A 288,358-nucleotide genomic window follows, 5' to 3' on the forward strand; every position below is an offset into this window, starting at 1 on the left:
ATCTGAGTTGTGATTCCATTTAGTTCCATGCAAAGTGAATCTCTATAAAGCGGATATCTCGAAACAGAATTTTGAGTTCCTGATTTTTCTAACGAGCCCGTAGCAGTATGCTCACAAAACCTGTGCTACACTGCAAATGCTAAGGAACAGCGTTATTTTCCGTTATACCTATAGATAGACGATAGACATCCTTGAAAGAAATTAAACATATTTCTAGTATACCCTGTGAAGTTTCTTTATAATGGAAAATGTGAAACTGATATCGCCGAATATGGCAAAAAAAGATAAGCAAAGGGAGAAAAAATATGATCCTTACAGCAATTGCAAACAGTTATAAGAAAAGTGCTCGTTCTGCTGGAAATAAGGACAGATACGAGCTTGACAGTATGAAGTACGTGACCTCCTCGGACACTTGTACATTCGGCATATGTTGTGCATGCTGACCACCAAATTGTTGAGTGATTTTGTCAAATTCATCCTTCAAGCCAATTTTGGGTCCCTGCATAGTTCGAGGAGGGTTATGTCTTCCGAATGGTGGAAGCCGAGGGCGTATCATCGCACCTCAAAAGGATAAATTTCAGCCTAGTGGGGAAAAAACAGAAATCTTCCACTCCTGGTCAGATAGAAACAGACCTTGATATTGGTACTGGTATTCGTGAATTTGCGAGAACCAATGTTGGCTTATATGCATGGAAGTCTGTAAAATGCATTTCGCTACGACCACATCATCGTCGGAAAAGATTACGTCGGTGTAAAATCAGCTAAATATTCTTTAGGAACAGCAACACTGGATCAGAGCGAATTTCTCTGACGAATCACTCTTCCGAATCTACAGTGATTCTGGACATCAGCTGCTGTGGAAACAGTAGGGAACTCGTTACCATCAGCAGGATGTCGTGGGAATAGATCGCTATGGCCAAAGAGTAATGGTGTGTTCTAATATCTGCACAATGACAGAACTCCGCTTCATATCTTTGATGGAGCTATTGTAAAATCCCACCGGTATTGCACCGACATTCTCTTGGGTCATATCCTCATGTCCTCTGGGTCGTTCCGAGATGCAGTTGGTCGAGACTTTCTGTTTATGGATGACAATGCCCGTCCGCCTAGGAAAAATTAATTAATTAATTAGCATTTAATTAATCCGCCTACAAATTAAGTGTCCGAAATTAAGATATTGAACCCATGTCATGCCCTGCATACTCGCCGGACCTATATTCCATTGAGCACCCCTGGGATGCACTCGGCAGACATATTGTCCAAAGACACAACACTCCTCGAACACAATACAGAAACTCGAAATTTTCTTAAAGGACAAATGGGACAAAATCCCCGAAGGATTTGGTGGACAGCATGTGCACAACAGATGTCAAATGTGCATCAGTTACCGATTCGTTGGGGGGTTCCGTGGGGGGGGGGGTGCATTTGGGGGTGTAGCAGTAGTAGGTAGGACCTCCAAAAAATGGCTCGGGGATCCATGATGTTCTTAAGTCAGCCACCTCGTTGGGCAATTTGCCTGTTGTGGCGTTGCATTTGTGTCCGAGGTGGTCACACTTCACACTGAAGAACTCATATCTGTCCTTATTGCGAGAAGAGCGAGCGCTTTCCCTAACTGTTCACTACTTCTTTTAAGGAGCATCTTGTTTTTCCTTTGCTTATCTTTTTTCGCCTTGTGGCGATATTCGTCACATTTTGCATCACAAAAATACTTCAGGATGTCTATTAATCATGAGCCAAGTTTCATTTTTATGAAGAATGTCTACCGTTAGGTATAACGAAAAATAACACAGTTCCTTAGCATTTGTCAATCTGTATAAATACGTAAATTACAAATAAAATCACGTAATACAAAATACATTAATTAAATACGTGAATTTTAACTAATTTTGAATGAAGTTGAATATGGTCTCGTCCCTGTTTGAGGCAATTGTTGAAATTGCCGTTGGGCTTTGTTCGATTCAAAATGAAAAAGGAGATACTCCATCTCACATAGATATCTTAAATGTTTTTAAATTTCAAAATGCACCAGTAAAATTTTTACACACTTTCTCAAATTATACGTTTGTATCACACGTCAAAAGCCAACTCCCCGACGGGCTCCATTCACTCAAATTAATTAAAAATCCCATTACTTTTCAGGGACTTTTCAAAACTGTCTTCCTAAGCGGATGTCTTTAACGACAGTCCATTGTATTCGGAACAACACTGCAATTTTAGTTCTTTTTTTAATCATTCTTAATATGATTCCGTAAAGGACTCAGAATAGAGAGAACAACACACACAATCATAGACTAGGCAAAGAGACCTCACACGCATCTGCATTAATTCTTTTTAGTGTGTTTTTTGCCCCCCATACTCTCTTGTACGGCCTGTAGCGTACGCGCGGGGCTCGTAAATGGAAGAAAGAGATGATATTTAATTGAAAGTGGCTGATGATCCATTCCGACTTCGCTTTTTTAGTTCAGCAAGAAGTGGAAGGAAGCGGGAAATGGAGAAAGAGAGAAGGGGGGTCCGTAATGGCAGAACAATGTAAATCACTCCTGAGCCACTATCCTATTAATCACGCCAAGTTCCTCGGCTGTATTGTCTACTAATTGCAAACTCATTGCTGCATGCTATAGAAACCATTTATCACCGCCATTATTCAGTCGTGTTTAATGAATTCGTATTCCCTACTATTCATTTCTCTCGCTCCTTGTTTTCTCTCCATCTTCTCTCTCTCTTCTGGATTTGGATTCTTGTGTGTGTGGAAGGTACACCGGCGAGTTTTGAACGTGAGTTTGTGTGTGTGTGCGCGCGCGCGTACGCACTTTCGTACGCAATCTACGACGTTTCGTGCGTTCGTACTTGCCGAAGAAAATTCATCGGCCGATTATGCTCGAAGGCTAATCATCGACTTAGATTTCGTTCTAATGGTTTCTTGGAAAATAGTCTGCGAAGGAATGATTCGTTTGGAGATAAAAGGCCACGGAACACATTTATATTCCTCAGTATTTACGACTGCTTTCCTGACAGCTCCAGAATTAATTGGGGTTCCCTATTTTGCATTGCATTAAGGAACTTTACCAGAGGCTGGACGAGAGAGAGATGCGGTAGTGATGGCGAAAAGTGGGGGAATGAAATCTCTCTTTCTCTCTGTAAAGGAAAAGCGTTGGAATGTTACCACCACCAAGTTCTTTTGTTACACAGTTCTGATTACGAGTTTCAAATAACTTTGGGGATTTTCAGCGGAGAATTTCCGCCTCACCCTGAACTTTATCCACTTTCTTGTGATTACCGGCTAAGTAAATAGGATACTGACGAGGCTTGTACTTCATTGAGGTTGTAGAAGCAGCATTGGGAACCCCCCCCCCCCTCCTGCTTTTGTGTGATGGAACCTTTTCCCTAAGCGATTCCAATTACTCTTGCTTCTCTCACTCTTTCTCTCGGTGTGAGAAATTTATCGCAATAGGTGCTGACATGGAAGGAAGGTTTCATCACCTCCTGTCCATAAAAGATTTCAGCTCTTACCCGAAACACCACCTACTTGAGTATTTTTCCTAATAAGGTTCTCTCATGGACACAGAGCTCAACCTCGCCCCACCCCCGTCCCCTACTCTCAGTAGATTAAATCCGCCTGATTGGCTATGAAAAGGTGCAAGAGATCGATCTAAAGGAGACTGCTAACAACAAAAGATTGATAGGGATTTATTTCATGGAGTCTCTCTTTCCTCTCTGCAAGTGAATCTCTTATCTTCTTATCTAATTAATAGTTGATGATGTTATATATACCGATGCCATCTCGCTTGAGTAATACTTTCCTTATCATTTTATTGAGCCTGATAATATCACATTATCAAATCAATATCACATGCACACGATTTTACTGCTTTGGTTTTACTTGAACCATCAATAATTTTTTTTTCAGAAAGTTGCTAATTTCAATTATACTTACATATAATTCAATTTAACCATTTCACGTGCAAGCTTTTGGAAACAAATTTAGATTTTTTTTCTATTTGCAAATCGGCGAGATGAAAATGGGGACCTTGTCCCCAATTATTCGATCATTACACTTCACTCATAGTTAGAAAAATTGATGGCAGATGGCAATACTACATATAACAAACGAGCATTATACAGAAACAGACTTGACGTTAGGTTGATAACACATACATGCACCGCATAACCCAGCTCTTATTAGACCACTTGCTAAAATGTCTTCATTGAGACAGAGCGGCGTGCCATGATCTGGTTATACAAAAATTTCTCTCTAATTCATCACTTCGATTGTTCTTTTATTCTGCAAGACATGTTAAAGATTTGAAGTTCATTCATACAATATGTACATGAATCGAACAAATACACATTTACAACCCGAAACGTAATATTGCATCGTATCTCGAAACAAAGAGAATATCGAAAAAAAATATGTTATATTTTAATACTTCTTAACCAAAAACGATTATAAAGAGCAATTAAACAGAGGATAGAAAACCCCTCAATAAAGTTACCGAAAACCTATATTCAAGCGATTAAATTGAAAGATTTCGGAACCGAATAATATAACTAATAGCTCTTTCCTTTACTTTTTAACCTTCTCGGAATAAATAAAAATGCTAATGCGATGTGTTTCGATGCGACTGGTAAGCACGTAATTAGTTGCAACATCGGCAAGAAAAAAAAAAAAGACCTTCGCTATTAATCAATAGATTTTTATCCTTGATAAGTCAGTCCCCAGTCCATACTGCGACAGCAATCATAGAGGTTGCATACTTGTAAATGGGCTCGAGAAGATTCGCATCTTATTACGTTCAAAATCACTCTTGACACGGAAAAAAAAAACAATTATAATAAGAAAAATAAACTCCTAATATAATGTGTAGCTATTCAGCTGCAGTAAAATAATCAGCTCTCTATAAATAGGCGATATAAATACGTACGTGCAGCTGGGTCGGTTTGTTCTGTCGGACTTAATCTTATCAGGAGCGACGTGCCCATCTTATTTTGCTCGCAAGGTCGTTATGTTAATAGTTAAGTAGGCAAACAAAGAGGAATTCAGACTGAGATAGTAACTAACTCACAAAAAAAAGAAGAAATGCTAGTATTTATGAACTTTACTCGCTTGTGTTGAGTGCTCCCAGCTTTATTTTTCAGTACGAGTGCAAAATTCGAGTAATTTCCATTCTATGAAAATAATCGTAAGAATGGAGATTATCACGTCGGATTAGCATATTCTGGCCTCGACGGATAAGGAAATATGATGATAAAAAATGCAGAAGAAAGTTGAGAAGGAGAGAGGGAAAGTTTCTGTATTTATTTATTTTTTAATGATTTCATGAAGGGCGATGATTATGATGTGATGCCCTTCCTGATGTCTGAATGATGCCAAAAAGGAGATTTAATCACCACTTTTTTCATCACTTCATCATTTTCATGGCCGAATCGTTTTGATTGGAAACTTTTGTTTCGTGATTTGATATGCAGTAATGGACATTAATAATCAGACGACGTTATCGGAGTATTGGCGATTGGAAATACCTACGACCGGTTGACTCGCCACTTTCAGTGCTTGTCTCTCGACATTAATGTTTCATGCGGTGGAAATATTCATTAGCGTTTCTTTTTTTTTAAGGTAAATGTGATGTCCAATCGGTAATAGCTGTTAGGTCATCCTTACATGGGTACGATCCTGCCTAGATACCAGAATATTCGATAGCCAGGAAACCCAATACGCGTATTTCTATGGCGTCACTCAGATGACGGTATTAGAATATTGTGGCGACTTTCTAGTTACTACCTAACTTAGCATGATGGAATCTAGTATAGCACTACAATGAACGCCAGGGTCTCTGCCACCGGACTTATCCCGTTGCCGAGATCTCTTCCAGCCCAGCTTCGTGGCAGAGTCTGGAACAAAGTGAGTGTGTACACCTAACAGTCTGAGTGTGTAGCTAGTGTTGTGTATGATATTTCAGTGCTGCCATCTATACTTCAAATTGTGAGTGAAGTGTAATGATTGAATATTTGTAACGTTGTAGGCCTGTTGCTCTCTGTGGCGAGACTTTTTAACGGGGAGATCGGCTCGCATTCGCGCCTTGAAGTTGGGAACCACAGAAAACCAACTTCAGCCGACCACCACTGTGGGGTTCGAACCCGGATCCTCGCATCGCGAGTCCGTCACTATAACCACTCGACCACCACAGCGGCTCTAGTACAGCACTGTATCGCGATTAGGGAAACTTTCGATTGCCAATGTTGCGGAACGTCATCTTGTAAAGGAAAAAAAAGTCATGAAATTTACTTTTTTATACGCTCTTATAACTATTCAAAGTTCAGGGTGGGTTGGCATAAACAAAAAACTTGCGAAATAAGTTACATACACGGTAACGGGGTATGGCATTTTACTATTAAATCGTTGATCTTAGAGGCATATTTCCATTTACAAAAAGAATCCAAATAACGCGTAGTACTCAAATATGTCATTACTGCTAATCTTAATTATCATTAAGATAAAAAAAAATTATCACAAAAAAATGAGTAACTTTGCCTGGTTTTAATTTACACAAAAATTGCCACGTTTTTAAGACAAATAAATCACACTGGTCGAATGGTCGACGCGTTTCGGCTCTTCAATGGAGAGCCGTCATCAGGACCTCGTGGTCAGAACATCACTCTTCATTCGTGTGAGTTCTGACCACGAGGTCCTGATGACGGCTCTCCATTGAAGAGCCGAAACGCGTCGACCATTCGACCAGTGTGATTTATTTGTCTTAAAAACGTGGCAATTTTTTTTGTGTAAAATAAAAAAAAATTGACTTTTTACACGGACACCCTATGCCCAAAAATCCAATCAAAAGGTTCTGCCCTTTCTTTCGTGATTCCAACAAAAAAAAATCCACGTTGCTAGATGAATTTTTCGTTGAGATATTCAAATTCGGAAAACGGAGGAAAGTTGGGAGGAAATAGCATTGAATGCAAGGAAAAACGGGTTATCCCGCATTTAATGCTGTTTGGCTCAAAAATGCATTAGTAACACCTAACATGATGATGGAAAATATTCTATAATAGCATTTATTATTCCTATAGAGAACAGCGGTTCTCAGCCTTTTTGACTCGTGGAACCCTTTCTGTTACTATATAGTTTCCATGCCGGAGTCCGGTGGGGTTTTTTTTTCTCCATTTATTCATAAAAGTTTGATTGAGAATAAAAGTGACTGATTTATTTTTATTATTTAAAAATATTTATAATTATTTTCCTTTTTTCAATTTTTTTTTAGTGGCTACGGAGCCCCTGGGTATTGCCCACGGAGCACCGGTTGAGAATTGCTGCTACAGAGTAAGTTTAGCACCTCGACCAATGCTATCCGGATTTTTTTGCTCCTTTCGATTTCGATATCATTCAAAAATTTTACTTTTCTTGATTTTGATATTATCATGATTTTGACTTCTTTGGATTTCGGAGGTATCAGGTTTGCCTGGATATTATTATTATATAGGATTACAGCTTCTCTTGATTTCGATATTATCTGAATTTTGGCTCCTTAAGATTTTTATATATGATGAATTTATGGATTTCAATATTATCAGAATTTTGACCACTCTGGATTTCAATGTTATCAGAAATTTGACCACTCTGGATTTCAATATTATCAGAAATTTAATCACTGCGGATTTCAATATTATCAGAAGTTTAACCACACTGGATTACAATATTATCAGAAATTTTACCACTCTGGATTATAATATTATCAGAAATTTTACCACTGTGGATTTCAATATTATCAGAAGTTTGACCACTCTGGATTACAATATTATCAGAAATTTAACCACTCTGGATTACAATGTCATCAGAAATTTAACCACTCTGCATTACAATATTATCAAGAACTAAGCTTGTCTAGATTGCCATGTGTTGGGATTTCACTGGTGTGGATTTCTACGATATTGGGGTTTTTTGCCTGTATATATCTGTATATATCTGTAATGTTTGAATTTTAGTATTGTCGGGGCTCGTCGAGATTCCCGCTGTCAGAGTTATGACTCGATCCGTATGAAAAATATCAAATTCATACCAAACATAAACAAACACGTCTCCAATCCTTGTTATATTTTCTTTCTTATATAAAAATAAGAATTATTTTATAGATAAATATTATTTACCTAAAAATGGATCTTTTCCCATGCTAGACCTATATTTCAGAATGATAAGAGATGATTTATTTTTTTCCAATTCAAATAATTAAATAAATATTAAATTCAGTTCTTATTTAAAAATTCTTACAAGAAAGATTTAGATTCGTTTTATTCATTCAAGTTCTACGCTCACGTTATTAAATCCTATTTAATCCCGTATTTTTGTTTCGATAATATTTTCAAGTATTATATACATCTCCAGCTTATATTTCATTATTATTTAATAGAATTATATTTGAATAAATTTACACAAAGATTATAGATCAATATTTCGGAAAAAACAATCTATCTTACGATAACCTATTTCCCTAATTATTTCATTTTTTCCAGTGAGAAGTAATAGCTTTTGAATATTTATCAAATTATTATATTTTCTTTACTTAATGTAAGAAATAAGTAATGAGAAATTGGAGAAAAATATTCAGAAAATTCAATTTTGGAATTTTCTCCCATTATTTATATTAATTTAGTGAGTTCATTCAATTTCTTTTTCTCAAGAACAGTTTTAGGAAACATTATTTTCTAGAATATTTTAAAAATTTCTTTTAAATTTGATAAAAATCGATTCGAAAGTACATTTCGGTACGAAATTATTATTTTTTTTTATAAAATATGTTTGTTGCTGAATATTTTTTCTATACAGTAAATGTTTGTGTGATTCGGGGAATAAAAGATCAAAGCGGAAAGCAAGAGAGAAATTTTTAAATAAACGTTACGTGAATTCACATATTGAAATGTTTTTTGAGCCAAAAAAAACTAATTTCAATAAATTTTGTCTTGAATATTTGAAAAAAAATAAATAATAATATCATTTTGTATTCCCCTGTGCAAATTTTATGAGATTGAATTTTATATCAACTTTCTGTAATTTTTTATTTTTTATTAATTTTTTTTATAATTTTTAGTTATTTTACGACTAATACGTAATTAATTTATAACTTTTTTTTAGTTTCAAGTTAATTATTTGCTTTTCATTATTATGAACATATATGAATCAAACAAAATATCTGAAAGAAAAACTGTGAATTATTAAAAAAACAAATATAAAATAGTCGACGCATGAGATATAGAAAATTAATTTATAAAATAATAAATCAAAAATTATAAAAAAATATATATAAAAACTACAAAAAGTTAATTAAATCTATTTATAAAACATTAAGTTATTCTTTTATCATTAATTTTTAATATATGTTTTACAATTCATATTTTTCTCCTAATTTTGTAATATTTCATTCATAGAATCTCTTTTTAAATATTTCTAACCGAAAATTGAACAAAATGACTATAATTATACATTTATAGCATTTCTTTGTGTTTATATATAAAAAATACATTTTTAGTATATACTTTTATTGTCTTCCAGAAACAATTTCAACTGAGTTAATTATGGTAATTAATATAAGAAAATAAAAGTATACACACGAACAAAAACAGAAATACTGTCAAAAATGAATGCGATGATTTTATGCAAATTTTATCTGTAATAATAATAATTTGTTGTATTTATTTTTCATAAAAAAATCGCTTTACTTGTTAATTTGAAAGTACGTATTTAATAAATTCTTTTGAAAAATGTACCTATATTCAGGAAAATAATTTAAGAGGGAAAATGATAAAAACTCAATAAACATTATTTCAGAAATTATGTAATACTTAATATTAAACTTTTTCAAATTAATAGACTTTCCTTCCGGTCCAGGGCATTGAATACTTAATGAGAGCGAAATTAACTCGAACGTGAGTAACACGATTAATTTTTCTTTTCCCATCAGTACTTGCGGAAAAGGTACTTTCACTCATTATACTCACGTGAATTAATAATAATGTCGACACAAACACACAAAAGCGAATTCATTATAATTCCGTGGAAGCAAATAAAAAAAATCACGTGACTCTTTTTGGTGGAATTATTTGTCTTTTACGATCCGCTGCCCACAGAATTAAGTATGGCCTCTCGAAATTATATCGAATACCATTGTACGAATATTCTTCCTTAATGTTCTTATTTTCTTAAAAACAGGACTAGAGAGTATTATGGTGACACAGTATTGTGTGTGTGTAAAGTATGCTATTTTTTGTATTCACGGCTGGCTGGTAGTGATGGTGGTACATCTAATCTTATATAAGTGCGTGTGTGTGTGTGTTCTCTTTCACAACAGAGTTCTCGTACTTAATTAGTAATAGGTACTGAAGCATGTGAGCCTAACCGTGCTCTCATGCGCTGCTATGCGTGCTTCCTCTGGTTCACCTTTTTTTTTACTGTAATTCCTTTCGGAAAAAAAATATAAGGATTTAAAGTCAGGATAGGTGTGGACATTCCACGATGTGCAATAAATCTAACGTGACTTATTGTGATGTGATGCGTATGAGAACATTCTTTCTTTCTTTAAAAAAACTCTCATTGAAATCTTTTTGGTCATTTAGGAATCGCTTAAGTACCTCCAAAAAATGAAGTACGTTCTTCTCAGTTAGGAACAGGAACTCCGCTTCCGTAAGATGGATATTTTATCTGAAATATTTACTTCTCTGTTTTTTAAAAAAAAGTGGTATTTTTTCGTATTTTCCCGACTTGTCTTTAGTGGAAGATGGTTTGATTTCATAATGGCTTCCCAGTTCTCAACTCTCTTGGTAAAATAAATGAAGCGAGAGCGAACGTCGAGAGGAAATGTTTTTGGTGTCGTAACTGGGATTGTTGGTCCATAGTTCATTGATTCAGTCAAAAAAATTTGGGCCTTGAAGTTGAATGGGACTTTGGATGTTCGAATATATTGATTGACCCGTGTTCTTGTCCTGCATGGATCTAAATACACTAAACTTCTTCTGGTATTTTGGAAATACCTTTAAACCAGAGGTTTGTCAACTTTTTGTGTTCTACAGACTTTTTATGGCAATTAAATGTCCACAAATCTCTGTAAAATAATATTCAGTATATCACAATGTGAAAACATTGAGTTTTTCATCCAATCTCACGGATCCTCTCTAAAGGCTTTGCGAACCCCTGGTTGAAAAAAAAGACTAGCTTCAAGCAGAAATTTTTAAAGTTTTGGACGAAGCGACTTCTCCTTAATCTGAAAATCATTCACTCTCAGCTGCTCAAGTAGTCCGAACCATCATTTATGTTTCTTAATTTTTGTTTTTAAATTCTGTTGAAGATCAGCAAGAATTCGACTACTGGGTGAACTGCTGAAAAGAATCACTAATTTCTCGGTGCATTTGATTTCTGATATTCTTGGAAAAGAATTGCGAGTGCCAAAGTTTTTGGCCTGAAATGAGATTAGCTCCTAGAATGAGATTAGAACGCTTTTGTAGATTTTCTATTCAAAAATGAGAAGATGAGATAGGTACTTCACGCACCCCTAATCATCAGACTTTTCTTCAATTGCAGTCTTGGTTTTTTTTGTTTCCAAAGATGAAACTTCAAATGAAGTAATCGAGATATTGCTCTGTTCTGGATGTATAAAATGAATAGACCGCATTCTAATGCATTGTAACCAAAAATGAATTCCCCATTGCATTAACCCAACGCTCCAAAACGTGTATGGCCAGAAGAATGCCCAGTTTTGAACACTGATGGTATGCTTTCAAGTATATATGTTACTGCTAAAGCTAGCCGTTAGTGTACACATTACCTAGCTAATCTGCAGATTAACTGATTTCTGCACTTCAGCTGTAACATACATATATTTTTCGAATAACTCCAGTGCGGGAACATTTGTACAGACGGTGAATTTTTCTAGCGAACAACGATTCATCACGAATAAAAATAATATTTTCAAAAACTGCTACATTTTATGAAACGTTTCCCTTTCTTTAAAAAGTCTTAAGCCACACATGCACACTTCCTATAACGGAGCAGTGGTATCCCAGAACTCTTCCGCCAAAATGACAGGGAGGATAGTTGACATCAAGACAATCAATTTTTGCAATGGAACACAGGGTCACCAAGTCTGTCCCACTTATTTTCAGAGAAAAGTGCATTATCCCACTTCAGAAATCGCCAAAATATTGCAGCCCGGCATATACAGAAATTAAGATTGACAGGTAAATTTCACACATTATACGGGTTTTCTTCTTCATTCCCAGGGTTACTTGCGACTTTTCTCCTACAATTTTTTGGCAACCTTGGCTTAAATTCCACGTTAATATGCGGTAAAAAAAAGTCATTTGCGACCCTTAGTAAAACTAAATTTTGCTTGGTCGTCAACCCTTTCATTTTAGCACTAAAGAGTTCTGGGACACGTTATCTTAAAAGCAGGATTTATATAACTAGGATTTTTGCCGCCCCCACAACTTTAAAATTCGATAATTTTATATCTTTTCTTTGTTCCCACGCGAAATTGCGGCCCCTAAATTTAGGCACCGCACCCGGTGCAGTTGCACCTTCCATGCCTCTCTCTAGTTTCGGCCCTGTCTTAAAGTACAATTTTCATACTCGAATTGTCATTCCCGATGATCGATCTCCTTTTTATTGCGTGTTTATTGAGAGACAAAATTAAGATAAAGATCTCTATGTGCGTGTAGTTTCCTGTGGAAAGAAGGAACGACGTTATCTATGGTTGAAAAAAAAAAAAAAAGGAAAGAGAGATTTGATGTGTTTTTGTTATAAGTTGGTGAAAACGGCCATCTGTAATATGTGTTTACGATAAAAAATAACAAACAAGCGGCCATTTACTTAATAAAATTGCTGACTTGTTGATTTCTTCAAATCGACGCGGAAGAAAACAAATTTCTATATTATTATTATCATCGCCATTTCTGTTTTTTTTTTACTTTCATTTCTTATCGCTTATCAGCACTTGATGATTAGCATTGGAATATCTCGTAAGAGATGAAGACATTTTGTGCTGTTGTTTTTTTTTTCAAGAAGCTGTTGTTGTGTTTTTCTTGATCGATCAGATACGTTTAAACACAAGTGTATAGTTACACTATACACATGTATAGTTGTGTTTAAACGTATCTGATCGATCAAGACGTATAGTTGGTTATTTTGTAAATGAATAATTATGCTAATCGCGTTGATTTTTTGTGGCAAAATTCTCTGATATTATGACGTTTAGTTCCGTGTTGTTTTTTTGGCGAAATGTAATTTTCCGATGACAATAATGGATGACGTTTTATAAATGAGTGTTCTAGGTGGCCTAGACCAGTGCTCCTTAACGTTTTTTAGCCTATGGACTCCTATACATCATGTTTTCTTCTAGTGGCCCCCCGTCTTATTAACCTCCCAATCGCCACTTTCATCCAGGAGCAAGACCCCTTTCTACTTATTGAATGGAATTTAGTCAAAACTAAATTTTTGTAATGAACATAAATTTTATAAATAAAAATTTATCTGGACCTGAGGGTGAGGCACGAATCCAGACAGGGACTTCTCAACTTCTTCGGAAAAAGCCCTCCGGAAAACTGATGCTCTGGCGTTGCACACATACTTAACTGGCAATAGCAGTTTGTTCTCGTGCCTACTTACTCGAGAATATCATTGTACGTGATCTCATCATGTAGGCCCTCTATGGGCGCGAGGGCCCCCGGATCATGCCTGGATGGGCCCCATGTTTAGATGGTCCAAGATGGTCCTAGTTTTAATGGACAGCATTGCTGGATTCTGATAGTAGTCACATTTTTTTCTCTATCATATACTTCACTTCAAAGCTTTATTTCTTCACAACTCTCTGTGGCCGAGTAACTACCTCTCATGGCTTCTCATTCATCCGATTTTCACCCGTGACCTCCTAGAATACCCAGGGCCACAACGGGGTCATATGGCCCCAGGTTGGGAACCACTGGCCTAGGCAACCAAGGGCAATGCAGTACCTATAGCAATGGAGGAAACTACCTTCATTGAGCTCTAAAAAAATAAAAAAACACCCTTGTGAATGAGAAAGATGAAAACCTACGATTATAACTCAAGATAAAATACGAAAAAAGTGCACCAAACAGCTGCTTCGAGGCTAATATAGCCCGATCTTTAGTGGTAGAAAGTTTGTTATGGCACAGACTACTCGATAGAGCACACGTGGTTGATCTGAGGTCGACGCGCGATAGTGTCGGTAGTAGTACCACTGAAGTATTAGTCTCAAAACCGCTGTTTGGTGCCTTTTTTTCGTATTTTGAGTTATAATCGTTAGTTTTCATATTGCTGTGAAGGAAGTTCTATCCAAGTATTCACTATAAAACACTATAAAATTCGATACAGACCAGGAAGACCAGCGAGTGACGTGAAAGACATTTGTCCGAATTCCGGCCACCAATACAAAATTTGTTGTCATAAGTTTTAGGCTGGTAAAAGTGTTGCTTGTGTGTATTTCTTTGAGCAGACACCTGTGCTGATCAACTCTGTCCATTACAACTAGCCCCTCATTCAGCACCTAGTCCCAGCCTCCGTTGTATTCAGTTCTAGAGAATAGGTGTTTAACAATTTGGATCATCAACCTTATTTGTGTCACTAGCACCATTTAACCAGGGGTCCCCGGACTCCATGTGGAGAGGGGGTCCGTGAGCATGAGTGAGGGAACAATTAACTCATTATTTTTATAGCACATACTATTTTTTTCTGAAAAGAGATGTTAGGCCTTCGTTTCTTGTTACATGGTTCCGCGGTCTTCATTTCATCGATACGAGGGGTCCATGGAACAAAAAAAGTCAAGAAACTCCGATTCATGCTTATGACGATTCTGACGTATCTCGAGTTAGATTAGCGCTCCTCTAATGCAGCGATTCTCAACCGTTTTTGAGCCCTTTTCAGTGTTTTATTTTTATCAAACTTACTGATTTTATTTTCCTCGAGTAGTCACGGAGCTCCAAGGGCTCTGTGAAGCAAAGGTTGAGAACCGCTGTTCCAATGCAATTCGAATAAGGTGGTTTAGATAGAATGTTGATGAAATGATGAAAAGATGATGTTGCCTCATATGAGCACACGGAATCAGGCACATACATTGAGTCCCTCTTCCGTGAGCACCAGGTATTCGAGAGCAAGATGGTCTTCAAGCAAAGAGCTCCAAATTGCTATATACGTAAAGGAACTCAAGGAATTATCTCTATCTCTCTGAACGTATAGCCAATTCGCTTAATACGAATGAAATACAATTACTGATTGGTTAATTAATCCAAACCTCGGTTATTACGATATTATTTCGTTGTTTCTTTGACCTCGTCTCACTAAAGTTGGACTGCAACTTAATTTTTAACACTCGAAAAAATAAGTCTATATAAAAAATTGATTTTCTGCCTGTGTGTGTATGTTTTCTATACAAATCTACAATTTTATATCTGTCGCATTCAAATTTTTCATGTATCCCAAATGGGACCCGACTTGAACGATAGGCTACTATAAAAGTTTGTCAGAGCTGGCCAAATGTCCGAAATGTGCGGAAAAACTGTCTGGCAACAATGGTTTCTCTTCCTCAACAATCACTTTCGGAATATTTTCTTTCTTTACCGTTGTTTCCTACCAATGCGTTTGAGACAGGCATTTGCCTTTACAATGGTTTGCCATTTCTTTATAATCCTGTCAGTATATGTATAATATATATGTACATGCCTTTATAATGGTTTTTGTCACTTTTTTTCAATCTTCCCAGCAATTAGAGAAAACCCGAGCAGCACCGGGTATTATAGGTAGTCGATAATATATCGGACGATTTTATTTATATGTGATGTACTCCTGTTCACGTGAATGGTGAGTAATGTAGTCAATATACATTGCAGGGCCTATTTTACTTTAATGTATTAAAATGTTTTTTAATTCTTTTGTAGGAGAGAGAAAGTTTTCGTCTAGACTAGATTGGTCCTCTGGTCGAAATTTTTTTTAACCGATGATGTAAGATGCGCCTTTTTTCAAGCATTTTTAACCAATCAGATATCATTGGTATTAAAACAAACATACAGCCCTTATTACAAAATTAACAAATATTTAATTTAACCTATACGTTACACAGAATCCATCAAAACGACAAACCCCAATCAGAATCGAGATTTTAATGGAAATAATGTATTTTTTTAAAGAATAATCTTCTATTTACGTTGTGTGAATACAACACCAACTACTCTAATTAATAATACATCTTTTCATTGAATAATTATACTTCGAGATAATACCTTTCCTGGCATGTAACTAAAACAAAAGTATTATAATTGGTTATGTGGAACCAAAAATTGTTTCGTATCCACGAGGAAATCAAAGAATTTTCCAGGAAACAAACGTTGACTTCTCCTCCATCTTGCGGATACGTTAATTGAAAGCGAATCTTTTAATCACTTTTACACGCTCTGAAGCATGTTCACATTCTTCCAAGAGAAATCTTTTCTCGCTATTCTACGAAAAGGATTAATTATTTTAGCGCTGGCTGCGTCCCATCTTACAGATTTTAAAATGTTCAAGTAAAATACAAACAGAACCAACATTTACCTTGTTTATCGAGAATGCCAGAATCGGTATTATTTCGCCAAACTTTTACAGAAATGACGTGTCTTTTATCAAATGATAGCGTTATTTGTGTGTGTTCAAGAACTGTTTCGTATTTGCTTTTGTTTCACGAACCCGCATTTCACTGGATGCGTTTTCACGCTTCATTTTACGGAACATTTTTTTACGGAAATATACCAATTTGTGTGGCTAAGAATGTGTATTAACTTTTCCAAAGAATCATTTTGAAATCTGTGTTGGAGATAAGGTTTATATTTTCTGAATTGTTTTGGTATGTGAGACATAAAAAATGTAGGTAAGTGAAAACGTTCAATTCATTTTCACAAATCCAAATCAAATTATGTCTTTCGAAGTCATTTATTGTTGTTTAAGGTGTGGATGTCTCATGCTTGCATTTCGATTTCTGCTGAAAATTTGTAGCAAAAATCTTCATATCATTTCTCGCGAGCACCGCTCTGCTCATTGTGGCATCATGAACGTTCAATACGTGCTGGATACCCATGTTTAAGAGTGCGGTGGAATTTATAGATGCCTCCTTTCCCAATTAAATAATTTAAAAATTGACATTTAAGCAGATTCCAATCTGAGTATATATGTATGTTAGAGTTGTTAAACATATACTTTTATATAGAATTAAAGACGGTGCTCTCGACTTGAAAAAAAATGAATAACCACCTATTTATTAACGTGCTTGGCACATGTATTAGACCATTGCAAGAAACAGGAGCTGTAGTCTGTTTGCACACCGTACTCACACACATTACTGAATCGTAAATGAAATGCCCGGATTTATACCTACGAACGCTAGCTTATGTCATGTTTCTTTTCTTTTTTCAAATATTTTTCAAAAAAAAAACCGCGAAAATGTCATTCCGTTATTTTTCGAAATGTTCCAATCCTATTTATAAGAAAAAAGTTTTGAATGTTAACATTTCTTGCCTAGGTCAATTTCAAAAACTGAAGGTCAACATGGTAGATACGTAAACAGCTCTCCTTAATAAGCGCCATATCTCAACCCGAAGCTACCTGTTTTTTGTAGACCTCCAAACTGACCAATCCGACACTAAGCTCCCATGGTAGTGATTACTCTTATCCTTGTGTTAATTTTCCCTTTAATGCTGTTCTATTTTTCCGTCTCATTAGAGGTTTTTTGTTTTTTCAAATAAACGAAAATGTCTTGCTGTTAGGTTCCAAAACTTCCCAATTTAAAAGAAAAAATGTCCAGGTTTGTTCATGTCCTTCATGTCTAGCCGATGAAGGCCAACGAAAGAAACTCGAATCAATTTGGCCAGAGCTCCCAGAAATACCGTTTATAGACTTCACCTGGAGCTCCCAGGAATACCCTGTATAGACTTATTTTTAACTGGATCTCCTAGGAATACCTTCTATACAACATATTGAACCGAGATCTAAAGGATCTCAAATCCTTGAGATCTAAGAAATACCCTCATTAAACTTCGGCGTACGCCGATTTTAATCTGTTTGATTTAAATCGCGTGATTAAAATCACTTGCTTTTTTCAAAAAAAAAAGTCACTGATTTAAATCACAAAATTTAAATTTTGTTTTTTTCATTACATAACTTCAATGTCATTGAAGTAAAGGTAACCTGGTATGGTGTGCATGTAATGTGGTAAAGTTCGTGATTAATAAAGTATAGAAGATCAACGTTTGAGGGGGGATACAGCCTTAAACTTAATCCCTAGATACAGTGCAAAAAGAAAGTTGTTCTATTTATAGACTTTGTGCATAGAAAAAAAATTCAGAAATGCAAAAACGCAGCATAATACAAGTCACAAACACATCCACCGATTGTGTAAGAAACAATCTTGTCAATAGAATTTGTTTGTATTTAGTTGATGCTGAATGACCCTTTGGTTGTACATCAAGTGAATTGAGATACCTTCACCATATGTGTGATATCGAGTTGCCACCAGGCATTCACTTTAACTGAGGGGCTGCATGAGTTTTTCTCTACAAGAAAAATGCTATTGCATGAAGTTAATTCAGGCTTAACGATTTTTTTGCTTGTAGTTCGTTTGAGGTTTATTCATTAATGCTGAATTACATTTGAGAGATTAGGAGGAAAAGCAGGTGATATGAAAATATGCATTCTTAATGATTAATAAGATTTGTTTTTTGATTAATAAGATTTGTTTTTTGATCAATAAGATTTGTTTTTTGATTAATAAGATTTGTTTTTTGATTAATAAGATTTGTTTTTTGATTAATAAGATTTGTTTTTTGATTAATAAGATTTGTTTTTTGATTAATAAGATTTGTTTTTTGATTAATAAGATTTGTTTTTTGATTAATAAGCAGTCAGTTGAATTTAATCAAAAAAAAATCCAATTTTAACCTCTGTAGACTTTACCTGGTTGCTACAAGAAATGCCTTCAATAGGCTTATTTTTACTTAAAGCTCACACAGAAAAGCCCGGTGTCACGGCAGTTCAGCGAGAGACAATTCAGCGCAGTGTGTGTTTTGTAAATAAAAATTTCCTTCCCACTTTTTCCAGAATTAGGACTGGATATACTTCAAAATGCTTTGAAATCATTTTTAAAATAATGTGTGGTTAGAATTATTTTTTGACACAAATATGTTGTCGTCATGCGAAATGTATTTTCATGTCATAGAAAGTAGTTACACTTGCAGCTGAAAATTGCGCTATTCCTCGTAGAAATTCATCTGATGTTCGATTCTCGTAATTTTGAACTGTTCCAAAAATTATTTTTTCAGTGTTCATAGCTCTTTTTACGACGCTTAGTATTTCCTTGACCGAAAAAGCACTGTTCTAATTTATTTTCTGTTAGTTTCTCCTCTTTCTGCAGAGCCGTTATGAATTTCCAAACATTGGGATGATGATGGACTTCGAATAGTGCTGCTGAATGAATTATGCCAGCCCTCAATATTATTACCGGTTTTTGCTAAGCCAACAATAGTGTCGTCAAATAATTCCACAATTCTATAGCAAATTTGAGATTTCTTCGTGTTGGCCTTCCAACTAGGTGTCTTCGAAATAATTTACAATATCATGTAAATCTTCGTTGCCTCTGTAGTACCCGCTATCTAACAAATCAGTAAGTATCACAGTCCTAAGTCTGGAAAAAGTGGAAAGGGAATTTTTATTCACAAAACAATCACTGCCCTGAATTGTCTCACGCTGAACTGTCGTATATCCGAAAAGCTCTTCAGTCTTTACCAGGTAAAAATATATATTGTCTATAGATTTATCTGTACCTCGAGCTCCAGGAAATATACTCTCTCATTCGACTTATATATCTTTACCTAGAACTCCAGGAAATACCCTCTATAGACCTATCTTTACCTACACGCGTACTCCCCTTAGGGGTCATTCAAGTATTACGTCAGCATCGAGGGGGGAGGGGTTTCGGATTTGCTGACTTTTGATGACAAGGGGGGGGAGGGGGGTTTGAAAGTTGCTTACGTCATCAACCATCCTTTTTGAAGATATGAAATATTCTAAGCTGCTGACGAAATTTCGCTGACAAGAGGAAGGGGTCAAAAATGACTAAAAATCTGCTTACGTAATACTTGAATGGTCCCTTATCTTCACATAATTCCGGGATAACACGACCTGCTAACAAAGCCGATTTATATAGATCCACTATCAAAGACGTCAGTAAAAAACAAAATTTCACGACTTTTTCCATATTTCCCACGCGCATAATAAACGAAATTATTCTTCCCACATAATCACAGTGATAATAAATCAACACAAAGCAAACGACACAATATAATGCACGTACATGTATATATATATTTTTTTTGTAATTTCTTTATTTTTCGCTTTCGTAATTTTTGTTTCCACAGAGCTTTTTATAGAGAAGAGTGGTCAATTGTGCTTCTGAGCGGCTGTTGTTTTTATATAATAACATTCGTGGAGTATTTCTTCTTTTTTTTTTTTTTTACTTCTTCATCATCATATTCTCGTGAAAGTAATAATAAAAAAAAAAACAAGGAAAAAAACAGGAAAAAAAAAAAAACCAACGAAGTCTCTCCAAATTCCTCACACGCAAAAAACGCACGCACACGCAAGTAAAATATATATGTACATCGGCTTATATAATAGTACGGCACACGTGGGCTACGTGTGCATCTCGAAACGGAAAAAATTTAAAAAAAAAAAATTGCGACACATTTTCAATTTCAATTTTTTTTTTTTTTCTTTCCAGGGAGACACAGCTTCGTTTTTCCGGGACGAAAAATAAAGTTACAGGGAGAGGAAAAACCGTTTCCAGGCAATGGGTATAAGAGGAAAAAACTGCACGCGCAGCCCAGTATGTCGTAAAATGTATTTTTTTTAATCTTTTCATGCTTTTAATTTTTTTTTTTTTTTCGAACGACAAACATTTAGATTAAGACTTGAGAACTCTAGCATTTTTTTTTCCAAATTTTTTTTTTAACAAATAGACATTCATTAAAAGGCAGAAGATACATAGAAACACATAGTCATTGGCCGGTAGGCAGCACCGCTATGTCACAGAAGTCGGACCCTGTTGATCTGGAAATAGACAAGAAAAGAAGTGCGTTAGACGATATTGAAATCGATCAAAGATGCAAAAAAAAAATCATGTTAAAATGCTAAATGTAATGTTAAAATCATGTATTTTATGTGTTCAGGTAATTTTATCAGTTTAAATTTTAAATCATATAAAATGAAAACTATTGCTTCAGAAATTTAATATGTATGTGCAGGCATACCAACATTGGCTTATAACTCATCAGTAATGATGAATGTTCAGCTTTGCTATTGGGGGGGGGGGTGGTACTTCTTTGGACAACATAATCATAGTACAATAAAAATAATCACTCAAATATTATTATTTTTTTTAATTTTAATTCAAACTTCATTAAATACAGCACCTCAGTGGATGCCTCAGGCAACGTGAACCCCCACCTCCCGAAGCAACGTTCCAAGGTCGCTGAGTCCCTTAATAATTCACGAATATTCAATGCAATCCCAACCTGCATACGCCCTTGTGGGCCGTATATACGGACGTCTAGCAACCCTAGACCGCCATCCCCGTTTTCTTCGTATCAGAGCTTCCTTTCTGAGCACGAAACATCCTTTCCGACACACATTCCGCGAGCTCGACCATGCACTATGAAAATGAAGCCGGGTTCAGAACCGCCCATCACCTCCTAGAGATGGAACGCCTCCGCACTCTGCCTGTGACGTCAGTAAGTAGTCTATTTTCCCTCAGAATACTCAGGGAAAAAAAATTCCCTGAACGTGCCAGTATCAATGTTGTGAAAAAAAGAAATGATCGAGCACAGAATTGGCGATTTCTATGCCCCACATCCAATCACTATGCGGCTTTTGTGAGGCAATCAGGAAGATTCGACGCCAAAATAAGAAGAAACGAAATACGATGCTGAGTGGCAAACTTGCTGGGTAGTCTGAATGACGTTTATGCAAATACTGCAGAGGCCTTCTATCTCTAGAAGGTGATGAACCGCCGCGTTGAACGACTTCAAAAACCTGTTTTTGGCCCACAGCGTTAGGCGGTTCCGACAAAAACCAGGTTTTTGCGCGTTTGGGCATCGAGTCGAGCCAACATCTTCTATAGCAGAAAGCCTCCGCGCGTAGCTCGTGACGTCCTGAAGACGTCCATTTCACCTACAGTCATTGCATATACTGCAAAAAAGATAAAAAAAGAATTTCGCAAAATTCGGTCTGCTATTTCCCAATGGCTACAGGTGAAATAGGCTACTTCAGTGACGTGAAAGATTCGGGCGAAGGCTTTCTGCTATAGAAGGTGTTGGTAGGGCGGCGGGTTTAGACGCGGCTTTACAAATTGCCTTCCACGCACAGACAAAACAGATCGGCTCCGAGTTTGTCTGCTTTCGAACTCTCTCACATGCGTATACGAATTCATCGTTACGGTAAAGATCGATGAGATTTTATTAAAAAAAAATATATATATAGCAGTAAAAATAAGTAAAACATCACAAGAAACCTCAAAGACCCAATTTTTTTAAACCGATTTCCGTAGTATTGAGAGTGGCTCCCGTAGCTCCGTAGTTCATTGCTGCCGTCCGCAGAAACTATGGACAATCCGTAGCAGTTGGCAACTCTGTATACGTTGCGATAAATGCGTTATTATAACAGATAGACAGTTATTATGCATACTTACCAAGCATTTCTGTAGTTTTGATAAATTTTCCTAAATTAATCACTTTTTACCGCAGATTATGTATGCATAGTACCCAAGCATCACGTCGTTGGTAAACATGATAAAATCGTACTATATAATACACTGTGCATGATAATTCATACATGTATTGTATAATTATATCGGGGTACAATCGTGAAACTTGCTAGTGCATGGAGGTCCAACTATATTCATCACATAATAGATTCATTCGTAATTTTGTTTATATCTATCAAATTCATCAATTACACTACAGTATTACGCATAATCGCAGATAAAGAAGATAAATTTCAAGTATTTATCGGTTACCAACGACACTACTTGGTTATTATGCATAATCGCTGGTAAAAGTGATAATTTTCTCAGTGTTTATCAAATTTACCTACGACTCTTGGGTACTAGGCATATTCGCCGGTAAAAGTGGTAAATTTATCAAACTTTCCAACACGATTCGTAAGTACGCATAATAACAGGTTGTTAATAACAGGTTTATCACATTTACTGTAACACACGTAAACGAAAGGAATACACAGGGTGAAAACATGGCCTCGTTTCAGCACAGAAAACTCGTTACGTCGTAGTTATGCAAATATATATACAATTGGGAAAAGTATCCAAATAACTTGCCTATTCCAGATGTCTTATTTTACTGAGGCCTTAATATTTACAAGGATGCAAAATTTCATTCTTAAACGGTCCCCCCATCCCCTAACTCTCGATCAAAAAATATTGTTGACTTGTCTTTTCCTAAGCCAACAAAATGAATTCCATGTTTCTGAGTGCGATATTAACCGAGATACTTTTGGATTGAAAAATCGCTGAAAATGAGGGAAAGCATATATTAAGGGATAAAGCTGAGAAAACGGTGAGAATTCTTCAGAGTTGTAGTCTACCTAAATTTTTCTCGATTCCGAGATGTCCCTTTAACTTTCATTGAGCAATACCTTGGCGAATATTGCAATTAGAAATATGGAACTTTTTTTTTTTTTGTTGGGCTCAGTAGACGCAAGGCAACAACAACTTTCTAATTAAAAATCTTAGCACATACAGGGTGTCGGAGAAAAGCTATGAAAGAACAGCAAAAACTAACCGACAACGCTCCTTTCCCTCATTTATGATGTTCTTTCCCAACTTTTCGCCAATATTTGAATTCGAAAAATATATCGGCAAATATTGCACTTAGAAACTTGGAAATGTTTGATTGGCCTCAGGTGTAGACGAGACTTTCTAACTGAGAGAGTTCTCAAGTTAGAGGACTCGGGGATCGTAAAAAATTTAGATTTTTTTATTTTGTTACACACTGTATTTTAACTCTTAAAACTGGTACAGAGTAATTTTTAAACGCCTCTTCGAGCAGTTTTTGAATTGAAATCTTACCCCCCGCCCCTACGATGATTGATGAGATAGAGGCCGCATTAGCACTTACAGGACACCCTGTGTATAGCTTGAGACATTTTAATTAAACGGTGAAAAATGGTCCGAACGGGGGCATGGGCAAAACAAGGTTAAGAAACACTACTTTAGAAAATTTTCTTTCTAAATGGGGTTCAATAATGGTTCCTCTAGGGGCCACAGCCAAAACTCAAGTGAAAAGGGAGCCCTAACAGGTGCCTAAGGGTCACGAAGAGCTGTGAGGGGAAAAAAAAAAGACTGAAGAAGTAAAGAATGAAATATGTTGGGAAAAGGTGCGCCTACTTCAATATGCAGCAGAGTTGCATAGATTCTGTACCATCTCAAAGAAGAGGCGATGTCCATCTGGGCAGGACTCTGCGAGTCCCATGCCCATAAGATGCCCTCATGTTGGGTAAAAACATCTGGTACTTTTTGATCTTTGCAAATAAGTACGTAAATGTGTAAGCTCTTACTTCCAGCTAAGTATACAGCCGCAAAACATCACTTTACCCGGGGGGGGGGGAGGGTGATGTTGAGACTGCCTTGCATAGAACCCTTACAATTAGAAGGAAGCTCACGGAAATCTAGCTCAGCCCAGGGCAGGCTCTAATTCTACGTGATATGCCGGGAGAGGCAATGTATTTCATAGTTTCATTGAATCATCCGTATTTCACAGGGCACGTTTATTTCTTCGATATAATTTGACTCTTGGGAAATAAATTATCACCCCCATAATAATCCGAAATTGCCCCCCCCCCCCGCTTGGGGGGTCCAGATATCAATCTTATCAATCTTTTACAAAAAATTTTATTTGCTATCAATTTACTTTCGAATAAAAACTCAATTCCTATTGAGTAGAATGTTTCACTCCTGGATGCGGGACAGCTAGATAACACAAGGGAGCCATGGGAAGAAAGTAATTTTGTCATTTTTTTTGTTTCTGTCTTTATATATATTTCCTTTTTAAAACTAACGATTCAATTCTAGATCTCGCGTCAAAAATTTTGGATATTTAAAAAAAATCCCAAATTCTTTGCAAATCCAACAAAAATGCTCTAACGATTGAGAGAACTCCTAAAAACTGTCTCTCAACGTCATTCGTCTATTTTAAAATTCTAAATATCACAAAAGTCGGAAGTCTGGCGACACAAAATAAACCTCCATTTCCGTTTAGGCAAAAAGGGATAAAATCAAGTGGAAAATTCCTTTTCGGAACAAATCCGAGCGAGAGGCGATCCCAACGTCTATACTCGTTCGCATATATATATATATATATATACACACCAAAAAGGAAAAGATAGTAAAAAAAAATTCCATTTCCTATCCCACACCAATCCATCCCATAGGAGTAACTCTCACCAACAACCCATAGCACTGATTCAAAATTCGAAGAGGAAGGAATACGATGGGGTTTGAATCCACTTATTCCCAAGAGAAGAGCTTCCAAGTTGAAATTTTCGGGAGCTTTTCGAGACTAGGCCGATACTTGAATAGGAAAGAAATCCCACTAAAAGTAACATTTCCTCCGGTACCTGTCCCATGCGGACAGAAACTCTCGAACCTCTCCCACTCTGTATATACAGACATTCATTGAAAAGATCCGTTCCATGGTTTCCATAGAAAACTTCCCGGAGCTTGAAAATTTACTATAGGGGGTGCTCTGAATATGTATATCCACATAAAATGTTGCAATTCCGCGAATAGCGTATATGTGTTTCTCCTACCGAAACTACTATATACAGAGGGCCCTCTTGGGCGTCGTGAAAATTTCCTAAACCAAAACCGTGGAGTTGTTACAGTTTCACATATACATATGCGCAACGCGTATACGGGTCTTGTAAACGGAGTATTTTGAAACAGTCTTCAATGCTTCCTTCAGTCTTCTCCCTCCCTTTTTTCCGCGATATTCAAACTTAATATTGGCCCTTTGGGAGCCCTTGCAATAACTATTACGCACTGAATTTCTGGCTGGAACTTTATACCTGGAATATTTTAATACCATACTCCTCTTATACGTCGAAAGCAAATGGGTGCACGGCGCATTATTGTGGAATTTCATTGTAGCTATGAAACCAGGAAAATAATTTCTATTTTTCTGATAATTTTAGGCCCGCAGATAACAGAACTATGCAAGGACTGGGCAAATCTCCAAAAATTTACAATTCACATGCCCGGTCGGGTAAGCATGAGCAACATAAAAATTACAGATGCCCGAATAAATATTATCACTGGGATTATTCACTGGAAAAATATCGAAATTGAATTTTTTTAAGTAGCCATTGAAAGAATATACGAACATTGAAAAGGAATGTGGTCACGAATTTAAAAAAAATTAAAGAAAATCGGACCGCAAATTCCAATTTTCCACACTGTTTGAAAAAAGACGTACAAGGTTTTAGCAATAAATTTGGAATCTGTATTTGACGAATTCGCGATAAATCTAGTAACCTCGTCCTCATCTAACCACAGTTTTTTTTTTTGAGTCTCTTTTCACCCTATTAGGCCCTCCTCACACGGGGAAACTAAAATCGAGCTCGAGTTGCTGCAACTTGAGAGTTGAGTTGACTAGAACGAGTCGAGTTGCTCGTTCTCCCTCACACGGCGCTACTGAAAAAATATTCAAAGCCCGGGAAACTGAGTAAAAACAGCACAGTCTATAGTTTTCCTTCTTATCTTCCGGTACTATCTTGTTAGACGAATATTTCTATTATTCGTGAACTTGCTACACAGAATTTCAGTTCACAGGTAAATACAAAATTTCATTATTTAAATTGATATCATTAACCAAACCATTATCATTATCAATAACCAAATGAATTTCCCAATTAGGGTCTCAGAAAAAAAATGCATGGCTGGGTGCCCCATGATGCTCTTAAGACGGCCTTGGATAAGAACCTCCAGAAAATTTCAAAACACTGTTTACTTTTACTTGTACCTAAACAAGCACGTGTTCCATAGGGATGGTCCCTGGTTTTCCCCCTTGCTTGGAATGTCTAATCTATATAGGTCACGTACACGCACATCTGTGTGTGGGAGTATTTGGGGAAAATCATTCCCTGAAACATAAACAACAATTCATGTGTTGTTTATCTCTAGTTTTGTGCCTTTAGTTTATTTTTTGCCTCTCGGAACCAGCTTTCGTCATTTCATTTCATGAAACTACTTAAAATTCTGCGTGACAATATTTTAACTAATAAACAATAAAAATATGTATTAATAAAATATGTAATCCGACATATATAGGTACTGAAAGGCATATTTATAGAGGAAAAACACGATTTTTTTTCCAAATGAAACGAAATTATACTAAAAAATTATCTAATTTTTACCATTTTATTGTCATTTCAAAATGATATCAATTTAAATAATGAAATTTTGTATTTACCTGTGAACTGAAATTCTGTGTAGCAAGTTCACGAATAATAGAAATATTCGTCTAACAAGATAGTACCGGAAGATAAGAAGGAAAACTATAGACTGTGCTGTTTTTACTCAGTTTCCCGGGCTTTGAATATTTTTTCAGTAGCGCCGTGTGAGGGAGAACGAGCAACTCGACTCGTTCTAGTCAACTCAACTCTCAAGTTGAAGCAACTCGAGCTCGATTTTAGTTTCCCCGTGTGAGGAGGGCCTAACCCTACGTGTTTACTTTCACTCTTACATGTATAGAAAAGATATATGTGTGGGAAAAAATCATTACCAGTAATACAGAAAGAGAAAGTAGCGTCAAAATTGATAGGGTTACTGTAAAGCCTCGCGATGGTGGAGAGAGAGGAAAGAAAACGCAGGGAGCTTGTTTGAATTTATTCCACTAGTGTTTAGACACAATATCACGTCTGTGATCGTTAATTGGTTAATATTCATCTCGCGTGTAGAATCACAGCTGATTTACTGTACGAGATCGGACTTGGCGCGGGGCTAGGATAGGGTACCCTCAAACCAGAATATTTATCATTGTTATGCAGCAAGTCTTCGGCTGAGAGGAAATGTTCTGCGGTAAAAATCCCTATAATAGTGTTTCCAGCACTTTCTCTTAAAATTGTTCCCGATCGTTCTGCAGTAGCACTAATTTTTCAACGACGTGCATTACAGAATTCGGCATATTCTGCTTTGGGGATCATGTAACTGAGAAACCGGGAAAAATCCTGATAAAAATTAGTACACAACGCAAATTCACCGATAAAAACCGGGACATTGAAAAAAAAAATGTCAGAGAGCATTATAGTGTCGGATTGTAAGGCAAATGGATAAAATTGTCTATTGGCACTAAAAGCTTTGGTCTTGTATGGTTTAGTTCAGAGGGACAGTTCTTCACCACCTTTTTCTTATTGCAAACCGCTGAAATAAAGTGAAAATTTTCGCGAACCCGCAGAAATGGAAAGAAATGGTCAAGAAAACTCCATTCCCGGTGGAAATTCTTACATCGCCTGGGCACGTCGGGCAATAGTGCCCAGGAGAGCCCTTCACCAATTCGAGCTGCGATTTTTCGGCAGGCTAAAAATCGCATTACCAACATTAGGTGGGTAAAATAGCCTCTCCCACACACTATATACACATCCTCGTTGTAAGTGCCTGTATCTGCTTATGTTTGAGCGCACAAAACCAAATTTGGAACCATCTTTTCGGGTGCAATCAAATGATTTTCACGTGTCGTGATAAATCGATGAGAGACCGATTGCGGAATAGGTATTAGAACAACCAGTATATGCTCTCTCGAGGACACTTTTGTCCCCCGTTCTTCCAACGGCATATGTCACGGTAATGTACTTGGTCACGAAATACCCTCACATAATCAGTCTAGCCAATCACAACTCTCAACAAAGAACAGATACGCATAAATATACGAATTATGAACCTGGTTGCAGACCAAAAAACGTAAGATACATCAATACCGAAGTGTGTCTCATAGCAGAATCAAAAGCATCCGTGGACTCCATTCTGGGGATCGGAGGACCATGGTGGGATGGTTCAAACACTGCAGAAAGTCCACTGACCATCTTCTCCATTTTGAGCAAGCTCGTAAATCATCTATCAAAAAAGTCTCTATTGATAAATGCACGAATATTGGGTCAATGTCCCTGAATAGGCTTTATATAATATACACACATTATAGTACAGTCTCTCAATATCAGGTTTTCAATTTCTATCCCTCGTAATACAGATTAGCTTCATCTATATGTACGAAGTAGGAAAAAAAAAGGATTGACGTGACCAAAATATTGAGCAGTTCTCTATCAAGAAGATGAAAAAAAAAGTCAAGCTCAATGTTAACCTACCATTACACAATGGGACTATAACTCATGGTTTTTTTCTCTAGCCTAAATGAACTCTTTCAAAATTTTTTTCGTAGTGATGAATTATATCACCTGGGGTTTTCGATAATAATCAAAAGGACTAACCTTTAAAAAGGGATAAGCGATAAACTAAAAAAATCTCTTCTTTTCACTCCATTGAATTGGCAACAGAAACTTCTGATTAGGCTTCAAAGGACGGGCGCCATTTAAAATTAAATGACCGGGGGAGGGGGGGGGGGCAAAAATGGGACCGAGGAGGTAGAAAAAAAATAACATCAGTTCAAAAATATCGGAAACTATAACAAACAAAAGCCTTAAAAAATAGCATGTAGCAACGAAAAATGGCTGTGCTTTAGACGAAATACTACGCAATAATTCGCCGCCGCCGGTGATTACTTGGTTCAGAGCTTGTCATGAATAAGAGAGAGGTAGTTTTTATATTTCCACTTTTATTGCTTCCTCACTCAGATTTAACCGAAGTTTTTGCTTTATAACGCTCACTTGTCATTATCCTTCTAAATCGATCGATTTCCCCCCCCCCCATGCATTATAACACTGGATTTGAAGTAGCAAACGTGATGGTCGATGCAAATTTAGCTAGTTAGTTTGGAGCCGGAGCCTGATATGCCTAGCACTGCTCTATATTCGTGTTTGGTGAAAGCTCGGATTTGCATATCGGGAATCTGGATTGTCCAAAAAATGTAACAAAAAACAGACTGTAGATAGACACTTTCTCCTCCCACCTATGGTCAATGTCAATTCTTTTGCTAATTCGGCCCGAAAACGACTCTGTGGCACGGTATGTCGTAGCAATATTTGAAAGGTTTTTGTCTGTCACTGAATCAGACTACCTAGAGGAGTTTGCGAAATGTATGGAATATATTAGACGCATTCAATTTATCCAAGGATGATGTCAGCTGTCCATAAGAAGGCTTACAACAGCTGGCTGATACGAAGATGAATTCAGGAAAGAAAGAAAATTCAACTACTCTTGCGGGAAACTGAACCCACGTCCTCTCACTTGTCGGGTCAAGACGACAAGTGAGAGGACCTAGGCCACTAGACGACAAAAGTAACAAACGTCAATCTTTCCTTAGATCTTGTATGTGCTGAACGGGATCGTACATGGACGGTCGGAGTGGTGGTCAGTATTGCGAACTCTGGCTTGAGTTAGGTTCGACCGTCCATGTACAGTCCCGTTTAGGGCACACGAGTTCGAAGTTCGTTGGCTTTATAGTGTAGTGGTCTTGGGCACTCACCCGGCAAGTGAGAGGACGTGGGCTGGATTCTCCACCAAGGCAATTGAATTTTCTTTCTTTCGTGAATTCATCTTCGTATCAGCCAGCTGTTATATACCTTCGTACATTCAATTCACAGAAGTATAATTCCAATTGGTAGAGTTGGAAATAGAACTGAAACTTTAACTGATTAAGAGTTTGAAGTTTAAGGTAGATGATTACTTTTGATAGCAGACTACTTTAATTTTGAGCAGATTCAAATATGAAAATTACTGGCATCGTAACGGGAGCTGCAACTCCAAAATCTTGAGCAAATGAAGAGTAGTATGAGCAGTTGAGACAGCTTCGACTACAGAACTGGGTCAAACGATGAATGGTAAACTGCGTCGGATGAAGAGTAGTAAGGGCAGAGACGGAAAGCTCCTATTACTAAATTACATCAAAAGAAAAATAATATTAGTAGATGGACAGCTCCTACTACAAAAATGCGTCGGCTGAAGAGTAGTATGAGCAGATGGACTGTTCCTATTACAGTACTGCATTAAACGAAGAGTAGTAAAACGCGTCGGACGATGAGTAGTAAAGAGCAAATGGATAGCTCCTACTATAAAACTACATCAAAACAAAAGTAGTATAAGCAGATGGACAGCCCCAAATACAAAAATGTGTCGGACGGAGAATACTACGAGCAGATGGACAGTTCCTAGTATAGAACTGCTTCAAAATAATAGTAGTGCGTATGAGCAGCTTCAACCACGAAAACCTCAAAAATTGAGAAACAAATTGACATTTTCAACCTCAGCGAAGGGGCATAAACAGGACAACAACCAAAACACCAACAAGGAAAATATACCATGTAAATTCTCAATTTAAAAAAAAAAAGTAAAGACGGAATACAGCAAAATCAACCAGACTCAACATTCAAAACACGAAACATCGCAGATTCACAGAAACAAAAGGAAAAAAAAATCGCTCATATTTATGATTTTGGAGAACATCAATAAGTACAAACAACCGTCTTATCTTCCCCCATAAATCCTCTTATAACTCAAAAGAACGTGATTTTTATACGGTAATAGCTTCCAGGAACTAAATATCGAACATCGGGAAGGATTTAGGAAGTGAAATCTAGTGTTTAACATGGTAAAAAAAAAAAGAAACACGTAACTATACCCAGTTCACTGTTTAGTCATCCAAAAAAGATTCAGCGCGACATTCAAGCGAGGACACACACAATGTTACTCACTACCAACCCTCTGGCAGAAACATTAATACATGCAATGCATCCTCTATTATCTAGGAGCGTCAAGCGCAAAGCAAGATAGAAAATAATAATAGTAATAATATGTAGAAATTGTTTGCCTTAAAGGCTAGTGTTAAAGAATCTTAATATTGAATTTTCGACGGAATCGAGACCTTAACAGAATGTCTCTTCTGTACAGTCTTAGTTTTTTTTTTTTTCTTGTAGAAGAACAAAAGAACTGATTAATTCAAGTCTCGTATATTCCGAAAGATACCAATTCCCAGATATATTATTCAAATACATTTAGGAATAGCAATTCAAAAGACAATGAAATAACAGATAATGAAGTTACGGATAAGTGATTTTTTCCCAAAAAAAAAGTCCTAAAATTAAAATGTTTTCTTCTTCTAACCAAGAATTTCTTGCGTGACTGCGATGTGACAGATCTTGGTCATACTTTCTCATGTTGTATTTATTTATTATTTTTTTAAAGTTCTGATAAGAATGCAAAAAAAAAAAAAAAAAAAAAAAACGTCACTCTAACAAAATATAACATAAAGTGGAAGATTTCACTTCCTGGAGGGGATTAGAACGGACCAGAAAGGTCATAAAAACTATCTGTAATGACAGGCGATTATGAATAACTACCCATTTATGACATTTCCCGTAACATACAGGCTGTCTCATAAATTTTTGAATAGTTTAAAAGTTCATAAAAATTGAAGGAACTGGTATTTTTGAATGCGGTTTGAAAAGTTATTCTCAAGAAGGAGTTTTTTGTTTGGTAGAGGAAACAAAATAGTTGGAATTTCTGTCCATAGAGGGTGGTGCATAAAAAGCAAATGACTGGAAATATGCAAATCGGAGTCCTAAAAAATGCAGGGTGTACGATTAACAGCTCATTTCCTGAATTTTCCCTTGAGTGGCGCTTACATAAGGTTTTCATTGTGATGTTGCCATTGGTGGGAAAAGTACTATTGGTGAAGTTGTTCTTCTCACCCCTCCCCCCTTCCCCAGTTTTGAATCGCCGACCGGCTGCAGCTTAACGAACGATTAGGACACAAGAGATTCAAAAAAAGATTCTGTGAAAGAATTCTGCGATTTACTTTTTGTGCAGCGGCGTCTATCCACAAAGATTTGGACTAATCTTTTCCCCTGTACCGTATGTCTTGAGACAGCATATAGGTGTGTGACTGTGCCACCTCACAGTTTCTTCAGATCCCAGTTTCTCTTCAGAATCGTATATATGAGTGTACCTGTCGTAGGATTCTCGTATTCCTGCTTGACGTGATCTGATTTATCTTGAGACGGCCATAGGTTCGGATTTTGTGAGTTGGTGAATTAGACTAATTTGTTTTGAGACGCCCATATATGTAGATACTGTGAGTCGGCATAATATTTGGTTTAATTTGTCTTGTATCAGTCATAAATGTAGACTTGAAGAGTTGGCTCAAGATTTGGGGAGCTGAGAAAAAAAATTGAATTTTTCCCTGCTTAGTCGGATATTGTACACTGGAACATATGCGGAGATAGATTTGAAAGTCTAGAGGGGGTGGGGGCATGATGATTATGTCAATTCATTTATAAACATATCATCAACAACAACAACCATTTTCGATCTACTGCTGGATGAAGGTCTCCTCTAAATATTTCCATTTTACTCTGTCTGATGCTTCAGCCATTTAGTTGACTCCAGCCACTTTTCTGATCTCGTCGATCCATCTTGTGTGGGGAACGCCTTCTCGGGCGTACGTTTAACACCACGGCGTACCAATCCAGAACACTTGTGGTCCATCTGCTGTCCTCTCTTCTTGCAATATGTTCATCTCATTTCAATTTTAAACGTTTAATTCTTTCCATGATATCATATACCTTTGTGCGGTTTCTTATCCAAGTGATTCGTTTTCTGTCTTTTCTTATGATGGCTAACATACATCTTTCCATGTTCCTTTGTGTTGTCTGTAGCCTTTGTATCATCTCGCTTGTCAGTGTCCATTTTTCAGTTCCATAAGTCAGTGCTGGTAGCACACACTGGTTAAACACTTCTCTTTTCAGACATAATGGCATGTGACTTTTCAGAATTACACAGTTTTTGCCAAAAGTGCTCCATCCAATCCTGATCCTTCTGTTTATTTCATTAATGATTCCGTTGTCCATGGTAATTTCTTGTCCCAGGTATACATAGCTTTCTACTTCTTCTATCTCTGTGTTGTTGAGCAAGATTGTCTTCTTCAACGCAAAGGAGTTGAACATAACTTTAGTCTTTTGCAGATTCATTTTCAACCCCCCTTCCCCAAATATTTGCCTTTGCCAGTTCTTGTATCATTTCTTCTAGTTCGTCTGGATTACTGCTGATAATAACAATGTCGTCGGCAAAAGCAACTGGTTGAAAAATTCCCCATTTATTTTAAACAATTCTCATCTCAATCAAGTTTCCTGAATAGTTCCTTCTAAAACAGCGATAAAAAGTTTTGGTGGGATAGAATCACCCTGTCGGACACCTTTCCCAAGTTTAATCTTTGTTTTTCCTTTATCCAAATGAATTTATACATTACTCATATGCATTAGATCAGTCGACTCCTCCTTTGACGATGGGAGGCGGGCGTGTCTCCGCCCATGCGCTGGAATCGTTGGTATTGGATTAAGCTGGGCCAACTGTACAAGTTCAAAAGCCAAATAGCAGAAAAAGAATCACAAAAATTACTATTGGCACATTCGTTTCATTTGGGAAAAGGTTGTCCAAGACCTAGATAACCATTCTCGAATCTTCCAAAATGGGAAATAATTCAAAACTACTCATGATGCGTTTTCAAAATACGTCACACAAAAAAAGCCCATACCCACAAAAATACCACAGAATCCCATTCAATAGGACCCGAAAAAAAATCTCGTTCAAAGACCTAACAAATCAAAGTAAATCCATAAAAAAAAATACCATTTTCCCCCACGCTCACCGGCTAAGCAAAACAGTTGTATAAGGCCTATAGGGGAGGGGAACAAATAATAAAATAGAAGAAACTGGCTTCTGACCAACCAAGAAATAAAGGTAAAAGGAAAAAAATACAATAACTATAGAGGTCAAGGATTAATATCCAAGTCGACGCCATATGGTCGGAGGCCTAAGAAAAAACACGATCCAAAAAAAATAAATAAAAACGAGGGCACGAGAAGCCACTACTATAATACAAGATGGCTTTTCCATTTTATGATAATACTAGGCCTAGTAAACAAAAAGCCCAAAAAATAAAATAAAAAGAGTACATAAATAGGAAATACAATAACACAATCTTTTCACACACATTGAATCCATAGTCTCTTAACGACTTCTCGAGAAGTTGTAATTCAAACAATGAACCTGCGAAAAACTCATTCCGCGGGCCAAAATAAAAAAGAAGGGCCAATGGTTATTATGATCTAAGAGAGAAGAAGAGCCTCACACAGGCCCTCTTCTACAAGTAGTTATCAGAGAAAGCGTGTGTGTGTGTTGGAGCCCTTATTTTTATTGCCCTTTCTCAGTCTAGTTGGGATCGAGGAGCTCGGAGATGATAGTAGGGCAACACGCACCATTCTGGTAGGAAACTATTATTATTAGCCACTACTACCAGAGTATTACCAGTAGTGATAGTCGTAACTTAACGTTAGGGTTAACGTCCAACCGACCGTGACAGATAAGATCAGAGTGAAATTGTTCTTTTTGAGATATCCTCTTTCTTTCCACTACTCCTTGGCATCTACCAATTTTGGTGGATTCGGTCACACAATATACGAATTAATCAAGAATTAGGAGTCCACGGATAATAGACATTTATCTTGGCCAGTATTCCTCCCTCCTTACCCCCCCCCCCCCCACTACAAATAATAATCAATGACGTTGCGATTGCCTTCAATGATAAAACGGGGAACAACCGAATAAACCAACTTCGAATCATACACTCGTAATCCTCTGGTCGGAATTGGATATCGAGGATATGCGTGTGAGCACGTGTTTTATTCAGTAAAATGACAGGGACAAGACGGAATCGACAACGTCGTGTGTGACTGTCATTGGTCTGGCCACACACTTGTTCTCCAACACGCAGTGGCCATGGAATGAATAAACGCAATGATTAACGACAACATGGCGTACGTGGATATTACAGGTAGTACACTCCATGCTTGTATGCCACATGTCCGTGGTACGCGTACTCCTCGGGCAGTATTTCCCCAAAGTGTGCGGCTTCTGGGGATGTCGCCAACATTTGTCAGGAGCGTTGCGGAGAGCTGGAGATATTGATTTGTGTTCCTATTAGAGCTCCGACGACGTAGATGTTTTATTAGTGAAAATATCAACTAAATACTCTGGGGAATCACGGGTGAAAAAAGGTTTGACAAACACCGTCCAAGGGTTACGACAGAAAAAATATAATAAAGTAACAAAAAATTAGAAACTATTAGTCATTTCAAGTGGTAAGTGCATTCCTCTTACGTTATTCTTACGTATTTCTAATTCCTCTTACGTTATTCTAAGGGAACGTGAACTTCCATTAGAATAACTTTCCTCGAATCACAAGGGATTACAACTCCTACACTTTTTCTAAGAGTTCACAAGCCTCCTACGCAATGAATACGCAAATCTCCTTTGCATTTTTTAGTGGGTACGCAAGCCTGGAATGCAGTTTCCCAAAAAAAAAATTTTCTACCACTCCTTCTTCAGAAATTTTTTGTTCTCTTCGCCCCAACTTGAGTCAACTCACAGAATCCTATGTTTTATACCCATAATTTTTATATACCCTCCCTTGGACAGAAACTATTTTCATGTGCCAGTCCTAAAGCTAGTACACTCATATCTATGATGATCTCAAAATGATCATGCAAATGCTGCTGCATTATCCATGGCTGTCTGAAGACAAAACTAGACCTATGGATACAACGGATGACAAACTCGTATCCATGGCTGTTTGAGGATGATACAGGGATTCTACAGCTGCTGCACTCAATATGGCTGACCGAAATTCGTACTCATGAATGCTCGAAGCCAAAGAGGAATCTATGGATAGCAAGAGAAAAATTCCAGATTCAACTGGATTTTAGGAGTTTCCCGGGATCTACATATCTTTTCAGGAAAAATTACGCAATCATTCATAGTATAAAATTTCACTTCGTTTGAATTGATTCTTTTTCTGTGTAGATCGAGTCCACGAAACGTAACGGTCAAATGTAATCCGACTTATAGTCGGAAGAAACGTCGAGCCTCGATATGTTTAGTATTTGCAACGTGTATTTCGGTTACGGTTCTTGAAGATAACGTTAATCATCCGATACACTAATTATAAACTATTTAACGTCATATTAATGAGAGAATTGTATGTGTGGCATTAGAACTATTTTTCCGCTTCATGCGTGGGCTAACCCATTCATGTTTCTCGGGATTGCAAATACCTCTCTCCACTGTTATTCAACCTAATAGCTCATAATTAGATCTGATAATGAATTTTTCTATTTGTAATTCGATGCTCTTCCACCAACGCAAAAAAAAAAAATAATAATTAAATGATGAATAATGTAAATGGGGTTGTGTGTGAATCTGCTCTAAGTATTTATGACATGCTTTCAAACTCGGAACTCTGGCCTATCGTAAATATAAGTATAATGTCCTCTAACGACAAAAATTTAAACCATTTTTCTGAGAAAAAATAATTATATATTTTTTTTTTGTTCGACAGAAAAAGAAACAGCATTTGTGCAACTTTTGATATTTATGAATTTTTATAATAAAAAATGGGTGCTTAATTTATATAACGGTCAGGGACAGCTCATCCAACGCGGGTGGGTGCGAACATTTTTGGTAAGCCCCCTTCGATAAGATTTAGTGGGTCCTTATCATTTATAAATTTATTTATTTTTTTAAATTTAAATTATGAACAAATTTAAAAGATTAAATTCTCTCTGGGCCTTCACTTTAGAACTCCACCAAACGCCTTCATCTAAAATAATGTTGGAAAATGATTACCAAAAAATATAAAAAGTGGTTACCGGGGCATTGTTAAAAGATGGTCATCCAGGGCATTGTTAAAATATAATTATCAGGGGCATTGTTAAAAGATGGTTATCAGGGGCATTGTTAAAAAATGATCTACCAAGAGCATTGTTAAAAAATAATGTCAAACACATTGATAAAAAAATAATATTGTTGAAAATGATTATCAGGGGTATTTTTTGTTGAGGAATGATAACTACCAAAAGCAAGTATAAGTATAAAGCATTATACTTTACTTATATTTACCAAGATGCACGATATAACGAGGGGTTACTGTACTTTTTTATAAACCGTAATCGCAATGAAAAATTGTTATTTATACAATATTTTTAAAAAAAATATCAAACTTTTGTAATTTTTCAACATTGTGATACTCATGTCAGCGTATATCGTGGATTAAAGCTTGGATGAAACAATCACCCGCACCTGAATCCTGATTACACCACTGCACGCATCCACCATGATGTTGAATCGCGTCACAACTTCTTTCGGATCAGCAGCGACACGTGTTTCACGCTTGTTTGGTGAGAACACTATCAGCTTATTTTCCAAGCAGCAGTGGCTGAAACTGATCATCAAAAAGCGACGTAACAATCACAGCGCAAACAAGGCTCGATATCATGATTCCCCCCGTTTTTAATATCCCATCGCGTGAAAATAAACACAACCTTGATACAAATTATGAGTCTATCCGTACAGGAAGTGAAACACAGCGCTAAGCGGATAAATTGTGCACCTCATAATCTCTTCGCCAGTGACCTTGTGACGCAAGCAGCGCAAATCGCGACCGTGACTTCCACTGCGCCAACTAATCCATCATCCAAATCGACCTCTAAGTGAAGATCACTGTAATTCGATACAGCTTGGTACGAAAATAACGTATCATCGGTAAATACCATCGCGGGAAGGGAGGAAAAAAAAACACGTTTCGAATCATTATCAAAATGCGAAAAACATCAAGACTGACACACACACCTGCTTGATCCTGATCCCCCCCTTTAATAAGTCACACACGTTTCAGAAATATACCGAAACAGATACTGGTTGGGAATCGATATTGCTAAATACAGTGTGTCGTTGTTAGTGATTTAACGAGCCCACGGAAGAAATTCGTAAAAGTAGGACAAACGGGAGGGTACCCCCTGCCCAAGACAATATAATCATAGCCTTATGGGACAAAAAAAAATTATATATACACACACACACAAATACAACGCCACAACAGGTGAAATGCCCAACGAGGTGGCTGAGAAAAAGATGCCCATAACAAATATGGATGCCATATACAGGGTGGTCAAAAAGTCCGTAGAAACTTTAAAAATGAATGAAAACCGAAATAAAACACGGTTTGCAGCGTTAGCATCGCTAGGTCAAGGTAGGGTGACCATACGTCCCGTATTTCCCGGGACAGTCCCGGTTTTCTTCCTTTTTCTGGCCGTCCCGGTTTTTCCCGTTTTTTACATCACACCTATTTGGATTTTTATTCTTTATTGAAGTCAAATATCGAAATTATTTTTAAACTCATACGTTATATTATGATAATTACAACTATAGTAAGAACATTAATCTCCCACATTTGTCTTGTTGAACGTTTTATTTCGTATAATTCATTTTAATCCACTGCAGTTTGAAGTTATGCTTCGTTTCCCCCCATTGCGATTTTTCAACAACATTTGGCAACTTTGTGCACTTTTGGCGTTGTTCTTGGCAATAATTGGCGATGTCCCGTATTTTCCCGTATTAGGAATCCAAATTTCCCGTATTTCTCTCGAGGAAATATGATCAGCCTAGGTCAAGGGAATTTTTTTAAGACAGGAAAAAAAACACTAAAAAACAGCTGATAGGTGGCGTTGGTACGAGCGACTTCGGTGGAAATATGCAAATGAAACGGTTATAAGAACTTGCGTTCCTAATTCACAAGCAGTTGACCGATGTAAACCGTGTATGTGGAGTATGTGGACCTTCTGAACTCTGCCGTTGCTGGATTTGTGACTCGGCTGCAATGTTATCCCCTGTGGTGGTGGTCATGTGGAACATATATTGCTGTAATAAATTGTGGCCCACATACTCCCCAAATAACCTAAAAACAACGATACAACTTCTGCTTCGGCAGAATAATTAATTGCAATCTACAACATTTGTATCATTTGGAAATATATCGACAATTCCTCTCTTCATTTAACAGAAGTTACACGAATTTTGTTGGCAATGCAAAAAAGTAGGCGTCGGAGACGGGGTTGAAGTGGGTCTTCGAGCACTCTCAGTATTTTGTAAAATACTCAATACTGTTGTATTCAATATTTGGTAGGTTTGAGCACACCCCAGAATCAATTCAGAAATCAAAATTTCATATATAAAGATCAAGTAGAGTATTCACAGGTCTAAAACACTTCCGATGCCTCTGGTCGAAAGTGCATTTAACCCGGTGCTCGACTCCAACCTGTTGTAGATTTTAATTTCTGAATTTTTTCTGGGACGCTCGACGCCTCTGACATTTACTATACTCTATCCATTAATACCAAATTGCTGCTCGCGAGATGTTGATGGTGCTCTCTGGGGTAGGATGTATATATATATATATTTTTCATTAAGAAAATAAATGCTTTCTCTGGGGAACCCCCGTATGACGAATCATAATCGCCGAGCCGGGGTAAGTTACTCATACTCTAATCCATGGCTGTCTAAAGAAAAAAATGGGATCCGGATAATACACTCACATCTATAGCTACCTCAGACAAAAAAGCTGATTAAAATCTAAATCCGATGAATTCATCTCCTTAGCTCTCTCTCTCAAAAGACGATCCATGGATTGCACAATCATATCCATGTGTATCATATCCACTAAGGACATACCAGAACCACCGGATACTAAAAAGATGGCACTTACTACACTCACATTCCAGCTGTCTAAAGAGGAATCAGACTAGGCTGATTCTACAGACAGACATTAACTACATTAACCACCACGGCTGTCCAAAGGTAAAGGAGATTTCTAAATCCTATGGGATTTTTCAAGCCACATCATCATCTACGAGAACGAAGAACATAATCATACCATGCTTTCACTAACCAGGACGCCAATTGTGCAAATGCATTTACTGCTTCAATTTAGTGCAATCTAATATGCAAGAAGGGAGTCTGTATACACCCAAAACCCATCACACTAAACTAATCATTCCGCCATCACCTCATAATTACTGAAGAGGTAAAAATCACTAAAATCTAAGTTGGAAATTCTCTGTTAACCCAATGATGAGAAAAGAAAAAACAAAACTACACAATCACATTCCCCTATTCATGCGCAAAAGCTTTTCTTTTTAACCCTTTCAAAGTCCAGAATATAACGAATGGCTACTTCTTTTCTCTCCGGAGGAAAACTCTGCAACGCACCAGCGCTTCACATAAACGGCTACTACCGAATGGCATCCACAATAGGCCATGGGATATCGAAACCACGCGTGCACTCAGTCACACACACACACACACACACGCTTGTGTGAATACTACCCGTAGATAATAACGCCAATCACCAATGTCACGGTGACACTCATGATGCCATACCATACATCAGGGGGAAAAAAGAATCATGGAACCGGCTTCTCGGCTGTACAATTAAACAAAACCGGATGGCTGTAAAGGGTTAAAACCTTAGTCACATTAACTCTTAAAACACTAGAACATAGTTTCCCAAACTTTTAGTCCCATCGCCCCCCTTCATCATAAAATTTTTCTTCTCATCAACCCTCCCACAACCCAAGGATCCTAAACTAAACTCAGATCTTCTACCACCCCCCGGGCCCTTCCATCTCCCCCAGGGGGCGATACTGTTCACTCTGGGAAACACTAGACTAGAATATACTTTAAAATATACTTAAGAATATACTATAAAAAGAATGGTCATGAATAGTCACTCGAGAAATTCCATCAAAGAATCCCCATGCTCCATTAAACCCATAAATTAGTATAAGATCGATTAAGTAATTAGCAGTTCTTGATGTGTATCTGAGTTCCCTCACACACTCTCCTCATCATACCTTTGCGGGAATCCCGGACAAAAAAAAAAGGAATAATTCCAGGACCGAAGGCGGAGAGGGGAGTATGGGAATGATATCCCCCACCCCCCTCCAAAACAACATGAAGTCAGCCTGACTGGCGCCAGGTCAACCAACCATGGCTAAAAAATAGTCGCCATCGCCACGACAGATGCGCAACAAGGAAATGGACATCAGTAATTCCAAAAAAGAAAAAAAAGAGGCAACTAGGAAGATAATAAGACATAAATATAATGTAACATATATATGTCTCATTCTCCCAGTAAACGAGAAGGTCATTCTGCAAACAAGTGGCTGAAACGGTGAAATGACCATAACCCTGGTTTTTCCCATCTATTATATATATCCACTTGTTTCCATTTATAGCCGAAATTTTTCTTCAAGAATGTATCCATTTGAAGATCATTTCTAGAAAAGTTGTTTTTCATCGATCTCATTTCAATGGAATAATTACGATGCAAGACATATAGTAAGACTCGGATCAATTCCACAAGATAAATTGGTGGTAGCGCTTTCTATCGGTCACATTTTTACTTTTGGCTATCTAAGAAAAAAATTGGACAAATTTGGATTCAGATACCTAATGCATATACGCAAGTAAAATATTGAAGTTCTAATTTTATTTTTTTACGGACTTGGATGTGCTTTCTATATCTCATTATTTATAACTGAGTTTTTAGGTATTAAATTATTCATATATGTATCTCTACATATTCTTGCCGCAAGGCATCTACAACCGTGGAAAAAGCAATCCCTCCTAGCCGTTGGTATTCTTATTTGGAAGCGATGCGCGCGTAGGTTAACTCGCCTGTCTATGATCTCAAAGAAAGGCTCTCTCGATGGTAGATAAACAATTTGGTGGACTAGTTTGTGGCACATCTTCAGATCTGCAGTGATTCTACGCCATTAATATTGTAGATCAATATCTATTATAGAATATTTGCAATCGACGAGATTTATTTTTGAAAGTAAGAGTAATCTGATGGGGTAGAAGATGTTTTAACCCCCTGAAAACTGTTAACAGTATATTGATATTGTTTTGTATTAGCGAGATATTTTATATATAAAGGGCAATATATAATTTTAAAAAATATTCACTGGTGGTTGTTTTTAAGCAACCATTTTGCCATTGACTGATCAATATCTCTACCTAAGTAGAGAAACCAAGACGAAGAAGACGAGAGCTTAGTGCTCGGTACTTTTCATCAACTTGCAACGGCATGTTTACTATATTCATCCAGCTCATACGCAGCAGCATCGAACAGGGAAGTTATGGGGTCTTAAAGACTCGGTACGCCTGAGAACATGTATCTACCTCAGTCAGTTACGCCGACTAATAAACCTCTGAGTTTGTCTTGAAGACAAGGTACCTTTGGTTCATGAGCTTGTGTATGCCCTTCTGAAAAAATTATGTAAGGAATCAGTCCTTCACACTTTAGTTAACCTCCGTTGTTTTAGATGCTTTTTGAGCGGAGAGACGGTGGGAACAAAAAAAAAAAGGCGGGGAAGGGGGAGCCACCACAAATAACAGGTAGATTAGGGCACTGCTATGTCTGTGGACAGAAGCTTCATATTCAAGGAACTCAATCAGTAACGGTCTTTTGTCACGTTCTTTGATGACGAAGAATCGCTGTTGATTCAGCTATCAATAAGCTGAAGCTGCGAAAATGCGATGGAAAGCCAGCCTAATCTTACTCTATTTTTGTAGAGAATTGAATTCTTCTCTCCTTGAGCTGCACAAAATACTAAGCTAACCTAAGCGTCATGTTCGAGCAAAAGTGCAACGTCAGTATTACAGGTATAGAAAATCGCTGTTCCCTATCCTGTTTTTTTTATCAACGATTTCCAAGACATCACTTGGCATAGCAAACTTGTTATTTGTTCAAAGACGGACACGATGGATCCGCTCTCATTGTCTAAAGCCGGGTTTTCCTAGGAGCAGGTTACCTACAGCGTGAAAACGCTGATTGGTTATAAAACGTGAATTTCAGGTTTTTAACCAATCAGCGATTTCACGCTGCATGCACCGTAGAAAACCTTTTCCTAGAAAACCCGGCATTATACCCTCTCCTAATTTCAGGCGACTTGATGACTAGGCGAACCCATCATCCTTCACCTCAGAGCGGTAAAACCAATTTTTTCTTCAAAGTTACGTCTAACCGTTGTAAAAAAAAACGCGACACGAGGAACACCCATTGGCTGTAGCGATCATTCCGACATCACACTTCACAAAAAAATGGCGGATAAGTCAGCCTGCGTTTCCAGTTGCCCTATCATAACGCGTAAAGCCACGAAGATGTGATTCACACATAACATCTTCCACATCGCACGGTGCAAAACACTCAACATAAACTGAGCTTTCGAAACAATAATCACAACACAAAATCCCTCACTAATTACTTCAGTGGGGCCTTGACGCAAGACGCACTTCTAAGTAGAGCTTTCAATACGGAAACTCCACGACTAACTTACGGTTCGAGTTGAAATCGGTCTTAAAATCGAGAGCCGAGTACAGAATAACAGCTGGCCACAGACTTGAACATTAATCCGACTAATACTCGAGAGATAAAGTGCATTATTGAGAAAATCGTAAATATTGAAGAAGACTTCGCCATCAACGACGAATGCTCGAGGAGACACGTGCGACGGTAGATACACTCAATAATTAACTTCAAGATGAAACACAGCTATATCAATTAAAATTCGGAGTTTCGTTTCAGATTAAATAAAGCATCGAAACAGAATAAGAGAAACATACGAACTTGAAAATATGTACTCAATTTGAAATGAATAGAGACACACAGCCGGGGAAATCATCAAACACCCCTCCCCCCCTCCTAAAGCAATCGGAGAAGTTAATTAGAAACAGAGGTAGAAACATTTTTTTCAGGGGTGTGGGGGGAGAGAGAGATATATGAGAGGAAAATGAGAACTCCAGCTCATTAAGGTAATTATACACAATTACCTCGAAATATTCCGGATATTCGGCAAAATAGCTTAAAACTCAATCGTTAAGACTATTTACTCTGAAATTAGGATTTTCAAGTTTTTGGACACACATTGTCACGGAAGACCGAGAGAAGCTTTAGAAAATATGTTGCCTATTAAAATTGTATCTCTATGTGAAAGCCGCTTCTTCGACAATTAGCTAGAAGTATTGTATTGAAAGCAGCGGGGGATAAAGAACTATGCATTACCGAACGGGTAATTGGGGTTTCGAAACTTATAAATCGCGACAGAGAAATTAACCCCTTTTCCGTGCCTGTTTGTTTCCCAAACGGCTATATGTTTGTTTCAGTTCAACATGTTTACAAGGACAATTAGACGGGATAAATCTCAAAGATCATACTTTCAGTTGGGATTCGAACCCAAACCTGTGGAACAAGAGGTTTATGGCTTTTCTCTAGCAAAAGTCTATCGATTTGGTCTCGACGCGTCAAGAAGAAAATAGTAAAGATTGTATAGGTGTATATGTTTGAGAATCGAGCATACCATTATATTGAATTCTGGAGTCATGTTGAAAAATTTCTGGCTGTTGGTTGACTTATACAGGGTGCATATGGCATTTCACTGGTGAACCGTTGATCCTAGAGGCGTACTTCCAATTAGAAAAAGGTATTCAAATAACGTGTAGTACACGTTAAATGGAGAGTTAAATGGCGAGAACGTCTCACATAGAGAGCAACAGGCCTACAAATGGTATGAATATTCAATCAATCAATAGTCAATGAGTGCAATATTCACTTCACTTCTGAAATATAGATGGCAGCACTGAAAAATCACACACAAAACTATATGAGCACTCAGACTGTTAGGTACACACATTCGCACTTCCGGCACAACTCATACGGTAGTAAATTTCCCATGGCGATACACCAGAGTTGTTCTCGGTTTGAAAGAAAAAAAATATTCAGATATATGTCATTTCATTCATATTCAAAGGGGTTGTATAGCTTTTAAAATAAAAAATTAACTCTTTATAGTTAATTTTTTTATTTTAATAGTCCCTACGCTCCCATAAATCCAATTAGAAAGTTGTTGCCCTGTCTGTCTTGATGTCAACAAAATAAATAATAAATAAATAAATAAATTCCACGTTCCTGACTCCAATATTCACTGAGATATTCGAATTAGAAAAACGGAGGTAAGTTGGGATGCTGTTTTTCTGCATCTAACTGAAAGTATGCCTCTAGGATAAACGGATCGCCAGTAAAATGGCATATACCCTGTTAGGGGCCATTCAAGTATTACTTAAGCAGATTTTTAGCCATTTTTACCCCCCCCCCCCCTGTCAGCAAAATTTCGTCAGCAGCTTGAAATATTTCATATCTTCAAAAAGGGTGGTTGATGACGTAAGCAACCTTCAAACCCCCCCCCCGTCATCAAAAGTCAGCAAATCCGAAATCCCCTTCCCCCCCTCGATGCTGACGTAATACTTGAATGACCCCCCCCCCCCCCCCACCTATGCACACTGTATAATAGTATGTTACCTTGGATGGAGCAGGCGAGTCTGGTGCCCAGTGATGAAGTACACCAATTTTCCCGACTTTTGCTGTTGAGTTGATATGTATACTAAAAATTATTCTTTGAAAATTTTTCATACATCAGACAGATTAGGTATTACTAGGTTAGGTAAAGTAACTTTGACTTGTCGAACCGGAATCTAGAAATAGTGTTTCGTGTTTCAAATGGGAGAGGGGGGTAGAATTGACTGAACAGGACGCAAAGTGGGGGACATCGAATTCGACGTCCGATCGCTGGATCAACACATCACGGGATAAATTAAACTACCTACTTGGCACTATTATATATAACCAAGGACTGTTTTATATTAGGAGGCCCCGCTCTGTCTAGAAAGAATGTGCTGCGATTGTCTAACTAAAGATGCCTATTTAAATTATCTATATGGACCAACCATCAATGGAGGAACAAGTGCACTCTGAACCCTGTCTATAAAGGAGAGGAAAAAAAATGCGTATCTTAAGCTCTTGGATCAATCTTTACAGATAAACAATGACTAACAATTATGCACACTTTTTCCTCTTTTAACTCTTTCCCTACTGTATCCGGCTCATCCGGCCCGTCATGCAGACTACCAGATCCGGCCGAGCCGGCCCAAGTGGGGGGGATAAGCAGTTTTCGCGCTTTTATTCCATGGGCGGGACACAGTGACAGAATGTTGATGGCCGCTGCGCGGGGTGCTTGTCGGCGAAAGAGTATTATTTTACAACTACACTTACTTATGAAAGAATGGCTATTGACAGTGACAGTACCTCAGATGAGCTTTGAGAAAGATGTGTGGTTACCATTTTTTGAAATTTCGCCAACAGAAGATTTACATTTTCAATAAAACTAGTAAAAGCTCTGTCAGCTAGCTATACGTTTGATTAATAATCGAAGAATTTCTTTCGCAGTACAATAGAAAAAAAATTAATTTAATACATCAAAAAATCTTAATTGTTTTTTTTTGTTATTATTAACCATTATTATGTAATGCAAAGAAGAGCAACAGAAGAAAGAGTTCAAAGAAATTTATATCAATCGAGGCTTCCTTCGGCCCTATGCACTCCAATAACTTGCAAACTGAACACAACCTTACATATAAGGTGTTATTATACACAACCTTATATATTATGAGAAATCTGCATTTAATCATTGGGTCTAATATCTTGATGAGAAATAACACAATATAGTGTACGCATTTCTCTTTTGGTATAATAAAATAAAATTTCATTTTCTGTAATTGTTGCGGGGTCATTAAAAATGGTAATTTGAGTTTTTGTTTCATCGCGTTACGTATTCTAGATGTTGTTATAATTTCACGAGGCATCAAAACTTTTTTTTTGATATTACAGTCTTGTGATTATGTTTCATATCTTAGTTGCTAGTGCCCTAGAATTGACAGAATTTTATTCTTATCGGAAATTTTTTTTTTTATGAAACACTAGATATATGCCTATATTTAGATGTACTACAATGAAACCTCGCTACAACGACACTCGATAACGATAAATCCCTCTACAACGATTTTTTTTCCATGTCTTGTTTACAAATGTCTATACTCTAATGTTAAATCGCTGCCTCTGGATATAACGATAATCCCTCTACAATATTTTTTCTTTGTTCGCAGAATATCGTTATATCAAGGTTACACTGTTTATAGATCCCATTAGATTCTGAAGGAATGAATGCCGAAGAAAGAGAACAAAAATATTATTGAATTTGCGCATAACTGTTGTTATTGATTTTAAATTATTTCTATAACTACTGCAGTAAGAGCTCTCTGTAACCTTTTTTTCGCAGTTTGTGTTTTTTTTAGAAAAAATACGCACACCAATAAAATAAGTTCCCTCAAAAAAAGTAAAACGTGAAAGGAAAAAAAACGTTATTTTTACGGATTTAGTGCAAAACGCTGGCTCCAACAACCAGCTGAGCTTAGAATTAGCGGTAAGGCCACGGTAATAGAGAAAGAGAGATACGATAAACACCACTCCTTGTCTTTTTTCCACATTTTCAGCCTCTGATCCGCTTGACAGGCAGGTTTGAAGAATTCACTTTTTAAAAAAAGGGACAATAGGCGCAAGAGAACATGAATAAGAGCTTTTGTAAACGCGATTTCCAAGAAAAATTGGCTTGCCACGTACTAGTTCAATACATTGACGCTTACAATAGCTATGTTTTGGTAGAGACTCTCTCACTCTCTTATATGGGTTTACCCCTTGTTTTGTGTCCATGTGTTTGGACTTCTTTCGGTTTTTATAGCTCTCATTCCGTTTGTGTCAAAAACAAGGCGTAGAAAATATTCACACGTGGGAGGACTAAAAATTCATCCCCTCCCTCCGACAGAAAAAAAGTTGTCTTCTAGGAGCCAAATTTTTTTCTTATTATGAGGACTTGAAATATTCGTAAAACGAATACTTCGTTGCCACTGAGTTTGTTGTGTGGAGGCTGGACTTGGTTAGTTCATAGACGACAAAAATCCAATGGCCCGACTTGGTGGCAGCAAAAACAATCACCTGATCTCCTGTCATTTAATTCTGTGAGTACTGATAAGTCAGGTAATGTAAAGGTAAACGTACAGGCCTTATAAACACATTGGTATCTTAGCAAGGCCGCACCGAGAGTTGGTTAGGACTTGAGCTTCTGCTCCCCTTCCAAAATGTGAGAAAATGACTAAAATAAAGGGGGGGGGAATGGTCAAATCTACTCTTCAACCACTTTGGTCCCCCTCCCCGAAGTGTAAGTGGTCCCCTTCCGAACATAATTTCTTTCTAGCTCTCTAACGCGGAATTCGTTGAATGAATTTTTTGGCAAAAAATATTTTTTTCACGATTTTTGGGCTAACATATAACAGATACGGATCAGTCCAGCTAATGCTTTTTTGAAAGGGAACGCTAAAAATCGAGGCACTTGTTTCAACATGAACAAGACATGAATTAGGGAGAGGCAAAGTGCAGTTGCTGGGGGAAGGAGGCGAGCACACAGATTTCTAATTTATAATGCAAAATTTTTTTGTGAAACTGGTAAAATAGCGATGGGCGGCAAACTCAAGTTTCCTCCCTCACAAAAAGTTCTAGTGTGTAGAGGAAGGTGTTCTCATGGTAATGTGACGTGGAACAATAGGCGTGCACTTTTATTTGACCCATGAGGCTACGTGTAATACTATTGATTTTGATGAGCGAGAATGAAATTCGTAGTACACATAGATACTTCTAGCTAGGTAGGAACCCCCGCCCCCTGAATATTACTTCGCTCTGGCTCATGTTGCATTTCTAAAGGCCATGCATTTAGCTGAATGAATAAATGACACAGAGCCATGTACACGCCGATATTATACCGATCCCGAGATCTCTTCCAGTCCAGCTTCACAGTCTGGAATCTAGGCTGCATTGCAGGCCATTTTATAAGAAATTTAAACTGGTGGGTCACTTCAGTCCCGTCTTAACGCATGGGCCCACCCGGGCACCCCCAAGAGGAGAGGGGCCTCGCGAAAATGAGAAGTGGTTGAAATTTTCGGGAATTATCCAGATAGAGCCTCAAAAACATCACTTGGCCCGGGGGCCCATGATGCTCTTAAGACGGCCCTGAGTCACTTTGAAGTAAGGGGACACGACTCAGCGTGGCGGGAGTCATAACCGTTCGTAGAAAAAACAATGGGAATTTTTTTTCTTTTTAGTAGTGGGCCGAAAAATAAAATTCTTGTGGGATTGCCGTGGACCAGGATGAAGAAACTGGATGAACCGCGAAACATCCAGGCTCTGTCGTAAGAAGCAACGTAAGAACTTCGGCACCCGGGCATCTAAGGCAAAACCAAAATTTATTCAAACGACAAGTATTACATAAAGTGCACATTGATTAATATTACATAAATCGAAGACTCAAGTGAAAATAAAGTGCAACGGCCACTCCTGGACCAAGATGTATCAGCTACCCTAAATGGTATGCCATTGTGGGGTATACCGGTCGATGATGAATCAGTTGTAGTAATCACAAGTGATATCTACCGAGTTTCGGTGGCAAATTATGATGTGAACCAGCAAAAATGAGACGTTTGAATTTATTATAGTAACGAGAGGCTAGTATATCAGCGGCACTAGCTGTAACTCTGGGGGGGGGGGGAGAAATGGCAGCTGCCCAGAAGGCAAATTTTCGACTGCAAAAAACACGAACCCAGGATAGAATCGATGATTTGTTAACAAAGTTATATTCATGCCCCCCCCCCCAACAGCAGCAAGGTCCCTAGGATGGGATCTTTTGTGGGCCCCAGCCCAGATTTTTCATGGGCTCGGGGCCCTGTATAAATAATTTATAGTGTGAAAAAGTTTTTAAGAATTATTCCGGACTGTAGCCCTGCCAACCCCACCCTTGTGAAGAGCCATGGTCAATTTTGAAAGAAGAAAGACTTCAGATAAGGTCAACTGATAGGCTTCAACATGATTTGAACGATTTCCTACAGCGATTAGGGAGGTCTTTTTCTGGAAACACAATTATTACAAATCCTTTCAAAGTGAGGATTTTTTTTAAATTGATTGTTAGATGGGGGGCAGAAGACTGCTGCTCTTTGGGAACGTACACATGCCTCTTTAGTCCAAGTAGGATAAACATAATACACAATATATTTTACTTGCGAGAAAAACATCTTGTGACTCTCTCGAATAAGTTCTAAGTAGTTCTGAAAAAAGGCTAGGTTTTTCTAGATAATCTGCAGATCTTTATAAGTACAGTACTCTGTTAGGGAATGTAAAGGTGTTGAATAGAAAATCTCCCTTTATTTCTCCTGCATTTTTCCAGACACTTTTTCTGGCTGCCAACCTATCTGGTATTGAGTTTCATTGTGATAAACACATTGTATATGATTGGTTTTAGGGATTATTTTTTTAAGCTTTACCTTTCTTTCCTTTTCCCTCGTCTTGTATTGAGCATACGGTACACATTCTGTTTGTTTCAAAACACGAATAGGCCGTAAATTATTTTGTCTCTCACATTTATAAAATTTTTTCGATTGACAATTTTATTTCGATTTCTGTTGTTCCAAAATGCTGAGACCTAGTCGAGGGACGTTGGTTGATGAGGACATCAGACGAATTCTTTTCGAAGATGACGAAGAATCAAATCTTTCGGATGACAGTTCCGAAAACTCAGAGTTGGAGTTGTCAGCCATATCTGATCATCGCAATGATGATTCCTTCGTTTTGAACGTTTCAAGAGATGATCGCGATGATAAATCGACTAATGAACTACAGAACGTAGCTACAACTACTACTTGGTCATGTAGCATAGCCAATGAGGCGATCAAGGTGAAAGAATATGAGGGAAGCCCAGGCCCACAACATGATTTGGAATGTGGAACTAGAGTTCTTGATTTTTTCAAACTCATATTTTCGAATGAAATGTGTGAGACTGTTCGAAGGAATACTAATTCTTATGCAGCATCAAGAGAAAAGTCGGAACATTGGAATCCCATCGATTCGATTGAAGAGATATGGTCTTTCATCTCTATTATGCTGATAATGGGATTGATGAAGCTTCCCGAAATAGCAGATTATTGGTCTGAAAATCCTATTTTGGGAAACACCAAAGTGAAGTCCATAATGACAAGGAATCGGTTTCAGCAGTTGCTCCGCTATTTTCATTTGTCAAACGTTGGAGATGAAATCGATGGAGATAAGATGAGTAAATTGGAACCCTTCACTTCAGATTTGAAAAAAAATTTCATGAAGAACTTTTCGCCATATCGAGACTTGGCTATTGATGAAGCTATGGTAAAATTTAAAGGGAGATTGGGCATAATACAGTATATGCCTTTGAAACCTGCGAAACGGGGCATCAAAATGTGGATGCTTTGCTCTTCGTACCTGGGTTACGTTCATGACTTTGAAATGTACTGCGGCAAAAACGACAAAACTGTTCGATCCGGAAAAGGTCTAGGCTATGATGTTGTAATGAAATTAGTTAAAAAACTCAACACCATCCATCATGTGTTTTATTTTGACCGTTTTTTTTCCAGTGTCACCTTGATGCGAGACCTTCTTTCTCTTGATCATTATGCTTGTGGAACAGCTTTGGCTAATCGGAAATGCATGCCCCCACAACTTAAAGCATTAATATTGAAAGAAAAGGGGGAAATCCAAGTTCATCAATGTCAAGAGGTAAAAAATCTCTTGTGTAGTACGTGGTTGGACAAAAAACAAATATCGGTTCTTTCAACACACACCAAGAGCGAGATTCTCCAGGTGAAGAGAAGGCAAGGCGCGAAAGTGATAGACGTCAGTTGCCCGGCATCCATTGCTCGCTACAATAAATACATGGGAGGAGTAGATCTTGCGGATCAGAAAAGAAAATATTACAGCGTCGAGCGCAAGTCTATGAAATGGTGGCTGTACATGTTCAGGTTCATGCTTGATCTGGCCATAAACAATGCCTTCATCATATACACGGTCACGAACTACCCAATGACGAAATATCCCAAAACCTTGAAAGCTTTCAGACTAGAACTCATAAATGAACTTTCTCAAAATTTCTGTAGCCGAAAACGAACTTTCCACTCTTTGACCCCAGCTCACTCACATATACGAGTGAAAATTGATGGAAGAAAGAGAACATGCTTGAAATGTAGAACAAAGAAGATACGCACTCCATCTGGAAGAGCAGTGGAAAGCTCATGGGAGTGCGAAATCTGTCATATTTGTTTGTGTCAAAGTTGTTTCAAAGATTGAAGAAAGAAAAAAAAACACATACAAGTAAGTTTTTTCCACTTATTTCTGAAATGCAAATATACAACACACGCGGATATATATACTGTATATCATGGCTTGACAAATCCAAGGCGCCGGGTCGCCATGGCGATTAGAAAATTAGTATTGATGCCTAAAATTTTGTAAATGTATATTGCTGATTTAGAATCTAAGGATGACAAACAATTTTCTGATTTCATTACATTGGTTTTTTTTTTAACCAAGGGAGCCGCGGATAAGCGTTGATTAGAGAAAGGGGGTGTCGCGAGTGAAAAAAGTTTGAGAACCCCCTATTGAGAGTATGCATCATTATACCTGCTTATAATACATTCATTGAAACGGTTTCGTAAGTTATATTCCTAATGAAGTTGAACGTTACATCATTCATGTTTTTATTATAATAAAGCTGGTTTTTTCAGTGTGAAAAATGTTTACCTAAAATACCTTAGGGGCTATGCAAGAAAACCTTCGACTTGGTGCACCCCCCGTCCTGGCCCTAAGGATATGCAGGTATTGTTGAATAGACGTCGCCATCCCGCTCAGTACTCAATATGCAGTTATTTTTCGTTAAATATTTTTTTCATTTATTTGGGAAAATTTGATATCTGAACAAAATGTTTTGGCTTCTGCATCGTCACTGCATACGTTCTTTCTATATTTGTTTTATCCTTTTTTCTGCTTATAAAAAATGCGTACTATATGTATCGCAATTACTGTAATACGACCTATATATGTTACGGTAAATGTGATAAATCCGATTATTAGCGTAATCACCGACAATTTTGGTAAGTTTGATATATTTTGCGAATTTATCACATTTACCTGTGATGTATAACCCCCAGCTCTTATTGTTGAACATGATGAACCGTAAATCAATTATTTAAATTTTTCGGACATTATTCATGAACTTTAGTCTAGAACGATTGATTCGATTGGTAATATTGGTTATGTTTGCTTATGTTGATAAAAATGAAGAAAGCCAACTATAACACAAGACCGGCAAGAGAAATTTATTTTTCTGTTTTCTTCACACATTCATTTTAGCTTTATTTTTAATGATAAAATTTGTGTGCTGTATGCATCACGTACTGGAAAAAGTGGTTAAATGAAAACGATATATTCATGTGATTTATTCCATATATTTATCAAAAACTTACTAACGCCATTCCGAAATCACGCATTATTACCGGTAAAAGTGATGAATGCAATGAAACTTTTCGAAGTTACCAAGAAAATTAGTGATTATGCATAAGAACCGGCAATCATGGATAATTACCGATCCATCTCATTTACCGTAACGTATATATTATTAGTGCAGCATGTATTGTATGTCATTCATTTTCGTGACACGGTTAATAATATATTTATAGATTTCTGTAATTCTTTTCAAGCTTGCGCTTGTAAAGTATGTAAAACGGCTTTCTTTAGACATCGCATAGAGTAATAGACGATGAATTTTATTTACTACATGACAAAAAAAAAAAAAAATAAACGTTTGCATAAAATTTTAGTCTTAGTCAGTGGTACATGCCTAGAGTGTGGCTAGAAAGAAGTTATTTTTCAGTAAAATTTTTCCTATGGTGATGCTAATAAAAATTGTGTACCCGGACGGAGATTTTTACTAAACAATCGTTACGATAATGATCTGAGATGAAATGAACAGATTGAGATTGAAAAAGATTTGAACACACATATCCGAACGCATCGCAAAAAAAGAAGAAAAAAGTGAAAAGTTGTGATGAAAACAAAAGACTATCCCAATTTCTTTCTTCATAATTCCTGGATGACAGAAAATATAAAAATTACCGAAAAATAAATTTGGCATAGTTGGCGATGGCAAACAGGATAAGTAGCCAAAACTTTGCATCACAGATAACTAACTATGTAAAGAAAGACAACATCTTCTTTCCCAAAAATACTCCGCCACGCTGTTTGGTCAAAGAGAAGGGAGGTGTCGTATCCTTTGCTTCCTAACAATAATCTGGTTATTGTCGAAAAGGATCTACAATGCAGTGGAAGAATTGGAGAAAAAAATTAGGGGGGTAAGGAATCTGCCTCGAAGAAGCTCTCCAAGATTACAGGGTACACAGATTTTCACCCCTCTGGTAGGCAAAGAGTTAAAAATAGGTCTGACATACGCACTAAGACCTACTTGGAAGAAAAAAAATTTCGTATGACACACTCGGATATACAAGTAAAGAAGAAAAATTGTTTACCACAAGCATGAACACCCACCGAAATTTCCCGTGAATTCGCGGATGTTCATCCGCTAAATTTAAGAAAGAATACCATCATATATATTCAGCAAACACGTGTAATCCTCGCTTGGAAATTTCATCCATCAATAATTAAATCTTCATGAAATTAGTTTTAAAAAACACTGATTTTTATAATACTTATGCATATTTCATCTTTCAGGGCAAGAAAAGGAAAGCTGCGGCGGCATATAATTCTTACTACGAATTTTCCATGTTTTTTTAGTCTAATTCTTGGATTACACAAAAAAATACGGTAGTTCCAAATGAGAAAGGTGCATGCCATAAGCTACATAGGGTATTCTTCCGAGAAAATAAATCATTAATAGCACACATGGCTTTTCAAAATCTTCATTAAGCCATTCACGACTTTAGAGATAAAAAGAATGTACTCAAAATTCTTAGAATATGACTAAGCACATAGACTTACAGAATTCTATAAAAGATCACACAAACCTTCTAATCTAAAATTACCGTTTTCAATACCGACAAATGCCAATTCATCAGTATTTCATCAAACCAGCCACGTGCCACCAGAAGAAGAAGAAAAAAATCAATAAAATTCTGATTACTAATCGCCATTCCGCGATGACGGAAATAAATCGACAGATGTAGTCTACGCAGGTAATCTCACATATGACTCTTCAGATTTAAACGACGATGAATTATCGTCATAAAAGCGCAAATTTATCCGGAATATCCATCTGAATGTACATTTTTAAGCGAATACGGGGGGGGGGGCGGAACTAACAAACAGATTTGAATCTAGAGATTAAAAAAAAATTTGGCCACCTGTGGCGACTTTACTAACTAAAAAAAAAATAAATGTCCCGTATTTTCGCACACACAACACTATTCAACATAGTACAACGGCCATTTAACCAAATGTGTATTTATCCATTTGCTGAGGTGGAAAACAAATTCCAGGTTCTCTCGCTCATGACGCAGAGGCCATTCACACGCAAGCGGTAACTGACAACCGTATATAAATATGTCTATAGAGGGAAAAAAAATATATTTCTATATTCTACCATTATTAAGAGAGAATAAAAAAAAAAAGATACCCCTCCATATCTAGGGATAATGATAATAATAAAAAATATATATTTTCTTAGCACAAATCTAAAAATCCTGTCATTTTCCAGCTGCTAGCTGCCTACGCCACTGCCACTGCGGCATGAGGTCAATACCGCCTGTATGCGAGACGACTCAAAAGGAATTGGTTTTGTGCATGTGTATAATCTGAATAGACTTCTCCACGTGTATGCGTGTTTAAGTCAATACTAAAAAAAGCCAGCTTTAAGCGGAATCTTCTAGTTCTGGGTGGAAAATATGTATACATGCACAAAATTCTGTATATTCAGGCGCCGTCACGAATATGCATCGCGTATGTGTCATGCGGAGCGAAATGGTGGGAAGTAAGAAAAAAAAAAAAGACTCGGCCACAGTGGCGTCTTAAGAGCCAGATTCTCTAGGAGAGAGACGATTTTGTAAAACATATCCAACTTAAATGTGTGGGTGTGTGGCTACACTTGCGTTTCAACCCCCCATTTATCGGTGTCTGTGGCTCCATCAATCGCCTGTCATTGCTCTCATTTGATTTCACACAGTGCCTCCCCCCTTTAGGGTCGGAAGGGCCTTTTTCCAGCGCTATTTAGCCCTATGGTTGCGAAGCACTAACTCAGATGAATGACTGGAATTTTCATAGCGTTATCCTCGGTCAGGGTTTTCTTTCATTCAGGAGGCTGAGAGGAAGGTGTCGAGCCAAGATAATTTTAATTAAATTACAGGATTCCCAGAAAAATCTGTTTGATAATTTCTCTGAATATTTTGTGACCGAAACTCAAAAACTTGCCTCACTTTTTCCAACCAGAACCCAAAACTTTCCTGTGACCGCAAATCGAAAATTTCCCAGATTTTCCTTGACCAAAACTTGAAAATTTCCCTGACCGAAACACAAAGTCTCTGATTTACCTCGACCAAAACTCATAAATTTTCCTGACAAAAAAAAAAACCTGTGATTCTCCCCAAAACAAGAAAAATAATCCGAAATCTAAACCCTCCAAAATGTTTTTCAAGTTCCAGTGTATTTCCTGCGTGACTTTTGCCAAATATTTTACATTTTCCCCTCATTTCCCACGTCGATGGGAACCCTGTGTTAAGCTATAAATTTAAATATATTTACAGAGATACTACATAATATTAGAGTCTCTTCAGTAAACACCAATTTTAACTAAATTCAATCATCGTCGATGAATTTCATGTCCAATTAACCCTCCAAAATACCTACAAAATAATTGAATCACCATAAATATTTCAAAAGGCGGAAGATATGTAGTACCAACACTGAAAATTACTGTACCAGCTCCCTAGCAATAACAGTAAGACGAGGAGGTTCTTAATTCATTTTGGGTAAATATGTGTCTCCAGATCAATATAAATTAACTGAAGCTCCAAAACGTTGATGCCGATGACTTCTTGTTAAAATATGGCGGCGATCGAACAACGATCGTCATCGTGTGTGTGTGTGTGCGCGCAATCCTATCTGAATTGGTATCAGTTTGCTATTTTCACCGGTAATTGCCAGCATTAGTCATCAAAGTTCTCTCTCCGTCCCAATATCTTCCAACTCTCCGGCATCATTTTTGAATACAATTCCCGAGGAAGGATTGATTCTGGAGCGGCGATCGATCGATCAACCGATCGGTTGGCAAACTGATGGGAATGAAGGAGATTGACTTGATTTTTATAGGAATTATTTTTCCGATAGTAATAAGAAAATAAGGCAGCGGAGGATGGGGGAGGGGGAGGCAGAGAGAGTATCGCGAACACATGCAAAATAATTATTTCGTTATTGAGAATATACATGGCATCAACAGATAAATGACTGAAACCAATCAATTCCATTCAAAATTTGGTAATTCCCCCCCCCCCCCCCCCGTCCCAGTTTTTTGACGAGCTCTAATCATTTCCAATAAGAACAGCACGCTCACAAGAACGGGCTCGAGTGCGATGGGACCTCTGGAAAAATAATTTTGCGGCCCATCTGAAATATATACAAGGCCCTTTTTTCGAGAGGGAGGTTGACCCGAGGCCCCAGGGATCGACTTTGTGTGTACATAGTGTATATAGGTTTATTCATTTATTTTTTCCACCACAAAATTACTACCACAACGAAGACAGGGAGGGGTTATTCATGACACCCCAAGAAGCTGATAGGGCGCCAATCATTTGACCATCACGATTCTTTTATAAATTTTTCTTGTTTTTTTTCACACTATAAATTCACCAGAGTGCCTGTTGAAAAATCTGGATTGGGGGAGAAGGCCCTTCAAAGATTCTAAGTAGTGTTCTTGCAAAAGATGTGGGGTTGCAAAGCATGAGGTTATATTCATCGGAAATCCCCGTATGTGAAGCCAAGTCCGATCGCACAAGGGGATCCAGGCTTACCAGCTCGTCGACTGCGGGGAGGGAGGGGGGGGGGTACTGAAGGTTTAGCACCCACCACCACCAGACCAAAACATGGTCCCCGCTCTGTCTCACAAGGGAACTTAAGCAGTGGGATAGACCATGTTGGGAGAACTTTTCAGCATCAGTCCGGCCAGGAATTGCCGCAGGCAACTACAGCACGACCCAAGGTGGGCATTCAAGGAAATAAATTGAGTGGGGAAATCTGGAAGAATTTGTTAAAAACACAGAGATGCAAAATTCTGGCTGCAACCCCGGCTCAGTGCAGATCACTGAGGGTGTGTGTGTGTAGCGAACGAGGAGAGAGGTGCGAATGTCCACCTCCGCTTATGCCAATGATACCTTTTCAATTGACGGGGACGTGCCTTTTTCAACTTTAATCTGTGCCCACCCACGTCTGAATTCCTGAATGTGTGTGAGAGGTCACTTATTAATAAGGCATAAGGCAAGGGCCAGACTTCTGATTGCGAATACGGCTGCTAGATTCCAGAAAATAAAGAAAAACAGGACACGTTGTTTTAAAGCTATAAGATAGATGGCGTCGCAACTGAATACGAGTCTAGCCCTTTAAGACTGGGGGTTACCAACCGTCCTCCTTTTTTGCTCCGAAGGGGGAAAAAAATGCCCCAGCAAAAAAAAAGGAAAATAATTCCAGTTTCTCGGTTTTCAAATCTGGTAACCCTATTTAAGACAGGGAAATGTTTGAAAACACGTATGTTTGTTACGTATTTCATCCCCACGATTGCCACCTCTATTTGTAGCAGATGGCGACTACACAACTTTCGTGTGTGAATGTTAGAATAAAGTGATACCTCCGCTAATGAATACGGATGCTGCTAACAGTTGGTATGGATGCACGCGCTAACATAAAACAGCCGGGTCGTGAGCTGAACTTTAGCGCTTATCATCATCAGAACCAACTGTCAGTCGAGATAATTCTAAAGTCTCTGTCATTGAAGTGCCTTTCATCGGGCTCGGTAGAAATAGATATGGGGGGGGGGGTTCTATATGCTACAGTATACGAATTGTTTCAGAATCATTCGAAAATACTGGAATTGTCTGGCACACCCTGCTGGTGAGTATAACATTGTAGAATCATTCCCCGACGTTGTTGGGGAAAGGTAAGGAATGAGAACATGATGTCAACCTCTCCCAATGATTCACTTACTTGGCAGCTAACAACCCTACAATGGGTGATAGAATTATTACTTGCCTAGAAGACATCCTCGCATCGCCACTGAACAGAATACAAACGCACTCTTTTTCCCCTCATATCCACTCATGATGATACAAGAAAGATGAGGGCACAAAGTCAATGGGAGAGTGAAAAAGCTGTGAAATGAATAAAAAAAAAACACACACAGCTCCAACTCTCCCAGGGACATGGAACTACACATGAGTCACGACAGCTACGGAACTACTATTACTAGTAGTAACAGACAGGACTATCATCTTGAACCCCCCCCCCCCCCCCCCCAAGGGCAACATTTCAAGGTACAGGAAGATGAGCCCGACCACGAAAAAAGCGGTGAAGAAAACTCGTTTCTTACGACAACTTTTCTTCTTGGAAGAAAAACTCGAATCGTCTTCTTGAAGTCTCGGAAAGATCCACTCACGAGATAAAAATTGGCTTCTTAAAACAAAAGTTCCGCAGAAAAATTGCGATTCTTGTCTTGTTTGGAAAATTTTGTGGAACAGAGATGTGCAAACAAAGTCGGCCCCGCTTAATCAGATACAAACGATTCCAGCACACCAGCCGTATATCAAGTGGGACTTAATGGATTAACTTGAATACTCGGAGGCCAGTATCTACTCTCCAATGAATTTATCTTAACACAACATATTTTCCATTATTTTCAAATACTTCATGCGATAAAAACATTGTGTGTGTATAATGGTTGATGTGCATTACTACTTGACGTGTGAAGCGTAATATTTGATTAGGGGAAGGGGGGGGGGGATAAGTCGTTGAAATTATCATATTAAGCGTGGAGCTTAAACATTGTCTCTATGGGAGAAATTTTAGTGCCGGAGGATTATATCCGTTCAAGAACAATTTTGCTCAAATATGGCTGATATAAATGATATAGATATAATGATTTAAATGATGCATGTGGCCATCTGGTTGGCCTATGTCATTCACGAGCTATTAGTTGACTGTTGACGCCGTCCATGTACGGTGCCTTTCAACATATATATACGCTCCAAGGTTGAAACATTCTATCTGCTTCCACAGCTTGGATGGTAAAGCACTCGTCCGCCAAGCGAGAGACCAGGGTTCGAGTCCCCGTGGGGGCAGTGATGAATTTTCCTCCTTGTAATCTTCATCTCCACAAATAACCAGTCTTTCGATGAATCTTGTATAAATGATATATATGGCAAATATTGATCACGCCTGCAATTTCAAAGAGCTGTACGAATTTTGCACAGGTTACCTACCTGTTTATTGAGTTTCAAATGTTTCCCATACATTTAATTTAACTGATTCCAAAAAGGCCAAAACCCCATGGCATATTCTGAATATCCTTATAGCGCTGGTGAGATCATACTTAAGCGAGAGTTTAAACGAAAAAAAAAAATCTGAACAATAATGAGCTCTAGTGAATACAGTTTTCCTTGAATCACAGCAGCTGTTGTAGCAAAGAATGTCTCGGGTGACGTACGCGTCACCATCGCAAGAATGCTAACGTCCCAGAGAATTTGTGGCAATTCGTTACCAGCAGATGCAATCAGACGTTCCTCCCGGCGGAACATACGATAAGGGGAAAATGCTTCCGAAAAGAACACGCAAACATACAAAGATAGAGAGAGAGAATGGCGCAATTCTCAAAATAGAGACTTTTCCCCGCTTTTCTCTAATTTTTTTTTTTTTTTTCTCCGAAAGAACTTAACGGGAATATTTTTTTCTTTCACGTTTAAAACTTCAGTGACACCCACAAAACTAATCAGTTTAAACTGTTACCAAAAAGACCTTTTTTTTCTTTTTTACACCAAACTGGAATTTATTCCCATCAACTCACGCGTTTCTCTCTCTTCTACGAGATTGCAGTTGACAAAACAATCTCTTTGTTTCGTCGTGACGGGAGGTTGAAAGAAAACTATGAAATACATCTTTAGTTAAGAAGAAATTCCTTAAAAACTGTAATAAGGAGCAACTTCAAGGCACGAATACGAGCCGATCTCTCTCCCCGTTAAAAATCTCGCCACTGAAAGCATCAGGCCTATAAAAAGGCACAAATATTCAATCACTACCCTTCACTTACAATTTAAAATATAGATGACAAAACACCAAAAATTCAAACACAGCATTTAGACTGTCAGGTGCGCCACACACTACTAGCAGTGTGGTCTCAGTCAGTGGTAAATTGCCCATGGCGATAGTCGGGAGTTCTGTTCTGTTTGACTGAGTGTAATAAGGAGCACCGCCATATAGGGCAAAAATTTTATGGTCTGGAAGCCCCAGCGAGTGTATTAACTAACCTCTATTGAGCGGCCACTTCTTCGAAGGGCCAGCTTTTGAGAAATTCAGGGCTGCACTCTCAGAACGAGCGAAAGAGGTTCGTGAATCTTTGTGAGAGGACCATGTTTTAATTTCGTTGAAATCCTAATTTTGCGTTTTTACTTCGAAGACCTTGCTGGTAATTGGGGGCTGGCTGTATCAATTTGCTTCGAACAAGCCTCATTTCTTGCTAATTCGGAATGGCTGTAACAATTTCCGTTTTTTCTTGGTAATTAATTGGTGCTGGCTGCATAAATTTACTTCAAACGCGTGTCGTTTCTTGTTAGCATGACACCTCTAATATACATTTGTTCAAATACCACTCATTTCTTGGTAATTGGTGCTGGCTGCATCAATTTTCTCTCCAACACGTCTTCTTTACTATTAAATGGCACTTCTAGAGTAACAATTTTCATCAAACAAATTCAATTTTTTGTTAGCAATGTACCGCTTAAAAAATCCATTTATTTCGAACACCACTTACTTCTTGGTGTTTAATTGGTGCTGGCTGCAAAAATTTCCTTCAAACACATTCATCGTTTAAATGACACTATTAGTATTACAGTCGGCCCCGCTGAATCGGATGCCAACGATTCCAGCACACAATATTCGATTAAGTGGGGCATCCGATTATGCGTGGAACGATTAAATTGCCATCTTACAACGTTAGTACAGTTTGTATATTTGAAAGATCAATATTAATAAAACTTCTCGAATAAAATCAGACATCAAAAATGAAATGAAAATTATATTCAATTACGATTACATTACCTACTTTTCATTAGGAAAATTAGCACCGTCTATTGGCCCAACAGTGAACGAAAATAAAATAATTAAAAGTACGTATTGAAGACAACTTAGATACCTCGAGGTCAAGTACCTACACTTAAATGTATTTATCTCGACCTAGTACTAGTATCATATTTTCCATTAATTCCAATGCATTCAATAAAAACATTATGTGTATAGTGGTTGATGTTATTAACAGTTGACGCGTGAAACGTAATATTCGATTAAGCGGGGAAACGTTGAAATTATTGTATTAAACGGGAAGCTTTAACATTGTCTCTATGGGAGAAACTTTGGTTACGAAGGATTTTATCCGTTTAAGCGGGGACGACTGTATTTCCCTTCAAATTAATCTAATTCTTTGGTTGTTGGTGATAGCTGTATCAACACGTTTGGAAAGTCTAACTTTTCCCTGTTCGCCAGTACCAATTTACTTCAGCCACCACTCTTTGGATACCTTGATATTTTGGAGATGACTGTATCAATTTGTTTCGAACGAATTTCATTTCTTGCTAATAAATATGGCACCGGCAAAAAAACCCCATTTTTTTTAAACACATCACGTTTGAGTCCTATTCGGTTTCTTTAAGAGATGGCGCCAGCTTTATTCACTTTCTTTAAACACTACTCGTGTTTTTGATAATTAGTGCCGGCTGTACCAATTTCTTTCTCTTTCTCGAGAACGTTATTTCTTGATAATGAGGTACCAATGTATCTACTGTTTCGAACACGGCTTGTGTTTTGTCATGACCCATACGAGATGTATTCAAACAAAATGAAACGCCTGGTGCATTTTTTTTCCCGAACACGTATCTTTCTAGTTTGAATCCTATTTTTCTCATTGACAAGATGGCACCGAAAAAATCCATTTCCCCGACAACGTCTCGTTTTTTTTCTTTGGAGACTCGTAGACAGACGTGTTCAAAGAAAATGGATACGGCCGGTACCGCATTTTTTTCCACCCGAACACTGTCCGTTTGTTGACAACTGGTACCAGCCCTTACCAATTTCTTTACAACAGTTCTCAATTCTTGATAAAACACTACAAGACTACTCCATTTTCTCAAAACTTATCTCGTTTCTTGATGAGCTTACCAAACCAACCATTTTATTTCTTAGATGGCAGCATTCAACATCACGAACTGGTTCTCATCAAAAATGTGCAAGTAGTAACTACTGGAGAAAATATCTTCTCCTTCAATATCTTTAGCGGGTGACATTCAACATAAGAACGTTACCGTTTAAAAAAGGAATCTCATGAAAGAAATACCAACAAAAGCATCTCGCGGGAAGAAACAAAATGACGCTCGAGTGTTTTCAAGAACTTGGAAAAATTTAATAGAATGGTTTTCGAGTTCTTATATTTCTTGTATCAAGTTCCACAAATAGATTTTCTTTTTGTCTCCTTGTTCTCAGACAGATGTATCACAAAGACTACAATCAACGTCATTCTCTTATACAAAACGGGAAGAAGAAAAAAAAATGTTTTTCTATTTGATTTTCATTTTCCTCTCTCTTTTTTTAGGTATTACATAGAAAAGAAAAAAAATTCCGAAAACCTTCGGAACCATCAGTTCCTGCAGAGAGAGATTTTTTTTCGGGGTCTATTTCTTTTTTGCCCTTTACAAACACAATGGGAACTGCGGGCGATAGTGCGTTATGAATCGGAAAGGTAGAGGCACCTGGCTGACGTCATTGCATCCAGAAATTCAGAAGAAAAAAAAAATCTGTTCATCGCCATTTGCTGCTTATAATTCTATGAGCTCAGGTTTACTGCGGAATGAAATCCGGTGTACATATAATGTTAGTTTGTTCAGAAAGTTCTGGGCGTTTTACTCGTAAATTCGGAGTTAATGGTGGATGTGAGATAAAATATCCCAGTCTATTTCACGAAATTTGTTTCGGTTGACCAAAGAAAACGGAGCCTTTAAAAAATGAGTCTTTTTCGTAAATTTCGGAAGTTTTTCTTACAATGAATATCATTTGATACAAATTTCTCCCCCACTATTTTCACGAAAAGTTAGCGAATTTTGCTTTAGGAATCTTTAACCTATGTTGAGTTTTGAATGATAAATTTTGGGTATTTCTGGACCCTCCTTGTGGGCCTAAGCCCCAGAAGGGGACAATGTGAGACTTTCTATGAAGGCTTCGGACCTTTGAACTTTCTTTGTTTTTCATATCACTTCAAATTTTTAATTTTTAAACAATTTCTTTCTTTTATTTTTCTCTTTCAGTGGAAGGGGTTTAACTAAGGGTACTTGTTGTTTTGTGTTCCACGGACCTTCTTCCCCTGTGCCAATAAAACGAAGACCTCGAACTCCTTTAAAAAATAATATTCTGTGTATAGCTATGTAAAAACAATGAGTTAATTCTTTTCTCATCCAAGATCAAGAACCCCTGATTAAGAACCACTACTTTTGACTAAGTAAAAGTAGACAGAAATTTGTTGGGGGGGGGGGCAAAGACCCCTGGTTTTAAAATTGAAAAAGGCAAAGCAAAAAATAGTGGTTCTTCTTCTTATTATTTTTAAATTTTTTAAGGAACTTATGGAATTTTTCTGGAGGGGGGTACCTCCTGCCAAAAGTGCGGGGGGCACATCACGATTTCAGAGATGTTTTGGTGGGGCATGGTCTAAAAAAAGTTGGAAATCACTGTTCTAGACTTCCGTCTTCAACACTTCGGGGTATTCTGCCACAGGTCATCCACCCGGAATATCTTCACAGATTTCCTAAATATTCGTACAAGTTTGAGCAGCATTGCATCCATTTTCAACCCCTATCTGCATCCACGAGCGCTATAATCCACAAAGATTTATTGTGCTTTTGCACCAAGAGTTATATACACTCGTGTCACATTTGAAACAATTTGTGAGTTTTCTGAAGGTAAAGAAATATATATTTGGTGATGTAAAGGTTATTCGACTGGAGTTCAACTAATTGAAACATATTCGAATATTTCCGTTTTTGTTTTGGTTAGACTTTTCACGCCATCTCTGAAGGCGGCATTAATGCATGTGTAGTTGGAATTACAACTTTGGTTTCAAATTTTTCTTTTAGGAACTCGAAAAATAAAATTGTTAGCATGAAATACATTGTACTTTTTTTTGTGACATTTATTTTTCTTTATTTAGTTTTTTTTTGTGAAGGAAAAAATACAAGCATAATTGAAACATCCCTCTGAAGTAATTCAAAAACTTGATTTTTGATAAATCAAAAAAAAAAAATTATTTTTAAAAGTAAATTTAAATATCATTAAAAAGTAAATTTTTAAATTTTATTTTTTACGGGGATAAAATTATGACTAATTCATAGGAACGATATCTCAATTTTGTTTGCAGGATAGTAGTAGTATTAATTCATCTACTAATCAAGAGGATGCGTTCCTTACAGTTGGCTTTTGTTTCGTTCTTCGAACTTGTTCAACAGTAGTTTCGATTATGTTGGAATTTTCTCTGACAAATTCTACCAAGTTCAATGTAATAGCACAGTCCACGCTGCTTAAAGTGAACACATCAGGAATCGGGGGTTTCTAATAACAATAACCAAATGATGACTATATCCAAAAAGTCCCAAACTTCCCGTTTGATCGAACGGGATGTATGATAAACGAGTATTGGTAAAATGGGACAACTCCGTTTGTCTTTCGCACATAACGGGTTGCAAAATGTTCAAACAACTCTCTCTCTCTTTTTTAATTATATTCTAAAACAGGACTTTCTTTTCCTTTAAGCTAAAATCCTACATTGTTCAGCTATTATGGAACTGTCTAATGTGTATCTGGAATTACGATATTTTGTTTAATGTACAAACGTTTCATAGATCCTTTGAGAAAGTCTCTCGGGAAAACAAGAAATTGAATCTGTCAATTACAAGAAACTGATCCAAAACTGAAGATCTTTTACATATATTTGCTTTTCACAATAAGAAGGCCATTGCAAAAGTAGCTCCACACGTACGTGAATCACCGCGAATACTACGGACTGATCACGACATTAAGTACGGGAATCATTTGTTAACAAGGGAGGGGAGGAGAGAACAATATTTAGCCTCCTACATCATAGTCTTGCAGCTTGATGGCAACAACTTACAGGAAAATAATTTTGGTAGAACCTTTGCTTCACAGAATGCGCAAATTTTTTTTTACAGAAACAAAAATTCATAACACTATTCGAAATCCCAATAAACGATTACTTAAATTTTGTGACATTGGACCATTACGCACTTCGCAAAAGTGATAGCAGCAATACCGGAATGATAACATTATCAGTGTTTTTAATATGCGGCGTGAAATATATTCATAAAACCAGTTTTGTTGATGATACAAACCGACTGTGAGTTGAGTGTATCAAATTTATGAAGCGAGTAGTGCAGTTAAGATCGGTGATGCAAAGGGGTTAAAAATCAATCGCAACATCAATTGCTTATAATATCTTTGGTCAGCTGTATCGACACCGTGTAAAAAAACACACCGATTACTATAAAGGCCAAACAGATCATCTCAGTATGCCTCCAACTTATCCCTATCACATTCAAATATAGCAATACAACAAAACGCCGCAGCACGCGCATACCAAAAACCACTCAAATTTTTCAGGTCAACCCAATACTAAACAGAATTTCAAAGACGATATGATGTTCGATAACGACCGCAACAAGATTCATGATCACTGCCCAAAAATCCACTATGTACATCTACAGCTTTCTGCAAGACTTCTATAACAGGTTATAACATAGGAAAGTGATTTGCGTGTCACACTCAAATGGAAATACTGTGTTCCTTTTTTCCATAATACGTATATATATTCCTCATCCGACAGCGTTCAATTAAAGACGAATAATACGTGTACGTACGGGTATGAAAATGTAAAGACCAAGAAGAGAGAGAAAGCTTATTTTCGAGTCCTCGCACGTTTACTATCAGCATAAAACAAGTTTATAAGGAGAACTGCAATTACTATGTCCTCCGATTTCAATGAGGACAAAGAATGCATTTCCATAACACGACGATCGTATTCAGAGATACATATTACATATATATTTTCTTATTCTAAAGTAGTTCGGGAAAAAAAAAATAGTGGAGAAAGAACTTGTCAAAGTTTTACTACCATTTTTTTTTCTAGCGGAGGAAAAACATATCCGAAGTGTTGTGAAAAATTATAACACACATCCTTGAAAAACAATTTTTACATATATATATGCAAATTCCTTCAATGAAACGAGCACCGTTTATATATTATTTGGCTTTTATTTTTATTTTTCCACTCCGATTTACTTCGCGTACGTTTCAAGAATATTAATAATCATTAAGAAACCGCGAATAATGAAGCGTGTACGTTGAAGAACGAAAGAAAAAAAACAACAAATAAAATAAAGAGCCGAGATATACATTCGAAGACGTCAATATACGTCACCGCACGTGTTACATCAAGATTATAATAAAAGACGTATCATATAGAGTGTTTGAAAATGATATTGCGAAAAAGTCAACAAATATATACGAGGAAATAATTCCACTCAGCATTCGTGACACATTATTAAACCGATCACATGGGTTCAAGATCTCTCTGCAGGTCTTCAAATAGGGAAAACTTCTCTCAAAGTTTTTGCAACTCTGTTACGTTTCTTGCATGTATGTACGTTTATTAAAAAAAAAACGGAGTAAAATTTTAACTAACCGAAATCATCAGATAATTACCAAATGCAGACTCATTGCACAGCAGTAAAAACAGCCTCGAGGTAAACTAACGCAGCATGAAAATCACGGCGTGACTCGCGAAATGCAGACGAACGCAACGTGGAAAAGTAAATCGAGAAGTTGTGAAATGCTAAGCTATTACGCATAGAGATCAACTCTAGCTACAAAAAGTATTGGAATGTTTCGTAGAAAGAATCTCGAAGCAAAAATATGTACACAATTTTCAGGTATAAAATTCAGGAAAAACGCTGCATCTAAGCAATCTACAGATTCGAAACACAAATACACACGCTGCATCCATACCATTTACAAGTGCGAAATGCAGACAATTTTTCAACCGACGCGCCTAGACGCACCTAGATACGTACTATGTATACAACTTACTGGTGTTTGGGATGCTAAGAAACACTGCATGGAAATCATCTACACAATCTACAGACGACGCAAATAAACGCTATATCTACACAATCTGCGGATACGAAACGAACTAACGCTGCATCTGCATAACCTACACGTAAGAGATTCGAACAAGCGCTGCATCTGCATAACCTACACGTAAGAGATTCGAACAAGCGCTGCATCTGCATAACCTACAAGTAAGAGATTTAACACTTTATATCCTGACGGTGCTTAACAGGTAACCTGACTTTTAAATAACCTGGTACGTAAATAACCAGGCTAGATAATTGTTTTGAACTAACTGTTTATTAATCAAACGTCACGTATTGCGTAGTTACAGGTACTAAAATGCAACAATAGTTGCGAGACGCAAACACTGAGTAGAAATTATCGTGATGATGCAAAACGCTAAAATATAGTTTTCAATACACGAAATCGCTGCATAGAAATCATCAATTTACATGTGATAGATGCAAACAACTGAGAAATCACCCGAGGGTGGAAAATGTCAAACACACAATAGCAATTATTAGCTGGTGGAAAAAAAAAAAGGGGGGGGGGCCCATATATTGAAAAATGTGGAAAATCTGCGTTCGTGCAGCGTCCGACAAGAAAGTTTCCTAAACCCTCTAACCGCTATTGACGAGATATCTCGCATTTATAAAAGCGTTTTCCTTTAGCAATCAAGCCCAGATATTTTGTAAAGCTGATTTCTCAGTGGAACACCTTTTCTTATCCCCTCCTTAATTTGCACCTTTCTAAAATAAGGAGAAATATAGCTATGGTACTCTATGCACCTTCTGGTTTTTCTATGGTTTCTGCTACGCTGCGAAAGGGGTTACCATTACACGGGAGAAAGCTTATGCAATTTTTTTTATTTATTTTTTAATTAAAATTTTGAAATCCTCGATCAGAACTTATAGAAGCGATTTACAATCAAGACAACAAAAAAAAAAAAGACGTGTAACAATGCTATGAAGACTTGCCACGATGTCTTTTTCTCTCTCTCTCTCTCTTCCTACCTTTCTACTTTTCTCATCCATTTCATTTGTTATTACGCTCTTCGGAGTTTTTCTTTTCACTGCCATTGTGCAGAATGTGTGCCACATTTAATGCGTTTCACGTGATGTTCGAGGCAAGGGCTAATTCACGAATTGTATGACATTTCCCTCCCGTGTTATGCTCCTCCAACATCATAATAAAAAAGGAACCGGTTTCTTATGAGGGAAAGAGGGCCATCTTCTCAATCTTGATATTGAGAGAGAGTGAAAAATAAAAAAAGTAAAATAAATAAACGTCAAAGGATGAAATGTTCTTTCCTATTTCTTATTTTTTCCACCCTTCTTTTATTGAATACGTTCCTCAAGAAATATAGTAAAACCTCACACTAGAGGAGAGCCACCCTTCTCTTTTCTCTGAAAACCGGCTCTTCAATAACTTCAGTTCACAAATGTATAGAAATAAATTATTTCCATCGTTTAATACGGTCTGTGATATTTCAAAAGAACTCAAAGGAATTTTTCTTGACGTAAAATTGATCTGGAGGTCTGAAACGCATGATCGGAATCTGATCTAACTCGGAATAAATCTATAGAAGCTATACCGAAACACTTATATACAAATGCAAACACACAGACAAATTGCCCAACGAGGTGGCTGAAAAAAAAAAGATGCTCATGAAAAATATGGATACGAAATATAAATAAAATACAACAACCCAATATATAAAATCATACACGTATCTCGAAAATCAAGTATATCGATGAACATTGAAAAAAAGTATGGGCCCAAGGACACTTCCTTGAGGGACTCCTTTTTTCACACCTGTTCAATAAGAAAATTCCCCGTCCGCCCATAAGCCGTTGTGACCTATCTCTCAACCACGATTCTATCCAATTCAACAAGTTCATCCTAATCCGAATCTCACGTGAACGCTTCAAAAGTTTACCATGTTGGGCCGGATCGAATGCCTTCTGAAAATCAAGATATAAGAACATCGATGTTTTTGCCTTTTTCCATCTGTACGAACGTATGACACACACACACAATTCTACATTCTTAATAAGATATATTCAGTTTTTATTGGGCTTATCTCTTAATTTACACACATTAAAAAGCCATTCACTGCATCTATATCTACCCCACACAGAGCGGAATCATTAGTTCATTATTTTCCATTACTGAACAAGTCGATACATTATTTTTGACCGTTCTTCTCCCGAAAAAGAAAATGTTTGGCTCCTGTAAATGTATAAAATTTTTCTCTGGCTTCTAGTGTTTCTTATTTTTTATTTTTGCGATTTGTCAAGTTGCGATTTCATTATTTATACTATATACAAGAAGAATCTTCCTCTTGACCCGAGAAAATTCTGTAACTGCTCAGAATAATCGATGATCCGAACGATTCTAACATAATTCAATACGTCTTTCCCATTCGTAGATGTGGCTGGACGTTCCTCGAACATCAGCTTAAACTGAGGCAACTCATTTGCATATTGGGGTAAATAATGACGTTCAAAATTGCTGCTCACAACCGTAGTAATGTCAATACGAAGCGATGCAGCGTCACCGATAATTAGAAAATTATTCCGGGGACGCTTCCCATCACGATATGCACTGTGATGACCCGTGTCTCTTCTAACCTCTTACGAACGGTTATATCTATGAAAATATTAGCTAATGATTTGAGCATCATTAAAAGAGCGTGCGTGGTACGAATACGATACCTATAATGCCTAAAATGAAGATTTCGATCCAGTTCTTCGGACTGAGAGATGTTTTTCAATTGGATCGGGGAATTGTAACAAAACATCTTTAACGTGAAGGGAAAGTCCCCGCCTCCCAACTAACAATATATCGGATTTGCCCTATATCGATACCGTTTCGTGAACATCTGGTATATTACTCTCATGCACGCATACCATAAAGAATAGAGGGGATATTGGCAGAGGATGTTATAGCTGAATGCGATAGGAAAGGTTCATTCTGGCTTACCAGTATACAGATGCTTAAGCGGCGGGGGAAGGAGGCAGATTATCTCCCAGAAAACCGTAATACTGAAGGGAGGGTGTAATTCAGGTATTGACGCAGGTACTGTACCAGGAAGGAAACCGCACAGTCCCACAAGGTAACTAACACAAAAAAAAAAAAAAAAAAAAAAAAAAAAAACCATTGTCGCATGGTGCCTGTCAGAGTTGAAGTAAGAATGCGAATTTTTAAAAACACTTTCATCACATTCAAGAGAGTGCGTAAAGTATATTTAAGCAGTATTGTGATACTTGTGATATCTTGAAACTTTGGGCAGTACCCGTAATGAACTAAACGATTTTCCACAGAAAATAATGGGGAATCGCGTTTCTGTCGACCAACGTCACTACGGACTACGGAACGAACTGACTTCGTTAGCTGATGGAGATCATTCAGCAATGAAGGTGGTTCACCAGCCCTATTGCAGTAGGACCTCTTGGTAACAGACAACTATGTGGCTGGCGATTGTGTGCCCCCCCCCCCCCAACGAGGAGCCGTCAGTTAATAGGCAGTAAATACATCGAGTCCCGCCGACTTGATTCAAAAAGTGTCCGCTAACGGGAGGCGTCAGCTACAGGGAGTGTCTTATATTTTCAATATATGGAAAATATAATATTTTTTTTCATATGGGAGGTTCCACACTGTTTAATTCCATCATGATCAATATATTTTGATATATCAAATATATTTCGCAAACGATTTCGTTGTACTTCAGGCTACCACGGCAATGGGAATCGGTTCTGTAGCTATTCTTATACGAGAATAATTGCTGGTTCAACTGATATCGAGGGCATCCCTAACGAACTACTTACAGTGTTATCCGAAAATATAATCTTGAAGGGTAATTTTTCAATCCTTTTCAAAATTTTAAGGGGTATCTTTGTAAAAGAGGGGTATTTTTTTTTTTTTTATCAATGAGAAATAACTCTACTACAAAAAATTACCTGATATTTGAAGGGGTATTTTCGCACATCAACGAAATTTTGAGGAGTGAAAACTGAATTTTGATGCGTGAATCACGCATCTAGATGCGTATCGGCGAACACTGACTACTTGTACATGACATTTGCGCTTATTTAAGATCACACTAATACCCAAGAAAGTAAGTATTCATAATATTGCATTACAACAGAACTTGTGTAATGTGAATGGATTTGTAACTGAGAATATCAAACTTTTTTTTTTTTTTTTTGGTACACCCAATTACTTCTATTTACTCGGATGTGTGTGAAACGTACTGAATTACTTACTACCCACCACCGGTTGCCTATTGAGAGATTCTCATTGCACAATCGCTTCTTAAATGTAAAACAACTTTTCAATGGCCTTCAGAATATCTATTACTTAATTTAATATTTATTTCTTTTCATCGTCGAAGTTCTAATGACATTTGCCGAAATGTGACTCTGAAATAACGAACCAAAAATACTAAAAAACAGGGACAGAAATAAACTCGCACCAAACCCTTTCCCATTAATCTAGTCTTTTAAAATGTCACACAGATCAGGAACCTCATTCATAGGTCTTTTTTATCTTTTACTTTTTTTTTTCCGAGGCGAATGAAAACACATAAACTGTTATTAGCATATTATAAAACCCAACCAGGGAATAATCCACCCTGTGACGCAATAAATGAATAATGACCTAGAAAATCCCCTCAGCGCTGACAAATGAGAAAAAATTCGGCAAACAGCCCAAGGTGAACCTGTTATCAGCGGAACAGCGATTCGAACTTCGATGGGCCTACGCTTCTTTAACATACGTACGTACGTACGTTTTTTTGAGTAAGAAAAGATAGAAACGGGCTCTTATTATTATTATTTTTCTTATATCTTCTTTCACCTGTTGGATTTTTCAAGTGCGAGAGAAAAGATTCATTGGAGAAGCTACAGGAAGGGTTTTTTCTACCCCAATCTTGTTCGCTTAATTACCTCTTAGCCTTCACTGTAATCCTACGCACGCTATGGAGCTCTTTTATTATTATTTTTTCCCCCCATTCGAGCTAACGAGTTTCCTAAAAGTTTTGACACAGCGTGGGCCACTCTATAGGAAACACTGTTAAAAAAAATGCAGGTTCTTCGCGTTCATTCTCAATTCTACGTGGAAGCCAACTTCTCTTTTATCAATGTTATTACTTCTTGTATATATACGTATATTAATTTTTTTAGAGATAACAAACACCGAATCGTGTTATGGAGTCGGAATGCAGAGGGTGCGGCTGCAATGGGGTCCACAATTTTAGGTTGACGGGAAACGCATCGTTTGCCTATTTCAGAGATTTTCAACATTCAAGTTTGCGGAGAAACCCTTGATTGTTATGAGAATGTATTCCACGGGATTCCCCAAAACACTCATATTTATACAGTATAATATATTTTGATTGTGACACCAATGAAAAATTTTACAGCTTTTTTTTTCCTACTTCGAGAAAACTCATTAGCTGCAAACCTATGGCGTACAGTCAGCCCCGTTTAATCGGATTACGGATAAACCGATACCCCGCTCAAACACATAAAATCCTCTAACACCAAAATTTCTCCCACAGAGACAATGTTATTTTTCCCAGCTTAATACGATAATTTCAACCATTCTCCCTCCCCCCCCTTAATCGAATGTTCCGCTTCACGCGTCAACAGTTAGTACACATCAACCACTATACATGTTAAGAGAGCGGCAGCCCAGGTCGATAAGATACTCGTCTAAAGTACCAAAGGATGTTCAGAGGTGCCGGGAGTTCGATACCCGATTCGTCCATGTCAGAAACGTTCCTGATACAGGGGGGTACGCAACAGAAACGGTGACATAACCACAGAAAAAGATTGCTAACAGGGAGTCCCACACCAAGGGCCCAACCTCTCGGTAAGTATAATTGTAAATCCTGGTCTAATTAGCTCTCGTGTGCAGAAAATGATCGAATGGTGCGACAAAAATAATCAAATGATCTATACACGTAATGTTTTTATTGAGTGAAACATTTGGAATTAATTCAAAATATGTTACTAGAACTAGGTCAAGAGATAAATACATTTGAGAGGCACTGGCCTCCAAATATTCAAATTGGTGGCCGAAGTAAATTGATATTGGCGATCAGTGAAATGTTTGACTTGTTTCAAGCGTATTGATACAGCCATCACCAACACGAAAGGAATTAAGATTTATTTGAAGCGAAATACAGCTGATCCCCACTTAGTCGAACAATGGATAAACGGATAACCCATTTAAGCGGATAAAATCCTCCGTAAAAAAGGTTCGCGATATGTGTATGTGTGTGTATTGTAATCGTAATATAATTTTCATCTCATTTTTGATGTCTGATTTATTCAAGAAGTTTAATTAATATCGATCCTTCACCAGTTTTCAAACATACAAAGTATACTAACGTTGTAAAATGGCCATTGAGTTGTTCCCCGCATAATCGGATGCCCACTTATTCCACGGATTGTGTGCTGGAGTCATTGATAAGGAAGGCCGTAGTATAGTATGATGGTACATCAAACCACGTCAATCACGACTGCCATATAATTGATCGGGACCCGATTTAGGATTTTCAACGAGAATTCAGGACGGTTTCCAAATTAGATGAAAAGTTGAAAAATAATTGAGGTCGATTCTAAAGACCATCTTCCCGACTGGACGTGGCGTCTAACTCTTTGGGGAGGTAATGACGAAACTTATGTCCTTCTCAAAACAAGTTAGGTTCCAAGACATAAGCGGAACGGGGGAGGTGGAATAAGGACGATCGCCCCCGCCATTCAGTAAAAACATTAGTTAGGTTGCAAGACGTAAGCGGAACGGGAAGGGGGGAATAAGGACGATCGCCCCCGCCGTTCAGTAAAAAATTTGTACCACTGACAGAGGCACTAGGGTGGAGGTGGAAATTCGCCCTCTCCTGTATATTATGCACAACCCCAGTGATTCGCCCCCCTCCCATTCACTATACACATTCTGAGTGATCCCCCCCCTCTATTCAATGAGCCTGCACCCGCTTATTCCCCAAGATCTTCATGATAGCTACGTCCTTATGGACCTACATATGTGTGTCAAAAGAGGAACGATGTTCTATGGATTATATGCATATATATATATATATATATTCATAGAATTATATTTTATTCCATGACAGTGATGTGGGTTTTCCCACGTATAACGTTATAAAATCATAAACTTGAGAAATACACGCACAATTGAAACCACATCCGTCTTCCTTCAGGCCTCAATAATGTGCGTTTCGCGACATCGAGTAATTTCAAGTGTATCGAATCAATGCCTAACGAGAACGAAATGTCAATTTCCTGATATGCGACCATAGACACTACTCAACCGTAGACCACGCGTTGAGACGACAGATAGAGAGCGGAGGGAAAGACGAATATCCAGGCAGGATGTTAAGCAAAAGAATACCAAAAAAAAAAAAAACACAAATATTAAAAAAATATATATTCAACGTCTGGAATCATTATCTACGCCTGACACTTCCCGGAAGTTGCCTCCTCAGCATGAAACAGTTTTGCTTCACAAACATCCCCAGATAAAACAAAAATTCCCAAAAAAAGCGTACGTACCTTCAGGTAACAAACTCATGAAAATTAATTAAGAAATTTTCTCGAAATCAAAAAGAAACATCACACGTGTTTCGCATACCGTATTGTCGGAACTGGAGTTGATTTAGAACCAAGTAACAAAATGCAACTTTTGCCGATTACCTTAATTACGCAGTGCCTACATTCAATGAATATGCTACGATTGCAGGGGATTTCTGTCAGCATTCGCGAAGCATTCGGTAATTAAAGAGAATTTCTACTCAGTAACTTCTAAGCATTCCGTTGTTACGGGAAGTTTCTGTTCAAGAATCGTTGAGCATTTCGTAATTACCGGAGGGGGATGTCTGCTCAACGATTAATTGTTAAGCATTCAATAATTATCAATGCGTGCCAAAAAACGTGGAAAAACATCTCGCTAGTTTGTCGGCACGTGAACTAACATTCACCCTATTGATAAGTCGTCTATAGAGCCAGCCACTTTAATGATCACTCGAAGGATCCTTGGAACATTGAGAGATCTCGAAATGTGTCCAGGACGTTCAAGTGCTCCAGAAATGTGTCGCTGGCAGCTCAAGTGCTCTGAAACTGTGCCGCGCGTCACCCAAGTGATCGGTAATTATAGCGCGGATCACTTAAGTAATCGAGGAATGTGCCGCGGGTAACTTGAGTGATGTAGAACCACACCAGGGGCCGCTTAAATGCTCTAAAACTGTGCCACGTCACTGAAGGGACCGCTTAAGTGTTCTTGAACTGTGTCGCGAGTCACTAAAATGACCTGTGATCACTGCCTAGTTGGGTGATCTGAAAATGTGCCACATCAGATAACCCCGAGGGACACATTTGGTCCGCGGGCCTTAGGTTTGGCATACATGGCTCAGAGGGTAGGTCGCAAGGAATTTCTTAAAATGAAATTTTGAGTTCTTAGCCTTCAAATAGCATTGGAATTAACAGAAACTGATTACAATAACAAAGGTATTTTCTTCCGATATTTTAATTTATAAAAATAAATTTTCGACCGTCTGGCCCCTGTTTTGATCCTATACCCCCACCGCGCCCTGATCCGAATATGCGCTAGGAGGTAGGGGGCAGAGCTGACGAAATTTTGCAAAGGAGAAGGGGGGGGGGTCAAAAAGAGCTAAAAATCTGCCAACGTAATACTTCAACGGCCCCTAATTAACCAACGTCAATAAAATTCCAACTCCAAATAACCTATAGCATCATCCTAAGCCGATTTCAAGGCACTCTCAAGTGGCAGGGAGATTGAATCTTCGTTTGAAAAGCTTTCTTCTAATTTAGATAACTAGAACAGATAAGGAAAGTGAAGAATCTAAAGGGAATTCCCATTATCTTCGAAAATCTACATAAAAGAAGACACGTAGCTCGAAAATAATTCCGAATGAATACACACAGAATATGAACCCCCATTCTACATAGAAGCACAGGATGATGCAATATTTACTCTGCCAATAAAGAGATTTTTTGTTTTGAGAAAATATGATAGGAATCTTGATGTAAAACTGCGATAAAAGTAGAAGATAGTGAAATTGTGCCGAGAGAGACGCGCGGAATCAAAATAAATCCTGTGGAAATCACCAACAGAAAGATAACCTACTCCTAAACGTCCTTTTGAGTATCGATGGAGGAAAAAGCAAGTTTTCAATTAGGATACATTTATCTCGGTCACGTTCAAGATTAAATCGTACTCGAGGGAAAACACAATCCAACCTGACTGGTCCGAAGAAAAAATATGGATTAACGTGGTTGATATCAGAACTAATAGTTTCAGTCGTCCTTCAATTCAGGACATGATTAATAAGACGTCTCAGAAAATTGTCATCGCAACACTAGACAACAACTTCTGATAACAGGTATTATTATTGTTATTTTTCTTTCCAGAACCCTATTCTTTGTGGACAGCTGAACAAAAGATCTTGGTATATCCTGGACTCAGACGCGCACAGCTTATCAAACCAATCAGCCTAGTGTAAAATTCGCATGTAAGCTGTTTCGGCAGGAAATAAAAATTATTGGCAAGGTCCCCGCGGAGGTATTATTAAGTGGCTACTGCTTCGGGACCACGAAGACAAATTCACAAATCACTCCACCAAATGACATGGTCTTTTCACTCAGTGACAAAAGGAGAAATGCCGTGGACGTGATCTGATATCCCATCAGTTTGATCTAACGTGGCTACTGCTGAGTATTGGGAGTTATTCAAGGAGATCGATGATTGTCTGATGTTCATTGAGGTTTTCTTTCATTAAATGGACGTCACAGGTTCTTGGCCGCGATTTTGTGACACCTCTCGTACAATAGATAAGTCTTAATCTTTTTTGAGTGCAAGGACGTGGATAAAATCAATGGGCAGCGAAAACAATGTTCACTAGTTTTGGTTTCTCGAATAGTTTCACAACCATTAGGGTCAAATAAATCGATTTTAACCAAGGATTGACAAATCGAAACATTATTCGGGGAAAAATTAGGTACAGCCTAGCATATTTCTTCCCGAGAAAACAATGTTCAATTTTTTATTTGCTTTTCTAGGACTTGGTGTACTTATTTCATGTTGGCAGATACGCTGACATAAATTCCGGATCATATTATCGCAAATCATAGAATAATGTTGAGAATGACAAACTTGAATGTAACAGATAAAATTTTCGCGGCCATCGGCAGATGAGGGGTGGTTTTTCGAGATTGATTGTCATTGGTTTGAGCTTGTCCTCAACGTAGTAGCAACTTACCTACAGAAAACATTAGGGCAAACCAAGCCGCTAAGAGGGGTACAAACACAGTCTCTGTGAAACCACGGAAAATTTAATATCTGTTACAGTATACATCCAATTGTTACAATACCAGTATATTTTTTTCGCCAATTGCATCGACCACTGGCGTTGGAAAAAAACATGGCAAACTCAATCCGGCTGCGGTGGCCTTCAAGCCCAAAAGCCCACTTCTCACAAGCATGAATAACGAATATTCATACAGGCAGAGGTGGATTTAACTGCGGGTGCACCGGGCGAGATATTTTGGGGTTGTCTCACGGTGTCTTTGTGCGCGGCTTCTAACAAACAATGAAGTTCCTTGATTCCCGTTGCTGTCAATGGACAACGTCGCCTGTCTTATACATATTACATATATGAGTGTTTATAAGTTTGTATATATATATGTTTATAACTCTCTCTCTTATATATATGTGCCTATAGTTATTTGAGGGGCCCTATTCGAGGCCTGCTGGTGACGTGCGTATGTACCTGCCCATGTAACCTCAACTTTTTGTCTTCCTGCCTGCTGGTGGTCTTTTGGTGCTTAGTGCTCCGGATGGTGCATCACTCTTCCACCATGACCCAAATCCTCTGGGTGACCAGCTTATATCCCCTATGGGGACAGAGCGGGGTCATGGTTGGTTTCGAGTTCAGGTGTACCGGACGCGCGCCCGGGATCCCTGACTTCTGAAGGGCCCTGAAAAAACCAAAAATTTTTCACTTTTTCTATAATTCAAGGAGGTCACAATTTTCTTTTGTGACCGGGGCCTCAACCGACTTTAATCCGCCACTGCATACACAGGGTATAAATTCTATATCCACAAAATTAAATAAACAACGAAGTTGGTTGGATAGAAATTACGGGACAAAACGGGCCGGTGAAAATTGAGAGAGCAACCGGCCTACAACGATACAATTATTCAATCATTACACTTCATTAGTAGTTTGAAAAATTAATGACAGATGGAAGCACTAGATCCTAATACATTTTTTGTAATGCAGCATTACACAAAAACAAGCTTCACGTTAGATTGACAACACATGCAAGCACATTTCCCAGCATGTCCCAGGTCATCTTCGACCACCTGCTAAAATCTCTTCATTGAGACAGAGCGACGGGAGCCATGGTCTGGTTAGGAGGAGGACGATGAAAATGAATAACGTACGGGACGATTCCCTATTTCTAGGGACGTTTACTCGTCCAATTAAAAAAAAAACCTTATTCCGTAATGACATGACTAAAACCCAACCTAATTTGAAACTCCAAAAAAAGAAAGAAAAAGAGATGGAACAGACTTCCGCAATTCGATTTCAACGTGTTATAAGCAATACGCACGGTATGCATGCATATGCGTACTCCGGTCACGCTCGACGAGCCAACATAACGACTGACCCGCTTTTTTTTCCCCACCACCACAAACTTGCCTCAAAGCAAACAGAAATAAGTGAAAGTGGTAACATTCAAATGAACCGTATGCATTCAAATAAGAAAGGAAATGAATAACCGTCGTCCAGAAAGTCTCAAAAACCGAGACCCTATCGCGATTCCAGCGATCACACATACACACGCGCACGCCGGCCACAATGACATCCACAGAGAACCAAAGAAAAGCCAATTAAACTAAACAAAAATATATATATATATATTAAACAAGGAAACAACCGGTGTTTGATTACGCTGCCATCAAACTACAAACCGGTTCAGAAATAGTTACGGCTATACTATTAAAGACTACTAGTGAGTATCTGCATAATAACCTACTGCATTTCTCGTTTATTTAGGAGGAACTAGGCCCTCCGGGCGTCAATAACTCGGCCTAATCTTGACAGCACAGGCATTCTCTGTTTTTTTTTATTTTGGGTATTTTATCGCAAGAACTGCTTCCTCGCGCCATCCCATCCGATCGCTTAATTGGAAATGCTCGCGGGTATATCTCGGTGGCAGTTACGCCACGTGTTTGGTACCTATTTGATAGTACGTCCCGTTAATTGGAAGTTACCATGTCTATTGGGCACGATATCTGTTTCTCATTGACGCAATTCGAATGATTCCTACAAGTGATGGTCAATTTCGCAATGATGTCGTGGCGGTTCTCGTCGTAATGGTTTCTAGAGTGTACCTCTCGTCACAACTTGATCAATTTACTACTCTTCACAAGGTTCTCTTTGGCACACCACGGTCAATATATCGTTTATATATGCGTGCAACAATTCCCATCATCTCTCTCCCTCATTCTCAACACTCCCATATATATATACAGTCAGTCACAAAAGTCTACATACACCCTTAAAAATAGCATTATTGAAGAAACAAAAAGGAATCAAGATTTCACCCTATTTTTATTCGAACATTGAACAATTCAAACATGTTTTTGATAGAAATGAATAACATCAAATTGATATTTATTTAAAAAAACCAATTTGAGTGAAAATAGCATGTCACAAAAGTCTACATACATGGGTGAAAAGTTTTAATATGCACGATTTTTGCATTTGAATTGAAAATTAATATTTTTGGTGGGACCTCCATTCGATTCAATAACGGCATCCAACCTCCTGCTCATGGACTGAACTATGTTTTCTGTTATATCCGCTGTAATTTTGGACCAATCTTTCAACAATGTCTGTTTCAAATATGCTTTGTTGGTAACACTATACTTGCGAACTCTTCTCTCGAGTTCATCCCATAAGTGTTCAATGGGATTCAAGTCAGGTGAATGAAGCTGTCTAGGTACCTTGTAAAGGAGCCATTCCTTCACAATCTTTGCAGTATGCTTTGATTGGAAGATTCATTGGCATCCGAGACCTAATTTGTCGACAGATGCTTGCAAATTATCTTGCAGTATCTTGAGGTATTGGAGACGGTCCATCTTACCTTCAATGAAAACTAATTTCCCTACTCCAGACGCTGACATGCATCCCCAAACCATCACACTGCCTCCACCATGCTGGACTGTTGGAGTCAGATTTTCAGGTTTCATTTCCTCATTTTTCCTTCTCCAAATTTTTCCGTGACTGTCACTACCGAAAATATTATGTTTGCTTTCATCTGTGAATAAGACACTTTTCCAAAAATCGAAATCCTTTTGATGATACTGTTTAGCAAAATCGAGCCTTTTCTTCTGATTTACGGCGGAGATCAGAGGTTTTCGTCTTGAAACTCGTCCATGAAATCCTTTCCATCGGAGAATTCGTCTGACAGTTTCAGGATGCACAGTGTTGTTGGTCGTTGATGCAATATGCTGCGTCAATTTGGGAGCGGATATTTTCGGATTCGACTTGACTTTATTAACAATCGATCGTACATCTCGATTACTCAAAACCCTCGGACGACCACAGCGAGGTTTATTAAACACATTTCCGGCTGATTCGTAATTTCTGACAATGGTTTGGACACTGGAACGGCTTTTTCCAATAATTTTCAAAATCTCACCATAAGATTTTCCTTCCGTTCGCAACTTAATTACCACATTTCTTATTTCATCAGAAATCTCTCTCCGCGGAGCCATTTCAACATCAGAACAAAGGCAATATGAGCCTAGTACAAGTACAGAGTTGCTTTTCCGTGTTTGAAGTAGTATTTCTTCTTCCCTCTTAAATACTACAACAATTTCACTTGACGCAACAGAAATGTGCTTGCTGTATGTAGATTTTTGTGACACGGTTTTCTATGAAATTTGCATATTCTTGCGAATTTATTTCATATTTGTCATTTACAGTAATAAAATTTTGTTACACTTTTGATACACAAAGTTCTGAAAATAATAGGTTAACTCCAAAATGTATGATTCCTTCAGAAGTACCATTTTCAAAGGTGTACGTAGACTTTTGTGACTGACTGTATATGTATACATTTTTTGCACGAGTTTCAAGAGACACCGAGGTCAATGTATGCTTCACTATGGTCCTCATACCTCATAATCTAAATGCGATCAATATAGGCACACGTGGTTCCTCGTGGCCACACGGCGGTCAATACACGCGCCACGTGGGACATTTTGGCAGCGGCACGGTATCACATGGATCGTTTCAGATCAGCCGATGGGCAGTTATTTAGGGAGTGGTCACAGTCAGTGAAACGGGGTTCGTGATGAATGGAATAAAAAAATGTATCTATTACAAATAAAATTCTAATCAGAATGCTTTCTAATCAGGTGTTCACAGATCTCTTGACGGTTCTTGGAGAGATTTTTTTCAGGGGTCCGTGAGCTTGAATGAAAAATACTTATAATTCAATGTTTCTACATAACTATTTGCTGAATATTAATCTGTAAAGCGGTTCGTGGTCTTCATATTATTGGCGAAAAGGTCCTTAGCCTGCGTTTTATTGGTACAAAGGGTCCGTGGAACTTGGAAGATTCAGAACCTCATACCACAGATGTAAATCTCTATGCTTAGAATGACCAGAGCTGTCGCTTAGACCGGGACTGTCTTGGTTTGACAGATTTTTTCCTGGTCAATTTGTGAGAAACAAAATAATTTAAACTCACTGGGGTTTTGTTTGGCAAAAATTGGCGATATTCGATTGAAATTAGTAATATGTCCCGGTTATGTTACATGTAAATATGGCAATGAAATCTAAAATGCAGGTATATTATATGAAGACCAGGAATGGTACCGAATGTTCGGAATGGAAGTACACCAAAATACCTATACATAAATATTTGAAGGTTTTTTTTTTTTTTTGAATTTTAAATTCTGTTTGTCTTTAGTGTTGAACGTATTCTATATATAGCTATATATATATATACACCCCCCCCCCCCGGTGCGTCAAAGCATAATAAGTACCAAGGTTGTCAACCCGGGAAACGTAGTGAGTGTCCAACTCAATCTAAGTATAGGTGAAAAATGCGTCAGCAGATGTCCCTTAACACGTTGGTCTTTACGCGTCACACTTTGCAAAAAAAATTGCGATTTGGCACTTGCTGCGTTTGATTTATAGTCTTCATTTAATATAAATAATCAAATAGACATATTCTTCTGAGACCACTAACACCTTAATGGGCTTCCATAGAAATTCAAAGCCCTGTCCTCAAGGGAACGGTAGCCCAGGTCGATAAGATACTCCTATAGCCTGAAGTACCATATGATGTATAGAGGTGTCGCAAGTCGATACCAGATTCGTCCTTGGCAGAAACTTTACTGACGCGGAGGTACAACGAAAACGGCGGCATGACTGCAGAAAATGATCGCTACCGCAGGAAGTCCCACACGGAGGGGTTAGAGCACCAACCTCTCGGTGAGCATAAAAATGCTAAAATATCAAATGCTGCCGTTTATAATCGGCAATATATTGTAGGTCCCGGTCTAATTAGCCCCGTGGTAATTCAAAAAAATGAATCAAATGACCGTGGTCCTCAAGGACGAAAGAGTAGCGGGAAACTTGACCACCCAGCATGATACCGCATAGGTTTATCATACCACCGTTATCATCCAGAGCCGAGCGTAACCATTTTTCCGGATTTCGGCGGTGCGACAATCTAATCGAAAACCTGGACGACCGAAATTACAGGATTTTTAACTGCCAAACCCCCACCACAAGTATCACTGGAACAAACTGTTCGTGTTCCAGCCGATTTATCGGCCATTAGCATCGGAAAGGGTTAAAGAAAAAGATAGATATTGGAAAATTCTTCTATAATTACCAAATATACATATGCCTTCATATTAATGACCACTTCGGGAAAAAAAAAATGAATAAAAATTGGCTTTTTTTTTTTTTGCTGGCGGACGCAGAAAAAAAAAAGCTGCCAAACCAAACGTGGGCGAAAAATCTCATTATTAAGTCAGCCTCTCTCTTGGCAAAGAAAAAGAAAGGAACGATAACCAATTCAATGGATGCAATTGGACCTGAATGTTCTGAGAATGTGGTAAAGGTAAGTGGGAATAGCACGGGTGGTGTGCGCACATTTCATCATTTAAAAAATACACATGCGCACACACACACACACAATGTGATTTTTCTTTTCCCCCCGCCGTGTTATTCTCACAAACATGAAATTCGTGCCTCTGTCATTTCTTCACACGCAAAAGGATCATCATCACCGCACTTTCAACATCCAAATCAATACAAGCATTTTACCTTTCTATTTAGATGGTAGGAGGCACATCAAGAGGCAAAAAAAAAAAAAATGATTATTTTTTTTCTCTCGAAAGCATGACGACCACATGCCACGAAAAAAATCATTGACTTAGTACATGCACTGGAGCAATTACGAGAAATCAATGACAAAAAAAAATCCGATTCAACTGCGAAATTTCGAGGATTTCTTTATATATAGAAAACCCAAAGGATTATTAATTCATCTGTCAATCGGTCGATAGCATTATCCACGTGTGTGTGTGCGGTTATTGGATTCAATTCAGAAGTTGGATCAGGAGGCATCATGATTCCCAGACGGTTACAAAACCTCGATGATTTCTGTCGACTGCCTGATGGCAAAAACCCATTTCCGATTCCGTGATGATGAAATACGGACATGAATGACCGGCAGACATGAATAGACGTCTGTAGGGACGGTCAAATTAATTTGTTGTAAGAGTTCAATGTCAAAACAAGTGTCTGGACATCCTTGATGATGGTTAAAACGTAACCAAAAACTTGTTGCCGTTTGTAATGGTTATAAATAAAAAGTTTATACTACACAATATATGTGTTGATGAATCGTTAGCCCTTAATGAAATCTCCGTCGGCATTTGGTACTCTTTGCCAACATACTCCCTAGCTGGGCAATGCCATAGCGGTGAAAATCGGGTATCTCGGGCTGAGAGTTTTATGAACGATCATTTCTTACGAAAGTCACTGTCCGACTGGGGGGTCAGAAAAATTTGTTTTACCCGAGGGTCTATGATGCTGTTGAGACGGCTATGGGCTTACTTTATGGAAATAGAGAAAAATCTCAATCCAAAACTGAGCATTAACGCAAGTTCTTGTTCGCAATTAACTTAGTTTCTCTGCTTTTATGTCACACTCAGGATCGCAACTAGAAACAAAAATTTACTCTGTCACTTGGATGGGGGAGGGGGGGGGGATCTGTATACCGGCAGCCCCTCCCCGTATTTTTAATGGAAAAATAGTAAATTAGATGTATCTTCCTGGTCCAGTGCCCGGGAAACAGACCCCCCCCCCCACCCTTCTGTGACACTGATCAACTTTTCGATAAAAATCTTCAATTACACAATCAAATGCTTTTTAAATCTTGGGATTTTCACTGGATGGTTGATGCTGGGGGAAACAATTTTAAATCTTTAAAAATAATGCACTATTTATCATTTTTTGCCGTGCCCTTTTTCTGCTTATGTCCTTGAACACGTGCTTATTTTGCTTACTAGTTAATCCGGCCCTGGCTATGAAGTACGAACTGTACCAACGAACTGCCGGAAAAACGTCTGGACCGCAAAGACATCAGTCACGTGGAGTGTACGCATGTTGTGTGAAATGCATAGTATGTAGAGTTGAATCATACAGAAAAGATAGCAAAGATTTTTGTTTTGTACATACCTGTTGCATTTTTTCAAAGTCTAGGCAGGGCCTCTGGATGCTGCGATCCGCCAGCACGACGGAGGTTGCGGTGGGTGTGCGTCGATGTCTCTTCCTTGGCGAGACGGAACATAGTTCATGGGGCGGCAAGTCCACTCCCACCGAAGACAAGTGGAACACCTTCGGAGGGGGCGACAGACACTTGCGGGGCTTGTGGACGTTAGCCGGAGGCGAAGTCCGAAACTCGACAGGAGCCATCGAAACGTCACACCACATGAGGTTACGAACCTCATCGTCGTCATCTTCGGAAGACTCGTCACCATCGGAGGTGCAACCGCCTTCCGCTCTACGGTTGTTGTTGTTGTTCACCTGAGACCACTTCCGCTTCTCCGGGTGTTGCTGGACAGACCGGACGACGTGGCGGGTGGAGAAATTGTTAGGATGATGATGAGGATGTTGCCGGCACAATTCCCCGTTAATAACTTCTAGCTCTTCTTCGGAACTGTGGTGGTCGAAGTTGTGGTCACTGTCACTGGGAAGGGCTGAATCTAAGGCGGGTTCCGGGACCGGACTGTCCGGATCTTCGCCCTTCGAGGCCCTGGAGTCCTGGCTGTGCCTCTGCCTGCTTTGCGCGCACATACTGTTCACCACTTGGTCACCACTACTATTAACAGCGTTGTTCTCTTTGGTGGATGAAGACCTGGTCACCTCGTCGTCACGAGAGACTTTCTTCCGGTCGGCTTTGTTTCCGTCCAAGCAGATGATAGTCTCCATATCTGCCAAAAAGAGCAAAAGAAAATTACGTTCCTTCATCATGATAACATTACATCGATCCCTAGGACCGATCTGCACTAATACCAAACAGCAGTGTATTATCCCAGTGGTCCCCACTTCATGTGTCTACGGGCGCATACGTTAACTTTTTGTAAAGAGGCGGACATAATGCCAAAATTTATTGCCAAAAAAGCAGCTTATTGCATTACGTATTCTCAAACTGTGGGCGCAGCGCCCTAATGCGCCACCAGCCTTTGTCAGAGGCACCGCGGAGCGGAAAGCCGATAAAGGGGTTTTTCGAAGAGATTCTTCGTTGAACTGCTCTAGGGAGCCTGCTATGGTGATTAAGGATTACAAAGCCAAAAGTACTTTTTTTCCCTGTAAGTTATCCTTATCAAAGTGAAAGACTATATAGGAGGCTAGAAGGTGCTTTACCCCCATCCCTTGTCGACAAATATTTCCGTAAGTGATGTCGTGATCATGCCGTATAGTGTTTGTTTTGATCTATGTTGGCTACGAGTGAAGCTGCTTTTGCAATGGCCTTCCTGCAGTGAAAACAAATGTCGCAGTTCTTCAGGTTCTTTCAGTAGATTCTCTCAAAAGATCTACGAAAACATATTGTACATTTAAAAAATATCGTAATTCGTGATATATTAGACAGTTTCATTCTGCCACCTCACGATACAGGGATAAAAAAAATGGAGGATTTTAGCTTAAGGGAAAAAAGAAGTCCCGTTTTAGAATTTAAAGGGGAAAAAATATATTGAATATTTCGCAACCAATTATGTAGGAAAGAAAACAGAGTTGTGTCACGTTTTACGAATACCCGTTTATCATACGTCCCATTTGACCAAACCGGATATGGTTACCGTACTTGCAAACAGGATTATTGGAAGAAACCCCGAGTCCCTATGTGATTACATTAAGCATCGTGGACTGTATATATCATTCCTAAATTAATCCATTGAAGAAATCAAGTCAGTTCATTGGCAGCTGATGTAGACTACCATCGCCAAGTGGCATCTTGAAGAAAAGCAACCAAACCTCGCATATAGTTTTCCTGTAGTTATCAAACCGTATTCTGGAAGGCTCATCGAAATGATAATATTGCATCCCACACTGTACACCGAAATAACAAAGAAGGCAATTACTATATTTCAAGCGGATCTAAACACCAGAAGCAAATACTCCCAATAAATTACACAACAGGAGCTGCACGGAGGAGCACGACCATCAAAAACTCGGGAAGTTGATTCAGTTCCTCATTAACACTCCCGATCAATCCAGGCACACAAAAGCATATTAGAAATCGATTGGACACACATTTCTCTCTCTCTCTCTCTACTATCGAGGTTGCTAGATACGCCCCCCGTCCCAATACTGATATTTGCTGAATACTGATGAATCCCAGGAGCTAATCTACACAATGTTTACGTAGGACATATTTATTCACGTCTTCAAACGCTGTGAGGGTATATATAGGCGTTAGTAAGCCAAGAAGTTTCATTTCCATCCTTCTAATTACGAAACATTATCACTTGGGTTCATGAAGATCGATACGTTTGATCGATTCAAGAATGCATCACCACAGAAAATCTTGACGTAATTGCGTCAATATGAAGGTCGCTTATCATACTCTGAGAGTAATTAAAGACACCCACAACCTTTCTTCCGACATCAAAATCTTCAATACGCCTCCATTTGCACAATGAATGGAGAAACGACGACGCAGGAAAATAATACCCTCACGAGGGTCACATCTGAAATCTTTAGCAGCCGTCCATTACAGGGCGGCATGAAGACTATTATGGATATTTTTGGTGCGGGGGGGTACGGTGATTGAGGATTTAGGAAACTTTTATCTTTTTAAATTGCATGTGATTTCAGATAAGATAATTTTGATAATTAATTCAATCATACAAATACAAAAACTTTTAAAGAATAAAGTGGCTTTTGACCCCCGTTTAGTGAAGAGAAAATTTCATCTAAGGTAAGGTGTGAAGCCAAATTAAGCATATTAACCATATCTTGTAGTATTTTTTTGGATTTCCTGACTTTTGATGACATGGGTGGGAGGACAGTGCAGTCTTAAGGCTTGGGGCCTCAAGAGAAAAGGGTGGAAAGGGGACCTCACGAAAATGGGATCTGGTTGAGATTTTCGAAAATTTGCTTGGTAGGGCCTCAGATAAATCATTTGGCCCGCGGGCCCATGACTGCCCTGTGGGAGGGGTGAAACCACTTTTTATAAAAAATAATGAAATATTCTGGTGGTATCTTTACTGTGATGTCCTAACTGTAGTCCTAAATGGTATCTTTACTGAGGATACCAAAACGAGAAAACCTTTTCCTAGTTTGTGGGCAAATGAATTATAGTAGCAATTCTACAAGCAAAGAAACTACTCATGAAAACAATTTTTTTGCATTACTGGAAGGTTGTGACCGCAACAGGTTTGAGCGTTGGTGGGATATTAAAAGAAGCAACGTTTGGGGTGTATTTATTCAATATTCTCTTGAAATACTTGATCACGAGTGGTGTGGGCCCAGCTTACACTCGGAAAAAAGTTGGTGATCATTGGCCAGAGCCAAGACCAGACACATCTGCGATAATTCCTTTAATCCCATCGATAGCTAAATAGAAATGAATTACTTTAAGTTACCCCAATGGTTTTGTTTTTAAACAACTATCTTGTCATTGACTAGTACTACTGAACCGTACATGCACCTCGTACGCATTCCTCCACGGAATTTCTAACGAATTGGTTCATGCCGGAATGTGCGTGTACGTGTTGTCAATCTAAAATGAAGTTTGTTTCAGTGTAATACTTGTTATATGTAGTGCTGCCATCTGCCATCAATTTTTTCAACGACAGGTGAAGTGTAATCATGGAATAATTGTTCGGTTGTGGGCCTGTTGCGATACTTTTACGCTGGTTTCTGACTCTACGAGTCAGCGCCGTTGCTGATTAGTTAACAACCTGAATTTCTTGTTTTTCTAACTGATCCGTAACGGCGTCGACTCACGGAATCGGAAACTAACGTGACTATGTGTTATATTAGTTGTTTATCACGATTATATTTTTTCACGACATGCGTGGAAAGTGTTAAATCTTCAAGTATCAGCGTGGAGTTGATCATTTGACGAAAGCTTAATTGTTCAAAAGTAGCATACGTCTGTGAGAAATCGGAACTAAGGGGAAAGGGAAGCACCTAATGCCCTTACGTTTCCATTATTTTCCAAAAAAAATTTTAACATGTTTTTAACCGAATCTCCAAGATGAGACACACCCTGGATGAATTACTAAAGCTGAAGTGGACGTAAACATGCGAGCAGTGGCTGTTTCCAATCAATGGAAATAAAAATGGCCGGAAATTGAAATTCTGGAAATTCTGTAGACTAGGGTTATTGAATTATTTACATTGTAAGCCATTTTTTCATGTATATTGCACGACCCACCCCCAAAACGTGGAGAATGAAGACTGCCCCCTCCGGAAACGCATAGTTTGCACGTAGTAGGTAGGTCACTTGTGGTAGATATAGCCTACTCCTAGAAACTCGTAAGAGGGACTTGCCATTGTTATGAAATTAATTATTTCACTCTTTCCAACTCCTGCCGATAATTAATTACATTTGAGCGAATGGCCCGTCACGTACCACTAGTTGGGAAACAGTGACCCAGGCTATAAGGACAATTATGTGACAAGTTTCTCTCGCTGTCTCTCGTACAGAGACAAATAATTGCACCACAGTGGAAATGAAGACTTCAAAATAGTCCGCCCCGATATCCTTGAAAAGTTTTTCTCAATACAAGATGGGCGGTGCGAAATATATCTTTGAATGTTCTCTACATGATCATTTACAAGCACTTATATTGAAGCATCAGAATAATAATAAACGGGACCTACAACTTCTTCTCCCTTCCCCCCCTTATTACATCACAAGGTGAATTGGGTAATTTCTTTCCGATTATATTTTTTTCACAATATGTGCTTGGAAAGTGTTAAATCTTCAAGTATCAGCCTTGAGGTGATCGTTTGACGAAGACTTAATCGTTCAAAAATAGCATACATAAATCGGAAGTAAAGAGGAAGGAAAGCACCTACCTCTAGCGGCATTCTGGAGGAAGCGGGAAATTTTAGTGGTAAAAATGCAAAAAATATGGCGTTCACTTCTTGACGATGATTTAATAATTACACACATGCAAATTTTCCGGATGCTGCCATCTACTTTGAACATCGGAATTTTGCGTGTGCGTGCGCTCTGTCCCTCTATGGAGAGACCTTTTTAAACAATAGAGCCAGGGACATACGCAGGATTGACCTTTGGAGGGGGGGCACAAAAATTTTCTTCTTCTCCCCCCTTTTAAAAGCTTCTAAAAGCATTTTAATGAACAGAAATTGGTTATATATATATACATAATATGCATATTGTTCCGGATAATTTTTCTCAAGTCCTTGAAAGAAGCAGAGGATGACAAAATTTTCAGGATGCACAGATTTTATTTCACAGAAAACATCTATTTACACGTAGCGATCTCTTCACCCTTCCGAACCTCCTTCAGCTTGTCGCTGACATTTACTAATCTGACAGGGGTGACATCCTTCGATGAATCCACCAGAATGGCGGCAATCAGCAGGCCATTCATGTGGACTTTTCCGGAAAAGACACTGGCCCTTTGAGCAACTCACTGCTTACGCCTCTAGGTAAAGGGGCTTGTATTCGCGATTCAAACAGTTAAACAACCTCGTAATCCAGTTCCGCAAAAGAAAAGCTTGCGACAATTAAGGAATTTGATAGTGAATATCTTTCCAACTTCACGAATTGTTTGGTCAAAGCACGAAATGACTAAGAATTCTCGTATGTCTCGGTGTTTGGCTTGGCAGGACCAAACCCATTCATGAGGAGAGCAGCTGTTTCAAAAAATAAGCCAGATCTAGCCGTAACTTACATAGAAAGCAACCACTTAGCTTTTACCCGGACCATTGTTCTTCAACCGCTGGTCCGTGGGAGTATCCTGACATTTCGCGAAACATTTCATCAAGTTCTTAAAGCCACGATATGATTGCGGGGAGCTGCATTATATTCCGGATGAGAAGGATGCTTTTTACATTTCTACTTATGACAAATATTGGAGGAAGGAAGGAATTAGTTTGTTTTTGATCGACAAAACTCGAGTTTCATCGGCATACTTTGCAAAAGGCCATTTTGGCTTTATTGGGAAGTGATGTTCAAAGTTATGTTGGGGTCAAAGATTACTCCAAAGTATAAGTATAGAAGTATAAATTATGTTGCCTTGAACATTCAGAAGTATGGATCCGAACTGCATTCTTTCCTAGTTAGATATATATGTATAAGTACTTGTACAGTACGTTGTAGAAGAGAAATGCACGTTAAAAATCGCTTGGAGTAGAAAAGCTCTGAGTCATGGCTTCTGCTGCGAGAAGCGCTTTCTACCAAATAAAAAAAATAGAAGTATTTGTTTGAATTCTTTGTTTGTTTGAACATTAAAATTGTTTGGTGGTATTGAACTGGTGTGTCACACGAAAATATATTGGTTTGATAATGTATATTTCTTATCTCTATGTTCAATGCCGGTGTAAATATTATGCACCATAATACTAGTTGATGTGTTGCCGTGGTTGTTAGTGCGAAGTGCCGAGTGCGAGGCCCTTATCTTATTCTTCATTGTCTTTTCCGTCAGAAAAAATTTAATTTCAAGCTTGACCACTTAAAAATGGACAATCATTAACAGTGCAGTCTTTGAATGAGAATGTCAGAGGTGACCTTTTGTCCCTGATTATGTCCCATAATTCTACTTAACTTTCACACCATAGCCGTCGTTATGTAATCTGCAAATCCTGAGAATTCGAAGAAAAGTTCATTATGAGCAGCACAGCAAAGGCTTCGTACATTTAAATCGGCAACGGATTGTTCCCATGAAATAAACCCATCTATGGTACATTTTCCATATGTAGAAAAATTGGTAAAGTAAGCCTTGTTTATATACTCTAACAAATTAACTGGAATTTAGAAAAAACGACTAACAGACATTGTGATGTTCTTTCCAAAATGCATCGCCTTGAATCCCTGACCCCACCCCGATTCTACTTCTTCCACACAAAACAGATACTTTAAAAACGAGATGCATAAAAGAACAAAATTTTAGGATTTGGGTTATTCGCGGTGGCCACCTGGAACATAACCCCCGTGAATACGGAGGGACGACTGTATTTACAGCAAATATAAGAGTGAAGGGTTTTCCCCCCCCCCCATGAAAAAATTGTCTTGATAATTGCTGATTAGGGGTTCCGATACGGGTAGTATTGACTCATCATTAGTCCGCAGATTCCCATAGCCGTATAGCGCTTTGCAATGACGACTGCAATTATAACGTGGACAAATATGTAACTTGTCACACCTAATTCAATATTAAGTTAGTGACAAAATCATTTTTAAATATCCAAAAAATATATCAACCAGCTTGTAGTGCATTAAATTAAGCACAATATCCGGCAGGGTAATAAATAATTTGTCATATATGCCCATATTGTTTGTTTTTGCTTTATAGCGGTTTGAATCAAACAACCAATTTTACTTTAAGATTTATGCATATAGTTTTATTTTTATTCGATAGATGGCAGCAGAGTCTAATATGAGTCAGAAAGATATGAGAAATTTACCTTTTTTTTTTTGTCTTTTTGCCAGTTCGCAAATTATTTCTCCCATTTAAACACTGATTCACCTGCTAGTCCTTAGTAGAGGTAAAATTATTTATAGGAAAATATTCCGAACAGGGGACAAAAAACCAATTTGACCCTATTGGTAGCTGGCCAATCAGAGAGGTTTACACCGTATACGTTATTGAATACACGAAATGAAGCTCAAAGAAAATGCATAGAATTTCCTTACACTTTTGAAGTTCTTCGATGTCGGCGCCTTCATCATCTGATTCTGTCCCAGAATCATGATCATCATCTGTCTGAAAATGCATCAGAAAAACATTTCCATTAAAAAACCAGGGTTACGAAATTTACGCCGACATTCATATTCAAGTCTTCATCTTACAAAGATATGGGGAACATTTACATCATTTAAATAAGGAAATGGAATTGCGCTATCTATAGCTTGAATAATCAGTATCTAATTCGCAGTCTGAGATAACCCGTTATCAGTTTCCATTTGGCATAAACAAGAAGTAGGAAATGAAATGAAAAATGCCTCCTGATAATATTTCACACATACACACACCACACACATCACTGAATTATTTTTTTTTTAAATCAAATAAATGCCCCACGCATAAGAGAATGTACCGCCAAATTTTCTGACACATACGGAGAATTCACGCGCGTTAGATGCCACTATATCCTGCATAAGAGCTATACGGACATTTTTAAACTCACCTATATCAGGTAGGGCCGTCTCAAGAGAGCGTATCACGGGTCCCTTCATTTCTTTCTTTCAAACCGAGCACAACTCAGGTCTATCACCATCTCTATGGGCGATTTACTACCTAGTGAGTTGTGCCGGAAGTGTAACTGTGTGTGTACCTAACAGTTTGAGTGCGTATGTAGTGTTGCGTTTGATTTTTCGTTGCCGCCATCTTATATTTCAGAAGTGAAGTGAGTGATGTGTTATGATTGAATTACATTTGTACTGTTTGTATGTCTGTTGCTCTCTGTGGCGAGACTTTCGAAACGTGGGGGGGGGGGGGGAAGATCGGCTCGCATCCGCGCCTTGAAGTTGGGAACCAAAGAAAACCAACTTCAGCTGACCTCGACGGTGGGGTTCGAACCCGGGACGGACGCGAGTTGTTAACTTTAGCCCCTCGTCTAACTGGAAGTGCCAGCCTACCATCTCCGCCTGCAAAAATCATTGTACAGTGAAACCTGTCTAAGACGGACACTGTATAAAACGGGAATCTGTCTAAAACGGAATATTATTTCCTTCCCTTGACGTTCCGTCTCGTACAGGTTTCACTGCGCTAGTTATCGTTATGTCGAGGTCGCTATGTACTTGACGAGCAGACATTCAGACTGAAAGTAAACCCTAGCGTAGGGAATTACACAAACCATATCCGGAGGAATGGCAATCCGGGTAGAATTTTACCAAATATACATTTTAAGCTTGATGCTTCGGTAACGCTACAAGTTTGATCACTTACGTTTCCAATACTTACATATGTGGGAACCCCAGAAGCTATATGTATGCATACAGAGTCCAGGCTAAAAAAATAGAACGATCTGCATAATATTAGAGCTCTTTGAAACACCAGATTGACCTATGCGTCATCTTGGAGCAAAAGTATCAGGTCAGTTTTCTGCTAGCGTTAATCGTTGTCCTCTATCTTGCTTTTTTTAAATAGAGTAATCATAATTCGGAGTGGCAACCATGAATATTAGGTCAACGATAGACGACGAGCCCGTTTAATTTATAGGTGCCTTACCCCTGATATAGTATTGGCCTTTGCCTAAACTTCATGAAAATCTTAACGCTCATCCTCACATGGATAAAGCCCCAATTCCTTTGGGTGAATGCTCAGGGCTATCTGCTAGCACAGATATCAACTACGTCAGGCATTTATGCGACCCCAGTGCCCAGTTCAGCAAGGAAGCTTCATGATGCTGTTATGATGTCCCTACTAAACTGGTTCCAATGAAGTGTCTGATATCATAGAGAAGGATCGGGGCGGAATAGTATGTTTCGTGCTATCTTTTGGTACTGACCACTGCACGGTATGAACAGCCTACCAGGGTCAGTTTTGGAATCGGCTAAAGCCAGGGCACACACTAATGTCAATCCTGCCCGATAGTCATTTGCAAATATTTGCTTTCAGTATTTGCCTTCCCCTAATACAAAGAAGCGGCGGTACAGGCTGACTACACACTGGCCCCCACTATTCCTTGGCGAATATTTGCTTCCACAACACTCTCCGTGTTGTGACTGGAGGCGTTCTCCGACCAATGTGTCGCCAGACGGATTGGAAGATCGGGAAGGAAGGCGCACCTTTGACTTGGGTTGGAAACTGATCGTTCTGTTCGACCAGCATTCCAATACCTTCTAGCCTCCAATATTTGACGATCATTGCCAATGGTGGAGTGCGGCCAGGCCACACTACTTGCCCATGACCAACCTTGGAACGCCTTGACGCGAGTGGTGCCCTGGCTTTAGGCATCAGGCAATAACGATCTATCATGTCAAAACTAGATGAATCATGATCATTCTTAATGGTACGGCAAAACGTACCACTGACCGAGGTATCAAGTATGCATTTGTATATCGGACAGGTGGTTTCAATATTTTGACTCGACACTGAGTAAACGCAGAACACTTGACACACATTCCGTATACAAACCAGATGAGTTGAATTGGCCTCGCCCACACCAAAAGACCTCGCATACAACAATATTGGCATCCGGAACGAAAAAAAAAGGCCCTTTTATAAGCACCGGCCAATATATTAAACACGGCTTCGGTTTTCGATCGTGATTACAAAACCGTGATTTCGGAAAGAACTTGCAATGTACGCGAAAGGCAGGTCTTTTGAATACAATAGATACGCAATTGACCTTGCTTAAAAGAAATATGGCGACGCCCATCGTTTTAAAATGAGAAAAATAATATGTTATAAAAAGGAGAGGAAAAAAACGATTTTTCATATTTGAATGGTGACTTCGAAATTTCTTGTCTTTGTCTTGAAATAAATTGCGTAGGTTTATTTTACATATGAATATAATAATGGCCATGCATATGCCCATTATCTTTCCAGACGTCGAAAACCTAGTGGATGGTAAGACTATAATTCGGGCTGGCGCGGATCCAGGGTGGGCGACCGTCCTTTCCAATAGCCGGATAATATCGAGGAAAATGGATCTGTCCCGTAAAATACGGGACGATCCTAAGAAATCATTCGCCCCTTCCGTGGATTTGCACCTGAGCTAGGCCGAATATCCCGAATTCCCATGGAATGTTCTTTTTTTTAAGGCCATTACTGGGCCCAAATTTTGGACCCAAAATTGTATATTTCAAAACACAGTGCAGCTCAAAAATTGACTAGAATGGCAGAATGGGTCCTTTGAACGTCTGGGGCCACACTATTTATAACGCAAAGAGCGTTAATAAGTTAGTGTTGGGCAGTGTCTAACAACAAACCATATCTGACCATAGTATTAGATATAGTCATAAAGCAAACGCGTAACATCGTGAAATACGAATAATAAAATCATTTCAACACAACACTGAATACCCAAACAAAACTACGATAGTGTCACTGTAGTGACTAGCACCGGGTCAAAACCTTCCAAGAATAGCACACACACCCCCCAACAGGGGAACTAATTAAATTCCATTCCCATTCTAAAAGCACACGTTGATAAAGAGATGCGACAACCTTCATCACACGCGCGTACACACACACATGCGCACACAACTGCCACCTCCGTAGTCATCGTCATCATCATTCGTCAAGTCCCCCCTCACGGAAACACTGCGCGATGTCGAAACAAAGCGCAAATATTACTAACCCTTCTGCCATCGTTTCGGCCCTAGTTTCAGTGTATTCCGTTCTAAAACGAAGCTATTTATTGCAAGAGCACGCGCTTCGCTGTAGTAGTATCGGCTACTCTCCCCCCCCCCTCTTTCTTCCTACACCCCCCTCGAAAACTCGGTCTTGAAATTCGGTTAAGTAATTTGCATAATGCAACGGTGGTGGCGGTGCTCGTCCGAGGACTACTGCAAGGCTTCGCTTTCGCTCCCGTGACATAAACACACGCTTCAACTTCAACTCTGATCCGGCATCGCGTAATGATAATAACACCAGCGGCTGCTGCTTCTGGCGTCCCTTGTACATATGTAATGTTGTGTCCCCTTCCCCCCGGATGTGATCACCGTTGTGAACGTGTTAACAGACGTGTTTTGAAATTAGTTTTCCTCGTCCGATCCGATAAATATACATCTGAGACTCTATCCATGTCTAAATACGAACTATTTTACCCCGTCCATTTTAAAACTCGACAAGAAAACTCGTTGTTCCGAATCGGGTATAGTTTCTGTTCGAATACGCCACTGTCTCGTTCCGGTTCTGGGACTTGTACTACACGGTCCAGTGGCGTCCACATTTGACATTTTTCTTTTCTCCATTCGTTTTTCGTGGTAATGTTTTTTTCTTCTTTTTTGGGAATTTCCCCGATTTCTCTCTGGTTACCGTGAATAATTTATCGGGTTCGTTGCGTTCTTCGCCATTGATAAAGCGTATGTCTACTAGACAGTGTCGGGATAATTGGATAACTTGATATAGACCGATTTGCATATTTAGATAATCTACGGACAAATAGAATATTTTTTACAAATTGGTAGGTTTTGTTCCATACACGATTCGACGGTGCCATGCAAATGTATTACGAATGCTCGATGTTTAAATTATTTCGTGTAGACTTGGGGAATTTTTCGCTACGCAGTGTACAATGGTGGTTTGAAACAACGTTCTTCGGTTATAATGGTCGAATTTCCTGCCGTTCCACGAGGCATTATGCTCGATTCATACAGCCGGTACATAATTTTAGATTCCATAAATGCACACATATTACACCGTCCTATACTGAATTTTATTTCTGGCTTGGCAATCAACAGGTGTGAAAAGTATTTTTATTTATCCATTTTTTTATGGTGGTTCTTTGATTAGTTTTGTTTATGTTTTTTGCGGGTTCTCAGTGCAATTCCCTTTTTAATTATTTTGCTGGTCTGCAAATTATTTCTCCTACTTATATATATAAATATATATTTTTTTGCCAAATAACAATTTTTTTTTTTATTTATTAATTTTTTGCCGGTCTAAATTATTTCGCCTATTTATTCATTTTTTGCTGGTCCGCAAGTTGTTTCTCTTACCTATTTAATATTTGCCGGTCTGTGCTGAGTATTTTTCTTAGGGTTATACAATATTATTATCAATATATATTTTTAACAAGTCTTCGAATTATTTATCTTATTATTTTTTTTTTCGGCATTATTATTTCTTCTATCTATATTTTGTAGGTCCGCAAATTAATTCGATTACAATATTATTATTTATTTTCGCCGCTTTTAATCAATTGAGCTACTAGCACTGTGTCCGCGTCTATTTCAGTGTCTTTATCGAATGTCTAAATCAGAAATGCGAAAAAATCCGCTGACCAAATGCGACCCACCTGAGAAAATTGTCCCTAAAAAGTATCAATGCACGCGACATGATAATTACGACTGTTTACGGCTAGCGAGTGTGGTAGCCATCTCTCTACATTGATGAGAATTTTGAGCTATATAACATGTATTCCAACGCTATATATATATATATAAATATTTTCATGTCAAAACATCCTGCACCATGTTAGCAACATGAGATACAACAAACATTGTTTGATAATAGAATCATAGAAGACTGGAACTAGAGGAGGACGGAGGGCAACTGCCCTTCCGGGCGGAAAAATTTATGGGGCGGCACTGTTAGGTGCCAACAAAGAACACCTTTATAAAAATTATCTAATTTCAAAGCTGTGAGGGCGGCAAAATCATGTTGGCCCGGACGGCAAAAAGCCTAATTATGGCCCTGAATATAATCACACCATGGGGTCACGGTGGAGCATTGCGAATGTGAGACCATTTCAATTTTAAAATTACGGGACATCACTAATTGTTGCCAAATTCCTAGGAAATCGTCAACGGACATGAAATAAAGCGCTATCACACATTACAACAAGTGAAAATCACATTAAAAAATACAAATAAGCATCAAACATGACGAATATGTGAGATGAATACAGGAAAACTTCTCTGCTGCGGACACCGGTGGGACGAAAAATTCGACCGTAAAAGAGGGGTGACCATTAATGGCAGGTTTGAAATGCATACTTTTTATTATACAAGGGGAAATTATTAAGTAGCCGTAAAAGAGGGGGGTGACACGGCAATTGAGAGATGTCCGTTGGATTTTACTGTACTTATATTTACTGTCATAAATAGTTTATTAATTATGATAATTATCTTCATCTGTGATTTTAACAGGGATTCTGGATTCAAATAAGCGTATTTGAAAAAACGGGACATTTCTATAAAAAGAATCAGAATGGTCAAAATAAGGGGAAAATGCGAAAATGACGGATACACATGGTCACCCTACACAATATTGAAAAACTATGTTTGAGCAATGGGCAGTTTCTATCAATTGAGTGGAAACACTGTAAATTTTTGCGTTATTCCATGGAACTAACTCAGAATAGTGCCCGCTACGGAAAATGTCCATTATGGGAAGTTTGTGTAATCGATTAGAGAAAATTATCCGTGCCCAGAAGGAGCCGCCCCGCATCATGTTAGGGTGGCCACGAGAGCAGAGACGCCTTTATCGTATGCTCCCAGACAAAGCTGTTTTTCAGAGGTACCCCTTCCCCCTCCCCTCGCACCAATTTGGAAATAACCGCCACCCACTTTACATACTTACCCTTGGAGATTGTGACTAGATCTCATGATTACGAACACCCCCCCCCCCCCCATCTTATGTACTTGTGGCCCGACCATGCGCTAAGACGGCACTGACCGAGTGGACAACAGCTTCCCAACTCCAGAGCAGGTTGGACAGAAATGGTGGTCCTAAATAGAACAGCTTAATTTCTCAAGACGTTGGAATGCGGTCTTTAAGCAGACTATAACGCAATATTTGACGGGATACTGCCAACCCCCCCCCCCCAAAAAAAAAAGACGGTTAAATCTCTATTGACATCTCTATTGAAAGAACAATAAGTCAAACCTCAGTGTCCGTTATTGAGAGGTTGCACTGCATACATGAAAATGAATTTGCATTCCATTTTGCTAATGGAATAAATTACGTGCGTATATTATCCGTGAAAATTGTCATTGCAATACAGGAAGATTCATGTCATGAATAAACGAATTCTCGTACAATAAATGATAAATTATAATTTGAATGTGACTGATTATGTGACTGATCACCACGTACATAACTCCATCAGTTATGTACGTGGTTCGCTAAATCAGCGCCTGACCGGTTTGACGACCATAATCAATCAATCACAGACAGACTAGCAGACAGAGAGAGAGAATTGTATCACGATTATGTGTCATCATTCGGAAATCAAGCGGACAATCGAGTAACCGAGTTGATGAGAGAGTATTGAGTTCCGGATACCACAAACGTGAAATGCCACAGGAAATCACATTACGAGAGTTGAAGATGAACCCCGAAGCAGGGATTCCCAAACAGGAGTGACGCGACGCTTTACGGGTGCCGTCTTTCACTTACACGGCTCTCAATCTCTATTTTTATGGGTGCCGTGAGAACGACGAGATATATTTTCTGCTTTAAAAACAGAAAATTTATTCTCTTTATTATAAATAGAGGATGTTGTATATTGAAGTTGTAACGATGTGCTGTAATAATTTAAGGCAGGGGATGCACAATCTCTGGATGAGAACCCCCCCCCCCCCCGCGACAAGTGTTCCGGAACAAAAGTATGATCATCACACACTCCTGAAATATACCTAGGCCAACCATATTTCCTCGAGAAAAAAAACGGTAAATCTAAAATCCCACGGTAAAATATGGGATGTTACTAAAATTATCGCCAAAAAAGTTGCCAAAAGTAAACGAAGTTGCCATTATCACTGGAAATCACAGAAAAATTGTCAATGGTGGAAAGTAGCGCAACGTAATTCACGAAATAAATTTTTTTCAACAAATATGTGAAATGAATAATTTGCATAACTGTGATTTATAATCTCACCATGATATAAATTATTTAAAAAAATTACCCGATTACCTCAATTATAAAATTTATTGAAAATAATTTCACACAATCCTGGATTTCAGAAAAAAGAACAAAAGTTGAAGTCGGCTTGGTTGAAAATACGGGGAAAAAAGAGGTATATTTTATACATATATGAGAAGGTTGGGACGGAATGTTGTCCGGAATGAACGCCAGTACTCTGCCACCGGACTTATCCCGTTGTCCAGATGACTTCCAGCCAGCTTCGTAGCAGAGTCTGGGAAATACTAGGTATACCTAACAGTCTGAATGCGTATCCAGCCCTGTGTACGATTTTTCAGCGCTGCCATCTATATTTCAAGGTGTGAGTGAAGTATAATGATCGAAAATTTGTACCGTTTTTTAGGCCCGTTGCTCTCGTTAAAGTCTCCTAAAGTTAAAGTGGACTTTAACTTTAAGGCCAGTCGAGGCCCAGGCTCTGTCCCTAGTGTGATGAAAGCCATTTTGGCCAGTGGACTGACAAAAAATTGCGCACCCCCATTTTTTAGGGGTGAACCGACTCAAGATCATCGGAATTTTAATGCAAAGTGTCACTCGGAAAAAAACATCAAAGACATGATTAAAAAAAAATCGAGGTCGTTATCAGTGGCATCTTAACGGATGGGCCACAATGAGACCAAAATTATTGCATTTTCACGCAAAAAAATATTTATAATTCGGACTTAAAAAACGCCACAAACTCCAGGCCACTGAGCTGAAATCGCAAATGCGACAGATGTTCGTGCAACACCATCTATAGTAGAAGACCCCCCCCCCCTCCCCGCTGCGCGCGGAGTTTTGACGCCACTTGTAAAAGTCCATTTCACCTGTCAGCATTGGATATAGCTGGCAGACGCATGCGAACCTCTTTTTGTTTTGCATTATATTAGGTCAAATGGACTTCTTCAATGACGTCACGAGCTTAGCGCGGAGACTTTCTGCTATAGAAGGTGTTGGTCGCGCTCGGTTTGTCCAATTCAAGCCTAAAAAAAATGGTTTCCACCCCCCACGCTACTCGAACTCATTAATGATCCAATTCCTAAATAAAATCCACATTGTATAAGAGGTAGATTATAATCATTTGCGAAAAGGCCTTTTCCAGGAAATAATAACCATAAGAAAATGAATATGAGGACGATAATCTAGTTCGGAATCCTACAAAGGAAGGCGGAAAATTCTTATTTGTCCCTTCTCCTCCTCGTCCGACAATGTAGACAAGAAAAAAGAATACGGATTTATGTTTTTGAAATCCGACTTTTATGACCAGTCGTAGGAAGGTAGCGATTGCGCTAGAAAAGTTATTAATGTGGCCCAAGAGAAATCCCAAGACCTCACGTTTCTCCTCTCCTTGATAACGCAAACCGAGATCGAGAACTTTGATAGCTAGACGAATATAATAACGAAACGCTGTTTATACAGAGAAGTGATGAAACAAATCATGCGGTCAGCCCTGAAATTAAAATCTGCAATAGTATTATTACTACAGATAATGATTTAATTATTTAAATTATTTTAAATATTGTCAATGAAAAAGAGTTAATATTCATTAGGAGGGAGTATGAAGAACTGCTCTCACCATGAAAAACCTCAATAGTCACTCGGATTCACAAAATATCCCCAGGTCGCATCCTGGAAACGACACTCCAAGCATGTATAACAATAGCTTATATCAGGGGTGGCCAACAGCTGGTCCGTGGGCTACATGCGGCCCGTGAAGTGATTTTGTGCGGCCCTGACAAGATATAAGTACCGTGAAACATTTAAATTTGTGATCATTATTTGAACTATTGGTTCCAACCACATATTTTTCGTGATTAACAAACAGCTTACAAACTTCTTACTTCTGGTGACGAAGTTAATTTAATAACTAATTAATTCAATTAATAATGGAGCGGCTTATACCCCGAAGTTGCACCACTGATGCGGCCCACGACACTATAGCTGACCATTATGTTGGCCCGCGAACAGAGAGAAGTTGGCCACCCCCCTGGCTTATATTGCTGATATGCTGGAACTTCTGCTACTAAACCAGACGTGCACCTCGTCCATATTCCTCTGCGGCACTTCTAACGAACTGGTACATGTTGGAATGCGTGTGTGTATGTATGGTGAACCTTCCGTGCAGTTTGTTTCTGGGAAATGATTGTTATGTGTAGTGCTGCTATCTGCAATCAATTTTTTAAACTATGAGTTTTTTCTCAACTCATAGTGAGTGAAGTGTAATGCATGAATAATTGTTGCTCTCTCTGGCGAGACTTTTCAACGGGGAGATCGGCTCGCATTCGCGCCTCGAAGTTAAGAACCGCAGAAAATCAACTTCAACCGACCACCACTGCGGCGACGGTGGGGTTTGAACCCGGATCCTCGCGATGCGAGTCCGTCACTATGAACACCACAGTGGCTGGAACATTTGCTGCCATCTACAAATCACACTAAAAAGTACAGTCAGCCCCGCTTAATCGGATAAACGGATAACCGCTTAAATGTATATAATCCTCTAGCACCAAAATTTTTCCCATAGAGACAATGTCAGTTCCCCGCTTCGTATAATCATTTTTAACGACTTTTCCCCGCTTAATCGTATTATAACGCTTCACACGTCACCTGTTGACACACATCAACTACACATGAAGTTTTTATAGAATGAAACATTTGGAATTAATGGAAAATACAAGTAAGTTACTAAGGCCGGGATTGCACTATTAAACGTTTCATTTATAAAACTTGAAAAATGCAACCAATAAGGTTATTGCAATATTCACTTGAATATAACCAATAGGCTTATTGGTCGTTTTTTCAAGTTTTGTGAACGCTTTTATAGCGTGATCTCGGCCTAAATGAGAAAAAATATTTTTGAGAGTAGGTAAAATGGCCTCCAAGTGTTCAAGTTCTCTTCAATAGGTACATTTGATTTTTTTTTTCCTCCGTTGGCTCAATAGAGGGCGCTTTTTAATGAAAAGTTTCCGATCATTTTAATTAGATATGATTTTCATTACATTTGTTATGTCTGATTTATTCGAGAAGCTTCATTAATACTGATCCTCCATAAGTTTTCAATGCACAAACTATGCTAACGTTACAGAATGGCAATTGAATTGTTCCCCGCCTAATCGGATAACCCACTTAAATCGTATACTTGTGCTGGAATCATTGATATCAGATTAACCGTGACCGTTGAACGCTATACGGAGCGCCGAGCTCAAAAGAGCCCGATTCTCCTTTATCTTAGAGTAACGTATCAATTGGCATAAAATGATATTTGAAGGGAAAAAAAAGAGAAAAGAAAATGTGAAATTTTGTTGCGGAAAATTGCCTTATCCAGTTCGTAACACCAGGCCTGTAGCCAGACATTTCGTTCGAGGGGACCACTTTCATTTCGGGGGTGGCAAAGTGGTAGAACAATAGCATTTGGCCTCTTTTTACGGTCAATTTCTCATATTTCGTGGGGACCAGACCCCCCCCCCCCCCCCAGTCGTCGTCCCCGCGCTATGGCCTTGCATCACACATTTTATATCTTCGTTCGTGAGACTCGTCTCAAACATTGTCTTGAAGGATGAACGTTTGAATATTTACAAAAAATATATACATGTATGTACACAAGCGCACACATATTTTGTATGGAGTATGCTTTTAGGCCTTAGATGTTTCAGAAACTCACGAGCATCATAATTGGAGATCTCTCTCAGATGCTGGTGGCATCCAATTCAGCGGGGCTCGACTGTAAAACTCTGCGACAAACATAAAAACCGTTACAGTTTTGACGCGTAAAATTTACGCCGTTGTGCAACATGAAAATAATAACATGTCTTCATACGATATACATTGTTAATTTTCATCGCACCGGTTAGAAACCACCTATCAATTTTACTACAAGAATTATAAAGAATATTTTTGTCTTTATTTGATAGATGGCAGCGGGGGCTCAGGCTCAAAAGTGTTTCTGGCTTGTATAATACGGTAACAGAGTAAAAATATGACATACATTAATCAGAATCGTTCGTTGAATCCTTAAAACGGCAATCCCGAGATATCTCGTCAAACTTTATCTGCTTTATTTCGGTCACATCGAAATATCTCGTATTCTTAACACGCTTCTATTTCCAATATGGCAGTTATAATGCGGATCAGGACAATTTTAAAAACCGCTTAAAGGGTTAACGAGTCAAAATTTGTTTAAAATTTTTGCTGGCGTTGCATAAATCTTAAGCACTCGTAACTTTCACTCCAACACTTATCATACTCCTCCCGCTAATGGCAATGGTATAGCGTAGGTGGCCATCCTAGTCTAACTCTGCGTTCACTTTGTAAATACTGAGCCACCAGAGCAAAAACATTCTATTTCAGTGGTAAAAAAAAAACCACTGCGGTCATTGGGAGCATCGTGCTGGACTCTCATTGTGAGGATCTAGGTTCGAACTGTGTTGGCGGCTCACTGGTGGTCAACCGAAATTAATTTTCTACGGTATTCCAATTTTGAGGTGCGAATGCGCGAAACGATCTCCCGTTTAAAGAAGTCTCTCCACAGAGAGCAGGCAGACCTACAGCATGATTCTTACATTCAAGCATATTTACAATCTTCACATGGAAGCCAGATGGCAGCGCACATGTCACAAGAGACAGGCATAACTCGTGTGTAGCAGGCATAATACGTGTTCGAGGTGCATTTACGGTATCATAGTAGTTTTGTGGTGGAAAAAAAAAAAACCTAAGTGCAAATTTTCAATGATTGTACCTTGTAACAATCAATCCCTCCCCCCATTCAGATGAACTCGTCAAGACACTAGAATGAACCACAACAGACAAGATTCCGGAAATAAGGAATAAAAACGCTTGTTCCGCAGGAATTTTTGCATTTGATGGCGTAATTAATGGTATCGTATGACTGGAATGCAATAACCTGAAACCCGTGGTCCTGGGAGATAACTGAGGCCACCCATGCCCTGCACTCAGCCTTGCCTCTGGGAAGTGAAATTTGGGCCAGAATCTTTTCATGACTCAAAATATAGAATTTTATAGTAACAAATCGGGAGACTTCTGGATTCGGGGGCCTCAGGCTGGAGCCTGATCTCAGGTATCACGGGATCAACTGAGGATATTTGAACCATCCTCTGAACTTTGAACTATCCAAGGCATAAAACTTTCACCTCCCACAAGCCCATAATTGCCAACAAGAGGCCAAAGGTGCAAGAAAGAGTTCCATAACCTGCTTCAGTAAAATTCAGTGAAATTTCTTCTTTTTTTTCCCCCCCCAACTGAAGAGAAACGTGTATGTCACATTACACACTATATATTTTTTTCATTGCTGTCATTGCCCTTATTTTTTTTTCCTCATTCCTGCTGGGAAAAGAAGAAACAAGAAGAGTGGGAAAAAAAGTGACTGCCATCATCATCTATCAGCTCCACGCACACCGCACACACACACAACACAGCCATTTCCTTGATTCCGTTTCTTTATTTTGTTTTTCTTCTTTTCTACCACAACTTAAGAAAAAAAATATATATAAATGAATAAAAAGAAGAAAAAAAAAGATGAAGTAAAAAACGGGAAAAGAAAAAAAAAATGGCCAACACACGAAAATGCATAGAGCTGTCAGCTCCCGTAATTTGTAGTCACCGATTCGGTTGCTCGAGCGGCTGGAACTGAAGGACAAGGTGATTGTGGGCCACGGAGCCACACTTCTTTTCCCTTCCTTCACGTTTTTTTCTTCTGGAAATAAAAGAAAACGAGTAAAGAAAGGAAGAAAGAACCGCGGTGAGAGAGATTAAATGGAGTAAAAAGAAAAAATAATATCTTCAATAGCCATGACTAATACCAAAACTGACTGAAAAGCGAAATAAGTAGGCCAGATGCGGTAGTGTCCTACGAACTGGACGATCCATTTTTTTTTTTTTTGAAGGGATTTGCGAAATAACAGCGAGTCTGTATGTAAAAATCGACTTTGATTTCGATTAGGATTGACTGATTGATCAATTGACCACTGCGTTCGTCCGACAGGAGGAGAGAAATTGTTTCTGATTGAAATCAAAATCTCGTTGACGTAATATACATCCTTCGCTTCCACACGGAAGGGTTTTCAACATACCTCGCAGCTTTGATGGGGAAAAAACAGCGGCGCGTCATATGTTCTGTCGTCTACATATCAACGTATTTCTACCATTTTGCACAATAAATAAAGAGACTGGAAGCGAAATAAGTAGGTCAGGTGTGGTAGTGTCCATTGGACGATCCATTTTTTTGTTTTGTTTTGGAAGGATTAGGGAAAGGAAAAAGCAACAGAAGTGAAGAGAAGACCGGCGAAACACGCGGAGCACGACGCATTTGACTCCTCCAGAAGCAGTCAGGCAATCGCTCCCGACGTACAGCGCGTGAGGAGTGTTGCGCTCTATAGGGGAACAGTCGTACAGCTTTCTCTATTGGTGAATGCGTGGCGAAACGCGCTGCTAGGAAAGCCCGGCTTGACTTTTCATTATAAACAGTGTGTTCAGCTGGGTCAATTACAAAATTATTCGACTGACAACGAAATGGGCATGGAATGCACGTTTGTGAATCACGATAGCCTCGAATAATTCAGGAGTGAGGTTATCATGATTCGAGAAAGCTTTTATTATTCACGGAGATTATTCCGGGTCGTGTAACCTTCTCCCGAGTGAGTGTAGGAATCGTCGACTCCGTAAGTAAGTAAACATGAGATGAGTGAGTAGTTTCCTCGATTTCGTCAGTGAACAAACAAGAATTTCTCGATTCCGTCGTTAAGTGAACAAAATTTTTCGAATACGTCAATAAATAAGGATTTCTCGATTCCTTAATTGAACAAGAATTTCTCGATTCCTTGATTGAACAAGGATTCCTCAATTTCGTAGGCGAATGAACGGGATTTGCTCGGTTCCGTCATAGAGTGAACAAACAACGATTTCAGGATTTCGTAAGTGAACAAACAACGATTTCAGGATTTCGTAAGTGAACAAACAACGATTTCAGGATTTCGTAAGTGAACGAACAACGATTTCAGGATTTCGTAAGTGAACAAGAATTCCTACGTAAGGATCCCTACGTGATTAAACAAGGATTCCTACGTTTCGTCGGTGAATGAACGAGAATTGATCGATTCCGTCAGCGAATAAACTGTGAGAGTGAAATGTTAGGCTTAGTCTCTCTTCACCGTTTCGACTTAGTACGGTATCTTCTGAATGGATAATGGAACAACTGTAGATAAAACGTTTTCTGCTGTTCTGCTTCTGTCAAGGGGAACTTTGAAAACGAAAATAAAGTTCGAGAATTTCAGTACTATGGTAAACAGCATATAAAGTAAATAGTCATTGTACTGTAACTGCAAAACAGACAAGCTGGGATTCGAATCGGGCAACAAAAATGGCGCAAAGCCTACAACTCAAGATTTCCAAACGTCTATTTGTGACAACTGAACCACGTTGTTGTGAACCCACAAGTTTAACCAGTGCAATATCGCAGTAGCAAAATAAATTCTATCTAAAACAAATTCTGCCAACAAACAATATCAAATTCCTTTTCAACCAAATTATAATTTCAAATAGATCAAAGATTACAGAACCGATTTCTTCAAATTTCTCCCCTCTCTCTATCGTTAGATAAAACTATTCATTACCAATTCAAAAAAATTCCAACGGAATCCCAAACAGAATATCCTTAGAAAAATATCTTCGAAAAGAAGAAAACATCAAAATTGGGAATTAAAAAAAGTTTTTAGTGTTTCAAAGGAAAAGTATTTCTTTCGATCTACGTAATTAATTCAAAATTTCTATTTCGAAGAGTTAGTTTCTTACAAGAAATTTACCAACTTATTCTTGAATTGAAATGGGAGAATTAAGGTTTTGATCTCTGTTCGGCCCTCGGGTATAATATGATTATTGAGTAAGCAAAGAGTGTAATTTGAGTCTTTATGTATGAAACGGAATATTTCTCATAAAAACTTCGTAAATAACTCGGAGTTGTGTAATTAGTTGATAAAATTGGGTTGTTTGCGGAAAAAATATATATTTATTCTACTCAGGATTTACCCTCAAAAGACGTGGGACTCGGCGTAAGAATTATCGTGAGGCTCACTACGTGGGACGAACATATTCCACTGATTACTTATTATTTAGATTCCCACAAGCATTCCTTAGCTGAGCACAGCCACTCGTTTCTTTATTTTATTACAAAAAAGAAATCATTTAATATTTTTATCATTTTTATTACCGAAGTCGCCTGTCGCCCATACTATGGTGGGCTCTGATTTTACTGATATGATTTTGTGACTATAATAAGTTGGAATTTTTAATATTAAATTTGGTGTTTTCGGATCTCCGGGGAAGTGGGTGGCCGCCATTTCCCCGGAAGGATCTTGAGATGAGTTTTATAACGAATAAGAAATTAAAAGACAATTCTTAAATCCGTATCTCTGCAGGTCACTTCACTTAACTGACTAGGGAGCTGCTCAAGTAAGTGCTCGATAGAGAGATAGAAGATGCTGAGATATAGATCTTGAAACAAAATTACCAAACTTTTCGATTTTGCGGCACCGCCACCGGTATCGCAGCATTCTAGCGGCACCCTAAAATAACCACGACTCACTGATTAAAAATGTCTTCGAAACCTTGCCCTGTATAAACCTCCTGGGTAATTTGGTGAGAATTTTCGGCACCTCTCATAGTTTGATATCGGTAGACCCAAAAACTTTCTTTCTTTGGTGAGTGAAGTGTAATGATTAAGTACTTGTAGAGCTGTTTGACATTTTGTAGAGCTGGCGAGACTTTTTAACGTGAAGGGATCGGCTCACATTCGTGCCTCGAAGTTGGGAACCCCAGAAAACCAACTTCGGCTAACCACCACTGTTGCTCCCGAACCCGGGAAGCGAGTCTGTCACTATGACCACTCGACCACCACAGCGGCGGACCCAAACACTACTATTACCCATTAGGACCCTAAATAAATATTACAAATACGCCACAACAGGCAAAATGCCCAACGAGGTGGCTGAAAAAAGATGCCCATAAAAATATGGATGTCATATATTTCAAAAATATAGCAACCCAATTAAAAATGCAATTAACAAAAATTTGTAAACAATATATACACATCATAAAATATTCACACCGAACATGGCCCTATCACCGATTGGCAAATACAGCGGCTATTCGGACCTTATTTTGGAACTTTTACACGGCCGACCCGGCTTTATCACTGATTAGCAACTTCAATTGGATATTATTTCAACTTGTATACCGAACGTGGCAGAAACACGTACATCTCTGAAGCGACTATGCGGACATTTCTTCAAACTTTTACGCCAATTAAGTCCTAGTCTCTATCGACGAGTGGCAAATATTCGCCGCACTTTAACCGTTTATGAAACTTCTAGATCCTTCCGCTCATTCACAAATTTATCGGCTATTCAGACCTTATTTTCATCCGTGTTCGGTAGCTAAGTCACAAACACCTTTAATGGTGATTCACACGACCCCTAGGCTCTGTTGTCAATCGGCAATTTTTAACGCTATTCAGGCGTTTCACTTCATCTGTGACGCCGAATTATGCCGGCGCGGTCGACATTAGCGGATATTCAATCTTTTTGTTTTGCTTCCTACTCTACACCAATAAGGCAAAGGTTTTACTGCCCGTCGGCAACTATACCCTAGCGCCTACTGGAAGCGGGATCCACAGTTTGTGGCCATGAAGAGAAATAGAGAAAAATGTTCTCTTCCCCTCTTGTTAGTACAAGATTCGTCGAAAGACTGGTTTTATGTTTGGATATTATTTTTAGGAAGAAAATTAATCTCTGCCTCCACAGGGACTCGAACCCCGGTCTCTCGTTTGCCGGACGAGTTCTCTACCCCTAAGCAACGGAAACAAATAGAATATATCTTCCTTTGAGCTTATATATATATATGTTGAATGGCTTCATACATGAACAGCGGCAGCAATCAACTCATAGCTCGTCAGTGACATAGCCTACTAGATGGTGGCATACATTGGCGTACGCAAAGGGGGTTTTTGAGGGTTCTAACCCTCCCCCCTCGCATCAAGCCGAGATTATAGTGTTATTTGCAAGAAAATAACGTAAACCCCCCCACAAGAAGAAAAAAAAATTGAAATTCCCCCCCCCCCCCCGAGAAAATTCTGTGTACGCTTATGGTGACGTATATATAAGGATGTCCTCCCCACACTTGTTAATACAAGACTCCTCAAAAGACTAGTCCCCCGTGGAGCCAGAGATGAATGTGCTTCTTGAAATCACAATCTCGAAATACAGTCGACGCTCGTTATAACGACCATTCCATTATAACGACCGGTAGGATAAGTGCCAAATCTTTTCATACAACGACTATCATACATGTTTTACTTTCGATATAACGTCCCTACCAATATAACGTCTCTTGGGGATGCGATGAAGGGGGTCGTTATATCGAGCGTCGACTGGACAACTAAGTCATCTTGTAGTTTGTAGCCATGCTTCAATATCACTTGCCATGATTCAAACTGGAGGCCTAGTCCATTAACTCGACTGCTAGCCGGCCGACTGGACTAAAGACCAAATTGCCGAACCAGAGACCTGTTGAATCGCATGTCGGTGGCGGTCACCTTTTCAAGTACACTCCGTACTCTGTATGACTCAGGTCACTACACTCTACACATACAGAGGTATTTTTATTTTGTCTCTGGGAGATAGTATTTATAGAGCTCTCCAGTTCGCTTTTTTCTTCTTTTTTTTTTTTGCTGCATTTTGTGGATCGATGAAGAAGGGAATGGCGTCAACCTGTGTTTGCGTTCACTTATCCGCTTATCACGTTTTTTTTCTCTTCTCCCTTTAGATAATGTAGATAACCTTCGGGCCTCGGCAGCCGTGCGGTCGTTCCCCCGATATAGCTCTCTATTTTTTTGTGAATTATCGTGTATTTTCGCGCACACTGGGCCGAACAAGCCTGATGCTTTCACACAGCCCTCATTGTCTGGTATCAGGTATTATGAAATACAGTAGCAAACTGAACGCGGGGCGCCACGAGGCGTAGAGGCTATGGGACACGTCAAAATATCAGAGAAGTGGCACTCGAACGATTATCAAAAATTAAAGGACATTTATAAACAAAGAAATTCTTTCCAACTTTTGAACAATTATTTTCCTTATGAATGATGGTCTCTTGTAAGCTGCCAAATCTATATTTAGCATGGTATATATATATATGATCTTAAAATAATAATTATGTGGCGACTTTCTATCCAATGCGTTTCTGTTGGGTTTTTCATTTCTGGGCAGAGTTCCTGTGTGGATATCCCAAGTGTACGAGATTCAGGATCGTCCGCTTGGGGAACATGCGTTGTATAATACAATTACATTAAAATTCTTAGAAAGAAGGGCTAAGCCCTATTGCAAAGTTTCTTGGGGGAAGGGGGTGCCCAAGCATCCCGAGTCGTCAAATTCCGGGGTCCATGCCAAACACATGGTCAGATGAATCTTTATATACAGATTCTTTACTACGAATTCTCTGGCTGAAAAATAAAAACAATTATGAACTCAGCCGAACAATATTTTGCAGGAACGGTGAGAATGCCTAAGTCCTGTAAAAACGGAACGTATGGCTGGCCTGCAAGTTGAAATTTGCAGTGGCCCGCGCATCGAAAATAATCGTGATTGTGGCACGGTTTGGAAAAAGGTTGATCACCTTTGGGCTAGGATATCCCACCAGGCTCTATAATAAATTTACAGTGTGAAATAATAATAATAATTAAATTCATCACGGGCTGGTGCACTGTAAATCTCCACCTTGTGGGTTCCATAAAATTAGGTTAGTGATCATTTATTTCCCGTTGTAGGGGCAGGGACGTAACTAGGATTTTTGCCGTCCGGGGCAAACATGATTCAGCCTCCCGGAGCAAACAGTATTTTTCCGCCCTACAACTTTAAAATTCGATAATTTTGCAATGGCGTTCTTTGTTTCCACCTAAAACTGCCGGCCGGGGCAGTTACCCCTCGCCCCCTCTAGTCACGGCCCTTACTAACGGCCAGGCTTGATCAGAGAAAATCCCTGGTTTTTTTAACGGTCAATAAAAGGTCAATAAAATAAATCCCTCCCCCCATAAGTTTAATGGTTCATATTTATGAATTTACAGCTTCTCGAATAAATGGGACATTAAAAATGAAATTGTATTAAATTACAATTATATCACAATACCTAAGATTTATAACTTTTCATTAGGAAAGTCTGCGCCCTCTATTGGCTCAACAGAGAACAAAAAATAAAATAATCAAATGCACGTGAATTGTTGCTGTACGTAAATAATTAAATGAAGACTTGGAGGCAGGCCAGTACCTACTCTCAAATGCATTTTTAAACCTTTACTTAGTGACATATTTACATTAATTCCAAATGTTTCATTCAAGGACAATAGTGTGGTTAATGTTAATGTGTATTAACAGTTGACGCGTGAAGCGTAACATTTGAGTAAGCTGAGGAAAAGTCTTTTTAAATTCATATTAAGCGGAGAACTCTCTTTAACATTGAGGAGAACGTTCAGCTCCAGGAGCCCTAAAATATTTGATTTTCGGGGCCCTGAAATTGTTGAGATGGGTCTAGGTTCCACTGGGACATATAATACGGCGGAAATCTGATCTAGGGGAATCCTCTTAACCTAGAAACCTTTAGCAAACTGAACCGAAACCCTTTGGTTGAGAAACAAGTCGAAATTATATGCAGGAAGAACTAATGAAGTGACAAGTGAATGCCTTATATATATGGGTCTTATTATTACCAGTCAATATATACAGTTGGTTTATCGTGCTACCGAGTGATTCAAGAGTTTTCGCTTGTTTTTGGATGACTTTCATTCAATAAATAGGTGCTCCCAAATCAGTCATCTGTTATCAAAAAAAGCATAAAAAAGCCAAATAAATAGAAGGAAACGTTCCAGTTCGGCACGAATCCATAACACGACTGGAGCAGAACTCGGTGACTTTCCAGATCATAAATCGTGTAGTCAGTGCATGTGATTTGCATAAAAATAATAATCCATAAATCATTTTACGGTCTTTTTTTCAGTCGCTCTTGAAATATTCCGGTCTTGACTGACCCTAATGTCGACCATAGTCATTACGGCTTGCAAAACCATACTCACATTGCCCCGATTGATAAAAGACAGTCACTCCACTACATGAAAAGCATTTAGAAACCTTTATATAAATCAAGGCAGTGGTTCCTTAATCCTTCCTTTTCACGTTTCGCACCCCCTTGCGCAATACGATTTACCTCCCCGCACCCCCCGTTAGTTAATGCATTTGCTATTTGTTATAAAAATTTCGTTTTTCTTTTTTTATAATTAGTTACATTAATTATCCATCATTTAACTTTTTCTAATTCTTTTACATACAGAATTGTTAAATTAATTATCAAGAATTAAACTAAATCATGCCAATGACTGATAGGTGTTTTTCTAAAAGCACTTTCACGAACACACCCCCCCCCCTTTCCGATCAACAAAATACTTCCAAATACCCTTGGCAGGGTAGACACAATCGCTTCTGAGATTTCCTCTGATCCATGATTTTCATAAATTGTATTGGAGCGACGCCTGAAAACGAGTAAAGAAATATCAAAGCACGGCCAGTGGAGCATTTAAAGGTTTAATTTTGTCACTGGCACAATGGTCATACGAGAGGCTATATTTCAAATATTAGGATTCCGAGGACCCCCTTGATTAACCGCTCTTCACGTTACAGGCCTTCGGCAACGAATTCGAATGCTCTTTGACGTAGGGGCGATAAAATCGGTCACCTTGTTCGCAAGTTTTAGAAAAAGGTAGGAGGGAAAGAAAGAGATATAAAGAGGAAAAAGACCTTTTATAACGAAGGGTTCGACAGCTGGCTGATGCAAAAATAAACCCAGGAAATAAAATTCAACTGCCCTTGCGGGGGAATCGCACTCGCGGCCTCTCACTTGCCGGGTTCAATCCAGGAAAGGAAATGTCCAACTGCTCGTGCGGGGGAATCGATCCCACGTCCCTTTAGTCTAGTGGTCTAGGGCAGGGGTTCTAAATCGGGGGCTATATGGCTCCCTTGTCGTACTAAGGTATATTCTAGGGCAGCGGTTCTCAACCGGTGCTCTGCGGAGATCTTGGGGCTTTGTGTGAACTCTCCAGGGGCTCCGCGGAAGCTCGAGAAAAATTTAAAAAAAAACAGTAAATTTGGAGAAAAATAATTGGAAGTATTTTTTAAGAATAATAATAAATCATAACTTTTATGGATGAATAAAAATAGGCCTACGGGGCTCCTCCATAGAAATTTATAAACCAGAAAGGGCTCCGCGAGTCAAAAAAGGTTGAGAACCGCTGTTTCTATGTAAAATTAAGGGAAAGCGGAAAGCCACGGAAAATATTCTGGGGACACAGAGAGCTGGGAAAAAAATTCGGCCGAGAAGAAATGAAGCTTGCAAGTGGAGTATGGTGGAGAAAAACTGTGACTACTTCCAGCACCCAGCAGAGCTGCCAATATATTCTTCCCTCCTCTCAACATATGGGCTCCGGACACCTTATATCCACAGACGGCGTACATGATGAGATGTTGTACCGGGCGCGAATCTATTGGGGGGGTGGGGTTATCATGTCCCCTCCCAAGTGAAATGTGAATATGATAATATTGCATTCAATAAATCCATTAAAAATTACTTGTATCAAAGTTTTTGATTGAATAGCAAATTCAAATAGAAAACTTCCGACTAAAAAACGGAAAAAACCGAAAATCCAAACGCAACGGACTGACTATAACGCTCACGGAATTTAGCGATTCCTCCACGAAAGACTCATCATGTATCGAAAAATCTTGAAGATCGAACGCTATCTTCTACAAATAAGAGATCTTGGTAAAGTAATGCACGGGTCAAATAAAGCCATCAGTATTATTATTACACGAACGTCATGAGAAAACAAAGCCATTATCATTCGACGCAACTCTTTTTTAGAGCCGAGCACGTACCATCACTAATAACACTTACGAGGACGTTTCAAGTAAAAAAGGGGAGAAAAAAAAATTTACGAGAAAAAATCCTTCATAAAACCACCACGGCGAGAAATTGCGATGACAATTCATTTTTCTTAATGCCTCCTCCCAGAGATGGCAAAAGAGATTACGATGCCATCAACGGACTGAGAATAGGCCTAAATTAAGATGAAAGAAATGGACACGGAAGGATATGGGAAAAAAATTCTCTTCTTCTCGTTTTTTTTATGGGATTATAATGAGATTTACGAGATCTCGACTCTTTATTTACTTTACGTGGGCTCGGGCCAAGTAGAGTTCTTCAAATTATAGAGATACGCATATTCAAAATTTTTCAAAGCATAAATTTGACACAAGATACAGCGAACTCAGCAAGATATTGATGAGTTCAGAGTTCATCAGAGCTGGTCAAATCGCAAAAAAATCCAGGCGCGAGAACAATTCTTTACCCGAACGTCCGTCAAAGTCACGCTTCTTTTGACATTTTCAGGGCATAGCGATTCCTCTTTCACGTTGGCAGATAAGCTGCTATAAATTCCAAACATTTCGTTCCGGTCAGAGTCTGCTATTTAGTAACTACACAAAGAAAATTTTAGGCACCAATACCAATTTTCTATTCGCCATGGTGCCTGGGATTTGTCCAGCCCTGGCGTATATGTTGATGAGTGCAGATTGGTCAGTGGAGACAAAGATATCTAAAGGTACTTCACGGAACTCATGATGGTTACGAGGCTGTTTCACGGAACAAAACAAACACATTTTTTATTGCAACGCAATAGAGATCAAGCTTCTGATACAGCGTAACTCGTTAGAGACCTATGATAGAAGGCAGCGTTCTCTCAAGATACCGCTGAGGGTTTCGCCAGAAATATACTAGACGGACCGTAATTTAGACAACGTAACAATTTTTTTAAAAGTGACAGTGATACGAGATCATGGAATCTATTCCGCTGACAATGCATATCTTCTCCTTGGTCATATTTGATTTAAGCGTGGACAGAGTTCACAACCAAGTCACCGGAGAAATCTTTCCACGCAATCCAATGACTGGAGTAAAATTCCAACCAAGAATCCTCATTTCTAAGAAGCACCGACACCGGAACAGTAACGTACAAATCTAATCCCTAAAAACGTTCGAACTACGGATAAAAATTTCGGATCGGTGGTAATACGCATCATTTATCTTTGGTCATATTTAATTCAAGTTCGGACAAAAATCGTTATTAACTCAATTTTCTACTTTTTTTTTCAACTTTTGAAAAGCAAAACATGATCAAATTATCTGAACAAAATGAAATCTTGAAGAGAAGAAGACAAAAAAAAAATTAAGAGCCAATAAAATTTTAGAATTGAACTGAACCCAGAAATCTTGCCAAGCTTACCAACGCAAAATTCAGACCACGTAGCCAAGTTCCTAAAAAGAAAAGCCGCAAATATTTTCACAGACGTATGAATCTAGTCCCTCAAACCACTGGCATAAATCCTGGATTTTTCACGATACTATGGAATCCTCATATTCTTGGTAATGGAAAATATTGATTCGATTTAGTATAGGCTGATATTCAAAACACTGATTCAAAAATTGCAATAACAAGACAAAGTCGGCTCTTCAATTCCGAAACTCTTTATATGAATATTCAAATTAATATAACAAATTAATGAAAATTATATATTTCGCGGAGGTCCTCGCGTTTAGTAAGAAAGCCGGTCTCTGAACGGAAATCGCAATCAATCCACCATAAAAATCCTCCAAGCTCACAACCCGCAACCACGAATCTATATTTCTAAAAAGCAGTAGTACCAGAACAGTAAATTGCAGATCTAATAACGTCAAAACGCTCAACTTGGGTTCACGAATCCGGACCGATGACTACTTTAAAAATACTTTTCTTTTCCACCCTAACCACAATTCGACCTAAACATAACGTGACGAAGAAAGTATAGAAATCTTAAAAAATACAAGATAAAAAGTATGTGTCGGCACTAGGAATCTAGTACTTCAAAATGCTCTAACATAAGAATCCCGGATTGGATACAATTCATTTCTCCTCCCTAGTCGCATTGAATCCGAGTTTGGATATAGAGATTAAAACCAACCACGGCCAATCTTTCTCACAGTTACAGAAATCTCTTACTAACGGGACAAATTGAAGATTAGAAAATGAATCCAAATTTCTGAAAAAAAAAAACAAACGTACGAATCATGATCCATCAAAACGCTAAAACTACGGAGACGAATTCCAGATCGATGTCATTGCTTTCATCTCAACTTTGTTCACATCTCAATGGAAGAATAAATTTACGTAGAAAGTATCAAAGCCCAGAAAAAATAAAATAAATAGTGTATATAAGTCGGAACTTTGCATCTACTCCTTCAAAACTTTGCAACTACGAAGACGAATCATAGATCGGTGACAATGCATATCTCTTCGAAGTCAAGACGGGGATTACAAACCACCGCATAAATTCTGAACAGCTCACGGGATAGACCGAAAGTCGGACCACGAACCCAAATTTCTAAAAAATGTGTCTAAAAATAACAGATATCTTCTACTATACTATTAGGATCAAGAGTATGATAGGACAAAAATGACGGGTCGGTGGCGGAGCATTTTTCCTCACCAACTTAGTCCCATTTCGATCGAAGTATAAGTAGAAAGACGGAGAAAATATCAAAGTCCGTAAAAAAGAGTAAAAAAAAGTTTTAGCCGGTACTTAGAATCTAGTATCTCAATACCTTTCTAACTACGGAAATGAATCCTGGATCAGTGAAATTGCAAATATCCTCTTTGGTCACACATCCGACACAAGTAAGATTAAAATCAACCCAACGCAGAAATCTGGACAAAGACGACAAATTCGCACAGCTGCATTCATACCAAAACGGTAACTTGCGGGGATATCTACTCTACTCCTTAAAATACTCAAACAACGGACACGAATCCCAAATCAGGGGAAAAATAAATTCCATCAATTGGGTCTTAACTTCAAAAACTATCGGAGTCTCAGAAATGAGATGATGATGAAATAAAATACTGTAACATGTATAGTGTCCCTCGAAGCTCTTCATCAATGGCCACGAACGCCGGATCGGTTACAGTGAATACTTCCTCCTTTTACGAAAGATTTTTTTAGTCGCATTCAATACAGTTTACCACGGAGACTAATTAAAATCAGCCCACCGCAGAAATTTTCGTAGCTCACGGGGCGGAGTAAAAGACCTTCTCGAATCGCAGTCGTACCAAAACGGTAACTTGTAAAGACAACGGCGGATTAAAGCATCAGTCGGTCGAGGCCCCCGAGCGCAGAAGAAAATATTGGGCGACTTAAATTTGAAAAAAATTTGAAGTTTGGGTTTTTGAAGTTGGGGGGCGCCCGCCGTTATATCCGCCTGTGTGGGAATCTACTCCACTTTCTAGAAACACATAAAGTACGGACAGGAATCCCGGATCTGCGACAATACGTATACGTTCCATTGCTAAGTTGGTCAAATTTCACGAACAAATCATAACTCGAAGAAAGTCCGTAAAAGATAGAAGGTAATGGAATACACTGTGTAAGTCGGTAGTGAGAATCTAATCGTGGTAACAAATTTTACCCATGGAAACGAATCCGGAATCGGTTATACAGCATATTCCCTCTTTAGTCCCATTCAATGCAGGTTAGGACGGGGTTTAATCGCAATCAACCCACGTAGAAATCTTTCAAGTTCACGGACGGCGACAAATTCAAATTTCTACAAAGCCGTCACACCAGTGAGAACTTACGGATCCAACTCCTCTTAAAACACTCAACCTACGTAAGCGAATCCCGTGGATTTCGGTGACAATACATTTTTTCTATCCGAACATAATTCGACGAAGAAACTATCGAAGCCTTAAAAAAGAAAAACCTAGTCCCTCAAAATCTCTCTAACTGTGGACACGAATCTGGAATCTGTTGCAGCACATATTTCCTCTTTAGTCAGATTCAACGTAGGTTTTCACGGGGATTATATCTAAACCCACCGCACAGAGAAATCTTGTTCAAAATTTCTATGAAGCATTTCGTACCAAAACGGTAATTTCATCGCTAACTTAATCACATAACGAAGAAACTATCGAAGTCAAACAGAAAAAAGTAGATAATGAAAATAGAAAAATCTATTCCTACAAAATTCTAACCACGGACACGAATTTCGGATAAGTGCAATAAATATAATATGTAATTAATAATTCCCCGTCACATTTGATCAACTCCCGGAGAAATCTTTTGGGCTCACGGAACGGAGCGAAAATCAGACTATGAATCCTAATTTCTACAAAGCAGTCGTACCACAACGATAGCTTACGGATCTACTTCCTCAGAACGCTGAAACTACGGACACGAATCCCGGATAAGTGACCATACCGTTCATCTCCAATTTAATCTCATTTCGATCCAAACATAATTTGACGGTGAAAGAATCGAAGTCGAAACGAAAAAGAAGATTATAAAAAAAAAGTGTAATCTAGTCCCTTAAGTCTTCAACTACGGGCACAAATCAAGGATCAGCGATAGTGCATTTTTCTTCCTCTGTTGCAAGTTAGGACGGAGTCATTACAATCAACCCACCGCGGAAATCAGACTATAGGCCCGAATTGATAATCGGTGACACATTTCGATTCAAACATAACGAAAAAACTAAGTTTTTCTAAAAAAAGAGACGACAAAAAAGTACAATCTGTCCCCTCAAAACTCTACGCACATGAATCCCGGATCAGTGATAGTTCATATTTCTTCCTTTACAAGTCACATTTGATGCAAGACCGGGGGATCGCAATCAGCCCACCGGAGAAATCTTGCCATTCTCACGGGATGGAGTAAAAATCTTTCGATGAATGGAAATTTCTACAAAGCAGGCGCACCTGAAAGGTAATTTACGGACCTACTACCTGAAAATATTAACTACGGACACGAATCCTGGATAGGTGGCAAAAATGCATTTCATTTCCACCTCAGCCACATTTCTACCCAAACATAACTTGACAAAGTAACTATGTTTTAAGAGAGAACTAAAACTCTTGAAAATCTACGCACACGAATCTGGGATCGGTGATAGTGATAATTCGTCCTTAGTCACTGGGGACGGAGCGGAAATCAGACGACGAATCTAAATTTCTACAAAGCAGTCTCTTACTAAAACGCTCAAACTCAAACCACTGACACGATTCCCGGATCAGTGACAATACCTTTCATCTCCAATTTAATATTATTTCAATCCACGACGATCATTTGACGGAGAAAGTACCGAAGTCCAAACAAAAAAAAAAAGACGATAATAAAAAAGCCTCAAAAGCCTTCGGACTACGGACACGACTCCCGGATCAGCGATACTGCATATTTCCACCATTGATACAAGTTCGGATGGGCCCCGGGACAAGTGATTTTCCTGACACCCCCCACCTGGAAAATTCTCGAAAATTTCAACCAAACTCTTTAGATTTTGCTCCTTCTTCTCTTGAAGCCCCCCGGGCCGTTCCCGGATGGGCCCATGTGTTAAGAGGGCACTTGGCATCCCGATTACAATCAATCAACCGACCGCAGGAATCTTGCGAATCTCACGGCAACGGAGCAAAAAAAAAAATCAGACAACGAATCCAGATTTATACAACACAGTCGTACCGTACCAGAACGGTAACTCACGGAACTAACTCCTCTCGCTTAAACGCTCGATTTATGGACAATTCCGGATAAATGGCAATACATTTCATCTCCACTTATATATTTCAATCCAAGCATAACTTGAAAAAAAAATTATCGAAATCCTAACAACGAAAAAGATAACAAAAATCAGTACTCACCTTTGCATTGTAAGCATCTGATTCTGTTATGGACTGATTTCTCAACTTGTGAGTTAAATATCTTAGCATTTCAAGACAGACCGGAGACCCTCAAAGTTTTCTTTTCTTTGTTGTTGCTCTCGTTATTTTTGTTGCACCCACCGTTTCGGAAACACTCACTCTACAAACACCGGAATATACATATAATATATATTTCTTTTTTTTGAATATATATAATGATCTGTTTTCAAAATAAAATCACAGCAAGAAACATATAGACGTCGACGGCGGAGGATAATTTCTTTTTCTTTTCCAGTGCATCCACTGGTGAAATACCAGGAACTGCTTCAAAGTCCACACCATGTATAAAACAGGTTGACGGTGACGACGACGACAACAACAACAAAATGCGTCTTCTTCATCGACGGTGGAAACGAACGAGCGGCACCCGTGACGGCACTACTACTTCTACGAAGACGGCACGGGAAGTTCAACATTGTTGGTAAAGGGGGAGGAAAATTAAAACAAAAAAAAAAGGACTCGTCCCCCCGTGTGGAATTTTTTGTTTTTCTTTGAGAGAGAGAGAGAGAGAGGATCACTGAAACACGTCCAGCCGCGTTGACGGCAACTGCCGAACTGAGGGTCTGAGAGAGAGAGAGGCGCGCGCTCCGCACCGAAGGAGAGAGAGAGAGGAAAAAAAAAATCGGTGTGTAGGGAAATCGCGCACACACGCAACGCAACTAGTCGGCACAGTTATTACTACTACTACTACCACTACTACAACACGAGCGCGCGCGTGTTGTGCATGGGTGTCTAGGAACAACCATCTCTCTCTCTCTCTCAAGCAAAAATGTTGTTCTCCGGATATAAAAATACAAAAAGCTCATTCGGGACTGTTCACTCTCCTCGGGACTCGTTCACAGAATCTCTCTTCTCTCTAACATTCTTGAATTTTCAACCCGGGTCGGAATCTACATCGGTAAACGGAGCCGTGATGATAAAGTGGTAATAATAATAATAATAATAATATAATCCGTTTCAGCGCGGTTCCGAAAGGAAAAAACAACTTCTCCGGAATAACAACTGAACTCCTACGCGGAGGAGCTTCCCGAACTTTTTACCGAACGCACGAGGAGCGCTAGTCTTTATAGTGTGAGAAACTTAACGCTCTCCACCCCCTACGCCGGTAGTAGATCGTCCCGTTGCCGATGCTGATTGGTCGGATCGCGTGTTGGCGCCGTGCCAAGAGGTGGGAGGCGGAGGAGAAGGAGAGAGTCGGATGAGAGAAAAAAGAGAGAGAGAGCGCCGCGCGCGTGGAGTGTGTGAGGAGAGAGAGAGAGAGAGAGAGAGAGTGTGTGTGAGAGGAGTAGTATCTTTTCTTCTCTCCTCGGACCAGACTGCGTGGAGCTTCCCGAACTTACTATATGTACGACAACCCCAGTCGATGTTGTGTGTGTGTGTGTGTGTGTGCTCTTCAAGGGTGAGTGAGAAAGATCGTGGCGCTGCTGCTGCTGCTTCTGTGGGAATGGATGGATGGATGATGATGATGGGGCATAAAGGAAAAAAGTGTCGTCTGTGCGTTCGAAGCAGTGTTTTGAGAGGGAATGGATGGAAAAGGGTCCGGTCGGTCCTCTTATGAGAGTATGACGTGTGCTCTTTCGTATTATGATGGGGGTGCTCCCTTCCTCTCTCTCATCAAAGAACTTCAAGGACGTGGAGGTAAACTCTTTATTTTTTTTTCCTTTCCTGTCGCGCGAAACACTGTGTGTTCTGTGTATAACCGCTTTGCGTAACCGTTACTAGTTTCGCCCACCCGCTGATGCGGAAGTGGAGAAATGATTTTGGATGGTTTTTTGTTGTTCTTGTTGTTGTTATGTATTATGATCAAGGATGAGCTGGGACTAGGTTCCATTTCCGCATTCGGGTATGTGCGCACTGCATTTCAAACAATTCTGAAATTTTCTTCTTTCATCAATTCTGGAGAGAGATCATTTTCATAAAATTTTTCTTCCCTGTGAGTTCCAAAATTTTTTATCTTCTATAAATTCGGGATTTTTTTTGTTTCATTTACTTTAAATGTGTTTTTTTTTTCTCCGTTGAGCCTGAAAATTTTTTTCTTTCAATGTTTTACAAATATTTTCGTTGATTGATTCAGAAAGTTTTTTGTCTCATTAATTATGACAGAAATTTTCTTTCATTGATTCTGAACTTTCTGCTTTAATTTATTTTGAAAATTTTTCTTTCATTTATTTTGAAAATTTTTCTTTCATTTATTTTGAAAATTTTTCTTTCATTTATTTTCAAATTTTTCTTTCATTTATTCTCAAATTTTTCCTTCATTTATTTTCGAATTTTTCTTTCATTTATTTTCAAATTTTTCCATTCATTGATTCTCAACTTGTTTTACTGATTCTCAACTTGTTTTACTGATTCTCAACTTTTTCCTTCATTAATTCTGAAAATATTTCTCTCATTAATTCTGAATATTTTCTCTCATTTATTCTGAATATTTTTCTCTCATTAATTCTGAATATTTTTTTATCTCATTAATTCTGAATATTTTTCTCTCATTAATTCTGAATATTTTTCTCTCATTAATCCTTTAAAATTCTTTCTCACTGATTCTCAAATTTTTTTTTCTCACTGATTCTCAAATTTTTTTCTCTCACTGATTCTGATTTTTTTTCTTTCATTGATTCTGATTTTTTTCTCTCATTGATTCCCAAATATTTTATTTTTTCTGAATTTTTTTCATTAATTGTGGAATTTTTTCTCTTATTAGTTCTTTATATCCTTCCATTAATTGTGAAGTTTTTATTTCATTAATTCTGAAGTATTTTCTTTCATTGATTCTGAAATATTTTCTCTTACGAAAAATCTGAAATACTTTCTTTCATTAACTCTGAAATTCTTCTTCGTGAATCTAAAACACTATTCATTTTGAATTTTTTTTTTAAAAAGCAGAATTTTTTCAATTTTCATAAATATCAGTGGTTTTTTTTTTTCATAATTTCACAATTTCTTTTTTCATAAATTTCCTGTTTTTGCTTTCCTGTATTCTAAAATACTTCCCTCAGTTTATTTGGAATTCTAAATAATTCTCGATTTGAAATTATTTTCTTCTTCATTTCTTTGTTTTTATGATGATGTTGCTTTTTCAGTTATTCTTTTAATCACTCTCAATTTCTGAAATATCAATAATTCAGAGAGTTTAATAATTTCGAGATTTGGGTTTCTCGTTTTCTCTGTTCAAATCCAAATTTTATGCTTAATGCTAATTTATATTAATTATGGGGTTTTTTTTTAAATTTTGAACTTGATTTTTCACAACTCTGAAATTATTCTGTATTTTCATTCAATATTCTGAATTTAATAATAATTCTGAAATTATTTCCTTTTTTTTCACCAATCTTTATCCGAGGTGTCGGACCGGGTTCTCGATTTGAACAAAGGCGCCAAATTAATTCATTCCATGCCCCTTGTATTTTTTCAATTCTTTCTTAGAAATTTAGTTTTTTTGTTTCCCATTCCATTCACTTTTTTTAACGCCAAGAGAAATTTCTACCGAAGTTCAAAGAGAGACCACATAGGTGGAGATAGACTTGAAAGGCGGCTACTACTAAACCAGACATGCACCTCGTCCATATTCCTCTGCGGAACGTCTTACGAATTGGTACATGTGGGAATGTGCGTGTACGTATAGCGAACCTTCCGTGAAGTTTGTTTCTGCGTAATGTTTGTTATGTGTAGTGCTGCCATCTGCCATCAATTATTTTAAACTATACGTTTTTTCTCAACTCATAGTGATTGAAGTGTAATGAATGAATAATTATACCGTTGTAGAGGCCCGTTGCTTTCTGCGGGGAGACTTTTTAACGGGGAGATTGGCTCGCATTCGCACTTCGAAGTTGGGAACCGCAGAAAACCAACTTCAGCGACGGTGGGGTTTGAACCCGGATCCTCGCGATGCGAGTCCGTCATTATGACCACTCGCCCACCACACTTGAAAGGCTTAAGGGGAGGGGATGTGCAATGATGCTGATGTCGATTCATGTACAGTCGATCCCGCTTATAACGTTTTTCAAAAAACTACAAGCAAAAAGACGTTTTAAGCGGGAAACGTCTATAAGAGTTATGGCATAGTTTTACACCTGACCATAGCTTTTTTTTATTCCTTTTTAATTTATTAACAAACATTACGGGGCATAGAGATTTAATATGGGAGTAATTATTTGTCATCACAGTCAAACTATAACCGTTTCCGTGAAAACTGGATAAGATTACATGGCAAATTTTCTAGCCGTTAGACAAAATATTGAAAAGTTTCCAGTCCTTTAATTGCTTCTGCAAACGTTGCAATTGATGGTGACTGTGGTTAGAGTTTTTGTTACCAACTTGCTCTGAGATATTTAACTGTGTTCGGCAAAATTTAACGCTTTCACTGCTCCATTTTCCAAAATTTCAAAGGTCACGAACGCATGGTATTGGATGTTATGGCATGGTATTGGAATTAAATTAAAAGAAGTGCAGTGTTGGGAAATCCGATTTTTTCGTATCTGAAAAACCGCTTTTTAAATGCCTCTGGCGCATACCGCAGCCCATGCGTGTAACTTTAGATGAATGCAGTGGTTTCTCTTCACACAAATGAGGATTTTCGGAACCCCAAAATCTCCAGTTTTGTTTTGTTTTTTTTTAAATTTTAAAAAATTAAAAAAAAACTAAATTTTCGAAATTTCTGTACAACATTCTTACAGTTTTGCTAATAAACGTACCGTTTACCGCATAATTCTATTGATCTTTGTTGTAGAGATATTTAATTTTGAAATAAGGGCTTATTCGCTGATCACCCTGTATATACAGTCGTCTATAACACCACTATGAGATGATTAATTTGGTGGAATCAATCTAATGAGGCAAATTTGAATAAGACCGCACGGGCGAAAAAAGTAGCCTCTTCTGAGAACTTTTTCTAAAGTTCTTATCCCCTATTCAGAGATAGATGTAACTTCGATCAACCTTGTGTATTTGAACAGTGGTAAGGGCAATTACGCTCTGCACTCTATTGTTGGATAAAGTGAAACAGCAAGAAAAGTAAATGTTTAACGCTAGCACACATAATCACCATTATCGTTTCTTTACATGATAAAAAGGTGGAAAAAGTACGAGGATTTAAAGGGAGTAAAAAGCCCGTTGTGAATTTTCCAAACGTTGTAAGCGGGAATAGAAAAAAATTTAAACGTTGTATCCGGGAAAACTTAACATTACCAATATAGGAAAAAAGTTAAATTCACGAAAATTAGTCGTACTAAGCGGGAACGTTATAAGCGGGATAGACTGTATATGAATATACATTATATCGGTTAGCTCCGCCATTGACGCTGGGGGGAATGGCAATGCCCAACCCCCATGCACCTAGCCGTTTATACGTCCATGGAAGACCCCGAAGATTTCAGTTTCCGGGCAGGGCCCGGTTCGGGAATAATTACGGGAACAGGGACGTCTCAATAGTTTCGGAGGGGACACCGAGAATCCGTCATTCAAAAATTCATATATTTTTACATAATGAAAATTTCGAATTGATGAAAATATGTAACAGCATCTCTATGAAAATTGAGTATTGGTGAAAAAGAAATAATTCTAAAATTAAAGAAAGAAATAATTCCAGATCTAAATCAAAGAAATAATTTAAGATTTGATGAAAACATTCAATAATTTTGGGTCCCCGTTTTATATATACTTACTAAAAAAAATTTAATTTATACCTGTTTTTCATTTCCATCACCCTGAGTGCGGGCCCGGTGCGACTGCACCTGTCGTACACCCCCAAGGACGGCTCTTTCCCTCGATCTCCTGAACTCATCAATTTAGACATAACACAGTTTTAAAGTTTTGCAAAGAAAATATATAAGTTGATAAATTTATTTCAAATACTTATGGCAAACTTATGGGCTATATATATATATATATATATATACACACACACACACACACAAATAGAGTGAAACCAAAACCAAGCTGCCTTAGTGTCATAGAGACTCAAATAAGCAGGGCGATATAATGAATTTAGGGACCCAGTAACAACCAACTATTTTAGTGGTCGCCAACCCTAATTTATCAATTATAGCTCATTAAATAATTTGAGTGTTCCTGTTCGGGGCACGGAACACACGTTGCCCCACCCGTCAAGTCACCACAGAGAAAACGTGATCTACACGACTGAATGTGTTGCGGAAATTTATAAAAAAATTTTTGCTTGTTTGGCCCCTAATTTATTTTTCCCGAAATTTCTTTGAAAATGATCATTATCGGTGATTCATAGCTACGAGAAATACCGAATTAGCCGAAAATTTTAACGATTTTGAATTACAGCGCCATCTCTTGAACAAAACTCGAAACATTTGATTGATGATTTTTTTTTTTTATTAATTTAGAAAAGGAAAACAACTATTATGAGCTTTTTAATTGAGTTTTTTTTTTTCAACATCATTGTAATGTGCAGCGTTTAAATAAGTTTTTGAGTAATGGGTTTCGGAGTCGCACAACAATTTGTAAAAACACATATATATTACAATACACACATACGTCGATTAACAATGAAGTCTATTTATAAGTAATTCTGTTGCTGAATTCTATTTTTTTTTTTCAAACCAAGCAGCACTCGGGCTCGATAGCCCGAAACTGCGTAGGTCTCACTAGGTAGTATAATTTGCTACCTAGTGAGTTGTACCGAAAGTGTAAGTGTGTGTACCTAACAGTCTGGGTGCGTAGTGTTGTGTCTGATTTTTCAGAACTGACATCTATATTTCAGAGGTGAAGTGTAATGGTAGAATATTTGTACCATTTGTAGGCCTGTTATTCCCAAAAACGTCGACTCAAGAAAACTTCGAGTAAAGGGAAAATTTTTACGTTAAAATATACGGGAAAAAAGTTCTGTGGGCTGAGTGGGTACTTCGACTTTCGTTAATTGTTCAAGCTCAGGGGACAGATGAAACCGCCCACAACCCCGGAATGATGCAACCGCAATTTACTTCCGTTATCTCAAACGAGGCGAGGTTTGTCAGAGGACCAAAAATAATAAAAATACTTTTGCCTAAAAATGTACGGGTCTATTTAAAAAAAAAAAAAAAAGACGGTGTTTTATATTCTTTTATAATAACTTCATCTTCTTCATGGCCACTACAAGGTTTCGGTTTTAGTCCGGGGGCCAGGGATAATTTTTATCTTTTTACACACTATAAACCCTTGAAAAATCTAATCAAGGTTCTCCACCAAACAACTCAACCTACAGGACCCCCTACTACATGATGTTGAGGCCAGCCCTTCTTGATATTCTGTCACAATTTATCAAACCAGATTTTCCCAAACAAAATGCAGTGGCACTGTGCCACGGAAGTGCCACGAAAATAAGGTAATTGATCGATATTGAAACTCGTCCTTGATGATTGAATGGAAATATTATTTATTGTTACACACCCCACACAAGTCCATTATCTAGAAATTATTTGACTCATTGTAACATTTTTTTTCAATTTTCAATGTTGTCTAATTCCGATATTTATTTAAATTCTCGAGGAAAACCAAGATGATGAGATGAAGTTTTATTCAGAAATTTACTTCTTTTTTTTCATGAAATTCCCCTCTCTTAATTAGTTTGCACGTCTTTAAAAAACCTCATTATATTCATTCGTCGTCTTTTGAAGTGTTAGGATTTCATTGAAGAGAGAAATTTTAATAATTTTTTCAGTTTCATTTTTTTCGATCCGATTTATAATTTTTGTTTGCTTGCGCCATCTAGTGTCATATTTATACAACATATATAATTTTAGTTATTTATCAATTTAGTTATTGATTAAATTTATACTGAACTATTATCAATATTATGATTTTTGCACATCTTATTTTAACAAAATGAAGTTAATTTGTTTCAACTAAGTTTTATTAAAGATAAATTTAATTATATATTACAATAGATAATGTGTTTCTGTTCAACATTTTTCGCGTAGTACAAAATGGATATACTTAACTGTCGGTTTCTGTTCTCCGTCCTCGTCTAGAAGAAATTGCGCAAAAATCACTCAGATTTTAAGGTCCAAAAACATCAGATCACTGTTATGGTGTGCGCAAATGTTACCGGCAATCATAGATTGCCCCTGCTTGTAGTTGGTAAATCCAAAAAAGGATGTTGGGCATGTTGGTGCCCAAAAAAGTGCTTGGATGGACCAAACAATTTTTTCCAGAATTGTTTCAGAAAGTTTTCGTGCCTCAATTTAGAGCTCATATGGCCGAAAAGCAGTTGCCGCCGGAAGCACTTCTGTTAACGGACAATGTCCCGCCACACCCCTCTTGTGAACTAAAAAGTGATGAGGGTTGGCAAAATAACATGCTTCTACCTCCCAGCGAATACAACTCCACTTATACAGCCTGTGGACCAGGGCATAATTGAAAATTTGAAGCGACGTTACAGAAAAGCTTTTATTGAAGGCTTGCTCTTATCTGATGATGCCATGACTGTCAAAGAATTTTCGAAGGGATACAACATAAAGGACACTATTTTCAACGTCGCCACTTTTCCTGGGCTAACCTTATATTGAAGTTGACATTGGTCGTTTTGTAAAATTAAATACAATATGTATGTATTATTCACTTTTAAAGATTTTTCATTTTCGTCCCAAGCTCGCAACGAAATCACGTCACTGTGCATATATATTAAGAGATTTCTGTTATCCGTCTACTCGGTTATCTGTCACTTCCCTGGTCCAGACGGTGACGGTTAATCGAAGTTTTACTGTATAGTAAAAAATCCATTTATAGTTGTCGGGACATCGGTTTGCGTTGTTAATTTTATTTTCTGCTCATCTTGAAACTAAGTAGATCTACAGACAACCCCCCCCCCTTCCCCATCATTATCAACCTGTAAGACTAAGTAGGAAGTCAGAAAATGTAACCCCGTCCTTTCCTTAAAGAAGGGACTACTTTATAACCATATTCGGTTTACAATCCTATTCTGGCAGTGCAGCAGTAGCCGCTATAATCCATGTAAGCATGAAACTACATTTCCCATCGATTTACAGGTGGTTTCCTGGCTATTAGGCCCATGGTCTAAAACATTTTCTTCCTGAAGTTTCGCCATCATCTGTGGCAGGCATCCTCTGAGATTAAACGGATGCCCTAGGTCTACCTGACAAGCGAGAAAAGCTTCGTACTTCTGCAATTAGAAAATACCATAATACGTAAAATACTTTAGACAGTTCTATTCAAACTCCTCGTGTAATAGCTGAATAATATAAATACATATAGACAGGGTTTTAACTTAAAGCAAAAATATCTTCTTTTAGGCCGGAATTACACTATAAAAGATCTTTTACCAAATTTTTATAGTGTAATCCAGGTGGTAATGGTTCTAACCATTTGAAAAAAGGAAATGGCGCTATTGAACATTTTGCAACCAGTTAAGTTGGAAAAAAAAACCGAGTTGTCCAGTTTTATAGTCATCGTATTCGTTCTTGAATTTCTTTTCGATTTAGTCATCAATCGGTTATTGTTATCGGCTACCTTGAGTTCCGACGTGATCACATTAAATGTATACAGTATTAAGAGAGAAACCATTTCGAAGATCAGAGAGAGCTCTCAATGCACTTCACAGTCCGTGTCTCAAAAGTTTAGACACTATAAATTTTTCTACTGCGAAATGGATACCTTTTCAAATTTTGGTGATTTTTTTTTTTTTTTTGCTTGTGATCAGAATGCAAAACTTCGGTCATTGTCGAGAAAAATCAGTTTTGGATTTTTTAAACTCAAAATTTTGAAAAATATCTCAGAAGTTTAGAACAACTTTTCAATTATATGCAAATTCCGAAGATTGTGTCTATATGGCGTATCAAAGACGTGATAGTATAAAAGTGGAAAGCTACCGGATTGATTTTCATTAAAAAAAAAATTGCCGAAGTCGTCGCATATTTTGTATGATGAAATCCTTTCAGTATTTCATTTGAAAGAAAAAAAGAAAGTCGGGCAAAGGCATTGCTGTTGCTTTGAGCAGGTAGAAATGAAGAGTATCTGACATGCACTGACCCAACGTGTCTCCCAAAAGGCAAAAACCTGGTTGTGGTAGGCAACAACACAATACAAGTTTACACGAAAACAAAACTGTTAGAAGATTGACTTCAATGCAAAAAATGACCTTGCGTGAAATTATGAAAGATCTAGGAGTGAAAATTTCAACTGATACAGATCAGAGAAGCTTGTTGTATTTGATTCACCATTTAAGAATGGTTAGGAAATCGCCTGTCGCAAGGAAGCACCAAAGAGAGGTAGAGACGAGAGACGGGAAATGGGCACGAAATCATATGGTTTATGGCGACAAATAGCTTTGTATCTATTTTTAGTGGTGCAAAAAAAAAATTGGAACTCACATGTTCCAGACGGATGTTTCCAGCAGATAGCAAGGTGGTGCTTCGATAATGGTATGGACAGCATTTGCTTCTAATATTCAGGCTTTCTTAACTTTTGAAATTGGTCACCAAAACTCTGCTTAAAGGGGATCCTCGAGAACAATTTGCTATTGATTGGAGATTTAGGAAGACCATGGCATTAGAAGGAAGACCTTGGCATTTTATTTGATTATATCTATTCAAAGATCTGCGGCCACAAAAAAGCTCTTTAATCGTGAAAATGTACCGGTTTTAGACTGGCCATCGATGAGCCCTGACTTGAATCTTATTAGGAACGTATGGGGCATACTTACGATAAATGTATTTACAAATGCAATACATTATTCGACTGTTGATGACTTAAAAAGCTTTATCGAAGAAGAATGGTGCAATTTTGATGTTGAAACCCTACAGAATTTAATTAGATCACACACCTCATCGCTTAATCAGATCAGAGGTTGTTGGGGAAAAAAATGAAAAGTATATTAGCTATTAAAAAGCCTGTAATTTTTCTAAATATGAATTTTCCCTGAACTTTTCTGAGACAGACATTTTTTTGTATTTTCGATACTATAAATATTCTAGACGTTCTTTCGTAGAAATGTATTTTCTATAAATGTAGAAATGCTTCAGGTATTATCCACTAAAAAGTGCGCCGTATTTTTCTTGTTATTTTAAGAAAAGCGCATTATCTAAATTTTTGAGACGGACTGCATGTATAGCAATGGTATTTAGTTTTTATAACATAAAAGTAAATGTTGCTCAACAATGAAATTTTGTTTTTTTTCACAGAAGCAATATTGTGAGTTTTTACCATAAAAATTTTGCCGTTGTTTTATTTTTGCAGTCATAACGTTATTTGAGTTTCGACAGTGTTTCTTGAATATGTGACTCACGTCCAATAAAACATTTCTTAAAACTAATTTTCATTTGAATTTACAGGTTGGAACCATGTTCCCGAAGATCACGAATGATTCATAGAGGTCAAATATCGAGCAAGGGTTGTCAAGTTCCAATCAGAGACTAATGTTAACTTCGACAATGAAAATGACAGGAGTTCAATATAGGTCCAGTATATTGGTAAGAAAATCTTTGGAAAAGCGTAATATTTACCGTGTGTTATGAACCAGAAATTTCAACAAGGCCTCTCGGAGCCAGAGCCGGAGTGAGCCGTTAATCAAGATTATCCTAATTAAGGATCCCCCCCCCCCACACTTACGTCTTAGATCCGAATATGCGTTAGGAGGTAAGAGGCATAGCTGATGAAACTTTGCTGACAAAGTGGGGGAATGGAGTCAATAAAGGCTAAAAATGTCCAGACGTAATTCTTGGATAGGCTCCTAATTTACTCCACTAAAATCACACCTGACCATCGTGGTAAATTTATCCTGTAAAAAACGCCAAAAAATGTATTTATAGATTTATATGCATCATCGACTCCAGATGTAGATTGCCCCTGTTAGATTCCCCATGGGAGGGAGGCATGAATTTGATCGAATCAAATCAACGCAATCAAATGTGTATACAGTAGTGAGAAATATTCTTGTTCCGTCTCTTCGAACGAAATTTAGAGAAGCGTTTCTCAGAAATTTTGCCTTTGTGTGAATCCCTTAAATAACATCCATATTCTACGGAACCCTAGATTTGATATTCATAAGAGTACCCCTCAAAATAATAACCATTTTCTATTAATCCCTTGAAATAATTATGCATGTTTTACGGAACCCGGGAAATCATACTCATTACTATAACTTGTTGACATCGCTATTTTATTGGTATCACCCGTGGTACCAGCGATAGCCGGGAGAACCCTAAGGTTCCACGGAATCCCGATCGAGAAATTCTGGTCCACAGTAATACATGTGCATACACGCATTCAGATAGAAATTTGTTTAAGAACTCCTTTTCTCTCTCCACCTTCGACAAACATTTCCGTATTTGTGGAATGTCCTTGACGTCTCGTCCAGGGAGATTTCCGTACCCTGGGTACCCCCCATCCCTCCGACATACCTCTTATGCATAGAACCCTGTAAATTTCGAGGAGCCACCATGTTCCCAGACCCTCGCCACTCGGCGTAACATCTTCACACGATGATCCCACCTGCTGCTTTCGGTAAACCCGGCCACGCCCTTGAAAATTACACTTAATGGTGTGTTTGCTTTTTACTTTTTCTTGAATGTATGGCTGATGTGTTGTGTGTGTGCTTTTAATTTTTCAATGCAAACACGGGCACACAACCGAATGTGTTTCGGTCATCTCTTTCAGAGAACCCTCATCATTTTTCTAGTTTTTTTTTATCAATTTGCAATAATGCAATTTCTAGAAATGCAGGGGGGGGGGGGCCCTAACCGAGATGTTGTGAGCCTTATCGATACAAACTCGTCTTGATACTTGCAGACGAGGTTAATCGGTCCATTGAGGACTCGTGTCATTATGGAAAGGTTTATTCCGAGTCATTAGAATGTCTGGCGTATATCAGTAAATTGTGTTTCATCGATAGTTTCCGTTCAGTGGAGGCTGAGCCTGGGGTGCTGCAAATGATCGAGCACCAACAGTAATCTGTAGCACTAGACCGAGCACCCCCCAGAATTAATTCGGAAAAATCGGAGCCTTCTACCTAAATCTCAAAATGAGCACTCACTGGGGCTGAATGAATTTGTTGCCCGATACTCCCGGAGCATGTAAAAATTCCACTCGGGCATGTATTATTCCGACCACATGCCCGATGCGGGCGTGTAAAAAAATTAAAAAAAAATAGGGAAATTTCTGCAGCATCTTCAACCTGTTGCTCGCGAGCACCACGGTTGAAGCACCCAGAGTGCTCGATGCTCGTGTCCGATTTCGTACTCGTGAGAACTTGATCAACTTTCCAACTAAACGCCCTTCGTACAAATTGCATTCAAGGACTGAAATCGCCCCGATTTCATGCATTAGTATGCCAAACTTGCTATCAGGGTGCTTATCCTTGGATGATGGGCACAAATGGTGCTCACGAGTAGAAAAAGATTGATTACCTCTAGTTCAAAGAAATGAGAAATGCCAAAATATATTTTTACGTAACACTCACGAAGTACCAACGTCTACGGCAGGCATCTTCACCCTGTTGCTTGCGAACACCCACAGTGCTCGATGCTCGTGTCTGATTTCGTGCTCACAAGCACTCTTGATCACCGTCCCAATTAAACACCTTGTACAAATTGCATTCAAGGATTAAAATCATCCTAATTTCAGGTATACGCACGTCAAACTTGAAGTAAGCGTGCTCTTCTTTTGATGATGGGTACAGGCAGTGCTCGCAACTACAAAAAAGTTGGAGACCTCTGGTCTACCATATCTCTTTCACTAGAAATCAGGACATTAAATATGTTGATTAATGTATAAAATTTCCTGTCATTCCCACGATCAGAAAGCCGGATCGCATTTTGCACCACAAAGCTGAACAAAACCGCCACAAATCAATTTCAACACTGCGAATTTATTGTACTTCTGGTGGCCACTATGCTGTCACGGGGATTAAACCCGGGCTTTGACGATAAAAGGCTGTGTCACCATCTAAAATTGCACAATTCATAGTAAATGTTTTCACGGGAAGCATTGTTGCAATTGCCCGTGGAGTTCGGGCTAACCGCAAAATTCCAGCAAGTCAGCGCTATATGACCTATAGTAATGATAGACAAATTATAGCCCACTCAGAGGTTCTATCCGGCCCGCCGTTTCAAAATAGTTGTACAGAAATATTCAATTCGTGTTTAAAAAAATTCATTTAAGGGGCATATGTGAGAGGACGTGCGTTCGATTACCCGCAACAGCATTTGAATTTTCTTTCTTTCCTGAATTCTTCTCATTAGCCAGCTGTTGAAGACCTTCGAATGGATAGCGGAGAGTGACATCATAGGCGCCGGAACCTAGGAGCTGAGGCCATTTGAGCCCCCCCCCCAATAAATTTTTGTAAGGGGGCTGAGCCTTCCCCACAATATTTCCGGAAAAAACACAATGCAATGCACCTTTCCTCTCCTGTGTACGTGCTTGAGTACCGTATATACGGGACGACCAGCAACTTTTAGCCCCCCTCTAATGTTTTCTTCATCTCGGCGCCTCTGAGTGACATCATCCTTTAACAAAGACCTTTGGTTAGTGAGTGAAAGCGTATTGTTCAAATTTACAGGGTGGTGTTCAAATGTCCCATTTGCCCATGGAGAAATCAGGGTCTGGATATTTATCAACTAAACCTCGATAACAGTTTGTGGCCCCACCTAAATTATTTGTCAATTATAGTCCCAGACTAGCTGCTCCAGAGATAGATCTGGGATCTTCTGTACGATGTTCTCGCCCAACACACCAATTATATCGCTATATATATATATACTGTTTTTCCAGAAAACCCTACCACAGTGGTTCTCAAACTTCTCGCGCCCGTAGCTCCCGTCTTTGCCCTGCTGTCATTAACCAGTAGCTCCCTTACTTCAGCGGGAACACAAAGGTGAACCAGTTGACTACGGCAAATAATTCAGTGTCGCATCAACATGGTTAAGGATTGGTGGAATATTTACATGGTTAATATTGGCGTGAAAACTTGATATTAAAAGTTTTCCACAGTGCCGCATGTATTCTGTATTCCAACCAACCAGCTTCTCGGTTTTGAAGTATTTTAGTTGGAAATAGTTTTTTTTTACCAAGTTTAAAATTGATTTTTCATGATTCGTATGAAAAAATATGCAACTCTATTTCCATGCATTCACGAAACCATTAACCAATAAACAAACACGCACATTTGTTGATCCCCGTTGACGTCAAATCACGCCATAATTCGTAGAGATGCTAAATTTTCTACGAAACGGCTAAATGCATCGATACAAAAGAAAATTTATTTCAATGTGTGTGTGTGTGGTTTTTTATCCCCATGAACTTGATCCGGTTCATGGTGAAACATGGCGAACTAAAAAACAAGCAAAAAAACGAGGAAATTCGTGACTTTATTGTGTATGCTTGTGCATCGGGTTGTGGGACGACATTTATTCCTTTATGGACACGGCCAAACTACATTGTATATAACTAAGCCTATTGTTTATGTCTCTCTCTTCCTTCGTATATAATAACTGTAATAAATTTTAAAAACCTGTCGTGTGTTGTTGTTGATGATGATGATAGTGAAATAATGGAAAATAATAGTAATGATTGTAGACGCACGCAAACACGTACAAAAGGAGAAACTTGGTTAACAGGGCGGAGATGCGAATGTGAACATTTTTCACGCTTACGCCCATCGTTTCAATGGGGTACATGCTGGTGTTTTTTTTTGTTTTATTTTATTTTTTTTAACGTTCACTTCTATTTTTTTTTTTTTTTTAATGGCTTCATTGTATATTCGGGTTTTCGGCTTTCATGCGGGTGCAAACTTTCGATATGGGATGGAAGTAAAGCCTTTTTTTTTGTTTGAACAGCCGGGCGTCACTGTGTAAGCCTTTTAAAAGGCTAGGCTGACAAAGATTGAAGAGAAATTACCAAAAAAAAAAGGCATTACACGTGTGGTATAGTCTGTAGAAAACCCTTGAAAATTGGCTTTTGTCATTGGCTCGTGTATGAATATGGAAAGTTAAACTTCCTGTTTCCCGGTTTAGGGACTTAACGGGGAACCGGCCCCGGTTCTTTCTTTACTAATGCATTTCCGTTCATAGGGGAGAAAGGGTTTCTATACCTTACAAAGACTACATAGGTTGTGAGAAAATCCAGTTGAAAACTGTTTGGAACTTTATATACAATACGTGATGATCCAAAACTTCAAGTAGACTATAAAACACCTAAAAAAGTAGTACATGACGCAAGTGGTGAACCGCTAGACGGCGCTGTCATTGACGTATAAAGCGTTGTTTTCGTCATTTATCGTTATTTCTAATGTAGATTGCTGAACGGAGGGCTAATACACTATTTTACCACTCACCAACTCCGCTCATATCGCCATACAGTAATTTACTTCCGATAGCGTTGGATAGAAAAGTTGAGGTGCCGTCTATCGGTAGTCACCAAATTTTCGGTACGCAAACCACTTGTTATGGAAAGCATGGATGGTTTTATTAATTAAGTGAAGTAGAACATACATTTTCACGTATAGTGCTGCGGACGGGAATGTTCTGGAACCTCAGGAATGGAACCCCTGGAATGTTTTCTGACAAGACGCGTGCCAGATCGAAAAACCATTGAAAGATTTTACTGGTGTGTTTGTGAAATGGGCTCTTTGTGATGTTCTCATACTCCTAGCACGCCCAGTCTTCTCCATGCAAGTGCACAGCCACCTTTAGGATTGTGCGACAGGTGCGGACGCACCGGGCCCCGTACTTATGGCTAAAATAACTGAATTTTCATTAATTCTGAAATTATTCTTTCATAAATTCAGAATTTTCATCCATTCTAGAATTCTGAATTTCCATCAGTTGTGGAATTATTTCTTTCATTTATTCTGAATTATCATGGGTGCTGGAATCATCTCTATCAATGATTTTTCTCATTTTCAATTCATTGATTCTCAATTTCCATTAGTTCTCAATACAATTTCTTTCATTAGGTGCGTATTTCAATTGGTTTGGGAACTATTTCTTTCATCTATTTAAAATTTTCTGCAACTTAAAATTTTCATTACTTTTGTTTGTTTTAATTTATAAGTTTTTGTCTGTGTTTTTTGTACGAATATTTTCCAGCATTCCTATATGTTTTGTGATAATGAATATGTTTTTTGATGCCGATTCTCCTCACCCACAGAATATATAAATTCGGGCAAAGTGGCATCGAAATTGTCAAGACGACTTCGGCCACACTATTATTTTCTCACCTGGCCTCGCGTTTGGTAAGGCCAGTGAGAAAGAATCCCGTTTCGCACATACAGCTGTGAAAACCAATCTCTCAATGGTTTTTCGATCTGACAAACGTCATGTCGGAAAACATTCCCTGTTATATTGTATTGTTTCTTGCTCTTGGGAAGTACGAGTGATTGCCCCACATCTGGATTCGCATCTTAATGTATTAGCATCAAGTCCTGTGTACATCGTTGCGAATCTTGGGTGTATAGCTTTATTTTAAAGATAATCAACCACAATACGTGTGTTAAACGCACGTATTGGGGCTCTTGTTAGTCAGACGTTATGAGTATGAAATTTGAGTATCAGACGCACATGGCCTGAAAGTTTATCGTTGAAAGTATTCGTCTGATGAGGCGTTGCTCACGAGTTCTAAATCTGGGACTTTTAAAGTGCATAAATGTGCCATCCTACACATTAATAGCCGTTTTAATGGAGCCTTCAGAACTGATAACGGTTTGTGGGGTTTTGTAATGGTTCTCCAAGGGATCTCAAGAAAGAATCTCATTATCGATACATGGATCACGTAATTCTTAAAACCAGACTAGAATACTCGTCTTACAAAAACCAGACGTTATTATTGTTATTATGATGCATATAACAACAAATCTATTCAGCCATTCTCTTCAGCTTCTCACCAGAAAAAAAAAATCCTAGAACCTTTCACCAAACCTTCACAAGAGGGATATCTCATAAGATGATTTCTCCTTGGAAGAGAATCATTTGGAATTTCACCGAGGGTGGTAGGCAGTAAGATGATATCCTGTATGGTAAGAAATAATGATGACCTTGTGCTTAGCGGGATTCCATAACCGAAAATATATATATATATATACATACACCCCGAATATTTGAACTTAACAGGGCAGAAGAGACAGTTTTATCTCGGATTTCCCTTGTATCAAGTAACGCTCTTCCTTCCAGTTTGAGGACAAGCGGTGGAATCTTTTCATATTATCTCTTTTTTTACGGCCATTAGTCAAGGGAAGACCATTAGTTACAAACTATACGCGTTGTAATTTACAATGAAAACGGAGAGAGAGAGAGTCTCGTTACCATGAGAATTTGGTCACTTAAACAGAGGGAGAAAGTTGTGGTGCGTATGGTGATTGAGTCGGCAGGTCATATACTGGTTTGGTTGAATGCCTGGTATGACAATTCTGGGACATTTTTTAGGTTACGTGTAGCAAAGAATAATCTATATTTAAAATGAGAATTTTTCGTTTTTGCATTTTTTGAATAATATCTATAGTCTGAAGATCTCGGGCGTAGATTTGGGAAGCAAATATTTTTTCTGAGTATGTATAAATTTTTGTTGTACATCCCGTATGTTTAAAACGTTTTCGAAAGTGATTTAGAACAGTGGCTCCCATCCGTTTATGTTACAATACAAATACCAAAGGCACGGAAGGCAAAAAATTAAAAATGCAGATATCAAAAATGCTGTGCATCAAAAATACTAAAATGCAACAGCCCAAAATAATAGCAATTATCACGAAAAAACGAATACACGCTTATAAAAAAACTAATGATTATGTTAAAATAAAATACACTGTGCCCTTAGAAAAAGTATGGTTACCTGAGTACCCAGCGTATATGGATAGCTCTTTGATTCACATCCCATTAAAAGCATTATTTATGTACAGGGCGTCCATACTCAAAAAACCCTATTTTAAAATAGCTTACAGGCGAAACCAGTCATCAGAAAATTGTGAAATTTTGTGGAGGACTTCGTGAATTGATGGGAATGCGTTGGGGGGGGGGGGGTAGTTGCCCATGCCACCACCAGAGGGCGTTTTATTAAGAAATGTCACATTTAAGCATTTAAGCAAACGTTTACAGTTACTGCAACAAAACATATTGCCTATGATGGCCATCATTTTCAGATGCACGTGAAATCGCAAGATGGCATGTTCCACATCTAACCGAAGTGTGTGCGGGGAAATGTTCAGCATGTGGCATGAAATATTGCCTTAAAGGTCCAGTAAAGTTCTTGGATTGTCACGACTTACCAGACGTTTCAAATGCCCTCAAAGCCAAAAATCGCATGGATTGAGGTCCGGGGATCGGGGAGGCTATAGATTAGGGAAGTGCCGGCTGATGACACGTTATTCTGTAAAATGTGTTTTAAGAACATTCTTAACTCACACTGCAATGTGTGGAGGAGCTTCGTCTTGCGTAAATGTTGGGTCTGCAAGGCAGTGACGTGCTTGCAGAGCCGGAACAATTTCGTTCTGTAACAGCAATGCATATCGCTTCCCGGTGATCGAACATGTCACTAGACCTGTAGAACGTGACTCCTCGTAGAATTAGGGACCGAGTATAAATGATGCAGTAAATCCGCAACACACCGTCACTTTTGGTGAATGCAACGGAATCTCTAAGATAGCGTGCGGATTTTCTGGTTCCTAAATTCGGCAGTTGTGAGTATTGACTGCATCATCCAAGTGAAAATGTGGTTTGTCTGTCCAGAGCTATAAATAATTCACGACAACCTGGAGTAAGGTAGTACATTTATTCACAACCTCATTAGAAAAAAATTACCTGCGACATTACAAACTGGAGTTCTCGCTTACTTAAACGATAGTACTGCTGCTAAACCACGCATGCACCTCTTGCACATTCCTCTGCGGAATTTCTAACGAATCGGTGCATGTTGGAAGGTGCGTGTACGACTTGTGAACCTAACATTGTTACCGTTTAATGCTCGTCATGTGTAGTGCTGCCATCTGTCATCAGTTTTTGTAACTATAAGTGAAGTTCATTTATTGAATAACTGTACCGTTGTAGGTCTGTTTCTGTCTGTGGCGAGACATTTTGAATGAGAGATTGGCTCGCTCGAAGTTAGGGACCATAGAAAACCAACTTGAGCCGAGCACCACTATGATGACGGTGGGGTTCGAATCGGAGTCCTCGCAAACTTAAACGATACTAGTGCCCTTTTGTCGAAACACTCCATTGTGCCGCTTAGTTCATTTTTATAAAATTAGGTTTGAAGTGACGGGCCACATTAGGCCTGCGGGTCATGGGTTTAATATATATATGGCTTAGACTCGCAATTAATTTCTTAAAGAGAAATTTTGAGTGCTTAGCCTTCGAATAGCATTGGAATTAACAGAAATTGATTATAATAACATATAAAGGTATTTTTTTTCCGAAATTTTAATTTTTTTTCAAACATTTTTGAATAAAAATTTTTTTTTCGATCGCCTGGAGGAGGGGAGTGCCCCCCTCCCTACCCCGCGTACGTCTCTGATCTCGATATGCATTAGGACATAATTTCCCCACCCTTTCTGTCCCATCGAACCCTCCTTCAGAAATTTTTCTCTCCCATCGCCCCCCCCCAACGCAATCTAACCCATAGAATCCTATGTTATACCCATTTCTTCTACCCCCCTCCCCCAACCCCCGAACATTTCATCGCTTTCCCCAGGGACCGTTAATGCCCACGTTGGGAATTACTGCATGAAGAGGTAATGGGCAGCCAGCTGACGAAACTTTGCTGACAAGGGGGTGAGAGAGTCAAAAATGACTAAAAATCTGCTGACGTAATACTTGAACGGCTCCTTCTTGATAAAGAATTATTCTTTATATACTCTATTATTCTCTCATCAAAGTGTTATATTCCTTATATATACACTCATTGGCATAAAAATTTGCGCACCCAGAGGAAGTCGTCAAAATGAAACGAAATTTTACACATGTAAGTACTACGTTGATATAAATAAGTGATTAGAAAATCCAAGAAAAAGGATCATTTATTGCAGAAAAAAGTACAGATGAACAGAAGTTTTAGTACTCTGTTGGACCCCCTCTAGTGTGAATGCACGATGTGATACGAGCGGGCGTTGAGGCATACAAGTTCCGTATGATGTCCTGAGACATCTCGTTCCACAGTTGCTGTAAATGCGCCTCTAGTTCGACCAACCTCGTAGGGTGTCCAACTTGCCGTCCCAAATGATCCCAGATATGCTCGATTGGTGACAAATCTGGGGATAGAGCAGGCCAGGGAAGGGTGGTAATGTGGCGGAGGCAGTCTTGTGACATCCTTGCTGTGTGTGGCCTAGCATTGTCTTGTTGAAAAATGGATCCTGGGAGCCCTGCCATGAGAGGCAACACATGTGGCTGAAGGATGTTATGGACGTACCGCTGGGCTGTCATTGTGCCATGGATCAATATTAGGGGTGACCGTGTATCGTAAGCAATGGCACCCCATACCATGACACCAGCTGTGGGAGCGGTGTGTCGCTGTAAAGCGAAGGCAGGATTGAAGCGTTCACCACGGGGCCTCCACACACGAACACGATTGCCATCACTGCTCAAGTTGAATCTCGATTCGTCGCTGAAGACGACCTGGTTCCATTCCGTTGCAGTCCAATCCCGTCGTGCTCGACACCACTCCAAACGGAGGCGTTGGTGGGTGGGTGTCATTGGCAGCACACGTAATGGGCGCCGCGATACCAGATGTCCTTCAGCCAGGCACCTTGCGATGGTTCGGGAAGACACAGGGGCCCATAGTGAAGCTGCTGCCTGTGTCTGGATAGCGGCCAATGAGGCAGTTGGCTCTATGCGTGCGTTTCGGATGATGTGACGGTCTTCTCGACGACTGGTCTGTCGAGGGCGTCCTGAACCTGGTCGCCGTGTAAATGACGTCCCTTCTGTCCGCTGGTCCGAACACCTCCTGACAGTAAAAGCAGAACGGCCTAGTTGACGAGCTACTCGCCGAGCTGACCACCCAGCTTCCATCATCCCGATAATTCTTCCCCTATCGAACTCTGACAACTGCTCATATGGTCTTAGACGGCGGCGTAACGGCATGTCTACCTCAGCATTTCCTTTGCAAACGATTAAATACACTCCAGCAAGCTCTGCTTACCTGTTTTATACTCCAAGGAGAAGGAAGTTCAACGCCCTCTAGTGGCATTACGCAATGCGCAATCACGCTGCATTTCTAATCATTTGCATATCTGCCCGACTGTACTATTTCCTTCAGGCCAACTTTCGTTTCGATCCCACAATTATTTCTTGGTGCGCAAATTTTTATGGCAATGAGTGTATTTTTACTTTAATTTGCTGGTCGACGAGAATCAGTGATTAATGAACTTTCAGTCATTACCCATTGAGGAAAAACATCGAAAAAACGTCCGTCGTTTAATTTACTTTAAAAGGAAAAAAATAAAGTTCCTCATAGTTGAAAATATTTGAATGAAAATTTCCCGCATTTTTTTTTTCAAAAACAAATATGATTAAAATTTACTCAAATTTTCAAATATATATATATATAAATTCCCATTTATCTTTATTTACAACCAACTTTATCAACTACTGTAGCGGGTATGCGAAACATACAAAGTAGTTCAGTGTGACAGAGGTAGATTAAAAAAATATATATATTGGACAATTCATAACATATGTTTCCTCCCATTTATTTAACAGTTGATAAATTATCACTCACACCAAGGAAAAATTTGCATATCTCTCTTTAAATAAATCTACTATGTAATGACTTTAGAGTAGTTCTTGACTGGTCCCCGCTACTTTAACGTTAATTTCCAAAGAAAATTCTCTGGAAAGCATAAAAAAAATCGGAAAAAATTAAAATTTCCCTAGAAAGAAGAAAAAAAAATTTATAATAAATTATGTTTATGGTAATTTTTTTATTTTGTTTTCTGCGGGGGGAAAAAGACTAATACCACGCAATATTGATCCTATGTCATTATTCTCCTCCGTCCATTTGTTCCGTCGTCGGCCAATTTTTAATTTTTTTTTTCTCTCGTCCTATGTATAATTCCTAATTCCTACGTATATACGCCACTGTTTTTAATAGTTTTAAGAGAGAAAGAGTGTGGAAAAAGGCTTTTTTGTAATTAATTTCGGTTCTTCTTTGACCGGAATTCGATTTTTTCCCCCCTACTTTTCCGGGACATTTTTACCCTGGGAAAAAAGGAACATTAAGTATTGATGTATTATGGTTAGCTTCCATATGTATGTGTGTCTTTCTGGGATAAATGAGAGGATGGGGGAAAAGAAAAAAATTAAATTTTTAATATATGTTATACAATAGATAATGAAGGGGGGAGGGAAAGAAGAAATTAATAATAAATTTACTCGAAAACTTGCCACATTGAATATTAATGATCAATCGAGAGTGTGTAGGGCTCTTTATATGTATCGGAGAATTTAAATTAACGGTTTTGTTATATTGAATATTTCATGCGCACTTATGAGTTTCTTCGTTCGTTAAAATGGATTATAAATACTTGTCGGGGAGGTATTATTAATTGCCGTTATAGTTGTTACTGATATCCGTGTTACAGTGTCAGTTATTGTTTTTTTTTCTGTTTTCGATTCTTGTGAGGAATTATCGCGTGATTATGGAATTTGTCTCTGAGATTAAACTGTGCTCGAGTTGTGTGTGCGAATCTATAAGAAAAAGAGATATTATATTATATTGGATAATTATCGTTATATATTTTATGTATTGTGTATGACTGCGTTTGGAATATAATAGAATATTCTAATTTTTCTTTTAGCAATTTGGACGAGATTTATGATTCAGACGATGCTATTTCTGCCTGAAAGAGCAGAGTTTTTCCGATTTTCGTGATGTGGTTAAGAGATGCGATTGAGGTAATTATAATACAGGTTAGGTTCTTATAATAGGCAATATTAAGCCAAAATTTCTTCTTGAACGAATCATGTAACTTCTATTAAAAATTTTATTAGCTTTTCCATGAATTCTTTGTTGATGTTTAAAAAGTAAACTGTTTTCTTAATCCAATTTGCGCATTTAACTTGGATTTCATTGATTGCTTCTTTAAATGTTTATGATTACACCATAATATGAGTTAGCTGAAAAGCTGTTGCTGTTTTTGACCGTCAAAGGGAAGGAAAAAAAGGGTATACAGGGAATAATAGGGGTATACAGCGATATGAGCAGAATCGTACATGGCGGATATCATATACAGCAGGGCTGGACAAGTCCAAGGTACCATGTCGCCGTGGAGACTAAAGAATGGGTATTGTCGCCTGAAATTTTCGTTGTGTAGTTACTTATTGTGGAGACTGAGAGCAACACAATATATGGAATTTATAGCAGCAGATGTGCCAACATGAAAAAGGGTCCTTGAGCCTTGAACCTTTACTCGTCCACGGCACATCGGGGTGCCGTGGATGGCACTTTAACAGCTCATGCCACCTTCATCATCGCTCTGCCAATCAAATGCAGTAGTGCATTGAAGCCATGGTTGGTATAAAAGAATAGGGATGATGATAATTTAAGAGTTATCTCACATCATCTTCAAGATGGCGAAAAATTTTAAAATGTGCCTGGAAGTATATCTTTACCCCGGGAGTTAACAGCTACAACCAACACAGAAACTAATGGATATCATGAATTAATGATAATTGATGCTAACTAATTATATGTGATAATGTGATGAATAAATGACAATAAAGTCACCATACGATGAGTAAGATGCTGGAGACGCATTCTATGCCATATGAAAAAGGCAAAAGAATCAATATTTCGAACCTTTTTGAAAAAAAGGTGCCTAAAAAATTGTTCTGGCTCCTAGATTATTTTGCGATTTCTCCAGCCCTGATATACAGTCGACTGCCGGTGTGGTGGTCGAGTGTTCATAGTAAAGGGCTCGTATCTCAAGAGCCTGAGTTTGAACCCTACCGTCACCACAGTGGGGTTTGGCTAAAGTTGGTTTCCCGTGGTACCCTACTTCTAAGCGTGAATGCGAGCCGATTTCCACTCTAAAAAGGTCTCGCCGCAGACAGCAGCAGGCCTACAACGGTGCAATTATAATTGCAATCCACTCGTAGTTAGAAAAATTAATGGTAGATGACAGCACTACACATAAGAAGCCGTGTACTCTGACTGCTATTCACAGTACCAAACTTCACGTTAGGTTCACAACATGTACATGCGTATTACAACATACAAATACAAATGCCAAACCCATAGCAGGCAAAATGCCCAGCGAGGTGACTGAGAAAAAATGCCCATAACAAATATGGATGTCATATATTTCTAAAATACAGCAACACAATTAAAAATGCAACTGTAAAAAGTGAAAACTATATATACATTATAAAACATCATACAATGCCCATAAAAAATATTTATGGTTGCCATGTACCAATTCGTTAGAAATTCCGCAGAGGAATGTGGATAAGGCGCCTGTGTTTGGTAGTATACTACTTATGATCATCAAGAGGTTTTGTTTAATTACCTCGTACTATTGAGGTTTGAATTCAAATCTCAGCTATAAAATGTTCATATGATTTTATAAATCGGAGGATCATTCTCATCCCGTGAGCTCGAACGATTCGGACTAAGAAACAGTAAAGTATCAGTTATCGGAATACCGATCAACCGACGTGCACATCAGTTAACCGAAAGCGTTCCAGTGGACAAATTCAAATTTTCGCGCCATGTAGAAGTTCCGCTAGCGACCGATAGCAGCTGCTAGTGCTTTTAATGAAGAAAAGAAAAATTTTAGACTTCTTTTCTCCTAAGCTGTAGGCCTATTTTAATTGCCCTTTTCAACTTATCGAACTAGGCTAGTTAGTTCTGTGTTAATTGTAAGACGTGTGACACAAAATATATATAGTTTTGTGCCTAATATCACTGTTTCTTAGTTTCAATTTGCTCCCATGACACTGGTACAATTTTTTTCCATTAATGAATTTGGAAGTTGCTGTTTGTGTTCTTCCTCTGTCAGAATTTTTCTTGTACCATCGTAATGTCTGCAAAAGATGTTCTACTGAAGGACGCAAAGGCGTTAATAGGCTAAATTGGCTGCTTGGAGTCCTGCCATAGTGATCGCTAAAGTGCGTGTTTTCGCCAAATTTTAAAAATGAATTACCTTTAATTATTGCCGTTTAAAAAACAAAATTATGTGCAGCCTCTAACAAAAAAATGACCCACGCGGGGGTTAAAGGTACGTCAGCAAATGTATATTGGGTCAGAATATTGCCGATACTCCTTCATACACCTTCATACACAGTTATGTAGTTATTTCTCAAACACACTGTAAATAGATTGCCATAAATACATACCAACAGCCATACCAAAATAAAACAAAAACTATTCAAATTTCTAATAATATTACATGATATAAATTCTTAAACATCACCCCATTTGATATTATTATTACTCCCAGAAAAGAACTCATAATATTGAAATGTAGATGAGACTCAATACTTCAACTAACTTTCAAACTTTCCGCCTCATCGAGGCTAAAATAAAAATCTTGATTTTTTTTTTTTCACGCCATATACTTCATCCGGGACTCTCATAACATCATTCATGATGTTATACTCACATGGATGAGAAATACAAAAAGAAAAGAAAAAAAAAATACATGCTTATACGTGCGTGTATGTATATTATAGAGACAAGAAGAATAAGATTGCGCCAAGTGAAGGGAAGAATTGGTTAAACTTCGATGAATTTCTCTTAGGTCAGCCAAAAAATTTTCTCCGAAGAAAGTTTATAATGGAGTCTCCAGGAGAAAAAAAAATATATATATATAATACATAAAGAGCAAAGAAAAGAACTTTAACAACGAAGAATAAAGAAAAATGTCTTGAAATAATGGGGACGGAGAGGAAAAGGGAAAAAAAGAACAGAAACTATGCTGCTCCAGGCCAAAAAAAAAGGAAAACACAAGAAATAAAAAAAAATTTCTCGGATAGCGGCATCTTTTTGCTCCTCTTTTTCCAGGACATATAATGTTATTTTTAACGTTAAAAGGTTCCTTTCTTGAGCGGAAAATCAAAACAACTGACTCGTCAAGCTATTCCAGGATTTTTCCCCCCCACTCTTTTATTATTACTTTTTTTTCCCCCTTATGAGAAAACGAGGGAGGGAAAAAAAGTCCTGGAAACAACTTTAAAAACAGGCTGGAATTGAGAGAACGGGGGGAAACTTTCGCTTTCATGGCTTTTTTTTTCCCCTCCTTGCTTATGAAACGTATGAAAGACAGTTTGGCAGTCGTATTTGTTTTTAAAGATGGTGTTGGGGAAAATGAAGAAATCCATATTTTATTTTATATTTTTTTCGATTTTCGATTGAAATTTCGGGGCGCGACACATTATTATTATTATTTTTTTTTAAAGTGTTCTTTTCTTATTTTTTCACTTCTCGAAGTTATCGTTATCATATTTACTAGAGTTGGTTTATTTATTTATTTTCGTGTACCCTCTGGGACTAATGTACGCGTTCGTGAATAACGTGAGAAAATTATTTCTATCATGTTTGTTTTTATTCCGAATAGTTATTTTCTTTCTTAAATATGTCGCTTCGCATAATATATGTTTGTTTTTACAACGTTATTCCGTTTTATTCAACTGATACTAGCTTTAACATATTATTCGTTTGATAATTCTGTGGTGTCTGGTTAGAACACGATAACTCCAAAATCACATTTTGGAGATATAAGCATTTTGATTGTCATTCAAAAATCAAAATTAAAGTATGCACAGAAATACAGTCAAACCTCGTTAGTGCGTCACCCGGTTAACACGTCACTCCACTTACCGGATCACTCTTTGGAAGTCCCAATTATCCTCAGGCAGGAACTGGCACAGCTATGGCCTACTCCGCTTATCAAGTCATATTTTTGCTCTCCCAAGAGTGACTCATTATCGAGGTTTAACTGTACCAATCAAAATATCATAACACCAGCATGTTATTCAGTCGTACGCGCGTATTTGTCCATTTATCTTACTTCTAATTAGTTATAATTAGCAAGACTTTTTTTTTAGATCAAAAAGCCATTTTTTTGGAGATATCATGTTCTGACCAAACACGACAGAATTATGGAACCAGAAAATACCACTATTACTACTACTGGAGTTCCCGTGCACCTCCGTATTCCTCCATGGAATTTACGTGCGTGTGTGATGTGTAACAGACATGAAGTTTGTTTCAATGACTTGTTATGTGTTTAAGTAGTGCTGTCATCTGTCTTTAACCGGAAAATACGGGGATATGGATATTCTATAAATTTCTAGAAAATGTTGATTGTAGAACTGGGAGAAAATTGAAACGCTTGGTTCCAAAGTGCCTTATACAGTTTTCAAAAGTTTGTGTTAATTCTGGGGTTCAGACATTTTTTCTCGAATTTCGTGAAAAATACTGGGCAAATCATTCTGAAATTTCTCGGTCATGTATTCCGTTTATAAGTATTCACCATTTCCCGTAAAAATTTAGTCACGAGTACATTAGGAAATTAACAAAAAGTTAAATGAGAAAAACCGTTTTTGATCAACCCTGTATCAGAAAAAGCTGCTTTACGGGAATATGAATGTTTCCTATAATTTACAATTTTCATCGAATGATTTTTACTTATTACATGCCGAGTTTTAAACCACTTTTTACGAAATTTTCAGAAAACATGGCGCTTTGCATGAGACATAATGTATAGAAATATAAAATGTGACACAAATCATTATTCAATGAGATATGAGTACTTTTTTCAATAACCATTGATTGGGCAAGAAATGTAAATTGTGTTTCTCATAATTCGATTGCCAGATGTACAGAGTATCCTGTAACTGCTATCACGGTCCTTGTATCATCAGCCGTCTGTCGTATTAAAATATCTTAACGAATATCGCACTTAAAAAAATGTCATTTTTTCTGTTTAACTCAGTAGAGACAGGACAACAGCCTTCTCATTGGAAGTTAGAACGCAGGGGGGCCGTATAAAAATGTAGATTTTTCATTTTGTGACACTGTATTTTCACTCTCAAAAGTGGTACAGGCAGGATAATTTCTAAACGCCTGTTGAGCATTTTTTAATCTAAAATTGTACTTCTACGATAGATGGTTGATGAGGTAAAGGCCGTGCTAGCGCTTACAGGACACCGTATATAGTAGTAAGTACGTATAAAAAAAATTCCAGCTGAATGTCATGGAAATTCAGAAATATATAAACGATATTTTGAGCTGTAATTTCGAAACTTTCTGAAAGTAACTGAATAATAAGGGATGTTCCACAAATTGGTATATGATTATTTGCTGTTCTTTCATTTTTTAATATAGTTTGTTTAATTTGATATCATACACATATGTTATGGTAAAACACGTTTCTTACATACACGCCTCTTCGCTCATTCGCATAATGCTGTGAGCTCATTCTCAAAATAATCAAGCAACGGAAAATAACCGTATACACCAAGTTGTGGAAAATCGCTTATTTTATTGAGTTACTTTTAGCAAGTTTCGAAATTACTGCTCACAATATCGCGTGTATCTTTCTGAATTTTCATCACATTCATTTGGAATATCACTATATATCTGGAAATCAAATTATGAAAAGAAAAAAAAAATTATATTTCCGGCGCATGCGCAATTAATGTGATCATTTACATACCTCATCATACACATACCTCATTGAATAATCTTTTGTCACATTTCAAATTTCTATAAAGTCTGCCTCATATATCTGTGGTGTTTGGTCAGAATATGATATCTCCAAAAAAAATGAAATTTTTTATCTAGTTATCGTGTTCTGACCAAACACCACAGATATAGCGTCATGTTTTCGGTAAATTTCGTAAAAATTGGTTCAAAACTCAACATGTTATGAGCAAAACTCATGCAATGGAAATTGTAATTGTAATAGAAAACATTTATCCGAGGATGATATCACTCTCCGCTATCCATACAAATGGTCTTAACAGCTGGCTGATGCGAAGATATATTTAGAAAAGAGAGGATATTCAACTCCCTGTTCTTGCGGGGAATTGAACCCCCGTCCTTTCACTTTCTGGGTTAACGACTAGACTACAAAAACAACGAATACATTTATATTTCTATGAATATAGGTGCTATCCTCACGAAAATTTAAACAAGTATTGCACAAAATTAGTGCAATATTCGTTTCCTTTTGCAGCTTTTTCTGATACAGGGTTGATTTAAAAACGTTTTTCTTTTTCTCATTTAATCTTTTGTTGGTCCCCTAACTGCACTCGTGACTAAATTTTCACTGGTAAAAGTCCAAAAAAAGTATATATGACTGAAATTTCGAACTATTCGCCCAGCATTTTTCTAGAAATTCGAGAAAATGTCTAAACAGTACGGTTAAACCGTTTCGTCCGCTTTCAACGCCATTTCTTCCCGACATTCCTCCGTTTTTTGAATTCGAATATCTCGATGAATATAGCACTTAAAAACGTGGAATTTAATTTTTTTCTTTTTTTATTGGCATCAGGAGTGGCAGGGCAATAACGCTGTTATTGGGTTTTTGGGTGTCCGTATAAAAAGTTAACATTTTTATTTCCGCAATTATACAATCCCCTTGCAATGTAAATTTCATATCTGAGTACTACACGTGATTTGAATACTTTTCCTATTTGGAAGTATACCTCAAGGTTCAACGATTCACCAGTAAAATATCATACGCCCTGTTTGCAATAATCAGCACCAAGAAATTCCGATGCTAATCCGCAGATTATACCGCGGTAAACAAGAAAATATGTTACATTCTATATACAGTATATTTCTCAACCAATGGTTTGATTCTGTTCGGGATCTGAACAAAACTGCTGACAGAAGAAAAAAGTACTTCAAACATACGAACAATAAGTTGAATTTTGTAAAGAATTTTTAGTTTGTTTTTTTCCGGAATGAAAGTAATAATAAAGCTGGAAGAAAACCTTAATCCAGCCGCTGTCAAACTCACAGCCAAAAACTTTCGGATCAAAAGAAAAAAAAACCCCATCTTTTCTTGTCTCAAGCTTAATCCCGATATGTACTCAATTACGAACATCTGGAAATGACTTCTCCATCCGGAATTTTGTTGTTGTTGTTGTTGTTTTTCATTATTATTATTTACCATTTTGTCCTTCACTTTCTTCGTAACCCAAAAGAAGCTTTCAAAAACAGAACCTGTTGTTTGGGGGTTCGTGGAGAAGTTTGTAAAAAAAAACAAAATTGAGAGGGAAAAACCCAGAAGAAGAACTGATTTCTAACTTCTTTAAAACAGTAACTAACGAGGAAAAGCCTGACGCTGCCTTAATTTTCTATCAGATAAAGCTTAATATTCAGATCCTGAATCCTGACAAGCCGTCAACGATATAAGGGTATTATTGCTATTCGTGGTAAGGATTATTTTAAAAGCTTCCGATAAATGCGTATATTTTCTAATACCATGCAAGGGAAGATGATTAAAATGAATTTATAACCAAAATTTTATGGTTAGTTTTCACATGGATAGTTTTCGTAGGTGTGTTTTAGCTAGAATTGAAGTATAAAGCCAATATAAAGTCGGTATACTACTTGCCGTGTTTAACTACTACTACTGCTGAATCGCACATGCACTTTAGAAATATTCTTCTGAGAAACTTTTAGTGAATTGGTGCCTGTCTGAATGTGCCTTATATGTGCTTTGTATATAGCATGAAGTTTCTTTCTGAGGAATTACTGTTATGTATTTAAGAGCCTTTCGCAGTTCCGTGTTTGTAAGCATACGATTCAGCAGGCTTTTTTGCCTGTTGTATTATGTGTGAATTTCAAATGAAGCGCTTATTTCAGAAACCCCCATATATGACAAAAAATTCGAAATTGAGTAAATACTGGTTTCTTGTGATTGACGCTTTGTTTTGGGTAGAAACCCACTGCCAAAACGTTTTTCATACCCCCCTCCCCATTCTGCGTCTCTGAAATATTTGTTTAATGCAGAAACCCCCCACAAGCGACGGGACTTGGGAATTTTCTGCACTAAGAAACTTGTAACATTTGGCAGCACTGACGTCATTAGCTGGCTTTTTTGAGATCTAAAAGGGGTTAAACATATCGTATCTGATTATTCTGCGTTTTGAAAGTTTGTTTTGAGTGAAATTCCTCTGCGGAATTTCTAACGAACTGGCACATGTTGAAATGTGTATGTGTAGTGAACCTGACGTGAAGTTTAGTTTCTGTGTAATGCTTGTTGTGTGTAGTGCTTCCATCTGCCATCAATTTTTCTAACTATAAGTGAAGTGTAACGATTGAATAATTGTATTGTTGTAGCCCTGTTGCTCTCTGCGCTTGAAGGCTATAGCTCTGCAGATACAGCACAAAACCACATGACGGGCATTAAGAGGGTTGGCGCCACCCCTCGAACCTGACTCTGCTGGCTCTCGGCTCTGGATTTATTTCCGTTTCACCCAGTTATATCTATACTGAGTGGGACGGTAACGTCCGGTTCTATATGTAGACATGTATCACACGTTAGCAATTAAAAAATGGATTTCGCTCCTACCGGCCCGTCTTACATCTGCGCTAACCAGCGATCTCCGCCCTCTTCGCGAAATGGCCGGCCAAAATCTGAATCATTTCTGCAATTCGGACGTTGGCCAAAACTCTGGGTCAATTGGCAAAGTTCCCTCTTTGGTGGTAACATATAGTTATGTCGCACCGTCGGATCACTCATCGAACCTCTGTTACCAGATTCGTTCCTTCGGATCTCAACAGGGTTCTTCGCCGAGGACTTGGGGATGGGTAGACAATCACAGGAACGAAGATTCGAGAACAGATAAACAGCTTTATTCACATAAACTAAAAGTATTGCTAAAACTAGAGCAGCCTTCCAAACGTCTTATCTTTTCGAATTCTACTGTCCGAGACCGGTACTCTGCTGACCCTTGTCCGATTTCCACGTTAAAAAAGCCTCCCCACAAAGAGAGCAACCGGCCTGAAAGGGGTACAAATATTCAATTACACTTCACTTCTGAAATATAGATGGCAGCGTTGACAAATCAGGCGCAGCAATATACGCGCTCAGACTGTAAGGTACACATACTTACACTTCCGGCACGACTCACTAGGTAGTAAATGGCCAATTACGATAGACCTGAGTTGTGCTCGGTTTGAAAGGAAGAAAAAGAAAGTTTAAATTACGGTCGGGTTGGTGGCAATCCAAATGCCCTCTTCCAGACAAACCGTGACCCTCGCTCTGTGCAAATGTCCGAATAATGGCTCTGAAATCTAATTTTACACAGTTTAAAATCATTAACTCGAAACATTGTCGTCCCGGACTACCCTTTGACCTTTGAAGACCGGACACACCCCGCTTCCCATCTCAGAGAGATATCGAAGCGTTGAATACCCACTGTCTTCAACCACTTAACGGTCACGTACGAGACATCTTGTCCAAACTCAAATGAAAAAAATCCAAAAACCAGCTCTCCCTGCTTTTTCCTCACAATCACGAAGCTTCATCGTGATCCTTTTTTATAAACGGGTTTTTTCCCTCCTCGTTCTTTCTGTACTCATGATTAATGATCGTCCCCGACATATAATATACAGTCAAATCCCGTTATAACGAACTCCGAGAGACCGGAAAAATCACTTCGTTATAAAGGAATTCCATTTTTTTTATTTATTTTTTTGCATTGTTCCTATGTAAACTTATCTGGGGATTAGAAACATGTTCGTAAAAAACGAGATTTTCGCTATATCGGTATTCGTTAAAACGGGATTCAACTGTACCTCTCTGCGATATATTTATAAGAGAGAGAGAAATAAAGGGATCGTAAGAAAAAAGAAAGGGTGAGGGCGAAAGTAGCATCTATACTGCCGCTACGTGAAGGGGTTAATAGGAAAAAAATGTACATTGGTCTATAAAGATTATCTTCAAAAATTCTGACATTGTAAATTTTGTTGCTGTATAGCGTTCTTCTTCTTCTTCTAGTCAAGCACTACAAAAGCGATTTCCTCATGAGACTTACTCAGTTGGTACTGTACAATTGATACGCCGTGGCATTTTTTTCGTGAATCTTTTCACCACACAGTGTATAAATTGATTCGATTACTCAAAGTCGTTATTGACCAACTCCTCTGAAGACTCGTGGGAAAACGACAGAAGTATGAGTTCGATATTGGCGTGATCAATCCGTGTTTGAATCAATATCACGACATGTCGTCTCCCTCTCAGTAAATTGCCATAAAATGTTTTCGATTCACACGAAAACATCAGTCAAAAAATGTCTATCTAAAAAATTTATTATGAATTACTAATTAAGTTTACTAACCCCATTAAATGTTTTTATTATCGATTCTGAATCGATTCATCTCTTTTCACAATTTATAAATTCCGCAATTGTTTTCTTTCAGGTTTCATACGGATGTCGATCGGAATAAAAAGATGAGGAGATAATCGAGTTGAAATTCTGAATTATTTTGCCTTGTATCAATTTTATTGACAGTTATTTTCAGTAATTAAATCGTCGAAATAGACTTGTGAAATTACTGTGGGGAAATTTTATTCTGCGAAAAGTGACATCTGCCGTCATTTATGTTTACTAAAGACAACGGGATGCAGATTAAAACAGTTAAATAAGAAGCCAACTGATATGAAATAAACGCAGTCATAATCAACAATATCTTTGAAATTCAATTTAATAAATTTAATCTCTAATTTTTTTGAAAAAAAAATGGTTCTATATCAGTTTTCGTTATTTAAAGTAAGTACTAACATAAATTTTAACAGTTAATTAATTTTATAATTTGTGTGGTCAATTTTCGCTCGGGTAAATGAAATTTTTCTCGTGGATGCGTCATGCCAGCGTTGACTGGTCTAGACTCTACAGCGCTTCTTGATTTTACTATTCATCGGTCTATGAGTCGGCATAACAGGAATTCATACATATTTTTTTAAATCTTGAAATTTTTATTCACCTTTATTTGAAATTAATTTTTTTTTAAAAAAGCCCTTATTTGATTTTTTTTTTCGCATGGAATTTAAGTAATCTAGCTTTTAGATAGATTATGTATCTATGTGATTATATATATATATTACAAGAGTATACTGTATATCTATATATTATTATTGCGTCCGTGGTATGCGCGGGAAGAAGCGGATGCTGTCAAGTGGTTAACCAACCACATTTTAAACAAGAGGGAACCATTCTATGGCACACGTGAATTTTGACCACGGGGTAATAAACACTCAGACACTTTAGGCTTTCTTTCTATTATTCTTTTGCGCCCAAGCACAACTCCGTTGCGATCGTGGCCTTCAATGTACAGAATCCACGAAACGCAACTCAAGTCTCTCCGCAGTGGCGGCTCGTGGTCAAATATCCTGGGAGGTGCCAAACAAAATTTCACACATTCCAAGATACCAAATATAAATTTCACAATAATGATTTTTATCCTAATTAATTTGATAATTTGTGTTTAAAAGTTTATTTTCAATACGTCTGTTCAGATAGAAAAAAATTCTCGCTCAATTGCATATTATGTTCGTTTTGTTTATTTTTTGCGCGTATGTAAAGGTTTTTAAATCAATTTATATATATTTAAATTCTCACGACTATATTCTCTATATACAAAAAAAATGGAACAACCCTTTCAATGAATTTTTTTGAAAGCACTGAAATTGAAAACTTCTATACCATTGTTTTGAAATCTGCGGCAGTCCGGATAGAACCTTTAAGCAGCCGCATCTGTTTCGCGGGCCGTAGTTAGGACGTCATTAGCTTAACCAAGTGATTCCCAACGTGAGCGGTAAACCCTCCTGGAGGCGATGGAATGTTCCAGGGGGGGGGGCGGTAGAAGCTACGAGTATAACATAGAAGCCTATGAGTTAGATTGCGTTGGGGGGCGATGGGAAAAACAATTCTGAAGAAGGGGACAATGGGACAAAAAAGGTTGGGAAACTAAGGCTTAACCAAAGAACAAAAGCAAATTAGGCGAACAAAGAAAATAACTTGGATAACATTTTTCAAAAAAAAAAATTGAAAAATATTTAAAAACTGTATTCGTTTAACATTTGAACGATCTGTAAACGTATTTTTTTAACATTGAGCGTATAGTAACGTTTTCTCAAAAAGAGCATGCATTTTTTTAATACCGAAAAATCTCAATGACAAAATAATTAGTTATCGGCAGATAAAAATATTTTCAACTTTAGCACTATCAGTTGGAAATAACCGTAACTATTCTGGCAATATATATAAAACTGTTATTCAAAATAAAATCCTGTCTTTCTGTGCAAACTAAATCGTTCGTATTCGTTCGCGGATTAATTTTAGCCAATTTTTCCCCACAAATATGGGAAATTTATCAAGTTACTATATCACTTAGGCACGGAGACTAGCACGCCGGGGAAGGTGCGAAAGCGCCCGAGTGGCGCCGTGGTAAGATGCTCATCTTCCACTATGAAGGCTACGATCAAAGTTCACGGGTTCGAATCCGGGTATAGAACGTTAGAAGCAAGTTCTTTACTTACCGAACCTGGGGCGACCACCAGTTCTAAATAATTCCAATCTGCAGATAGGAACTACATTTGGCTTCACAGTATTTCTTTTTCAATCAGACAGTAATAAATCCCACAAAATATATATCAGTTTTGAGAAATTGAGATTGCCTAGAAATTTTCCTGGGGTGGGGTGGGGGCGCCTTCATTATGAGCCGCCCCTGATGTACTGTCTGTCCGTGGATCCATCCATGTTTGACGTTTACCTACTGCGTGTTACCTGGCTTGCAATGAAATATCTCGTGACATCCGTACATATTGGTGGGAGATTTAAACAAACCACACACAATCGCAACGCGGGCACATCTTAATCTACGGTTATAGAGGAGCGAAGAGATACAAGGTCCAAGTATCGCGACAAGGAAGGAAAAAAAGGCGTTGGGGGTGATGGAAGACAGACGTCCACGCATATTGTTCCGGATAATTTTTCACAAGACTTCGAGTTTGCGAAACAAGAAGCGGTTCGACGGACAAACACAGATTTATTTACAGAACAGCAATTTATACACCTTAATTACAGGCTAATCAGAGAGAGCTCACAACTTTCTCGCTAAGTTCAATCACAACTGACTTTTCATTCAGTCTCTCTCTTCTCAAATCTGGCATCTCCATCTGCTATCCCTTATTCTCATTCTCCTTATATTTATAGGTCTGCCGAAATTCTACAAAATTCTACTTTACAGTTTCCAAGTTGGCGGCGCCACCGTACGGAGATGCGTAACCAGGGCCGTCATTTCAACTTTTTCCACGGGTGGAGGGGGGGGGGGTCAAGCATTTTCCGGGGGGGGGGGCAAAGCACATGTACTCAATGTTTGTATACACTGTATATATGTACCATTTTTAGTGTATTATCATTCTCTCTAATGATAAATCCCTTACAGAACAACTTCAGCGATCTCTAATAAATGTTTCACAGATCCTTCAAGTGCTCAGGAAATGTGTCCGGGCCGCTTAAGTGCTCTGGAACTGTGCAACGCATCACTCAAGTGATCCGTAATTATGTCACGGATCACTCAATTCTGGGAATGTTCCGCGGGTAAAACACATGAGTGATGTAGAACCGCACTGGGGGCCACTTAAGTACTCTAAAATTCTGCCACGTCACTCAAGGGATCTCTAAACGTGCCACGGATCGTTTAAGTGTTCTGTAACTGTGTCGCGGGTTGCTTAAGTGATCTTTGGATGTGCCACGAGCCATTTAAATGCTCTTGGAATTGTGCCACGGGTCATTTAAGCGATCTGTAAATGTGCCGCTTAGTTCATTTTTACAGAATTGGGTTTGAGGGGAAAGCCACATCAGGGACACATTTGGTCCGTGGATCAAGGGTTTACCATATATGACTTAAAAGATGGGTCGCAATGAATTTCTTAAAGAGAAATTTTGAGTTCTTGCCCTTCAAATAGCATTGAAATTAACAGAAATTGATTACAATAACATATAAAGGTATTTTCTCCAGAACTAATTTATTTTAAATGTTTTTTACATTAAAAAAATTCCTCTTGGGGAAGTGCACAAGCCCCCCTCTGCCCCGCGTACGTTTCTGATTCCACCAATATCCGTTAGGAGGTGGGGGGGGGGGCAGTGCTGATGAAATTTTTCTGACAACGGGGAGGGGGTCAAAAATGGCTAAAAATTTGCTGACGTAATACTTGAACGGCCCCTTTCTCTTCTTTGTCTCGCTGCTCGAGTATGTGAGGTGTAGAACAAAACAATACAATTGTTGTTTTTCGTCGCTAGTCTCTACTATACAATCCCGTACCTCGTGGTCGCCTGACTATGTGTTCACCCTTGAGAATTTACCAGCGAGATATTTAGACCCGATCCCTATATGGATGTCTGGGATGCAATTAGAGTCTGTCAACTCCCTCCGAGAACCATCCAAGAGATAAGAATCACTTCGGTGCAATAGTCGGTGCAGTCGAAACTTGCCAACTGTCTGGTCAACAATATGACGTTAACGTGCAACGTGTGTGCCTGTGCTAGAGATGACATAAAATACAATTCTATCTTCATTTCAGGCGTTACCTTGTTGCAATGTCGAATATGTGTTGGCATCCTACTCTCACCCATGATCGCGAGTAGGTAATTCCACTTATGTAAATTTCTCTTTATTAAACTCCGTATCCATTCCTTATATTGAGAAGGATTTCTTTCACGAAACTTGCAAAAAAATGTGCTTATCCACTTAAATCTTAAGCGTCACTATCTTTTTTTTTTCCATTCATCCTACGGCACAAAATTTTTTGCGCAAGCGAAACATTTCTTCAAAATTTAAAGAACTATTTTACCCTTTAAGTGGCACTGCTGAGATATCTCTCGTCCTTAAAGATTTCTTATTTTAGCATTGGTAATTCCCGACATCTTGTAAAGTTGATTTTTTTCAATGTGGAATACTTCTCTCTATTTCCCTTACTATTCATCTGCTGAAAATCGTGAGTAAGTCTATTACAAAAAGATATGGCCTTTTATAGGGAGTTTAGTCATTTTTGCTATGCGGCTTGAAGGTTAATGCTATTCTCTAAATAAGAATAATCAAATTTTTTTCCCATATTTATAAGATCTTATTTAGTGATCTTGTTGGCAACAAAACCCACATTTGATATGTTTGGTGTTCCTAAGTATGGAACACCAAACATATCAAATGTGGGTTATAAAAGTTTATTCATTGATTTTTTGGCTTGGTCTTTCCTCTTGAAAGTACCTAAAACTGAGGCACGAGTTCGAGGAAAGCAGGGAGGTGCTCTGTGGTTGATGAACGTCCCGTAAGTACGGGATTCAACAGCGTTTGATCGATAAAATTTTGAATATTTATTCAATTTTAAGTATCTGAAAACGTTAATTCTTAGGTAGAAAATTTTAAAAAAATTTAAACTTATTTGAAAAACTATTGTTTTCAAATTCTTTTAGAATACATAAAAGTTCAAAGAATAATTTGAAGTTGATCACTTCATTTCAAAACAACAAACTCCGGTATGAAACTTAGCAATCCGTATGATGCAGCCGCCACAGTCATCGTAATAGCTCCAATTAATTAACTTCTAAGTCTGAAATGTGAAATTTCCCACTTTAGGACAAAATTTGATGTCAACTTTCTTCTCTTTCTATCATAAATAACTAGCTGTAATATCCGGCGCTGCCCGGATTTTCTTCGATTACTGAGAGGATTGAAAAAGTGACAAACCATTACAAAGGAATGAACTATAATACTAGCAGCATCAAAGAAGTGAGAAACCATTGTAAAGGCATGTGCATGTCTGAAACGAATTGTTAGGGAACCACGCTAACCGAAGTAAACATTTCAAAAGTGACTGTTGGAGCCCAGGAACCATTATTGCTCGAGTTTTTTTTTTTTTGCCAATTTCAGGCATTTGCCCTGCTCTGACGAACTTTTAAAGTAACCTACGGTTTAATTCTGGTCCTATTTGGTATATGTACAAAATTTTGGGACGATCGGTCTAAAATTGTATATTTCTATAAAGAACAAACATATAGACATACATACTTTTTCACATTTATATACAAGATAATAACATCATGTATATGAAGTATGTGGGATCATATATAAAATATGTTAGCTCCATCATTGTGGAGCTAATGTACGTACTTATATATGATCTGAGCAACTGTACAGGATAAAAAAAGTATGTCATAATTAGAAGATATGCATCGATATTTTAACCCTTAAATACGTAGCTTTGTATGCATGCAAAGGGTCCTTTAGACGTTGATAACTGCAAACAATTTGAAGATAAAAATTCAGAATTGACTTTGTACATAAGCTGAGATCATTTTCTTTCCATTTTATAATTTTAATTGGCTGGTGATATCCCAATTAACAACAACAACACACTATACGGCAATTTTAAAGCCTTATAATAAGCTTATATAAGGCTTTAAAATTAAGATAGATTTGTTTTCAAATGATTTCTCAGGCTTTCAATAGGGTATCCTGCAAGTGCTGACGCGGCCTTTATTTCATCGACCGTCCGTCGCAGAGATATGATTTCCAGTTCAAAAATGCTCAAAAGGCGTTCAAAGATTACCATCTACCGGTTTTGAGAGTGAAAATACAGTGTGTAACAAAATAAAAAATCTGAAGTTTCATACCATCCCCCGTCCTCTAACGTCCGAAGGTTGTTGCCCTGTCTCTCTCCTGAGGCCAACAAAAAAATACAAGTTTCTAAATGCAATATTCGCTGAAATATTCGAATTCAAAAATCGGAGAAAAGTTGGGAAAGGACAGCACAAAATGAGGGACAGCCCATATGACACATTGACACATTTTTTTCTCGTTGGAATTATTGGAGTCTGCGCAGCCAAAAAAAAAAGTCGGTTGCAATTTCGAGATGTCATTGTAAATGGGCACTTACTTCAAAAAAGTTACGTCACTGTCAGAACACCAAATATGCATTTAACTACACAAATACAGAAGTCATATAGAGGCAATGGGCCCAACGATGTGGCGGACAGAAATGGTTAGAAATGCTCTCTGAACAAACTTAAGGAGCAATACATGTTACGAAAAAGCAGTTTGATGAGAACATAGCTAATTACTATCGTCACTGGAAATAATGAATGTAAACAGTCTGTTAATCAGGTTTGCTGTGAAAAATGTTGGCTTAAATAATAAGACAATAAATTTAAATGACAACAATTACATCAAGTCGCGGGCCGCATGCGCGCATCTCGTACAAGAACGAAACTCGACCAAAGCCGAGTCGAGTCCAACATACCAAATATGATTTAACTTACATCCGAGTAATTTGTAAATTTTATATAAAAAATTTATACATAAAAACAAATTAACAGGAATTAAATCAACAAGTAAATAATCACAAAGAATTTTAAAAAAATATTTCATAATATTTTAAAATCTGTTAAAAATACCAATTTTAAGTTCATAACATGAATAGACTCGTATCATTCCAACAACTGTGTGAGTTAACAAAAACTCATCACAGATGGCGTTATTTCTCTTAAATTTTCCAGTTAGAATAGTATAGTTGTATGGTGCCGTATTAACATCGTTATGTCGAAGCGCAATTAATATTCTACGGTACATTCAAAAATTCAGATAAAATATGAAAAATAATTGCATGAACGTCAAAGAGCGGAATTCTTAGCGATATTTGAACTCACAGAAATGGTTACTGGGGAAAATAAAAAAATTAAGATTTTTGAACGTCTTCACCCCCCCCCCCCCTTCCAACCCCACAATCAAAAATTACCAATTACTAAAAATTGTGCTTTTAAAAATGTATCAAAAAATATCAGCCCGTAACAGTTGCATGGAAATTTGCCAAACTATCATCAAAGTCTTTAATGGGTTCAGGGCCCTTTTTTGACTTGGGGCTCTGGATCAAAGTGACATCGGGTCACTCATTAAGATCCCACTACATTTAATAACGTTCAATAGTAGATTAAGCCGGATGCTCACAGCTCTTCATAAAGAAAACCCGTGCACTCAATGATCGACCAATTACCATCAATTACAGCAATCTTTTGACCTATCGGTTATTATAATGGAGTGGTTGCTATAATGCAGGGTCGTTGTAACGAGCGTTGACTGTATATTGTTATAGTCTACTAAGAAAACTTTTCTTTGGTACGAAATAGTTGTTTTGGAAGAAAGTATCGAATCAAATTAAAAGTAATGAAATGAAATCCAACATTGTAGAAAAAATTAAAAAAGTAATTCATAGCAAATAAAAATCTTCGATGGTTTCGGGTGCCCTTATTTCACTCAAGTCTGTTTACCCAGATGATGTTGAACACCCTTTAAGACGCTACAGCGTTTAACAACGTTCTAAAGTATATTGAGTCCGGTTTCTACATTTGTTTGACCAGAAATGCCGTTACGTGTACTGAATGGGTGACCTAATAAATAATTTGTATGAATTATAGCAAGCTTGTACGGGTTCCTAGTACTCCAATATGGCCCCGATCTTGCTAAGGGTCCGTTCTCTCTCATTATTTTTCACACACCTTTTTCAACTGTTTGCTAATATATTGATCTAGTGTACCAAGAAAAACTACTTAGAAACGTGAAACTTTTTTTTTTTTTTGTTGGCCTCAGAAAAGACAGGGCAACACTTTTTCTAATTGGGTTTTTAGAATAGGGGTTCCCATGTAAAAATTGTGATTTTTTTTTATTTTGTAGCATACTGTAATAGACCTAATAGACCAATATGTGTACTGAATAGACGTCCTAAGCAACAATTAGCATGAAAAAAAACCAGTAGGGAGTCCCAGTTTTTCAGGATGGCCCTGTGCTTTTTGTTGCAGGTCTTCCCTCTCATTATTTTCCACTCACCTTTTGAGCTGTTGGTTAATAAAGTATTCCAGTGCACTGACAAAAATATATCTTTGGTGAGGAATAATAGTTGAAAGAAAATACATAATCTATACCTTAATATACACTTTCCTGTGGAACCTCCCCTAACGGGCAATCCACGTTAATGGACACTTTTCTGATAACCCGTCCAACGGAATCGGTAGGGTTCCGATGTATTTACGCCCGATATTTGGCCAGTTTGCGAAGTGGCCAATGTTTTGTAAATTTTCCCGGCCAATGTCCGAATTTTGGGTTAAAAACTCCCCGTTAGCGGACACTTTCGATAGTCGACAGTAAAATCAGACAAACTCTAGTTCATTAACTTTTGGTCATAAATAGAAAATGCATCATATTCAACAAAGATTAATCCAACTAAGTTTAATCCCAAACTTAGTTCGTATTGGTCAGTCAATATGATAAACACAACTATGGTCTGGGATGGTGAATTTGAATGGTAATGTGTGTGTGTTGTTTTCGCTTGTTGAGCGTGTGAAAAAAGCCAACATTACAATACTGATAATGTTCTCATGAATATTTTTATCTTCTTCACACTTATTTTAATTCAATTTTTATTGCAAAATATGTGTAGCGCACATGTCATGGACATGTAAAATGATCAATTGGTATACTGAACAGAAGAAAGGCTACAAAATTTTCCTGTGTCAGACTTCAACTTTCGGTTCGTTCCCGGGCGGAAACAGGATGGTTTTTTCAGGTGCCCGACTGGCATGGCGGTAAGATGTTCGTCTACGATCGTGAAAGTTGTCCCGGGTTCGAACCCAAGGGAGGAAATAGGTATTTTCCCTATAACGAACTCGAGGCGACCACCGATAGACAGCGCCTTCACATCCAACCCATCTCACTAATGGCAGTATAAATTGCAATATAGCGATATCGCCAGAGTTGGTGTTTGGTGAAATAGACTTCAACTATGCATAATCACTGGTAAAAGTGAAATTTAATCAAACTTTTTTTTATCGAGACCATTAGTAAATATGCATAACTACTTATGTATTACTTTTGCACACAGTAACATAGACATAAACTGGTGACTAACATTTCATAATAAAATGAACCAATTGCTACCAAGGCGAAACGTCGTATAAATGTCAATGTCGTATAAACGAGATTACCTGTATATCGTACCTCCCCAATAGCGGACAGCCACCCCCCCCCCCTTAAGCGGACAAAATATTTGGTTTCCACAAGCGTCCAATATCTAGAGGTTTCACTGTATAATATCACGAATACTATTTAAAAAAAATCCATTACTTAAGAAAACACAAATGTTACACTCAATTACGAAAATTAAGATTCTTATCACAAAACCACTCAATTGGATGGAACATCCATAGCAATCAATGGCATCGAGGCAAAAAAAAAAACTGTAATGTGTTATCTCCAAACTCCATTAAATTAACATCCCCCCCCCCATGAAAAAAAATTCGGGAATTAGTCCCGAAATTCCCAAGAAAATGCGAAATACAAACAAAGAAAACGAAAACGGATTGAGTAAATAATATAGACATTTTACCTGAATTGCTGCAGGATTAACGAAAAAAGGAAAAATAGGATTTATTTCTCACTCAAACAAATGGATTTTTAACCTCCTGGAAACGAATCGGGTGAAAAGCTCCATTCAATTAACGCATTAAAATTAAGGTTGTTTTTTTCCCTTATAAATGGAAATCGTGAGTAAATAGTTATAGCATTAAGGAAAATATTTTTCCTATATATTTTTTAACCTTTGTATATATTACACAGGAAAAAAAGCCTTTATTCGAAACTCTCTTACCCTTGTAAAAGCTTCTTTTTTTGTTTTTAACTTATCCCAATTTTTCCTTTGAGTTAGCCTAAAGGGGGGTGAAGGGAGCTCCTTGGATTCAAATTTCTTCTTATATGCAAATTAGCAATTTAAGTAAAGTGTTTTTAAATCATCCACTTCTTCCATTTAGTACTTAGTTTTTTTTTGTGTTATAATCGAGAAACGAAGATTAAAATTTTCATGGGGGTAGGGGGAGAAAACCCCAAAATGTTACTTAAAATTAAATTTTAATGGCGTGTCTGTTATCGAGGATGACACACACACACACACACACACAATCATCTACAAATGGATATGTCCTTGCATTATCTAAATTATTTATTTATTTGATTACATTATCTACATTTGTCTTTAAAGTCTTTAAATACAATGTTATTGAAATGAGGTTTTAAAAATGAAAATTATAACAGAGTTACGAAAAAAATCTGAAAAAAAATGTTATTGAAATTTTTCTTAATGGCAAATTTGTATTCCAAAGACTGGTAATTATCCTGAATATCCAAAAAAAATAATCTTTATATGTATTTATTGTACGATTTTATTATCGGCAATTAACGTTCTTCATTAATATGATACACCTAAGAAATAATATCATTATAATTCAAGATTTCGTTTCAATCTCATAATTACGTGGTAATTATGATTATAATTGTTATGATTCGAAAAACTTCACGATGAATATCTTATTTAAAAGGCCGTTAATTACTAATTCATTTTGGCAATTATAAGGTTTTCCTTCACTAAGAAATGAATTTTTTAGTTCTTAATTTAGTTTTATTTTAGTAAATTAGATGCCGTGAATTAACATTATCTTTGTTGTTTAATATTGAAATGATCGGATTTATGGATTATATTTATATGTCGCGTAAGTATTATGAAACGAAATTTTAATTATTTCATACAATGTTTCTGACATAATCGGAGTAATGTTTTTGGAGAGATATAAAAAATAGTATACTAGTGTGTTGTTGTATGATCTAATTAACTTATTCGCTTCGCATTGAAAGAGATCGGGCAGAAATTCCTATACACTAGCGGGCTATAATTGAAGAAAGGCGCGTTTATGGGGGGGGGGGATCGTTAGGTAAAAATTCATTCGACCAAAATAAGTAGGTGTTGGTACTTTTCTGACTTTCTCCGCCGTATTTACCAACGCAGTTTTAACGATTAGCGATCGACACGGATTGGTTAAAATCCTCAATTTAACCAATCCGTTTTGATCTTTAATCCTTTCACCTGAGATTGTAGTTTAAACTGTGTTGGTGAATACGGCCGTATGTGCCTGATTTCAATAGAAATGTTGTTTTTTTTTAAATTTTCCCAAGATGGGAAAGATTCTAAATTTCGAGTCCAGTCATATCAATTATCTTTGGCAGTATAACAAAAAAAAAAATAATAATAGGAGGAAAATTCCTTTAACCGTCTGGCTTATTATGTTTCATTTTATTTATGTTGTATTATTTTATGAAAAACACCTCCGAAAACAGACTTCTGCTGCCACCTATCAAATAAAAATAAAAGTATTTGTATAAATCTTCAAGTAAAACTGGTTATTGATTTCGAACCGGTATACTGCATGGAAATGAACAATAGGTATAAATTCGTATCATATATTATATTTCACACTGCATGCTGGTGAATCGTATGCGCTAAAACACCGATTACTATATTTTTGGTGGAAAGTGATTTTGTGGCTAACGAAAAAAAAACCATATTAATCGGTATTATTATTATGAATTACCCAGTAACTATATTACCGGTATTATTTAAAAAAATGTTGGATATATAAAAAAAGATGGATACATGATATAGTTGTAGTGCATTCTCTCTCAGCAATGATTCGTAAGCAATTTGTAACACAAAATATTTGATGGACTATAGTTGGGACTTCGTAACACAAGTATGGTCCAAAATTTAATTTTTTAAAAATCAATATTTGAGCTACACAAGGAATAAAAAAAGTGTTTAACATTAATGCTTGATCTTTCTACGAGCAATACCAACAAAAAGAATTTTTTTGAATAGCTTAAATACAGAGAAGTTATGATGATTAATGTAGAAAATGGTGTTATTTTGGATCATGGTTGTGTGAAATTACGGTATTTATTTCTTTTCTATACAAAAATATCGGAACAGTGGATAGAATTCGAATCCATTCAATGTAGTTTATTCTTTTGACACACACACACACAAATATTTAGGATAAAATTCTCCAGAAACTACGTGAAGCTTCTGTATATAAGTCCTCATGTTGGAATCGCAGATATCAAAGCACCTGTATTTATCAACATTTGTATCACAGCTATTGTTAACATAGTGACTCCACTTAGCAATACCTGAGTGCAGACAATCTCTGCTTCTCAAGCACAGTGCATGCATTCACGTTCTACCATTTGTTGGCTCATTGAAGAATAAAGTCTCGAAAGCTTTAAATGCAACTTATATAGGCAGGGTGCACACTGGAGCGATACCACAAATGATACAACCTGCAACTCGACACGGATTGGTTAAGAAACCTGAAATTCAGGTTTTTAACCAATCCGTGTGAAATTGCAGGTTATATCGCTTGTAGCATCGGTCCAATGAGGGATTGCGCCTTAATCCGCCATCGGGCGCAAAATGTTTGGTAGAAAAAATATAATAAACATCTAATTAAGTTCACTTACACAACTGCCAAATGAGAAACATTATTAGAGTTGTTAATGGAAGAAAAAACATTAAAGATGACACTGTCTTTTTTTTTCATGAAATCAGTCGAACAAATGTTAATGATGTGGGCCGAGTAGAAAAAAATGGCCGCACTATGCCTCTCAGATCAGATGAACACGACGGAAGGATATTAGCGATAATCTCAAGAAAATTGTTCTTGTCACCTCTTGGAGAGAAATGCATATGCACGGGTCTCACAGACCCAACCCGTGCATTAGAGGGTTAAAGTACCCAAATTTTAAAATGTTGCGTAATCGAGAGCATGAGCCTAGCAGATCACTTTGATCACCACGCACGTTCGGTAAGGCTTTGAGTGAACTGAATATTTACGCACTCAAATCTGACTGGATAAGAAACAGCTACTCAACAGTGCTGGTGCTATCTAGGAAATGAGAGAAGAGAAAATGTAAGTTTGTGTGTATATATTAGATCACAGTCGCGCCCGAAGGAGGGTTAAACCGATTCTAAACCTACCGCACGACACCACGTCGTCCAAAGAGGACAAAAAACGTTTAGTAAGCAAAAACTTCTGATAGGAACTCAATACACTCACTTGATCATTTTTGTCGCACCGCGGTCATTTTCTGCAAACGAGGGCTAATTACACCAGGACCTACAATTTATTGCCGATTCCGAACGGCAGGCTTGTTTTTTTATACTCATCGAGAGGTTGGTGCGCTAACCCCTCGATGGGGGACTCCCGGCGGTAGCAATGTTTTCTGCGGTCATGTCGCCGTTTCTCTTGTATCTCTGTGTCAGGAAAGTTTTCTGACCAGGACGAACCGGGTATCGAACTTGCGACACCTCTAAACATTCCTTTGGTACTTCAGGCGAGTATCCTATCGACCTGGGCTACCGCGCCCAAAAACTCATCTCTGCCTCTACCGGGAGTCGAACCCGGGTCCCTCGATTGCCGGACGAGCGCTCTGACCACTATATACAAGCTCAGTACACTCACTGCCGGTGCAGCAAAGAAATTGACTCTGTGCGCGTAGAGTCACTCTATCACACTAATTTTTGTTTTGCTCGGCCTGATGATGAACAACGGTCTAGACAAGGCTTTAGTACACATTTATGCTTACGCATGAAGGATTTCACGCTAGACCTGATTCCCACCCAATGAATGGATTCATACGATTTTCCGGAAAACGCATTCAAGGGAGTTCAAAACTACAGATTCATAACATTTATATAGATGGCATTTATCAACGCGATATACATATGTCGCATTCACCGCTACATTCACCTCGAGAACCAGCCAAGAAATCATGAATAATTTCGTTTTAGGATTTAAGGCACGCTCGATACGTATGAGTGTGTGGCTGGCGGGCGAGCGTTTGTTGTCCTCGTGCCAGGAATCCAACTCTTTTCGAAATAGGCCCCGTATGTTTTCCTTGATTGCAAATTAGCATTATGGATCACCTCTCGCTCCGTTCCTTCAGCAGCACGAGCTAAAACCTGAATATAAAATTAGTTCTCTCTTCACAATCGGGTTTCGCTACGGCCCTAAGGAAACGGAAAAGGGCGAACCCGTCACACACAACAGCATTAAGAGACACGGTGCGAGTTGGTGTGAGCGAGAGAGAGAGAAAACTGCTTAATTTGTTACAAAGGGTGGTAGGCTGGCTGGTTGGTTGGTTGGTGAAGCGCTTTTCCCAACATCGGCACGACACTCGAAAAGCCACAAGGCGAAACACGCGGACATATACTAATTCGAGATTATCATGGCATGCAATCGCAAGCGAATATTTTTACATTTCCCTGACATGTTTGACATGTTAAATGGAGAATTGCTTGTTCCTATTGTTATTGTGATGCGTATTCACCCGTCTTTGTATGACGTCGTCCCGTAGTTTTGTACTTCGAGGGATCGTCTACAAAACCCGTCCATTTTTATCATAGAAATTCACAATCAAGACGAGCAACATCGAAGTAGTTTCTGGATGAAACAATTCCAAATTGGAAGGGTTCGATCTAAATCCTACCAGCAAGGGTCTCTGAACCGCTTTATGCAGAGGGGAAAACATAAATACACAGGGAATATAGGGTGAATCTGACCTATTCTGCCGAACGAAAGGGGGGTGATAGACAAGCCCGAGTAGATCATGGAACAACCTACCTATCTATAAGATAGGTTATAGAACAGTTTTCGAGTTATAGTGGATAGTCGATTAGGAAACAAAAATGCCGAAGTATGAAAAAAAAACATGATTTGTGAAGTTTCTGAGAGACCTACACCCAAAACTAAGCACATATTTAAGAAGTGCAGAAAAAATCCTATCAAGTCACACCGATTTCATTGAAATATCTGAATTTAATGGCGAGCGGCAGGCACTGAAAGATTGGCGAAGTTCAAAATCGAATTACTCTGCCAAAATGTTCAATTGCCAATTCCGCAAACACCCTTCTAGCAACAATCGGTCGAATTTGCCAAAAACTTGTCGCGCAAAGTTTCACATTTGAGAGAAGGAATAGTTCTTTCTATATTATTTCAATAAATATTGAAAATCATTTCATTAGATCTTAGCGCGTATCTAGTGTTGCGTCTCATTTTTTAGCGCAGCCATCTGTATTTCAGAAGTGAGGTAGATCATTTTTGTCGCACCACGTTCATTTTCTGCAAACGAGGGCTAATTAGAACGGGACCTACAATTTATTGCCGATTCCAAACGGCAGGTTGGTTTTTATACTCATCGAGAGGTCGGTGCGCTAACCCCTCGATAGGGGACTCCCTGCGGTAGCAATTTTTTCTGTGGTCATGTCGCCGTTTCTGTTGTACCCCTGTGTCAGGAAAGTTTTCTGACAAGGACGAGGAGTGAAGTGTAATGATTGAATATTTGCACGCCTGTTGCTCTCTCCGTGGCGAAAATTTTAATGGGAAGATCGGCTCGAATTCGCGCCTAGCAGTTGGAAACCACAGAAAACCAACCTCAGTCGACCATCACTGCGGCGCCAGTGGGGTTCTAACCCGGGACCTTGCGATGCGAGTCCGTCACTATGACCACTCGAACATCACAGAAATAATTTGCAAAACAGTGAAAATATTAATAAGGCCAGCGTTTTAGAAAAGGTCTTTTATAAAACATGAAAAATTCAACCTATAAGCGTATCGGTTGCATTCCAGCGAATGCAACAAAAGGATTGTTCGTTGTCTTCTCAACTTTCATAAAAGATATTTTATCCAATTTTTATAAGGCCGAGATTACACTATAAAAGTTTTCTTAAAGTTCTTTCATTAAATTTGAAAAATTCAACCAATAAGATAATCGGTTGCATTTGCTCGAATGTAACCTATGAGCTTTATTGGTTGGATTTTTCAAGTTTTATAAAATAGATTTTATAAAACTGTTATAGTGTAATCCTGGCCTTTGACCCAAATATGTAACGTTCGATTCTGAGATGTTACTCAAGGTAAGTCCACCATTGTGTAGACATTTCAATACCATTAATCATCAAGACTAATCATCGTATGCTGTCAAAGACATTCTTATGGTCACTGTTTCGTTTTGTCATTGACTTCGATGTACCAGAGGAATAAAAAAGAGAAGAACGGCAAAAAAGGAAAAATTTAATGGAAGTGAGAAAACGTTTCCTAAAAACGTCACTCTAGTTACTTGGAAAAAAAATCACGTGACGAGTATTTTTTTCCTTTCTCCTCAGTTTCAGATGAAAAATTTCGGCAATGTCCGTGACAGATTGAAACCATTTCCCAAAGAAACACAAACTATTCATTTGACGGACGAGACAAAAGCAAAAGTGTATTTTCTTGATACACCAGACTTTTTGGGGGGAAAATATTATACACACACATGTATCCAGGTTGGTTCAAAACACCAAAAATTTTTATAGAAGAACATAATAGTTAAACCAATGTGCACCTTTGAATTCAACGTACTGTATAATATGATATACAATAACAGTTTTGGAAAAGATCCTTTATAAAACATGAAAAATACAACCAATAAGTGTATCGGTTACATTCGGGCAAATGGAACAAACAGGATTGTTGGTTGTCTTTTCAAGTTTTGTAAAAGATATTTTATCCAACTTTTATAGTGTAATCCCGGCTTTCTAAGAGGAAAATTACTCAAGGTTTCTCCCGGCTTCTCATGTTGAACGCGGAGAATCATGTCTTAATGCCGGGATTACATGAGGTACGTACTATATGCATTGTAAAAAGTTCATATTTGGCGATACTTGGAATATTTGGCGAGAACTGAAAACACGACTTTTATTTTCAGCCCAATATATCAAAGCAATAGATATTTTCTGGATTTTATGCTGAGGTGAACTCGGAAAAAAAAAAGTCATCTGGTCTACGCAGGGGCTCGAACCCAAGTCCTTTTGCATAACGGGGAAGAATGCTACCATATCACCTGGGGGCCATTTTCTGAAATTAAGAAAGGCTAGTAATACTTCTACTTTAAAGACCCACGCCATAGTACGTGAAATAAGGAAAGCACGGTCGTGTCTCCAGTGGTGTAGATGGTAACATGCTTACCCGGTGTGCAAGAGGGTCTGGGATCGGGTCCCGGTGGAGACCCGATGACTTTTCTTTTCGAGTCTCCCTCAGCATTAAATCCAGAAAATATGTTTCCCGTTGATACATTGGGCTTTCTTTCAAACGCAGCACATCTCGGTCTATTGGCATTGGAAATTTATTACCGATTGAGTTGTGACGAAAGTCTGATATGAGTACGTGTATAGTGTTGTGTGGGAATTTTAGTAATGCCATCTATATTTTAAAATTCTGAGTGAAGTGTGATGTTTGCATATTTGTATTGTTGTAGAGGCCTGTTGTTCTTTGAGGCGAGACTTTTTAACGGGGATATCGGTCGAGTCTGTCACTCTGACCACTCGACCACCACAGTGGCTTAATATATTAGGCTGAGGATAAAATTGCCGTCTATTTCTACCATCCCACCCGGGGGCTATTTTCTGAAGTTAAGAAAGGCTACTAATGCGTCTACTTCAGCGCCTCATGCCCCCAGTGAGAGAAATAAGGAAGACAGGGTCACGTAGATGGTAGGATGCTTGCCCAGTATGCAAGAGGGACCAGGTTCCTGAGACTGAGTCCGGGTGGAGACCAAATAACTTTTCTTTTCGAATTCACCTCGGTATAAAGTCCAGAAAATATCCGCCTCTTTGTTAAAATTAGTAATGCTTGTTGAAATTGGATATGCAGTATTTGGCGAGAACTAGAAATATTTGGCGAAAATTCTAAATATAAGGTGAGAATTTTTTAAATATTTGACGGAGATGAACGAGGTGTAGTGGTTCATGGGCGGAGATACGGGGCGGGGGGGCGTGACGAGGCATTGCCTCCCAGCGTCAAAGGTGGAGTCGACTGATCTAATGTAGATATGTATACATAAATTGAAATCACCATCATCATCGTGCGCCCCCCCCCCCCAGACTTCCAAGTCTACCCTGCCTATGTAGTGGTTTCGCCTTATTGAAATCTGATCACCCTACGGAATAAAAACTTTTTTTCGAAAATATGTATATCCCAATATGCATTTGTTGAATCGATGCAACTTCTAGAAACTTCTAACCTAAATAATGTATTATCTTTATCATGAAAAGGAAGGAAACAACTTGACGCAAACTATACACAAAACAAGAAAAAATGTTGAAAATTTATGAATTCTGGAATTTTACGGGTTTTTTTCGAAAGCTTTTGTTTGGGGTCCTGATTATTATTATTTCTCTCAGAAAACTCTGCAGATAATTATTATTTCTTCTTCTCCACCGGATATTCCGACACAAAATAGGAAAAAAAAAAAAGAGGAGTTTGTTTGGAAATATGTTGTTAAAGTTATTTTTGGGAACGGGAAACAATTTTTTTTTCAGTTTTTCCGCTTCTCTTTTGTTTTTGAGCCATCTTTCTCCTCTTACTTTCTTTTTTTTTCCTGTTTCTGTTGACTTCCTGATATTTTTGTTCTTCTATTCCTGAAACCCTCCCGCTACTTGAAAACAAAAGAGTCTATCCGAGTATTATAAGAAACTCCTCCTCTCTGACGAGAAAGTCCTTGATAAAGCTCACGAGTAATTAGCGTATAATAACCCCATCCTATTATAAAAAAAAAACAGGAAAAAAATGTTATCGAAGAAAGAAGTGCATTAAATCATGGGCCTGCGGTAACGAGTTTAATAGTTAGGGTTAATTGACTCATTAATCAGATCAATAACGTTTCCTCTTTATTTTTTTTCAATTATTGTTTAGGTAAGTTGAACATTTTTGCAATATTTCGATATAAACATGGTTTACGGCTTGTGGCCGAAGCAGATCGCTATCATGAAAACCTCTTGAAAGGGTATAGGCTATACTGCTGCATTCACAAAAATGTTTCAAGACCTATTTTATTATGGGATAATGAAAACAGGTAGAACCTGTCTATTTGGTGTTTCCTTCGAAGTAACTACCTTGTGTAATAATGCATTTTTTCCTCCTGCTTTGTTCATACAAAGATGTAAATGCGGATTGCGAGCCTTTTTTTTTTTTGTGACATCCTCCAGTGCCAGTTGTTAGAAAAATTGATGGCAGATGAGCACTACACATAACAAGCCATTGCACAGAAACAATCTTTACAACACATACACGCGCATTGTGGCATGTACCAATTCGTTAGAAATTCCGTATAGGAATGTGTACGAGGTGCATGTACAGTTAAGTAGTAGTAGTAGTAGTGGTGCGTTCGTCGCTGCTCGCTGCACTTGTTCAGAATCTGAGAATCACTGCCTTTAAGAAATTATGTATCCGAGGTAAACCGAAAAAATCACATGGGGGCAAGATCCGGGAAATAAGCTGTTTGTGGAAGTGCCGGAATGTGATGTTTTTTTGTCTGAATTAGGTTCGACCGTCCATGTACGGTCTCGTTCAGTGCACAGGAAGCTCTAAGGAAAGATTGGCATATTCGTTGCCTTTTTATTCTAGAGCTCTAGGGTGCTCACCCGGCAAGAGAGAGGAAGTGGGTTCGATTCCCCTCAATTCTCTTTCCTAAATTCATCTTCACAACAGCCATCTGTTAAAAACCTTCGTAAGTAATGTTTTGACTGGTAATCTGACAACAGGTGACACGACCACGTCCACCGGGCAGCGAGCTTATATCGTGTAAGTGACAGTGCCTGGTCGTATTCGGTCCGTTCTGTTCTGTTCTGACACCAGGAGGGACCTGTGAGTCGGCACAGTGTCATGATGGAGTACCCACGATTTGACTTTTCAAAGATCTGCTCGCTTGCATCTCACCGAATCATGCAGACGTATAAGGACTCACAGGTTTCAGATTACTTGTCAAAACATCACATTCCGATCCTTCCACTACCAGCTTATAACCCTGATCTCCCTTCCCCATGACGTTTTTTAAATAATTTGCTTAACGGGGCAACGATTCTCAGGTTCCGAGCAGAGACGAAGGCGCGGAAAGGTGGGATGATAAAAATAAGCTTGCACAATCCGCATTTAGATCTTTGTATGAACAATCGCAAAAAACGCATAATTGCACAGGGTAGTTATTTCGAATGAAACACCGAATAAACAGGTTCTATCTGTTCATTCATTCTTCTGTAATAAAATCAGTTTTAAAACTTTTGAACGTAGCAGTAGTAGTACTGCTTAGTTCCACGTGAGATTTGAGAGGCGCCAACATGGACGTGGAACACCACAAAATTCCACAGTTAGAATTGGGATATATCGCAGCCGAAAAAAAACCCCGAAAAACCTCGAAAATGTTAAATGTGTAGTTGGCACAACAACAAGATGGCTCAAGAAATGAACCCTTGACCATCAGCTAAGGTCAGACGAACCAAAATTGTCAATTGAAAAGCATTGAGATCGTCAATCCAGAAGCATTGAGATCAGCAGAGAGGCAAATTTGAAAGTTGGTAGTCCGCTGAAAAACACTTGAAGTGATAAACAAGCCTCGTGCGTTTATCTGTATTCACAAGACTGATCCCGCTTCACAGAAAATAGCAGAACGTCGTCCACTAGTACGCGATCTTGAAACTTGACTTCCTGTGACAGCAGCAGACGATCGGCATATCCGACCGATTTGGGATTTTACGCGTCTTGCCGTTTCTGCGCAGGTGCAGTGCGTTTGCTTACTTTTTTTCCTGTCACTTACGTCATTTTTTCCCCTTTTATCTCTCTCTCTCTCTCTCTCTCTCTCTCTCTCTCTCGCGCGCGCGCTCTCTCTGCTGTCCCGTGTAAACATGGACGTTGAAATTCGATAATTGTTGTTCATGGATTGTGATAGTAAGTGCCAATCTTTCTTCCACATTAGGTCAGAGGTCATATTAAGCATGGACTTAGTAAATACAAGTTCTCTAGACGTGCTTCTCAGTAGTTGTTATTAGACGTGCTTCTGAGTAGTGTGTAAGACCATTCTCAATACACGACGTACATGCAATACTTTAACTTTTGGTTCATAACCTACGCCGTCACTAGCGCTTAATGTACCATAAAAGCAATAAAACATTCCATTCATAGAATTTTTTGCAACCGTGTTGTGAATATTACATGAATTTTGCTTAAAATTTTAAAATTTGACATAAAAATAACTTTTTTTATAGGAAATTACCATGGTAGTACAAAATTTATTATTATTCTCACTATTTGGGACACTTTGTATCAAAATATGTTATTAAAATCCTCTCCAGTACCATTTTATAGAAAAGTGCTTTCGAACTTAGTCGGATGCTTTGATTTAAAAAAAAAATGTGACATGTTGGGAAGGCCCGACTTGGCAAGTTGCTGTTTCTGAATTCTTAAGTCAGATGGCAACACTTCTTGCACACTTAACACACATTTCTGAGAAACCATCATCTTAAGTTAGGGGTGCACAACACATACACAAAACCAAGTTGTTAGAAATTTCGTAGAGGAATAAGTCATGTGTTCAGTTTAATAGCTGTAGCGATTCTTCCTATTCCTGAAATTTCTCTGATACTAATTAGAACAACATCAATGACCACCCGGACTTCAAAGTGCTTAGAAGTCTTTAGAAGTTGGTCGAGTGAATCCACAACCGTCATCCAGTAAATGAATTTGCCTTCGGAAGGTAAAATAATCAAGGTTCCAGATAATCTCGTTTCCATCTTTCCTTCGACAAAACTCTCAGTAAAACAGATACGAGATCATTCTAGTACAATATATCCACTTTGTCCAGATCAGCTTCGTCTGTTCATAACCAGCTGTCCCATCTCTCTCTCTCCAATATCCATCCTGCAACCTATACACTCACCCATATACCAGTCCTCCCTCCAATTCTCATTAACGTGGCTATTACTCTCCGACATCTGTAGACTTCCGTGGTCATCACTCACCACAAAATTCGAATATCCGACTTCATACAGTATAGCGGAGTTTCCTCCTCCTCTTAGCCACGGTATATAGCGCAGTTGCTTTATACTGTGTATTTATATGTATATATTATACGACGTATACCCTGTGAAGGAAGATTTCGCATTGCGCTTTATGCTCCTTGAATTAATAGAAAGCTATTTAAAGCAGCTGCGATCTAATTTCCTCCTGGACGTAATATATAACTCTTTGCGCGGAATTGTAGTCTTCGATTTATGATCCGCTGGGGATTCGACTTAAGATCCTCTTAAATCGAAAGATATTGAAATTAAGATGTCGTACTAAAGTATCGCTTCCTCCTTTAGTGAGTTTTTTCGCTCGTGTTTTCGATACTGAAACTGAATTTTCAATATGGAATATTTCTTGGGGAAAGTACTAAATTTTCATTTTATGTTCATCCCCGGAGCCTAAGCCTACTTTCATTTTAATTGGGTTCTGAAAATTTGTAATTTCTTAGTACAAATTTCGAATCTGAATTCTCGCTGGAAATGTTTCAGTTTCATGGAACTGCTGTAATTTCATTATTTCATTAGAAGGAAAATTTAATATTTTCGTTACGCTGTAATCAAATTGATATGGAATTTTATATTGCATATCAAAATATTCCGTTTCTGGACATTTAATTTCTTGCAGCTGGCATTTTATAATAGTTATAGAAATATTGAATTTTAAAATATCCTTTTTGGTTTGAATTTGAAATTAGCCTTTTTAAGTAAGAGTAATATTCAATATTTACGTACGTTTGGCTTCGTCAGGTCTCTAGACATCCGGCCTGTTGCATATGAAGTAATTTCATGGGTCAGGTTGGCTCTTGTTCGGAAGGATGACCAGCAAGGCTGGAAAAATTGCAAAGGAAATCTAGGCGCCAGAAAAAAATTTTGGGAGCCAAAATAACCTTGTATTCAATTTGTGTGTTGTGTTGTTTCTGATATGTCATTGTGCTCGCGAGCACCACCCTGAAGCACCCATGGTGCTCGATGCTAGTGCCTGATTTCGTGCTCGCGAGTATTTCATCAACGTAACAATTAAATAACTTGTACAAATTGCATTCAAGGATTAAAATCATCCCGATTTCATGCATACGTATGTCAAACTTGCCGTAAGGACGCTCTTCTTTTCATGATGGGGACAGGCAGTGCTCGCGACAAGAAAAAGGTTGAAGACCTCTGTTTTAGGCCTATACCTATTTTTTATTCACCATGATAACCTGACACGTAGGATTTGTCCAGCCCCGTTGACCAGACATTTCCAGGTTTTGAAGGATTATGAGTTATCACTAGAACATACACTGCTCAAAACAATTAGGGGAGCACATGGTTTTAACAAAATTACGCAAAGATGTATACCGATAAGTAACGTAAAATGAATCATCCATAATTTAAAGCCTAGCAGGAAACGGAAGAAGGAAACTTCATATGCAAATCAAAGTTCATGACGTCAAAAACCAGAAAAAGGAGATAAGGGCTGAAATCGGGATGTTGCAGAAACGTCTGTTTTACTGCCGTAACTGTGAAATTCGATTGCGCAGTATTTTTTTTTTGAGACAAGGTCACTTGAGGATGTCTCAACAACGTGATTTACCGGAATCCATGGCATGGCGTGTTATAGGCAGACTGGAATCCAGGCAAACACAACGTAGTGTCGCGGACGCTGTTGGAGTCGCCAGAAGTGTTGTTGCAAGGCTATGGAAACGTTTCCAAGAAACAGGAAATGTTAGACGTCGACCAGGGCAAGGTCGGCCACGCGCCACTACAGCAACTGATGACCGGTATATACGGTTAACAGCCCGTCGAAACAGAACAGAGAATGCTACGCAGCTGCAAAGACGGTTGCTCTTGGCAACAGGACGAAGGGTGTCCAGCCAAACAGTACGTAATCGGCTTCATGAGGGAGGGCTCTATGCACGTAGGCCAATGGTCTGCATTCCGTTGACCCCACGCCACCGTGCGGCCCGAAGAAGATGGGCATGATACTGTTTAGACATGATGCATGAGTTTTAATAGGGCGTGTGGTCTCTTCGAACAGCTAAGACTGCTGCACACCTGTTTGCCATGGATGCGATGAGGTTATCGATCAGACTTTGGGGAATACTGTTCCACTCCTCAAGAAGTGCAATCTGCAAGTCTCGGACAGTAACAGGCGGTCTTGGTCGCGCAGCAATGCGGATTCAGGTCAGGAGAGCACGCTGGCCATTCCATACGCTGTATTGTTTCAGCTTCAAGCATGTTCTCCACCAGACGAGCTCTATGCGGTCGGGAATTATCATTCTCGAAAACAAAGGAATCTCCAATGGCTCCAGCGTAAGGGATAACATGAGGTAGCAGTATCTCGTGTGCATACCTTCGGGGCGTCAAAGTGCTATTCCGAATGATATGCAGGTCCGTACGTCCGCCTATGCTGATTCCACCCCATACCATCCAACCAGCTCGTCTGTATTGTGACCTTTCACGAACGAATGCGGGGTTATTTCGAGTGCCCCTGTCCCTCCATACCAGAACACGTCGGGTGTCACACTCCAGACTGAATGTCGAACTCGATGTTCAGCAGAACATCGAGATTGGGAGCAACATGATTGGAGCCAAGTGCTGTTTACAGACGAGTCCCGATTCCCCAAAGTCTGATCGATAACCTCATCGCATCCATGGCAAACAGGTGTGCAGCAGTCTTAGCTGTTCGAGACCACACGCCCTATTAAAACTCATGCATCATGTCTAAACAGTACTTTTTTTTATCGTTTACATGTAACCAAATTGTTGCCCTAAATCACCTTTTCATGTTTTTTCCATATTTTCAAAGAATTAAAGCTTAATTCCAAATTTTTTTACGTCTTTTTTCTGTATTGCGCATTGATACGCGTGTACTATCCATTGTATGCCAATACGTGGCTGTCTCGCACTGTTTTCTTCACTTTTTTGCTTGCTCCCCTAATTGTTTTGAGCAGTGTATTGTGATTTACACTGCTGTTCAGAAATTGAAGAGAATTTGCGTTTTTTTTGTTGTTTTTTTTTAATTAATGAAAAACATTTGCTATAATCTCAACCCTATTCTGAATCCGCTGGCTCTGAATGTAGGTCTCCTCTAATTTTTTTTATTTTTCTGTCTGATATTTTTGCCATCCAGTTGACTCTAGTCATCTTTCGGATCTAATCGCACCATATTGTTTTGGGTCATTTTCTTGGATGTTTAACGTTACTGGAGGAGTTACTAATTCAAGGCAAGGCACTTGTGATCCATATGTTGTACTGTCTTTTCGCAATGAGTCCAGCACATTTCTATTTCAGCGTCTGATTCTCTATGTGACATTAGGTACCTTTGTTTAGCTTCTTGTTTAATGGATTCGTTTTTCTAGCTGTCCTTGTGATTCCTGACATACCTCTTTTCATGCTTCATGTGCTTTACTTCACCACACACCAACTCCAACCATATCGCTGTACTACAATTTACTGCAATTAACGAGTTTGTTTGGAAATGAAGGCACCATCTATCGGTGGTCACCTCAATCTCATTAGGGAAAAAAGCTTGTTATCTATATTCTTCCCCCGGCTCGAACCTTAGACCCGACAGCAACCTTCACGGCGGCAGACGAGCATCTTACCACCACACCACTCAGATGCGCTTCTTTGTGCTGTCTGCAGTCTTTTCATTTATCCAAAGAAATATTCCATCCAGGAGGTTGACTTGAAAATCGTACACTTCCTAAAAGTTGGATTTTCATACAGAATTTTAAGCTGTCGCTTTGATTGAAGGCCTCCAGAAACTGAAAACTACGTTGCTACAGGAGGCGGAAGACCTCGGGGACCTCATTTTCAGTATGGCGTAGCCCTGTGTGATCTTAATGACTGATGGAGGGGACGATAACCCAAATTAAAGTCATTTTATGTTCTCTACCTCGCAACGTAGGTTTTGGGTATTCTTTCGCTGAAAAGCTTTAATGACCGTTACAAGTGCGTACGTACCATGATTGTAGTGTGTACGTTATAATTTTTTTTCTCTCGCATATAACTATGCATCCATTTCATTAAAATTCGACAGAGTTTGCAAATTGTTTAATTTTTGAATACCAGTGTGATTTGGTGGTAGTACTAAGTTGTCTTAAATGGGCAATATTTGCCCAGAATCAGGTAGATGTCTCATTTCATCTTATGAACATAGGCCATTCATCACTGATCATTTTTGTCTCGCCATTGTCATCTTCTGCACACGAGGGCTATATTCTACAGGCATTCTACTGCCAAGTCGGAAAATATTTGGAAAAGATTTCTGGTTTCAAAAGACACTCTGAATGCTAATTTCACTACTGAATTTAATGCTGTTTAGATGAGAATACCCCACATATCCTATCACCCAAATACTTGAAAATTCCGTATCATAAAATGCCTAATCCAGAGCAAAAAATTTCCATTTCAACGATTTTCTATTACTACTATTTGACTCGATTCCTCATCAAGGGAGAAAGTTAATGTATTCAGTTAATTTAGTTTCTCAAAAATCTAAAAATTACGAAATTTTTAGGGAATCCACGAGGGAATATTGTAATTAAGTAAGGGGGGGAAAAATGTATACGAGGGAGAAACAGTAAATATGATGAAATACTTTTTAATATCTCACAACAGCTTTCCTCGAATCCAGTCAACGCCTCAACGAACCCTGAAAAAAACTTCCGTGCTTTTCATACGAAATGAATTTAGTTTTTTTATTCAGAAAAAAAAAATAGTAAAATTATATCATGGGAGGGAAAATAATTTGCACACACACACATATATATATATGAGGTAGAAAATTCTAGAACCACAGAGAACGTTAGTTTATATGATGCGGAAAAGATCTAAAAAAAAAAAATAATAGTAATAATAATGTAAAAAAATGCCTGTCTTTCCATGAAAAATGACTGTTTCGCGTGCACACGTTTTGAACACACACATACAAAAAAATGGCCACAATCAAGGAGAGAAAAATTTTTAAACGCCATTTTCTACCGCCGCTTTTCGCATCTCGCTATTAAAAACTTTTCCCGAAATTTCCAGGACAAGGCGGGAATTTTTTTTTTTTCTTCTTCTTCTGATTTTCCGTTGCAGTTTTCTGGGAAAAATTGTTTCCCCCCCCCCCCTTCCAAAAGCGCTTTTAGTGGTAACTGGTGAAAATTGGTGTTTTTTTTTCGCTCCCAAATATATATGCATAATATGCATTTCCCAAAAAAAAATGTCTTTGATGTTTAGCCCTGGATGGGGGTTTTTTTTTTCCCATAATTTTTTTTTCCTGGATGCCATCTATCTTGTTCTGTTATTTGGCAGGTAGAGAATGTTTCTCTCGTTTTTGTTTTTTTGGTTTTTTTAGGAATATTGAAATAAAGACTTTTTTGTCCTAGGAATGGAATAAAGATATAAGGACTATATTTTGCAGGCCTTTAAGGAAATTTTTAGGTGTTGGGGATATTATGATATAGTTCGATAATTTCCTAATTGGTTTGTTATCAACTGGAAATACTTTGACTATGATATACTCGGATATGCTGTTTATTTTTCATTTCATTTTATGAAGAAGATAGGAGCAACAAGTTTGAACCCTGTCTACTATTTCAATGTACTGAATCAAAATAACAAAAAATTCATATAAAATGCAAATTATAATTATAAAAGATGGAAATAGAAATACGACGTGAATACGGGTGCCCTATAAATTCGTAATACAGTCGAAACCCGTTATAAGGAACTCCAAGATATCGAAGGAATCACTTCGTTAAAACGAAATTTCGTTATAAAGGAACTCCAGGTCTTTCCATTGCTCCTACGCAAACTTATCTGGAGGATTAGAAAAGTATTCGTGAAAACGAAATTTTCACTATAACGGTATTCATTAAAACGGGTTCCGACTGTACTTGAAAAATTCACAAAAATTGAAGGAATTTGAGTGGTTTTCCGAAAAACTTCTCAACTACTGTGCAAAAGAAAAACTTTTGCACAGTAAAAAGTTCAAATTTTTGACGATAGGGAGTGCTGTATGAAAACGAACCTGACCTATCCTGCCCTGAAATTTTCTTCAATCACTTCTGTGTCCGAAAAATTTGTAAACTTCAGCCGGTGATTTGTCGCTGAGGTAAAATAACTTTACTTATAGTACTTCATCCATCGATGTCAACATCATCGCAATGAAAACCTTATGGAAGCGCTTGTAATAGGAAAATTAAGACGTGAGCAGTTAATTGTACACTCTGCTTTTGATACAAATACAAATGCCACAACAAGCAAAATGCCCAACAAGGTGACTGGGAAAAGGTGCCCATAGACAATATGGATGCCAAATATAACTGAAATATTGATTCTGATTAAAATATAGGACTCTCTTTTGCATATTTCCAGTGATACACTTTCATGCAACGTCCTCTATCAATAAAAATGTGAACTAAGTTTTTTCCCTGTACCAAAAAAAATAATCCCCCCCCCCTTCGTGAGAATAACACTTTCGCTATATATGTAAAATACAATAAATCTAGTTTTACATTAACATGAATATCATTGAGAATGGATGTACAACGGAGACGTACGTAGGGGGTGAAGGTTGCTCGGGGAAAAAGCCCGTGCTCTCCCAAGCCAGCCCAAAATAATAAAAAAAAGTTAAATAATATTTACTTCTTACACATAGATACTTATATGTATGTATATGTTTTGGAACAGTTAATTTAATACTTCGGTGAAAAAATTGAAATATCGAAAGAAAATACCCTTTTTTGTTTGCAATATTAACCAATTTCTGATAATTTAATTGCTTTCTAAATGGTGGTAACTCAAAATTTATCGGGAAGAAAACTTTTGTGCCTCCTCCAAAGGTCAATTCGAGTCCGCCCCGATGTACAATCGATATGGTTATACAGTAAATTCACGAAAAAAGTAATAACCGACTCTGGCTTATCTCCAAACAGTTTACTGGTTCGATGGCCACAGATAATCCACAAATTGGTTTGAACGGACATTTTTTCCCAACCTAATTGGAGGTGGTAAAATCGCTTACCGTGGGCATTTTTAAAAATTGAGGAATTCCATGTGCTCAAGATACGAAGGGGGAGGGGGGATTCCTACAAACATCGAAGACGTGTGCTGGTGACTAAATACATTGCTGGCCACCGTAAATGCAACACCCTGAAGGAAGCATGCAAATAATATGAAATTTACAACATGCATTAGCGGAGGTGAGATATGCAAATGATTAGAATTTCAGCGCAGGCGCACATCACGCGCGCCTGTGGCGCCACTTCAAAGCGCTATTTAAGACTTGGAGATTTCGACGATTTGAAGTACGGCAATTGTGTTTTTCTTGTGGTTTTTTTCAAAAAAACGATCAATTATGCCTCGTAGAAAACAGCGATCATCTTTTGATCAAGTATCCGAGTTCGACAGAGGAAGGATAGTGGCCTACCGAGATTGTGGATTATCTTTCAAGGAAATCGGTAGTCGTGTTGGACGAAACCAAACAACTGTAATGCGGATATGTGATCGTTGGATGCAGGAGGGTACGACGGACCGACGTGTTCGATCGCATCCACCTCAGTGCACCACTTCACGTAATGACAGGCGTATTGTGCGTATGGCAGTGACGGTTCGCTCAGCCACATCACGAACCATAGCACAGCACATTCAGTCTGTACCGCATCATCCAGTGTCTGCGCGTACCATTCGACGCCGTTTACAGCAGAGTGGTCTGTCCGCAAGACGTCCATTGCTTCGTCTACCCTTGACGCAGAACCACAGACGTCTCCGCCGCCAATGGTGCGATGAAAGAAGGATGTGGACGGCACAATTGAATGAAATTGTCTTTACTGACGAGTCACGCTTCTGTCTGCAACACCACGATGGTCGGATTCGAGTCTGGAGACACCGTGGAGAGAGGATGCTGAACAGCTGCGTTATGCACCGCCACACTGGTCCTGCACCGGGTATTATGGTATGGGGCGGTATTGGATATCACTCTCGCACTCCTCTAGTACGCATTGCCGGTACTTTAAAAAGCCAGCGCTACATCTCCGAGGTGTTGGAGCCAGTTGTCCTTCCTTACCTTCAGGGCTTGCCCACAGCCATATTTCAACAGGATAATGCGCGACCACACGTGGCACGCATTGTCCAAAGGTTCTTCGTCAATCGCCAGATTGAATTGCTTCCCTGGCCAGCTCGCTCTCCGGATCTTTCGCCGATAGAAAACATGTGGTCCATGGTTGCTCAACGATTGACCCAGATTACATCCCCAGCTGCCACACCAGATCAACTTTGGCAACGCGTGGAAGCTGCTTGGTCTGCTGTACCCCAAGAACACATCCAAAGTCTCTTCGAATCAATGCCAAGGCGTGTGGCAGCGGTGATCTCCAACAATGGCGGCTACTCTGGCTACTGATTTTGGCAGGAACCACACTTCACAGAAGTCTATAAATTTAATCATTTGATGCTTGGTCAACATGTTATCTACAAAATAAATATTGTTGCGATATCTCTTGTCTTTCTTGGTGTTGCAATTTGGGTGACCAGCAGTGTATATCTATACATAATTGTTTATTTATTAAATAAATATATATGTGTATACATAATATACTGACATTATCATTATCGTGCCTCCCGGACCTCTAAGTCTATCTCCGCGGATGAGGAATCTCGTTTTAGGTATACTTCCCTCGCCCTTAGTAAGAATAAATCGAAATTCGGCAATATAGGGTCTCTATAATTAAGGCTCGGTATGTTCTGCAGCTTAAACTGTCGATGAGAAAGCTGTGAAAAATGCGCATTCTTCATATTCAACCATAACCACAAAATTTTTATTAAGTGAAACTTTTATAAACTTTGTTACAAGATAATGAAGTAAGAATTATTTTTAGTCGTAACTTTTTCGTATATAAGTAATGAAACTACTCAGATTTTTGAGAGGTTACTGTTTAAACTGGAAAAGTAAGATGAAAAATTTTCCGTGATTTAGAAATAATAAATATCCTAAGGCTTGTATGGTATTTCTCCAGAGTGGTCACAATTTCACACCACAAGCCCAAAATTATGGTTGGTCTAAAAAATAAACGTTATACCCTTTAATCCTGGCGTCTCAAACTGTGCTCCGTCAAAGATTTCTTGGTGCACCCCCAAACGAGATCGGAAAATAAATAAATCATTTCCCAAGTGTTTCAAGAATTTACATTCATACTGGGTAAAATCTGGTAAACTATCTTCTTTTGAATCAACGGAAACCCAATTCGACGCGAAAAGCCCAGTTCTAGATACTAATTATCAACTGAAACGTGTGCGCATCGTGCTGATTCTCATCGTGAGGATAAGGGTTCTCAGACAACCATAAGTATTCTTTATGGGCATTGTATAATATTTTATCCCATGCATATATTGTTTATAACTTTTATTAATTGCATTTTTAATTGGGTTGCTGTATTTTTGAAATATATGACATCCATATTTTTATGGGCGTCTTTTTCTCAGCCACCTCGTTGGGAATTTTGCCTGTTGTGGCGTTGTATTTGTATTTGTATTAATCCCGTTTGCGACACAATAGTAGTCGGCTGAAGTTGGATTTCTGCATTCTTCAAGTTCGAAGCGTGAATACATATGAAAAAGCAAACTTGTACAGTGGACGGTGCAACGCAAACACATGGGACCACAGATAAACGAAATATCCTAACACAGTGTAGACATATGGGAAAATATATGTACAGGGGAACGAGACATATATAACAACTGGAGTGGGCCACAGAAAAATACGACTACGAAAAGACCATGGACTCAAAAGTGTAAAATGCCCTCGTAAGTTCAAGAACAGACACGTTAAATAACTCCGTCACACTCGCTATCCCATGCTCTCGCGTGGCACCTCGAGGCCACCTGTAACAGTGAGAGAATGTCTGAGTCGCCATCGTTGTCGGTAAAACTTACTGTATCAGTATGATCTGGCAACGTTTCTTGGGGAGGGGGGGGGGGGCTTGGTACTGGTTGCTGCCTTATTCGATTTGGGGGCGGAGCTTTGCTCTATTCTCCTAGCAGCTGGAGGTTGTCCTCAAGAAATCTATCTCATAAGACCCACCCCCAGAATTTTGGAGGATCGTTGGTCCCTCGTCATCCTGCTGTACCACTCCTCGATTAATTCTACCCTCAGTCTCACCACGCGGAACTGGCTTGCGTGCGGACAGAAAGTTGCGTAATGAAGTGTTCTGCCCACTGCCTCGCGTAGGCACTTGTAAAGACGTTTTTTTTAAAGAGCTCCATGTAGGTCTGGAACGGGCAATGTGTTAGGAAAAACAGAATTTGTCCCCGGCCCATTTTACTGGCTTCAGATTAACCCTGGGCAGCACTATTGGTGAATGGGCCTACCCTTGATCTCCGGATCATCCCAGAACATATGCCACCTTGTCCACGTCTTTCCACAAAAAATTGCAGAAACCCCTCAGATATGAAATAACTCTTGGTAACACAGGAAGAATTATCCATCATTGCACCTGTTGGCAGAATAACTACAAAGTTGCCGCAAAAAAAAAGTCAATTCAGGAGACGGGCAATTTAACTAAATAAAAAGTATTTAGGCCTAATCAAACTGATTTCGTTACCCAATAGCGGGACATTTTTATTGAAATCGGGGCGTATGGTCATGTGATATATTGAAGCTGCATGTTAGTTGCACACTGGTCCAGCGTGCGACCCTATGGACGTTGGTGCTCCGTGATCAATTTTTCGCCTAAAAAGTGCTCCGTGACTTGAAAATTTTTGGAACCACGTGGTTCATAAGTGGTTTTTAAAATTTTCCTGACCCACATTATACAGTAACTGCCACAGTTGAAGTCATTAAACCTTCTAGAAATTGCCGCCTATTTTCAAAAGAATATTTTCCGATTGCGTGAGGTGATAAATGCTTTTCCCAAAACAAAATAATAATAATAATCAAAACAAGGAAGAGAAAAAAAACTACCGTTTTCAGTAATTATGTTGTACATGCAATAATCCTATACTACCCCCCAAGGGGAAGGAAAGGAGCATCCTTTCTTTCCCCTAATGTTATCAGAAATTACAGAAACTGACTCAGTCCACTAATTATCAATTGATTGAAAGGACGGTTGAGGGAAGGAAAACATATCAGCAGAATACCACTTGCTGGGCTCGGGGCTGCCGAAATGAGAGCGTTTTAAGAACCCGAGATATTTCGGGATTCCCAAAATAAAGCGTATCAAGTTAGGCGAGATATCTCGGATAGAGAGATATCTGGCGCTGTAAGTGTTAATGTAACGATGATGATAATTAATGCCAAATCCCTGGATCTACGAATCACAATTAATTTTCAACCCGGGTGAAAAGCTGTTTTCTTACTCCCAAAATTTTTTGCCTAAAAATTTCTTGCTTTGTATAAACACAAATGGACTAGAGTATTATGAACATTCCAAGCGTCCCACTCGAAGCTTCATTTCTACGGAATTTTAGTTAATACGGTCTTTTCAAGGACCAGATTTCTTCCAAAAAGCAAGTTGATGAAGTGGTGGATAAGTGGATAAGTACCAGTCTACACATAAGTGTCATAGCACTAATAGTAAGGTGGGAAAAAACACGTGTTTCTCCAAAAATTTGATCTCAATTAACTAATATTTACATTTATGTATACGAAAAATTGTACCCCGCGACTTAGAGTTTATTATTAAACTTTTGGGTATTGCTATACTCACAAAACTATGGCATTTTGGCACATTATGCGAATGTTTTCGACTCATGTTATAGTATTCAAGTGCAAATATTACTAGCAGTTTTAAATCAGTGCCAGTCATCCCGACTCGAGCATACCTTCCGTATCCAGATACGAACACAAGAATAACAATTTTGGTCTTCAAACACGCGAAAATGTTCATCAACGTTAAAACAATCACGTAAATACATAAGAGATAAGCAAAGTTTCTGTTATTTAATCTGCTTTTATTCGTCGGAGTTTCAACATAAAACGTTATCAGGTCGACACTTGGTAAACTTTCCGTGTTGCGTATAACCATTCCCATCCCTTAATTTTCCTTCCTAAATGTTCCAGAAAAGAGAATATTACAGGTTATAACAGCCATCTCAAACAAGCTCACGCCTTCTGACATACACACACATATGCATTTATTCTTTTACAGGATTAGGTAAAACGGCTTAAATTAACTCCAGCTTCTCTACCAAGGCTCTCTCTCTCTCTCTCTCTCTCTCAAGTTTTACAAATTACTTTTTCGGAGAAGATAACATGAATATTTTGCATCCCATTAAAATAACGTGGACCGGGATGGGATGTACATGACACACACACACACACCATCCTTTCAGAACAACTTTTCCTTAAAAGTTGAGTGGAACTCTTTCCAACCTAAAGAAAAGGCGTATGAATACATTTATGTTGCATACGTACGTGCGTACGTACATACGCCTTTTCTGAGAGAAAACCATTCTCTACCTTTCCCTTCATACATATATATATATGTGAGTCTTTAGTCTGATTAAACCTTCTCTGGATGGAAATTCCAGAGAGAGAGAGAGAAGGAGGGCTTATAGAGGCGAAAACCAGCTAAAAATAAGAGTTAGAGTATATAATATATTGAATAAAAAAGAAACGGCCAAGTCGTACAGGCTGCTGTCATTATATGAAAAATGACTCTTTCGCGTGCGGTTAGCTGGAAAAGAGCAATCAAGGAGTAGATCAAGCCGAGGTGAGAGAGAGTTTTAGAGTGAGTGCGGTATTTTTAAGGCAAAACACAGTCTTACAGAATACACACACACATGCTATATCAACTACTTCAGCTTCCTTCAAGAGCAAAAATAAAATAACCCCAAAATCGTTGCCAAAAATTGGGAACAGCGTTACATGCGTGACCTGCCATATTTTTCTAGTTTTTACTAAAAACCCCTCCCTTTTATATACTGATTTTTCGCCCCGTTCTCATCCTATTCTTCGCTCCTATATATGTGTGTGTGTACGTATAAAACTACTAAAATCCCCACATATCTCCCGAAATCTCGGAGAAAATTCTCGGAAAACGGAATTCAATTTAAAATGTATTATATTTATTTTGTTTATTTCTCTCTTTCTCTAGGATGTGAGTACATAAAAAGTAATTATATTTCATAAGGAAAAAAAATCTTTTTCACTATGTCATGTTATTTTCTTTTCGGAAAAGATGTTCATTTCAATGGAAAATATTATGTAATATATTACATGTTTAGATGTAAAACCTTCCATGGTTTTTGTGGGGGTTGAGGGGGATAGTGGTTTTAGAATGCTCTATTCTGTATCGACGTTTTTAAATGATTTTTCTTGTAGTGGTTTTCTTTGGGGGGTTAAAATATGTTTTTTTCCGTGTTCAATCAATTTTGATAAATGTTTTCGTTTTAAGGAGGTATAACAGGTTTATTTGAGGTAATATTGGAGTGAATTTCTCACAAAGAGAGGGTCATATATTACCGGATAAAATGAATGAAGTTCCCTAGTGTTTGGATTTTTGTTTACAGATACGGTATATGAACAAATTTTGGTCGAATGTCATGTAGAATGTATTATCTTCGATCAAAATATATTTTTTTCTTTAATTTGTTACATTTCTTTTCATTCAAAAATAATGGATAAACCCATGAAAAACATAGTTACATATACGAAACGTGTTGAGTAAATGTTATTTAAATTGTCATGCAAATGTTTTTTTCAATTATATGATAGAAAAAAAAAAGACGAAGCTTAATTTGTATATATTGAACACTTATAATTTGATGAACACATATGAAACTGAAATTGAACACATATTCAAAAACTTATAATTTGATGTCATGAGTTGGGATGTTCTGATGACTAATGTTTTTGCTCGATTGTCTCAGAAACTGAAGAGTTTAAATATTTAGAAGTCACTGTAAAAAAAAATTCGAAATGGAACTCTCATGTAACTGCACTTAGTAACAAAATAAAATACATGAATGTTTATTTATATTGCTTAAAAATATTATATATATCTCCTCAATTTATATTCATACACTATATTTTGCTTGGTTCTACTCGCTTATTCAATATGCTATATGTGTTTGGGGAGGTGATCATGAGTCTAACTTAAATGTTTTAATAAGTGCTCTGAATGTTATATTTAATATTGAAAAGCTATATATATATATATATATATACCGAAGTCTAATGTTTATAGAAATCCTACTTGGTTTGAAATCAAGCAATGCCTATATATAAGAAACACACGTCTTCGTCGAGGTTTTCATACAATATTATACAACCTAAAAAAACATTAACCCAAAAGCAATTCATATATCTGGCTCCATTATATTTTAATAACCTGCCAAATGAAATAAAATATGAAAATGAGTTAAGAACTTTCAAACAACTAATTATCGGTACTTCTCGGCCCCCAGTATACAGTGTTGTCACACCAAGGCCTCTGTAATATTTGTCTATTTGTATACTTGTATTTTGTTTAGTACTTGTTAGATATGAAGATGTTTGCCACCACAGAAAAATGTATGATACTTTGGACGGATCAAACGATCCCTTGAGTAGAATACTGTATTTATATATATTGTATTTTTCCCCCTAATAATAAACTATTATATTATAAATGTTATGCGCAAAATTTTGGAAGCAGTGGTTTAGTCGGGTTCCTTCTGCAGCATGAAGTCCATCTTATAGTATTTTAAGGCATCAGGAGGTGATTGATTAAAAGCGAACTTTCTATTTTTATATTTTGATACCTCAAGCTGTGTGCAACGAAAAGCCTTGATGTACTACTTAGTGTAAACTTATTCAACTTAATTGAGCAGTTTTGAAATTTTTACAGTCCTTTCAACAACCTAAAATAAGCCAGTTCGTACAACAGATGTAACAGCCGTGCTTATTTTAGGCCGTCTGTACTAGCTTGGCGGTGAAAGAACAGAATCTCAGTGGACAACTTCTTGGAAGAATTTGGCAATCGGTAACAGAAACACGCCCATACTTTCAGCATCGCTATCATAGATTTTGAAAGCATTTCTCACACTGCAAACATTATGTTGCAGCTAGAGTTACCATTCACTGACAAACGAAGCTTAGATTTCAACGTCCTTTTAGGTGCCTGCAAATGGCTTCTCAACGTAATCTGTGGATTGATTTTCAATCACCATGAACAGTGTCCGGGTGGAGACTTATTGCCTTCGGCACGAGTATCCCATTTTTCTGTCAGTGCAGATGACCTCAATTTATGGTGTGGGGGGGAAGGCGTATCCAATACAATATTTTGACCCAACATTTTTCGTCGAATGACTGACTTAAAGTCATATCAACTGGTGTGACAGGATACAAAGGAAACTGCTATGATGGCTAATATCCTATAATTGTGCCATAAGCTAATCTGATGTAGGTTGGCTACATGTTGCAGCAATTGTCTATTCTATTGGGGTATACCGGGGAATTTATCACTCAGATAATCCACAAGTATTACACGACCCTTTCAACAAATCCTTTAAAGATTCACATCCTTCCCATTGCCATCTAGACTATTAGACCTATAGTCGATACAGCACGTTTCAGTGATCTTGCTTGTCATTGCAGCCTTCTAAGAATACCAACAAAAATTGTGGCAGACTCTTCCACAGACATTAGCAACTTAACTAATTACGTCTTATATGAGTAACTTAACTTATATGTCGTACTAAATATCAGCCTGAAAGCCACCGAGATTTCTTAAAAATTAAAATGATATTTTGCATCATGGTCAGAGTGATCAACTACTATATACAGGGTGTAAGTGGACTGATGGTCAGAACTGTAAGGAGCTTATAAAGCTCGCTAAAACAAACAACTTCCACCATACAATGTGGAGTCGGAAATCACGCGGCGAGTCACGAGAGGGTTCCTGCGTGTTGAAAATGGAGAACACAGTAAATACGAATAATAAAGAATGTTTATTATCGAAAACTTTACGACAAGTACTCAAATACAGCGGCCAATCCATCTGTCTGCGGGCCGGCACAGAATACGTAAGCTCTTCACTCCGGAGATACACATATGTGTACCTAATTTTTAACGGTTTTGAATGATTTTTAATGATTTTTTTTTCAAGTTAAGACATGAGGTACACGTATATGTGTACTTAACTCAAATCGTCCTAGTAAAGATATCGACTCAAATTAATTAATTGAAGAAATTAGGGCTGGGGAATCAATTAAAAATTTTAACTGCTTAATCAAAAAGTTTTAATCGATTAATCGACTGATTAGTGGAATTTTAATCGAATATTTTTAAATGCTAACTATTGATAACAAACATAGTATTGGTCACTATAAATGCAGTAAAGTTAATTTGCATACTTTTAATGAGGTAGGAATGAATAAAAAATTAAGGCTGCCCGCTTCAAGCAATTTGATATACTGAACATAATTGCCTAAACTGGTGATTTCTTCATTTGGATGTTGTTTTTTGGAAAAACATCGGTTATTTTTGGTTATTATTCACTGATTTCAAAACTACTTTCGATTATACTGTTTTGCGTGTTTTCCTAGACACTCATCTCGAATGGTACTTGTGAGGAAATGAGCTAATACTTCCAAGAATAAGAAAAACTACTATTCATTGTAGAGACAATAAATTTTGATACTCTTTTAAAACTCTACTTTACTATAGAACTTTCACAGCGACACCTACACTCCCATCAAACTCAATTTGAAAGTGAAGTCAAAAAATCATCAGTTCTCATTGAATCTGGTTTGATCAAAATATTGATTCAAATATTTTAAAATATGGTCACTTAACCAAAATATTCTCTAGGCTATAGAACATGATTTTTATGACATCTGATCGGTTTTTTCAAATAATCGAGTTAATTCATAAAATTTTATTAAAAACTTTAATCAAATTTCAATCGAATTGACCGAGTCGATTAACTCAACTAAAAATTTTAACTGCGATTAACAATTGATCGATTAATCGGACCAGCCCTAGTTTTTACCACCATTAAATAGCAACAACGACCAAATATTCGCAACCGGGGAAAGCTGAATTACCTGCTTTATTTATTCATATTATGTGGGGTTAGATAACACATTTCACACATTAGTTACTTCATTCAAGCGTAATCTAATACCCTTGTAAATTAGAATAAAATTGAAAATTACGGAATAAAACTTACTTGAAAAATTACTTCCACAACGAAAAAAATGAAAGCTAGACAAACTTCTTAAATTCATGGGAACTATATAAAAAAACAATCTATATAAACATTAATACTACCAAATTTTTTTAAATTTTTTCATGCCTCTGGAAGAAAATAAGGCTTCACTTTTCGTACAAGCGATGAGTTTTTTCCTATGATAAAAAATATGAATTGATAATATCGAACCAAAAAAAACCTAAACCTTTGAAAAAAAAAGGTTATTTAATGCATTTTTTGTGAATATTTTCCCCCAAATATGATGTCTTTTTTTCAGTGTTTGATTAGATTTTCTTTCTTTTCCAGACATTTTTGTTTTCTTTCTTGTGTGTGTCATTCATCATTTTTATGAAGAATCGTCTCTTTTAACTCCCAGTTTAACATGTTCATGTTTTTTTCCTTTTTCTTTTTTTAATAAGTAAAGAGATGCATGTTTAATGAACTGGGTAAAAGCTTGTCAGTTTTGTTTGCATTTGGAAAGGCTTCGTTTTTTTTTTGTTCCCTCAACTTCAAAGGAAAATGATAATTTGTCTCTGCAAAAAAGTTATTATTATTATTTTTTTTCGTCTCTACTTTTTCCATAAATTTGTAATAAAAACATGAAGTCATTGGAAGTCGGTGAAGGAATTTGTGTTTTTACTAAGAAAATGATGAACTCTGGTGTAGGTAAATTTCTTGACACTGCCATTTTTTTTTTTTTTACATGTTACTCAAGAACAGACAAAAAAAAATTGGACACGTGAAAAGCGGCTGGTGTAATGAATCCATTGAAAAAACTCGCCATTTGTTTTTTTCTTTTTTTTTTGCGAAATTGTTTAATATTTAAATTTGAGTTAACGTCACATCAAAAAGTTTCTTTTATGGGATTTATACAAAAAAAATTATAATAATAAGATCAGAAGTTGGTGATAAGCGCTTGTCTTCTTTTTGCTTGAGTTTTCTTTTTAAGATGCTGATGGATTCACAATATGTGTATACAGAGTGCCCTGTAAGTCCCAATGAGGCCTTTTATCTCATCAACTGTTCGTCGTATAGGTGTAGTTCCAATTTTAAAAAAAATGCTCAAAATGTGTTCAGGAATCACTCTATACACCATTTTTGAGAGTGAAAATACAGTGTGCCATAAAATATGAATAAAAATCTAAGTTTTTATACTGTCCCCTCCTGTTGTGTAATTTCCAATTGAAAAGTCATTGCCCCGTCTTCCCTGTGACCGACAGAAAAAAAAATTCTGCTTTTCCCAAGTGATTCATTGAGATATTTGAATTCAAAAATCGGAGAAAAGTTGGGAGGACAGCATAAATGAGGGAAAGAAGCGTTGTCCGTTAGTTTATGCTGTTCTCACATCCACGGAAGAAGAGTGTCCTGTACGTCCGGTACAGGCCACCACCTTGGAAAGGATTGAAAAATCCCACAGTACCTTAATAGAAGGTCACATATTGGAAATAGCTGATTCTGTGGGTATTTATACAGAATGGGTTCACAATATTATCCATAATTAATTGGACACCAATAAGCTTTGTGCAAGATAGGTGAAACGATTGCTGGCGATTGATCAAAAGCGAATGTAAAAAAAAAATTGTCGATTTGGCTCATAACCTTATAATAAATATAATTCGCCCATGGGTAAAACATGGATTTACCACTGTATACCACAGTGGAAACAACAATGAAAGCAGTGGATTTGGTATGGTAAAACGGCACCAAACAAGGCCAAGCTTGTTTTGTCTGCTGCATAAAGTGATGGTCGCATTTTTGTTTTGGGGGTTGGGGTTCCTCAAAATTTACGCAGACTACTTCTAGAAGGGTCACACAATAATTACAGTACATTATGTTATGCTTCCAGGAAATTTGAAAGAACAGCTGCAGAGGAAACGGCCAAGATTAACACACAAGAAACCCTATCTCATCAAACCAATGTCCTTTCACTTTTCAAACCGAGCACAACTCAGACCTATCGCCATGCGTAATTTACAACCTAGTGAGTTGTTCCGGAAGTCTGAGTGCGTATCTAGTGTTGTGTCTCATTATTAAGTGCTGCCATCTATATTTCAGAAATGAAATGAGTGGAGCGTGGTGATGGAATATTTGGGCCTTCTATAGGACTGTGTTGCTCTCTGTGTCGAGACATTTTAACGGAGAGAGATCGGCTCGCATTCGCGCCTCGAAGTTGGGAACCACAAAATATCCAACTTCAGCTGACCACCACTTCGGTGCCAGTAGGGTTCGAACCCGGGATCCATCATTGCAATTGCCAAATTGGAAGAATTGGGCCTTGCTCCGATCTCCCATCTGCAAAATTCTACAGATTTCGCCCCCACGTGACGTTTTCCCTGATCCTTATATTGAAAATTTCGCTTTTTGGAAAAAGTTTTCCATCAAATGAAGAGGTCAAATGAGCTGTAAATGAATTTTTCAATGAGTTACAGAAAATGTAGATTTCTGGACTGGAAATTTTTACATCACTGAAGAAACTGTGTGTGGAGCTTAGAAGAGACCATGTTCAAAAATTAAATGTTATTTTTCCAAAAAAAACGTAAACACTGTTGTTTACCTTACTTATCAAACGAACCTCGTAAATTGAATGTGGAAAATCACTTGTTTCAATTGTTTGAATTCCAATTTCCTATAACAATATATTTAATTGTCATTCTATAATTAGTTTATTATTGGTCAGGTGGCAGATGGCAGCACTACACATAACAAGCATTACAGAGAAACAAAAAACTTCACGTCAGGTTTCACTACACGGACACGCACATTCCCGCATGTACCGATTCGTTGGGGGTTCCGCGTGAGGGGGGTGTGTGGGCGGGGTGCATGTGGGGTGTAGCAGTAGTAGGTAGGGCCTCCAAAAAATGGCTCGGGGATCCATGATGTTCTTAAGTCAGCCACCTCGTTGGGCAGTTTGCCTGTTGTGGCGTTGTATTTGTATTTGTATTTGTATTAGAGTTCTTAATATCTGTGAGAGAACACTGAACTTCCATAATATCTTTTTTTCTATATTTTCGTTTTCTGAAGTCCACTTTTAATATTTTATATGCTTATTGAAATCCCTGACTTCCAATAGTCGGATTCCCAAGTTTCCATCTGGATAGTGGAATTCACGAATTTCGCTAGCTTAGCTTGGACAGTCGGGCTTTCCAAGTTCGTCTTGGACAAACGACTTTCCAAAGAAGTAGTTTGTAGAACTCGAATTAACTGGATTTACAAGTTTGAATGTCAAATTTTCCAATTTCAGTTATCACAAACACGCTACTAATTTTCAATAGTTTATTTGCTAGTTAGAATAGTCAAATTCTTTACTTCCGATATTGAAATTTATAAGTTTCATCAATATGTCAGGATACTCTAGATACAATTTGATAATTTGTCTCTGTAGTCGATCTGGCAGGTTTCAGTAGTCAAATTTAGCACAATATTCTGAAAATAGTCCAATTTTTTATTTCTTGCTTTCAGAAGACAAATTTATAATTTTAAATCGTCCGATTCCTCTAACATTCCTTGATAATCGAATATTTTGAACTTATAACTTTCAGACTTTCAACTTCCTATAATATTTTTTATAAATTTCAATAATCAACTTTTTTTAAGAAATCTCGAGTTTTCAGCACGTTATCTGAATCTTAATGGTCAGAAACGTTTCCAAGTATTAACAATTAACGACCATAGAGAGAGTTGAAGTTAAAACTTCAAATAGTTGCATTCTTAATTTCAGATAGTTGCATTCTTAATTTCAGATAGTTGCATTCTTAATTTCAGATATTTGCATTCTTAATTTCAGATAGTTGCATTCTTAATTTCAGATAGTTGCATTCTTAATTTCAGATAGTTGCATTCTTAATTTCAGATAGTTGCATTCTTAATTTCAGATAGTTGCATTCTTAATTTCAGATAGTTGCATTCTTAATTTCAGATAGTTGCATTTTTAACTTCAGGGAGTTGCATTCTCAACTTCTAACAGTTCAAGTTTTACAGCTTCAACGATCATTATTAATCAACATCTTTGACGAATTTATTTCATGCTATATATATATCGATTATAGCATTATGTTACGGTAAATGTGATAAACCGGTAATTATACATAACACCCGGATTTTTATCGATCCACATATGAAGCGCGATGAAAAAAATATATTTTAATAATGATCCGTTGTTCTCTAACTTCTAATTAAAAATTCATTTCTACAAAACTTTAATCAGCAATTCTTCCAATTGATTTCAAAGACGAAAAAAGTTCATATAAACAAAATTATTTCCTGTAAATGATCTTACAGGTTTCAAAACTTCATTAATGATAACACCATTGAGGGTGTCAGTCTTACAATGAACAGTATATAATTCCAAACACAGTCATCGTCTCTTATTGATTGATTGCAATCTCATATTCTCTTGAACGTGAAAGCTTCAGAAGAGCCATTGTGAGAGCGCGCATCATCTTCCAGGAACGTTGTTATCCGGATCCAGCTCTCTCTCATATAATCTAGTGGAATCACTAATTTCACTCACGCACTCATTCCTTTGCTTTTCACCTAAACTCACAAACATTTCGAACAATTTAGATGACGGCGCTGCGTGTTGTTGTTGTGATAACGTTCGCAGCTATAGCCGTATAAGAGACATAGATATTCATCAAACATCGCCAGAGTGGCTCAGATAGAGAGAGAGAGCATCACCCGAGTAAATAAACATAAATGTTTGTCGAAAATCCCAGAAACTACGGGAATATATATCCACACGTGGAATTCCTCACTATCGTTCACTGCATAAATTTACATTAGGAATTTGCGTGTGTTCTCAATAGGTAGAATTATCCTTGTGTGTGCATATACAAGCACTGCTGAAGATGCCTAAGTTGGAGGGCCTGAACTAGATGAAAACTCGCTATATAATACACACACATCCTACGCCATCGATGCAAATTACCGAAAGAATCTTCCGGTCTTTGGAAGAAAATCGCGATTCCAATAAATTTCTCCACGAGAAATAAACCGTGAGTTTTACGATATTTTCTACGAATTTGTAGTAATAAATTTAATACTATCTACACTTTGAAAATTTCCTCTCTAAATAATAATATACATTCGTTTATTTCTACACTAAAATAAAATTCTCGCTGTTTTGTACAAAAAGAAAATTGCATTCGGAATCAAAATAAAATGCAAATGTTCCCTTTAACACAAAAATTTGTTTCTGAAAAGTAGATTTGCTAGATACGATTGAATCCTGGAAATAATTCACATGCAACTGTGCATTCAAGAACACGTATTTCAAATAAAATTTACATTAAAGTTTCTGTGGGCAATTGCTTTCGAAGTGTTTTTCATTGGCGATATTCCGTATTTTGAAATAAGAGCGCATTTTCCCATTGCAAATGTTTTCTTAGAACCACCAAATTCATACATAAAATTTCCTTCTTGAATATTTTTCTGATATTGTCTTTGGTGTGGGAATCTTCTGCATTTAGATTTCGATAGTGGTTACATTGAAATATATTTATTCTTCTTATTATTATTATTTCTTACATTGATTATATCATATTCAATGTCATATTAGCTTTCAAGAGTTTAGATTCGTTTTTCTATATGCATCTAGTGACTAGTTTGATGATTATTTTAATTTAATTGTTCTGTTATATGTCATTTGGAATGCTAACTACATATTCTATTCCAATAGCACAATGAAGTCGAAAAATGTAGTTATTGCTCTTTGAAAATGTAATCTTTCTATGCAATAGAAAGATGCCCGCAGTTACAATAAATGAATTCAATAAGCGCAAACAATAATTGGGTTGCCGTATTTTTGATACAGTTAAGATATATATTCGACATCCATATTTTTATGGGCATCTTTTTTCAGCAACCTCGTTGGACATTTTGTCTGTTGTGGCCTTTGTATTTGCATTTGTATTTGTAATGAACTTAAAATGAGGTATAACTTCAATAACTCGACAACCCCAAAAGTATCAATGGCATGTCGACTTTAGTATAAGTGAGCGAGGTTTTATTTGACCTTTCCGTCCCACTTTTTAAACAACATTTATGTCATGTGCATTTACTTATACATAGCTGAACAATTATATATTCGACATACTTCTGTAAATTTATTTAAAAACATTATCTGCGATTTTTTACGAAAAGTTTTTAATCCCGAATTATGGTTGAAAAATCATGTGTGTTGAAATATCTGTTATATGTGAATCAGAGGAGCAATTATACCGAAAGTTTTTAAAACTTTCATTTTTTTAATTTAAAAATTTAGATCTAAAAAAGCCTTCTTCAGCATCTTAAACCATCTCTCGCTCAAAAATGTCAGATATCATCCGCGCTTATCTGTGGCTTTCATAGTCCACAAGTCGAATTTCCAGGCTTCAAAAAATGGAAAGTGGACTTTTATTAAAAATTTTATTCAAAAATTACTTTGATTGATTATATCTAGGAATTAATTTTACTTAAAAATTAAAAATTTTATTTAAAAATTATTTTCGACCAACAAACGACAAAAAAATGAAACGAATAATAATTGAACTATGTGAGGTAAATGTTGTAAAAATTTATCAACTATTTAATGCACGGCAATTTCGGAAAGTTAGTTGTGATTGCACAGTACAAACCGTATTCGACTCAAGTCGGATTTAGTTATCTTGTGTCATGTTAAAGAGGTTTCTCTTCATTGAATTCAGTACTATGTGAAACATGAGAATAATAAATGTCTAGTTATCCGTGTAGTCGAGTTATCGAGGTTCTACTGTATTTACAGTACTTTTATATTAAGTTCAGCATTTTTCATAAGATTAATTTGACGACATTCTAAATGCTATTATTCTAAATTTAATTTCAAGCTATGGGAAAAGAAACTATTTTCTTCTATTTTTTAAAGGAAGTATGTATTTCTGTTCATGGTTATGTAAAAAACAAAAAAAATTAAAATCGGGATGAAACTCCAAAAACTTTCACTCACTCATTCACTCTCTCTTGTGTCTGATACAAAAATTTCTATGAAAATTGCTTGCAAATTTATTTAAACAAAACGTTACATAGACGCAACGTCAATCAACAGTGAATTAATTAAGTACCAATGTCACTAATCATTATAAGAACTAACGTTAAATCCGTATGATGATGACAATCATTTCAGAGGTACAGGAGAAATGGTTCGATTAATTCATGAGTAAAATTTCCATTTTTTAAAAAAGTTATTCCAGATCAACCATGAATTAGAATAAGTGGAAATATACGCACATTACATAAGTTATGCGAATGAAAACATGAATGAAAAAAATGCTTTTACACGAGCTCAACGTAAAAATTTCATGTATTACACGGAGTTATTTATACATTCAAAATACATTTCTCCTCTAAATAACATAAATTCCGATTTCAATCTTAAAGAAATATGTAAATTCTCTTCTGAACATACGATTTTTATTCCGATGTATCTATCATTCAGCATGGATATCCATTAATATCAAATTCCATCTAAAACTCTGAGAACAGTCAATACCCTTTTAACATTGTTCCGAAAGGAAACACTTTCACTTACCGTCCGGGATATAAAAATTTATATCCCCAGGCGTTGTCGCCATGTCGTAATATGTTTGAAATAATGAATATATTTCCGGGAAAGGATTCCGAAACTCATGGAATCCACCGTCACCGTCTTTTACTTGCGGACGGATATATTCTGAATATTTTATTTACTTATTTATTTTTTGCTTATTTATGCAAATAATGCAGATTTATTCTTCTCTCATCTGCGTTATTGTTCTTTTCCCAAGCTTTTCTCTCCAGTGAAAAAGGCCATTACTTAGACTGGGAAAATGCGGCGGGACTTTCATTCGGGATTTTTGCTTGAAACCCAATAACTCACGTTGCCATTTTGTTGGCTTTTGAAGTCCAAAATATTATTCGTAATCGTAACATTTTTTTCGTTTACTTTTTCGAAATTTTATATTTTTGCATTCATTTCGGTCGTTTTCAGTAGAAAATATTGCCTTGATTCACTTTGCGATATGTATTTAAATATTTTTTGTGGATTATTTTTATTTTATTTTTCTTTGAAGATAAGGCTGTTTGTGTGATGTACTCGTATGGATAAGTATGGAGGACGGAGAACAGTGTTTGTGTCTATCTTAAATTCTTTTGTTGTAAATTCTATTGTCTTCAGCTTCTAAGTCGTATTTCAAAACAGTGGCGTAACTGAGCCGGAATACTTATGATTTTATGAAATATGATTCTATACTGGTAGCAGACACTGAAAGGGAAAATAGAGATGATAGGATTTGAGTTCAGTAAAAATCAGTTATTGAATTCATCTTAAAAAAATAAATTTGAAGAGCATTCATTTAACAGTTTAATTTATAACTTTTCAAAATGGGATCCAAAAAGTGTTAATTTTTTAAACTAAATTTAAAAAAATGTATATATATATTTTTTTAAATCAGATAAAAAAAAACACAACTTTTGAAATTGTTTTTGAAATTTTTGAAATTGTTTTTGAAAAACAACTTTTTTAAATTTAATAGCGAAAAAACCAAAAACTGAAATAAAAATTATTTTCAATAAAATTTGAAATAAATGTTTCTAACAGAATTGAAACAAAAGTTTACAATTAATTTTGGAATAAAAGAAAATTTCCTGAATTAAAATTAATAAAATTTAAAGATTAAATTTTACAATTAAAAAAAGTATATTTTAAAAAGAAAAATTTCAAAAATCTAATCAAAAAACTAAATTAAGTAAACTATATAAAACCAAGTAAATTGAGAATAAACATGGTATTACCAAAGTCCGAAATTGGCCAATTCGCCAAGTGGCCAGCCCTGTCAGGAATTGGCCACACTTCGGGCTGGCAGTAACATATACAAATTTAAATAAATGTGAAATGAAAAAAAATAATTACTTGAAATATAATTCAACGAAAAATGAAGAAATAAAGGATTATAGGTTAAAAAAAATTTCGAAAAATTAAGAAATATGATCATTATCAGAAATTATAAAACTTTAAATCCAAAATTTAAATAAAAAATATAGGAATGAAATTGAAAAATTTATTTTGAGAAGAATCAAGGATTAAATATCAAAACAATTTCCGATTTGACTTATGAAGGATAAAAGTTCAAATTAAAAAAAAAATTACATTCAGTTTGAAAATTTATAATTGAAATTGAGAAATTTATAATTGAAAGGAAAAATTTAAAGTCCGAATGGAAAATTCAGAATTCAGTTTTAAATATCTAGAATTGAGTTTTAAATATCTAGAATTGAGTTTTAAATATCTAGAATTGAGTTTTAAATATCTAGAATTGAGTTTTAAATATCTAGAATTGAGTTTTAAATATCTAGAATTGAGTTTCAAATATCTAGAATTGAAATTGAAAGTTCAATAAATTTAAAAATTTATTATCGTAATTTAAAAAAAATTAGAATCGTAATTTAAAAAAAATTAGAATCGTAATTTAAAAAAAATTAGAATCGTAATTTAAAAAAAATTAGAATCGTAATTTAAAAAAAAATTAGAATCAATTTAAAAAATTAGAATCAATTTTAAAAATTGGAATCATAATTAAAAAATTAGAATCATAATTTTAAAACAAATAGAAATTAAATTCCAAAAACTAGATATGGAAGTTCAAAAATCAAGTCGTAAAGTTTTGAATCATGGAAAATTTATGGTTTTTAATATTCGTCTGTAAACAAATACAAGTTTATTTGTATTTCAAATAAAATGTTTTTTCTTTGCAGCATTCAAATTTTTAATTAATAACGCAAGATATTATTATTAGAAGTATTTTTATAAAATGTTAAATTTCAACGATGGCCGATGTTGATTTTATTGAAAATTACCATTCAATAATTAATACTAATAATAATATTATTAATAGTATAGTATATAGTAATAATTATATAGTAATTATATAGTATATAGTAATAATTATATAGTATATAGTAATAATTATATAGTATATAGTAATAATTATATAGTATATAGTAATAATTATATAGTATATAGTAATAATTATATAGTATATAGTAATAATTATATAGTATATAGTAATAATTATATAGTATATAGTAATAATTATATAGTATATAGTAATAATTATATAGTATATAGTAATAATTATATAGTATATAGTAATAATTATATAGTATATAGTAATAATTATATAGTATATAGTATACTATATAATATACTATACTATATGGTATATAGTAATAATTTATAATAATATTACTTCTCTACTAATATCAAATTCTAATAATCTATTAAGGTGAATAAGGAATATTAAATGAAACTTATCTGATTCAATATTCAACAGACTTTAAATCTTATGAAGCACAATAAATAGGTAAAAAATAATACCGCAAGAGTAATAAAAATTAAGATGTTCTAGTATGATGATGAAATTTTTTTATGGTGTCTCTTCATATTACAATTTTTTTCCCATCTAAGTTTTTTACATTCAATTTCTTCTTTCTTTCTTTTTTAAGTCAATTTACTCCTTCCTCTGTATCAGTTAATAATAGCCTCATGTGCAGTGATCATCGTGTAGTTATTTATGATTAAATTAAATTACACAAGGACTGTGTAATGCATGCAAATTCGAGGATTACTCTTGATTCTAAGCCCATTAATAATGGATATCTTCTGGGAGAAAAGAAAGTATGTTTGGTCCCCATAAAAATATAAAAGCCTTCTCTTCTCCCTCGAAAATTAAGGTACAAGAAACGTCTTATAACTAATGGCTTTTTCAACGAAATTAGAAAAAGAAAAATGCATGTATATTTTTACGAAGAAAAGAAATGTAATTTATTTGAGCCATAAAGTTGAGAGAAATGTATTGTATTTCGTTCACTAAAATACAGTATAAAATTCGATTTTATTATTATTTTTTCGTTACTATCCGTACGTATCGATTATATACATATTTCACGTGAAGTTTGTTTCTTAGCATAATGTCTATACTTGCAAAAAAAACAACATGCTTCATTGAATTCATGAATTTTCTGTATTAAGTTGAAATTGACAATTTGATTTAATAACCAGAGATTTTTATACATATATTTTTACATTTTATCATGTACAATATTATTTAAATTCAAACATTTCTTTTTTTTTGTATACATTTTAAAATTTACATATTTCTTTTTTTCTACACATTTTGAAATTTCATATTTCTTTTTATATTTTGAAATTTTCATATTTCTGTTTAGTATACATTTTTAATTTCACAGGTTTTTTTTTTTGTAAAATTCAAAATTTCTAAGTGTTTTGAAATTTCACTCTTGTTTTCCGTTATCCATTATTTTTAATTTTTCAATATTTTTTTTCTACACTTCTATAATTTGAAAATGCCTAAATCTTTCATTAAGGAATATGACTTTCTTTTGAAAATATATAAAATGAATTTTCCGTTTTCAAATTCAAATACCAATACGTTCTTTGAATTTCCGTATAGTTGTTTTTTTCTTAATATTTTCAAATTATTTTGAGAATTCCATTGAAAATTCCAGAGTTAACAAAGCATTGCAGCAAACACAAAAGCATACTTTTTAGCATTATTAGCATTTGAAAGATTAGAAATTGGCCACTTATTGCCTATTTCAATATTGTAACCTTTTAATGTCGATATGTGCTTGTAAAAGCTAGCAATCATAGTTATAGTCTTATAATTTCTGCATCTATCTTACACCCAATTTTCAAGATACTTTCCTGTACCAACATTTTTTTTAAAAACATTTCACCCTTTTCCCATGAAATACGTTCATTGAATATTTTCTTTTCCAATAAATATTGTTTAATTTTCTATTAAACTTGAGAATTCCTTTGGAAGTGCAAAATTTATCAAACATTGTAGTGAGTAAAAAGTCTATGATCTGCATTATAAACATCTGAGTTATTCGAAAGTGATCGTTTCAAGCAATAGTGTAATATTGTCCACTTCGACCCAAACAATTCTCTAAATCCCCATTGTCCTTCAAAATGATCCACCTTTTTTTATGAATTAGATATAATTTATTTTAAAAGTTTAATCAACTTCATAATTACTAAAATCAATTCATCACAACTATGCGCCACAAAAAATAATATCATACGCCTCTGTGTTTTGAATACATTGTGCTAGGATCCAGACTACTTTGTATTCCAATGATGTCTCGACGGTCCATCCAAACTATTACTGTATATTGACATGCAAATTACCCACGAAACTTTGTCAAAAAGCCATTCTTTTTCTCTCTCCCTCTAGTCTCGATCGCGTGACATTATTATGTCAAAGATGTCCTTCTCCTGAAAGAAAAACGTCGTTTTCTTTCGGTGTAGTACTTCCATATACATAAAGCATAGCGTGAGCAAATAATTGATCCTTAATGCAGTTATCGGCAACTAGAGCACACCATGGGGAGACACGGTACCACCAAAATACTGTATAAGTAAGCCAGTTTTTTTTCTTTATTTTTTACTTTATGGTACATAAACAAGAATTATCTTCTAATAGAAAGCTCTTGAAAATGCTGAGCACAGCCAGGCAGTCCTTGCCAAACCTTTCTCTCCCACAGCGCTAAGCAAAAGTGTTTGTGAAGGGAGTAGGTGAAGGTAAAAAAAAACGCGAGGGTGGACTGACTTAAATTGTTATTGATGGTTGGTTCTCTCAAACTGCTCTCTCTTAGTTCACAGGCTACGCCACTGTCTCTCTCCCTCTCTGTCTCCCCCTCATGCTGGTAACAAATTCACGATCATCCGTCTATGTCATCCCAGTGCAACATGCAGTGAAACGTAGGGACGATCCCTGGCTGTGATAGAGGATGATTTATACCTTTTTCCCCTTGATCAATCTTTTCCACACACACACACACAAACTCTCAGGAGCAACAGCATCATTTTCTTGTTGTTTTCCTCGTGGTAGATAGAGCATCACTAAAAGAAACTTCATGAATATACTAAACCATCCAACGCACGGTTATTGAAAATTCGTGTTAATTTTTCTAGAAAACGTGAATTCTTCAAGAACTTAGTTTTAACACTTAAGTTAGTGTAATGGAAATTTTTGGGTACCTAGTATTAGGTAATTTCATTTTTCAGAATTTTAGTAAGTGTGATCTTGCATCACACACGCACACAATTTCTATAAACCTGGGATGCTATCATTATTGTGATTAATCATATTGTTCTGCATACTGTCTACTATTGTATTCACAATGTCAACTCCAAAATAACAGCGACAGAAGACTGATGAAACCCTAAATAAGCTGATAAATTGCTGAAGGTATCAATCTATGAATTTTTCATATTTTCATTACAACGGACATGAGTTTTGGAATCATGGTTATCTGGTCTAGAAGAGGTGTGGGATTACTTGCTTTTTCACGGAATTTGATTCACCATCTTCAGTTTGACTCGACCAGTATTTCACATTGCCGGTGGGTCACGCTTAGGGTCATTTAACAAGGGCTGTCCCATGAGGCGCTGGAGTCGGTACCAGCTGACATCACGTGTGATTCATTCCCCGTAGAACCGAATGCGGCCGCTTTGCTAATTTGTTAATTACGGTAGTTTCTACAACCACTGCACTGCCCATTTAACTGAATTATTTTTATTAGTATCTGATTATTTATTTGCTTGCTTCATTCAGAGATTTAAACATTTATAATAAGAATTTTTTCAATTGCTCATGATATAACTTCCACTAAGAATATTTTTCTCGTACCCATTCCAGTTGAATCAGGTACGTTAGTTGACTTTTTTTTGGGTTGATTGAAAACCAACTGGAGACAGATAATTTCAATTATCTACTGAACTTTCTAATAATTTGTAATTAATTTTTTGCTTTCATTTGAATTAGGTGTAACTTTTAAAAAAAAAAGCTTCGGACTTCATAATAGCCAATACAACTGCAACATAAAAACATGGGAGGAAAAAAATCCTGGAATGAAATGTTTGAAATATATTATTATTATTTTGAATCCTAATATCAAAAGACATTATTACTTACCAACTATTTCTTAGATTTTATACATTTATTTGTTTTTTTTTCACTTCTTTTGGATTGCACTGTTTATCCCTATTCAAAGTTTTGATTCTAATAAAAGTTCTTAACCTAGAATGAATGTGAATAGCTAGTGGGCATATATCAGGTAACTCCACATCGTCTCTTTTTTCTCAGCTCTTTAATAACACTTTTTTGATGTTTGAATGTCTCACGCTCGCCATGGAGAGATTTAAAAACTCTTTCGAAGCTATCAATTGTCTCCGACGGCACTGTTAATCCACCAAAGGATAAAATATTTATCCAAGAGAAATTTATCCTAGCATTGTTCTTGCACTTTGCAATCGCTCAACTCATTTTATCATAGATTCACGTAAGAATCGAAAAAAAAAATGTATTATAAAAATACCACCCGGGCATACCAGTAACATTAAAACAATACCATAACGAGAAGTCTCTCTCAAAAACAGTAAAACAAATAAGGAACTAAAATTTAAAGTAATCCTCTGTCCTCTGTGATACAGTTTGTTTTGTAAGCTGATGTCGCGCGTATGCGAGAAAAAAGTAGCAGGGCCGTGACGTCACACAGAAGCTCCAAGATCACGCTCACTTAGCCAAGGCATCATCAGAGAGATGAAACAGTTCTTATTATATAGCCCTGGTCACTGTACAAATTATCTCCGACATAGCCCATTACATTGTCATTCAATGATTTACTAAACAGATCTTGAACCGAAGCAGTGAACGGGCTATTCTATCCTGAATTCTTGATACCTTAATTGCATTAATAGTGCAAAAAAGCTTCCAGTTCAATGTGAATAGGTGTCGAACATCTTCAGCTATTGTCATAAAATCCATAACACGTATGCGTTGAGTTGGAGGTTACAACCTAGAAATGTATCCGATGTTTTTAGTCATTGATGTTCCAAATTTCAGCGAAGTTGGAATTTTATGATTCCATCAGCCGGTTGAAACAATTCAACTAGTAAAAACTTGAAATCACTCAGGCTGTACATGTATGTATCCAACCATTCAGAATTGTCTTTAAGCCATTAGTCTCATAATTTAACCACCATATTCCGAATCGAATTGCAGACCAGCTGTAGTGGCCGGTCATAATGATGGACTCGCAGGACCCGAGTTCGAATCCGTCGCCGCAGTGGTGGTCGGCTGAGGTTGGTTTCCCGTGGCTCCCAACTTCGAGGTGCAAAGGTGCAAATACGAGTTGATCTCTCCGTTAAAAAGTTTCGTCACAGAGAGCAACAGGCCTACAACGATACAGTTGTTCAATCATTACACTTCCCTAATGGTTAGAAAAACTGATGGCAGAGGGCGGCACCACACACAACAAGCATTACACAGAAACAAACTTCACGTTAGGTTCCTAACACGTGCATTCCAGCATGCACCAATTCGTCAGAGGTTCCGCAGAGGAATGTGGACGGAGTGCATGTGTGGTTTAGTAGTAGGCCAACTACGGGGCCCCAAGTGGCGTTGTGGTACAATGCTCGTCTACCACCATGAAGGTTGCCGTCAGGTCACTGGTTCGAACCAAGAGAAGAATATAGGCAATAAGATACTTTCTCAACGTGCTTGAAGCGACCACTGACAGATGGCGCCTTCATTTCCAACCCAACTCTTCAACGGAAGTAAATATTGTAATATAGCGATATGGCCACGGAATTGGTATTTGGTAGTAGTAGTAGTATGTAGACCATCTACAGTGAGATCCTGCAATATACACCACTTAATTAAAATTTCACTAAAATTACACAATGTGCCTTTTTTCCATAGCGCAGATTAACATAAATAAAACTACGAGAAATTGCCATTGCTATACCACTAAGATACAAAATTAGTCCTTCATAAATTAAAGTGAATATCAAACTATTCGTAAAGTTATCTGTTATCATTAATACATTATAAACGTCGTTCCGCAAGATCCTTAACAAAATACAATAACAATCCATAAAGATTACTAATTCTAAAAACCAATCACTTAACTATAGAGTTTCAAAACAGAAACTGTAACCGTGATAATAATATTTACCCAAGAAAAGTGACGGAGCAAGAGGTAAACTTCTGACATTCCATCCAATATAATTAAGCAATTCATTATAGAAAGACCGGATCAAAGGAATATTCTCGAAAATACTCTTATATCCGAACAATACAAATACCGAACGGGATCAAAATTTATACATGGACGTTTCCATCATCCGGTTTGATACATCTATAGGAAAGGGCGAAAAAAAAATTTTTGAAATATATGGAGTATGTATTTGTACCTATCTACCTTCGGGAATTCCGTGTTGTATTTCGTTGATGCTAGCTTTCGAAAATGCTCTAAACTCGAGATGAAAAATGCATAAGAGAGAGATAGGAGAGAGTACTCGTGTTCGTCTGTCAACTGTGTAATCCTTTCGATACGAGTTTCCTATGTATTTCCCGACGTCTAACCATATCAGACATTCGTCTGAGAAGCTTCTATATATCTTGTATTTTTTTTTCTTCCCCCAATCATTTCCCTTGACGCAGCAGCTATTCCTAGTTAGTGTCGTACGAATACTGTCTCTGGAAATGTCTACTGTATATAACAAGTAGCCATAGCTTGTTATATACTGTACATATTTATTTATATTTCATTCTAGTTATACGGCAAGATATATGGATATATACGCTGGAAGTATCAGAGGTATTCAGTTTTTTCCTCAGTATATTTCTGTAGAAATGCACAAGCAATAGATGCGAATAGTTTTGATAAGTAGTGGTATGAGGAATTTATTAATTTATAATTTAAGATATACGCGAATGTCACATGAATATGAATTTAAAGAAATTGGTGGATTTGAGAATTTTTCCGTTTTTTTTTAAATGAACGAATAATTTTTGTTTTAAAAGGGTAATTCACCCAAACGAAATACAGAACTTGATCAAAAACTATGTTTGTTTGTTGTTAGGAAGATTTTCAAGCAAGCATATCTTTCAAACATTTGCCTGAATGCTGAAAATGAAAATTTTCCTTGGAATTCTGTGATTTTATTAGTGAACCATCCCTCTATCAAAAAAAATTTGTACTTCCAATTTTTTTTTTCCTTGATACCAAAAAAAAGTTCCCGTGATAATTTTTTTTCGCATTGAAATAAACAAAATTCTTCAATTTTTCAAGAATTTTTGAAGCATTTATAAGCCTATAGGATGTTTTGCATTTGTGCGGGGTTCTATTTCCTGCAAGTAATTTTTTATTGAGTCTCTAAATTTTCGGGAGGACTTTCAAGATTGTTTCTGAGGTTATCTGTATATTTTTCCCATTATTTATTTTTCTCTCGATACGTCACGAATATTTTGAAATAAAAATTTGATTTTGTTCATTCACAAAATATTTGTAAATTCTTGATTACTGGATATTTATTATGATGTTTCATATATTTATGTGTTTTAATGAAATATTTCGCATATTTAGTTCTACGAGTTGGTGTTATTATCCTGGATGCAACTAGGATCACCGATCTGGGTATTCTTATTAATGAGCTGCTTTGGTTTTCTGAACATTGTTCACAGTGGTGGTCAAAAAATTGAATAGGATGCTTGGTTTCATTCTCAAAAATATCTCTTCATGTTCTCCTAAACTGATCCTTCCAGGTTTATGAGGCTTAGTTCGTCCTGGATTGGAGTATGCCGTCAGGTTTTGGAGACCGTACCTACAGAGGCACATAGGAGTGCAGATATAGAGGTCGAGGGGTTGCAGATAAGAGCTACGCGTGCTCTTTAGGGTACACGGGGCTTGAGTTATGAAGAGAGACTTGATTTTCTGAAAATGTTTACATAGGAAGAACGCAGGTGTCGTGGGAAAGGGATATGATCGAAGTGTCTAAAATTTTCAATGGGATGGAAAAAATGGACCATGAGATATTAATGCATTTCCAATTAATTGCTTCTACAACGGGACACCAGTGTCGATTGGTAAGGGACAGTTCTAGGTTGTGGTGTCACAGAGTTTTCCCCTAATAGGGTTGTGAATGAATGGAATAGCTTACCTCCGGAGATCGTGAACTCTGGCGAAATTGACTCGTTTAAAACAAAGAAGTACGATAAACATATTGGAATAAATCGAGAAGCTATCCACATACTTAGATAATGCAACCCTAATTTTTTATGGGCAGTATATGTATATTTTATCATAATTATTGGTGTTTTTTATCGCTCTTGTTGGGTTGATGTATTTTTGATTTAGTTTAAATATGTATTCGGCATCCATATTTTTTTATTGTCATCTTTTCTCAGCCACCTCGATGGGCATTTTGTCTGTTGTGGCCTTTGTATTTGTATTTAAAATTTGATTATCAATCAGATATCCTATCCTGAAAGGTTTCAAAATACATGCCTTGAGTATTGGAACCAATATGTCGATTTGTGTTTGTCAGATTTCTCTAGAAAATGCTGATATCACGTCATATCTTGACGTCATTTGAGACCAGTATCAATCCTCAAACAAACTGCTCTCATCGCTCTCGGATGATGTGGATCGCTTATTGATAATCAGATTTTATATCAATAATTTGAATTTTCATAGACAGCGTATGGGCATGTAGCCCTATGAGATATTTTTCTTTTTTTGCTTTTAGCAGCTCGTAGGTTTTGTGAAAACTGGTTTGCTGGTAGGTAAGGTTTTTTAACAGGTTTTCTTCAGCTACTATTTACTTCTGCGTGCAGACGCTATCTATCTTCTCGTACGGAAGTAAAGCAGCGCACTGTTTTTTATATAATACCAGAACTTTTCATTATATATTTAAAGATGTCAAAATGCTTTTGATATAATAAAATGGATAAACAGAGTGCATCGAAAATTTATTATTATTATTTCAAATTAATTAATAATCAAATTAATAATAATGTGATCCTCACGTATTCCAAAGAGATCTCTATGGTCTGTCCAATTTTTTAGTAAAACTTAAAAACCAAAAGAAAAATTATGATAAAATAATTATTGTTTGACCCGAATGGGAATCTGAGAGAGACGTACTAGATCAGGTTATATTATATTTCTAAGAAGAATGCTTTCAAAAGTCGACAATGGATGGCGCTAGCATGCAAGACATGAAGCAGATTATGTAAAGAAGGCTTCTGGCATTGAAGAATATGCATCCTCACACACAATTCGTTGACGACTGATTATCGTGAATATGCTTCGAATATTGCTTTTTAGCTCTCTCTATCGGTAACTTTTGAAAGAAAAATTTAATAAAAAAATAATTCAATTGTTTTGTTTTTTTTTTTGATCCTATTAGTGAAAATCGCAATTTTTCCTTACCGTTTGTCTCTATTTAATTCATTTTCAAACTTTTTACTCACTCCAAAAACAAAACCCATACTCATCATATTCCCAATGATGGAACAATTTTTTTTTAAAACAGTAATTTCCTATCTATATTTCCAATCAGACAATTTAATTGTGGTTCTCTCTGCAGGAAGCTGTTAGGGAAATGGCGAGAAGTTATATAATTTTTCAGATGATGGGTCGAACAACCTGGAAAAATTGATTTTATCTGAGACTTGCCATGAAACCCTTTGACCAGTGATTCCTAGACTGTGGTCCGTGGACCGCTAGGGGTTCCGTGGGATAATTTTCATTTACTACTTTCGCATTTATGACACGTTTTTTGCTGTGAACTTGTTATTCACTAAATTTTTTATGATATGCACAAATTATAAAAAAACAATACATTTTGGATTTTATGCAAGGTAGGCATGCTCCCGTACAAGAGCGAGGCTAGCAGGGCTCTACCTAAGGGGCCTGGACGATTCTTACAATTTTTTTTTTCTCACACTAAATAAATTCTCTCACAATAAATTCACTGCAGAAGGGCCTGTGAAAAATGTGTCCAGGGAATCCGCCAGAGAGTATAGTGTAGAGGCCATACTCCATGTACCCCTCAAGAGTGAAGCTGTTAGAGCTCCTAGCCGTGGGGCCCGTGTTGATTCTTGTATAATCTCTGTACCCTATTAATTTTTTTTGTTTTTTTTACACTATATATTTACTATAGAGAGGCCCATAAGAAATCTATCCCAGTGTTTCCCAAATTGAGTGGGTTGGAGATATTACCCACTGGAAAGACGACGATGACGATTAAATGAACCTGGGAAGGTAATAGAAACTCTGGGTGCCTACAGCATAGGGTCCTCGTGACTCTCGAGTTGGGGGGTGGCGATGAGAAAAATATTGAAGGAGCGGGTATGTAGAACAAAAATTTGGGGGACCGAAGATCACAACCTAGGAGCCCCTACTGCAGCTTGTAGAGGACCATGCTCGGGGAGGGGAGGGTGGATTGCTCAAAATTAACCTACTCTACAGGAGTTCCACTGAACATTGGCCTTTTCTATAAGGGGACCACGGTGCATCGACCTTCACTACAAAGGGTCCGCGTTGTCACTTAAAAAGGTTGAGAAACACTGCCTTAGACAACGGTGTAAATTTATATCTATCGACATATCCTCTGCGATAACCTGAAGTCTGTTGAAAATATTGAATCTAATCATCGGTTATAAGTACTGCAATTAATTATCTCAACAACAAAATAATATTGAGAACATTGGAATTTTCCAAACAGAGATCATAGACATCATATCGTCGCACGTTATCCAGATGAGACTTAGTGTCTCTAGTCTATTTCCCCCCATAAGAAATGTTTTTATAGCGGTTTCGCACTCGCTCTCTCCTCTCTGGTCAACCCATCAACTCTTTGGCAAGGGCAAAGTCGTGAATAAAAAAACAAACAAATAAGAAAAGGGGGCAAAAGCTTTTATTTCCGTTGTGGAGATAGGACAGTAAGAGACTTCAGACTCAAGATGTAGACCAAAGGAATCGAACCTCACCACATCTCTCTCACACACACACAAGCTTTCATTGCCGGTAATAAAAAAAGAAAACCTCTCTCACTCTCTAGACCACCGTCTAGATGTTTGAAAGTTGCCTGGGAAAAACATCATAGGAAGAGGCAGAAGTGGGTCTTAAGATGCTTGAAGATCCCTCAAACGGCCGACTTTGGATAAGTTTATAACGCTTAGTGGCATTCCGCTGGCCGTTAGCTCGGTCTTTTACGACCTTTCCGTGCTCGAGCCTTACGGAAACGACGCCAAGGGAAAGGATAGGGCCCTATGGGCGTACTACCACCATTCTCGGGAAGTGGATCCAAATCATCCTCATCTCTCTCTCTCTCTCTCTCTCTACTCTCATCCAGTTAGCGACTTTTGCCCAAATGCCATATTCCTTAGAAAGTTCTTCCAAGATAGAGGAAAAAGATAAATAATAATTTATTGTTATTTTTTTTCTCTTGGAAGTAAAAGACATCAGACACTTTTCTGCCATCGGGAACTGCAATGTGCATGATTCAGATCTTCTACTGTTTGGATTCGTACTCCAGCATGCGTTTGGGTGCTTTTAAATTATGTTTGTTATTTAAGTTCAGGCAGATCTAATATTTCAGGGACGAATGCATGGGAAAAATACAGTCAAACTCGGTTATAATGAAATTGATGATCCACGAAATTCTGTCGTTACAACCAGAGAACACTTGCAGAAGTAGGAAAAAGTGATTTTGCCACACCCCCCCCCCTGAACACTTTAACATTCGTTAATTTTATAACGGTTTTTGTGTTCTCATTTGAAATTTTCCGCTCTCCTAAAATACGGCCCTGGTGGAAGTATATTATAGGTCTGCCTGCTCTTTGCGAGGAGACATTTTCAAATGGGAGGCCGGCTAGCATTCGTACCTCGAAGTTGGAGAAACCACAGAAAGCCAACTTCAGCCGACCACCACTGCTGGGCTGGAACTAGGGGTTTTTCTTGGGGGGGGGGGGGGGGAAGGGCTGTATTTTTTTCCGCCTGAAAGTGTTTCTTTTTCTTTCCCCATTATCTTTTGGTGTAAAAGTCATCATTGAATTTTAAAATCATAAAATTTGAGTAGTATAAATACTTTATGTAATTTTTAAAATTTTGTTAATTTTTTACTTCTTATGTTATACCAAATAAAACATTATATTCATAAAGTAAAGTTGTGTATAAATGATATAATATAGATCAGGTATGGTTAAACTGAAACATAATTTAGGACATTGTCCTTGCAAAAATTTTCCGCTACTTAAAATCTGCTTCCCGGGGCAGTTGCCCTGCCCTCCCCCTACAGTTCCGGCCCTGGTTACAACCAAGGTTGAAGAATATAATCAGATTCAAACAAATAAGGTGCCTAATTTATGAATAAGGTGCATATCGTATGTAGATGATCATATTTTAGGAGGTAAAAAATTATAAATTTTGATATCTTAAATACGCGACATCACCGATTCTCACCAAAAATACCGTGATTCGTTAGTGAAATCGCCAAATATTGCTTATAAATCACGCTTGGCGAGAAATGCAATGCTACAGCAAGACTACAGACTTGAATATTTTTTACGAGAAAGATATTGAATATGTCAAATATGTGATATTAACACAGTCAAATTCAGGTATAATGATGTAAAATACTCCACGTAGTGTTTTCCATTGCCACCGAAGTTGCCGTTTTCAACACCTTTTAGATATGAAATATATAACCAGATGGAGTATCAAATATTATACATGAAATTATTTCACCATGCTGACAATATTATAGCGAGAAAATACGGGAAATCGGGATCGCATAAATTCGAAAAATCGCAAATTCTCACCTTAAATGTTACCAATCGTCAGCAAAATCGCCAATTATTGCGTATAATATAGTCTTGTATATATAACCCTTGATGAAGAAATAAATTGCCTCCGCTACTCTGCAGTGAGTTAATATGTATTTCACGAAGGAGGTTTATTTAAGCGTAATCACTTTTTATAATTTTTCACATAAATATTGGTAATAGTACAGTAAAACTTCTCGTCTGCGGTCGCCGGCGAGACAAAATTCGTTCGTTAAACAGGGGTGACCGTTGATCAGTGGTCTATACTTCTATTATACAAGGGGAAAATATTACTTGGCCGTTAAAGAAGGGTGACCGCATCTGAGGGGTGTCCGCTAGAGGGGGTTTTTACTATATTTTTATAACATCGGTTCTTTTTATGCCGTAGGTGGAATTTGGTGAATCGATAGAAATAATTGTATTTTCCAAACATCAAGTGTTCTATTTTTAAGGCTATTTCTAGAGACAGTTCAATTTCTCTAGAAATAGTGTAATTATTAGTAGTGTAATAATTTGATCTTATTTTGTTAGTGGTATTTTGTTACTCAGCCCAGCTACAACAAACTAGAAATTAAAAATGCCTAAATAAAAAATATGTAGTTTTTTGCGTATTTTTCTCATTTTTGATAATTAACTTTTTCAGGATTTTTTTAGTGTATTTTTGGGTTTTTTATGTATATTTTGGCAATTTTAAGTGCATATTTTGGCGATTTTAAGTGCATATTTTGGCAATTTTAAGTGCATTTTTTGGAAATTTTAAGTGCATATTTTGGGATTTTTAAGTGCATATTTTGGGATTTTTAAGTGTATATTTGCATATTTTTAGAGCATATTTCGCCACTTTTTAGAGCATATAATCCGGGCTTTATTGATGATTCTTGCTTTTCTCAATAAGAAACAGCCGGGACCACCAATTTGTGACTTATAGCCTAGGTGTCGTTACAACCGATATCCTTAAAAATAAAAACAATGCAAATACAAATTCATAACCGTCTTCATAACCGAGTATGACTGCATTTTGTCTGATGCCGAGGTATTTATGGTGCATTCGTGATTCTAAATTCTTTAATTTAAGTCGATACGGAGATACCGTTGCAAAAACTTTGATTCAAGCCTATTTATATTGAAATAAAGGTTCAAGCCAACTTTCCTGCTCCAAAAAGATACATTATTTTTTATATTCACTCATTAAAAATAATAATGTTAATTCCCTTATTTTAAATTTTTCATGATATAAATGTTCAGGAAAAAAAATCTTGTACAAAAGAGTGCAACCTGGCAAAATTCCAAGCCAGATTCTTGGGAGAATACTGCACAGAAGCCTTCTTAAAGGAGAACTCATCTTTCCTTTTTTTTTTTAAGACTTTCCAAGATAGGAAGTACCAGAGTTTAAGAAGTGAGGGGAGGGGGAATATATCTATCGAAGAGACGAGAGAAGGAGGCACAAGATAGAAGTTTAAAGGAATTGAAAAGAATCTTCGAGAATTTTTCACCTTCGAAACTTTCCAAGGGATGATGTCAGTTCTTATGGTGGCTTATCTTAGTACAGGGTCTAGGTAAGAACGAGTATAAAATGTATATATCTATACACACACTCACATACATGAAAGCCTGTGAAAAAGAGGAGTAAGGAGCAGTAATCGTAAAGTTGGGTGAAATCTCTGGTACTTTTTTTTGGAGAGAGAGAGAGAGTCATGCGTGAGGGACGAGCCAGTGTCCCTCCGGATTTCAGAGCTGAATTTCCGTCTACTTGTATATCAGTACCAGGTAACATACCGGATCTTCTAAGAAATTTGACGTCTTTTAGGTTAGAAGAAGAGTAGGGGGGGAAAAGAAATAAATAAATGCGAATGTAAGAAGGGATGTGATATCATGGAGACACCGTCACAAAACTCCAAAAAATATAGCAAGTTTTCAAAAATATATATCCCGTAGCAGTTGTAAAAATAAATTGCCGATGCTGTGAAAAATAAAGTGTGGGGGGGGGGGGGGGGTATGTGAAGGCATGTACACACATACCAGCTGAAGTGTTGCGTGAAGTTCGGAATGCGTCCGAAGTGTTTGAAAGATTGGATGAGAAGTTATAAAACTTTTTGGTGAGAAGTTGATGTATAGAATCTTTATATACACGACCGGTGTGTTGGAACAAATAGGTAAAGGATTTTTTTTTTTAAATATTGAATCCGGATTCAATGATTTCTAGATCTACTTTCTGCCTATATATGAGTGATAGCTGTATTTTATATATGGTTCGTTCCATCATAAAAGGTAAGCGTTTAAACTATTGGGCCATCCAGAAACTTCTGAGTGTTTCTTTCTTAAGATTATCAGTAAAGAATATAAGACTTTCGCTCTATATTTTTTGAAGCACTCTTTATTTTTTCCCCACAACTTCGAGATATTTTCTGTAGCTTGTTTAATATCAAATAATTGTTTGCTTCAGAAAACTGTTTTCTAAAAAAAAGAAAATTATAGGAGCAAACCAAGTAAAATCCACACAGAACAAATCAAATAAAATTTAAATAAAAACCAGACAAAACTAAATAAAATTTCAGCAAATTTAATAAAAGTTAGATGAAAGTAAAACCAAGTAAAAGTTAGATGGGAGTAAACTAAATAATATGCAGATAGGACTAAAAGAAAACAAATATAATTTAAATAGAGTTGAACCAAATACAATTTAGACCAGTGTTGTTCTTCAACCTTCTATTACTTGCGGACTAGTGAAATTAATTGGATGATTTCACGGACTGGCACAAATTGAAGAAACAATTTTCGAAACTGCGAAGAAAAAAATGATCTGAGGAAAATGTCTTATCCTTTTTATTATTTAATTGTTTTATGTTAAACTTGTATTTCATATTTCTGTATGCCAGAAAAAGCGCCATGTCACGAAAAGGAGGTTATACATGAGACCTGTTTGAAGATTGTTTTTGTTTTGTCTTTCTGTGGAGATCTCCTGTTGTATAAAGTGAATTTCTGTTATTCACTGAAGCAGGACTTAGTGTTAATTTGCAGTACTTTCGTCACACTAAACACGGGTGTTGGTCCCACACCCGTGTTTGGTGTGACGAAAGTACTGCAAATTAATAGCGTTATCCCATCCCAATATTGACGAAAATGGACATAGTGCTCATTACTTCCGGCATACTGTGATTACTACTCTACTATTACATACAAGAAACATCATTTCACTGGGGATAATGCTGCCACCTATCAAACCAAAGTGAAATTAACTGTAAAAATCTTCAAGAAATATCGATTGTTCGTTTTAAACCGGTATGCAGCATGAAAATAATATATGGTGTATGTCATATGTAATATTTAATTTTTTTCTGCATAATATTAATTTTATTCGCCACGTAACACTGATTACTATTTTATTTATTTTTATTTTTTTTTTTTTTTTGGTGCTTACAAGAATTATTTTCTGACAAACGTAAAACATATTAACTGGTAATATAGCGCATGCGATTTACACCGATATTGAGCATGAAAGTTAAAAAGTACCTAGTATCATACCAACACGTTATTCATTTTAACGCTGCGCACCAGTTTAAATCAAACGGTCAATTTGAATGTCAATATATGAAACGGTCAATATTTTAATGATAAATCTTACTTGAAGAGTAGTAACGAATTGTTTTGTTTTCATTTGATAGGTGGCAGCAAAAATCCTAGCGCAAGTAGAAATTTCATCGTCCTTTGTTCACGGTATAATGCATTTGCTCCTCCACTCCTATAGTGGCATTATCAAGTATAAGGTGAAATTATTTGCGGCCCGGTCGGAAAACCCTACGAATTAGCGATTACGGAATACTTTCTTGCTTTCAACCGAGCACAACTCCAGTTTATCGCCATGGGAATTTTACTACCGATTAAGTTGTGCCGGAAGCCTAAGTGCGCGTGTACCTAACTGTCTGAGTGCGTATATAGTGTTGCGTGTGAACTTTTAGTGTGCTGGCAGCATCTATATTTGTATTGTTGTTTAGATATTGCAATGTCCCGTTAAGTATAATAGATGTGACACACATAACATCTATGTCTATCTCATGAAATTTTTTCCGTTTTGCAGTATGTAATTCATGATTTAGCATCGATGTGAATCGGATTCCAAACAAATCAGTATTCAATGATGACAGAGTATACAAGAAGCCAGTGTGTCATTTCCAGCTGAATCAACCAAACTTCAAAACACTTCACAACTATAAATTATTCATGTTTCGAGATAGGAAGCACTATTTTTTCCGAATTTCAAGTTCAGAGGCAGTTCCTGCAGGCCTCAGATCCAAAAACAAAAGACTATTTTTCTTCAGAATTCTACTATTTTTCGGATATTCTGTGATATTCCCCCGCAACAACGAATATCCTTCCCATGAAACATCCTCATAAACATGCGTTAATGAGACGAAGAAATTATGAATAGTAATTCACGAGAATTTAATAACCAATCTCAATACGTATAACTTTTCCCAGGAGGAGAGCACATAACGGGATTTGCTTCAGCAACGATCGACCATTCCTGGATCCTTCCCCCCCCCCCCCTTCTTCTAGGATAGGAAAATCGGTCGGATTCTCGTAATTCCCGTGTCAATCTAGAGCTCCTCACAAACTTGCTCAACGTTGCTTCTCCCATGATGTAATTAGGAAATTCCTATAAATTTCCTTGTGTCATAACATGACTGAAGACGGAGCTTTCCGCTTACATGGGGGGAAAGAGGATCGAAAGATGGGGGCGAAGGGTAATGTACGTACATTGCACGATATGATTCCGGGGAATAGGTCACAGTCTTGTTGAATAGTTGCTCGTTCATGCTCCTTTTAATTAAGTTTTGTACGAATCGATGTCGATAGTATCGACGAATCCCGTTTTCAACGTTCTCCACCTCGCTTGATGCTTATACCTAAAGGAAGCCGAGTGAGTGTTCGACGTTTGTGGTGCTTTAAACGTTCTTGTCTGATACGGTCCAAGAATTGATGAAAGTTAATAGCTTGTCTTATAAACGAGATTAAGGAGAAAATCGGAAAACTGATTTGCTACTATTTTGTAGACGCCAAGCAATTCCATTTACAGCACAGATTAGTTAGTTACGGGGTATCCCAAAATGGACCGATGGTTTTTAAAATGGAATTTTTAGCAAACGGTGATGCGTATTAAAGTTACTTTGGAATATAATGAGCGAGATTAGGAATTTTCGGTAGTCCACTTTTTTGTCCATTGCCAAATTTCAGCGACAGATGGCGTTGAGGAACCATGGCTTGGCTACCACTACTACTAAACAACACATGCACCTCGTCCATATTTCTCTGCAGAACTTCTAACGAATTGGTACACGTTGGAATGTGTGTGTACGTGTTGTGAACCTAGCGGGACGTTAGTTTCTGTATAATGCTGCCATCTGTCATGGATTTTTCTAACTATGCATGAAGTGCAATGGGTGAATACCGGATTGGCTACCGGAACTCGTTCTGTACGACTGCTGCTCTTTGGGCTGCGATAGAATAATACCTCGCTTGCAAAACTAGTTGCGACTTTAAAGTCTAACGAACTGGTACTTGTCGGAATGAGATGTATATGTTGTGTGTACCTACCGTGGAGTTTGTTTCTGAGTAATACCTGTTGTATCTGCTCGAAATATGCTATGATCTGCCTTTCGAATGCGGAAGCAAACAACTCGCAAGTTATTTTACCTCTTGCGTGAGCCTGGTTGATCTCTGTGGAGAAAGTTTTTTGAAATGGGAGATCGACTCGCATTTGCGCCTTAACCCTTTGTTGTTCAGTGTTCCACTGCATAGAACATCCAACTTGACTAGCTTCTCAAACCGTTAAATTCAATTATAAATGGATAAAAAGAGGTTTACCTTTTACTTTGAACTTTCCTTTTCAATCATAGAAGACACCACCAAACAAAGCAATTCATGATCTTCGGCTGTGAAGCGTTATTTAAAATCCTCGTATATATTTACAAAAAATTTTGTATATTTTTTTTTGTGATTACAAAATTGTACCTGCATACTCCTTTAGGCCTAAGTAGACAGTCTACCACTTTTTTTTTTGAAATTCCAACTTTAAAGAGTAGTGTGCCGTAAAGGGTTAAATTGAAAAACCATTTTCAGCCGAACAGCGCTATGCTGTCAGTGGGATTAGAATCCTCTCTCACAATATGAGTCCTTAACGATACCCACACGACCGCATAACAGATGATTCCGGGGGGGGGGGGGGGCTTTTTTGTTCTTTCAAACCGAGCCAAGCTCTTGTCACAATCAAAGTAAACAATTTTGATTGTGAGAGCCGGTGAGCATTTTAAGGTTACTTTGATGCGATTTCCAAATGCTTTCACTTTGTTGTTTTCAGGGAAATGTTTTCAGCTTCAGATGACGTTTGCTAAAGGCACAAGGAAGCGTTCAAACAAAATTTTCTGACCTCATTAATCATCTGCAAGAATAACTTCAATAACTATTACCGTTTGATTGCCGTTTAATTTTAGAAAGCATTAGTAAAATTTAAGAAATCCTATACATTCCTATTCCACATACTATTCCACCTTCCCTGTATCTACCTTAACTATGGTATGTTGCCCAAGCCATAACTATGCCCATACTCAATATTTATAAGAACAAAATTTTATGAGCAAGTGATCTAATGTAAGAAAATCAAGAATTTTCTCAACAGACGCAGGTAGATAAAAACTGAATTTACTAGAGAGATAGTACAGTGGTACAGCACGATAGTGTCGCCAAGGACATGAAAGATCAAGCAAGATATATTATCTCATAAAACATTATCAATTCAGGAGAATTTAATGAACACAATATCAATATACTGTATATGTGAGTAAAGTTCTTCAATAATGGACGTTCTAGAATACTCGCATGCATACAGCTCCATCTGAATCTGATTTGTTCTGGGAGGTTGATACATGAAATGCTATCCTTCTGTACAGTGGGACTTGCAGGAGACTTTATATAATCTGTGTGTCCAGGATATAAATGACTCTAAAAAAATGAATCTATTTTTCCTCTTTTCTTTAAAAAGTTCCCATGCATTTAAGATGAAATCATAGCTCTATATAATTTTGAATGATACATCTCTTTTATACCGATTATTTTCACTGTGATAGTATGATTCCCCCTTGTTATCTACATCACATTTTTTGCTATATAAGGCGAATAGAAAAACAAATGCATATTGATACAGCTGACATGTTTTCTCTGCCTTCTCTTTATGTGCCATTCCTTCGAGAGATAAAATAAAAATGGAAACAACTTTCTTGTACCAGGAGGAGAATGCCCGACGGAGAAAATCCATAGACAAGCATGATAAATGTACAGAACCAACCTCCCCCATTCAGTACATGCATCCCACGGAATCGTTCATCAAAAATAGTAATACCAAAGGTCAGAGCCGAAACGTTAAGAAAAGGATTCTTTTTATTTTAGTTTCAGCACAAAGCATGACGTCATTTAGTCCTTTGGAGTTTTCCTCTGAGTGATGAAGGATCTGCTCTGGCCATGATAATATCTCAGCTATGGATCTATTTTGCGAATAATCTCTGAAAGGTTCGATATTTTTCCGGTTCTCCTTCGAAAAGAAATGTCTGAGAATATCGATAGCGATATGCCTCCCCTCTTTTGCCGATTTCAACTGAATATCTTACTCAACGCTTTTCCATAAATAACACTGCTCAACACTGATTTTGCTATCAAAGACATTTCAGTGATTTTAAGGTATATTGGGGCTGCTGATTCCGAATCTGGCATTGATTTTGTCAGATTAGCTCTAGTTTTCGAGATAAAGTGAAAATTAAATTTCAATGTCAATAGCATATATATGCAGCATACACATCACATTGAAACTGTGCGCTATAAACAAATATAGTAAATGATTGCCAAGGATAATTCAGTGATTTTAGGGTTATATTTGGGTGGTAATTCTCCTAATCTAGCATTGGTTTTGCGGGATTGGCTCTGAGATTTTTGGATAACGCATACGCTCAACAATGTGATTTTTATATGCTGCTTATATAAATGTATATATGTATTAGTATTGAAATTTAATTTTCCCTTTATCTCAAAAACTAGCGCCAATTTGATAAAACTAATGCCAGATTCAGAATCAAGAGCCCCAATATACCCTAAACTATGTAAATTTCCTTAAGAACATGAAAAAAAAAAAGATTTTTGTTGTGTAGTAGGAGTTAATACTATGACATGAATGTCGCTCTCCACTTGTTAATACAAGATTTACAGAAGACTGGATGTTGTGAAGATATTTATTATTTCAGATGTTTATTTTTTAAGGAAGGAAAAAACTCATCTCTGCCTCTACCGGGAGTCGAACCCGGGTCCCTCGATTGCCGGACGAGTGCTCTGAACACTAAGCTACAGAGGAGATAGAGATTTTCCTTCGCTAGAGCGTATATATGCCGAACGGAACCGTGCAATGGACGGTGAAACCGATCAGCTAATAGCTCATGGACTAATAGCTCCAGAGCACTCGTCCGGCAATCGAGGGACCCGGGTTCGACTCCCGGTAGAGGCAGAGATGAGTTTTTTCCTTCCTTAAAAAATAAACATCTGAAATAATAAATATCTTCACAACATCCAGTCTTCTGTAAATCTTGTAGTTAATACTATGATAGACACGTGTGATGTATCAATGTTTTTTATATAACATAACTTCATATTTTCTCTCTAAAACATACTACAGCTTATTGAAATCGCTGATAATGTTAGCATTCGGTTATTGTTATCACTTTTGCAAAGAACGGGGCAGTCTAACATCATAACATGGAAAAAAAATACGTTAAGTTACGGACAATGTTATCTTTTTTTGGCGCATTCTGAAGTTAAAATTTGACCAAACATAATTCTTTCTCATGCAAGTTATCGTTATTACGTTGCATGACTATGTAGGAGGCTGGAAAGTGTTATTTCCCTCCTCCCTTGTTGACAAACATTTCCGCACTTGACGTCGTAATCGGTCCGCTGTGATACCAATCCGTTAAAAATTCCGTAGAGAAATGTGTACGAGGTGCATATACGGTTAAGTAGTAGTATTAGTATTATTCGCTGTGATTCATATACGTGTGGAGCCGCTTTTGCAATGACCTTCCTGTAGTGAAGGCAATTGTTATGACAAAAAAATCTTTTTCTTCAGTTCTCGATCAGTTTCTTTCCGAAATTTCTCTCTTTTCGAGAGACTTTCTCTAGGGATCCATGAAACGCATTGTACATTAAAAAAAAATCCCATAAAAAACATTTCAAATAAAGTATGCGGCCGAGTCTTTCTTTACTCGTAAAAAGTTGTGATATCTGATGTGGAATCAAGTCTAATGCTGTTATTAATTATGACAATTTCATTCGCAAATCACACCAAGGCTACACAAATTAAGTTGAAAAACATTTTTTGTACTCACTAAAATTTATTAACGTACTTGTGAAACCAAGAAATGTTCATAGTGTTTCCCAGTCGTTATCGCGTTCTCTATGAAGATGTGTGGAAGATGTTCTAGATATTACAATTTATGACCAAGTACATATCATTTTGAAATGTCCCTAGGTACTGTCAAGATTTTGCAAATGCCGAGTATTTCAAACGCTACAAGTCACAGATGCGTTTTTCTGCCCACAAATTGTTTCAGAAGTTACAAATGCTTATCGAAGCTCAGTCTTTTACTACTACTACGAGTACTTGACCATACATACACCTCGTACACATTTCTAACGAATCAGTACGTGTCGGAACATATTGTGTGAGTGTATGTACATGCATGGCCTTGAAGTATTTATGTTTTTCGGAATTGTGCTTGTTTCGTTTTTGTGTTGCTGCCATCTGTCTCTCATATTTCGAAGTAAAGGTGTCAAGTGCCTTCCAGATATATATGGTTCGTCTCCTTTTCTTCTACAAGACATCCTTTTTTGGATTGCAAATTTTGTTCTACCCAGATATTTTGTATCGCTACTCGTTCTGTTCCTCTGCAAACAGATTCTCTCAGGGGTTAAAAGTTTTCTTCTTCTTCCCGCAGAGTCAGTCAAGTGGTACACGTTTCGTTCATCTACACACATGAATACATGGTTTTTGACCCGCAGATTCTTCCCAGATGTTACATGTTTTATTTTTCTACTCCCAGAGTCTTTCAAATTGTATGTATTACAAATTTTGTTCTTCAACCCACAAAATCTTTTGATGTTCAATAATAATCTCTTTGATGTGTTGTAGGTTGTGTTCTTCTACACACGCAGTCTTTCAGATATTAAAAGTTTTATTCTTCTACAGTCAAAATCTTTCAAATATTCAGGAAGCATGTCTTTTAGATAATAATAGTTTGTTTCCTAATAGGGTCTTTCAAATGTTCTGTCTGCCTACCAACAAAATGTTACAAATCTCTGTCATGTTTATAGAGCCCACGGATAATTGAGACTCTCCAAGTAATTAGAATGATCTTTTATCCATAAAATGTTTCCGAAGTTTTTGTCACTCTTATGGAACCATAAAATTATCTGTAAGAAATTCTGTTTTCAACCCGTGAATTCATTGAAGTGTGACATTCCTTTCACACAAGCAATGATTTCTCAGTGCCAAAAGCCGTTGTTTTGCTCATGGAACTATAGTTGATTTCAAATACTACCACACCCACACATGTGCCTTGTCCATATTCCTCTGCGGAACTCCTAACGAATTAGTACATGTTGAAATGTGCGTATCATGTTGTGAACCTAACGTGAAGCTTGTTTCTGTGTATAGCTTGTTATATTGCTGCCATCTACCTCATATTTCTTGAACTATGGATGAAGTGTGATGTCTGTAGATTTTACCGTTGTAGGCCTGTTACTTTCTGCGACGAGACATTTTTTAATAGGGAGAGAGATCAGATTTCTTTCACACCTCGAAGTTGGGAACCACAGGAAACCAAATTCAGCCGACCACCACTACGGCGACGGTGGGGTTCGAACCCGGAACCACGCAATGCGAGTCCGTCACTATGACCACTCGACCACAAAGCGGCTGTTATCCGATACTACAAGTCATTATCCTCTAGCCACCCCTACCTTTTTTTTTCATTACCCTTTACGAGTTCGAAAAAAAATTATTTTTTTTTGTTGAAGTACAGTTTTTTTTTGCATATGTCACGACGTTATAAGTCATTATTAATCGTCATATGTTATAGATGACGATAAACAGCCGTTAAACTTCAGCGTCTCACGCCATGTAGCGTGAAATAAGGAAATGCTCTTAATGCAAGAGGGCCTTAGTTCGAGTTCCGGTGGAGACCAGAAGACGTTTCTTTCCGAGTTCACCTCGGAATTAAATAAAGAGAATCTCTGTTTCCTTCATTAACATGCTGCTCGCCAAAAATACAAGCATTTTCCCACGTAACAAACGACATACTTTTCATCTAAAAATATTTAAAATATCAGGAGCCATTAGCACAACATAACTTAAAATGCATTCACTAATTATCTATGTTCTATCAACAATAGAAAAAATCCTACAAAATGAATCAATAAATTAACAGTAATTAGGTCATGAACTGACAATTGAAGGATAATTTCACAATAATATAACATAATTGCATCACACGTCATACCTCATTATTATTACACTCATTATTCTTATAATTAATATCTTCTTGTCTTCTCTTTCCTGACTGTCACCTGAAACAATCATAATAATAATTCAGACAACTAAGAATATGACTTAATCAAGAAAATAAATAATGCTCTGTTGAGCAAACGCTCACGACATTTCTAATCAGAAAACATAATTATCAGTTCTTATTTATAATTTATCATTAAAAAACAATTTCTCGAACAGGTGTATAACTATAGTAATGCCTTATAACTATTTAATTGATTCTAATAATCAAAAAAATTTGTATAAACAACAACAATAACAAATTATAAAAAAAAAATTATATCAACACGATAATCAGAATACATATTACTTATTTTTTGTTCGAATATATGTTTTACGTTAATTACATACCGAAAGATAATTTATTAAAAAAATACTTTTATAAATAATTTACATTATAGTTATCATAATAGTATTTTTACTCAGTTAATAATTCCCAACGGACAACTTCAAATAACAACTACAAAGGGAACATTTCAATCCGATACGAATTCTAATGACCAATTAATAACTCGTTTACTACAAATAATCTATTCCGAAATATAACAAATAATAACTAAATTTAAAAAGTATAAACATATAATTAATTGAAACTCACAAAAAAAAAGGTAATTGATATCAGAAAAATAATTACCAAATCTTCACCGATATTACAAAAGTGCAAATAATGTCTCATATTTTTTCTTCTTCGAAAGAAAACTTTGAATCTTAATTGAATATATAATAACAACAATAATAATACTTTCAATCGTTATAAAAGGGCTTTAATTTGATTCTTACGAAAACATTTCGTGGAAAAGTCTTTTCCTAATTTTTTTTTATATATATATTTTGTGGAAATTGGGATGTTATAAATCCATCCTTTATAATCAGCATCATTATCATCAATATTAATTAAATCTACTGCTTTTTTTTTTTCCTTTCAAAACTGACAATAACAGAGGAAAAAATATTCTCAGTAATAATTAAGCAATATTCTTACGAAACGGGGAGGAACAAAAAAAAATTTTTCTCGTTTTGTGTTATTCCCGTCAATTCTCTTAAGTGCTTGCGAAAAATATCGGAAAGGAAAAGAAAAATCATATTAATATCGTATCTTTGTGAGGGGAAATTATTCCTTTTTTTTTTTTCTTCTCTTATCCTAGAAACTTCATTTCAGTATTCGACGCATAGAGAAATAATAATAAGAAATTTTTGGGAGGGGAGGAAAAAAAAATTGAGAGAAATTGCTCAAGAAAATTTCCAACGAAACAAGATAAGACATCGGTCGCTTCTTACTCTTCAAACGAAGTTTTAATTATTTTCCCGTCAAACTGAATTTTTCCGGATTTTATTTATTCCTTTTTATTTCTCCACACTATTTTCAGTCCTTTTACTGAAACAAATTTAATTGAATTTCTAAGAGGTACGCTTATATATGATATATATATATATATACGTAAGCGTGTGTCCTGTACAAATTGCTTTGATTAAAAATTATCAAAAATTAAAACTTTTTGGTTTTTTCATTTTTTTCCAGTTTTTTCCCCCACATTTTTCTCACTTTCACATACAAAAGGGAATTTTCCCTCAAAAACTTTTCTTTCATGTTTACAATACATCACATTGACAGTATTCTTATTAAATGAATTCGTATATTAACATTAGCTTTTCCCTCGCTGTTTTTCGAAATCGAAAAATTTGCATTTCAGTGATAAAAGTTAAACATTTGATTTGAGTTCTGGGAAATTTTTCGAAAACATATGTTTAACTTTATCGCCTTTGTTTTTTTTGAAAAAATGAAATAAAATATATTTTGAACACTTTTGCAAGTGTGATTTGAATATCTTTATTTATTCGTCGGGAACTTTGTTGTAAATTCGTATTTTTTGAACACGAGATCTAGACACACAATCATATATTTTTTACGTGTTAGCGTAAAATTTGCGATGTTGCATGGAATATAATATTGTATTTATTCCTTACAGTTTCGCGATAATAGAATGAAATTCGTTATAATCGTGAAATGTACAGTATCTTCATAACGATAGAATAGAATTCTTTACGTATTTAGATTATTACTTTACTGACTAAAATTGTATTTTTAGGATTTATAGAATATTTTCATGACTAAAAGAATATTTTTTCATCACCATTAGTGTTTCACACATATTCATTCAAATACCCAAACATTTCTCACATGAATGTTTATTTTCACAAAATATATCCTGTCGTTGCATCTTTTATATTGTTTTAGGATATGACTCGTTGCATTCATAGAAAGCAGTTTCGGAAAGAGAAAGTATGATTAAACGTGATAAGAATACATTATTTAGAACCTTTTCCTGCAGTCTTATTCTACTTGCATACCGGTGAAATTAAGTGGACAATTTCGCCGTGCGTGAGAAATAATTTGCGAACTGGCGAAAAAAAAAGTAAAATGGAAGGGAAATTTTTCTTGAACTTCTCTGGCATTTATATTCTCATATCTATGCTCTGTTATTATACACGCCAGAGACTGTATTGATCAGGTTCCCTGCTGCCACCTATCAAATGAAAACAAAACTATCTGTGATAATTACCGAAGTGAAATTGGTTGTTGGTTTTTAACCGATGTACAACATGAAAATTGTTCCTGTCATTTCGCAATATGAAAAGTACCAGTAGAGCAACAGACAAATATTTCTTCAATGCGAAGAGTGCTAATTCTTTGAATTTCTTGAAAAAACGGCATAAAAACGGACAAGCAAAAACGTCTAAAAATATGCTGTTCCAGGTTTTTGCGTTTTCTCGACGTTAAAAGCAACTTTAACATTATTCTCCTAAGGAATCAGTCTTGACCGGGAGTTATTGACTTTATAGCCGAGATTTCGTTTGAAGGTCGTTATAGCCGAGTTTGACTGGATTTATTATTTGGTCCCGTATCCCATCGACAATAAATTTTGCAGTAAGTTCTTGAAATGCAAAAAGTGAGAAAATAAAAACCACAGATTTCACCGATAAGTCGATTGACATTTCACGCCACCTATTGCCAAAGAACCCAAGGAGTCAAAGATCACCAAGAAAATAAACAGCTTCCAAGACAAATCGGACGACGATCGCCTGCAAAAAGATCACGTCGACGACGAATCAAAACAACAGAAGAAAAAGAAATAGGCGGAAGGCATCTCTCTCACACACACACAAGAACACTGAGGTTATCAGTCAAGAGAACTTCTGGTTAAGGAGGTGGATGGGAAAATCGAATAATAAGAAATAAAAAAAAAAAAAGATTAAAAAAAAAAAAGCAAGAAAGTTCTCAGGAAAGTTCTCGAAGAATAGAAGGAAAGGCCGTTTTTATTCGGAGAAGGTTGCGATAAGTTTTATTAGTCCGACTAGACAACAAAAGAACTCTCCGTTCTTTTCAGTGTCTGCGGATCCCAAAAGGGAACTCCGAACTCCCAAAGGAAATTCCACCAAATGCTCTTCTTTTCCAGACAAAAGCACCTACGTTGTAATAAAACGGAGATTTGCCGAAGCTTTCTGAATCAAAATTGCTAAAAAACAGTTGTAGACTGGTTTTGTTTCTTTTGGGATCCTTTTTACTCTTCTTACTTCTTCCATGAAGAGTTTTTCACTTCCTTATTATTGTCTACTTCTTGTTATTTCTACCTTCTCCTTTTTTTTTCCTTTTTTCTTTAGTCAATACTGATCTTCAACTTAAATCTTTTTTTTTTCTGGATTAGTCAAAGAAATAGACTAAGATGAATGAGTTTTTAAAAGGGACAAGCAATCAAATATTTTCGAGTAAATTTATTTTTCGGAATTGTTTTTCTATCTTGGTATAAACTTCAAGATTAGAACATCAGCGTAGATCAGGGATCATGCTGAAAAAAACATCTCGATGAAAAAATGGGAATATAATTTTAGAATAAAGTGGAAAAAGACAAGTATTTTTCAAATCATTTTGAAAAAAACTTTTCAGAATTAATATGAAATAATTTCAGAATTAATGTGAAACAATATCAGAATTAATGTGAAACAATATCAGAATTAATGTGAAACAATATCAGAATTAATGTGAAACAATATCAGAATTAATGTGAAACAATATCAGAATTGATGTGAAATTACAATATCAGAATTGATGTGAAATTACAATATCAGAATTAATGTGAAATTACAATATCAGAATTAATGTGAAATTACAATATCAGAATTAATGTGAAACAATATCAGAATAAAAGGAAAAACAGAAGTCCATGGATTCAAATCCATACAAAAGATCATCAGAAACAAGTTCTTTACCTACAGAGTCTGGGGCGACCACCGATAGATGGCACCTTCATTTCCCACTAAACTCCACTGGTTGGAAATTGCTGTATGTTAATATATGGCCGGATTTGGTGTGGATGAAGTAGCATTAAAATAAATAGTGCATGGTATAATACCAAATATTGTTTATTCTCACGCCGCATACTGATATAAGTCTTATACAAGGCCATAATACCTGGTACTATATTTTAATGTTTACCACATTTTTTTTTTTTTTTTAAACTAAAAATATAGTAACTAGTATTACCCGGCATGAATTTTATAACGGTGTCATCGTGAAAATATAAAATATATGATATCATACTACATACAGTGGAACGTCCTCCCCTAACGGTCACTTTTCCGACAACCGGTCCCGCGGTCCCGTGGAATAGGGCTTTAATGTATTTCACTTCCCGTTAGCGGACACTCGATATCGGGTAGTGAAATCAGGAACACTCTAATTTTTTTCACAAACTCTTATTTACTAATATTTGGTCATAAACCGAGTCTTTATTATATTAAACTAAGATTATGTTTGATCCTAAGCTCGTGTTGGTAAATTATGGCAAATCATTAATTAATTACTTAACTGAACATAACTATTGGTCTAGGATGGTGAATTCGAATGGTAACGTTGGTTTTGTTTGAAGGTAACGTGTGAAGAAAGCCAACATAACAAAACTGATAATGTAAATGAATGTTTTTCTCTCTTGTACGTATCACGAACTGATGCAAATAATTTAATTGGTTTAATGAAGAGAAAGAAAGGTAATAATTTTTCCCATATTTATCTGACTTTCCAATTTCATTCGGGAATTATGTGTAATCGCCGGTAAAAGTGATGAATCTAGTGAAATCTAATCAAACTTTCTTTATCGAGACGATTGGTGATTACGCATAATCACCAGTGTATCCACAGTAACGTATACGTTTTAGCATTAACATGTATAGTAAACGACTGCGACCGAAGTCAAACGTCGTATGAATGTGAAAGTCGTATAAACCATGTCCCACTGCATATCGTACCTCCCGTTAGCGGACAAAATTTTTGGTTCCGTGGGTGTCCGCTATCGAGAGGTTCGACTGTATTTTTCAATTTCATACCGCCCACCGGTTTGACACCAACAACAAATTTTAATCGAAAGAATTATGACAAATAATTTTGTTTTTATTCGATAGGTGGCAGCGGGGGAGGGTCCTAGTTTGCCTTCTTGTCCAGAAATTCCCAACACCAACCAATCTCATTTGCTCACTACAAGGTGTTGAGAGAGACGACTCTCTCTCCAGGGGACCTTTTATATTGTACAATGAGAATTCCTATGTACTTTATGTATATGACGCGTGCACGATAATGGATGACATGGCATGTGGACCCTATAATTACTTGTAATAAAATAGTACATTCATTCTTTTAACGAAACCATGGAACATTCTCTAACAACTTCCAACCACACGTCATGTGTTATCACAACAAAATATCTGTTGATCTCTTCAGTACTCAATGTCCACGGATATACAGGGTATTTCAAAAAGAATCAACCGATTTGAAATGCGTATATTACGAAAAATATTGAACATAGACACTTAAGATTAATTTTATATTACATGGCTAATCATGAAGTTTCTTTACAAGCCAAATTAAAGGTGCTCAATATGTCCACCTTGGGATGCACGGCATATGTCTATACGGTAGTCAAATTCGTCCCAAACTTTTGCGAGCATGTTTGCACCCACTGCTTCCACGGCTGCTGTTATACGTATCTTCATTTCGGCTAATGTAGCTGGAAGGAGGCACATAAACGTAGTCTTTTATAAAACCCCACAAAAAGAAATTGCACACTGGTCCGGCGATCTTTGGAGGCAAATTATGTTTAACTGAATCGTCAGGTCCCGTACGGCCGATCCATCGATTAGGAATGCGATTGTTCAAAAATTCTGGAATATCCAAGCTTCAGTGTGGTGATGCCCGTCTTGCTGGAAAATGAAATCATCCAAATCGGCTTCTAACTGTGGGAAAATCCAATCTTGACAAACACTGAAATGACGGCCGAAGGAAGAGCGTTGTCGGCAACTCCGTGAAATTCGAAATTACCCTCTTTCTACCTATACATTATTCGATCAAAACTTTATATTGTTATACCTTTGTACACGTGTGTATTTTTGTATGTATATAATGTACATATATACGGTGGTGATTATAAAAAAACTATCCCGACATATGGGCCCCTAACTATCATACCATTCACAGAAACTGAATGAAATTTTGGCATAAGGTATTTTGAGGTATGCGAAAACAACAGTGTCACTCAAACAGTTACGGTTACAGTGAGAAAATTACGAAAATATCAAATGGCAACACCAAGTTTTTTGTATTGGAATGCGTTCTCCATACTGAAAAACACTAAATAGCGTTGGAATGGCACCTGTAGCACGAAAATTCCCGGAGCTAGGCAAGGAAAAAGTGAAAAGGACTTTGCCGTGCACCAGAACATTGATGTTCGTTTCATTCGTCACACCGTTTCTTCGGCTGAGATCCCAGCCTGATTAGTCCTCCACAAGGTCATATGGAAAATTTGTAAAACACAATAAAATGCTTTATTTTATGCTGCTTCTCTGTCCTTATTGGTTGTCCTCACTTTTAGCCTATCTACCGCCGGTGATTTTCATGCTACAGTTGCCGTTCGAACGCTATTTAGGGTTTTTCACATTCCAATACAAAAAACTTGGTGTTGCCATTTGATATTTTCGAAATTTTCTCACTGTAACCGTAACTGTTAGAGTGACACTGTTGTTTTCCATATCATTCTTGAGCGCATACATCAAAATACCTTATGCCAAAATTTCATTCAGTTTCTGTGAATGGTATGATAGTTAGGGGCCCATATGTCGGGATAGTTTTTTTTATAATCACCCCGTATATATACACAATATGCTTGCATTTTTTTTTTTTTTTGGAACTCGGCAACGGGATAAGTCCGGTGGCAGAATTCGACCGTTCATCAATTAAGTCAGCAGGGCTCTCAATTCAACGAAGTGTCTCTTATGATAAAATATAATAAGTTAGAAAAGTCAATAAATTTTCCTCTAATTATTTTTTTCGGTTCGCATCTATTTCTCTCATTATGCCGATCTGCGATAATTCTTCTCACCAGTCCATAAGTCGAAAAGGTTAAAGAACACTGTTTTGGTTGAATCACTCATTTCGATCATACTGTCGCTCGTTTTCCCTAGAAACTCAAACCAGATCCCAAATGGTATGTATATGTATGTACTTGAGGGCACAGGCGTTGTTGCTTCTCCCGAATACTAAAGCAGTTCACAGTGATACACTGAGTTTTGACCTTCTCTTTTAAAACGCTTATCAAACCTCATCTGTTAACTTAAAAATTTTAATAAAAGTTTTCATCGGATTGATCGAGTCAATTAACTAACATTTTTAACGGTGATTAGCATTTCATTGATTAGCCAATTAATCGGACCAGTCCTAATAGAAAAATACGAGTATTTTATAATTACTGAAAGAAATAGTTTTAGAATTGAGAAATATTCATATTTAATAAGAAAAATGAATTTCAAAGTATAAACACCTCCATTAATTGCATCTCTAATCTTTTAGTTAAATGGTCTTACCACGGGGATCAACACACCAACAACGGTACAAATATTCAGTCATTGCAATCTTTCATCGTTTGAAAAATAGATGATGCTGCCATCTGCTATCTACTAAACCACGCATGCACCTCATTCATATTCCTCTGCGGAACTTCTAACGAATTGGTACATGGAATGTTCACCTCCGTGTTGGGAACCTAACGTGATGCTTGTTTCTGTGTAATGCTTATTATAATACTGCCATCGCCCACCTATTTTTCGAACTATGAGTGAAGTGTAATGATTGAGTAAATGTATCGTTATTGGCGATACTTTAACGTTGAGATCGGCTCGTATTCGCACCTCGAAGTTGGGAACCACAGAAACCCAACTTGAGTCGACCACCACTGCCTCGCGATGCGAGTCCGTCACTATGAGCACTCGACCACCACGGCTGCGCCATCTGCTATCTAGTAAAACACTAGATACGCACTCAGACCGTTAGATACACATGCACACTTCCGACACAGCCCATTCGGTAGTAAATTACCCATGGCGATAGACCGAAGTTGTCCTCGGAAGGAAGTGTTGACGTTTTTTAATAGTAGTATCAATTTAGTATCTATAATATTCTATAGGCCAGTGTATCGATGGTAAATTATTATAAGGAATTATGAATTATATTGTTATACCGTATAACTCAAAAGATACTATAAACCTTTTCGAGTATAGCTAAATGAGTCTAAATGTATTTTTCTAAAGAGCTTCTGTCAAGGAAATCGCATTTAATTTATATTTTAGAAAATTTTATGTTTACAATACATCAAAACAAACCGTAATTTCTTAGAAAATTTTCTTGAAACTTTCGCAAAAGTAGAAAAAAAAAGTTCCTATATATTTTAATTTCTAATTACTTTATTAAGTTTAAAAGTCAAAAATGCGAGCAAATTTTCGAATTTTTCCACTTAAGTCGCAGCTTTTATAGGTACTCGTGATATTTTTACCTTTTATGTTCTAGAAGCCCAATCAATTTTTTTTTCTGATTTTCTCACGTACTAAAGTCCCTTCTTCTATTATATATATACATACACATATTACTCTTCCGTGACAAACTAGCATTTTTAAAAGCTGCTACCGAAAATTCCGAGTCGAAAAATTCCAGCACATAAATTTATAACTTCTTTTTAAAAAAAAGTTCCTTTTGCGTGAAATAGCTCCTGAATACTTCAAAAACATGAGTATTTCTATGAATAGAATTTTCCACCATTTTGTTTTCGTTCTTCTTTTTTTTTTTTCCTTTCAAAACTTCAAAAATTATGTTCGTGTCCATCAATTAATTATCCATGAAAAATTGAATTATGAATTAAGTATTTTTAACGTTGAATTTATGAAGATTTATAATCTTAATGACAGAGACTTGAATTTGGTTTAACGATTCATATGGAAAATTTGGTTTTATTAAGCTGCGTTATTCGGGTTCTTAAATTTGAAATTTTTATATTCGAATAATTAGATTTTTCAATTGCTTTATTGAATAATTAGAAGATCGTCGTTGAATCCCTGAAATTCGAAAAAAAATCGGATATCCAAGGAAATATTAAGAATATTTGAGACGCATTGAATTATATACATGAAATTATAATTAATTATGCAAATTACGTACTGTGCGTCGAGTTTGTGCACTCCCACATACGTAATAATATTTCAAATCTTCTATATGTATTTTTTGGAATTTAATATAAAAATATATCAAGTGTAAAGTGTGCAAATTTAATGGTATAGTGGTAAAATTTCACTCACGCTAAATTAAATATAATTTATATTTTGATATGAATACATTTTTCATGCGAAATGCGCATCAGTTTATTATTTGCAATAGTTATTAATATATTCGAATGATAATAATATTTCAAATTATGAGGAATATGTATGACATGTATTAGGGTTCCTTTAACACAATGTTTCCCAACCTTTTTTTCGCTATGCCTCACAAATGCATCTTGTAAAAATCTGATGCTCATAGTATGGGGCCTAAAGATTATCATAAATAAACATCATAATTAAACATCATAATAAACATCATAAATTATCATCAATAAAGAAGTTTTAAAAGAAAAAGATAAAATATTGAAAAAAAAATTCTTTAATTGCTGTTTCAATCTATTTCTTGTGAGTTTGAAATGCTTTTCAAAGGTTAAAAACTTCAAATTCCTTTCGAGAGACTCTCTGTTATTCTGAAGTCTTAAATTAGAATGTGTGCTGCCCCCTCCTTCAGAATCCACGGGGAAGAAGCCCATAACCTGGTCTGAAAAAACCACGAGTTTTCACCCCACAAAAGAAAATTTCTATGATGCCCAATGGCCAATAATTCATCCTGTGATGATCTTGTATCTCTAGCGGCGCATCTTATATATCTTTGATTCTCGCAGTAGCGTCTTTTCGGTTATCGAATGGTTTATCGCAGGTACTTGAGAAATTTCATGAAATTTCAAACAAATGAAAGAGCGAAACAGTATAATAGATAAGTTGATAAGAGAGTAGGTACGCGAAGTAGAGTTCTATTTTCATCCTCAACTTACCTACCTGTTCCCTTTCGCATCTTATATGTAGATTTACAACAAAGCTTCGCGATGATAAGAAGGGTAAGAAAGTAGAGGAACTTGTTTCAACGCAGTATCACGTCCTTGATCGTCAAATGGTAAAAGTAACAAAACACGGAATCGGCCTTCGTCATAACAAGCCCTTCTGTACAAAATTCCAAAAAAATGGCACCAACGAACAAGTGTTTAATTGCAATAACAAGTCGCAGAGACTGGACAGATACTATTTCAAGAAATTTCGGTAAAGTGAGCTAATTTTTGTTGATTTTTTTCCTATATCTGTCAAAGTGACCGTCGTTCTAGTGTTAAAAGAACATGTACAGGGTTGCTCAAAATTTCAATAAGTTAGTTCTGATATAAAATATTTCATCCTTCGACTGCACAAATAGCCGGAGATATATATATGCTTCTCTCTCTCTCTCTCTACGCAGGCAAAAAAAAAAAAATTTCAATTTTCTTTTGTGAACGATAGATGGCAATCAAACTCAGATGTTTTTACAGGTTCAATCGAATCAAAGGAAAAAAGCGGTGTGAATACAGTAAAAGTAAACCTGACAGAGAATAGGGAAATAATGAAAGAAAAAACACTATTTATACGCCATCTATACGTCATTTTGAAAATTGCATCTAAGAAAGCAATTCAAATCATCAGAGGATTGAGCTGCCACTGATGTCATCGAAAAGCGATGGGAGCAGTTTAAGGGTTCAGATGAAAATGATCAGAAAAATCATCTATGGCCCCCGTGTGGCGCCGTGGTAAGATGCTCGTCTTTCACTACCAAGGTTGCTATCAAGGTCAGTGGATTCGAATCCGGGCATAGAACGTTAGAAGCAAGTTCTTTACCTCCCGAGCCTGGGGCGACCACCAACGGATAAAACCTTCATTTCCCACCCAAATCCTCTGGTTTGAAATTCCCGTATGACGATATATGATCGGAGTTTGTGTGCGGTAAAGTAGTAGAAACATCATCCAAAGGCGATAGAAAACACTTGTTGGCAAAAAAGAGCTTCGACGTGCTTTCTTTGTAAACATGTTTTTTTTCCTAATGCTCTCCATCTCATCTCAAAAATTTTTTGTACACTTTTGAACCACCCTGTATAATTTGTGGTGTGGATGTTTTTAATTTTGAATTGTTCATTTTATTTGTGTCATATTTTTGTATGTTTATGCGCAGGCCCAGTTTGTAATGAAATAGCGTCTAGCGGATCTTCCAGTCCATCAAAAAGAAGGAAGAAACTGAGTGCTGGGACTTCTTGTTCAGGAGGCTTGCTGTCGTGGTTTTGGATCAACAAAAGAGCCGAATGGCAGAGGGGCCGCGTCGAGTATAAATTAGCTTAACCACCTTGTATAATATAATATATATCAAATAAAAACTTATATCATACACAATAAATTCCTCATAAAACCCTGCATGTGTCTGGAACAGCCTTTAAATGCACAATCGATGTGTAAAATTTTCTCCTATAAGCATTTCTTGGTGAATTTAGATTAGTTTCATAAGAAAATAAATGGTAAAAATGATTCATGTTGTCATTGATTGGTCATCTGCTGAACAAAAATTTCAGGAAAATGCCAAAATATTCTCCATAACATTATGAATCATTCCAACATGTTTGGAAAACCACCACTCACAAATCACGAAATGCATCATCGACAACGGACATTGTATCGTAATAATTTTGCCATCATTAAGATAATGTTTTCCCATACATACATATAAAAACTTTATACTATCATCCATCAAAGAAAAAATCCAGAAAAATTTATCATTTCTGAAGAAATAATTTGATTCATATAAGACTTCTGTTATATATACAATATATTTTCTATATTATTACATAAATTTAATAATATTTTACTCTTTATATAACTCATTACGAGTGATCAAAGGCAATTTCTATTAGCAGGCCAGAAAGGTTACGAAGAAACAATCATCTTGAATTCTGGAACATTCCACTGGAATCTTTGAATTCCAGAAACATGTTTCTCTAGAGTAGAAAGAGGAAGAAAATATTATGGAATCCACATTTTTCTGTATGTGTTTTTTTTTCTCTTTCTTCCTCCATGAAACTATTTCTATACTTGGTCTTGAAGTACCGTACATTATTTCGGTATACTACTACTAAGAGCAAAAATATAAAGAGCAATGGACTCGAAAAGTAGGTTTCTGTACGAAAAGGAGGAGGGGTTTTAGTACCGAGAGGTGTTCATAATGCGATACAGAGGTACAATAATAAATCTACTGCAAATGTATTTAATCTTGTGCGGGTCATCATCCATCACCGCCAGATGTTTTTGCCATTTTTCAATTTCACGACAGCTCCGAGTTTATTACTGTCTGTGAGAACGTATATATACGTTCTGGAGGGAGAAAATGAGGAGGGGAAAAACACACCTTCTCGTAAATTCGGTCATTTTTCCACCTCTCTCTCTCTCTCTCTGTCTCTTACTTTCACCATCTTGTTCCTTTAACACGTTTTCACCTCCCTGTGCATAATAATGTATAAAATAAAAAAGAAATAAAATGAAGGTAAAGGACATTCATTTTTAACCAAATCATCAGTCTCTTCGCCTACGAAAGAGATTCTTAGAAGAAGATTTAGGGATTTTTCATCATGTTTTTTTTTCCCCTCTCCGCTCTCTTCGACGAAGTGTTTTTTAGTGTCACGAAAAGTCTTTTGAAAATCATTTGTCAGAATAATAAGTGACTTGGAAGTAATAAAAGTTAAGAAAAAACTGTTTTAAGAGGTGGGGGAAAGCTTGTGGATAAGTGATAAGTAATTAACGAGATATTTTTGTAGATTATATATTTTTCAATGAATTTTAAAGGACTTGATTTCTTGTAACAAATGATGATACTGGAGTTTTGAGTTGAATTTTGGCTCTTGTTTTTAAACTGAAATTTCTAACGTTATATATATTTGCGATATTTAAATAAAACTTTCTCAGTTTCAGTTCCCATGTTATTTACGAGTATTGTTTGATGCTTGAGTGCTTATGATGTTTATAGTAGCGGGGATGGGCCAGTTTCACTAGAAGGTAGGCGTGGTAACCGAATTGCACAGCACTAGAAGTGATTCGCCCTCTACAATTGTTGATATTTCTTTTTTATTGCTCAGCACAGCTTTCCCATCATACTATTTGCTGGTTAAAATTCCCATCAATTTAATTTGATGAAATTTCGTTCAAAGCATGATTTTTTTTCCGTGAAATGAATGTCACGAAATCTCGTGAGTTTTCTGTAATAAATCTGGCGCGACGAGTAAAAATCAAATTAAAGGAGAGCCGTGGCAGAGGGCAAACGAGGATCACAAAGAAGTGGGGGAAAAATGCCTTTGATTTTGTGCAGATTTGGATATACTAACTAGAAAATTATCAATAATAAGAATAAGAGACAATATATTAAAATTGTTTGTATCATATTACTGTAATACACAACAGGCTGTCAAAATTAATGAAAAAATAACCACATTTCAGGAAGTCAAAAAAGGCGTACTACAAGGATCTGTTCTTAGACTTTTTTTTTTAATTTATATCAGTTATTTTTGTGAATTGAAGCAAAATAGTAAATTGATATCTTTTGCTGACGGTACTGTGCTATACGTTGAGGACAATGAAATAGAAAGTCTTGTAAAAAGGTAGATGACTCGATTAAAATGAATTTATACTGAGTCAAGCATAAACAAAAATTAAACATGCAAAAAATTAAATTCATTTGTTTAAAAACCAGAATCATAAACACTAACGCAACCACTGCCACTGTCGAATAACGCAATCCAACTGGCAAAGTAACTGGCAAGAAATAAATGCAGTAACTGTATCTGATTTATTGGGAATAATTCTGTGGTGTTTGGTCAGAACATGATATCTCCAAAAAATGGCTTTTTGATCTAAAAGTAAGTCTTGCTAATTAAAACTAATTAGAAGTGAGATAAATGCACAAATACTTGCGTACGGCTAAAAAACATGCTGATGTATGATATTTTCATTTGCATTTGTGTCTATGCTTTATTTTTGATTTTTAAATGACAATGAAAATGCAAATATATCAATAGAGTTATCATGTTCTGACCAAACACCACAGAATTATGCAAGATGATTTGAAATGGACATTTCATTGCGAGAAAATAATTTAAAAAGATGAGAATTGATACAGCTGTTTTACATAAACGTAAAATATATTGTCAATAAAAAAATTTCCTCAGAGATGTATTTTATGCATGAATTTATTCCATTGTGAATTATGGAATTTCTACTTTGGGGGGTGGGGCATACGATAGCAACATAAATTAACTGAGCAATGCATACAATGGAATAAGATCCCAAATAAAACAAATATTTCTAACCCATATAAAATAAAATGTCATAAATTAACACTTGTGACGATTGGTGAGGTGTATACGAAGCGACGAACATGAAACATTCCTTTATTTTGCATTAACATGCGAAACACACAACCCTTCGTGATGAAGGTTAAAATCGAACTCTCTAGAATGTCTTCGTCTCTCGATACAACTTAAATCTCACGTGTCTCGTGAATAAAGTATTACTGTACATCCTTGTTAACAGCTTGCCTGTTACATACTCCCCCTCTGGTTTCGCGGACGTCCCGGCAAGGAACCAGCAATAGGCGTTATGGGAAGTTGTTCAGTGTTCTTGTTAGTTCCAACTTTGAGTGGTCGTCCCTTCTTTCGTGATGACACTATGGATACAGCATCCGGTTTCGCACATGGTGTGAGAGCAGAAGTACGATATACGCTGACAGAGACACCCGATTTGGCCGGATCAGCGACTATGTACCTCGTAGGCGATCTCTGGGCTAGCACAGGGTACGGTCCATCTCGTTGTGGCGTGAACTTTGTCGACCAGTTCTTCCTTCGAGAACTCGGTTTGGAACCGTTGTCAACATAACCTTTGCGTTCATCCCGTTTTTGTTCCACTTTCTGCTTCACAGAAACTCTTGTAAGGCTTTGCATGGGAGTCAACCTGTTTTCACGACTTCTTTGGGCATGGCTGCGACTTTCTGATCGACGCGCGTTAGGGGTTTGATCCGAATATTTAATGCCGCTCCCCCTGCATTTATCGTTCCCTTCTCTAGCACTGCTTATACTTGTTTGGGTCCTTGACTCATGGAAGCTATTGCTAGACGTTATTGTTTGGCTTGGCATTTTACAACGATGCAGTATGTGATAATATCCTGGTGATCCTGGACTGCGTCGCCTGGCACCGGAAAGTTCGACTCGTTCGTTCCTGCGGAAACGTAAGTCTAGTACTTGCCTGCCTGTCGGAGTAACTCGTGGTTGCCTTTGCACCGATTGGTGATGAAAGCTTCTTGCGGATCGGTGGATTTCGCTATGGACAGCAGGACGTGGATAGCCAGAAACACGACGTGGATAGTCACGGACGCGACCTGTTTGGTTCCTGAGACGTCTAGACCGATCCCACCGCTGAGGTTCCGATGCCATATCACCATGGTGAACTTCGCCTTCGGGAGTGTCTCCTCCCCCTGGACTGAAAAAATTTTCATTCTTTTTCCACGACCTGTTCAGCACTTGTTTCCGTTGCTCTCCTTCAACTTGTCGTAGTTGGCAAGAATTCAAGTTAACATGCTCTACTACATGTTGAACAGTTTTAATCGTAGACTCGTTCACAAAGTGGAATCGCTTCCGAGTATTTTCCCCGAAGAACCATTGCCTTCGCTTGAGATCCAACACGATACCAGCTTTCTCTAGAAAGTCGATTCCCAAAAGAGTTCTGTTACCGACGATTCCAGGAAGAACTATAAATTTCGTCCTTAGTCGCTTCCATTGGATGTTGACCAATACCGTTGTGGTCCACACATTCACCGTTGATTGCTGTCCGTTTGCAAGACGCATCTCGATAGTTTCCTGATGGAATTTGGCGTTTTGCTCTTTCAAAATACGATGCAGAGTATCACTTGCGATACAGTGCGTAGCACCGCTGTCGGCACAGGCAGTTCCCACTTTGCCATTTACATGAATTTTTAACAATGCTACGGGTTTTGTTACAGAAGAGCATAGATTCAGTTCCAACTGACCAAACTGAGCGGTTGTCGCTGTCATTTCGGGATTACAGGTCGGACACTGCGCTCTAATTACCCCCGGATATCCACATCCATAGCAGCTTAGAGGTCGCTGTTCATCCAGGCTGATCATGGGAAGTGTCTGTTCATCTGCATGAATCACTGGTTTTGATGACGTCCATGGATATTTCCTCGGTGTTTGCTTTCGACGACCCTCGACATCGTACTGTTGGTTGAATTTCTTTGGGAAAGTACTCCTGGCATCTTCATACGCGTCGAGTTTCTCCGCTAGTTCCGATGGGGAGATCAACATGGCCCATACATCGATGAAATGTTCTTTCACTTGTGGAGGGCACTTCTTCTTCATCTGATCAGCTATGACTAGATTCAAAAATCGTCTTCGCCGTCGTTGGGAACGGACGTGCTATTATCGCGCTCCGCTCACCGACACGCCAGTGCGCCATTTTGTGTCTTTCTTTGTGTTTTTCTTCGTTCTCGTGAGTTTTACTTAGCGTGTTGTTTATTTTTGGGTCATATTCTGCGGTGATTTTCTTTTTTTTTTAGCGCACGTTGGATTGTGAGATAAGTGGTTTTTTTTTTGTTTTTTTTTTATATTGCTCTCATTTTTTTTTTTTAATTTTCGTTGTGTATTTTCGATCGACTTATATTTATTTTTCTCGTTCGCATTTCATTTTCGTTGTTTTTTCGCCAGGTTCGCTCGCTTCTTTGATATAAGTTCGTAGGTTTTTGGACGTTAGTGTTAGCAAACAGTGTATTCTTTTTCCCGGGTACTCTCAATAACTTTGTTTTCCTTCCATTTGGGCCTATTGTTGTAGTGTTAGTGTTTTGAGATAGTTAGCTAATTCTAATAAGTATAAATTGTACTTCGTAGCTTAATACTTTTTTTAGAGGGTGTTGTATTCTTTATATACATATTTATTTTATTCTTCGTGATTTAGTGCTGAGCATTCTACTCTACGTAACTTTTTCGTATAGTCTCTTACGTATATTTCGCATAGTAATGTATTTTACATTATTTTAATTTCCAGTTAACGTTTCTCATTTTCGTATTGTTAAGTATTATTATTATTATCTAGCTTTAGCAATAGTGTTAGTATGCCTCGACCTCGACTAGTGTTGTGTAGAGCTTGCGACGGGAGGTTTCCCTGGTCTAGGGGTATAGTAGCTGATAGTTTCAATTGTAAAGGGTGCTTGGATAGAAAAAGGCTGGAACTCGAGGTCGAAGCTTTACGGGAAAAAGTTAGGGTGCTAGAGGGCCCGGTTATAACGGAGCCTCTGGTCGTCGAGCCACCTGTTGATGAAGAAGCAATCTCCACGAACAACGACATTTTAGAGGGCGAATGGGTGGTCGTGGATGAGGTAGAGGGGGATAGTGATAGGGGTTTAATCATCGGCGATTCTATGGTTAGGGAACTTGGGAACCGAGTGTGTAGGGATTTTCGGGGTTTCGAGCGCTGTTGTCTTCTTGGGGGAAGATTGGCAACGTTCGAGACGTTTTTCATCGCCGAAAGTTGCCCTTGCGGGTGATTCTGTGGGTGGGAACAAATCAGGTAGGAGCGAATATTAGTGAGTCTCTGTCAGAATACCGGGATTTACTATTATCCGCTAGGGAGGGGGGTTCAGATGTGGCAGTGATTCCAGTGCTGCCAAGGGGTAGTAGGGGATATAGGAGTAGGATCCACCAATTCAATATAGGCCTGAAGGACATTTGCTCCTCACTTGGGGTCACGTTCTTGGAGCTTCCCGCATTTACCGATAGGTGGCTTCGTTCGGATGGGATCCATCTAAATAAGAGAGGGGTCTGGGAGGTTTACGATAGTCTTAGGTCAGGTTTTTTACTCCCAGACCACGTAGTCGGGAATGCGGGTTAGTTAATGATAATCACAACAGTACTGACGGGGAATTACCCACCTCTGACTTGGATGGCTTCTCGATTGACAACAAACCACCGGGCAAATTAAAATGTGTGTTAATAAATGCCAGGAGCTTGGGTAACAAGAAAGATTGTTTAGAAACTATGATAGTTGTGGAGGACTTGGATCTTATAGCCATTACAGAATCTTGGGCAAATGATGGGGATGAATCTTTCTTACACATCTCCGGATACGATACTTTTTTGAGAAATAGATCTGATAGGAAAGGGGGTGGAGTGTTGATATACGTGAAATCATGTTTGAAGGCTAGAGAGTGTAACGTGCAGAGAAGTGATATTGAAACCATATGGGTTGAACTTGAGAACAAAAGACGTCATAAGCTTATTGTTGGGGTTTGTTACAATCCACCGAATAGGGATCAAAACTATATCGCCAAAATGCATGATGAAATTTCCTACATGTGTAAGCGAAAGAGGGTTCTCATACTAGGGGATTTCAATTACCCGGGTATTGATTGGGAGAACCTTTCATCTGGAAATCAGTATGAAAGAGACTTTCTTAAGTTGGTGCTCGAAAATTTTTTGTATCAGCATGTATCAGAAGCCACTAGGGGTACTGCTATTTTGGATTTAGTTCTTACTAGTTCTGAGGATCTAGTTGAACATGTTTCGGTGGGGGAAGAGTTTTCTTCCAGTGATCATCGTATCGTCAGATTTCACTGTAACTTTTCCTCGGGTAAGGTTGATAACAAAAGACTGGTTCCTTGTTTTCGGAGAACTAACTTTGATGTTTTGCGAAGAAGGTTAGCGGAAGTTTTCAAAGACCGGTTGGAATCAGTAGGGGTGGTAAGTCAATGGGAAGAATTTAGTACGAAGCTGTCCTCTGTTTTGCACGACGTCATACCCTTTGTTCGAAAAAAGCGTGTTTGTACATCACACCCTCTATGGTTCACGGATAGCGTGCGGAACCTTTATCTTGAAAAGAAAAGAGCATTCAGAGAGTATAAAAGTGGACGAGGTGACCTATCATTGTTTACTGATAAAAGAAGACTGTTGAAGAAAGCGATAAGGGATAGTAAAAAGCAAGTTGAATCTAGGTTGGCAGATAACATTGGCTCTGACCCAAAATCATTTTTTCGATACGTCAATAATGGATGTAAGGGGACAGTTGGCCCCCTCTCGATAGGAGGCTCAAAAGTAGAGAGCAATGTAGGCATGTGTAGTGCTTTCAATGACTTTTTCGCGTCGGTTTTTAATGGAGATAATGATATTCGATATACGGGTGTTGCATGGGGTAATAAAACGCTCAACGATATTCAAGTGGAAGACGTGGAGGTCCTAAATCTTCTAAGAAATGTATGTGAAAGCAAAGCACCAGGACCAGATGATATCTATCCCAGGGTTCTCAGGGAAGGTGCTAATGAATTGTTGGGGCCAGTCGCACAGATATACAGGAGTAGTGTTGCTGAGGGTATCGTCCCGAGAGATTGGAAACTGGCTAACGTTGTTCCGATATTTAAGAAGGGTAGTAGAGAAGTGGTGTCTAATTATCGTCCAGTGAGTTTGACGAGCTCCCTCTCGAAAATTTTGGAAATTATCATCAAAAGGCAGTTTGTGAAGTGGATAGACGAGAATAATGTATTGTCGGATAATCAGCATGGGTTCAGGAAGGGGAAGTCATGTGTAACTAACCTCCTTTGCTTCTATGATTACGTGACTAAGGCTTTGGGTAAGAGCAAAAATGTCGACGTTGTTTACCTTGATTTCCAGAAGGCATTCGATCGGGTCCAACATGGCAAACTCTTGAAGCGTTTACACGAGATTGGAATAGGGGGCAACTTGCTGAATTGGATAGAATCGTGGTTAAGAGATAGGTCGCAACGAGTTATGGTGAACGGGGAATTCTCTGGTTGGACAGACGTCACAAGTGGAGTTCCTCAGGGAAGTGTCCTTGGCCCCATACTTTTTTCACTTTTTATCGACAAACTCGATCAGGGTATCGATGGAATTACTAGCAAATTCGCAGATGATGTGAAGCTAATGGGGGTAATCGGAAATGAAAGCGATAGGGAGTTGCTCCAGACCAACTTAAACAAGATTGCAGCATGGGCAAATGAATGGAGCATGACGTTTAGCGTAGATAAGTGCATGGTCGCTCATTTTGGTTCGAACAACCCACGGTTCTCTTACGAGTTGAATGGTGTCACTATCCCGGATGCAACTAGAGTCACCGATTTGGGAATTCTCATTGACGAGCGACTTAAGTTTTCTGAACATTGTTCAGCGGTTGTCAAAAAATCGAATAGAATGCTTGGTCTCATTTTCAAAAAGGTCTCTTCGCGTTCTCCTAAAGTCATTCTTCCGCTTTTTCGAGGCTTAGTTCGTCCTGGACTGGAGTATGCTGTAAGGTTTTGGAGACCATACCTACAGAGGGACATAGACTTGGTTGAAGGGGTGCAGAGAAGAGCTACGCGTGTCCTTATTGGCACACAGGGCTTGAGTTATGAAGAAAGACTTCATTTTTTGAATATGTTTACATTGGATGAACGCAGGTGTCGAGGAGATATGATCGAAGTGTTCAAAATTTTCAATGGGATGGATAGGATGGACCATGAACTTTTAGTACACCGCCAATCGACTGCTTTTACAAGGGGACACCAGTATCGATTGGTGAGGGACAATGCAAGGTTATGGTGTCGCAGGGAATTTTTCTCCAATAGGGTTGTTAATAAATGGAATAGCTTACCCCCGGAGGTAGTAAATTGTAACACAATTGACACGTTTAAAAAGAAATACGATAAACATGTTGGGGTAAATCGAGAAGCTATCCATTCTTAGAATAAGACAACCATAAGTATTCTTTATGGGCATTGTATAATATTTTATCATGTGTATATATTGTTTGTAATTTGTGTTAATTGCATTTTTAATTGGGTTGCTGTATTTTTGAAACATATGACAACCATATTTTTATGGGCATCTTTTTATCAGCCACCTCGTTGGGCATTTTGCCTGTTGTGGCGTTGTATTTGTATTTGTATTTGTATTAATCAAGTCCTCGAATGTTGTGACCTTAACTTCTGTTAACCACCCTTCGAGATACGTTTTCAACTCAAAATAAAAATCACGCCATGAACTCTCCGAGTTCTTCCGATGCTCTACAAAAAGCTGTCGAAATCTGTCCGCATGTAGCTTAAATCGCTTTAACAGCAGTTCCTTGAGATACCGATAGTCCTTGAACTTCTCGTCAGGCTCCCTGGCACAGATCCTAGCCACCTCCTTCGGTAAGCTATTGATGAGATACGTAATCCACAATTCTTCCGGAATCTGGTGTAATCCCATGTGTCGTTCGAACAGGACCAGGAACAGTGAAATGTCATCTGATGATTCAAAACGCGGAACCGACACTTGAAAGTCCCGATTTGTCACAGCCGGTCGAACGGAAGCTTGGCACTTCTCCGCTTCTATCCTCAGTCTCTCGAGTTCGAACTGCATTTCTGCTCGCCGGTTCCTCTCTTCGGCATCTTCCCGTCGAATCCTCTCCTCTGTTTCTTCTCGTCGAATTCTTTCTTCTGCTTCTTCTCGTCGAATTCTTTCTTTCTCTTCGGCATCTTCCCGTCGAATCCTCTCCTCTGTTTCTTCTCGTCGAATTCTTTCTTCTGCTTCTTCTCGTCGAATTCTTTCTTTCTCTTCGGCATCTTCCCGTCGAATCCTCTCCTCTGTTTCTTCTCGTCGAATTCTTTCTTCTGCTTCTTCTCGTCGAATTCTTTCTTTCTCTTCGGCATCTTCCCGTCGAATCCTCTCCTCTGTTTCTTCTCGTCGAATTCTTTCTTCTGCTTCTTCTCGTCGAATTCTTTCTTTCTCTTCGGCATCTTCCCGTCGAATCCTCTCCTCTGTTTCTTCTCGTCGAATTCTTTCTTCTCGTCGAATTCTTTCTTCTCGTCGAATTCTTTCTTTCTCTTCGGCATCTTCCCGTCGAATCCTCTCCTCTGTTTCCTCTCGTCGAATTCTTTCTTCTGCTTCTTCTTGTCGAATTCTCTCTTCTACGAGGGTCTGTAGCACTCCTTTTGCGAAGACCTCATCGTATTCTTTACTGGACGTAATCAGCTTCTTCAGCTCTATCACTTTCATCTCGGGTTCGGTAGGTTCGCCCATCTCTTCGGCAAGGCGACGGAGTTCGTCTTTTCGATATTTCGCTAAGTAAGACATTTTCACTCACTTGCTACCTAATTAGGATGTCCGCTTAGCTAAAAACACTCACGCGTCTATTTTAAACGTTGGGCGCCAATGTGACGATTGGTGAGGTGTATACGAAGCGACGAACATGAAACATTCCTTTATTTTGCATTAACATGCGAAACACACAACCCTTCGTGATGAAGGTTAAAATCGAACTCTCTAGAATGTCTTCGTCTCTCGATACAACTTAAATCTCACGTGTCTCGTGAATAAAGTATTACTGTACATCCTTGTTAACAGCTTGCCTGTTACATACTTAGATAAAATTATATATACAAGATTGTAAAATTTACATTATTAAAAACTAATTGATTGGTAAAATATAAGAATATATATAAATTCAGCTAAACATATAAAAATATGTCCCAAAAACATTTTTTTAATGACAATCAACAATTTCCATAGCATTAAAAATACAATTAATGCTACAAATTCAACAAAAGGCATTCTGACATTATTTTTTGTAATATATATATGCACACAAATACAAAAAATGCAAAGGTCACAACAGACAAAATGCCCAACGAGGTAGCTGAAAATATGCCCATAAAAATATGTTTGTCGTATATGTATCTAAACTATATCAAAAATGCAGCAACCCAATAATTATGATACAATAAAATTATACATACTGCCCATAAAAATTATGATTATCTCATCTAAGTATGAATAGCTTCTCGGTTTATCCCAATTCCATGTCCATCGTATTTCTTCTTAAGCGTGTCAATTGTGTTAGAATTCACGAACCCCTGAGGTAAGCTATTCTATTTATTCACAACCCTATTAGAGAAAATTTTCCTGCGACACCACAGCCTAGAATTGCTCCTTACTAAATGGTACTGGTATCCCCTTGTCCCGGGAGGGACAGAGCCTGGGTCGTGTCTGGTCTGTCGGTATCCCCTTGTCGAAGCAAATAATTGACGATGTATTAATAACTTATGGTCCATATGCAATATATACATCTTTCTATTATTATATATATATTTAATAAGAACTGCACCATGGCAAAAAAATATCATTTTTCAATCTTCTAGACGCAATCCTTTTAAAAAGAACTTGCATATTCAAATTTACTATGTAAGCTGTCTCTCTCTTTCTCTCCTCTTTTCACAATACATATTATTATCTTATTCCGGAATACATCCCAGAAAACGGTTATCGAATATGATCCCATAGAGCCGTGAGAAGAATCTCTCACTTCACTCCGTGTACGCATTCAAAGAAAAAAAAGAAAAACTTCTATTATAATTTCAATCTTATCAAGTTGAAAGTTTCTCAAGTGATTCCGAAACCCATTCAGCTTCCATCATTCAAAGAAAGACTTTCTTCTCGCTTCTTTCTTAATGTCAACTCTTTTTCTTCCCTTTTCCAGTCTTCCCTTTATTTTTTTTATTTTTCCCCCTCCTAATCTCAGTGATAAAATCGTGAACGTATTTTAGAAACATAAAATGTGAGTTCACAAGAAAAATTGCCGTTTGCACTTTCGCAAAACGAAATACTCTCAAACACAAAAGAGAAAAAGAGAAGGGAGGGGCTCTCTCTCTCTCTCTCTCTCTCGTCTTAAGAAGAAGGAAACGAGAAAAGAAATTGTCGCTTTATCGCCGAAAAACGTCTCAAACCCCATGATAAAGGGTTTCCTGAAGTAAAACAAAGTTTCCTCTAAAAAAAAAACTCTACTTTTCTCGATGAAGTGTTGAGTTTTTGTATTTTTCCCCCCCTCCCTAGAACTGTCAACCTCTTGTCTATTTACGTCCGTTCATCTCTTTGGAAACTGCCTTTTCTCGTATAGATTAAAAAAAAAAAGCCTTGAGATAGACAAGGACGAGAGGTTATATTGTGCCCGAAAAATATCTAAAAAAATTCCTATTATTATTTCCCCCTCCCCTATAATGCTAAACCATCCTTTGGAGGAACTTTGGTGGTCATTATTCGATAATTTTATTTATGTTTATAGGATCTGAAATTGAAATAATTGCCATTGTGTTGACGTCATCCATTGTCTCAATCGACCTCTTCACGTGTAAGCTTTCAGCAACAACTTTGGATGATCTCTATTTGATTAATCGTCGATAAATCTGTAAACCTTGTCCTAGCCTAACCGCACGTAGAAAAAGGAAGAAGAGGGAAGAAAAAATGGAAGAAAGGGAAGAAAAAAATAAGTAGAGTAATAATAAAGAAGAAATAAATGATCAGAAAGGGGGAAAAAAACAGTATAACAGTATAATATATGGGTAATAGACAACAGAGAGATTATACAATTATACAATATATTTCTCTTCACTCTTATATGTATATAGTAGAAAGATACATGCTATATGCGGGGGGAAATCACTAGCAAGAAACAAAATAACTGCGTTTCATAGGGTTACATAGGGTTATTAAAGCTTCGCGATGATGAGGAGAGAGGAAAGAAAACAAAGAGAGCCGGACTCAATTTATTCCACTGGCGTTTGCGATCGTAAAGAGGTTAAAGTAGGGCGTCAAACTGGTTACTCTCCGAAAAAAAATAGTAATGGTCCGTAATATCGCAACTTAAAAGAGAAATTTTGATAAATTGATTCCTACAGTGAAACGTGCTTTGCTGTTACTACTACTACTTAAGCGAACGTGCACCTCGTAGACATTCCTCTAAGGAACTTCTAACGAATTGATACATGTCGGAACGTATTACGTGAGTGTATGTATATGCACGGTCCCCTAACGTATTTATGTTGTTAAAGTCGTGCTTTTTCCGTGTTCTTGCTATTAAGTAATAAATACAAATTACAAATTGGAGGTGGGCCTCTGGGAACAATGGTTACGCATGAACATACGCCGTGTTACCTATGCACCCTGTATATTTCATGTTAACTATGAGCTCCACTCGAATGTGGTTCGACATAATGATTTTCTCGTCTCAATAGGGTGTTGTGAACCCTTTAAGCGGCATTGACGACATATCTCGCCTCCTTGAAAGCCTGTCGTTTTAGCATTGACATGCCCGGATATTTTGTAGCGTTGATCTTTCAGCGGAATACTTTACCCCCGCAACCTTCGGGTTTAACCTGCTGAAATTCGGAAGAAAGCCTACTTCATTGAAAACGATAAGAAAAATTTTTAAGGGAGTTTGCTGATTTCTGCTGTGCCGCTTAAAGCGTTAAATCCTTTGTTTGTGGGCTATGGCTCTTGCTATCATAATGAATGAGTCATCGTTGGATTAGCTTCAAAAGCTTTCTGTAACCAACCCTTTTAGATTGATAGCGAAATACATACATATCGCAAATTGTTAGCCCCAACCAGACGGTCTTTAATCCTTTGACTGCACGCTCTGGATCCTGCTGCCATAGCGAACGGGGTATCGTTGAATTTCTCTTCACGTGAAATAAATATCCGCAGTTTCTAGGTTTGTCTACTTTTGCTTGTAATTTATGGTGTATAGATTCTTAACGCACAATATCACTGAAATTATTTGAATTTAATTCAATTTCGTAGATTCAGAAATAAACTTTGCAAAATATCTGGGCCTTTGCAATGCTGAAATAAGAACCTTTTTGGAAGCGAGAAATTTCGTCAATGTCGCTTAAAGAGTTAAGAGAGCACAAGTACGACTAAACTTTACTGCTGTAAATTAAAAAGCACGCATACAGTATGAAATTTAGGAATGAAATAACTCTGCCTAATAAATGTTGAAAATAGAGGGTTATTATGATTTATACTTCCCGTACTCTGAGTAGATTTTCTCAAAAACTGCTTATCCGAATGCAGCCAAATTTTTGGGATATCTGAATGAGATGGGAGAGGGATTTATAAAATAAATAAAAAAAGTTCAATTTTCGACCACCAGGTACAAATTTGCGCTTTTTTTATAGATTCTACATTTTTCCATCGTCCATATAGCTTATATACAAAGTGTTTCAATGGAATACGTCTACCAAAACGGGCGCTACATAGGCCAAAGTAGTTTCATTATACTGAGACTGCTCAGACCAATGTAGCACCCGTCGGTATACTGACACTACTCCTATTTATATAGTGCCTGTTCTGGAAGATATAATGAATTGGTATGTACTTTATAATACGATGTATGGTACATGGGGGAAAAGGACAATTCAATATAAAAAGAGCCTCATTTTCACCTGGTGGTCGAAAATTGAACCTTTTTTTAATTTCATATATCTCTCTCTCCCATGGTCTCATTAAGATATCCTAATAATTTGGCCGTATTCGGATAAACAGGTTTTAGGAAACACTACTCAGAGTACGGGAACTTTTTAATTATAATCGCTCTGTAATTCTCTAATTCCATTTCATTAGGTCTTTGATTGCGCAAATAAAAGCCGAGACAAACAGGCGAACCGATGGTTTACGGAAAATTCGCCGCTAAGAAAATTCACCACCGGAAAATTCACAGTTAAAAAAATTCACTGACAACAGTTCGATGCGAGGAAGTGAGCGATTGAGTTACTGAGTCAGTGAGTGAGTGATTGAGTGAGCGAGCGAGCTACTGAGTCCCTGAGTCAGTGAGTGAGGGAGTGAATAAATCATTTGTGACACTACTAGGTTAAAACTAACTAATTCACTCACTCCCTCACATTCACATACTCACTAGGTCACTCACTCACTCATTCAATTACTAGGTCACTCACTCACATACTCACTAGGTCACTCTCACCTACTCACTAGGTCACTCACTCACATACTCACTAGATCACTCACTCACATACTCACTAGGTCACTCACTCACATACTCACTAGGTCACTCTCACATACTCCCTAGGTCACTCACTCACATACTCCCTAGGTCACTCACTCACATACTCACTAGGTCACTCACTCACTCATTCAATTACTAGGTCACTTACTCACATACTCACTAGGTCACTCACTCACTCATTCAATTACTAGGTCACTTACTCACATACCGAGTGGGTCACTCACTCACATACTTATTAGGTCACTCACTCACATACTTATTAGGTCACTCACTCACATACTTATTAGGTCACTCACTCACTCACATACTAAGTGGGTCACTCATTCACATACTTATTAGGTCACTCATTCACATACTTATTAGGTCACTCACTCACATACTCATTAGGTCACTCATTCACTCCTCTCTCACTGACTAAGTAACTCAATCGCTCACTCCCACGCTAACTGACTCGCATCGAACTGTTGTCAGTGAATTTTCCGGCGACGAATTTCCCTAGTGGTGAATTGTATGGCGGTGAATTGCTGACGGTGAATTGCTGACGGTGAATTTTTCCAGACACGCGTCCCGATAGCCCTTTTCGAGAGTGAATGAATTGAATAGCGTGAAAACGGGACACCTAGTCACCTAAACCCTACGTCAATTGCACCAGGAATTCATCTGACTTTCTCAACCTGATTCCGATAAAAATGACAAAATAAAAGGAAACATTTAATTCCCTAAAAAAAAAGGAAAATATCGCTATCGTAACGTAAAAAAAAAAAACTAACGTCGAAAAGCTTCAAACTTTAAAGAAAAGTCACGTCATTGTAATAATACCACGCCGTGTATTTGAGGCCGAACAAAAATCAAATCTTTTCGAGGCAGGAAATCGATACCTCACAAGTGCATTATTGATTTATTGTCTCCGGAGAAACCGAAACAATAAAAATTAATAACAATATCTCACTCGAAGAAAACTTTGGCTGAACTGTCAGAATGTGTTTCCCAATGAACTCGAGATAAAAATAATATTACAAAGTAAGTACATGTACGCGTGTGTCGAGAGGTAAAAGACGCGTCAAAACACTTTATATGAGAACTTTTTTGCTCCCAAACAAGGAAAAAAAGGAACAAAACAACGGAGAATTTTAGTGACAGGAATATGACAAGCCTTGTTAATTATTCACGGATTCACTCATTAGGGAATTTCTTTATTCTTCTTCTTTTCTTTAATCATCTCTCGTCTCATTTATGGTTATTATTGTCTGGAGATTTCAGGAGGAAGAGGAAAAAATCGGTTATTTTCCAAGGAAAAAGACATCAGGACTTTGTATACTTTATTAAAAACCATTTTTTTTGAGAAGCTGCGCCATCTTTCTTTTGTTTTTTCTTTGTTCTTCTTAATCTTGGAATTTTTATATTTTCTTTCGATTTTATTCCTGAATGTGAAAGGAATTTGATATAAAAAAAAAAATGGCAAAGAGGGTGCTTGATCAAAACTTATTCTTCCCGGTTAAGACACTTGTCAACGTTTCCGGCATTTTGACAGCTAATTAGAAGTTCTGAGACTCCTGGGAATATAATAATAATTATTATTATTGCTATTATAATAAAAATTGAGGGAGGGGAAAAAAAAATTCAGACGTTTAAAAGATGTCGTTCCGCTCACGAATAAAATTTTCCGGGGAATTTTATTTTGTTTTGGTCACATGGGGGAGAAATGAATTCAAGGGGGGAAATTTTTCTATAATCCACAAATATGCTGAATACCGGGAAGGTTTCACAATACGTTCAAAATGTCTTAATCTCTAGTATTTTTCTGTTAAGAATCAGTGACGTAGAGAAAATAATTATGGAAATATTTAAATCGAAATGTATTTCCAATTGGTGATTCTGATTGGGTAAATTTATTTTATGCATACACGCTGGTCATTCGTGGATTATAAATGCATATGAGATCCAAAAGATCTCAACTCATATGAGACCGCAAATGATGGCACCGATTCTCGTTTCAAACATTTCATTTTTAATGATGTATTCTGGAAAGGACGAGCTGGTGTTCGTCTGCTAAAGAAAGAACCACACTCGTGTCAAGGCTGGATCAATACGTTCATGGGCAAGAAGTGTGGCCGCTCCACCAATGGCAATGATCGTCAAATGTTGGAGGGTAGAAGGTATTAGAACGCTGTTCGAACAGAACGACAGGTACCTTCCAGCTTTCGACCCAAGTCAAAAATGACGCTTTCATTCCCGATCTCCCAATCTGTCTGGCCACACATTGGTTGAAGAACTCCACTATTCACAACACGGAGAATGTTCTGGAAGAAAATATTCGCCAAAGGATATTAGGCCAAGCTGTGCCAGTGTGTAGGTAGCAGGGCTATGCCCGCTGCTGTTTCTTTGCATCGGGGGAAGTCAAATATTGGAAGCAAACTATTACGAATGATTATTGGGCCATGCCTTACACGAGTGTGACCCTAGTTAAAGATCAGAGAAAGCATCTCGGTCCCTTTATTTTGTCGCTTTAACGAATGCCAGTAATTTCAGTTGGAAGGAGATCTTAATCCCCCAGACTGGGGCATCCGATGAATCCCCAGGCTCCTCTATACCAAAATTTAGTGCACAAAAAAAATATAGGGCTTTCTAGGGCCTGGAGCCTCTGTCAATCCTCCCCCCACGAACCAGAGTCTATGCGCCCTGGCATTTATGTAATGAATTGAGCCGTTAGATCAAGAGCGAAATAGGTAGAAGTATGAAAAAAAAGTCCCTATCCCCCAAAAAAGCCATTTTCTATTATTTTCGGAAAATTCGAGTTTTCAGTAATCCGAGGTATTCTCGGTCCCGTTCATCTCGAATTATCAAAATTCCACTGTATTCACAACATATTTTCCATATTTGCTAGCTGAAAGTCAAGAACGAAAGAAGACGATCGCCAACGAGTTACAGATGTTCACCAGATGCTGGCCACATCCTGATAGATCAAGGCATCCATGCCCAAGCAAGATGTCAACACTCAATTTTCTACTAACCTTGTCGACTGAGGTCCGCAAAGAATAAATTCCCGATTCAAAACAGATAGCTTTGAGTCAAAAATGACTGAAAATTGGCCAAACAGAGCGATAATTAAATTTCTGGTCCTTCTTCTGGAGTCGGCCGTGAAAACCAGCTAAAGATACTCCTGTTCTAGTCATTCCGGGGAGGGGGTTGAATGCACGGCAGAAATAAACAAAGGCCAATCATCCATCCTTGAATCCCATGACTATCCCGTATTCAAATTTAAAGATCTTCGTTTGCGAGAAAATGCCGATTAATCGAGAAAAATTCATTAATTTCATAAATTTTTTCAGTTCTCCCGGAAACATTCGCGTATTTAAATATTGTTATTAAGTGGTCCTGGTAATAAGAATGTAAATTTCCTCACGCATAAGTTACTCGGAATACTAAATAATTCTAGATGTGATCCAGAATTATTTAGCGAGCTTTTTCCCACCTTAATTCGAGTTATAAATATGGACAAGACAGGAGAATAATGAGAATAAGAAATAAAACAGTATGGAACCAAGGTAGAAGAAGAGGAGGGAACGAGGGACTTTTCCATTCCATTTGCGATGCCTAAGCACCAAAAGTAAATTCTTACTGTCATCTACTTGGAAGTGGTATTTCATCTTTGCTAATAGGAACAGTTGCCGGAGTAAAGCTAACAAAAGATTATGAATAAGAAGGCAGAAGGAAGGGGGGGAGAAATGGTGGCCACAAGACGGAGCCAAGTAAACCAACCTTATCCATAAAACGCCTATCTCTATAAGAAACGCTGAATTTTAAGTAACTCTTCGCTACCACAAAAGTGGTTGATAATTTATGAAAAGAACTGTCAAGTCGATAAAAATGGCTTCTTCTTCTTATTTTTCGGTTCTTTAGCCCTTCTCCCAAGCTCCAGAGCAAACAGGGGGATGCTTTTCTGGATGAAGAAAGAGGAGGAAGCAGAGAAGGCCTCATAAATATTCATTCACAGACCAAAAATTCGAGCCACAAGGGCCCCCCCCCTCCTCCTCTCTCTTTTTTACGTGTATTTTCTCCTCTTACGTTGATGGGGGGGGGCCCCGATTCCTGGAAAGAAGAGGAAGACCACGAGGAGTGAGTGAGTAAGTAGGTAAGTAGATCGTAGAAAATATACAACTGATATGCGAGGGATGGTGGAATTGCTTAAAAATGAGAACAAGTTATAAAAGGTATCTTTTTGTATGTGAGAAAGGCCTTGGAAGCACGCACAAGCGCTTATTTTAACGTCTAAAACGTCGTCAGTTTAATAACTCTGCCTTGATAAGCACCAAAAAGTGCTTCCTTAACTCGCGGGTTCTGGGAACTTACCGGGTTCATTTGCATAGATGGTGGGAATAAGAGGGGTAGGTGAAGCTTAGACACGCATGCGTACCAGGTGAAGACATTAATTATGGAATTAAGCGTCAGTTATGGACTGGTGTTTCCCCGAGTTTTCTGACTCTTTGCTGATGGAGGTTGGGCTTGACATGTCTCTCTCTCTCTCTCTTGACGAGCGTGAATGTGCTCGTGTTTATGCATTGCTTTTCCTATGCTGTCAAGAATATTGTTCAGGGAAAAGGGTCTCCCTCCCTCACTCTCTTTTGATGTGTGTGTGTTCGTGTGGGAGAGGTGGGTTGACATCGCATTAAGTCTTATGGGGGATTTGTTAATCTCACGTAATTTACGACCTTCAAGCTGCAGTATCCGATAAATAGAAGATTTAGTGCCCGTGGTTGTTCCTACTACTAGGTGAATTTATCCGAAAATCCGCTGGTAATGGCTTTTCAAGTTAAGACAATAGTGGAACTGGAAATAATTTTTTTTTATGGTAAGCCGAATTGGTTTGAAAAAATTCTTGTTTTTTGAAGAATATACTAGAAAATATCAGACGGAAAATAAATTTCTGTTAAATATCAAAAAATCTTGCCAATCGATTGTACAGGGTATCCATAATATTAAAAAACCGTATTTCAAAGCTACCTACAGCCGAAACAAAACATCGGAAAATTGTGAAATTATGAAGAAAAGAAATAGTTCTAAATACCGCCACCAGAAGGGGTAAAAAAAAATCGCTGTGTGTGTGTGTGTGTGTGTGTGTGTGTGTGTGTGTGTGTGTGTGTGTGTGATTTTTTTTTCGGCGGGGCTCGTACCTTCTGGCCTCGTGGTTTATCTATGTAATCGTGGTTATCTTCATATTTATACGACGTTTGTCTTCGGTCACAATTGGTTCGAAATATATATATTACTGCAGAAAAATGACGCCAGTGGTTATGCATAATCACCAATCGTCTCAGTGAAAAAAGTTTGATTAAATTTCTCTACATTTATCACTTTTGCTGGTGATTATGTATAATTTCCAAATAAAAATGGAAAGTGATATAATGTACGAAAAAAATTATCTTTCTTCTCTGAATTAAATAAATTAATAATTTTTACCCGTACATGGTACGTGTACTACACATATTTCGCAATAAAAATTGAATTAAATTAAGTGTGAAGAAGATTAAAAACCTTCATAAAACAACATTATCAATCTTGTAATGTTGGCTTTCTTCACACGTGATCAACAAACAAAACCAACACACATTGCCATTCGAATTCACCTCCCTGGATCATAGTTATGTTTAGTTAATTAAATAATTAATTTACATTTTGTCATATTTACCAATACGAGCTTGGGATTGTTCATAATCTTAGTTTAATATGATAAATTCTCGGTTTATGACCAAAAATTAATAAATTTCAGTTTTTTAAAGAATTAGAGTTTGCTTGATTTTACTGTCCGCTATCGAGTGTCCGCTAACGGGCAGTGAAATGCATTAAAGATCTATTCTACGGGATCGGGAATCAGAACTGAGGTATGTAAATTACTCTCATGCGAAATCCAAAATATCAGTGAAGTTCTTGATTGGAGCGATTTCAAAACAACTTAAAATCCTTTGATTCGATGCATATAATAGATTGTAGTTTGGCTACAAAACCTCAAATTAATGCACAACGCAAACAAACCAATATATGACCTCCTATTAATTTATATTTTTTTCTTTTTATTAATATACTTGAACATAAATATATTTTTGTCCTTTACTGAGGGAGATTCTGACGTAATGTCCTTGAAGTTAAAGCAATTAGAATGTTATACGCCCCGTAAAATTTGCCGGAATATCGCTCGGATCAGCAGAAATTACAGTTAGTTTTGCTCCCGATGGCGGGCAACAAACGCCGAGTTTTCTCAAAGGCAGCAGCACAGAGAGAGTTGCTGCTCGCTCTTTTCCAATCTAAGTTCTTCGAAGCATATGAACTAAATGAGGTTCCGTGGAACCAGGCGAAGCGAGAAACGTTTGTAACAGGCTTAATTGAAAATGGGTTGATTATTTTCTACGACCGTTTTGCAAAACGACCGCCTGCGGTTGAAGTCTTTGAGTCCCTCTCTCTCTCTCTCATCTGCGGTTTTCTCTTCATCCGTGAGAAAACTTGGCCTTCGTGGAAAAAAAAAAACCATATTAAGCCTTATGTGCGTTCTAATAGCTCTTCTTGACCTATAAGACGATATTATTAAATTTTCCATACAACTGATCATATAATTACGACCTTTTTTTCCATCTTTGTGATATTGAAATTCGTCGAAAATTTGATTATAAATTTTTAAACGTCGTTAAAGTAAATTCGTTTCCGTAATGAAGTATTTTGTCTCTGAGTGATCATTAGAATCAAGACAGAAAGAAAATGAAAAATCTCTCTTTTCTTCCGTAAGAGAACAAAAGACGAGGGAAATGAAGTATTTGAAATGAGAGAGAGAGCCTTTAAGCTATTGAAATTTCAATTAAGAATCCCTTACGAGTAATTGCTATGTATAAGAAGATTTTGGAGCAGAAAACTCCGATAAATGGCCGGTAGTTTGAGGAAAATTTTTTGAAAAATTTTGGGTCCGAACCTTGCTTTTAAGTCAGCGTAATTTATCAGAACTATAATCTAATGATGATTCACTTGAGCGAGAAACTTGCAATTCAACATGAGAGTAACGAAGATAATTTTTTTTTAAGATTTCGTTATAATTTATAACATGATGAGAGGAAATCGTTTCAAACGATCATGTTACTCTGACAATTCATAAAAATATCGTCTGGCTTAGAGCGAATTTAACTGAAAACTGCAGTAATTCCATAGAAATGATTAGGGCGGAAAATTTGTATTTGTGTAATTTTATGGTTGCATTAATCAAAACATTGCGCTCTAATTGAGTTTATCTAGCATTTTGTTCCGTCAAGGAATGTGTAGTCACAAATTTTCTGAATTTAGTTTCCATACTCATTAAAACAGTTTTTTGTTTTTTTTTTAGTTTCAATTAGAAGATTTTGATGATGAATAACATGGAAATTTAGTAAATTTACATCAGCAAAATATTTTTGGTTCATACATGGTTCCAGAAGTCGCTTACTTCATATCCGTACAAAAGCTTCTTCTCTTTTTTTAAATTTTTGTCACAAAACATCTCCCTATGCACCACGCAGTATAACATAGGGCCATAAGTAATGGTACAATCAGCATTCGTATATACATATTTGCCGTCGAAAATATGCAAAAGAAAAATTATAATACTTTATACAATTATAAAATTATAGTTTTTAAAGAAAAATATATAAAATACAGTATTCCAATTAAAGTAATCAAGTGAATTGCATTCACACGATCATTGTTTGGAAGTTCTTTGAAGTACATTTCATATTTAAGTTTTCAGGCCATCACAGATAGCATTATGGTACAAGCATGTCAAGCAAAATAATACTCATTTCCATACGTTTATACAAGAAACTAAAAAGAACAGAAAAAAAGAAAAATATTCACAACATGTTCAACTCGTGTTAGATCAGTAATACGCATCGCACGTACTCAATTTTCTATCACCACCCCGCACCAGCAGAAGCCCATAGGCTTACACCAAACAATAAGCCAATACCATTGTGAATGTTCTTTAATGGGCCCAACATATAAATCAGAAAACAAAAACTTCCAGGGCAATTTTATGGTCATTTCTTGCTTTCAAACATTTCTTGACTCAAGAGATTAAAGGACATAAAACTCTCCAGTACAGTAATGGCCTCTTCCCTTCCATTCGCAAGTCACCAGGATTAAGGCAACTGTATCTTTATTGTTGACAGGGCCGGAATTAAGAAAGATGGCGGAATCGGATACAGAATAGGACAGTGGCGTATAAGGCATTATACACTCTACTATTACCACTACTGAAACATTGGGGTTTTTTTTTTTTTTTTGCCCCTTAAGGAAAGGGATATACAGAGAATGCTATTCTTTCTACAGGATATTTTTTTTTATGTGTCAACAACAAGGACATGACCATTTTGCTCTTTGAAACATTTAGGCTATTGGCGTAAAAGAATATAAAAGGAGAAAATAGTGGAAAAGATTAGGGAAAAAACTCGAAAAGTATTTCCGTGAAGGTATAAATGGGCTCAGAAAATAAGAGAAAGAATTATTAGCTCCCCCTCGCTTTATGTACTTTTTTATTATTGTTATTATTATTATTCCGGCATTTACTGCCGTGATTATAAAACGATGATCATAAAGCACGAAGTGGATAATATGTTCAACTTCTCTCGGCCCGTTAATGGTCATGCGATAATATAAAGAAAAAAATACATTTTTTTTTACCAACTTTCTTTTACTTTTTACGGAGTGAGTTCCAGAATTATAATGAGATGTTTAGGAGATATATTTCATAAGGAGATTATAACATACAATAGCGGAGGGTTGGATTCTCTCTATTTCTCTTGCCTTGCGAAACCTATTATTTTATATCCCGTGTTTGTGACTTGGCCCAAGAATAAGTCCTTTATTTTTTTTGTTTATTCCCCTTCGCTGTATTTTAAGTATCAAAGTCAACAAACAACATCTTACTCAATTTATTGGTTCTAATTTTAAACGAGATCTGATTACGGTGAGAAAGCTAATTTAGAGAGATGATGAATATTCAAAGATTCGAGAATCTGAAGGAAAGTTGCATCCATTAAGGCATGAATAAAAAAAATAACCTCTTTGCTTACAAGTTATTGGCAAGAAAGTTTTTATTACTTCTATCTGACGAATCGGCGATAAATCTGGCAACCTTGTCCTAACCTAACCTCACGTTCAAAAAAGGAAAACAAGGAGAAGGGGGGGGGGGAAATAGGAAGGGGGGAAAAAACAAAATGAAGTCAAAACAGTATAATATATATGTAGATAAGAAAGTACGTGCAAAATAGATTGCTCTTTTCACCCTCGCCCAACCTCTTCTCTTTTGCTCTTACGTATATACGGTACATGTAGATACCCGTGAAACGCACAAAATCATCACCATCACACAATGGAAAAAATCACTAACGAGAGTATAGAAATAAACGGAGGTAAAAAGAACAACTTTGTTTCCTAGGGTTACAACAAAGTAAGTAAACTTTCCCGAATAATACTCAGAAAAATCACCAACGACCTAGGCAAGGCAAATACACGGAAATACGAAACTCCTTATGCATTTCGACATGCTATAGGTGTCGTCTTAAGTGAATAAAAAAATATCACGCTGACCGAGGATCCCACTTGGATTGGTTATCAAATTTGAACTCTCGGCGAGAAGAAAAAATATGTCTGGACAAGTCAAACGTCGCGACCAGAATACAGCTGAGCGCCTACGACCTAGAAATGCGTAAAAAGTGTTGTTACATACCTAGAAAGCGTAAGAAGTGCGTTTTTCGTGTACCTAGAAAACTTAAGAAATGTGCTTTACGTGTACGTAGAAATGCTTAAGAGTTTTGTTTTGCGAGTATCTAGAAATGTGGATATTTCCAGACATTCCAAAGAAGCTTGTGCATCCCTACACTTCGCACGAGACTTGCGAAGTCCCAGAAACGCGGAGAAGGCGTCTGTGCCCCTTAATATATGCGTAAGATCTTTGCTTATCTCTAGAAATGCTTAAGAAGTTTGACTACTCCCTCCGATATACCGTTCCATAAGATTTTTTCTTTTTTATAATGTTTTGCCCTCTTTTAATACTTTACCTTTTTTGTGCTATTGCCGGTTATTTTTCCACGCAGTGTATGCAATGCATATTGCAGTTTGGGAACCACCGTAAAGATAAAGTTGCAAGTTTGGCAAACTTTAGGTTTTGATTTGGTTAAAAAACTATTTAGAATTCAGAATAAAATCCGTGAGAATGTCACATAGTAATATTGACTTAAAGTAAAGTAATATTCAATACTTAATTCATTATTTAAAAGAAATTTAAATAAATTATTTTCACGGTATTTTTTGGGAAACATAATAGCAATATTGAAATGTAATTATAAGCATTCATTTCCGAATTTTCTGTATTAAACGTTAATTAATAAAAGGTTAAAATAGGTTTTTCAATTAGGGAAAATAATTGAATTCTGTGGGATTTGTTTTCGACAGGAAACATTACCTTCTTGATCAATTTCTTCAAAATTAGAAGAAAGCACTTCCGGTACTTCTTGGAATGGGTTTTCCGGGGGACATTTTCTATCAAGGAAGACAATCAAATCAACGTACATTTCCTCTTCTTCCTCCAAAATACTCCTCTTATTTTTTTTTTCTCTCCAGGATTTCCCGACTTGTAGAGAAGAGTGAGAAAAGCAAAGATAAGGTAGGAAATGTGATTGACCACGGGGGACTAGAAGATGGAAGGTGGCACCAGTCCGGGAGGTTCCCCCCCTAATCAACCAAGAATGCCAATGTTCGACAGATTTCGGTTCTAGAACTCATAAATTCCTGTGTTTTTTTTTTTTTTTACTCGGGAAGCAGTTTGTTATTGGTCAAAGAAGGCGAATGAAACCCCGAGAAGCTTTTCGATTTCTCTATTCGTTTATATCATGCGAATGGCATGTCCGGAACGCAAAAAACAATTTCGAAGGTATTTCTTATTACCTTTTATAAAATTCGGATGGGGAGAACAACAACCTGCTGTCATATCAATTCGCCTTGAATACTATTCACGGTATGTGACATTATTGTAGAACCAATATTCAGGTCCACAGAAAATGCATCATATAGGTTTTATATTCATGCACAAACATTTAATAGATTTTTGTGTAAAACAGGAATTATATGGCTGCCAACAATTTTTGTTCATAAAAGATATCCAAACCGAAATGATTTTTTCCTTATACAGTGGTATCGTTTATACGACGTTCAAGAGACCGAGTCAAAACGTCGTATAAATGTGTAAGACGAATAACTGAGATTTTTTTTGAAAAAAAATGAATTCTCTCCCCCTCACAGACATATAAAATACGGTATATATATATAAAACTTCTTGTTTGCGGACACCGGCGGGACAAAAGAATTAATCCTAAAACTGGGGTGACCGTTAATCAGAGGTTTGAAATGCATACTTTTATTATACAAGAAAAATTATCATTTGGCCGTAAAAGAGGGGGGTTGACCGCATCTGAGGGGGTGTCGGTTGAGGGGAGTTTTACTGTATTATAAAATTCAATGTATTTAGTTGGATCTCCAATTCTGGTGGAATATCGTTCCAATCATACTTGAGGGTAAAAAAATCAAATCGCATATCAAATCACTCAAAGAAATAAAATTTAGCAGAACATTACCTTTAGGACACGACATAGGGTAAAAAATTGCAACAAAATCTTCTCGACTTGGGAAACAGTTCCCATGTTGGACTCCCTTTTTGTTTTGGTAGTAAATGATTTGCAACCAGCAGCTTGGTCTTTCATTTTGTTTCTGTTCTTTATAATCGGTTTCAAAATTGACACAGGGATATTCAACTGTTTTGCAACATCAACTTCCGTCACTAATTTAAAATTCTTGTGGAATTCTTTTAAAATTTCCATTATTTTTTTTTTTTAAGGAAAGCTTTTCTCGACATTACGAACGGTGGATTTGTACACAGCCAGAAAACATAGCACCACAGCAAAAGAAAATTCTACAGGAAATGATAGAAAGAACTTACTATACTGTGTATGTGTGTGTCTACCCTATGTCTCTTATCGGCAGACGTGAGACGAGGGACGGGCTCCTCGACGAGAGCCGAGATGGGTCTTGGGGTGCCCTCAAGAGAGGACACACACAAGACCACGCTCTCCTTCTCGTGGGTGTGGCTCGAAGAGAGCTGAAGTTGGAGAGCTTTGGGTGCAGGGCACCCCACCCCATCCCACTCGATGGGCCAGGGCTAGCCACTGTCTCCACAGTCGAGCAATAAAGTTACAATGTGTGTGCGTGTGGACGTCCGTACCCTCTGGGGATAACGCTGAAAACATTGAGAGAAAAGTCTGTAAGGGCATATGGCAGTCAAAACAATTTAAACCCGTTTGGTTGGAGCTCGCCACATCTGCGTATTCTCAGAAACAAACAATAAACAAATCACTTAAGGGTCCACTCTAAATGGCCATCAGCTATCACTGGTAATTTTTGTAATAAATCAGCAATCACCCTAAAATTTGTGGCTTTCACGGTGACAATATGCAAGAAGAACAGAAAAAAACGGTGCAGTTTTCGCTGCATACAAAAATTGTGCGCATTTGATGGATGTAAATGACGTTTTTTTCAAAAGATTCGGAGTTCGAATCGAAGTGGAAAAAATCAAATAATTAATGCTTTGTTGTGGAATAAATGAATTCTTCCAACATTCAAACGTATAGGAACCAATTGCGACCGAAGCCAAACGTTGCATAAACGTGAAAGTCAAAGTTCAAATTTTTGTTACTGAAACTAATATTTTTGTATGGATGGATGAATAAAGAGGAGCATAATTTTCTTGAAAGTTACGATTTTTGCATCAAAATTCACCAAAGTTCCCAAGCACGGTCCAGTTCAGTGCACACGAGCTCGAAGGAAAGGTTGAGATATTCGTTATTTTTGTAGTCTAGTGGTGTACGGCGCTCACCCGGAAAGTGAGGGGACGTAGGCTCGATTCCCCGCAAGAACAGTTGAGTTTTATGTTTTTCCTAAATTCATCTTCGCCTCAGCCAGCTGTTAAAAACCTTCAAACTGAGTTGTTTGGCTAAAAGCGTTGTATAATTCTGAGATTCCGAACTCTGGTAAATTAAAATAATATAAGGCTTAATTTGACCTGAAAACTGCACTCCGCGTATTTGACAATTCGTCAAAATTCACCGATGAAGCCGCAAATGAAGACCCACAGCCTTTGAAAATTAAAACTGATAAATCCAAATTAAACTTCTTTTCATCAGAAAAACATAACTATTACCATACTGTATACTAAATGCATAACCATTCTGATGTCCATTCCATATTTCCATAATTCCCATTCAAATCTGTCTCATAAGTACGCAAGTACGCACCACGTTAACACACACAACTCTTTCCGCCACGCACCTGTTCGTTACAAATTCCTTAGAAGAAATTCATTGCACGGTTTCTGCAATAGTATATTTCAGCTCGTAAACATTCCGCTAAAGGATTTCTAATGAATTGGTTACATGCGGGAAATGTGTTTTATGTGTATGCCTGGCCCTAACGTATTTATGTTGTCAGACTTATGTTCGTGTCGTGCTATACTGGTGCTGCCATGTCTTTCATAGAGGTGAAAATAGAAAATGCCTGATTTTGATGTTATGTGAGTATCGTGTTGAATTTATGTTAGCTCTCTGAGGAATGATTTTTTTTTAATGGGTGACGAGCTTGCATGAGCTCCTCGAAGTCGGAAAACCGTAGAAAACCAACTTCATCCGTTAATAATTGTGCCGCCAATGGTTTCAATCCTGTATTCTCACGATGAGAGTCCAGCACGATGCTCAAACATCCGCACGACCGCGGCTTAAATTTGATACAAAAATCCACGGTATTCCAAGTTTACTGAGGTCTTTTCTACGTGAAATTTTATCACACTTTACTGTATTACAAAATTCAAACGAGGGCGTATCTGTACATGCTAATGACGGCACTTCAATAAAACAAAACTAGCTCGCATACCAGTCAGTAAATAAAATCATGAACACAAGACCTTATAATGTAGTGATGTTATTACGAACGAAGTACAAATTGAAGGAACATTTGGAAAATTTTTTTATTCGTGTGTTATTTTAGAAAACCAGGGAGGCACTGTAGTTATATCTCGTACTGTATCAGCCAGTATACATGTGCATGTTACTGCACAAGTCCGACTTTGGCCGATCATTTCGAGAAGTAGCAGCAGATCCCTGTGCCATAGCTCGAATGTGCTAATGTAAGACGGCCCGGTAGGAGCCAAATACATTTTTTAAATCGCCAACATGTGAGACACGTCTATATGTTGCAGCTGTATGCTTGAGAGGGGAAAAAAAGAAGTGAAATTTGAAAGAAAAACTATAAAAGTAATTATATAAACATATAGTTTTTCCTGCCAAATTTAGGAGAAAAAAATTGATTACCCCATCATGACTGCGGTTTGATGAGTTGCCATAACTAACGTGGACATAATTATCACGAAAAAATACGCCAACTTGACGATGATCATTTTACTTTTTTTTTTCCTTTTTGTCGAACCAAGGTCATTTCCTGCACACGACGGCTAATTATACCGGGACCTACAAGTTATTGCCGATTCCGAACGGGAGCCTATTTCTTATTTTTTTATAATCGCCGAGAGCTTGGTGCGCTAACCCCCTCGATATGGGACTCTCTGTGGTCTCGATGTGGGACTTTCTGTGGTCATGTCACCGTTTCTGTTGTACCCCTATGTCAGGACAAGGACGAATCAAGTATCGAACTCACGACACCTCTAAACATCCTTTGGTACTTTAGGCGAGTATCTTATAAACCTGGGGACTATCGCACCCGGACTTGACGATGATCCCAAATCATGCCTTTTGTTATCGGACATTAGCTAGGAATAACCGGCCACTTCTAGAACTGGCTGGCCGGATCTATATTCAACGAAATTAGCCAATTCAAAAAGTAGCCGGAACCCGTCACGAACTAGCCAATTTCGGGCTCTATCAGTAACATGTATATTTGCACATCGATGTTTAAATGTTCTGAGCTTGAGCCTATAAGCTATCAGGTGTCTGAGAACAGTATAGGACATTACACGTGCCATTCTAAATATACCTGTATACCGATTGATTCCTGATAGGATTTTGATGACGCCGAGACTCGATATCAACTGGAAAAGAGAGGTTAGGATCTATCACCAAGTATAATTCTAGGAGTTTTCCTTTGGGATCATCGCGAAAATGTGAGGAATTCTATCCCCAGGAGTCATTACCAAACGTATTAGCGCTAGGGACGGGAGGGTCACTGAATTCGGATCGGTTTGACAGTGAAAGATATGTCGGGTTATTTGGAGCATTAATTTCTCATCAATCTCTGTTAAAAGTCCCCTCCCTAATTTCTTAAGGGCGAGGGACACGTTCGCGGACGGAGTTGATTGTGGATAGTTTTCCTGAGGAGAGAAAACTACTGGCTTATATATATATATTGAAGTACTGGGAAGATATTAAGGGACAGCAATGGATTCTACAACAAAGCCTTTTGTATGCAATGCCGTCCGAGAGGTCAAAAAGTTTGTATTATAAAGCTTTTCCCCCTGGAAAGTTTCGAAGAAATTCCCGCCAAGGATCCAAAGCATGATCATGGTGATGTGGAACGAGCGTGAGAAGAAATGATTGGGATGGAAGAATCTTAATGAAATTTTAATTACCTCGTGAAAGGGCGTGTTTTAATTACTTTACATTTCCATTTCAAAAATCCAAACCATTTCTTTAGAATGTAAAGTTAGTAGGGATGTGTAAATTTTGCAAAAAAAAAACTTTTGGAATCGGAAATTTTTCGCATTTATTTGCTGAAAACGACACAATTTTAAGTATAATTACGGCTGGTTGTTTTTTTTTTAATGGCATGTTTGTAATTTAAATTAACAGTTGTCCTTGAAAAGTTCAAGTAGCAACATTTTCTTTTGCGTTTGAAGCATGACCCCCCCCCCCTCCCACTAAGCTGGAGCTGACAAGGCTCCAACGCTGCGGCCTGGGACGACTCTCATAATGTTTTGGTTTTTCACGCTATAAATTAAGTATATAGGGGTCCCGTGAAAAGTCTTGGCCTGGCAAAGGTCCTAGCCTAGGGTCCCTCGCATCCGAGTGGCGTGGTGGTGAGATGCTCGTCTACCACCGTGAACGTTGCTGTCACGATCCCTGGTTCAAACCCGAGCGAGGATATAGATAAGATATTTTCCGTAACGAACTCGAGGCGACTGCCAATAGACAGCGCCTTTATTTCCAACCCATCTTATTAATGGCAGTAAATTGCAATATAGCGATACGGCCACAGTTGGTGGATATATTGCAATATGGGCAGATATACCGCTATATTGTAGAGGTTCCGCAGAGGAATATGGACGAGGTGCATGTTTGGTGTAGTAGCCTATAGGGGCCCTGCTCTCTCTCTCACTCTCAGAGATATGGTAACCATGGCTTGAAGTCTACTACTACAAAGCCTTTTGTTTTTTCTTTCTTTCAAACCGAGCACAACTCAGGTCTATCACCTTCTATGGGCGCTTTACTATCTAGTGAGTTGTGCCGGAAATGTAACTGTCTGTGTACCTAACAGTCTCAGTGCGTATGTAGTGTTGTGTTTGATTTTTCAGTGTTGCCATCTATAAGTCAGAAGTGAAGTGAGTGATGTTAAGCCGCACATGCAACTAGTAAATATTCCTCTGGTAAATTTCTAACGAACTGGTACGTGCAGGAACATGGTTTGCGTGGCCTTAAAGTATTTTATGTTATGTTGCCAAAGTTATGCATGTTTCGGGTTATACTGGGGGGGGGGCGACATTTGAAGTCTGCAAAAGGCTGTTGGTTTACCACTTGAAATAGCGCTTCACCCGTTGCTTTGGGTGATGTGAGTAGAGTCAATTTATTTGAAAAGTTATCTGTTGCTGTCTTTAGCATAGTATTGTGCCCTTCTTCAATTCACCATTCTCATTTGCCCAAATTTTTAGGTATTTTTTTTAAATTGACCTTACTTCGTGCTGAAAATATTTCAACTTACTCCACAAGACGAGTAGTATCGAAAGAGTATTTTGATCGTTCCGAATTGACGTTTAGTTCCATAATTTTCTAAAGCCAGTGTGTACCCGGGGTTTTACAGAATCCTGATACAAACCCTAACACGCATTATACGAGTTAGAAATTCATTTCCGAAAGTGAAGGAAGATTACCTAAACCAGCCATATATTTTGCAAAACAATCACTTGAAAAAAAGGTGATCTCGTTTTTATGCAAGAGAACATAGGTTTTTAAGCAATAAGGACGCAAGGCACAAGTACTGGGCAAAATTATTGCCAATTTTCGCTTTTAAAACTGCAAATAAATTATTGATGTTTCCCGTGGAAGTAGTAAAAAATAAAATTTTTACTTTCATTATTAGTCAAAAAATTCACAAATTTCGCATTTATTGCATTTATTGCATTTATTTCGCAGAATTCCCATTTATTGCACTTATTTAGTAAATATATTATATCACGTATATCATATCAACTTTTATGACCTGAAGATTTCTCAATTTCTAATGAATCTATATACAGTGGAACCTCCACTAACGGACACTCCCCGTTTACGGACACCTCCCATTAATGGACGCTTTTCTGATCCCCCAGTCCCGTTGAATAGGGCTTTAACGTATTTTATTCCCCGTCAGCGGACACTCTCGATAGCGGACAGTGATATCAGGTAAAGTGTAATTTCTTTCCCAAACTCTAATTTATCAATTTTTATTCAAAAATAGAGAATTTAGCCTATTCAACAGTGTAACGGACTCGCATCGCAAGGATCCGGATTCAAACCCCACAGTCGCCGCAGTGGTGATCGGCTGAAGTTGGTTTTCTGCAGTTCCCAACTTCGAGGCACGAATGCGAGCTGATGTCCCTGTTAAAAAGTCTTGCTGCAGAGAGAAACAGGTACACAACGTTACGATTATTCATTCATTACACTTCACTCACTGTGAGTTTATAAAAACTCATAGTTTCAAAAATCCATTGCAGATGGCAGCACTACACATAACACGCATTACACAGAAACAAACGTCACGGAAGGTTCACTATACACATTCCATTATGTACCAGCTTATTAGAAGTTTCGCAGAGGAATATGGACAAGGTGCATGTCTGGTATATAAAATTGATTTTTGTATCTGTGTGTGTATGTTCTCTTCACAAATCTACAAGTCCTACGCAACAGGACCCGGATTGAATGATAAGCTACTTTAAAAATTCGTCAGAGCTGAGCAGAAAACTGTCGGGAAACAATGAGTCGAAGGCTTCAACAATGAGTTTTGGGGAATGTTTATTTCGGTTACCGTGAATCTCGAACAATACGTTTCAGACATGTTTATTCTTTTACAATGGCTTATCACTTTTCTAATGCTACTACATATATCTCGTAATGGTATATGGCTATGCTACTGTGCTACATGTATATGGAATGGAATGCTACTTTTCAATAATGCTGCTAATGCAGCATATGGAGAGAACCCATGTAGGCTTATCTTATATGTAAATGTGAAAGTATGTATGTATGTATGTTCTTTATACAAATCTACAGTTTTTGACCGATCGTCGCCAGATTTCGCATATATACCAAACAGGTCCGGGATTGAACCGTAGGCTACTTTAAAAATTCGTCAGAGCTGGGCAAATGCCCGAAATGGGCGAAAAACTGTCGGACAACAATAGTTTTGGGGCCTCAACAATCACTTTCGGAACGTTTACTTTGGTTACCGTGGTTCCCAAGAATGCGTTTCAGACGTGTATATATCTTTACAATGGTTTGTCATATCTTTAATGCTGCCATTACAACAGTTTATTCCTTTATAATGGTTTGGCTCTTTTCTAATACTCCCAGTAATTGAAGAAAACCCTGGAAGCGCCGGGTATTTTTGCTAACTTATATACAGGGTGGCCTGTAAGTGCTAATGCGGCCTTTATCTCATCAACCGCCCATCGTATAGGTATAGTTTCAATTTAAAAAATGCTTAAAAGGCGTTTGAATAATATTCGCTGCACAAAATGGACATATGACGTCACTAACAACAGAGAACAACAACTACGACGACAAAACTGAGAACAAAACTGTTCAACGCCAGCTGATGAACTCAATGCTTGCCTCAAATCATCAACACTCTCACACGAAGTTAAAAAAATATTATTATCCACCAACATATTCGAGTTTCAACTGCAAAATTACTCAGCATTGCTATCGTTTTCACATCAAACGTGGCAACGGAAGAATTCCCGTAGATCTAAGCACTGGACTGATTACGCTCCCAAATAGATTTTGCCAGTTGTTCAACTCAGTTCCAGAACTTGCAGACAAAGTCTTCACCAACATTCAACAAAATCACCGAAACCATGAGTGGCTTTGTGAGAGAGCGATTCTGGCACCGAAAAATGACAATGTGAACAAGATCAACGAAAAAATCCTAAAAATTATTCCAGGAGACTCCACATCTTACAAATCGGTTGACACAGACACAGCGCAGACAGTTCTGTATCCTGCAGAATTTCTGAACTCATTGGATATTCCGGGTGTGCCACCGCACAACTTGACCCTCAAAGTCGGAGCACCTATAATTCTTTTAAGATATTTGGAGACACCAAGACTCTGCGTGAAGAAATTGCACAATTACATCATTGAAGCAACGATTCTAACCGGATTTGTGCCAAAAGAGAAGACGCGTCTTCATTACACGTATCCCAATTATCACTGAAGAAATGCCATTCAGTTCATTCAGTTTCAAGCGATTACAGTTCCCGATTCGTTTAGCTTTTGCCATGGCAAATAAGCTATACATATAGCTGTATAAATTTTTTACGGGGCGAGCAACGTTGCCGGGTATCAGCTAGTGTATATATATAACGCCGGGTAATATAGCTAATTGTACGTAAAATGACCGTACGATCCGTATTCTACGGGACTTTCTTTTTCAAATTTTGATCAAAAAATAACCCGTTTTTCCAAAAAAAAGTTTTCGAACTTCATGCATTCAACTGTAATTGTCGTTGAACTAATTTGCATAACACGAACGCACGCGTGTTTGCTTGTGTGTGTGAGAGAGAAAGAGAAAATGTGTGTGTGTTCTCTATAGAAATCTATAATTTTAGTTCGATCGTTTCCAAATTTGCATATATATCAAACGGGACCCGACTTGAACGATAGGCTACATTAAAAGTTCGTCGGAGCTGGGCAAATGCCCGAAATTGGTGGAAAACTGTCGGATAACAATGGTTTTTGGGCCTCAACAATCTCTTTCGGACTGTTTACTTGAGTTACCGAGGTTCCTTAGCATTTCAGACATGTATATGCCTTTACAATGGTTTGTCACTCCTTTGATGATGCCAGAATTATGCATGATAGTTTATGGCTTTATACTGGCTTGTCACGTTTCAATCTCCCCAGTAATTGAAGAAAACCCGGGCAGCGCCGGGTATTACAGCTAGTTATTAATAAATCTTTGAAAAAAAAATCAAAAGTCTATAATCCACAGTAAAAAAATTATTTTTTTATTCAATATATAATCCATGGATTATAAGCAGGAAAATACTTTATGGTAAATTTCAAAAAATTTTGATTCCTTGTCAAAGAAAATACCACTTTACTAAGGATTTATAATATACAGGTAAATTTGAGAATTTAAATACAACCCTCTGGTACGTAAAAATCCTTTTAAATCTCATATTGTATGAAAAAAAGACATCCATATCAGATACGAATAACCATGTAAACACAACTTTAATTCAAATCCCAATCCTTTTAACGGTAAGAAATGTTTCATTTCGAATGCCCTCGTCGGTCGGTATGTACCCTGTATATCTCAATCTATCCTCTTCAATATTCAAAACTACTCACGTCTCCGTACAAATATACAATCTCATACTGTAAGGGGGGAAAAAATAAAGTAATGGTTTCTCCGACTGGATAGAGGAAAAATAACTCAAGAAATTCCAAGTCCAAACACCAATATATACGCAATACTTTTAAATGAAAAAAAGAAGATTTGCAAATTCATGAGAAGGAAAATCTCCATCCCCAGAGCTCAAAGATGAGATACATACGATATTACGAAAGTTATTCCAGAAAGTTCTAAAAGCTATAGGTTTTGTCGCGATCTGAAATTGAAAAACAGCGTGTGTGCAGCCAGAAAGATACTACACTAATACTTCCTAAAAAGGAGTACAGTGCAAAAACGCGTAAAATAATTCTAGAGCTTTACAAGGGGAAAACATAACATAGGATGAAATGAAGCAGGGCAAGCAATCGCTAAAATATGCAAAATAGGGGAGGGATCAACGTATAACCGGGTTATACGTATACGAAATCAAATTCACACTCGCGTGTCTAGGAAAATAGTTAAAAAAGAAATAGAGAGAGATACGTCTTCCGTTTCCATTTACTTGGCCATTGTGTATTCATACGTATAAGTGTAAGAGATTGGTATACGTTTTTTTTTTTCCTCTCGCGAGTAAGAAATCGAAGAATGTAAAGATAATATTTAGGAAACTGGCAACTGGAGATTTGAATCCCGCACCACCACCACCATCATCACCCCTATTTCGGACCCATTTCTAGAACCTTCGATTCACATTTGTGTGTAAAGTCGAATCGGTCGTAAAGTTGTATGTTTAAGCTGCGAAATGATATACGGCGCGGTATGAAAAGCGCATTTACATTAAAAGCTTCGCTCTTTTCTTTCGATGGGATCGGTATGAATTTATTTATATACGTATTTTTTTTTTTATGATCGTCGTGTTTAGACTTTGTAACGGCCGTGTTCTTTTTTTCTCGTGAAACGTAAAAGGAAGTGTTAATATCCCTTCTTGTACATTTTTCGTTGCCTTTGGGGGGGAAAATGTCGCTAAAAGGGATTTTCTTGCATATTGTATATGAATACTTACATTTTATGGTATGGCTTTGGTGGATGTATATGGAATATATTTCAGCCCCACGATTGGATTTTATTCTTCTTCCAAAAATGGTTCATACTAATGGAAAAACATTTTTGCATGATAAATAACACGTTGTTTTTTCTATGACCGGTTTTTGTTTTTTTTATGATTTTTAGTATTGTCGTGCTGGGAAAATCGGGATCCGGAGTGGATTTGTATGATTTGATACTTTTGTTTTCTATGATACTATACGTGTGAGCATTTACGTGCAGTTTTTATACCAGTTGAAGCAATAGAAATTTTCTTTTATTCACTTCACGCACTTATTTGCTAAATTTATGAACAAATACGATACCTTATGAACTCAAGGCCAGCTGCTTAAAGCAATTCACCACGCTAAACCAATGCTAAGCCCTGTTAACAAAGTCCTAGAATTTCTTCACTTGAATCTTTGAAATCGGTTATTTTTTGCTTGAAAATTAGGTTCACTGATTTGGAACAATTTCTCATTCTTATACTTGCTTTCCTAGGAGAATCGCTTGAATTGCCGTCTGGCAGCCCAGTGGTTAGGGAGCTAGCCTCTGACTGTGCGGGTCTTCGTTCGAATCCCGATTCAGGCATGGATACCTAATAACACCAACAAATTCCCAAGATAGATGGATAGACCTTACGGATCTCTAGGGAATACGTGAGGATCGCGTTATTTAAAAAAGAAAAAAGTGTTTCACTCCTGAATGGTAGTGTGTGGTGCTGATGCTTTCCTACAATTCCCATATCAGGATATGCATATATCCATCTTGTTTATTACAGTTGAGACAATAGATTATAGTACTGTCTACTAAAACACCTATCGAACTTGACTCTCTTTTGGTTCATCCATAAAAACGTATTGATTTTTCTTTTAAACACGGATGTGAATTGATGCTGTTAGCATATTTTTTATTTAAACAATACATGAATTTAGTTGATTAGAGTAGAATTTTGGTTAATTACGATGGCCGGTTATGGGTAATATAGAGTTTGCTTTTGTTTATCTGTTACCTATAAATAAATAAAATCTTGTTTAGCAAAGTTGAACACTTTTTTTACATTGAAGTTTACTTCAAATCCCCTCAATCTGGGATGAACACGTTGATGAACTGTGAGCGCGTTGATGTCAAAGAATGGCATCAACAAGGAATGAGTTTTTTCCACTGAAGAGCCAAAAAAATTGGTACACCTGCCTAATATCGTGTATGGCCCCCGCGAGCCCGCAGAAGTGCCCCAACACGACGTGGCATGGACTCGACTAATGTCTGAAGTAGTGCTGGAGGTAATTGACACCATGAATCCTACAGGGCTGTCCATAAATCCGTAGGAGTAAGAGGGGGTGAAGATCTCTTCTGAACAACACGTTGCAAGGCATCCCAGATATGTTCAATAATGTTCATGTCTGGGGATTTAGGTGGCCAGCGGACGTGTCTAAAGTCAGAAGAGTGTTCCTGGAGCCACTTTGTAGCAATTCTGGACGTGTGGGGTGTTGCATTGTCCTGCTGAAATTGTCCAAGTCCGTCGGAATGTACAATGGACATTAATGGGTGCAGGTGATCAGACAGGATGCTTACGTACCTGTCACCTGTCAGAGTCGTATCTAGACGTATCAGGGGTCCCATGTCACGCCAACTGCACACGCCCCATACCATCGCAGAGCCTCCACCAGCTTGAACAGTCCCCTGTTGACATGTAGAATCCATGGATTCATGAGGTTGTCTCCATACCCGTACACGTCCATCAGCTGGAAGCAATTGGAACCGAGACTCGTCAGACCAGGCAACGTGTTTCCAGTCCTCAACAGTCCAATGTCGGTGTTGTCGGGCCCAGGCGAGGCGCAAAGCTTTGTGCCGTGCAGTCATCAAGGGTACACGAATGGGCCTTCGGCTCCGAAAGCCCATATCGATGATGTTTCGTTGAATGGTTCGCACGCTGACACTTGTTGATGGCCGAGCATTGAAATCTGCAACAATTTGCGGAAGGGTTGCACGTCTGTCACGTTTAATGATTCTCGTCAGTCCCGTTCTTGCATGATCTTTTTCCGGCCGCAGCGATGTCGTAGATTTAATATTTTACCGGATTCCCGATATTCACGGTACACTCGTGAAATGGTCGTACGTGAAAATCCAAATTTCATCGCTACCTCGGAGATGCTATGTCCCATCTCTCGTGCGCCGACTATAACACCACGTTCAAACTCACTTAAATCTCGATAACCTGCCATTGTAGCAGCGGTAACCGATCTAACAACTATGCCGGACACTTCTGTTATATAGGCATTGCCGACCGCAGCGCCGTACTCTGATTGGTTCCATATCTCTTTATTTGCATACGCATGCCTGTACCAGTTTTTTTGGCTCTTCAGTTTATATATGCTATGAATATTCCAATATACACCTGACCATAGAGCAGGGGTTCTTAACCTTTTTCAGCAGCTACCCAAGATCAACAACAATAATTTTTCATTATTAGTAGTTTTAGAATAATTTTTCACTAATTTTAGAATAATTTTTTCACTAATTTTAAAATAATTTTTCACCAATTCTAAAAAGAACCGTGTTGTTATTTCATCAATTTCAAATTCTTAAGACGTCCCCAAAAATGCCTGGGTCCCTGCCCCGGCGTCTAAAACGTAAAGCGTCAAGACGCCGCTGAAACCAGTGGTGCAACAAATGGATTTATATTCGGATTGTAAGTGGACTCGTACCATCGTACGACCCATTTCAGGAGCCCCTGTGACCCAAGTTTGGGTCGCGACCCATAGGTTACGAACCCCTGTCATAGAGGGTTAATTCAAAAACGAAATCATCATCAATTTTTTTTTTCTGAATCGATACACCGGAAAATTTAATCGAAACATTTTTGAGAGTCCTAATCCGTCAACGAGAAGACATAGCGTTAAAAATTGAAAGGCGTGATACGTGAAATTTTGACTTCCGCGACGTTCCTTGCCGACTAATACAATAGAAAGAAGTGCAGATACTGGACACATGCATCTTTTCATGCTTCATCCTCTGAGAAATAGTGTTGATACAACCATGTGAAACACACACACTGTGTTTGCCACTACGCATCTAGATGCGTGATTCACGCATCAAAATTGAATTGTAATTCCCCAAATTTCGTGGAGGAGTGAAAAACGCCTTAAAATTTTAAGTAATTTTTTTATTAGAGTATACAGTCAAACCTCGTTAGTGCGTCACCCGGTTAACACGTCACTCCGCTTACCGGGTCACTTTTTGTAAGTCCCAATTGTCCTCATGCAGGAATTGGCATAGCTATGGCTTACTCCGTTTAACGAATCACTCCGCTTACTAAGTCATATTTTTGCTCTCCCAAGAGTGATTCATTAACGATGTTTGACTGTATTTCTTTTTGATGCAAAAAAAAATACTGCTTCCTTAAGAAAATACCCCTTGAAATTTTGTAGTGAAATTCCTCTTCAAAATTTTATTTCCGGATAGCACTGTGTGAAACCCTTCTATGGAATCAGGGCGGCCCACTGAGCCTGAGCCCCAACAGATCTACAAATCAAACAGGGACCCGAAATTATTGAAAAATTTCACTAATTTCATAATTATTTCTCTCATTAATTCTGGATTTTCATCGATTTCGGAATCATATATATATGTATATATTTCCCGCATTAATTTTCAACTATTTTTCATCAATTCCGGAATCACTTCCAATCGATTCCAGGGTTATTTTGTTCATCCATTAATTTAAAATTCTATGTCTTAATTTTCATTAATGTTTGTTTAATGTGTTCATATTTTTATGTAGATGACCTGATTTAATGTCATGCTGTTTTGGATGCCGACTTCAAGCGAAATCAGAGCTCAAGAGGGCCCTTATAAATGTCGGAGTTCAGGCCACCTAAATCGGTGAGATGTCCCTGAAACCAGTGGTAAAACTAAACCGGTAAGGATGTTACCGGTTTAAATATTACCGGATTGTAAGTGAATACGTAAGTCACTGGATACACAACTTCGAAGAGCGAATGCGAGCCGATCTCCCTGTTAAAAAAGTCTCACCGCGGAGAGCAACAGGCCTACACCGATGTAATTATTCAATCATCACACTTCACTCATAGTTAGAAAAACTGCTGTCATATGCCGGCACTACACAGAAACAAACTTCACCACATTCCAACATGTACTAATTCGTTAGAAGTTTCGCAGAGGAATCTAGTCTAGGTGCACGTGTGGTTTACTAGTAGTAGCCACTGTATAAAACTAGGCCAACTCGTCAGCTGTCATTAACGTTCAGTGTGACGTCGTACTATCGATACAGCCAATAGCTGTCTCCCATGCTGAATTATTCTTTTTAACAATTACATTTCCCACGGCGTTCCACTGTAGTTGCACATGTCAACTACTCTATAGAACCTATGACATTTGTAGAATTATCTTATTTCTTTCTTGTCATAAGTTCAAATGCTTTACACGCATACTAAATAGTATATACATAGTGTTTAAAGAAAGACTTCAAACCTAAAAATAACAATTTTGAAATAATAACACATAAAGTAATAAAACAAGTGTTGCATTAGATGTATAAAGCTGGAATTTGAAATATACTGGTTTGCAAAATCAGTTCTGACTTCTATTGATAGATGGCATTTTAGTCGTCGCCTCTCGGATTTTTTTTTTACCATGTTTTAAAATTATTTTTCTCACTAATTCCAAAATTATTTCAGCAATTCTGTAGTTATGTATGCCAAAGCAATTAAGAAACAATTTTTTTTTATTAACAGCCCTTGAAAGTATCAGATACACTGTATTTATTAGTGGCATGTAAATACCTATAATCCTATAATCATAAACATCCGCTTTCCGGAGAGTCTCTAGAATAGTGGTTCTTAACCAACGCTCAACAGACCCCCTCAGAGGTCCTTGGAGAGATTTCGGGAGGTCCGTGAGTTTTTATGAGAAAACAATTAGCTTATTGTTTTTTTGCATTTTTATTTACTGAATATCATTCTGTAAAGGGATCCATGGCTTTAATCTCATCAGCTCAAATCGTCCGTGAGTACAAAGAGTTGAGAACTCCTGCTCTAGAAATATGGATCTCTTCAGTGAAATTCCATGCATGAGCCTCAAGTACGGTGGGCAGATGAGGTACCTGAGAAACCGGGACAAACACCGGAATTCCTAATTGAAAAACCGGACATCACAGTATAAAATTGCAGGCCGCTGTGGTGGTCGAGTGGTCATAGGGACGGACTCACATCGCGAGGGCCCGGGTTCGAACCCCACCGTCGTCACAGTGGTGGTCGGCTGAAGTTGGTTCCCAACTTCGAGACGCAAATGTGATCCCAACTTCCCGTTAAAAAGTCTCTCCACAGAGAAAAACAGGCCTACAACGGTATACTATTCCATCGTTACACTGCATGCATAGTTAGAAAAATTGATGGCACAGATTGCAGACTACACATAACAAAAATTACATAGAAACAAACTTCACGGAAGGGGTTCACTACACGCGCATTCCAACATCTACCAATTCGTTAGAAGTTCCGCAGAGAAATATAGACTAGGTGCATGTCTGGTTTAGTAGTAGTAATATAAAATTGAAAACTTACAATATATTACGAAAATACTACCAGAGAGTGCGTCTACACAAAGGTGCCAAAATGTAAAACATCAGGATAGGGCTATGAATGTACTGACGTCCCGTATACGCGGAACTGTAAGTTTGTACATTGTTGAAGAGGTAGGTTTTCTTTAATTGAATCCGAAACTTTTAATTAATTGCACGAACAGAAATCCTTTCCTTTCTCGATCATTTTTCTAGTATCAAGATATTTCATGAAGCTATGGCACTTGCGCAGATTTTTTGAGATTTTTACTTTCATTTAAAATATTAGCTCCCTGTATTGGCTCTACAGAGAACAAAAATGAAATAAAGTGCAGTTATTGAATGCACGTACTGAAGACAACTTAGATACCTTCAAACTCTAGGTATTTCATTAAGGCGCATACTAGCAATATATTTGTCGTAATTTTCAAATGTTTCATCTAATAAAAATACTATGCTGATAGAGTGGTTAATATGCAATCACAGTTTTTGTATGAATCATACTATTCGATTAATAGAGGGGAAAGGATATTCTATAAAACGAAGAACCTTAACATTGTCTTTATGTGAGAAATTTTGGTGGCAGATTTTCATTTGGTCTTCGATTTCGCAAAGAAAACACGAGATAAATAGGGGTCCCGAAAGCCTTTTCCGGGGCAGTGAATGAAATAGCGAAAAACCGGGACATCTTGTCATCCTAGACTTGACCTCTACGAGGTGTATATTTGAGTATACGTTGCAAATACATGTTGAAAAAAAACAACCTGATTCTGAAATTTTTTTTCATTGATTCTGAAGTGATTCCAGAAATTCTGAATAAATTCTGAAATTATTATTTTTTCAATAATTCTGAAATTATTTCAACATTTCTGAAAATGCTATAATTATTTGCAGAAATACGTCACTCTCTCCTGTTCGTACAAACAGATACGGAAGGCTGGCTTAGTGAAAAGATATCGGAGTTACAGGGAAGGGAAATTCATCTCTGCTCTCACGGGGACAAGAACCCTGGTTTCTCGTTTGCCGGACGAGTGCTCTTCCAACTAAGCTTCTATCTGTCTTCATAACTTAATTGGTAGAACACTCGTCCGGCAAACGAGAAAACGGGGTTCGTGTCCCCGTGAGGGCAGAGATAAATTTTTCTTTCTTGAAACATCAATATCTCTTACTCATCCAGTCTTCCGTATCTGTTGTATAATTATTTATGCCAAAAATCAATCAGTTTAAAAAAAAAAAATTTCCAGAAACCGCAACCCTTCAAATACTCAGATATTCATCAGTATCGAAAAACATCCGCGAAAAAAAAAATCCGTTTCCTGCAATATATCCGGGAATATTTATTTCCCCAGCCACAATCCATACACATGAGCCTTAAGTACAGTACGTTCAATGCACAAACATTCCTGACCTAAAATTCTCAAATTTTAATTTTTTCCCCAACCCCCGTCTCGACTAATCCACAGTATAGCTAAGATCAAAGCAAAAGGAAAAAAGCAGAAATAGCAAGATACTGTGAAATTTCAGTATATTTGCGCTCCATATATTCTCTGGAAGCAAAAAAGACACGGGGAAACTTTATTTGCAGAACTCGTTTTCCCATTCCAGGGCATCTTCGAGATGTTCACAGTATAGATAAATAAATATATAAATGGAAAAAAATACGAAAAATATATGGACAACGCTTGAATATACATA

General features: G+C 37.5%; 1 protein-coding gene and 1 long non-coding RNA gene across 2 annotated transcripts; one reads left to right on the forward strand and one right to left on the reverse strand.

Annotated features, from left to right (window-relative positions):
• Positions 1 to 20,378: 20,378 nt before the first annotated feature.
• LOC149088628 (uncharacterized) lies at positions 20,379 to 123,760 on the reverse strand. Its single transcript, XM_089248280.1, has 4 exons — positions 123,550 to 123,760; positions 94,843 to 94,912; positions 87,183 to 87,937; positions 20,379 to 21,124 (listed from the first exon to the last, which is right to left on the reverse strand). Exons 1-4 carry the CDS (start codon positions 123,616 to 123,618, stop codon positions 21,101 to 21,103), a joined length of 918 nt encoding a protein of 305 aa, XP_089104406.1. The 5' UTR covers positions 123,619 to 123,760; the 3' UTR covers positions 20,379 to 21,100.
• Positions 123,761 to 125,122: 1,362 nt separating this feature from the next.
• Positions 125,123 to 158,061, forward strand: LOC149088629 (uncharacterized). The gene is made up of 4 exons (XR_016194912.1): positions 125,123 to 125,247; positions 134,901 to 135,038; positions 147,341 to 147,437; positions 157,927 to 158,061. It is a non-coding gene; the product is annotated as an uncharacterized LOC149088629 (long non-coding RNA).
• The last annotated feature ends 130,297 nt before the right edge of the window (positions 158,062 to 288,358 follow it).

This window comes from Pholcus phalangioides, unplaced genomic scaffold, assembly GCF_987345545.1.
Source record: "Pholcus phalangioides strain wild (caught in Gottingen) unplaced genomic scaffold, Ppha-v1.0 ptg000003l_1, whole genome shotgun sequence".
Lineage (NCBI taxonomy): Eukaryota > Metazoa > Arthropoda > Arachnida > Araneae > Pholcidae > Pholcus > Pholcus phalangioides.

Excerpts from the sequence above, each read along its gene's own strand:
- LOC149088628 (XM_089248280.1), bottom strand. The coding sequence starts at position 123,618 with ATGCTAAGATATTTAACTCACAAGTTGAGAAATCAGTCCATAACAGAA. Across the intron at positions 94,913-123,549 it reads CAGATGCTTACAATGCAAAG|ACAGATGATGATCATGATTC; the intron begins GTGAGTACTGAT and ends ATGCATTTTCAG. Across the intron at positions 87,938-94,842 it reads CATCGAAGAACTTCAAAAGT|ATATGGAGACTATCATCTGC; the intron begins GTAAGGAAATTC and ends TCTTTTTGGCAG.